The 288,358-nt window shown below is 42.5% G+C and overlaps 6 protein-coding genes across 8 annotated transcripts in view; 4 read left to right on the top strand and 2 right to left on the bottom strand.

Annotated features, from left to right (window-relative positions):
* Positions 1-9,068: 9,068 nt before the first annotated feature.
* CHST1 (carbohydrate sulfotransferase 1) lies at positions 9,069-18,346 on the top strand. Of its 2 annotated transcripts, none has more exons than XM_030949239.1 (2): positions 9,069-9,224; positions 16,329-18,346. In XM_030949239.1, exon 2 carries the CDS (start codon positions 16,373-16,375, stop codon positions 17,630-17,632), a length of 1,260 nt encoding a protein of 419 aa, XP_030805099.1. In that variant the 5' UTR covers positions 9,069-9,224; positions 16,329-16,372; the 3' UTR covers positions 17,633-18,346. The 2 variants fall into 2 exon arrangements, with proteins under 2 accessions (XP_030805099.1, XP_030805101.1); XM_030949241.1 differs by lacking the exon at positions 9,069-9,224 and adding an exon at positions 9,468-9,551.
* Positions 18,347-20,850: 2,504 nt separating this feature from the next.
* LOC115904111 (transmembrane protein 263-like) lies at positions 20,851-220,899 on the bottom strand. Its single transcript, XM_030949242.1, has 3 exons — positions 220,758-220,899; positions 207,119-207,209; positions 20,851-25,699 (listed from the first exon to the last, which is right to left on the bottom strand). The coding sequence occupies exons 1-3, from the start codon at positions 220,761-220,763 to the stop codon at positions 25,413-25,415; spliced, it is 384 nt and encodes a 127-aa protein (XP_030805102.1). The 5' UTR covers positions 220,764-220,899; the 3' UTR covers positions 20,851-25,412.
* A 14,784-nt stretch (positions 220,900-235,683) lies between these two features.
* LOC115904488 (embryonic protein UVS.2-like) lies at positions 235,684-248,256 on the top strand. Its single transcript, XM_030949916.1, has 12 exons — positions 235,684-235,752; positions 235,916-235,940; positions 236,067-236,100; positions 236,859-236,992; positions 238,254-238,371; positions 238,924-239,102; positions 242,698-242,779; positions 243,691-243,818; positions 245,505-245,620; positions 246,020-246,245; positions 247,339-247,457; positions 248,026-248,256. Exons 1-12 carry the CDS (start codon positions 235,684-235,686, stop codon positions 248,254-248,256), a joined length of 1,461 nt encoding a protein of 486 aa, XP_030805776.1.
* Positions 248,257-252,592: 4,336 nt separating this feature from the next.
* On the top strand, positions 252,593-269,173 carry ZFYVE19 (zinc finger FYVE-type containing 19). 2 transcript variants are annotated; one of them, XR_004060762.1, is made up of 12 exons: positions 252,593-252,792; positions 253,307-253,428; positions 255,863-255,916; positions 256,424-256,584; positions 257,446-257,591; positions 258,480-258,594; positions 259,150-259,359; positions 259,851-259,930; positions 260,639-260,749; positions 262,147-262,289; positions 263,678-263,842; positions 268,704-269,173. XR_004060762.1 is itself a non-coding variant. In XM_030949314.1 (11 exons), exons 1-11 carry the CDS (start codon positions 252,739-252,741, stop codon positions 263,748-263,750), a joined length of 1,269 nt encoding a protein of 422 aa, XP_030805174.1. In that variant the 5' UTR covers positions 252,593-252,738; the 3' UTR covers positions 263,751-264,204. The 2 variants fall into 2 exon arrangements, 1 of the variants encoding a protein (XP_030805174.1); XM_030949314.1 differs by lacking the exon at positions 268,704-269,173 and having other exon boundaries at positions 263,678-264,204.
* On the bottom strand, positions 269,042-275,673 carry PPP1R14D (protein phosphatase 1 regulatory inhibitor subunit 14D). Its single transcript, XM_030949315.1, has 4 exons — positions 275,479-275,673; positions 271,360-271,455; positions 271,142-271,174; positions 269,042-269,110 (listed from the first exon to the last, which is right to left on the bottom strand). The coding sequence occupies exons 1-4, from the start codon at positions 275,659-275,661 to the stop codon at positions 269,042-269,044; spliced, it is 381 nt and encodes a 126-aa protein (XP_030805175.1). The 5' UTR covers positions 275,662-275,673.
* Positions 275,674-284,277: 8,604 nt separating this feature from the next.
* Positions 284,278-288,358, top strand: part of SPINT1 (serine peptidase inhibitor, Kunitz type 1) — an 18,501-nt gene continuing 14,420 nt past the window's right edge. Inside the window, exons 1-2 of the mRNA XM_030950255.1 lie at positions 284,278-284,442; positions 284,622-285,094. Coding sequence (XP_030806115.1) covers positions 284,665-285,094 — 430 coding nt within the window. The 5' untranslated portion in view covers positions 284,278-284,442; positions 284,622-284,664. The remainder of the gene's footprint in view (positions 284,443-284,621; positions 285,095-288,358) is intronic.

Raw genomic sequence — 288,358 nt, forward strand, 5'->3', positions numbered from 1 at the left:
AGGACCCAAGATGTCCTCTTGCCCTCCTCTTGTCCTTGCCTGCTCCTGTCACGGTGCTGGGTCAGCAGCCTGGGAATCCATTCCAGTGTTATGCCTGGAGGAGAAGCAGCACCAAGATGCAGACTCAGCACAGGAGGTGTCCTGTGGAGAAAAGGCTGCTTCCCTGTTCCCCCTCCAGCACAGCCAAAAGCATGAACAAGCCCTGAGCAAGGGCAGGGAGGCAGGAAGCAGCAGGAGGTCTTAGGGAGCGGGTGAACTTGGAAGGCACCTCCTGAATCTTTATCACAGAGCTAATCCCAGATGTCAATGCTCAGATACTGACAGCAGTAGCCACAAGTACATAAGAGGAAGTCTGAAGTGAAAACTGCCACGGACCCCAGCCAGCCTGTGCCCCATGCTGTGGTGCTGTGCCCAGCCTAAGCTCCCACGTGGCCTTCATGGTCCCATGGGACCATCTAGAACTCCCTATTGGCATCGTGAACAAAGCCCTGACTTTCCACCCTCTTTCTTCCCCAGTCTGGCTTGCAGGGGAAGCCCAAATATCAAGCAGCCTGCAGGCCCAGGAAGGGAGCAAGCTGTAGCAGCAGGGCCCCGGCTGGGCAGGAGGAGCCCCTGGCCGCAGCCTGCCCGTCCCTGCCGGCCGGCAGGGCTCCGCGCTGGGCTGGGGGGCTCCCTGAGGGGCTCACTGCCGGCAGGGGCGGGGCAGGGACACGGGCACATGGAGGGGCTGCCAGCCTGCCCCTGCCCGGCCGCGGGCAGCCCCGAGCTCGCACGGCTCCTCGAGAAGGCTGGTTTGTATCGCTGCCCGCAGGCAGCGGCTGCAGCGGGATGAGGCACCCGGCATGCGCTTCTGCAGCTCCCAGAGGAGAGCAGCCTCGGCTCTGCTCCTCCTGCCCCGTGCCCTGCCGCTCCCACCACCCCGGCACGGCATCCCCTCTCTTTGAGCTCTCCGGACGTGACTTTGTTGCCCGTCCCCTGCCCCTCCACGTGAAGCTGCAGCTCTGCTCAGCAAGGCCACCACCACTCCGGTGCTCCCCAAAGCAGCTGATGGGCTCCCCCCGTGCTCTCTGCTCCCCCTCTCCTCGGGACAGGGCTGGGTGCAGCCAGCCTGGCCGGGGAGGGACCAGTGGCAGGACGCCAGCCCTCCCTGGCCCTTGGAGCTCCTGCAGCCACCAGTACACGTGCAAATCAGAGGAAGGAAGGACGCCTGCTTGGGGAAGCTGGCCCCGAGGCTTCCGGCACCTGCAACCAAGGGAGGCCAGGCTGGGACGTACCTCACAAGGGGTGGCAGGGTGCCAGAGGCAAGCCCCCCAGCCTCTCCCACCCTACTCTCATGAGAGGTGTGTCAAAGGAAAAATCACTTCCACAGTGACCTGGCTGCATGACCTGTCAGATGTTAAACAGCATTTTCTCTCGGAGCCCTGGAGCCAAGTCCTGTGCCAGGACACAGGCAATGTTTCAGGGGTTGGGGTTTCAGGGCAGGGTGAAGCAGCAGCTCCCCACCTTTGCCAGCACAGACCCAGTGGAAAGCAGGTTCATCCCTTTCCCTCCCAGGGCAGCCCTGCACACTTAGCAAGGAGCAGTGCACCGCCAGTGAGGAAGCCCTTTCAGGCTTGGGGATGCCATGGTGTTTTGGGGAGGGGGCATGGGACTGGTACCCAACACTGCACAGGGATTCAGAGCACACACTGCTACACCCTCTGAGCAGCAGCTGGAGGAGGCAGGATCTCCTTGGGGACCCAACTGTCCTTATAGAGACAGGCAGTTGCTTGGGCTAGGCGTGCAGTGGCAATCTCACCAACTCATCTGCATCCCAGTTACGTGGAAGCTCCCACAGAGGCTTTGTGAACTTCAGGCAGTTTAGGATGAAATGAGAGACTCCGCTGATGCCAACCTAATTTAAGGTTCTGCAGAAGTGTGACAACCACATGAAAAGGGCTGGGGAGGCAGAGGACATGCTGTGCATGCCTGGGACGTGAGTCAGACCCGGCTCTCCAGCAGAGACACAGCTCTGGGATGCTCGAGTACCACTGCCCTGGGCACTCTGCCAGAGACAGCACTTGCCTCTTGGGGTCAGGGCTGGGGCCACAGCAGGTCCCATCACCTCCTGCTACTGCATGGCCAGGCCAGCAGCCCCTTCCTGGGCAAGTACCCTGATCCCTTATGGCAGACATGCCCTCACCAGTGCAATCCCTGAGCTGGAAGGGAGGCAAAACTGTCTCAGGACAGAACTATAGCCCCCCAGTCAGACTTTTCTCTAGTCTCAAGTACTGCAGACAGGATGCAGCAGCCTCCACACTTTCCCTGGGGACTGGCCAGTTCCTCTCAGGGTGTCTCTGCTCTGTGGGGATCCCTATCAAATGTGGTGGCCATGGTTGTACCAACCTCAGAGCAACTTAAAAACCCCCAAAGCACTGCAAGTAACAAACAGCACCACACAAAATCTATGACCTTGCATCCTTTTTTTCCAAAATGGGAAATTAATCTGACCCAAAATGGCTGAATACTAAGACAGACCTGCTCTAAGATCCAGCAGAGCCTAAACCTTCCTCTCAGGCCAGCATGCCAGCCTTGGCAGTTTGCAAGGAGGGGCTCTCATTTCCCCCTACACACAGGACACACAGCATCCAGGCCTAGCAGGTGGCAGGCTGTTCCCTGTCTTTGTTATCATTATAGTGCAAGAGTTCTACTATCATTACATGGCAAGGGTTCCATATTGCTAGAGTTTCATACCTCCTTGATGTTTTCTTGCAGGCCACTCCTCGAGGCACTGACTCTCCCTTATCCTCACAGTAGCCAACTGACTCCAGTTCCCCTCAACCAACCAATCCACTCAAATACTCTTCTGATTGGCTACAGCTGGGGCCTGTTAACATCAGGCCTGCTCCTAATCCTTAATAATTAACCCAGCTGCAATTCTTTAGGGGGTATGATTACTTTCTATACTACCTTTATTTACTTATATTCTATCCCCCTACATGTCTTGGTCCTTGCAGAGTCTTGTAATGGAAATACTAAGGCTGGTATGGATGCTAGACAAATGCAAACTCGTCTATGAACTGGGGGAAAAGCAGAACGGGGGCTCAAAGAAGGGTTGTATTCACAAGCAAGGATGCACTTCCAGCTAGTCAAGCAGAGCACCACCAATCCCAGGTCTGATAAGCCTCAGGACAAACGCTGTGTTAGCAGAAGACGGCACCATGTTATTTCCTCCTGTTAACCCAGTAGGAACATAGTTGCAAAACACAACTCCGAACAGACAGACAACATCAGTCCAAAAAACTAGTTCAGGATTTCCCAGCAAGAGGAACACAGGAATGATAGGGAGGACCCAGCAACCAGCATCCCCTATCCTTTGGGTAACAGAGATCCTGCAGAACCCTTGGGGACACATCTTGGTGTTTGTACATAAGAGAATATGAATGGGGAAACACATTTGAGGTTTTGTATAATAAAGAGTTTCCCCTCTGTAAGACCTTGCTGTGTTGCACCACGACTGAATGACCCCCACTACTCAATCCCTGATAGGAATTTTCAGGACATGTGAGTGTGTGAACGTGGAGCACCTTACCCTGGCATGGCATGAAGGCAGCACTCGTGGCTGCCCTTGACAGCCCTGTCATTTGTTCTGGGATCAAAGCAACCCATGTCACCAAGGATGCCACCAAGGATTTCTGAGAGATCGTTTCTGAGGGTTTTTCTACCTGTGTGAGGCAGCTGGGAAGGCTCTGTGGGGCTGGCAGGGAGGCAGCAGCCCAGGACTGGTTAGGAAGGGGTATGGGCTGTCAAAAAGACAAACTGCTCTTTAACCAGGCTTTCAATCTCCAGTCTTCACTGACACTTTCACAAATCCCCCTTTTTCAGTCCAGTGAAATATGGAGTGTCTTAGTAAATTCACACCCAACCCCTCTGCAGATTCATACTCTATGAATGATCTTTATTAAAAACACCAGAAGCAGCACTGAAGTTACTACTGTATTTCTAACTCCCAAGGAAATGGGACTACAAAAGATACAGGGTGAGTAAAATGTTGACGTGGATAAAGCATGATTTATGGGGCATATTTAACATGGTGAAGGCTGAAGTACACCTGTAAAGAGAAGAAAACAAAAATACAAAGATATGTGTAAGTCCAACATGGCTTTTGATACTGGCTTGGGGTCTCCAGCAGTAGATGATTTTCCTCTTGACCTCACCTCAGAGGAGTTGGGAACAGGCCTGGGAGGGAGGACCTGGGGGCTGAGCAAAGCTGGGGGAGAACTGGACTGTGTCCCATTTATGTTCTTTTCTGTGCTAGGAGTAAGGCAGACCCCAGGAGCTTATAAGGCTTGACTTTTTCCTGGGAGGTTTCTCAGGAGTAAGATGGGATGCTAGGGGGATGACCAGCCCAGGCTGTTATGGGTCACAGTGTGCTGAGCCAAGGCAGGATCCTTAGCTGAGTTAGCACGGCTGCTCTCACAGTCAGTCCTGAGATGCTCTCTGTGCTTGTGGGGTGTGTGCTTTCAAACAGAGATCAGACAGGCTGGAGAGACCAGCAAGAATCATTAAAAGCCCAGAAAACTCTGCTTCAGTATGAGAGATAAAGAAGTTTAGTCTATTTAACTTCTCAGAGAGAAGGTTAAGAGATGCCTTGATCATGATCTATTAATACCTACACAGGAGAAATAGTTCAGATAGTAGATAGCTCTTTAATCTAATAGGCAAAGGCATAATGTGATCCAGTGGCTGGAAGCCAAAACTCAATGTCTCCAGCCTAGAAATAAGGGGAATGTTTCACCATCAGGCACATCAAGCTCTGGAACAACTCACTCACAGCAGCAAAGGCTTCTCTCCTGAGACAAAGGTGTGCCCATGCTGACAGCTCTGGTGCAGGAATTACTGGGTACAAGGCTGTAGCCTGTCACACACAGGGCAAGGCTGAGCAGCCACCATGACTATTTGGCACTGAAAATCTGGGATTTTACAAATGGGTGGTTGATTGAATTAATTTTTGTATAGAGGAGGAGAATCTCTCCCACCACGCCTGCCCAGCAATTTAAAACTGATCTGTAGCCACAATTCTGTGAGTATGTCAAAGTGACTGCATAACATTGAGGCAGTTACTTTTGTCCACATCCATTTCCTTTACCTTATGTGTTATATTGACTCCTTGTGGCTCTTGGGAGGGCAAACTGAAGAGGAACGGGGAGTGAAAGGCAGGGGTAAATAAACACATCCTTGGGACATTGCCACTCCTGCACAAACTGAATTTATAAGCTGCTCAAGAGAAGGGATTATAGCATGAGCTGTTTATCTCTCCTTCTGAACTACAGAAGCATGATAAGTGTCAAGTATTTTGTTAAAGCTTCTACATGATGGCCAATGAGAAAGAACATTTTCTGAAAGTCGGGTGTCCCCAAAATATTCCAGTCTTTGTCCCTTAAGCTCAAGATATCAAAAAAATCACTCTGCAAGAAATCTCGGCTGGCGCTCCTGCGGGGCTTAGGAACGATTTCGGTAACCCCGTCGGGCTCTGGCAGACTTCCGAAGCTCCTCGGAGGGAGGCTTGCACCCTGCAGCCCTCCAAAGGGAGCCACGGGGCGGGGAGAAGGCAGCGGCAGCCCCGCTCCGCCGCAGCCCTCCCGCGGCTCCCCGCCTGCTGCAGCGCCCCGGCCGTGCCGCCAGCGAGCCACAGCAGCTGCTCCTGTGCCACACACCTCCCATGCTCCGGGGACGGCAGCAAAGTTTCTACCTTCTCGGCCTTCCAGAGAGGCGCTTCCTTCCAGCATGGGAAGCCTGATCCAGCCGGGAGGGCTCCTGCATTGCTGCCGGAGCGGCTGCCGGCACTGCAGCCCAGGGACAGCCTCACCTCCTCTGGCAGAAAAAACACGTAGCACGCAGGTGGGCTTACAAACACTACACTGCCATCTGACACAGACTTGCAAAATGCCCTGCTTAAGCACAGAAATAGTGTTTTCTATTAGTTTGCCTTTAAATTTATGTGCCCTAATGATTTGCTCTTTATGTTACTGACGTTTTGCAGGATATACGGGGTATGTAACGTGGCCAGGTTACTGACAGAATCATAACTTTGCTTCCGACTGCATTTGGAGTGATTAGAACAGTAACCTTCATATCACCTTAACAGCCACGTTGATATTTTATTACATATATTCCCAAACATGTTGTTAAGGTAGGTTTTTTGGACCTTTAGAGAAGAAAATACAAACCCTTTGCAGAAATCTGTTGCTGAAGAGCATGGAAATTGGATATTTTCAAACTTTCAAATTAACAAGGTGAGTTTGACTCACCAAGTCACCAGCAGTCTCTCTGCTCTCCTGCCTGGAGCCACACAGGGGGAAAATGATGCCTTTTAAACAGAACCAAATTTTCTTGATGAGGGTGAGGTACAGCCACAGCAGTCCTTCCCTCTGAAAACGCTCCGACCAGAAACATACACCACAGAGCCTAATTAATATTTTAATAGTCAACAGTCAGAGATAGAGAGCTGTAATATGTACTAACAAACAGAACCTCTCTAGATTAACACTTAAAATACCAGGGCAGCATCAGAAAACATGATCATGCCCAGCTGAAATCATCAGAAGCATCTGTTTCTCCTTCAACCCTGGTTTTATTCCTCCTTTTTTTAGCACTATTCCCTCAAATGCTTTCTTTTGTATGAGACAGCCTCTACAGCACCTGTGGGTACGAGTCCAAGTATCTCTGGGACTGTTCCAAGTTGTGGGGCATCCTGGATTTCTGCAGATGAACTTTAGAGCAGTCTCAGTGATGTGTAAGAGAGGAGCAAACCCCAACTCCTTGGAAAGGTTGGGAAGCACGCAGGGCTTGTATTCTTACTGCAAGCCCCTTGATTTCTTCTTGGCACTGGTCCCTGGATTGGTTTATGCCCCCTTTGGCCAAACTCCTTGAAATCCTGCCATTCCTGCACTTCCATTGCCTTGGCCCCCAGTGGGAGTGGAGCACAGCCATGGCTGTGGGCCAGCTGGATGCCTGCTCGCAGCTGCTCCCCACCACTCGCTGGAGATGCCAGCTAAGTGGGAGCACGGGTCAGGTGCATGCCATGGGCACCTGGAGCTGTCCAAGGCCTGTAAGCCACACAGGGGTGGCACTGGGGGCCATTGCACAGATACCAGCTGGGCTACACCATGGCAAATAAATCAGCAGGAAGGGGATGGCCTGAGCCAGCACATCACCTGAGAAGCACCAGCATCAGAAACCCCAGGGCCACCGGCTTGTTTCCAGCAGCAGCTGGTGGCATGGCTCTTTCCCAGCTCCAGGAAGAGTCAGACAGGCAGGAGCCTCAGTCCTTGTCCTTTGCAAGGTGTAGGAAAACAAGCAAGAGAGAGAGTGGCTTCAGGGCTTTCTCATTCAAAACAGGAATACACCAATGCAACAGCACTGTATAGCGAATGCTACAATGGGGAGCTGTTGCTATGGTGAAGGAAATAATATTTAAGCACCAACTGTTTATAAATATAAAATCCCTACAAAGTTTTCTAAAATTAGATTAAGAGGGCTAGGGCTGTCAGGATATTGTTAAAAACTTGAGAAATACCAGTATTTTTGGACACACAAGATCTGAGTACTCCTAAAACAGCAAATGTAAGTCCAAAATGCTAAACAACAAACGTGACAATGTGCCGTTGTGCGTCCCGAGTTTTAAAGGCAATCTCATATCTCTGAACTCACTGTTGCAGCCTGGCAGGCCTCTGAGAGTGGAAGGCGACAAGCCCAGTGCTCCCAGGGATTTATTTTTCTCTTGACACAAGTGCAGCGCAGAGACCTGGGCTCCACTGCTACTCGTAGCCTGCTCTCTGCCAAGTGTAGTTCCGAGGGCTGCTGATCATGCTGGTCCTGTGATCCCACAGTTACATGTTGCAAATCCTAGAGTCAGAGGTAAAGATTTGGAAACCCCCGAGCTAGGGAGGCAGCTCCTTGCAGAGCTCAGGATTTTTCAGGAGATTGATGTTGCTCACGTGGATGTAAGAAGAAAATTGCTGTGCCCAGTGCCCAGGCAGCTCCAAACATGCCCCAAATAAAACAGGAATATAAAAAATGAATATCCATTGTTGCATCTCCAGAATCATAACCTGTCTTTTGCTGGCAGCTGCCATTTCAGCAGAGCTGCAGTTAAACTGCTAAAAATGCAGTTTAGTTGGCAAGCGCTAGATAAGAGGGAAACATTCAAAAGTTGCCAAGAGTAAATGTCTGACCTGTTTCTACGGGTCGAACAGAAGCAGAAGGAGGAATGTGACTGTCAGAGCACAGCCACTTCAGCTGCTCTGACACACTCCCATGCTTCTTTTCCTCTTGTCCTATCCCACCTTCCAAGGTGGGATGGATGGTGGGAAGGTGCCATCACCTGACAGTATTTTTGCACTGGCACCACTGAGGATGGTTCTGGACTCTGCCCGTGGCGGTGAGCCCTGATTTAGGCGGCACAGGGAGGATTCCTGGCGCTGGAGAACCAGTCCCCATGACAATATTGTTTTTGATGAGCAAAGGCCACCGGAAAACGAGGGGATGAATGTGCACCATCGTCACTACTAAGTCCGTCAGGGCCCGAGGGGCCGCTGGTGCCCCAGCAGCGGGGCGAGCGGAGGGTGTGAGGGACCCGCTGCCCCGCGTCCAGCCGGTCCGCAGGGATCGCCTGTCCCTGTCAGCACCCAGCCGGGGGACGCATCTCGCGGGGGAGCCTCACCGGGCCCCCTCCCGCCCCCGCGACGGGAGGGGCTCTGGCCGCTCCGGCCGGGCGCCTCGGGGAGGTAAATAAGGAAAGGGGAGTTTCCTGCCCGGCAAAGCCGGGGAGCCCGGCGGCCGGGCTGGGGTGAGCGGGCGGCGCGGCGCGGGCAGCACGAGCGGCGCGGAGCGGAGCGGAGGCTCTGCCGGAGCCAGTGCCGGTGTCTGGCGCTGTGCAGCGTGCGCGCTGCCGGCCGGAGGGAGGAAGGGAGGGAGGGAAGGAGGGAGGGAGGGAAGCGGCGCAGCCCCCTCGCCGCCCGCCCCTCGCCCGGCGCGGAGGGCGTGGAGAGGCGGCCCCGCTCGGCGGGTGCCCGCACGGGCAGGGCAGGGCAGGGCGGCAGCGCGGGCAGGGATGAGTCCCCGCAGCGCCGCCCGCTGAGCTCCGCCGGCTGCCGCCCCCGGGCCGGGCCGGGCTCGGCGTCCCCCGCCCCAGGATCCGCGGCCGGGGATGCGGGGGGCAGCCCGCCGGGGCGTTCCGCCAGGTAAGGGCCGCCGGCGGTAGGGGGAGAGCGGCGCAGATCGGCGGGGTGCCCGGGGACGGCGGGCTGGGGCTCTCTCGTAACCCTTTCCGCGCCACCAACTTTCCAAGGCAGCGAGACGTCGCCCGCAGCGCCGGGAAGGACTTTTCCCGCTGGTGCCCAGCCTGGCTGCGGCGGGACCCCGGCCCGGGCTGCGAGCGCCCAGGGGGGGCCACCGCCCGGCGCTGCCTTAGCGGCGGGGGCACAGCAGCCCTGGCCCCAGACCCCCCGGGGGAACGAGCTGCCCCGAAACTTGGGCTGCTGCTGGGCGAGGAGCTGCGCCTGGAGCAAGTAAGTCCCCGGTGGCACAGGGAGGCCAGATGCCCTGCCCGGCCGCGTAGCCGCGCCAGCCGGCGGAGCAAATGCCCCGGCGTTTGCTGTCAGACCTCCAGGCGGTCTGAGAAACCTGCCGTGAGGGCGCAGGCTGACGAGGAGACCTCGCAGAGCGGGGTGCAAGCACGCCATAGCATGGAGCAATCCTACGGGAAAGCTGTGCGGTTCGAGATTTGGGCTCTTGACGCGGCTGTAGGTTAGGGACGTTGCAAAGAGAGTGTTTTGAGGCGGTGAATAAACGCGTTCATCCCAAAAGAGCCTTCCCAGCTCCTGCCAGGGAGTGCTCTGGGCGTGAGCAGGCACCAGCAGGCTGGTGGATGGCTCAGGGGAAGGTGGAGAGCACAAAACCCCCTCTATTTGGTTTACCGAGGCGTTTGCATCGTCGGGAAGAGGCATATGCAGTTCAGCGGATGAGGGATAAACAGGCACAGGTGGATGTTGTGATAAGAAAACTCTGGGACCGGCTGGGGTGGGTTGGCATTACTTGATAGTGATTAATTAACTGAAAATGTGTATGCTGTGTGCCAGTAGGAAAGAGACTGATTCCCTGTTGAAAGTCCTGCACTGTTTAAGTGCTGGTCAAAGTGGGCAGTAATCTTCTGGTGTTAATGGATCAGTCGGTCCCTCTGAAATGCAGAGGGAAAGAACAGAGGTAGGGGAACAGGGGACATGACAGGATGGCTTTGAGCGCAGGAGTCCTGTGCCTTATCGTAAGAAAAGTGCTCCAGGAGGTGATGAATGCAAGAGCAGAATGAGTCTGGGGGCACAAAGCACCTCTGCTTGGCACACGGTGAGGCACCCAAGGAAGATAGCAGACACAAGTCCCAGCTGGCATTTGGAGCTGTGACTGTAGGGAAGCTCTAATCCTGTACGGCTGAAGAGGAGGCAAGGCTGAGAATTCATTTCCACCACGTCAGGATCTTATGTTGGTGGGGCTTGCTGAGGGGGAGGCTTGGGGGCACAGACCAGCCCTGCTCACGTGTCTGTGGTGGTGCCCAGAGTCAAGCAGGGGATCGGGGATAGCTCTGTGCTGCTTTTTCTCAGTGGTCTTTCTTTCCTCTGGGGAGTGGTGAGGTGCAGCCCAGGCTGGGTGGCCCACAGGCGTGTTTGGTGCCCGCCAGCCTTTGCAGAGCCAACAGCATGACTAAGCCAATGCGACCAGATGGGCGCTTGCACCCCACCAGAAGCCTGTCTGCCCTGCCTCAGTGGCCACAACGTTGTTGTACAGGATAAACTCTTTGCTCAGTGGGAGAACGCTGGCATGTGTTAGGGCCTTTGCCAGTGGGTCACTGGCTGAGAGTTGTTTTGCAAAGCTGTGACTTAACTTTTGTGCCTGGGTGGTGAGGTGGGGAGGAGTGGGGCTGCAGGAGGGAGCTGCTGGCTGGGCAGGGGGGCACTGCAGGGTGCTGGCTGCCACTTGTCCCCTCCAGCAGCCCTCAACAAGCCGTACTGCTCTGGGCACGGCATGCAGGGGTGTTACATGCTGGGCAGGGGACAGAGGTGCAGGTGCAGGGCTGAGCAGGTGCTGAAGTTGGTGCTATGAATTCTCTGGGTGACTACGCATGCATGAATCTCTGGGTGGGTGAAGGGAAAGGGGGAAGAGGGGTTGTCTGCCACGAGTCACATTTTGGGAGGTGTCCCCTGGTGAGCCTGCTGCAGTCTCACTTGTGTCAGGAGAGGGGTTTTGCCTTACAACCCACGGCCTTGTGCAGGGTGTGCTCCTCTGTGCCAGCGTGCCTGTGCCCAGTGTGCGGGCAGGCAGCCCTGCCCACTCCCGCAGCCATCCACCCCTCTCCCTGGCACTGAGACCCCGGCCCGGTGCTTCTCAGGCGATCACTGCTCACAGTTGTGTTTTCCAGCTGGTCCCAAAGTCCTGAGTCACTCTGCCGTTTCCATGGAAACAGCCTTGCTGGCGGGAATCGGTTTTGGGGGTAGAGGGTGCCGGTAGCTGGACTGGCACCAGGCAGGCCTGCGGGAAGAACTGGCAAGGCTCAGGCGCTCCTCCAGTGTGCCAGGGCTTTTACACAGGCTGGAGCACGCACCTCTGTTGCACAGACCTTCACACCTTCTTCAGCTCCCTTTTCCCTTGCTTCCTGCCATGGGGAAGCAGAGAGGTTTCCCTGACAGTGGAAAGGGAGCTCAGGATGAGCCCAGCCAGGCTGAGGGTACAGCTTCTGGGGAGCTGTTGAGAGAGGTGGACAGCCTGGAAGGCAACCAAAAAGAGCAGTTATTTTTGACTGCCCTGCAAGAGAGCCTTCAGAACAGCAGTAGCAGTGACTGCAAGGGCTCCTGCCTAAAGCTGCCATCACCCCTGAGTTGCCTGAACACGGCCAACTCTGGGGAGCAAGGGAACTGCAGGGAAGGCTTGGGGCAGGAGTCAAGGCAGCTGCCCATGTGGAGATGCTGTGGGAGTGCCCCACGAGGATGAGAGTGCCACAGTGCTGTGAGGCGCTGCCCTGCATTTACACCTAGCTGCTTTTGGAGCGGAGCAGACCTGTGAGTCGTACTGACCCCTGCAACTTCCCCACGGACTCCAGCCTGCCTGGCAGTGCCTGAACTCAGCTGCCAGGGCAGCCTTCAGTGCCACAGCCTGGCTACATGGCTCCAAAAGCAGGTAATTCCCATCAAACCTAGGGAGACCATGCCCAGAAGAGGAGCCCTCGGTGCCTGCTGCACGATGGCCATGGCTGGCTGGCCGCATTCACTGCTCCCCGCACCGGTGACTCACAGATGCCATTCAGCTTAATTCATCACCTCCGATCTCCCCGGCACTCCGGGGCTGTCTTGCTGGCTTCTTGCCTGCTCATCTCCCTCAGAGCAGTGCTGGGAGTCAGCAGAGGAGGAGGAGGAGGAAGAGGAAGGCAGGTGATTACGCATCCGCTGCCGTTGGCAGGTGCACAGGGTGGGGGAGGTTCCGCTGCCTGCGCCCATCCTTTCCCTTCCTCTAGGCTCAAGGCTGCGGGAAGTGGGGCAGGGGAGAGGAAAGGCTCAGCACCTTCCTCTTCACAGAGACAATGCTGCTGTCCCTGTGCCAGGCCCTGGCTGGCCTCCTGCTGCACTTAGAGCCGGTTGCCGGATGCTGTGTATCCCTTGCGGACAGCCTAGTCCCAGTGCGACTGCAGGCAGCTGCACAGAAATGCAGGCAAGGCAGCAGAGTGCCGTCTGTCATGCTGTGACCACAAGGGGGCTAGGGTTGGGAAAGGGGCAGTGGTGGCCCCAGCATCGTCCCAAAAGAGCCCATGTGCCTTCTGGCAGGCCCCTTGCAGTACCAGCAGTGCCAGGGGCTGGAATGTGTGAGTGATGTACCCCCACCCCATGCTCCATCTCATAGTCCCAACTGCCTGGAGGGACACACTGAACTCGACTCCCCCCCCTTGGGCTGCATTTGCTCATCATCTTTGGTGGAGCTGAGCTGGAGACAGAGCAGAGGGTGATTTTGACTGAGATCACTTCTAGCACAGAACCATCTAGGAGGCCAGCGTATCCGATGACTCCCATGGTCTGGGGCTGAGGAGCCAACACAATCCATGCCTCACACAGGACTCTCAGATGCAGCTCCACGTGGGCATGGCCCTCTCTCAGCTGCTGTCTGAACTGCCAGCCCTGGCTATCAGGCCAGTTTAAGAACAAGGTTCCTCAGGGTGGGAGTGGGAGTGCAAGCAGCTGTCCTGCTGTGCCTGTGTGCAGGACACATCCTCCTGGGGCATGGTGGCTGCAGCCATTGCTCAGCCAGCCCCTCCGAGCCACATGGAGCCCAGCACAGCTCCACCTTGGCAGGTGTTCCAAGCAGCCCGGCTCTGTCTGACAGATGAACAAGGGGCAGTGGGAGTAAAAGTGATCCTCAGTTGTCCTGGCAGCTCCCAGGTGCCATGTGCATTTGCTGCCCTGGGAGCTCCTCCAGAGCACCCAGCTGCCAGTGGCCAGTGTCCCTGGAGCCCAGGGCAGGACTGAGCAGGAACTGCAGCCCCTCAGGGACAGGCAGTGATGGGAGGAGGCAGAAGAGCCAGCTGGGAGGTGAGAAGAGGCTCTGGCTGGCTTTAAAGGCCACAGATGAGACATCAGGGAGGGAAGCCTTCTCCCAAAACCTTCCCCTCCCTGGTTGCAGCTCAGCAGATGGGCAGGGCACACATCAAGGGGCAGCAAAGGCTGAAGCTGGGCTGGGCTTTAGCACTTGCTCAGTCAAGAAAGTGAATCAATGCCCCATTTTTTCCCCTCTGCCACTTGGGTGGGACATTGCAAAGGGGAATGGGTCAGTGTGGGTGGAGAACCTGAAATGCTCACAGCCAGTGAGTGATCTGGTGAGAATTGGGACCAAGAAGGCATCTGGTCTCTGGTTTGCCTTTTTTGGGGAGCCAGTAGCAGGTTTCTGCTATAACCAGGACAGTCTGAGTCTCATCTGCTCCAGCATCCATCAGCAATGAAGCAAAGAGTAGGAGTTGAGGTTGTGTGTGAGGGATGCAGTGTGGTTGGCCATCACTAGACAGCAGGAAAGCATTCCCCCTACAGCTTCCACCTAGGCAGCATGCAGAAGACACTTGGGCCATGAGATGCCAGCAGGGACTCTCCCATCCTGTTCTGCCTTACCAGACCTGGAAAAACACTTTATCCAAGGGCTAGAATATCCCATGTGGACACTGGGGCAGAGTTTCCCCTCTGCAGGGTGGGTAACCCAAATCCAGCAGCATCAATAGCCAAGCATCTCTGACTTCGTTCCTCCAGCCATGTGCCACAAGCCTTGGCCGGCAGCAGTCCAGGTGAAAGCAACCTGTATTCAGAGCATCATTTTGGGTCTAAAGCACAGCTCTTAGTGCACAGACACAGGGAGTGCTGGTGGGCAGCTGCATGCAACAGCTGTGCCAGCCCCCCTGTCTTGGGGTCCTGCTCTGAGCCCCTGCTCCTAGTGAGAGATCTCTGGAGTTGATAGTTCCTAAAGCTCCCTGCCTCCACAAATCAGCTGGGACAATCAGTAAACAATAAAAATATTAATTTTAAAAAGCAAGGCTTTTTTACTCACCTGCAGGTCTGAGCTGCCCTCCTGGTGTCACTTGCTGGCTGACAGGGTCTCTCTGGGGCGTAGAACATATTGAGGACATGGGAACAACACACCGTGGCAGCTGCTATGGGCTCTGCAGGGACCATACACCAGGAACATTGCACTGTCCGAAGCCCATCAGGGATTTCAGTGTGCTCTGGGCTAGAACAGCCCTCACATGCTGAAATCCATCGCTGGCCCACTGGTCTCCCTCAGAGATCTTGTACAAGCAGCAGCAGCACTGGCTCTGACAGTCCCACCCACAGTGACCTGGTGCTGGGGCTGAGCAGGGCATTCACCATGAGCTTGGGGCCAGCATGTTGTTCTCCCTGGGGACCCACAGAGAGCAGGCAAGAGGAAGCAATGGCAGTGATGATACAGTGGGCTCTGCTGGGTGAGGAGCAGAGATACTTGGGTCTTGTCCCCTTGGTTTGCCAGAGGTGGATGGGCAGGTGAATGTACCACACTGTGGGAGGAGAGACATGGAAGGAAGATGGGCAAGGGAAGATGGGTGCAGGGGAGTTTTAAAACCATTGCTTTTACTGGTGTGTCTCCCACACACAGGTGTTTTAGCTTGTTTGGAGTTTTTGGGATGCATCCTCTATGTTCCATCTCCCAGCCCCACCCCGATCCCGCGGTGGCAATAGTATGTGGATGTGAAATGTCTGCTTTGGAGAGCAGCAGGCAGTCCATGAACATTATTTGGTTAGTGAACAGGGGGAATACTGAAGCACCACCACAGTTACATCCCCTCCCAGCAATGTGGCAGACCCCCAGGCATGACAGGTCCTCCCCCCTCGTCATGGTCCCTGAGCATCCCATCCAATGGTCCTGCTCAGTTTCCCCTACCCTTGCCTGTGTGGGCAGCAGCAAGGCAGGCCTAGCAGCACTGAGGTTGTTCTTTGCAACTACAGCCCCACTCTTCCTTGCACCCATCCCTGGTGCCAAGGGCTACTGCCCTGGTTGGCAATAGAGTATGGAAGAGATGCAGTTTTGCATGCTTCCTCCTTTGTAGTATTGTTTTTCCCCTCTGGTGCTCAGAACAGGAGAGCCCTGAATCTCAGAGTGGAGCAGGATCTTACCAGCCCCATGAGCTCATTGCTGAGGGCACGGCTCTGGCTGCACTCGTCCTCAGAGGCTGACAGACCAAGCTGGCTGTTGGACCTCTGTGCGAAGAGGTTTTCAGCTCCAGGAGAGACATTGCCATTCTCCCAGGCAGGAGGTTGCTGGCCTGGATGGGCCATGCCTTATCCTGACAACTGGATAGAATGGATGGAGACAAGATAGCACCATCCCCTGACCTTTCCCTGCCACAGCTCCTGCACTGGGGTTCCAGTGACAAGTGACTCACAAGGCAGCTGGGGAAGACAGTTTGCAGCAGCTGGATGGAGACAGTGTCACCGCCAGGTTCTAACATCCCCCTGCCTGGGCTGCAGTGCATGGGGTGAGCTAGGGCCCACAAGATTTATGTACACCCACAGCCAGGAAGGAACAGGGCTGAAGTCCTGGCTGGACATGTTTCTCCAGGCTTGCCAGCCTCTGCCTGTTATTTTTCTTGTCTGAAATGGGGCTCAGCAGTGTGTGACTGGGATTCACATGGTTATGACTGATGGACGTACATTAGGAGGGCATTTGTTGGTACCTGCATCAGTTGGATACTTGGCAGTCCATGCTCAACCTGTGAATTCTCTGTTGGGTTGCAGACACCAAGACAACCTGTGAAGAAGCTCCATGAAGGTGACCAGCCATGCAATGTTCCTGGAAGGCTGTACTCCTCCTAGCCTTGGCATCCATTGCAATCCAGTACACAGCAATCCGGACCTTCACTGCCAAGTCCTTCCACAGCTGTCCCATCCCTAATCCTGTGAACTGCAGCCTGACCCAGGACACTGATGTGGCTGACAGGCTGTGCGATGAGAATCCCACTTTCCCATACAACCTCTCCAGGAAGACTCATGTTCTCATCCTTGCCACCACCCGCAGTGGCTCCTCATTTGTTGGGCAGCTGTTCAACCAGCACTTCGATGTCTTCTATTTATTTGAGCCCCTCTACCACGTCCAGTACACCCTGATCCCAAAGCTGACCCAGAGCAAGAGTACAACAGACAGGCGGGTCATGCTGGGCGCCAGCCGAGACCTGCTGAGGAGCCTGTATGACTGCGACCTCTACTTCCTGGAGAACTACATCAAGCCCCAGCCTGTCAACCACACCACCGACCGCCTCTTCCGCAGGGGAGCCAGCAAGGCCCTGTGCTCACCACCTGTATGTGAGTCCCTGGGAGCTGTGGATCTCCACTTGGAGGAAGGAGACTGCGTGAAGAAGTGTGGGACCTTGAACCTGACGCTGGCCACTGAGTCCTGCAGAGAGCATGGCCACGTGGCCATCAAAACCGTACGGGTGCCAGAGGTCAGTGACCTCCGGGCCCTGGTGGAGGACCCGCGGCTGAACCTGAAGGTCATTCAGCTGGTGAGGGACCCCCGGGGGATCCTGGCATCCCGGAGTGAGACCTTCCGAGACACCTACAGGCTGTGGAGGATCTGGGACGGCACTGGCAGGAAGCCATACAACCTGGACGTGACCCAGCTCACCACAGTGTGTGAGGACTTCTGGAACTCTGTGTCCACCGGCCTCAACCGGCCACCATGGCTCAAGGGCAAGTACATGCTGGTGCGGTACGAAGACCTGGCCAGGAACCCCATGAAAAAGACTGAGGAGATCTATGATTTCCTGGGCATCCCCATGGACAGCAACGTTGAGCGCTGGATACAGAACAACACCCGAGGAGACAGGTCCTCCTCCAAACACAAGTACGGGACGGTGCGCAACTCGGCGGCGACGGCGGAGAAGTGGCGCTTCCGTCTGTCCTACGAGATCGTGGCGTTCACCCAGCACGCCTGCCAACAGGTGCTGGCACAGCTTGGCTACAAAACTGCTGGCTCTGAGGAAGAGCTAAAGAACCTCTCCATCAGCCTGGTGGAAGAGAGAGACTTCCTGCCCTTCTCCTAAGGCAGCCCCAATGGGCCTGGTTTTGATGCGTACTGTTTCTAACTGATGCCTTATTTTATTTTCTTTCCTTTTGTTTCCCCCTCTTTCTCTCTCTTGTCTTTTTCTCTCCAAAATTTGCACTAAACCTTGAGCGGGAATCTCAAAGGCCGAGTCCAGGGGAAGTGACTGCTGCCCCTCAATACATTTTGGATGCCGGGAGGAGTTGGGTCTCTCCAATCAAGAGCTAGAACTCTGGATGGGTAACAATGTTTACAAAACACACAAAATGTATAAAGCAACCTTCAAGCTTTCCAAACCGAAGGGTGTCTGGGGTACTGTACTTTTGCACTGTTTACTTTTACAATGTAAGAGGTAAATATAAATATAATTTATGAAAGGTGTCATCCCCTCCAGAATAACTTCCCCTGCCCCCAATGAACACGTTAGACTGGAAGATGAAAGTGGAACAACCTCCTCATTTTTGATCTCAGTGCGACACGTCTGTCTGTTTGAGTCCTGTTATTGGGCTGTGCAGTTGGTCAGCTGCTCCTACATGGTTGTTTGGTAACACCTGTGATATTTCCTTGTGCCAAAAACCCACTAAAAGAAAGAAAAGAAAAAAAAAGGGAAAAAAGCAATTGGGTCATTTGGTAAAAGCCCAACACATTTAATGCTTTATTTCTGTGTTTTCTGTAAATAAAAGTGCAATAAAACTGACCTGGGGGTGAACTTCAACTGAAAGACCTCAGCAAGTATACAGTATACAGGGGTGGATGCACCACCAGGCAAACATCAGCATCTCATGGTTCGTCCGACTCCTGCGAGGCCGGGAGCGAGGCCGGGAGCGGGTAGGACAAGGCTGGGGGAGGAGACACAGCCCCCAGGGGGGCAGGGAGCTGCAGCCGCCTCCAGGTGTGTGCATGTTTGCATCTGAAGTGTGTCAAAATGCAAGCAGTTAAGCCAAAAGCAAGAACCCATGGTTATTTACTGACCTGAAAACTTATTGGTTTGCATGGGGGCATGAGACTTGCTGGAGTGCCTGACTCCAGAGTACTAATGGCACCAGCACAGTGAACCCATTCCCGTCAGGCTGCCCCCCACCATGTCTGACAGTGCTGATGCCAGGCACAGCCTGCCCTGGATGACAGGGAAGGTGCTGTGGTGCAGGTCATGAACTGTCAGAATGAAAATGAACTAACAAGATGATCCTGGAAATACACAATTATTCCTTCATGAGCTGCCTGCTGCCTGCAAGACACCTGGGCCTGTGGGCTGGGCAGGTGTCACGGCTGTAGCTGGCACGCATCTGCCACATAAATATGACCATTTTCTAGGCTGGTTGAGTTTGGAGGTCTGATATGGCCACATTTATCTGGCAGCTACATGCCAGCTACAGCCATGACAGGCAGGTCAGAAAGCTGCTGAATGGGGGAGCCAGGCATGCAAGGCAGGAACATTGAAAGCCTTACATAAGACATTGCTGGTCTACTTGATCCCTGTCTGATGAAACAGCTGGCCAGCTCCTCCAACCCAGCTGGCACAGTTCCAACAGTCGAGCCCTTGAGACATGTCCTGCAGACCACAAACAGCTGCAGATGGGAAGCCACTGGGGCCAGTCCCCTGGGTACAGAGGACAACAGTGGCCCAGCAGTTTTCCAGTTGCTCCTGGAGCCAGGCAGGGCAGTGACCCACAGAGAGATGAGACCACAACTTGTGACATCTACTCACAGATGCACACTCCCAGCTTTGGGCCTGCTCCTGGTGCAGAGGTGTCTCAGCCACCCACAGACCACCCACCTGGGCAGGTCTTCTCTCCAAAGGTCTCTTCTGAGCTCTGCTGCCCACCAGCTTTTACCCACTCTGTCCTGGGTGCTGCAGTTGCACACAGAGGGATGGGACACACTACCTGAGTGAGACAGGACAAAGCTGTCCTTTCACCCTTTCACATCCTTTCACTCCTAAAAGACCTCTGCAGGAGCAGCTTGTTAGTGGTGTTTTGCGACTTGGCTTAATGTGGCAAACCAGCTGGGCTGCAGGAAAGGTGAGAAGCTGTGAAGTACCTGAGAGTTTCTCAGGGCTCATGGCTCCAGCACCTGTACTTCATCTGTGCTGTCTGCAAGGCTACATGGATGGTTCCAGCTCTGGGAGGGGGCATGGCGTGCACTTGCTGTGGGATGGGCACTTTCCTCATCTCCCTCCCCACAGTGGGCATAGGGGAGCCCCTGGAAGAGACCGCAACCCCAGGTGTCTTCACCCACCTGTCATTGCCAAACCTGCTCCTGCCACCAGCTTGGTGCCTCCCAAGCCACGCTGCCTGGCTGAGTCTGCAAGCGAGGACGGAGGAACGGGGCAGGTGGCAGAGGTGGCTGCAGACAGCCTTACTGGTGCACTATGTGCTGCTCTTCCCAAGCAGCTGGCAGCAAAATGCCAACCAAATAAATGGCTTGATTGCCCTGTTATTAGTTACTAAATTAATCCTTTTGTCAGCACTTAACAAATGCTGAGCTGTTGGCTCCTGGCCTCGACCCAGTAAAAGGGACACCCTGTCTTGTGGCTGATCCAGCACTGCCTGGCCACTGGCCTGCAATCTTCCCTGAGGGCTGTGCATTCCAGGGAGCACTGCGTGGCTCTGCCCTGGGTTAAGTGCCCGGGGAGCAGAGGAGGTGCCTGGAGTTGGTGGCTGTGCCCCCCAGCACCAACACTGCCAGCCAGCCAGCAGAGGGTCAGGCTGCTCCATGGGGGCTCGCTGCAGCCCTGGGGAGGGATGTCAAACCACCATCTCCTACAGAAAGAGCAGGCTGCTGTGAGCAGAATTTGCTTCCTCAGCTGGGAAAAGTGGCTATGCAAACCTGCCTGAAGGAACAGGGGCTGTAGAGGCAAAATTTCCCATCTTCAGCTGCTGAGATCCCACTTCCAGGGCTAGGCCATCTGTCCCCAGCCTGAAAGCCCTCTCATACATTGGTCTTTAAACCAACACAAAAAATTGAGTTTAGAAGCCTTATCCAAACTGTTCTTACCATTCCAATCAGGAAAGGCGCCTGCAGCAAAATGGCTTTTGAACCACACTTGAAAGCTATGTCCTAGTTTAAGCAGGGATGGAGATTCTGCCTTGCTTGGTGCCTCATCTAGAGCCCTTAGGGGAGAGATCTAATTTCCCAAGGAATCTCTAACATCTTCCTTCAATTGTGCTTCCTCTCCTCATTTCCCCCCACTAGGAACAAGAGCCAGCATAATCACGGTTTTTATCCTCAAATTTTACTGTAATTAAAATACAGAGATGCAGAATATTCCCAGAAACACACTGCAAAACAAACCAAGCAAACAAATTCAGTAGGAAACCAATTACAGACAATGAAATGATAAAGAACAAAAGTGTTCTCTGGAGCCCAGCACTGTGCACAGGACCGCGTGGCCACAGTTTTGAGTTGCCAAAGGCCTCCTCAGCTCCTACAGAAGCAGAGTTGGGCCCTGGCTCTGTGGCTCTCTCTAACCATCTCCATAATCCCACTCATGCTGTTGTTTTTACAAGGATGACTCTGCAATGGAGACATGGAAATGACCCACCCACAGGGATAAGAGCCAACAAGGGAACCCAGAGAAAAAGAAGCGGGTTAAGATTTTCCACACACAAAACACAAGGGGACAGAGAGGGGTGGAAGACGTGCACTTCTCTCCCAGCCAGGGGAGCTGCAGGGGCAATCAATCTCTGCCCTCCCAGACACTGAGAGTGTGGATGTTTAATGAAGGTCTCACCAAAAAGCTTTGGGGAGCTCTATCCACGGGCAAGACCGAAAGCTAAGGGAGGGATAAAAAAGTAAAGGATAATCAGACTAAGGTCAGGGAAAAGGGAAAAGAGAATGCACCTGTGAGTTTCCTTTCAGCCAGGACATGTTTGTCAGGCACAGGGAACAGCAAGGCAAGGTGGGACACAGGGCTGCAAACACAGCCACATCCCACCTCCACCATGGGGGAGACCCAACCCCATCATGGGGAGACCATGACAAAAGCGTGGGGGAGATTTGGCAAGGGTGGGTGATAAGAAGGGAGCTGATCTGATGCTTCAACCATCCACTGATCTATCTAAATGGAAACTGCTAGCAATCATCATTACTATGGAAGCAGGGCACAAGCCAGGTATGTGCCACCACCACACACCAAAACCCACACTGATTCACTCCCATTTCTGTGCTCTTCCCTAGGACAAACCCCATTGCACTCATCTTCTGATTCAAAGCCTGTCCTAAGAAACAAATTCTTTCCATGGTCCTCATTTTCTTGTTCCCTCACTCCTCAAGTCCTCTTGTCACACCACTCTCTCCTCATCTTCTGAGTATCAACTCCCTTTAATCCTTCCCTCTACCCTGATGCCACCCCCTCCTATTTTGTACCAAGCTACCCCATCCAGTAGCCATGGGATTTATGCACAACACAGTTTTTGCCCTTTGTACCATGAATGGGCAGTGAGAGAAGGGCTGCACCAGTGGCTGGAGTCTCTGTAGTGGGGGAGGAGGAAAGAGAGGGCATCTCACAAGAGCCAACAGATCCCCCATCCAATCCAGATCCTGCTGTCCTGCAACCAAAGCTGTCAGAAGGCATTTCTACTTTTAGCCTGGGAAGACTGACCCTTTTTTCCCTCTGCTCTGGCACTGTAAATGCCCAGAAAAACAGGCTGGGACTGGGTCACCATGGTGAACTGAGCAGGCCTAGCACAGACTTTCTTAAAGCCTTTGAGTCCTGGAGAGTCACTTATTCCTGAATGCCTGTTTAGCAGTGTGAGGCCTTGTTTTTGGAGTAGATTTAATCTTCTACCCCTGCCTGCTAATTTGATCTCTTGCTACTCACGGTCCCTGAGCTGTCCTTTTAGCTGGGCTGTAAGAACAGTGATTTAGGCTGTGAGTTCTCCTCTCCAGCTCATCTCTTCTTCTCCAGGCCATCCTGCAAGGAAATGGCAGTTCCAGACAAATGATAGGCTTTACTCTATTTCCTGCAAGGATGTACAGAAGAGAAGAAACAAAAAGATGGGAAACCCTCAGGGGCCCAGTGGCTTTCCTTACTCACCTTTATTCCATTTGCCACACCTGCTGTGTACACACAGGGCCTGCAGACAACAGCTTGGGCAGGATGTACTGCCTCCCCCAGCAAGAGACACTATTTAGCCAAAAGCACAATCAGCCTCCCACCACCCACCCAGGGCTGGCTGCTGAAGGTTCTTACATTCTATCTTCTCCTGTCCAAGACCTGGGAGAGACATTGAGGAAGAAGACTCTTCTGTCCCAACTGGCCAGAAACTATCTTTTTCAGGGGGTTGGTGACAACACAGCTAGTTACACACAAGCAGCTTTCAGCTTTGGGGCTAGAGCTCGCTTCAGAGGCAGTCTGTGATCTGGAATAAGAGATGAGTTGTGCTCAGGGAGAGCAGTGAGCAGAGATCCATGCAGTGCAAACTGTCCTTCCAGCTTTGCAGGGTGTTTGAGACAAAGGGAGAACAGACAGGACTTCTTCTGGCCTTGACAACTGCCACAAGCATCCCAGCAAAGTACAGGCACACATCAAGGCCTGATCTTTCTGTGAAGCCGCTGCCTCCAGAGACAAAACCGGCATGTCGGGGTCAACTTGGCCTTCACCAGAACAAAGGACATAAAGTGAGGAAATGCACACACCAACCAAATGCTGCTTCCTCTTCAGAAACAAAAATATAAGTCAAACCTTTCTCATGCTGTCAAGAGTAGCAAACTTCGGAGATCAGCAGCTTCTTACCACTGCAAACAGCAGGGGCTACCTAGCAAAGGGTATGGAGAGTGACTAACACCAGCATGATTATCAGGGGGACACAGCAACATACATCCCGAAATGTGGATTTAATAAAGGTCAGAATGAAAACTGCATCACAAGCTCAAGAACATTCAGCAAAAATGGTGGCGGGGGTGTGTGTGTGTTGTACTTAAATATTCCCTGATGTCTAAGTCCTAAGCACAAGAGAGCAGTCAGGAAGTGCAACGACCTCCAAGGGGAAATGAAGATCAAGAAAGTTGGCTTCAATGTCCAAAAGATAGGGCTGAGAGAAAACAAACAGCACAGACAGGAGAAAGGGGATTTTTCACATTCCTTTGGTTTCAATAAACTATGCTCTTGGGCAACAGAGGGCAAAACACCCTCTAAAACATGATTTTTCTTTTGACCAGGACCCTATATAAAAACTATATGCTGGAAGTGCCAAAGATGACTGTGTGAACTCCTCTGCAGCAGTGGCACAGGTTTGTTTCCCTGGCTGAAGACATGCCTGTGGACTTACACGCACGCTAACACACATGCATGTTTATAAAATACAGCACAAGCACTGCTTCCCTTGCCTATGCATCCAACACCTACAGACCTAGGCAAATCGCCTGCCAAAGCCAGGAGCAGCAGAGTTAATGGTGGAGCCTGGGGCTTTCCTCATCCCAAGAATTACAGGGGACCTTGGAGGGAGTGAGTGAATGCCTTTTGTATTTGTATGTGTCTGTACAATGCCACATGGCCCCTTGAGCATCAGAGGCCAGGCTGAAGATGACTGTGACTCCCAGATGGATGCAGGTGTCTGGGTTTCTGTGGCACTACGACTATGGGTGGGCTATTTAGTGCAACATGGCCCTTTAGAGGAGCTGGGCTGGGGCCGCAGGAGCAGCGTGCAGAAGAGGAGTTGCTGGTGCCCTGTGCAGGCTAACTGCTGTTGGAGCATGCTCAGCCCCTTGGGAAGTGTTCTCCAACATGGTGCAGCCCACTCATACCCAGGCCCCCACTCCCAGGGTGCTGAGTCGTGAGGAGAGCAAGACTCTCAGCTTCCCCACCATCCCTGCAACAGAATTTGGATGGCATTTGGGAACACACTTGCTCCTGGTTACTAGTGATGTCTGTGGAGTGTGAGTGTGGCCAAGAGACAAAATGCCCTTGTTACAGAGTGGGATACTGGAAGGACTTCAAGGGTCAAACAAAAGGCCTGGTCTCTCTGTGGAACATCACTGCCTGTACTGCAATATCACAGAGGCCTGGCAAGTGCCACTGTCAGCTCCTTCCTCAAATGGGAACATACAGCAGCTTTCATACTCCTCCCTCTCACCAAGAAAATCTGTGCAGAAGTTGATGGTCTGGGATGTATCATGCTTTGGTGTGGCATCATCCCAGAGCTGCTCTGCTGAGCTTGAGGGCTCCCTTTCTGAAGGGTTCAATTCAGCCGGGGAGTAAGTGACTGGGAGCAGCTTGTGGGGATGGGCCCTGCAAAGAAAAGAGGTGCAGGGCAGGAGGGAGGCTTCCCCCTCTTCACAGTATATCTCCTTTGTGTCGATGGGACTTCTGCAGTTCTCTGCCAGGCACACCTCCCAAACACACCTTCCAGAGGGAAGGGTGTTTCAGAGGCTGTCTTCCCAGCTGAAGCTGAATTTGACTACACAACCCACACTTCAAGCCAGGCATAGTTCCCCCCATCCCCTGTTACTCCCTTCACCTCCAGGCAGATGGAGCCTGATGCCTTCTCCCATCCCTCCATGCTTACAAGAACAAGAAGGGAGGAAGGAAACTACAAGACAGAGACAACCGCGCCTTTAAAGTCCTCAGAGTAAAGATGGTTCCCAGTAGGTGATGGGAGTGAAAGGCATTGACAGTAGCTCTGTGAGCTCTGAGCTAGGCAGGCGGTGCTGAGGAGGCTGCAGCCAGAGTCTGCTCGGGTGCTCGAGCCTCCCTGAAGCGGCTGGTTCCAACTCAAAGAGGTGCTGGGTAGGGGACAGTATGGGCAGGTTGATCTTTTGGAAGAGAGCTGTGACAGGGATTAGTCAGCCTTGTCTTTCTTCTTTGCAGTGAAAGGGACTTTGCTGGCGACCGCGCTGCCCACAGCTCCGACACCGCCGGTCACTGCTGAGACGCTGCCCTTCACCAGTCCAACGCCGGCAGCAGGGACACTGGTCACAGCTGTTTTGGTGAGCTCCAGACTCTTGCTGCCCACCCAGGCAACTCCTCCCAGTGTGGCCCCCACAGCTCCCCGGGTGATACTGAATAGGCCGCCTGTCACTCTCCAGATGACTCCTGCCTGCTGCTGTGGGTGGTCCTTGCTGGCATCTGTGGGGAGAGAGAGAAAGGGAATGTCAGAAGTGGTCATGCTGGAGACCTCCCTGGGCACCCTTTCCAGCTGAGGATGGTTGTCCCGGCACATGGCACATGCTTTCATGTGCATAATGCCTTGCCTTGCAGCCCTAGACCTCTTGGTGCCTGAAGGAGAAACCAAGGCAATCCCAGGCCTATGGCATAGCAGGAAAGGACTTTGAGAGGGTAGGAGTGGGAACAGAATTGCCTGTGTGACAGAGAAGGGAAAAAGGCAGGTCAGTTACAGCCCCAAATTTGTAAGCCTTTGTGCTGCAGTGCAAAGCAAATCCCACTTTACAAGAGACATAATTGCCCTCCCATGCGTGTTGGCTAATGCCAGTAAATCACAAAGACTAATGCCAGCACAGGAGGCATGAACTACACACAGCAACAGCTGATGTGTGTGTGGCCTGCAGGTCCTCAGAAGCATCTGCTTGGAAGCAGGTCTGGGCTCATGTCAGATGTGGAACTGAGGCACAGCACAGACTTATCTGCAAAAGCTGTAATTGAGTGAGCAGAGATAGCAAACTGCAGTAAAGATACAGTGACAGAAACATCACCTCGGGTTGTACAAGCCCTCCAGAGATCCCAGCTATGTATTTAATAGTGTTAAGACAGTGCTTAAGTTACTACACTGTGTCACTGCTGGTTTACCTGTGCCAGCTGGATCAAGGCCAGCATGATATACCCACCCAAGCTGCCATCACACCTGCCCACAACGCTGCAGATATAATGTTCACAGCTCAACCACTTCTTGGGAAAGGGTTGACTCTGAACTGCTTGTCACGGGATTCAAACCTGACAACTCCTGCTGGCCTGCACACAACCCTCTCCCTCGGCATCAGCTAACAAAGTGGTGTGCAGGCAGCAAAGCAAGAGCAGCTCTGTTCATGGGCCAAGGTATTTTGGATACTCTGACTTCTGATTTGCTGCCAGTTCTGTGCATGAGATGAGTTACTAATAATTGAAAAACACAATAAAGCAATCCTGGCAGGAAAAAAAAAGAAGTGTGTTCACCCTGAAATCCATGGGGAGCTGGTGTGGAAGGTTTGCAGGTCCAACTATGAGAATTCATTTTCTGCTTTTATTATTCCACTGTAGCTTGTTCTGTGCTCGAACACAAGTGACAACACCTACAAAAGTAGAGGCGGTGGGCAGGTGATATCAAATCCATTGAAGTTTCCATTCTGGGATGGTGATTCAGTTCAGAAAGTGGCCAGTCCACCCAACCTGTTAATCTTTCTAATTCTTCAGCACGAAATAATGCCTCTGACCTCACAGTGTAAGAAAAGCTTCAGCTGGGGTAATGAATATTGTATTTCCAGCTCCGTTACAGAGACAGCAAAGTGGTGAATGTTTGTGTTTCTGCAACTGCAGATGGTGCTAAGTGGGAATAATTTTAGATGGACAACAAATTGAGTCAGAAGAACAGAAAACCTAAATGTTTATAGGCTGTGGTTTTCCCCCTCTCCCCAATGAATCACAAAGTGAGCATCAGCAAAGAAATGCAGACAAAAAAGGTAAAAAAAAAGGCAGAACATGAGTCAGGTCTGTAAAAAGCTAAACAGCAGTTACCTGAGAATGATTCTGGCACATATTTGGTTATCCAACAGTTTTGTTAGATCTTTTCCTGAAGGATGGAAGCTCCCATGGCTTCATTCATTGCAGCGTCTTGTTAGGTGGAGAGGCCTACAGAAGGATATTGCTGCCTGTTCAATCACTGCAGTTTTGTTATATTTGCATAAAGTGATATCAGACTCCAATTTTTTGTGAGAGCATCCAGATCCTGCTTATCACAGCCCAGCAGAAGGGGCTGAAATATTCCCCACTAGCCTAAGAGGAACCCTAATACAACACCAAGGGTTTCCATATCAGAAAAATGTGGGAGTAGCAATGTTGGGGCCCTGCTGCAATCACCATGGCAGTGGTGCCAGCTTTTTCAAGCTGCAGTGTTCCTGGAGCTGTAGACTCTGAACTCTAACCCTAAACCAGAATCAGGTGATGTGATGATCCTTCCCTAGGTATTTTTGTCTTGGATTCCTCTATAATTCAGCAGAGTTTAGAGTTTTCTTGGATTCATACATTTTCCCCTAAGCTTCTCCCAGTCTGAACAGAGGTCTCCCTTGGGCAGGGAGTCTGATGCTCACTAGCTCTGATGACTCGGAATAAGCCTTAAATTACACATCTATCTGATAACATGGATTGAAATATGGAGCTGGAGAAGGGCCAGTGTACAACTGTTTCCAGTGTTTCCAGTCTACAGTTCTACCCAGTATACAACTTATTCCTTACCTATTCTTCAACAGTTTCTCAAGAGGTTTTCTTTTTCTCCTCTCCCTCAATGTTACTGAGACCCATTGGCTCCATGTCCACTTTAGCTGCTAGTCCTCAACTGCTGCACAGTGCTTATCCAGTACAGCCATTTCTGTGTTTTGTCTGCAGTCCAAGGGCAGGAAGAGCTGAGGGGTCCAGAAATCCATGCAACTGTAAAGCAGGACTAGGTAAAAGCCAGAATGGTCCTCCAAACAACCACTATTCTTCAAGGATGGCAGGTCTTGGATTCCTGCTCCCATGTGAGGGATCCTTTGTGTCCCAGAGGACTGCAATGCAGAAGCTTTGGGCATTAAACACCTACTGGCATGCTCAGCTGCAGAACCAAGACCTATATCAAAGTAGCAATAATCCTTCTGGCTCTCCCCCAGGTAGCATCTTAGGCTACCTGGAACCTATCTGTAGGAAGATTTATGCCTCTGGAGCTGCCCAGTTATCTGAACTACACTAGTGTAAGAATCTCTTACAGGGAATGTGAATGCCTGCAGGTGGACAGCTACGGACCAGAGAGAAGGTGGTAACTGCAGACGAGACTGAGGGAGGACATTACTCTGCCAGCAGAGATAGAACATATTGGACAAAGTGTCAGGAAACACTAATGAGGACAAGGCAAGGACAAAGGTTCTTTCTGCTTAAGCTTGGCAGAGACAACAAAGCTGCAGCACACTGGAGCACCAGTGCTTGCACACTGCCTGCACCTGGTCTGCAGCCACTCTCACTGTCCTTAGAACTCCTCAGGCAGAAGGGATGGAAGATCTGGCCCTGGGAGGGTGAGAGGCTATTGCAGAAGCACTCTAACAGCTCCAACACAAAGCAGAAGATGTACCACACCAAAAAAATCCAAACCTATCAACCAAATATACAAAAAACCAAACCAAAACTCAAAGATTCTCAGGTTTGAATAGATTTGAACAGAAGAAGATAAATCTCTGGTGACCCCAACCACAAGGGACCACATCCTAACCTGGTGGCAAGCTGAAATGGGTCATATTTGTTCTATATTCCAGATGATGCATTGAAAGCTTTCAAGCTATCCCTGGTTAGTTTGTCTTCAGGATTGCAATAAACCCCACAGTAAGCTGTCATGTAAGATAAGCATCAGATTTACAGTGCAAATTAGTCTCTCAGACAATGGAGCGAGCTAAGCATTTTGTTGGCACAGAGGAGTCCAGATTAAGAGCAAGACAGACAGCAGAGATGAAATACACAAAATAATCAGAGAGACAGACACACTGCCTAAGCAGGGGAACAGTTCTGTTCCCTGGAGCCAGCTGCAGCCCATGCTGCTCATGAAAGCTCTTCACAATCTGCAGAGCCCTTTTTCCTCTCCAACAACGACCTGGCCTTTTCAAGGGTCCATTCAGCTTCACTTCACCCCATGGCAGCTTAGAACAGAAGAATAAGTGGGAGAAAAGAGTTGATTAATAGGCTCTCCTGTATCAATGCCTGCGTTCTGGGCTGGGGCTGGCACCCCACACAACAGAGGTGTCTCCCCACACTCTCCTCCTTGGCCACTGCCACCTGCACTCCCTGCTGGCTTCTCTTCCAGAGCAGGGGTCCTGCCCACTGGGACAGTTCTTCTCACCTGATCCTAACAGCATCTATGCATCTATGGGCAGAAGTGAGATTGTTAATAACAGATACAACTTTCTGTGCTGCCATGACACTTTTCAGGGCTTTGCATTGCAGTCATTTGGAGACACAAAATGCAAGCCTGTGCTGGCGCCCAGGACAAACTGCACAGGCACTACTCTTGCCCTCAGCCCCTGCCAGCAGGTGATATGACAGGCAGGGTGAACTCTTTACTTTAAGGACTTGTGCAAGTTGCTCTTTCCTACTGACTTACAAAAACAGCCCCAAGCTAGGAAAGCAGTGTCAGAGAGCAGCACTAGTTTTGCATCTTTCCATTCCTGCTGGGCCCCAGACAAAGCAGCCAGGCTGCTCAGAGGCCTACTAAAAACAGTCAATGTCATCAGCCTGTCCCTCAGCAGATGTGGGAGGAAGGGGTGAGGTCACTAGTTCAAACCTGAATTACTCCTCTGACAGCTACTAAGTGGCCACTGGTTGATTTAGGCAGGTTCCCTCACCTAGAAAAATGTTTGGTCTGGAGGAACAAGCAGGGGGTGGAGGGTCAACTACTCACACAGTTTAGTTCCATCTTTTCCCAGCTCTTTTTTAAGCAACACTGAGGAAGTCATTCTGACCTTTACTGCCTCTGCCCCACTGTGACTGAAAATGTGTGATTTTCTGAAAGCCTTGGTTGTTGAGTCACAAACAAGCATATATGGGAGAGAAGTTTCCAGTCCTGATGTTTCTTGGAGAAAAAACTGAAAGTTTGATTCAAGTGCATTCTTAATGCTCTGAGAACCCCAAGTGGATTATTGTTATTTTTAACCTTGTGACTTTTTCAAGCTTACCTCAATTTGAAATGCATGGGGCTGCCACTGATGTTTCTCTTCCCTTTCTGTAAAGCAAAACTGAAGTTAATGGTCCCTATTTCCTTGCATTGCTGTGCTGTCATGAAGGTTAATTAGGTACAGTTGGTGCAGTGCTTTAAACAAGGAAATTGTACTTGTATCATCATGACTGGCACTGATATGATTCCTGCTCCCATTCTCAGTGAAGACACCAATGACAACTTCCAGTTTATCTCTGGACAGGTTTCCAATTTCCAGACAAATCACAAAGATGAGAAGAAAACTTGCCCCACCTCCATGCACACCAACCTGCTATTGTGGGGCTACTCAAGTTTATCCTGCAGCTGAGACCTTCCTTTGGGTGATGCACTCCTCAGCTGGCACAAGTAGCTGAAGCAGGCAGAGACCACTCTGACTGCTGGGCACAAATGAAATCTCACTGTCCATCACCTAGCAGGACCTTCTCCAGAGAATGACCAACATCGCCTTCTTCCAAGCCCTGTCTGCTGCTGGAGAAAGCTTAGCTGAATCTTGCAGGTCACATCTGTAACAAGCATTTATGTCTGAGAGGAAGGAACTGCTGTTCATGTCCTTTTTGTCATTTTTGGATCAAAGATCGAGATCCTGCGGTGTCGCAGGCAAAATGTTAAAGGGAGCACTACAAAGTGTTTGTTCTTCAAACACTCGGGCTTCTCTCCTGCCATCAGTCCCATGCTGCAGCTGTTGGAAAAGGCTTTGCAGGCTCAGCAGCTGGGCTCTGCCCAGCCCTGCTCTGCCCAGGCACCAAGTGCTACAAACCACGATGGCTGCCACCAGCAAAAAGCCCAGAAATGCCACATGGAGTTTAGCCCTGGAGTTTTAAACTTTAACTCTGCAATCAGCAAGATGTACTCGTCTCTCTGCAACAGGACTGTTCAAGAAGCTGCTGCACACAGCAAAATGGGGCAGCTGTCTCCGCAGCCCAGCTCACCCCAGGGCTTTTCACTGGCACAATGAGCTTTAATTGTTCCTTGCACATGCCCCAGGAGCAGTATTAACTGCTGAAGCATCTACCTTGAAGCACAGAGAGACAGGGTTCAGGAGGGTAAATGAGCAGTGATACGGAGTGGCCTGTTTTCCTCAGCTGAGCCCTGGGGGAGAAGCAGCCAAAGCTCTGACTCTGGAAGTGTGAGGCTTAGTTGGTTGGGAGCTTCCTGACTGTCTTTGTTGGGAAGCTTCATGTCACCAAAGCAGAAACTCTTTGTAAAAACACGACAATATTCTTCAAACTTTCACTGAAGAAAGAATTCAGGGAGATTGGCTCAGAGCAGGTAATAGTCAAGGGATTTGACCAGGCTTGAGTCAGCACAAGGATACTGCCAGCCACATGCACGCACACACACACACACACACACACACAATGGCCCAAGCAGCAGCTATTTGCACTTTTTTTTTAACTGCTTCACTTTGCAAGAAGAGATACTAACTGGGGGAAAAACATAAACGTATCATCTCACTTCCTAAGTGCTTTCAAATACCAGAGCAAAGATCTCCTCTGATATAGGTTTCTGTTTCTTGAAAAATAGTTGTTTCTTTGCTTTGCCATTTGTTTGCAGGAGGTGACTGCGTTTTTTGATCCAGAAATATCTCTTTTATATAGGTATAACATTTTGTCAGGAACAGCCAGAATCTCCTTCAACCAGGATTTCCTGGAACCCTTTGATTCTTACAAGACTTCAGTTACTTTGGTGCATAGAGATGGTCTCTAATGAAGCTGAAGACAGGATGTGCCACAGTCCAGCGGTAATGGTCCATGTGCTCCAGAAAAACACAAGTGAGCTGCCAGACAGGTAGTATCATCTACTAGAAAGGACATGGATGATGCAGGAGCCTGGAGATCCAGCTCTATTGCTGACAGCTATGTCTCCTCTGCTTCCTCTCCATGTTCCTGGCTTGTTTCAGCCATGGATGGTGTGACTGCCCAGACAACATGCTGGGGATCCTGCATGACCTGCAGTGGGGAGTGGGCTGGCAGGCAAGAGTTAATCCCAGCTCTTCGAAGCCCAGCAAGTTGGGAAAGGAAGAAGTCCACCCTTTGCAGAGGGGAAACTAATGAACACTAACTGGTTGGCCTTGTGGTACTTCTTAGAAACAATCTCCCAGCTCCCACTGACATACTTAGCCTCTCATCTCAGAAACAAATGCACACCAGGACAAAGTGCTCCAAAGCTTGCCATCCTTCTGATGCAGCTCACAAGGGCTTAAGGATGAGGATTTACCCTTTCTATAGGCAGCTGGTTTAAGACTCTTGTGTCATTTGATGTAAATATCATCTCTTACTATGGTGTATGGTTTAAAGAAAGATGAGCCCACAGGAGAGAACTAGAGCAAAACTACCAGTGGTGCTGGCCCTTCAGGAAGAAAGAAATCTGGACATTTCCCCTTCTATCTCCATTGCAGTGTCTCTCTCCATGTGGAATAGATACAAAAATAAGCTTTTGCTGCTGGCCAGACAGGTCACTAAAGAGCCTATAGGATGTCTCAAGGCTGCTGACAGAGTGGAAAGATGATCTTGAAAGGCGAGAAATTCCAGCTTCCTGCAAAGAACTGAGCACGGTGACTGCTTCCTCCCTACCCTCACCACCCTCTGGGCCATGGGCTAGAAAATGCACTGGTGCATTACGGCAAGTATGAACAGCAAGGGAGAGCTATCAGCTGGGCTCTACCTTTCCTGAACTTGTGTTAAAAGCATCAAAAGCGGCCAGCAGACTTGACTTGTTTGAACTTTATGTTCCTTCCTGTCTTCAATTTCCACTTTTTGCTCCACCTACAAGCACTTGGAGCAGTTAAGTGGCTTGCTTAAAAGCTTGGCAAGAAGGAGCACATAAAGCTTCACCAATGGCTCCTTTTCCTTTTGGGGTCTCATCACTGCTACACTGAGATTTTGGATCACAAGGACAGGAATTACCTCTTGCCATGAATAGGGACTCTTGAGCCCATTTGGGGATCTGTGGGTGGAACAGGAGTAATCCAGCAGACTCAACGATTTTCAGTGGCCTCAAGTTTTAAAGGTTTGAGGAGGAGAGCTTTCCAACAGAAAAATTTATTCCTTACAAATAGCCCTTCCTAGCATTTGTGCCCAGGATGAAGAGACCATCTTTTTAAGCTTGCTCTTTGACCCATGCTAGCTCAGCTCTTGTCAGGGCACATCACCTGCTCTGTCAATTCTGTGGCAGTGGTTGCACATTCTTCACTGAGCTGCTTTCAGCTGCTTGTGATAGTACCTGGCACAAAAAGACCACAAATGAATCAGAGAATCTTGTTAAACAGTCTTGTTAATTCAGCTCTGATAAAGACACAGGAGAAAAAAAAAATCAATATTTGTAAAGTGAAAAAGGACAAAATCCATAGAGAAATAAAGGTAATTTTCACGGTGCTATGAGACCCTTACAAACAATGGAGAGCAAATAACCTAATCCAAGTTTATGTAAGAAATAACTTTTCTTCCATGCTCCAGTGCTACCCAGTGGATTTTAAACAAAGGCAGGCTCCGTTGAGCCTCCTCTGTCCAGTGAGGCTAAAACTCCTTCCCATGACAGTATCGCTAACTCACAATTTATCAAAAAAGCACATGAAGTTAGGGCCCAACAGCAGTTTGGGGAGAAGCATAGGAGTGAGACTAACTAACAGGAAGGTGCTCTAAGCTGCCAAGATCAGACATCAAAAGTCCCCTCTATTTGTTCACAAACTGCCATGAATATTTTATGTACTCTGCCATTATATTTTCAAAGGCTTAATCTCTGGAAACACATGATTGTAACTTGAGCATTTTACAGCTAAGATATCCAAGCATTTGTCCAAAAATATTCCTAGTAAAGTTGGGAACATATCCTGCCTTGGTAGTAGGGAAGGATCCAGGTTCAGACATTTCCTCTTTCCAATCCTGGAGCAGTTGAGCTGATGCTTTTCAGTGGATGGCTGGCACCAGTGAAATATTCAGAAATTCTGCTTTTATTCTGATTACATGTTCGCTACTCCTCTCCAAGGCACATGGAGGAATTGAAGAAAAAAATGAATGGCAGCTCAAAAAGCAAAGGCACAAATTTTAAGTGACCTTTGACTCAAAAAAATGACTCATTCATCCCAGAGGCTATCCAGGGGTCTTTCTGTCTATCCAAAGGATAACAAGGCAGCTAAGCTAAAAGCTGCATCCTACAGAAGCAGCTGAGTAGGGGATTTACTGGGGACGAACAGATATGCTTGCCTGCTCATGCTCCAGTATGCCAGGAACAGGCAGGATAGGCCTTTATTATTCTTCTAGAGGAAGGTATTTGATGGCCTAGTCTCAAAAATTCAGTTTCACATCTCAGCTGACAAGGGGAGAGCACTGCAGTCATGAGTGGGCAGGTATGGTGCCTCTGGGAGCAAACAAGCAGAGCATCCCTCCCCCACAACCAGGCTGAACAGAGAAGGATGGGTACTCATCCATGTCTCAGACTATTAGATCTATTCCAGTGCAAAAATCATCCCCCAGCTCTGCACCCAAACCTCTCAGTGTCCCCTCATCCTGTCACTTCAGAGAGAGCCAGCTGGTGCTACCTGTTGTTTCCTCAGTGAGCCCATCACCTGGAAATCTCAGCCTGCAATGCATAAATTAGAGATAGCACTAACACTGCCCAAAGAGACATCAAACCTCGCCTCTGCACTGCACAGACAAAGAGCTGCTGCTTAGGAACACGGTGTGACAGTTCCCTTTGCTTCCCTCCATATTCATGTCCTTTCTCTTTCCAGGGCAGATTTCAACACAGCACAGCAGGGATGCTATGCACACTTGGCTTTTGGGTGGTTACTGAAGGGCTCTCCCTGGTGCTGCAGGTAAATTGGACTCCTTTGACATTGTGGCAGGACTGCCATGGAGCCAGGGTCCAGTTTGTCTCTCAGAAATGCTACGATATCTAGGCCTCCCTTTAAGATTAGTGCTTCATTTAGTTGGAGGAATAGCTGGAATTAGAGAGACTCCTGCTTGCTGGCACAAATCAGTCCCTACACTCTCCGTCTCTCATGGGAGGGCCTGATAAACAAGCTGTGCTTTGTCTGAAAGGGAGGAGCCTCTATTGCCTCTTGGCTTTCCCCTGAGCCAGTCTTGACTCTAGCTTGGGATATCCCGTCACTGCCTAGAGAAGACCAGTTGACCATAAAGTAGTAGAAACACAGTGTGTGAAGTGAGAGAGCCCAATTCCCTCTCTATTCCAGTTCTAGTTCTAGAAGAGTTTCTATTCTGCAGTGCATCTCTGTTGCACTGGGAGAGGGAATATCAAACAATCTCCTACCCATTTCAGCAAGACCTTCCCTACTCAAAGATGTCCCTTCAGTCTGATGAAACCAGTTCCCAGCAGGGATTTAATGTATGATCAGTTTCAAAAACATTACTAATACTTCTGCTTTCATTTGCTTTAACAATTGCTGAAAATCTTCCCATATGCCTGACTGGGATAGTGATGTGCTGCAGAAGGCTGAAAGGCTGGAGAATCCCAGACCCCTCTGGATCACTGCCCTTCTCTGGTATCTACCTGATACCTGCTGTGAAGCAAAGCCAAGCAAAGCCAACTTGGCTGTCAGAACAGGGTTATGTGAAAAAAAAACTCAGCAGCACACCTACAGCAGCCTTTCAGGCCTTCAAGTTAAGACATTTACTGTCTTGATTCTGTGATGCAGCCCAACCTGGCAATGCTGTCATGCTTCTACTATTGGGAAATTAAGAGCAACATTACCCTCCTCTACTGATTCCCCTAAATTTTCTTCTGCAGTTCTGTACACACAGGGGAGCAACAGTGCAGAACAATTGATTCCTTTAAAAATGAGGGAGCATCCAAGGATGCTTTCAAGTACCACACTGCAGAGCTGCAGGATCTATGTGTCAGGCTCTTCCCAGATTTCACATAAGGATTGCCAGCTCAGCTTGTGGTCCCCATGCATGCACATGCTACCCTCCTTCTCGACAGTATAAAACTTTTGAAACTCCAGATCCCCCCATGCCACACTCTAGCTTAGCTAGTGCAATCATTGCAGAAACTCATTTGCACCTTTATTTTCTTCCCTTTGTTTCCAATCAGATGCATACAGGGAGTGACTGGAGTGACATGAATCTAATCAGAGGCTGATGCCACATCAGAAATCCCATCAAGCTCTCTTCCAGTCCCAACAAGCTTTCCCCTGAAACAACCATCTTGTCATGGCTTGGAGAACCCCTGTATATATTGTGTTCCCAGCAGGGCTTCTTAATGGGCTCAGTAGTCAGAAACTGAGTTTTATTTTACAAACTGCTTCTCTATTGAAATACCCTCCTAGCTCTTGGTGTTTTTCTAAGCTTTTCCCTACCAAAACCAACTCTGTATTGAGGGATTCCAGGCAGAAGAATCTTAATTTTCCAACAACACAGAGCCTAAACGGCCTAGGAGCCCCTGCACTTAGCATTTCATGCCTGCTGCGCACAAGCAGAGCTCAGCAGGTGTTGGCTGGAGGGAGCCAGGCAACCTCTGCAAATCCCCTGCTCTCCTGTCAGGAATACACGTGGAAATCACCTCCTGACCTGCACCTGAATGATGCCACCAGCAAGAAGAAGGAAGTGCTGGAGGGGCTGGAAGCCTCTGGCCCCAGAGAGCAGCTGGGAGGGGCAGCAGGGTGAGCAAGCCTGCCAGTGCCACAGATCCAGCCAGCCCTGCCAGGTGCTCTGGAGGAGGAGGGCACTGCATACCCTTTGTACCTCCGGCACCAGAGGAGGCAAATGTGGCCCCTCTCTGTGTGCCAAGCAGGCAACGCAGAGACTCTGGCACAAGAGGAAAATGCAGCCACTCCTCAAGCTGCTAACCAGGAGACACCCACAGAGACTCCAGCACAAGAGGAAAATTCCACTGCTCTTCAATTCATTGAGCAGGAGTCACAGACTGAGGCCCTGGCACCAGGTGCTGCAGTGAAGCCCTTCTGCAAGTGGTCTCTGAGGAGAGGGCTGGGAAGGGCACTGGCCCACAGAGTGGCCACTGGGTGACAGGAGCTCTCACAGGAGCTCTGGCACATCTGGAAGAGGCAGAGAGCTCCCTGGGCCCGAATCAAACATTCCACCACATTCTGGATGGTGTTAGCATGGACGAGGTGCCACTGTTCTGCTGCCCAAGTTGCAACAGGGGTCCCCACATTCTCCCCATGAAGTAAAAGGCACCCAAGAGCAGGCCAAGAGGGACCTTCAACTTGGAAAATCCAAGTTGCCACCACCAAAACTAGCCCAGGCTGCAAAACTTACTACTCCTAAATGCTGAGTCCTGTTTCTGAAATGGACTAAAAGACACTCGGCCTCCAACCCCCAGCTTCCAGACTGATGTTTAAGAAGTCTTTATCAAGCCTCCTGAGGCTGCATTCAAGCATCCCTCCAGCTTGGGGCCATGCACAGCTGCATTCTGCCAAGCACTAAAGGCCTCTCCTCCCCTACAGCAACAACTTGGCTGCCCATTCCCTAGCTGGCTGATGGCAGTACCTGGATGCCATCCAAAGGCAGTAAGTTTCTTGCAGCTGAATATGTTTAGTCCCTCTCCCAGGGCATACTCTCCATTACACTGCTATTGTTTATGACCCCAATTATCTCCCAGAAACTGGTCCTTGCCTGCAGTTAATAACCAAGGCTAAATGATCAAGTGTTAGGGCTCAGGCAAACTGGTTGTTAACTTCTCTGTCAACCAAGTTCAGAGTCTTTTACTGCTATTAGAAACTCAGATTAATGATGCATAACAGAAATGAACTCTCCAGTGACACAGCTAGGTGAGGTTAGGAGAGGGGGGGAAAAAAAATCACTCCTTTTACCTGGAGGTATCAGCTAAGCAAGGAGGAGATGAGCCATCCTTTAACTCTCTTCTCATCCCCCCAATGCCTGGGACACAAATATCAAAGAATATCTTATTTTGGCGAGTACTTTTAACTTTCTTAGGATCTGGATCATGTAGGCAGATCTGGAAGTGAAATGAGCTCACTGACCAGAAACTGCTTTCAGGAATGTATTAGTAGATTTGCATGGCAAGCTTTTGGTAGCTGGGGTACTACAGGGCTGGCTCCTCTAAGAGGCTTCCAGAAGTATCCCTCATGTCTGACAGAGCCAATGCCAGCTCACTAGAAGATGGATCCACCACTGGACAAGGCTAAGCCCATCAGCAATGGTGGTAATGCTTCCATGATAATACACTTAAGAAGGAAAAAAAAATTACTGCTCAGAAGTACTTGTGGCCAGAAAGTGAGGAATATATGAGAGAAACAACTGCACAGACAGCAGGGTCAGTGCAGAAGGAAGGGCAGGAGGTGCTCCAGGAACTGAAGCTCAGATTCCCCTGTTGCCCGTGGTGCAGACCTTGGTGGGGCAGCTGTGTCTCTGCAGAGTGGTTGCAGAGATCCTCCTGCAGCCCCAGAGGACCCCAGGCTGGAGCAGGTGGATGCCCAAAGGAGGCTGTGACCTGTTGGAAGCCCAGGCTGAGACAGGTTCCTGGCAGAACTTGAGGACCCATGGAGTGAGGAGCCCATGCTGGAGCAGGTGTGCTGGTTGGACCTGTGGCCCTGTGGCAGATCCAGGCTAGACACTGCTCTTGAAGGACTGCAACTCATGGAAAGGACCCACACTGGAGCAGTTTGTGAAGAACTGTGGCTTTTGTGGGAAGGACTCATGTTGAAGAAGTCTCTCCTGTGGGTGAGACCTCACACTGGAGCAGGGGAGGCATCTTTCCCCTAAGGAGGAAACAACAGCAGGAACCACGTGATGAACTGACCATAATCCCCATTTGTCTCCCTGAATGTCTGAGGGGGAGGAGGTAGAAAATTCGGAATAAAGTTAAGCATGGGAAAGAGGGAGGGGTGGAGAGAAGGGTGTTTTAAAGATCTGTTTTATTTCTCATTATCCTACTTTGATTTTGCTTTGTAATAAATTAAATAATCTCATCATGTTGAGTCTGTTTTGCTTGTGATGGTAATCGGTGAGTGATCTTTCCCCATCCTTATCTCAGCTTGCGAGTTTTCATTATATTTTCTCTCTCCTGTTCTGTTGAGAAGGGGAGTGAAAGAGTGGCTTTGGTGGGCACCTGGCATCCAGCAGGGTCAAACCAGTCCAAGGGATCTCTTCCAAACTGTAATTCCTACCCTAATGTTTCAGAGTTCCAACAGTTAACAAGGGCTGGTGAATTCTGCAAGCCCCTGAAGGGCAGAAAAGCAAGACCTCACTTCAGAAAGAAAGGCTATATAGAACAAACTTGCATAGAAAGGAAACTCAGGTTTCAAACGGAGATCTACACCCTATGACAGATATATTGTTAGCCTTTCCCAGCCTACTCCTCACTGGTTCATCTGTAAAGCAGCCCTCCAACAACTCCTTAGAAAACTGTAGTTTCAATCCAGAAAATGCTGATGCTGAATCCCTTTCACAGATCTTTCTGAACATTAATGGGACACCATCACCCTTGCGCTTACAGGGGCCACTAGGTGTCTTACAGGACATAATTTTCTCAAGAGATTCACCAACTTCTACCCATAAAGTACAGAAGTCTGACTTTGGGGAATTACCACTATGGCCTTGGTAGTTGGTTTGACCCAATCCACACAGAGACACTCTGAGAGTACCAGAAAAATAAACCCAGGCAGTGCAGCTGTGCAACCCTGGGGTTTGGGACAAATGGACAATGACATAGGAAGAGGAACAGTAGCTAGAACAAGCATAAGGATTTATGTCTGTATATACATAATAGTAGGACTTGGTGCCTACAAATGACTTTGGGTGTGATGAGCTCATTGCCTGAATCTTGGAGTATGACCATCTCCTCCTGCCACCACAGATATGCAAGGAATGGGAAAAGAAAGGTATTGAAAGGTCTTCTGCAGCCAACCTGTCCTGCTCAGTTATCTGTCTCTTCAGCTCTCTTCTGGGACAGATGATACTCTAGACTCCTTCTTTTCAAAATCTGCTAGATACCATCCAAAAGACATTTATTCTCCTACCACTCCATGCATAAGGCCAGAAAAGGCAGACAAGGAAGGAAGATTGGGAACAGAAGAGGGCACAGAAGTGCAACTGGAAGAAGCACAAACAAATGCTTTGGTGTAAGGCCATGTCTGTAAGACAACAGCCATCAGCCAGGGAGCCTGTGGGCTGGCATGGTCCTGAGGGGAGCTGAGTGGTTGCTGAGTCCTCAGCTGCCATCCTCCAGCACGGCCTGGCAAAAGCAACCTGGCCACCACTCCTTGAGACTGCTCAGGCAGCTTTAAAAACACACTCTTTCATCCTTATGCATGGATTTACTTATTCATGTATTCTCAACAGAAGCACCAACGGCCATAATTGGATCCATTACTGGGTTATTAGAGCTCTCAGTCACTGCCTCTGCAGCTTCACATGGTGCTGGGGGAATGCACAGGAAGAACAAACAGGGCAGAGGCAGGGCCAGTGGCAGGGGCTTTAAAAATCCATTAAGTTGTTGCTGTGGCAACTGCAACAAAATTTCTGGCAGGAGCTACTATATGTGGAGAACTGTAAATTTCTCCATTTGTGGAAAACATTGGTCATGTCTCTGAAAGGGCGGTGGAGGAGAGACAGAAAGAATGGCTCTTTTCAGAGACTGTTACAGCAAGAGCCAAAACCAGTCTGCTTACAAATTTATTCTTATGGCAAGCCCTGAGGATGGTTGAATTCTACATACCAGAGCTTCCCAGGAGGCAGTGCACCAAGACAGAGCTGGCATGTTTGGAGGAGCATTTCTAGGTACTCAGTCCAGCTGGTCTTGAATGCCAGGAAAACCAGTGAACTGCAGCACAGACACAGCATTGCAGTCCACTCACTTCTACCTTCACCTGCCTCCTCTGCCCCACAACCTCTCCAGGCTCTCCACAGAAAATTGAAGCTTGTCTGGGAATTAGCTTTCACTAAGATGATACATTCTGGAAGACCAAAGTTTCCATCTGTAAACAGTGGAAAATGAAAAGGCAGTTGTTAGGTCTAGAAAAACTAAAATCTGTCTAGAAGGGCTGTTCCTGGTCTCAGAAGACACAAGTTTTCAAGAGTGGTCAGCAGGGCAGTAACCATCTGGATGAAATGTCATGTATCCCAGGTTTGGAAGGTGCCCACTACTTCAGCATCACAACATGGGTTGCAAACTTTCAGGCATCTCAAGTTCACATTTAATTATAATGTAAGATCTGAAAACACAGAATCAGTGTTGATTTAAAGTTGATTTACACTAAACAAACTGTGCTGTGCCACCTGTTTAATTTCTGGGAGATCTCCCAGATCATGTCTGAGCCTCCTTAGCTAACAGACCAACGGCCCCACACCCAACCTTTCCTGTCCAGGACCACGGTTCATCAGTTTGTTACTTATGAAGTAACCCACTCAGTTAGGAAATTCAGAACAGCACAGATTCCTGATGTGTAACTCTGAATTCTCTCAAGTTTAGTGTATAGGTTGGAGCTACCTAATGGGCACTTTGCAAAAAGATTCAAGAGTGACAGTGGATACTGCCAGCAGAAAATTTGCCTACCGAGAGATATTGTATAGGCAAAATGACTGATGACAATATCCAGCTTTTCTCTGGAGTCAGCAACTTAAGTACAAAGACTTTATTGCAAGTTAGACTCACTTGTGGGATTGATTTCCACTGTGAAAGGAGGAGCAGAGGGAACGGGAGGACAAAGATGCGGGGACTGGTGTTGGGTCAGCACAGGGGAGCGGCATCCAAGCTGCCCCATTATAATGCTACCAGCCTCCTCTCCTCTGTCCCCTGGTGACAGAGAGGCTCACAGCTTCCTGACCCTGGCTCTCATGGCTCACATGACTTCACTGCATTAATGATCTCAGTGAGAATTTTTTAAGCTGATTGACAGAAACCTGGAAAAAAACCACCTAGGAGCTATGAAATTGCACCATTGCCAAAGGGGAGCTTAATACAGGGCAGAAAAGGGGCACTGGCTAAAGGCACTGGAGGTCTTCAAATAGACACCCTAGGTCTGGTCTGTACAGCATTAAGGATTGTGGCAAGTCTCTGAGGTCAAGGTAAGAAATTAATACTTACAAAGCTCAGTGAGGCTTATGCTTACAATAGAGCATTAATTATCCTGTTAATCAAAGTAAAAATCCTTCAGTTTTGCAAATCCAGCCAGCAAAAGGCTGCAGATTCACAGCTCAGACATTTAACCCTCAACTACCCTATATGCTAGAAAGCAAATGAATAGGAAGGTTGGAAAGGTTTTGAAATTTTACTCCATTCTACCTCCTTAAAACCTTCTGCATTCATTTCTACCTTACACCACTTGGATAAGAAATTATTAACAAGGAGGTTTAGAGAAAAAAATATAGGATGCTACCTGCCTGTAGCTTTCAGAATCTTAAATCTGTAGTATATGAATGTTGTTTGTCTAGACAAAAATCTTTTGTTGGCATAAACATCCCCCTCAATCCATACTTCTGTCATGCACTGAAGTGTATATCATATATCAAAACCTTACATATTTTATTCTGGTCAATGCAGTTCACTGTGTGGTTACTTCTAGAGAACAACAGAATTTTCTTCACTGCAAACTGCTTCTTTTCAAGTAGCTTGCTGCTTTGAGACACTCAGACTTTGGTTTAAATGCTACAGTAAGGAAGGAAAAAAATCAGTCTATCCAACAAGAGAAAGGTAGACCGCACACAGATCACTTCTCAATTTCCAAAGTCACTGATGCAGTGAGGATATATGTTGCTTGAGAACAGGCTTGTCACTGGCTTTGGGTGGTGAAAGATCAGCAGCAGTTAAGGTTGGCTGGGAAATTTTCACTGTGCACAAATGACAATTTGAGTCTTGACATTATAGCTGTTAACACCTGCATCTAAGCATTTCCCAAGTTAGAAGCAGTCCTAGGCCTTGAAAAAAAGAGCCTACTCTCATAAATTAGGACCCTATCATAGCTAATTAGGTAAGTACAAGTTTTACTTTAAATTCATAATTTTGAGGGCAGACCCTCATTTGTTTAGAACTTCTTTTTAATTATGACGAATTAAACAGTAGAAATTATAGTGAAGCACACAAGCTATACATATGATGTCTCTGACTCTGGAAATATAAAATACGGAGAGTGCTTTTTTCAGGCTGATCTTCCTATATGCAAATATAAAATCACAGGGTAATAATTTTCAGTCTGCCAGTATCAGGTATGGCAGTGGAGGTGCCACAGCTAAGCACATTTTTTTTGTTGTTGTTATTATAAAAGTAACCAGATCCTATTTTAGAAGCAGTTAGGTTATTTACCCTAGTATTTGTACTTGGATATCTAAATATCATACTGGTTTTTTGCTTAGAAACTTAATTTTCAGCCTAAATTTATTCACGGGCCATTTATACCCATTTCCTCTTGTGGCAATGTTGTCTTTCAGTTTAAATTGCAGTTCTCCCTCCCTGGTGTTTACCCCTCTGATGTGTTTATGGAGAGCATTCATATCTCCTCTCAGCCTCTGTTTTGCTGGATTAAACAAGCCAAACACTTCTAGTTCTCATGTATACAATGGATTCTGCACTGTCCCCCTAGAGCCTTTCCCTCTATCCACATGGCAGTCTAATGTTGATTTCCTTGCATGTGGTGTTTGGTAGTGTTCAGAGAACTGACAAAGCCATGATATTGCCTTCTCCCTCAAGGGACAGCTTGCCTTATACCATCTAGAATTGCTTTTGGTTTTCAGTATACTGAATAGGGTATAGGAATTTCTTTCATTAACCAAGGTACTCTAACCTCTAACCCTTCTCTTCCCTCAACCCTTTAATGAGCTATCAGTTTATATCACACTTCTTGTTACCAGTAGTTAAGTTACAGTCTTTTTTTTTTCCTGGTACTGTTAACAAATGTTACATTTCTATTATATTTGCCAGTAGTCATCAGTTTTTGCTGTATGACATCCAAGCATTATTCTCAGTAATGGCAATATTGTAATTGCTTTGTATCAGGCTTTTCCATATATCCATATCCAACGAAAAATCTGTGCTGGAATCTAGAAATGGTGCCAGTCATCCCAGGCAAGTACCTGCTCCAGACTAGGAAGAGGATTGGTTTTCCTCAAGCTCCAGCCTCCACCTACTGAGAAAACCAATATTTCATCAGCATGTGATCTCCTCCTGGTATGGGCACAAGCTGCATTTTGCTACACCCTGAGACTCCAAAACCTCTTACAAACATACTGAATCCTGGCTATGTGATTGGAGATTTTGGGAAGAAGCCCAGGTGATGTTTTTGCATCAGTCTGGTTGCAAAGACAGAAGAGGGAACTGTCCTCTCCTGACAGTGCACTGAGTTTTCTGAGTACCAGCCAACCTTCCTGTTCCAACTCCATGGGTAGAGAGAACCACTCAAAGAAGATCAAGCAGAGCTTTCTTGGTCCTCCCAGCTCTTGCTGCTTTTCATTTTTTGAACCTGTTGAGCTCTATGCCTTTCACAATTTTCTCGCTACAGTATCTGTTTGCTTTTGGATGGTGGGAAGAGAAGCTGCTTTCTTCCGCAGCTACCATATCTGAGGCATTTGCAGCCCTTGTGCTACAAAATTATTTTCCTTCCCTAATTCCCTCTCATTTCTCTACTTCTACTTGTTTTGTCGAGTTGAAATTCTTGAGGGCAGCATGGCATTGTGACTACAGCACTCATCAGAGACTGTAGGATGTAACTCTAAAATACAGCAATGGCAGTAATACTTCTCTCAGATCACCCACAGCCTTGCTACCATAACAAAAGGCATGTGGAAATGCTTATCAACAACATTGATTACAACCCAGATGCTTAGGCTGGCTAAGTATTCTCTAGTGCTCAAGAAAGCTGCATGAGAGTGATAGTCTTGCTCTAGCAGGACTCAAGTTGTTTTAGATGACTTTGGCCCAAAAGCAAATTGGTTTAATTAATACCCTATCCATATGGGCCTGTAAGCTGAAGAGCAGATGAAGCTCTCATGAGAAAGGAAGAGAATAGAAAAGCCTGGTCCTGAGACGGCTGTTTCCAAACCTGTTTACTTAACTATTAGCGAGGGTGGCTTCTCTTTAATTTATTTACACAGAATGTTTCTGTAACCATCTGCTCTTAAGCTAAACGAAAAATTATCATCTTTCTCCTGCTGCTGTGGAGACTCCCTTGGATGTTCTTAATAATACAAAAAAATCTATCATTTTAATGCAGACAGCTTGGCTAATAAAAATGTACCATTAGTAATTATGCCACAAATACAATGCAAACAAGCAGCCCTTCCCTGAACAGGCCAAGCATAAAACACCTCTCTCACCACCAGGGGCCAGAGATGATAGCACAGGCACAGGACTTGGCTTCTCAATCCTCTACCACCAAAGAGCAGAGGGCACTTTAATGAAGCTACCATTACTGACTTTAACACACTTTAGGCGCTTCAGTCAAACCTGCCCAGGTCCCATTTTCCTAGGGAGTTTTTCTGTTCATACAGAGCCAGATTCCTGAAGAGGGCTATCTTGGTGTCCCAGCTTCTACAGTCCTCACAGTGTCAGAACCCTTTATGACTCTGATGCATCCACCTTTGCAGTGAAGCAAGCTGATGCAGTTGGCCCCAGCTAACAGATGGGAAACTGAGCCAGAAAGCAACTTAAAGGACCAGCAAAGATGATGAAAGAAAGCAGTGAAGCAAGAAAGTCAATGCAAGCTGTGAAACCATTAACAAGCAATTGAAAGCATCACTCTAAGTGGGGCCTTCTTAAAAAAGGCCCCCCACAGGCAGTTTACTAATAATTGAAGGACAGCACTATTGGCCCATCTGGTGCCTGATACCACTTCAGTGTGGCCAGTGCCAGAGTAGCAGGCTGGTTTCTCATTGACTGCTGCATGCTTCTACAAATGGCAGCAAATCACTTAACCCCCACAAGTCAGTTTTCTCCTCCAAAAGAAGAATTAAAATGTTTAGAGATTCAGGGATGAATGAAAGAAAAACAAACCAAAGCAACAGAGGATGAAATACTGTTTTCTTTAAACAAGTGCTAAGGGAAAAGGAGTGAGATTACACCTCAAATTATATCAATAAAATATGAACATACCTCTTTACTAAATAATTCAATTGATAAAGAAATGTGTTTAAAGAAATATAATCAATGTCTTAGGGATTTCAGCACTTCTGCAGAGACATGAACATTGTAAGAAATAAAATGCAAACAAATTGGAAGGCCAGTATATGCCCTGAATTCTTGTAGCCCAGAGGTCTGGCAGCTCCCAATTGCTGCATGAAGAAATGGGAATGGCACTGGTGGCTGGACAGGGGGCCGCTGAAGGGTCGCTCATGGGAGCACACTCGAAGCAAAAGATTTAGTCTTAACTGTCTGTTGATCCTAATTTCCTTCGGTTCTATGTCTCAGTCCATAAAATGGGGCTAGGGAAGGTCTGCTGTGGGATTCTGGAATGGGTCCTATCTGCATTTCATTTCAAAAGCTAAAGCTGCACAAAGAAGGGCACTTCTTTGCTAGGCAGGCAGGAAATGGATGATACAATGGATGATACCAGGCAGGCATTAATTGATGCCTCTGTGAAAGTACTGCAGAAAAGCATCAAACCTGGTGCATCACAGGACAGATCATGCAAAAACATAACCAGCAATTTCCTGAGCTACAGCTGAGGAAGCAATCCATGCAGAGGGAGACAGAGCCGTGGCTGTGAGCCAGTCTAAGAAATGCAGAGAAATATAGAAGCTTTCCTGCCTATGTTTTATACTGAGGTTAGAGATGCAGAGAGATCATTGGCATGGATGGTATCTTGCCCATGAAGGGGATTAGAAAGAATAAGCCAAGCTACTTTTATAAACAATGCTTTGGATAGCTGGAGAGTAGACCTTGGCTTGGTTAGGGCTGCTAGGGAAGATTGACAACTGGTGCATAGGGATCAGCTACTTTAGTTGCACTCATACCTGCACAGAGGCTGCAAGCTGCAGAGCTGAAATGGGTTCAGGGAAGCTATCAAATTCCCTAGCCCCATCCCCAAATCTGTCAGGGTTTGTGAGTGATGAGCTGCAAGCAGTAGCAAGGTGAAAGGGAGGCTGTTGTGCTACAACAGATAGCAGTTGCTCAACCCCCACCACATCACCATTTTTGCCTTGTATTGTTTCAAGGCCTATTAATATTCATAAGAGCAGTTTTATTGTGTTTGCACTTTTCTATCATGCTCACAGGCCTGATCCCTTCTTGCCTTAATAGGATGCAAACCTCATGAAATCAGATCTTATTAGCCAAACTCCATCAGACGCCCTCAGCAGCACAGTACCTCAGTCCCCTCTCCTGCTAAAGTGAAAGGGAAGCCTTTCATGGTGTTGACATGTGTAGAACTCTTAATCTAATACGACATTTCAATCTTAAGAGCAGAAATGAATAGGAGTAAAACACAGCGCAAGGAAAGCCACTGAATGCTGCTGAGTCAAGCCCCACAGCATCGCAGCCAAATGATGCAGAAGTCCTTAGAAAAAAACTTTCTAATCCTGGCTTGCAATAAACTTGATCGAACAAAGGTGCTGGTTCATTAACATCTTTATCTCACAGACACAAGACTGCTGACTTACCCCCAAATTAGTTCCTCCAAACTGTCTTAGACCACAAATTTCTTGGCTTTCTCCCACATGATAGTGATTCTACTGTGAAATACAACCTCACCTCTGGGGGCTTTGCACCAAGGAAACCGAAGGGAATGTGTAAGGAACAGCAGCGCTGAGAAGTGGTGATCTTATCCACCATCTCTGCTCCCTGCCCCTCCTAAGCTTTAAACCTACTGTCTTGACCAACATGCATAAATTTTCAACTCCTGGTCTTGCAGAGCTGAGAGAGAAGGAGGAGATTGGAATCTGCAGTGCAGCACCAATGAGGATGCTCTGCACTTCCAGGACATGTGCCTTGAGTCCTGCCTTATGTATGCTCCACTGTGACGACAATGCCATAGATTGATTTTTCCAGATCCCAGGTGAAGTCTGTGCCTCTGGCAGGAAGAAAAATCATTGCTGGAGATGGAAAGTGAACAGATTTTGTAAGTCAGTGAGTGAAAACAAACACAAAATGTAGAGTGTCACACTGCTGCTCAGTCATTTTCCTAAGTAGAATAGTACATTAACAGAATAATTTCAAAAGTATTTCCAGCTGCAGTAGCTAACAAGGACCTTGATAGGAAGCTCTTATTCACTGAATAAGAGCTGCTCAGATCTTGACCCCAAACTGCCCAAATCCTTTCTGCTTAATTCATAACCTTCACAGCGGATCAACAATAACTGATAACAATTTGATGGAAAATTGCTGACCTAATACTCTGGACACTTTGCCAGTTAGGTTTGATACAGAATGGTTCTGTGGCGTATATCTCCCACTCTCAATACAAACAAACATGAGCTCTTGCCCAAGATCACATCTTATTCAATAGATGGTTAAGAAAATGAGACTAAGCTCATATGGATCCAAATTGCTGACAGCAGAGCTGGGATTCAGTCCCAGCCTTTCTTGCTGTGGAGGGGTAGAAAGCTCTCTCAAATAACCCACGTTATCAAAAGGTCCCAAGTGCAAGAGCTCAGGAGTATCTTATCTTTAATAATTTCTAGTTACAGGCTTTAAAAAATTTTTTAAAAAATCTGTTATGTGAACATCAAAGGAAGGGAGAAATCTGTTGCTATTATTATCTAATCAAACTTACAGCAAAGAAATTCAGCCATACTGTACGACCATTATCTCTAACTACAAGGATTCTTCTGAATGAGAGGATTGAGGGGAACTGGAACTGTGACCAAAGGACAGCTGTGAAATTTCAGAAAAATAGTCAGATATTTAGATTTTCAACTTACTGTAACAGGTATGTACTGTAATTTATAGCCAGTTGAAACTGCAAAAGTCAGCTGGACAAGAGTAGATTATTGTATCAACTAAGGCTTTGTACAAAGGTACCACCCCAATTCAGCATCCCAATGTATAAGGTTGGGAGGGACTGGGAATTCTGATACATAAGACAGTTTTAGGGACACTGTTCATCTAAGCTTAATTGCCACTTTCTTTGAATCAAGATATCTCTGATTAATTTACAGACTCCACAAAAGGTTCCTCTAAAACATGGGAATAGATTCTCCATAGGAATAGGTTCTTGGAGCAGAATTACAGGGTACTGCAGCAGCTCCTACCTCAAGGTTGTACGTGCAGCACACTGAACTCATCCCAGCAGACTATGATAAAGAATGCCCTCTGGATTCCAGATATCTTAAACAAATGCAAGCTGTCCCAAGCCTTTCAATCATGCCACAGATACACAAAACCACCCCTCAAATACCATGTGGCTGTCGTTACTTGTGTAGCGCCTGGAGAAAAAGATGTGTTGTGCTTTGCCTGTTGCATTCAACTAAAACTTCAAGAAACCTGTTCCTCAAGCTGTGCCAACATCATTTAGGTTGTTGGTGTGCAAACAAGGAGGTAAACAACAACAACCACAAAAAAATTGTGTTAATTTCAAGCTCCATTAGAAATGCAGGGTTTTGCAGCAAGAAAAATCAATGTTTGTCCACTGGAAAAAAATAAACCACCAGCACTGATAGGAACAAAGGGCTGTTTTTAAGAGGATGTAAAAATCTTGGTACTCAATATCCTCTGAGCTGGGGAAAACTTATTTTCTTATAACAGAGACTACTTGATTCTGATACAGGGAATATTTTCACGTGAATTATCCAGTCCCAGATACTGTCTGGCAATGTTTTCCTTCTTTATACATCTGATCATCCTCCCTGGCCTCATTTAGGGAAGCAGCATTTTAATTTCTGAGAAATAGCCTGTCTCTATTAGACCCACAGTTTGTTCATCTTTAGGAAAAATCACAGTCATTTGCTGCCATGACTATGTCAATTTGTTTAAATGCAGCAAAACTCTAAAGCTCTGGGCCCTCCCAAAGCACCAGTCTGCATTAGGCTAAACTGCAGTCTACCCCATGTTGAACTCACCAAACATCAGGGCTGCTGCCTGATGGGAAAATCCCAAGACTTGCACTCCCCAGCAGCCTACTTGTGTGCTTGGGGCCAGACCCTGCCCTTGGCTATGCAAACCCAGCAGGCTTCTCTCCCTTTTAATGGGCTCTGCATGACCAGGAGCCTGCCCCTATGGCAGAACTCAGCTCTACTGAGTTGCTTGGAGCATGGTGACCAATCCACCCCCTGCAGTTGCCATCCTGAGCACTTATTTTTCCTTACAGAAGCACTAAAATAACTTCCTGGACAAAAAGACCAAAAAAAAAAAAAAAAAAAGGCAAGCCCAAACTACTGTGTTCAAAATAAAACAGATATCATTTTTCTACCCTTTGCTGGACATTATTAGTTCCCTGCTGACCAAGTCCAGCGCGGACAAAGTGACAGCTATGTATTATTACATGAGGAGGCTGCAGCTAGAGAAAGTATATGATATCAGCTGTGCTCTCCTGTCACTGGCTGGAAGTTAAACACTCCTTGCCTGCAGGTATTCCTACAGGAGCGTGAAGACTAAAGTTCATCCAGAGATGAAATCTAGCTGTTCTGCTCAGCAGTCCTAAACCAAAGAGAGACCTCACTGCCAAAAACCAAGAAATAATTCTTCTTTGTTTTCAATAGATTGTCTGTCCACACTGTCAAGAATGAAAAATATCCCAGAGAAGATGCATTTAGCAGAGATGACACATTAAATGACCCATACCAGAGAGGGCTGATACCATCCTCTGGCAAGTGCACCTTAATTTTCTATGAGAAGTATCACATCATGTGTCAGCTTTCAACAACCCAAGAATCTCAAAGTAAAGTGGAACTTGTGGAAATCAGAGAACCAAGATCAAAATGAAATGCACCAAACACTTTGAGTTAAAGCCTGTCTCTAAGTGTTGGGAGGGTTTCTCACCTCGTATCTCAGTTATGAGGAGGAATCCTGCTACTACTGAGAAGACCAACACCTGACAGGGAAATGTGTAACCCAAATCAGAACCAAATTTAATGTACAGCACTGGCATGTGTAAGCTTCCCCCTCCACTTGCAAAGTTAACTAGTTGCTTTGCAGTTGACTTCCTGCATGTTTTTAAATGAGCTATAGCAAAATTGAAGATGCTTAGTCTCCAATGTAGACAAATCCTGCTGGGATATCAAGGAGAAAGCACGGGTTACCACGTGCCAGGGATCCACTAAAGTCTCAGATTGTATCAATAAGTAAACAGACAACTTTGCAACTTTTACCAGCAGATAAGAATGATGTACACTTCAACAGCAATACAGCATCTGTTATGCACTATCAACTAAAGAAAAGGCTAGGCAGTTCTGGTGAGGGAGGGTAAGGTCAGTAGCTGAAGAGATTCAGCAGCTCTTGCTTCAGAGAACAAGCACAGCCATGTGTCAATTCATTCATGAATTCACACACCAATTTAGGCTAAGTCTGTCTTTAATTTATAACCTTCTGCATTTTGACAGCCCTCTGGGACTGTTAATTCATTTGGTGTCTGTAGAGTATGTATCAAAGGATGGAAAAAAACCCAGCCCAAATATTATCCAGGCAGCAAGGCGGAGGGAAGACACCTTTGGTAGGAAGGCTTTTTTTTTCCCAATGAAAGGACTTACATTTCTTTAACCTAAAATACTTAGATGTAAGGTTCAAAGGTGATTTTTCATTATAAAGCTCTATTTCTAACCCAACAATTCCTCAAAAGATTAATCTCTCATATTCAAATTTCATAGTCCTGCACTCTCTTCAAAGACAATAGTTTCTTGGGACACTCGATCAAATTGCTTCTGAACTTTTCCAGATGCTGAGAAGCAGTGAGGAAAGCAAGAGGGAGAAGGATGGTAGGGGAGGGATATGGAGAACAGGAAAAATTCTCATAGAAGAAGAATTCTCGTTAGCCTATTCTTGAACAGCTCCACAATCAAAAGGTTTTGAAGTATAAATTGGCATGGAAATATTTCTGCCTGAAGGATTTCAAAGAATAATCCTGGAAGGGTTCCTTGGGCATGGCCGGACTCCAGTGGGAATTAGTTTTCATTTGACCCAATTATACATGTTTAAAAAGCACATGCTGAGTATGCCTGTGGGGTTTTCTGCTAAGCTCATTAAAGAGTTGACTTTGTCCTGCACCAAGTATTCTACCTCAGTCCTGAAAAATGCTTCCTAAAACCATGAGACCCATAAAAGTCCATAGGACACTGCATATTCCTTAAAATTGAGCAGGTGTCTTTGTGCCTTGCTGGACTAGACTTGACCTGTGGTTTTCCATGAATTCAACCTTTGGTCCCAGAATGGCTTTCTAACAGAGATCATGAGCTCTCTGAAATTTTGTAAATGTGGCATTTTGCAAATGTTTGCAAATATTAAGTTATCTTAACAAACTTTGCAGACTCATTCAAAACAATCCAGAGCTGGTCCCAAGCCCTATACTAATGATGATGATGATGATGATGATGATAATGATAATAGTAACAAAATAATAATACCATCCCAAGCATGTTGAAACAGACATATTATGAAAAAAATATTAACTGAGAGAAAGATCTTCTTCAACTCAAATTCAGTATAAAATCCTTCAGCACAGAGAAGAGAGAACCAGAAACCACTGCCTTGCTAAATAGGAAACACTCTAGTTTATCCAGAAAACAACATGCCCTTTATAGTGCTTTTTAGAAGGAAAAAAAATTATGAAAATGAATGGCTGGATTCACAAAACTGGCAGTGCATTAAATTTTATGTAATAGCTCAGAGGTGAGCACATTCACCAAGGATAGAAGAAAACTAGGTTTAATGACCCTAAAGACTCAAATTTTTATCTCCAAACTGCTTGTGGAGTACTATATACTTAGGTTACTCTGTTTTTTTTGAATGGACTTCTTTTAGCATTTTTTTCTATGCAAAAATAATTAAAAATGCAATGGAGGAGTAAGTGGAATGAAAGCATTCTCCCTGCCAACTCAGGATTCTCACCATCAGTACCTTCACAAGACTGCAAGAAGCATGACTAAGGGCATTGGCCTCAAAACACACTCTAATTTGTTAGGGAAAGAACCTCCTTAAAGAATGGAAAGCCCTCTGACCTGAAAGGATGGACTTGCATCTGCCTCTCCTATTTTCTGCATGAGCACTTAAACTAGAAACCTTCCCCAGGCAGGATAGGATTCAGATAGTAATATCTTGTAATATCTCCTTGCCTCCCCCTTGCTGTTTCCTCATTGAACATTACTAGAAAATAGAGATTTACATGAGAAAATGGTTAAGTAATTACCTCCCATCACTTTCCTCAAACATACTTACATTATAAAAAATGTTGCCAAGCTCAATGAAATATGAAAAATAATTGCAGTTAAAATAATGTAATTTAAATTTTAGTATAAGCAGACTGACCTTAACAGACCAGAGATGGACTTTATTTCCCTGGGGGAAAAAGGAAGTTGAATCACATGTAGGATTAATGCAAGACTGCAGATAATTTAGATCCCTATTTATTTACCTTATTCCCTAAATTACAGCTAAGGAGTACCGCATTCAGCATATGTATGAATAGTCAAATCAGGTACATCATTAACTGCCTCTGCTTCAGGAAAGAACATGTCTAATAAGGTTACTAGCAAAATTATTAGTGCAAATTATTTATTGAGAATGTCTGTAAGATGTCCAATTCAGACACCCCATGACAATGAAAACAGGGAAACATAGCACAAGAAAATTAAAATCCTACAAATGTTTCTAAACTTGCATACAAATTACCATATTCCATTATAATGTTTTATTTGAGAACTATTGTCATAGTATTATTAGATATCATATTGTAATGCAAATGCAGCAAAAAGCAGAGACAGGATTTCTCTGCAAAAACTGATGACATGTAATTTCAGAATTTTGTATAGTTTCTCTTGCCTCCTTAGTGTTCTCCTGCTTTCTCGTTGACTCTCCGGAGTCCTGTACTCTCTACTGAGCTATGGAAGGGCACAGACTATGAAGTTCAGGCTCAGTATAAACTGCTCACGCTGGAACCCTACAACTCTTGGAAAGCACAATAAATACAGAAACTACTACTGGACCCCAAACTGCTGCAATAGTAAGAGTTTACAAGCCAGCTACTGAAGACAGTTTGTCATGTATTTTCACATTTCCATCTGGGGGTGAGGGAGGCAGGGGGAGAAAGCCATGGCTGCATGAATGAAGCACTAGTGGCCACGCAAACTACTCCTCTGCTGGCAGCAGCTGCCACTAAAGGAGAAGCTGGAGGAAGAACAGACTCATTGGGTAAATCCACTTACTGCAAGCCAAAGGTCCAAATCTTCTGTGAACCGTGAAACAGACAAACAAATGTTTGATAGAAATATAATTTGAGAAAATAAAAGCTCCGCTCAGCTTAGCAATGAAACATACTGGTTATTTGACCTGTTGGAGGAATAAATCTGCAGCATGCACCAATTACATCCAGACTGTGATGTGAAAAATCTCCCCAAATGGTTCCTGAGGAAGCAACATAACCTTTAACATGAAAAAATTTACCACATGCCAGGACATTGCATTTCAAGGGTCACTGTTGTTGCAGTTTAATTGCTTGCCCTGTAAGTACTGCCCAGACATTGTCTTACACTGATGTACTATTCTATTCCATGAACTGAGGTCCTGCCAAGCTTAGAGCAATCTTTTAGAAGTCAGCCGTTAGATTTCTTCGTCAGGATGCCTTTGAAAGGAATGATGTAAGACCAAACACAAAAACTGGGCATTAAGGAGTGGGAGCACTCCAGAAAATGCACTACAACATGAATCCACTCATACAGAATTTTAGATAGACTTCTGTAAAGAATGGGATTTTGTCTGGTTATTTCTTTGTAAAGGAGCAGAAGAAAGTGCATGAAATGTGAAAGAAAAATGAAGGTTCTCTAATGACATTTGGAAATCAGTGGACAGCAGGCAAACCTTCTACCTCTCTCATCAGTTAAACGTGCCATCAAGGTATGTGTAGTCCTGCCATTATCCTCTAGTTCTGTGAGTAGTCCTGCCATTATTCTCTAGTTCTGTGAGCTCAGGGAAGTGAAGGAGATCTGGTAAGCAAGAGCTAGAAAACAAACAAACCCACATACTGAAGCCTTGCTACTGCCATTACAATCTTCAGCATTTTTCTAGTGGTCACTCTGAAGATTTTCTCTCTCTTTGCTCTACCTCCTGCTTCATTTCACCTGTTCCCACTCCAGCAAGACCTGCTTCCGTGGGTACCATGAGCAAATCCTTCCCAATACATCAGCTAAAGGCAGGCAAAAAAGAAGCCCTCTAGCCAGTGCAACCATGCAATACATGACTTTGCACAGCATCTCTCTTCCTCTGGACTTCTGTAAACTTTCTGGAGAAGAGATCTTAATTTATTTGCCATGTCCAATAGTGAAAGAGAGAATGAGAAGATCTGAAGAGGCGACTTCTATCTAGCTTCCTGACAGGCACAGAAATAACGAACAGTAGTAAAGCTGATTCATGGCAGGAGATGCAGAGCAGAGGCTCATACAATTATTGTGTAAGCTTAGGTCTGAAGACAAGAATGCAGAACTGTGTCTGCAAAGCACAGGAGGAACACTGAGATGAAACCTGTTCAGTGTTTTGAAACATGTCCACAGAGGTATTGTTTTGCTCTCAGAAGTCACAAAGGAGAAGGAAGCAGGGAAGAAACAGAAACCACATAAAGAAAATTCTCCATAGATGTTTCCTCAGGATTTTTGCAGCTACCGTCTGGTTTGAAATGAAGGGTTTAATTCCATAAGTTCACAAGTACAACACATTTTGTAAGTAGGAACAGGAAGGGAAGGTGGTTTGGCATCAGGGTAAGAATTTAGGCAAGTATGCTGTTAGTCTGTGATCCAGACACAGAATTAACATCTCATGAATGAATCATGCCATACAGACTGACAATCTGACAAAGATAACCTGAGCTACATCAAGAAATCAAGTCTCTAGAACTACCTAGTCCTTTATCTTAATCTGTGCCTGTGTCTGGCACCTCTTTATCCCTGACGCAGTTTTTTTATGCAGTTATGGTCTCCAGGCCGTAACTGGTGAAGCATGGGTGACACTCATTTTGAAACAAGCAAAAATCCTGCAGCATGGGCTGTGTGAACACATTTGGTTGGTGTCTGTGTCAGAGATGGTTGTGCTCTGATAGGAAAGATCTAAAAAGGCACTGGAGAGTGAAGTGTCTGAGTAAGAGACGGAGCCAGACAGACGAGCAAAGTCCTTACATTACTGTTTGTGCCTGAATTAAGCCTAGCCTGAGAAGAGGAGTTGTGTACTAGGGATTAGATTCACTAGAAATAAGAACCATTACAGTTTGTGCATTAAAGGGATCAGGCAGCACCTGTGACCAGCACTCAGAGCATATCAATTCTGCATTTCCATGCCTGTGGCACCAGAGGAAAAACAACGTTATGGCTACAACTGAATCATACTCTTTTGATGATTCATTCACAACAACCCTAGGGCACAATAAAGTATTGTGGCTTCCACAGTCTGCTGTCTCTCATAAGGGCTGAAATTTCAGACAGCCATGACTTGAGTTCAGATGCGTTGCTAATGCATCACTTGTGCATTGCTGTCAGCATGGGGAGGGGAAGAAAGAAAGAAAGAAAGTGAAAAGGGTTTCACATTTGGGCTTTGTGAGGTGAAGGCAGAGGAGATATTCTAATGTGCATCACAGAGCTACACTAAATGACAGCACATATAGGTCCTTGGGAAAAAACACTTCCCCAAACACTGGAAAAAATGTTGCTCTAAGAACTTTAGCAGGGATGAAGGCTCAGAGGGGAAGAGAAAAGCTAGGATAAGCACAGTGTTCAAGGTGACAAAAAGTTCAGGTGTCTCTTTACACAGCCAGAGATGTTTTTCCTTCATCGCTGCAAGTGACATTACACCAATGGGGACAAAGCCACCCTGCAGACTCACTGTTGTGATCTCCAGTCAGGCATCATGCTTTTGCACTGGACAACAGTAAATCTCAAGCAGACCTAAACAAGGAACTTTCAGCCCACAATGTGATACATCTGGTTTTCCTTCTTATTTCTCCAAGAACAACTTGTCGGGAGGCTGGCTGCAAAAATCTTGATCCAGTTTAAAGTAGTTGCAAATGCTTTCTACAGCCTGTTGTTCTATATGCAAACTCTGCGCCAGTGTGGTGGGTTTCAAACTATACCCTGTAGAGGGGTGGGTCATTTGTATTGTGACTGTCCATCTTCAGAGCCACTGGCAGCAAAAGGGCAATACTGAAGAGGAAAAGGAACTTGTGGCTTCCAAGAGTAGTAGAGCCAGGCCACAACTTCCTGCCAGAGTTCCAGGACAAGACTCAGTCATAATAATAATTGTCTAAGATACAGCACCTTGCTTTTACTCTTCTGGAAAGCTTTACTTTCTGTTTCTTGAGTTAACCTTTCTGTTAGCTGGAGTTTTCTTAGGCAGATGCAACTGTGTAGTCCTTGAGCTGCCCAGGACACAGCCACTCCCTCCCAAGCACATACATCTCTCCCACTTCTTCTCCTGCACTTCTACAGCAGGTTCCCAACAACAATCTCTTGAGAAGATATTCCCCAAGATCATGTTTTTCTAAGTTCAGAACAGTGGCACAAGAGATTATCGAACGATTTAGTAGGATGTGGAGTTTAGAGTGGGGGGATGAAGGGACAGATAAAAGAAAAGGTTTGGGATGTGGATGCAATTTCCAGTATGAAAACAAGTTACATTCTGAAATCAGCAATTCAATTCAGTCTTCAAAACTCAAAGCTTAAGTGCAGTGAAACCTACCAAATGCCAATGGGAATGACAAAATCACTCTTAAATTAATATGTGTGCTCATGCAATGTCCTTCATGTCACAAAATAGAATTGTTCTCATACTCCCTGATTGGTAGCTCTTAAAATAGAAGGAAAGTGGTCTTCGCTGAAAAGATAGGGGGTTGCACTAAGTTCATACAATAAAACAAATTTTAGGCACTCAGCCTTCTGTATTAGAGCAACTTGCTATTATTAAGCAATAACTAGAGCACCTTGGTATTACTAAGCAATAACTCCTTGAAAATACAGCATCCAAAGTGAAAACAAATAACTCAGAAATGCAAAGCATCCAGGAGTTAATTTTTCTAAGTAACAGAGAAGCAGAATCCACCTACATTTCTGACATCTTCCATTAGTAAGTTTTCTAGATGAGCAATTCATGACACTGAAGAAACGAGATCATTAGAATGTGAAATGAAGGGTGATGGATGGAGACTGTAGCAAAGAAAATGATAAATCATGATCTGAGCTACAGATGTGCAATTCTGGAGAACGTGGCTTCTTCTGACTTGACTGGATTGTGTTAGACCACAGCTTTCCAATTACATCCCTCTGCATTCTTCTGCTGTGAAATTAAACCAGGGATGTAGCCCTCATGAATGAACAATAACCAAGAAGGAACTAAGAAGTTCTAAATATGCTACTGTATAAATCAATGTGGAGTACACATCTACAATACTATGCACAATTGTGATATTTTTCCACCCTGAAAAGAACATAATAGAACTAGATAAAATAATGTTGCAATTCTGTTGGTTGAGAGTTACAAAGCAGCTTCTAAATGAGAACGAAATAAATAGTTTAGATCTCTGAAGCTAGGAAAAAATATGACTGAGGATGAATATGATAGAAAGCTTTAAAACCATAAAGAGTATACAGAAATTGAATAGGGGATGATTATTCATTATTTTTTTATACCACCCAAACTAGGAGGCAGCCAGTAAAATGATCAAGCAGCAGTTTTAAAACAAATGAAAAGGGTTTTTTTAAAAATAACACACACTTGAATTGGGGAATTAGACCATGGATTTCTGTGGAGGTCAAAAGTATAAATGGCTCCAAATGTAGTCAGATAAATTCATTGAGGACAGGTCTATCAGTGACTATCAGACATGATGGCTGAGATGGAATATTTGGCTCAGAAAATGCCTAAAATGCAGATGGCTATAAATTAGAAAGATACATTGGGTAATATTCACCCCAAACCCCTCTAGCAATGGAGTGGAAAACACACAATAACTCTAAAGTCTCAAAAGCATCTCACTTTGAAGGCAAGTCTGATGACTGACCCAGGCAGATTCCCTGTGCCTGTGGAATGGCATGCCCAGTATCACAGATCACCTTGGGAGTGCCAGCTGGAAAGAGATTTAAGAATAGGATGAATCAATTTCACTGGATTACAGAACAAAGGCAATTATTTGGATTATGCAATTGAGAGAAAAAACAAGTACAGTAATTCTGAAGGAGATCTGCCATAGACCTTCAATGCCTCCTTAGATCTTGGGAAGCGTCTGTTTTGTGCAGTTTTCTGGGGAAAGGAGGAAAACAACAAAGCGTGTTAATAATCTACTTGAAACTTCATTCTGATTTTCTGCTCTGGATTCTGTCCAGTGCTTCCTCCCACATCAAGGTGTAGAGGACAAACCCAGCAACTTCACTACTTCACTACTGAGTATTATTTCAGAGAACTAAGCTGGAGATGCTTCCTAAGCACTGGTACAGAGGGCTTGAATTTACAATGCAATATGGTGTCTCACGCATTTAAACCATGACTTAGAAGTATAGTCTCACTAAACATCTAGAATTTTTTTTCTTAGGGCATTTTTTCTTAAGGCATCTGATACTGCCTTTCTTATCCCTCACCTGCTCTTTAATACAGGTAAGTATCCTACGGCCGTAGTTTAATGACATATAGGAGGAAGGCAAAGGAAACAACCCTAAATGCATCTGGGGGCAAGTTCGCTTTTGGTTGTTGGGGGAGACTTTTTAGGTGCAGTGATTTCTTATGATTTACTACATGCTTGGATTATCACAGATTAGGCTGCTTCCCTAGACAACAAAATCCTCTTTCTGATCTCACAGTGTCATACGAATCACCAAGCATAAAATGTATTCATGCTATAATGATTTTCTGATAATCTCATGACCTCTAACAGAGTGCACGATGCAGCTAGATATGGTACACATCACATTAATATTGCTGACAACTCACTTGACAACAGGCTTTACACATCATCACCTTTTTCCTACAATACAAGCAAAACACCCCATGCTCATCTGGAAGTTTTTCTTAGCTCTTCAAAGCAATTTGGGGTTAACTACATTACACTTAAATGTTTCAACACTACTATCACAGAATTAAGAGAAAAATTCATATACCATTGCACTTGTGTTTTTCAACTTGTCTTTGGCAGCACACAGAGACCAAAAATCATACACACCAGACAGGTGTCTGTTCTATGCAGAACCCTGCTTGCCCAGTGGAGGGACAACCCTGTAAAAAGTCATCTGTGTAAAGCATCAGAGTAACAACTCAATTATTTGAGCAATATTAGGAACCTATACTGTCACTTAATATACATATGCATCGTTTTCCTGATGCAACTTGCCATTGAGCTATCTTTGTTTTTCTCATTTCACTTCCTACATTCAAAATGTCACCAGCCATCACTTCCCAATAGGCATGTCACACTGAAAAAGGCCAGTGACTCCCAGACACTAATTTTTTTTCCGGCACATTAGGTGTGTACGAAATCCTTTCAGGCCCAGTGTCTCTGAAGACAATGTTGCTCAGGTCTCCATGGCCTCCCTGAAAGGTCCCTAGGACTGTCTGTGACATATCACGGTTCTCAGTCTCTGCAAGATAGGGTTGTTGCCATCTAGAACTTCATCTCCTCAAGGCCAGTATTTCTTTCCTACCCTTTATTCTTCAGCACTCTGACTTCTTAAGGTGTTTGTGAATTCTTGACTAAACCTTCATTCCAAGTTCTGAAGTGACAGGAGCCCAGCACAGTCTCACTGGGGGCCAGGCAGTTCAGCAGCCTGAAGAGCCAGTGCCAGGAGCTCTAAATATTGGTATGGCCTCAGAATTCATTTGGTGCTTTTGCCTTCTGTTTCACCCTAAACTTGGATAAACAATAGCTAGGGTGCCAACCTGGAATCTTTGTTCTCTCACACACCTTCTTTCTTACTGCATTCTCACTGGATTTGCTTGGGCTGCAAGCGCTAGTGGGACAGAAAAAACATTCATATTCTGGGGAAAAGTCAATTCATATTGCCAATGACAACAGATTTCAGTAAAAATTCTGCACATGCAAGAATTATGGAATTAGGTACAACCTGACAGGATTTGGTTATAATATCAGTGATATTTTTCAGAATGATCTGGTTTGGAAGAGTTACCAGCAAAGCAAAGAGACAGCACCCACACAGTGGGATTCCATGGGCTCACATCTGCCTTCACTCACAAGCTTCTTGCAGTCATTGTGAAAACGCTGAAACCCATCTTTTCATGCCAAGATCTCTCACCAGGGAGCTGATCCTGTGAATGGCATGGACAATGCTGGGTGTGAGTTAACTAGACTACAGGCTCAGGAGAGCTGGGCTGAAGCACCACGAAGGAGACGACTACCAGGGCAAACACGAATCTGAAGCAAAGTGACAGTTCTTTTCCTCCCAGAACTGCTCAGCTTTGTGTTTTGCCAGTCAGGAAGTCAGAGTGCACACAGAAAAGCAAACATCTAGTGCTCATAAAAAAATGTTACATTTCAGACACATCAATTTGCAAGCATCCTCCCTGTGAACAACTTCTGCTACTTACATTTTTCTTTTAAATATAATGAAAATAAAACTGTTGCACATTAAACCAGAATAAGATGCTGTGTTATCTTATTTTCTTCATTGTTGTTCCTGAAGTATCAGCCTCATCATAAACAATCCTTTTGTCCTCAGGTACACCTGGAGGTGTATACAAATATCTGCAGACAAAACCATTTCCAGTTCTTTTTTCATGAGTTCTTTGCACCCTGTAGTGCATTATCTCTAAAACGTCTTCCAAAGATCAAATCCATCCCACGGTTCCTATAAAAGGTCACGTTTTGCAATGTAGCCTACAGAACAATGACATTTCAAGGATCAAAGAAAAGGTTAAAATATTCCTATAAATCTATTCTTGGGACTTTTAAGTATTTTCTACGCAGAGGGAAATGTCATTTTTCTTCAGAAGCAACTGAGGGCTCTGTGATGGGTAATGGGTCTGTTACATTTTATATGGTGAAAGAAAGATGCACTTCACTCCCCAACTCATGCAAATGAAACCTAATTTAATTTTAAACTTCATTTATTTATTTAGATTTAATCTAAAACTCCCACATCAAAGCAAACAGAAAAACAACAAATACTATTGGGGCCTTAATAAAAAGAAATTGCGGCAAGCCAAAATAAAACTCGGAGGAACAGCTTCTGCATAACGTTATAAATTATGGCCTTGTAGAGCACCCCAGCCCATGAAATCCTTTACTCAGTCAGGCTGACGCCAAGTGAATGCTGAGGATTTAATTCAGTCTCTTAATGCGCTGTAAATCTGAGTTGGCATTGAATTTTGAGATCTGGAGCTTGGTGGTTAGAATAACTGCAGCGAGGTGGAGAAGCTTTGTGGCGAGAAAGCAGACGGTTCCCTCTCCGGGCTCCCAGGAGGCCATTTCCAGGTTCTAAATGAAATGAGCTTATGGCTCCCACTCACTTCTTAATTAGCATTAAATTACACTCACACAGACGGCAGATACTGTACACAGGGGAAAGAAAGTGGCAGGCTAGAAAAGACTGGGAGATAGTGAGAAGCCACACTTTCCATTCCCCCTGTTCACAGTAGCATGACTGTCTCACCCCTGCTGCTCGGGTCCCTCTGGCTCACGTTACATTTCTAACTTCACACGTTCTTTACTTGAAAATACTTGTAAAAGGGGAACTGAATGGCTCAGGAATCAGAAGGAAGATATGAAACTTCATTGTTTTAGCTGGAATTGGATTTATTCACACCAGTTCCCAGTCAATCAAAACTGTCCACAGCAAAAATCTAAATACTGCAGAATCTAATGGGCTGCCTCACTCTTGGCAGTCTCACCAGTGCCACACAGAGGAGCAAACAAACAACCCAGTCTTCAATTCCTGCACACCAAGGATAAAACCCATTGGCAAGAGAAGCACTGTGCATTTTAGCCTGTTTTGATGTTCACAGTTACAAAGCACAACTATTTAACTTTACAGCGCTGGCATGAAAATCTTTAGGAGTAAGGCATTGAGGGCACGAACCCAGCTGGTAATGGCCAGAAGAGAAGCTTACCTCATACCTGACCAATAGGAATCCTTCAGAAAGGAAAACAGTGTTCCCCCAGTTTCCCTTATGAGTCTGAGATCCCTCTCCTTTCATATTTCTGGCTACAGCTTAGGTAACTGGCTTCTGCTCCTTCTTGTAAACATCAATGTTGGGCTGGCATCGGTGCCAATAGTGGCTTTATGGGGCACCTTAGCAGAGTCAGGCTAAAACCAGGACACCAGGAACCAAGTTTGACAACGTTTTGATCACCCACAGAACCTTGCAGACCTATTTACAGGCATCTAGCACACAGACCACAAATACTCCTGCTCAGCCCAGACACAACCTCCAGATGAATCTGCAGATGCTTTCTTGTTACACGGACTGTTTTTGTGAATTCCATAAAGCCATACTCAGAACAGCTGAGACCACTGTGACATGTTCTGCTTGTAGTTCTAATCATCTTCAAACTCAGTTATAGGTTACATCAGAGGTTTCTGACTCTAGATGGAGAATGCCCACCCCAGGCATCTGGGTCTATCCAGATGGCTATATAATTTTCATAATTTATTGAATTCATTCACTGTTGTTTGCTGTTGCTTTTTGTTGGGTTGGGGTTTTTTGTTATTTTTTTCATATTTTCCTTCTTTTTCTGGATCTTCCTTGCTTATTAATTACCAGTCATTGAATCATGCCAGAAGACTTTCCAGACTGAACTGCTGAAAGGTTTATTTTTGTACTTCCTCCTCTTTTCTCATGTCCATATATCCTCACTTACTATGCTAATCGTGTAAATTCTGGACATGTTCAGAGTTGCACCAGAATTTCTATTTATGTCTTTTCCAAATGCTGAAGCATCCAATTCTGCTCTGTGTTCTCCTTACACAGATAGTTTACATCCACTTTATAATCAAGACAGAACCCCTGCAATTCTTAAAACTCTTGGTTCCATGTCAGATTTTAGTAATCATAATCTACAGACAGGACTTAACTGAGCTGTGACTAGGAGACAAAGGATTTTTAGCCCTAAGAGCCTCTTTGATATACAGAAGTAGTTGTACAATAGAGAATGTGCTTGTGCAAAAGAAGCCATTGGACCTATAAGGACCTGTAAGACCAGGGCTCACTTGTCTTTCGTGCTGGCTAGTGCCTACAAAACATGAGGACATGAACAAAAGATTCCTACCTTCAGCACAGTGCTAATAAAGACTTCCAGCTATTACAAAAATAAACACAAAACAAAACAAAAAACCCCCACACCTTCCCCCCCAAAAAACCCCAAACCAAACAAACCCCAAAAGTTAAGAAAGCTATATTATTTCAGAATTGCCTTCATTATTTCTACTAGATGATTTTGCTCTGTAATGCAACAATGTATTCTGTTCCACTTTCTTAAAATAAACAACTGGTCTGTAGCTTGTCAACAAAGCTCCACTTTCCATCACCCAGAGAGACAAGGCAAAGCACATCTTGCAGGGCTCCTATCACTATAAGAAGGGTTTGGGGGCACTTCAAGCTGAGAATTTCTTTTGCTTTGCCTTAGAGTGATTTGCTGCCCAAGATGACAGATTTGTGTTGACAACTGGACCTTACGAGTTTAAGGAAATCCTAAAACAAGAAGGGAATATTTATTGACAAGCTTATGTCTTGCTCTGGATCCAGAATTTTCCTCCTTCTAAATCAGAGCACCCATTAAAACAACGAAAATTGGAGATGATAACACAGTGGCCAAAGGGAGAGTAGATGGTGTAAGGGCAGATCACCTTGCACAGCTTGATTCAGAATACTACACATCTGTCACAGAAAGAGTAATGATAGTTTTCTGCTTTCAACAGGACTTGTGGCATTTACTTTTTGTATTGAATGTTATACCTTCACCTTCTGCAGAATCAGACTGAGCAGAGAAAAAAAGCACCAGTTAGGATTTCAGCAAAGAAAAAACTACCAGGGATGCAATGGGGGGATCAATCTTTCCCTTCTACTAACGAATAAACCATAATCCTACCTGCACATAATGCAGAACATCTTTGAACTTTACAGTGCTGCCAGGATTAAAGGAGATTAGTTTTTAAAAAATGGGAAAGATATTAAGATTCTTCAACATGTATAAGGCACAGGCAGCAGCTGAGCTATATAGTTTGAGCTGAGAAGCAATTTGCATTATGTGTGTGAGGGCAGTAGGCAGTTGCTCACCTGTGCTGCCTCACAATCTTTACAATCAACAGACATAGAAAAGACACACTGACAAAGGCAAAAATTTGCAGGGGAATTCGGAAGACAGGCTACCCTGTCCCCTTCTTTTAGAAAACTCCAAGAATAAATCAAAGAAAGGATGAAGAGAGAACAAGCGCTGGGAGCTGTCAGCACACTGCAGTTTTCAGCTGTTCAGTTTCCACAACAGGGAATCAGGGATCCATTTCATATGCTGACCTGACCAAGGAAAATGACACTGAAAGACAGGGGCACATAGGAGGGTTGCTAGCTTAAAGTTAGTAGTACCAAAGGTCTTGGAACTGGCCTGAATAAATCAGCACAATTAGACCCCACTTACAGTCTTTATGTGCTACCACAACATAAATATTTAATAAGAAGCATGATGACTACAGGATCATTATTAATCTGCAGCTAAGCAGTATTAATGAAAGCAGAGCTTTTGGACAAGACAAGCTATTCCAAGAAGTTACACAGGAACACAAGACCATACTTTTAGAACAAAGACACCTGGAAAATCTGGCACTGTAACTGTACATGCTTTGGAGGCAGAGATTCCAGGGAAGAGACAGAAGAACTCGGACAATGTGAAAAACAAGCCCCCAGCTGAGACCATCTTCTCCTTTTTGCTCAGATGCCAAAGAGATCATGGCATAGGGTGGACAGCAAGAGCTCCCTGGAGAGCATGGGTGAGAGAGGAAGGTCCAGACCTACAGGGAGGAGTGAAGGAGCTGGGAAGGTCCTCAGAAACGAGACCAACTTGGAACCTGGAAACTCTTCAAATGCTTTTCATTCCAAGAGTTACAGGGAAGATGTAGACTTTAGCAAGACAAGTACTTTTGGTTCAAATGTGAAATACAGCCCTTATATGAGACACTATAAGAAATATAAAGCTTTAAAAGATTTTTTTAAAAGGCTTTACAGAGAAAAGCAGATTCCAGCTAAAGCAATGTCTTTAAAGTGGCTAATGAAATTCTTTAAAATCCTAAGACATGAGATAAAACAGACAGGAGGATGTTGGAAACGAGAAGTTAAATTACAGAACTTCCTCAAAGCAGAGGAAATTGTTCTCTGTAGTTCAAAAGATAAAAAGCATATGGAAACTAAAATAGAGGCTTAAAAAAAGCCTTTTAAGTTGCAGTCGGTATGCTTTCAGCAAGGTACATCTTTCTCACATTTTTACTGTATGTTTGTATATAAATAAGATTTCCTAATAAAAAAGGTCCATTGGAAAACATAAACTTACAAGGTTAATTTATTAGAAGAAGAGTTTATAAGAAGTTCTGGGCCATTAGAAGTGTTAGTAGCATGGCAAAAAACCAGACGCAACAGCCAGATGAGGATGGCCATGCTCTCCCCTACCAGGTAACATTCCAGGCTGATAAGAAGAGAGTCAAGACAGAAGGCATGTTGCATGACAGGACAGCAGCAATTCAACAAAGCACTGAGCACAGAAGCCAGCATGAGCTGTTGAACACAAGCAGGGTGCTGCCTGCCCTCAGGCCACGCAGATGAGGGAGCATCGGGGACACAGCACACTCGTAGGGTGCACAGATGGTACACACAGAAACGTCTGTTAAAGGGGCTCCAAATGCACAGGCAAATGTCAGTGAAGGCACCCTTTGCTTTCATTTACAAACCAGGGAGCTGGGCTGGGAGGTGCTGTATAGTACCTTGCCATATTGAACCTGCATTTGTAGAACTGCACCTCAGCCCTAGGCAGGATGGTGCAGGAAATTTACTGTTCTTTCAGGGAAGCAGGAGAAGAGACAGCTCAGGTTTCCACCCTGGACCAGCTCATTGTCTTACGCTGACAGGTTCCTGAAGACACACAAATTTTCAAGGAAAGGCATAGGTTGTCTGGAGATTAAAGACAAATTGTCATAAAGCTTTAAACTCCTTCCTTCCCTCCTAATTTTGTTAGTCTCTTCAACATGGTGGAGATGAGGCACTGTATCCTGGGCTGGGAATGTTACAGTCAGACAGAGAAGCACAGCTGCACTATCCTTCTTCACCAGTGCTCTGGCTGCCAGGCTGACAACCAGGGAAGCCAGACTGAAAAGCTGCTTGCAGAGACAGTAGACACCTGACCAAAAGTCACCCTGGCTTGGCTGATAAGGCAGTGTTGCAGCACACAGCATTCTTCTCAGTTGTCAGAAGAGGCCGTTCCTGAAAAGCTTCTCACATAAGGGAAGGCATGCAGACTCTCTTGGTTTCAGGAGGACAGAGAAAGCAAAAAGCTGAAGAAATGTATTATGGAAAACCAAGGAATTCTATTATTATGACAACGCCTATAGAATTACAGATATTTAGAACAGTTTGGGTTGGAAGGGACTTTGAAGAGCATCCAGATCCAGGACATCCCTGACGTGGGGAGGGACAACTTCCACTAGACTAGATTGCTCAAAGCCCCATTCAGTCTTGCCTTGAACACTTCCAGTGATGGGGCATCCACAACCTCACTTGGTGACCTGTTCCAGTGCTTCACCATCCTCACAGTAAAGAACTTCTTCCTAACATCTAATCTAAATCTACTCTCAGTTTGAAGCCATTCTGTTACTACTGGAGGGCTGCAATAAATTCTTCCTGGAGCCATCTCTTCTCCAGGCTAAACAGCTCCACCTCTTTCACCCTGTCTACACAGAAGTGCTCCAGCCCTCTGATCACCTTTCTCACTTTCCACTGGGCTTGATCCAGCAAGTCCACGTTCTTGTATTGGAGACTGCAGAGCTGGACTCAGTACTTCAGGTTGGGGTCTCATGAAAATGGAGAAGAGGGGCAGAATCACCTCCCTCAACCTGCTGTTCACATTGGTTTTGGTGCAGCCCAGCACATGGTTGGCTTTCTGGGCTGCAGGAGCATGGGCTGGGTCATGTTGAGCCTCTCATCCACAAACACCCTACAGTCCTTCTCCTCAGGGCTGTTCTCAGTCCATTCTTTGCCCAACTTGGGTTTGCACATGGGATTGCCCCAAGCCAGGTGCAGAACCTTCCACTTGGCTGTGTTGAACTTCATGAGGTTCACACAGACCCATCTCTCAAGCCTGCCAAGGTCCCTCTGGATGTAATCCCTTCCCTCCAGAGTGTCAGTCACAGCACAGAGCCTGGTGCTGTGAGAGCCTTGCTGAGGCTGTGCTCAGTCCCACTGTCCATGTCACCGACAAAGGTGTTAAACAGTCCCAGTACCAACCCCTGGGGAACAGCACTCCTCACTGATCTCCACCTGGACATTGAGCTGTTGACTGCAACTCTTTGAGTGTGACCATCAATTCCCTATCCACCAAGTGATACAAATAAGTTGTATCACCATGCATACTGCTACTGACTGAGCTTGTGTTTTGGTGCTTCCACAACACAAGCACTTCCAGAGAAATGCCAAGTCTCCTGGAGCTAGCATTCTTCTTTCCAGAAGCAGGCTGGGCTGTTTTGAAGTACTCTGCAGAAAATTTCATAGGACTCTATATGATGAACTAGAAAAGCCACGACCCAAGACGGATTAAGTTGGAAAAAGATATTATCTATGACTCTACAAACACAGATCTCTTGGCAGTTATATTACAGTATTGGGGAGACACCAGGACGTGGTATGGGACCCTGGCAAAGCTGTGTAACCTGCCTCTAATAGCTCAAGTTACACACAGGTAGGACGGGATACAAAGTAGAAATTGTTAAAATCAGACACTAAAGATGAATGGAACTTTTCTAAAGAAAGATATTATACAACAGGATATTTGTTCACTGTGTTCAATGGGTAAACTTGTTCTGAAACTAAAGTCAGGATGCCTGACCCATCAGAGGAGGTTAAGGGTCAATAACAAATTAATGGGATCAAAGGCCCTATTAGTCTTCCCATAATGAACACCAGCTGAAATCAAACCTTCTTCCCAAAATACTTGAAGACATTTTATATTGGCAACAAATTTACCTTATTGAACCAAAAATCATATAAAAGTGATTTAAATGTACTGAACTCAAGACACTCCCTGAAACGCAGAAGGCACTTTGAAACAGTACCACAGCAGAAAGTAGACTGATATCATAAATTAGTGCATTAAACTTCAACTCTTGGAGAGCTGAGTGAGGTCACCAGGGTAATAAATTTTGGTGTTGCCCCTACAGGCTTTGGTGGATATTTGCCTGTTGCAGAAGTTACACAGTATGGGAGCATGCTGCAAATGGCATCATTTGCTCAGAAATAGCACACAGCTGGGACAGATGGGGATAGCACAAGCAAAGCTATTCTGAGTTTCCAGCCTTGGAGAAAAGGATGGATAAACAGAAATAGAATATGAAGTTTACAACAATGGAGAATTAAGAAGTGCTGGCAAATTATGGGACATGACATGCCCATTTCCTGCCCTGACTTCCTTTCCTTTTCTGGTTTGTAGTCACAATTCCAGCTTTTATCTGATCTTTTTCACACAAAAGTCTGTGCAAGCAGTAATGATAACAGGCTTAACTGTTCATATTACCAAACTGAAATGGCACTTTCATTAAGTCCAGTGAGCTAAAAAGACTGGCTAGCACAAATTACCAGCTGCATTCCTACCTCTCCTGATTTCAGTGATTTCTGCAGTTAAGACACAAAATAAGATGCCTGAACAGCAGCTTGGGAGTTATATGTTCAGCCTGCTCATCAAGCACAGACTGGAGGTAGCTTTTGAAAATATTTTATTTCCCATGGAGGCACTTAAAAGAAATAGCCAGATTCTCAGTGGGAGCTGGATATTGCCCTCATGTTAACAACTTTTGAAAAAAACTGGTGAAAAAACCAGACTTTAGGGCAAATGTAATACTTCTGGAAGTCATGTTGCCATTACCAAGACGTGACTATTGTCCAGTGTGACAAAACATCTCGAGCACACTTAAGAGCAATGAGGATATATTTTCAATCTCAGAAAGACTCATCTCTGTGAAGACCTAGGGCTTCCTGTGTCTTGCTAAGAAAAGGAAGCGTGAATTATAGCCAGATTGTTACTTAGGGACTGCTTTAAACTAAACCTATGTTCTCCAGAAACCAAGCACTGAGGGAATTAAACAATAAACCCAAGCAATATTTTCTCACTTATTATTGATTTATTCCCTTGTGTTACAGGTAAGGAAAGGAAAAAAAGGAAAAGAGCGAAAGTAAGAAATCCTGGTAAGCAAATATTCCTCCAAAACTCACATGCATTCCTCATATCAGTGTTCAGGACAATACCAGCAGTCAGCACCTTGCCACAGCTATGGTTTTAAGAACAAAAGGAAAGCATACAGATCACTTGGAGGTTTGGGATCATGTGAGAAGAGTGTCTCTGTACCACTCAACCTCCTGCCAGAGCACATTTCTCCAGTGGGACCCTGTCATGGTTTATAGCAGAAGAGACAATCTATTTCATTGCACATGTGCTCATACCTGTATGGTTGTCAGGACTTCAACTTATTTTCCCCAGAGTGCACTTGGTTCTGAACACATCTTGAATCTGGCAAAGCCACAGAAAGCAGTGCAACTGCTCCTCCCTCTCCACCAAAAATGACACCAACTGTGGCATTGTTGAGTTGGCTTTATGGAAAAAATAACTCTTAAGCTACTCACAACACAACACCTTGCTCATTAGCTCTGACTAACAGCTGGAGCTCACCTCAGCTGTGTTTGCCTGGACAGTCTCAATTCTGTGTATTTTACACTGTGAATTTACTTCAATTATTGAATGGGCAACTCAGGTGCTAAATGTAAAACTAAACTCATCACTCTTCCACAAAGCAATGTGGAGGACACTGTTGAAGGATGCTGCTACAGAAACACCTAGGATTGCACAGTGTCCCACAGAGACCCCCATATGCTAATTCAAATGAGATCTTCAGAATTTTTTACTGAGAATTTCCATTTTCCATTTAAATACATTGTGACTCTATGTGAAATTGCTAAAAATGGCATGAAATTGAATTCCCTCCCAGCATACACCACCTCACAAGACTGATAAAGCAAATGCTGATATTGAGACTAGACAAGATTAAATTCTATTATTTAGAGTGTAACAGTTTGCAATTAGGGCAGCACTGGTCTTTGTTGGAAATGTGAAATGTTTTTGTATCAAATGCTCTAGAAGGATCAAACTCATTCACTTTTTCATAACTTTGAATAAAGATTTTATCATATACCAGGGAACTTCTTTAATAAACACTTAAACTAAACCTATTAATATTTAATAACTATTATTCAATATTATAATAAAATATACAAAATAAACCTATTAATACTGAATGATTCCCTACTAATCTGCAGATGCCATACAACAGCAAACCCAAGATGCTGAAAAGGACAGAATGATTCACTGAAAGCTTCTGCTCAAATACAACTCTTACAAAGAAATTGCACAGGAGACACTGGACACCAGTGCCGCTTCCTTGCACCTTCCACCGAAGCCACTGCTCCTGCATTTGCTGTGTGCACCGCACACAGCACACAAACAAAAGAGACTATAGTGCTATTTGTTTTGTGATTTGCATTTCACAGTGGCAACGGGACAGGCCAAACAAAGCATTTCCTGAATAACAATTATTTATTCCCAGACAATTAAATCACTTTGGTTTAGCTTGTATTTATATCAGGGTGGGAAGCAATATGCTGTAACTGCTCAAGAACACGTATCCTTACATGGTTCTTTCTGTTTTATAATAAACCAGAGACCTATTTAACTAATACCTGTTCAAGTAATTAAGCTATTATAAAGAAAAAGTAAGTCAATGCACCAAGGTTATGCATGTAAAAGAACTTTGTTTCTTTCATTTAAATTTCAAAGTTGATGTCAATGTTGTTTCATATCTACAAAGACAATTATTTCATGCACTCTCAGGTTACTTGCAAATCATCACAAATACACCAGGGTCTACAAGTATACTGATTTCAAAGTGCATTGATATTCCACAGTTCTTCTCCCTCTGTAGTATCTGGATGGATTGGACTCCCTAGTCTAGCTTTCAGTTATTAAACTTTTCCTTCTTCCAGATGAAGGAATGAATACACAATGTAGATATGTTATGTGATCCTTGGCTTTTCAAGGTTTGATCCCTGTAACTGCAGACTGTCTCTGAACTGTGTTGCTCATTTTTATATGGACTGACTTTGTTGCAGTCTCACAGCTCTCTGTGAAGAGATGCTCCTGTGCAGGACTGACACATACAGTAAAAAGCTGATGCTCTGAAGAACAGCACATTCTTGTGCACTATTACTCTTCTTTTCATACTGTGTTGCTTCACAGGTGTTGCTTCAAGTAACTGAAGATAAGCTGTCCCAGGTTTACATCAACCTTTAGGCTGGTACAAACAAAACTGCTTAAAATTTTCCAAGTTGAGTACTGCGTTTCAGTAAGAGCTTGTTGTTTGGCTCCTTCTGATTCTTTTGAAAATAATTAGCCACAATAAGAATGCTTATAGTGCTGAAGAGCTGTCCTTTGTAGCTTGGACCTCTAGAAAATGAAGTTGCTTTCTAACATGATTTCAAAAACAGTATTTATTTTAAAATGTTTAAATGCATCTCTTGTGTTATGCAGTATTATTCCATAGATTAAGACTACTTCGTCCTCTTTACAGACAAAGTGAGAGAAGTTCTTTTTATTCAGAGTGAAGAATCTTATCATAAATAATTCTGATACTTGATCCTTTGCTTAAATTGAATCTCCATTAGATCACCCTAAACAATTACCCATATTCCTGTTACTTTCAAACTCCAAATACAGTTACAGCATGTCTTAAAAATTGCCTTGTAGTCAAGTTACACCTATGTAAGCTTTTCAATGTCTGTTCTCCTAAGTCACTCCCACACCCTCTTTAGTCATCACTGCTGCTTCTCTGCATGGGGTTTTCACTACGAATGTATAAGCAGATACAGATAACAAAGACATTTTGTGCTCTCTTGTAAAGTGCAACAATTGAGCTCACTTATGGGGATGCAGTACTGAAAAAGACCTGGCAAAATTATTTATTTACAGGCCATGACTGCACCACTATGGATAGCTCTGGAATGCAAGAGCAAACATCTGAGGCTGGTGAGAAGAAGGGGAGCGCACTGACAGCCAAGCTCTGAAATAAGGGTTTGCAGTGAAGTCAAAAGCCTGATGGTTTTTGTAAAGAGTTATGATTCTGACCATTTTTCTATTCCCCAGGCAACAGTGCGCACCTGCTATCTTCAAAAAGCAATGTACTTGTTGCATAAGCAGTTGCTGTATTGGTTCCCTACTTTCTTACTGACCAACCTTAGAGATAAGCTTTCCATTTCAAATACCACAGTGAGGCTGTTACAGGCAAGATCTTGACACACACAGAAAACCTGCCGCAAAAGTCACAGCATGCTTTCCTGAACCAAGAGCTCAGCACATGCTTTTTCTTTCTGATGTACCCATTTCATTCAAAAGATACCTCATGGACCCAATGACATTAAGAAAATGATTTTGGTTTATGGTTGCCACAGATCAAACTCTTTAGATCAGGCAACCTTTAGAAATGTAAGCAAGAGAGCTCTTCCTGAAGCCCTCCATCCAATCCCACATGCCAGCAGCTGCCCCTTGCCGCAAGCAGATGGAGTGGGAACGTGCACATCACAACGAGCTACAGAGCAAATCCTGCTATCTGATGAGCCTTTCCCATGCAATTCTTCCCCCTCTCAGAAAGCCAGAAAAGTAGTGCAGACAGTTCTTAGGGAGCCCCTTTTCATTCTAAAGAGAACCCTTCCTCAAGCACTGCTTCTTAACAGGTGGACAACTCCCAAAATTCAACAGTAGGAAACACTTTACCTTTAACAAGCTCCAGCCACTCTAACCAGATTGTCAATAAACAGAGCATATTGCACAGATGGACTGATAACGCAGCCCTAATTCAATTGCCTACAACCATCTTCTGGGCACACTCTATTAAAAGCAGCCACTCGGTTTGCAGCAGCCCAGAAACGAGGACAGGGTCCCCTTCTGAAGAAGAGCAGGGAGGAGCACTTTGATCAGCTGGCAGCTGTGAGGCAGCTCCCTCAGCACCACACTGACAAGTTGCCTGCAAACCTCGCCCCAGTGTGTGGTGGCCTGCAGCCATGTCAGTGGGGAAAGCAGCCCACTCTTTATCTTTGGCTAACTTTTTAGCTGTGTGGCTTTTAACTGACTCAGCTACCTGAAGTCTGACAGCCTCACCCACCATCCTGCATCAATATCTGTATCTGAAGAGATAATTCAACACCAAACACTCACGCCCTGCTCTCACTCACCTGTGTTCTCCTCCTCGCCCTGTTGTCCAAGTAGCCCACACAGAATGAAGGCTCCCAAAGAAGTCGGTGTCCCAGAATTATGGTCAAGTCATGGTGTGACCATCTGGTCTTTAGCTTATATTCAACTTCTGCATTGATTTCCATATGCTTGCTTTCTCGCAACACCAACTAGGCAGCAGTATGAGCAAGGTTTAGGTATAAGAAAGAAGAACTAAAACCTGCTGGTATTATTTTCAAAGTTTGTTCTACCTCTTTTAAAGTCAGACTGCCAGAAGCCACAGGCTGATGCATAACATTCATCATTATCTTTTGCAGACAGTACCTTTGAAGTGCACAAGATTCAAATCAGTTGCAAATAGGGGACCTGAGGCCCATTGACAGCCATGCTGCTTAGGGCCAGGAAAGTCCAAAGAGCTGGCTCATGCACCCATCTGCACTCCAGACTGAAGGGATGTAACACAGGCCACGAAGAGTCTGGCTCTCTTTCCAAATGCCATTTCCCTGTCTGCCCTTGATTCAAAGTCAGAGCTACACAGTAGCTGACACAAAGTACACCACCACAGCACATATGCACAGTGAGGACCATTAGAAGAAGAGTTTGAGAAGAGCTTTTCATGTCATTTGCTGTTTGTGCTTCCTGCCTTGCTGTGAGAGCATCCCCGAGCCTCCATGCTTCTTCAGAGAGGAATGCATTTATACAGAGCCATGACAATTTTATTTCTCCCTTTATCTCCTTTCAGGAATTGTCACGTGGCCTTTGCAATCTGCCCCCTTTGAGCATCCTCTCCTCCTCTCTCTGCTCCTGGATGGTGTTAGTATCCCTAAGAGAACCCATAGCTGCTGAGCACCCCTCTGAAGTTAACGTGACTGGATGGTCTGTTGTGGCCAGCTGGGATCTATCCATTCCGTACTCATGGCCAAAAGCTCTCTCTAGCCCATGGCTTAGTGGGATTAGCTACTTCTTTGCTACTTTCCCTACCTCATTTTTAATATGTAATTTACTTTAGCATTACCCTGGGGCAAAAATTACTGAACGTTGCCACGGATGTCATCCAGGGTAAGGGCTTGGATTTTTGCTGCAGCTGTCTTCTCCTCTGACATCCTGACAAGCTGTTGGACAGAACTGGTTGAGAACTAGCAGCGCTGTTTGCACTTCCAAGAGATCTTTTACAACAGCCACCCACAAGAGAAAAGGCCAGTGGATGAGTAACTGAGCAAGAAGAGATTTTTATGTTAATGCAGCCATGTCCGTGTGTTTTTTAAGCAGTGTGTTCAGGGAAAAAAAAGATGCTGTGCATTTACAACTGGTTCTTTTGAAAAAGCAGCTGCAATAGCAATAGAAAACTCAATTTAATCAAAGAATTCATTGTGATAATAAAAAAAATTAGTTGAATCCAGTGCCTGTGATAGCCTCAATAAACCAAGCTAGAACTAAGCATTATGTACATAGAGAATTCTCTCAAGTTCTCTCAATTCCTTCCAAAGGGGGGACTGAGGACTAAACACCCTGTTTTAAAGGATTAGGGCTGTCCAGATACTACCCCACTGCTGACCTGAAGCAGTGCTCCCATTTTTAGCATAAAAAAAAAGGGGAAAATGGAAGGAGAAATCATTTAACATGTTTTAGGTAGTCTTTCCAGCTCATTTCACCTGTGATCCATGTAAAATCTGAGATTCAGCACAGTAATTCACTGCAATACTTATGGACCTCAAACTGGTTAAAAATGAGCAAAGATAGAGATGTCTGACAGACAGGAATTTAGCTGACTGATCTTGCGTGCAGATAATGAGCTGAAAAAAAAGTTGTTGCGAAAAGGAAAAATGTCTATCAAAGTCCAAGTATGCTAATTATCAAGAATTTAATGGAAACTCACTTCCTGACAAATTGCATGTTAGCAAATGAGACAGACAGCTGAATATCTTAATATCAGGTCTCTCTGGGGGAAAAAAATAAAATTAAAAAAAATTGAAAGATTGTTTTCTTCACTAAAAAAAGAAGTCTCATTGGAAAAGTTAGCTGGGGCTAGATGAGCTCTTGGGAAATAATGCAATGCACTGCTCATTTCAAGAATGGATGATGATGCTTCTAACAGAGACCTGCAGCCAGGTCTATCCTCCCATAATAACCCAATTAAAGAGTTATCAATCATGCAAGGGAAACAGACTAGTTGAAGAGACAACAGATAATATGACAAGTGAGCTAGGCCGGCTGACAAGTACTCCAGTGAGTCAAGTCTAAGAGAAAAGGGCAGTTCTGAACACTAGTGAAGTGATTAGAGAGAGCCAACCTCTCCTGCTCCATGATGTTGACGGCACAGGTTACGCTGACTGAACTGACTGCCAGAGAACACGCAAGGCTCGCTTTCCTTTCATTAATTTCTTATATTGCTTCATAAAGTCCTAAGTAAAGGGCATTTGGTTCTATGCAGACACTTAGGAGTGGGTTCTTCAGAAAGTGTGATTGACCAGGCTTCTACACTCACAGCTATGGATAACCTTGGAGTTTTACAAGAGAAGCAAAGAGCTTGATGAAAATCCCTTTGCTCAAGGAACTAGCTGTATTCATACCAATAGTTCTGAATACAGTAATACTTGGCTAAGTCTGCAAAGCTTTTCAAAGGTACAATCAGAAAAGGTTAACTAAGTTTTAAAAATATATTAACTTAGAAAGAAATTTTAAAAAATCATCTCCATTTGCTAATTTATCATTTGGTCACTGCAAAGTTTCAAAATTCACAAACTTATGGTATTAGAGACTTACAAGGTACTGTGGTTTGGGTAGTGATTCAGAAACTATCAAGTTCTGCTTTGTGGGTGGTGGTTATCAGTGGGAAAAGTAAAGTAAGGCAACACAAATCCAGTAATCCTCTTTCACGGGAAAGTGAAATCAACCAAATTACCTCCAGCTGGATAAGAATACACATACAAGAAGCTATTCCAGTTTGGTGGACACAGATGGGCTAGGTCATGAATCAGAGCCCTCAGTTTGAATTCAATGTTGTTCCCTGAATACCAGCCTTCACTTGCCTGTACCTGTAGTAAGAAGCAGGAAAGATGCAGCAGAAAAAAGAAAAAAAAAAAAAGAGGGAATTTGCATTAAATGAAGAAATCCATAAAGTAATAGCTCTTGCCACCCTATCACTGGCCAAAGACTTCCTAAAAGCTCAACAAGCCTGACAATGCTGGTAAAGGGCACATCCCAGAACAGCAATTGCTTCAGAAACTTTCTGGGGACCAGCAAGCTTTACAAAAAGCATTAGACAACATCTAGAAATTTTGACTAACAAACAACTTCATCCCTGCTACCTCCACACACTAAATATGATTTGCTAGAAGGAACTGTAATCCTCTAACAACCAGCATTAAGTTTCTGTTCAGTTGGGCAGTTTTAAACCAATTCTTAACTGTTCACTTTCATATGTAAGACTGAGACCAGCCTAGATTTCAAATTTAGACAACTAATACAGTTTTCCATCTGAGATCAAAGATGGGTTGAACAAGGAGGCTGTGAACACAGGGGATTAGAAAGTGCTAATGTCCTCAGAAGCAGCTGTCCTGGATGTAAGGCACCAGAGAGAGGGAAAACACCACCAGCAACTCAGATTAAGATGGGTACATCTAAAGTCTCAGTCACAAACATCTCCAGCTGGCTCACAGAATTAAATGGGGGATTTAATTGGCACTATAGAAGCAACTGCATTAATTCTTATTTTCAAGGACAGTGATAAACCTTCAGTTTCACATATAGCAAGGATATTAACCAGAATATCTCACTGTCTTTAAAAGGGACCCAGGACTGTGACTGCAGAATAAGTGAAATCCCACACCTGCCAAGGGAAAAGGAAAAACTCCTATTCTCTAACTGATCACTCCTTCCTCTGGGCTCAGGAAGATTCCATTCTCTGTTTATCAGTTACTATTAATCTGCATGATCCACTCCTCCTCTCCTAATCCTGGCCTGCTGTGTTGGTTGCCAGCAATCTCTTTTGCAGGAGGTCAGTGTCAGGGCTGGCCTGGGATCACACTGCGAGGTGCCAACACTTGGCATTGCAGCTGAACTGCTGGGACATGTATGGTGGGATGGCACATAACACAGCTGGTTTACTCTGCCTAATGCTGCAGGAAATCTTTGGCACATCTGTACATTCTGTAACTTATGGTAACAGTACTGAAGTTACTAAGAACTAACTACAAAAGCCTCCAAAAAACCAGCACAAATCTAATGGCCTTCTAAGGCACTCGAACGACAGTATTTGATTTAAAAAATAACAAAAGAAGGCAATTTATAGTTTATAAACTCTAAATTCCAGTGGTCTCTGATGTGTGACAGAACAAACATAACACCATTATAAAAATATTTAAGAAGGAAACAAACATAAAAGAATGCAGTTGAAACTGCAGAGAGATGCACATTGTCACAGCCACATTTGCTGAAATCCAACCAGAGCACCAGGTTTCAACAGTTCAGCTGTTTTGGAAAAGGGACAAGAACATCTAAGAAGACCTCAGGATCCAAGCAGATTAAGAATCGTGCTTTTGATGGAGAAGCATGAGGAATTCTGAATAATAACATTAGAGTTTTGGCAATCCTTAAATCTGAAGTCAGTTACAAATCCCTCTCCATTATCAAAGTTCAGAGTAGTAGATGAGTGCTGGAGAGATAAAACTATCCCTATCACATGCAGGTACTTTGCAATGCCAATGTGGTGCTAACCATAGTTCAGCCCCTTCCATCGCAGCCCAGCCTTAATGTCTGGATGAGGGGATCAAGTGCACCTTCAGTAAATGTGTGGGTGGCACCAAGTTGTGTGGGAGTGTTGATCTGCTGGAGGGTAGGAAGGCTCTGCAGAGGGACCTGTACAGGCTGGATTGACAGGCTGAGTCCAGCTGTGTGAGCTTCAACAAAGCGAAGTGCTGGGTCCTGCACTTGGATCACAACAACCCCATACAGCACTATGGGCTGAGGGAGGAGTGGCTGGAAAGTTGCCCAGCAGAAAAGCATCTGGGAGTGCTGGCTGACAGCAGCTGAACATGATCCCAGCAGTGTCCAGGTGGTCAAGAAGGCCAGCAGCATGCTGGCCTGTGTCAGCAACAGTGTGGCCAGCAGGACCACACAAGTGGTGATACCCATGTACTCAGCACTGCTGAGGCCACTCCTCAAGTCCTGCGTCCAGTTGTGGCACCCTCACTACGAGAAGGACACGGAAGTTCTGGTGCAGGTCCAGAGAAGGGCAATGAGGCTGGTGAAGGGTCTGGAAAACAAGTCCTCTGAGGAGTGGCTGAAGGAGCTGGGGTTGTTTAGTCTGGACAACAGCAGGCTCAGGAGAGACCTTATTGCTCTCTACAACTCCCTGAAGGAGGGTGAAGCCAGGTGGGAGTCAGCCTCTTCTCCCAGCCAAGCAGCAACAGGATAAGAGGACATAGCCTCCAGCTATCTCCAGAGGAGATTCAGGCCAGATATTGGGAGGGATTTCTTCATGGAAAGGCTTGTTAAAACATTGAAATGAACTTCCCATGAAGGTGGTGGAGTCACCATCCCTGGAGATGTTCAAGGAACAACATGACGTGGCACTTAGTGTCATGGTCTAGTTGACAAGGTGGCGATCAGTCAAAGGTTGGACTCGATGATCTCAGAGGTCTTTTCCAAGCTAAATGATTCCGTGTTTCTGTGATGTATTTAAACATGAAGGGAAAAGTTTTCAAAACAGTGAATATAAAAAGAAGGTAGAAAACAAACAAACAAACAAACAAACAGAAAGAGCAAGGGAGCACAGCCAAATTTCAAAGGTCACAGTAGAAATTGTATTTCTTAACAAGTTCTTCATCAACAGCTATTGCTCAGGGTGGCAAGGATGATGACACATGTGAGGGAACACACAAATCCTATTTCAGATCAGAGGTAAAGACAACTCTCCACTCTAAATCTTGCTGATGTGCAAAGTCACTGGAAAGACCAACATTTCATGAGACCACAGCTTCCCTTGCAGTTTCCCAGCATTACCCTTGGGCAGCTAAAGTGCTTGTTGATTCTTCCAGGGACCCTCACACCAAATGCCAACATCAGCCTGCTCCCAAAGCCCCTCCTCCTCCTCCTCTTTGAGTGCTTTTGAAGGAGTCTCTGCCATGGAAAGGAGACTCTGGAAAGAAAGAGCTGAATCTAAATCATGCATGCAGTGAAAATCCAGGGACTGACATGTGTGCCAGCCTTCCCAGGAAAGACTAGCCAGTAGGCAGGGCAGTCTTGTGGTCAGTGGAGATTTGCAGGAGTAGGAAGCACAGATTTATGTGTTCTTATCTATGGCTGAGGTTGATGTGTTGCCTAGTAATAATGAGCTAGACTGGGGCACAGATGCATTCAAGTGACCGGAGGCTTAGATAAGCAAGATAAGTGTTCTTTCAGTAACTAAACCTCGCAGAGCCCACAAGAAGGTAGACTATACTGTAGCTGGAGAAACAGATGGCTTTTCTCCACCCAAATACTCACCTCTTCATCCCCAGTGTGATCTCTGTGTCTCCGTGGGCTGTGCACATGTCAAAATAAACCTTCTGCCTTTTTAGTAGCCAAGAAAGATAGGTTTGCCTTCATCTTTCAGCACAAATTCCAAAGGGTGACAGGCAAAAGGGAGGTATAGGGAGAGACAACATTTTGACAGTATACAATAATAAAAAAAATGACAGAAGTCACAGACAGAGGAGCAAAGAGCCTCCCTGCTTCCCATGCACAATCACAGATGAAAGGGAATGGATGACAGATCAGGCAGCAGCAGGCTGCATGCAGAACAGACAGTGCACTGCCTCATTCCACTTGGGACCACCAAGTATTGAAGAGTATGCATGCAGTTGCTACATCAATTCCAGACTTTTCCTGAATTCTTAGCTAGCATGGATAAGGACAGTTGGACTTTTTCTGATGTTACTGTAAAGGGTAATAATCTAGCTTTAAATTACCTATGCTGTGATCACATTTGGACTACCCAACACTCTGGAAAAAGCAATCCCCCTGCCTCCATCACAAAGTGGGTCATTAATTAAAGATCTTCCACTCTCCAGACTGTACCTGTGAAGTGGACAAGTGATTTAGCTACAGGGCAATATTCAGCACAGTAACCCATTAAACCTACTTAGCCAGAACAGACTAAGTAGCAGCTGGAATTTACAAATGGAGTAAGACCTTCAAGGACTTTGTGGGTGGCACAGGAAAATCCTAGCATCCATCAGCTGAGATCCACAGCTTCATTTACATTTCACAGCTGCCCATTAAATTTCTAGCATGGAAAACATGAAATAGCTGTTGAAAGATCCAGTCCAGTTCTCAGGAGATAACATCTGCACCACATTACTTAGTAGAGACGCCAAGGATGAAACTTCCACTTAAGGAACTCTTCACTATGCAGGAAAGGTAGAAGAGCATGAGGCAGGCACCAGTACATGCAGCTACATTCATTTCTGCTGCAAAGGCAGAAGAATGTGGGGCAGGTGCAAGTACATGCACCTGCCAGGTACACTGCTGCTATCAGTTGGTGTTTGGAGTGCTGGTTCCTTCCTTCTCAAAATAGCTTTGAGCTGCTTTGGAAAAAGGAGATTGAAAGAAGGTTTTAGGACTGGCAAGAGATGATGTAAGGGTTAGTTATCCCATCAGGAATTGCTCATTCCTTCTTAACCCAGTTAACTGTCCCTGCCTTGAAGCATCATCTTTCAACTGTCCCAGCTCAAGGGCTGTGGTGTCCCTTTAGTCCTTCCCCTGTTCCTGCCTCCCACTCTGCTTCTGTGAGCATTATCACTCTTCTCCTCTCCAATGCTTGTGATGTCAAACTTCGCTAACTTTTCTCATCCTCTTCTACTCCAAATTCAAACTTTTACCAGCCCTTTTCCCTCTTCCTCATGGAAACAGTCTCCTGGCCAGAGGTACTGTCACAACAAGTGCTGTTTTCTGAAGCCCTGTGGGAAAGATGGGATCATTACATGCTGGAACACGTGCTCAGTCCATCATTATGCAAGTCAGTGCTGGAGCCATTTTGTTTCAATTTGCTTCTCTTCAGGGCCCAAGGATCTGCTCACTCATTATACTAAATGAGGTGGTTTCCCAGCTTGAAAGTGCATTTTTTAAAATCCTACTCTGCTTAATGATTCTTTTTGTTAATTTTAAATAGATTTTTAGAATCATTCTTTCTGCTGGTAAAGGACCCGCAGCAGTGGAAACTGTGTGGAGCTTCAGCTCCATGTAATGTATCCTTAATGACTCAAATATTTATTTGAAGAAGCTTCTCTGTATATGTACAGGTGAGATGTATTTCACACTCCTGATTAACACAGAATGTCATCCAGCACAGGAACTGTGAAAACTTTTCATTACAGGAAGCAAAGAATTAGAGATGTCGCATAGAGCGCGGGAACCTGAAACTCAAACTCATCCTGTCGCAGCGTTGCAAAAGGTATTGCAGGTGACAGGTCTGTTGCTCAGGATCTGGCTGTGAGGGAAATACAACCTCAGGGATCACTTCTCAGAGGTTGCCAGCTGCAAGTCTGGTCAGTCTGCTGATGTGCACTGCTAAGGCACAGGTGTCCAGGGAGAGTCCAGATGTCAACACAGGCCAAATGACTCCCCCATACCTGGCTCCTTCCAGAAGAAGGTCATGGATGTGCCAGCCTGTGTCTTTCCTTAGAGCTGTCTTCAGTGAGGGCAGGGGCTGTTCTGCCCTGGTGAGAGGCTGTTCCAGTAGATGCTCCTGATGTTCAGCCACTCCCCACAAAGGCTGTGGGGCCGGGGAGATGTGCTGGCACAAGCATAGCTCAGCACAGGAGAGTCCAAATGGCCTCAGAGGAGCTGCTTCCTCAGACCTGCATTTTGGGATGAAGCTAGGTTAAGATGAAAGTTGATAAATTGCAGGAGCAATGGAGCTACTTCCACCTTACCTCAGAAGATCTTGTCCCGTGCTCTCCATGCTCGAGGGACAAGCCACAGAATGCAGGGCATTAACTGCTGTGATGTTAATTATTGCACATACAGAAGGAGGCATTGGAGACCCTCTGCTAACAGGCTTGAATGCTATTAATAGTTAAGTCATATAAAAAAATGGATTTTGAACTGGCAAAAGGCGCAGGAAGACAATCCATATAATGAGGTGTTTGTGTCACCATTTTACTCCTCTGCTTCCCTGCTGCATTCACTTGATGGGTTTCATCCTGGAACACAGACAAGTCCTTTGGACCAGAAACTGTCTTGTCATAAGCCTGTAAAGAACACACCACAACACTCACCTGAACCTGGTGCCACCTTGTATCAGGTCCTATCTGATACAAGCCATAAAATCTTAAAATTTCAACAAATCTGAAATAGTATCACACCTAGTCAGCATCTAGCATACATCCAAAACAACAAGACCTGAGAACCAAGCATGTTTAGGCTCCCTGTGGGGGATAAAAAATTGGGAACTCTGTGAGAATCAATACATGACAAATGCTTAAGAGCCCATAAAATGCTAAAATCGAAGTGAAGTAGTGAGAGACAAGGGACTACTAAGTGACATTCAAACTGCATGGGACATTGCATGCTACAGACATATATTCCATTAATATGCAATAATATTTAAATAGTCACTTCAGTGAGTATTTGTCACCACTTGAATAACCACATGTTCAAACGTAACAGCAAAAAATACTTGTACCCCTTCAGGTTTTAATGGGAGGTTCGCAGGTGATAATTCTCTCTTGGCCAGCTAACTTAATCCTTGGACTAACAAGTGTTCAGCTCACCTTCCAAGATTTGTATTTCCTGTCTGCTTTTACACATGAAACTGGAGCAATAGTTCAAAAGATTTACTCTACCTTTCAAAGGGGACTGTGTTTTAAAAAGGGTTGAAGTACAGGAGTGCAATCAGGAGCACTGCGACAAGTTACCTTGTTGAAAGTGCATGGCTCACAATATTCCTGGGCAGCTGTTCTTCACTTCAAAGTGGAACCTACAGTTTGTACCTCAAAGCTATACCATATAATGCTAGATTTCCTATTGATTGCTTCTGATAGCAATGGTAAGCACTAGAGCTAGTGCTAAAATTAACCAAGCTGCAGCAGTTGGCTAATTTTATTAAGTTTGGGTTCTGAAAAGCCCCAAAGACTTATAGAGTGGATTTCAATACTTCTGTTTAACAATTTGAATCCCTTACTGTCTCTCCTAGTGTGTTTGTGCCTGTTTAATCTTCTGTAAACTCTTATCTCTGCCCTTCTGATGTATACAAAGTACATTTGAAGAGGGCAGCAAACAGAAATGAAAACTCATGGTAAACAGAATTCAAGACATCCCTCAAATGAAATGTTTGCTGCCCACAGTCTGCACTGAGTGCAAAACACCACATTGTGCAAGTGGGGGTACACAAACACCAAGCCAGACTACAGCAAAAGCCCCACATTAATGCCTGTCTCAGGCAACCATTTATTATCTCAAGATACACCTCTGAAAAACACTGATGCAAAAGATGTTATCAGTTTTGCCACACGTTCAGTTTTTCAAAGTCAATTCCATTGTCTAAGCAAAACTGGGCATGTTTCTGGCTGTTGTCATGTGAATTTTCAATTCATAGAGTAAGGGCAAAGAAAATCATTTTGTTGCTTTGATGAAGACGCCTTGCACGTTTTGACAAACTCAAGTCCCTCCAGGGTGCTTACTGGCCATGAAGCTCTTTCATATCTCGTTTGTTATCAGAGAGAGACAGGAAAACACTTCCTCATTTCTCTTGCGAATGAGTAAATTAGTGAAAACCACAGAGACTCAGATTCATTAAAAGTGATGGAGTGAGACTGGCTGCAGCCACTGCACAGTGGGGACCGCGCTGAGCTGACTCAGTGCAGTCTGCCTGGCAAATGCAGGTAAAAAGATTAACTGGAAATTTCTCTACTGAAGCACTAACTGCCTACTGCAGCCAAATTCCAAGGCAGCTTGATGCTGTAAAACCTGAGCTCAGAGCCCTCAACTCAAAAGCTAGTTGAATGTGTCGTGTTCCTCAGCTCCATCACTGCACAGCTTTTAGATGCCCATATGCTAGACCTGCATTTCCCTGCTAGTTGCAAGCCAATGCTATTACCATCACCAACTGTTATAGTTTCTACTAAATGACAGCCAATGGCTAATATTTCTAAAGCATCTTTCCTCTCAAGTTTGCCAGGAGAAGAAAAAGCCCCTAAAACCCTGGGGATTAACTTCAAGACCAGCTGTCTCACATTACAAAGAAAGGAAATGCTTGAGATGCAAGTGAAATGGGACAAGCCATTTAAAACAAGCTAATCCAAACCTCTATCATTCCACTGAAAATTTGCTAAAAACTGCTTTTCCTGAGATTTTCACAGTTGCTGTGCACCTTCATGATCAACAGTATCACAAGAAACAAGAATGAAAATGCTGATGGCAGTTCAAACTCCTGCCTGCGTGGTGCCTGGGCTTGCCTGAACAGAGTGGCAGGAGTGTCACTGCCTGATAAGGTTTTGTGTAGATTATGGGTCATATCTGGTGTAGTTTTCACTGGTGATGCTCACAGGAGCAGGATAATGGCTGATAAAACCTTATGTTACAATTATATGTGAATACTCTGAAATCCACAGGGAGAAGAATCAGAGTGAACTGTGGGTTACAGCAGCAGCCTTTAATTTCAGAAGTAGGACTGCAAAGGAGGAGGAGTAATTGGAATCACTCTACTCTACACCATCATGTCTTCACACCAGTGGACAGCATGATGCATACCAGCCCCATAACTACGTTCAGCCCTCAAGTCAGGCTGTAAGCTCTCTGCCAGCAATAACTGATTATCTGGCAGTAGGTTCAAGAGAAGCCTAAACCTGGCAGTAGAGAGACTGCTGCGGTCTGTGACTTAAGCATACCCTGATTTCTAAATGTGGCACGCTATCTATCTATGTTATGTTTGACTCAATGTACCACTCCAAGTCTTTCAGTTTTATACCTTTTTCTTCATAGCCCCCACTGACCTCAAAGATGGCAGAATCAAGGCACTGGCAAGTTATTTATTCAAGTGTAAGTTTTGATTCCCATGATCAGTTTAAAAAAATCCACATGGATTAGATTGTCATAAGATCCCCAACCAGGCGGCATAACCCTGTTTGGATAACTTAAACGCAACTGACTTCTAGCTCTACTTAGCTCACATTTCCAGAAAATCTGTCTTCCTACTGAGTGTGATAATATATTGCACATGCTCCTTTTCCAACGCTTTCTCTCAGAGAAAGCTCTTATCCTTTTGTAAGCTGTTTTCTGGGGAACCCTATCACCTCGTGAAGCACACATCTCACAACCTCAGGAGTCATGGGCACTTCACAAATTACTGGATCAGATATGTGAAAACGTGAGATTTTGGAACATCCAGCATACAACTCAGCCACCTACGTCCTATTACTGGAGTATCCATTATTCTGCTCTGTTAACTTCCATGGAAACCAGGAAATAACATCCATGCTGAGCCGTGTGCCAAGTCAATCCTTAGAAAGACAGAAGGAATGGCAACACAGTCAGAGGAGAACAAGGTAGAAACATGGTAATCACCTTGTCTTTTTACACAATTCAGCAAAACAGTCAGCCTCTGAGGTGGAAGGGTAAGAAAATACAACCCCAAAGGTCTTGCTACTACTGGGCATCACAAGCATGAGGCAGTACTTTCTTCTTTTTTTGAGGTAATTACAAACCTTTTTCTTACTGCAAACTAGTAGGCACAATGCTTCTGTTGAAAATAATTCAAACCACCCCTTCTCCAAGATGACTGATAAGACAGCAGTACAGTGAAGCTGACATGGAAGTGGGTTGGGATATAATGGGGAGGGAAGAGATGAACAGCTGCTCTCTGACAAGATGCCTGATGTACGCTGCCAACAAAACAACACCAACTACAGATAAGTCATCTCAAATAAGCAGATAGCAAAGCCATGAAGACTAAAAAAAAGCATATTTTCAGGTGGGTAGATAGAACACTGCATGATGCAGAAGGTATGATGCTGCCCACAATGTGTCCATGAATATACCCCTGGTGCATGTAATGCTGTACAACTCCCAGACACACTACATGTCCTGTTATGAAATACCTTACTTTGAGCTGCACAACCCCAAAACCACCTTTATTTCACAGCCTATTGCAAGTGTTCTTCTGTGCAGAAAGTTAGTCTACACAAGTCATTCTCTCACCAGTACTCAAGAGATACATGGGCTGCACTTCCCTTTGATGTTTGGAAAGGAAAACTTATTCTAAATTACATATAATTTCTAAATAAATGCTATGCTGAAAAGCAATGTTTTACCATTAGCAGAAGTAGTTTTCTTAAACAAGGTTGTCATAAAACAGCTGCTATGTTCATTTTGAGAGGCAGCTATACTTCAGCAGTGGGAAACTTGACTCCCACATTGTCAGCAAAATTGTGGCCTTGCTCCAAAGTGTGGTGGTGTCCTTACGAGGTAGATCTAGGGCAATATGGAGCTGTTCTACTGATTCAAGGCAATGTCCCCAAGGGAAAAATCACGTTTCTGGCTGAAATGTCAGATGAATACACCTCTCTCGCAGCTTGCTGACTGACAGAAATGGGTGTGTAGATCTGGGGCCACAGGTTTCCTTTTGTCCAACCAAATCCACCTCGGCTCTACAGAAAGATGCCAATACACATTGGGAGGAAACAATGCCTCTGACTGATGCCGTATCTCTGCACATCAAATATGATGCAAGAAGTGAAAAATAAGAAAGAGGATGAAATGAGAGCAATGTTTGAAACTTTCAGGCATAAAAGACTTGGTAAAATATGAGGTTTTTTTTCTCTTTTTGCTCCTGTTACAAAAAAAAGCAAAAACCACCAAACTTGTTTAGAACCAGTTGGATTCAGTGACTGCACCCCACCTCCAGTATAATCCACCAGGATTGTGGAGATGGCAAAGGGCCCTGAGCTACTACTGGAAAGCTGCTGTTTGACCTCCTAGCAAGGATTCAGCTCTTCGTTTCTTTGCTTTTGCAGGCTTGTGTTAGATGTGTGTGTAGCATCATTCTCTGCTTCACAAATAACGTCTGTACTTGAAACTTCTGCTTATTTATTTACTTGAAGTGCTTAGCCTCTGAGAAAGCCCTCATACACCACACAGACCAAACATTTCATCTTTCTTTGTTATTGCAGAACTTTTAACAGAGAAGCATAGTGTGTGAAAGAGGGAATCTTGTGTTTGCCAATTCATACAATTGACCCATTCAATCTTGTCTTTTTCCAACCCTCCAGCACTTAGAATTATCTTTTGTTTCTGTTTTTTAATGTATAAGCCTAAATCCAGCATTAAAAATCCAAATATATACACTTTGGCCGATTTACTCAAGATTCACTTCTGAGGGATCCTCACAGACATGGACAATGCTATTTTTTTTTTAATTCTCTGGTCAATAATGAAAAGCAGGACTGCCAAGAAATACATAATTCAGCCTTAACCCAAACGCAAGTGACTTCATGCTAAGCTTTTATAAAGAAATCAGCCAAACAATTACAGAGTAACATTTAAGAACTAAATCTATGTGTAATCTGTCCCTGGCTAGCCACCTTCTTTCAAAAGGGAAAAAATACACCCCAATTAAAACTCCTCTCAATGCACAACTGTAACCATGGCACTGCTACCACAAGGCATCTGGTTTCAGCAAGTTTCCCAGCTGCTGGCTTGTTCTGCATCAACTAGGATGCAGGGAGCTCCCCCTCAGTCCCTTGCGTTGCATCACATGCTGTCAGAGTCAGGGTCATATGAAAAAACCCATGTGATTCCTGATATTTGTTTTCACCAAAGCTTCAATTCTTTCACTCAAAGAACTGAAAACATAAATTCAGTTGTGGAGAAGCAAAGCACAGAAAATCTGCAATGCAGACTCAGGCAGACTTCAGACGGAGGTAGATGAACACGAAAGGATGCAAAGCCTCCAATTTAACAAGCCAAATCCTTCCACTGTAAGCAGTGAAGGCAGAACAAAGTGGTTACTGTATGACCAAGACTATACAAGATGGCTTTATTCCTGTTTGTGTTGAGCTAGTCACTTGTTTAAAACCACTACCTCAAATATTTCAAAAGCCCAGTGACCTCATCTTGCCAGTCAGTCTATGGAAAACTCATTCACAACTCTGCCAAGAGCCCTCCAAAGACAAATCATGCTGGGATGAACAAAGGGAACACTGATCTTTCCTTCTCTTTTTATGCATACAACACTGCTTCTCCATATTTCATATCAATACTTTTTCAATCTCAGTTACTCCTCTGCAAAGACCTCTGTACTGATGCACAAACCATAACCAATGCAAAGTCAGAAATACACCAGTAAAGTCAATAACTTCCCATCTGCAGGGTACAGACAATCCCAGCTACTGTCCACCTGTTTGTTCACTGGCTTCCTTGCAGTGGTTTGTTTACAGTCACTCCTCAAGTGCCAGTGAGCCAAAGAAAACGTCTTTAATGCAGTTCTGCTGCAATATCAGCCCTTTGCCTGTGGCTGACACAATTATTATGACCACAGTTGTTTTTCTGTTATGGCTCAGATGAAGCATGCTGGTGTCATCCGAGCTCAAAGACCCAGAAACTCATCCTGAGAATTTTTCACATGTGTCTCATCCACCACTTTGGGACCGTAAACAAACTTGCACTGAAGTAAAAGCTGCAAGAATTAAAACTGGTTACTTCTGTTCAAGCTCACAAAGACATTTTCCAATCAAAGTATCTAAAATCAACAGGTACTTGTCCAGTGTGGCCTTACACAATTTTTTTTCAACTAAAACTACTGGATGAAAATCTCTCTAGACATTCGAATTTAATCATAAAAGTATTTTGTATTCGACCTAAGTATTACATGTGACTCCATATACGAATAAAAAAGAAGAAAGCTGAGGGATAAAGAATTGACCATGTGCAAGAAGCTGGGGAGAAGATGAAGGGGGACAACCAATTTGGACAACGTGGCCAGCATATGAAGATAAATTATATCTCCCACGGTAATACAGGAATGTCCCAGGCTATGCTAGGAACAGTAATGCAGAAATCTGCACATATGTATTTATGCCCCCATGGCTGAGAGAAGATGACAGTGGGTTGAGAATGAAGCAATAAGAAATCTAGAAAGCTCAGTCCTAGCTTGATGATTTTGTTAAAAGAAAGAGACCAGGACATGAATGGCCACACCCAGTGGTAAGAATCAATGTCTGCAACTTTGGATGCAGAACAAAGACAGGAACTGAACTAGAAAGCAAGGTTAAAGTCAGAATATAAGATGAGGGAAAGGACAGACACAACACAGAACAACAGCCAGAAGCTCAGCTGTTAGGCTGAGAAGCCGCCTTTAATTCAGCTTTCATGAATCACCAAAATCAGTAACTCAACCACATCTACCACTGTTCAACTGTACGGCCAGCTTATCTTGTGACTGCTTCATGCCTCAGCTGAGGGGCAACTGGTTTTTAGGCCAAGGGTCACCATCATTGTTTAAAGAGAAAATAATTCACTTGTGGTGAGGGAAATGAAAGTGAGCGGTTTGACTAGCATGGCATATTACACTTGGCTTTTTAAGAAACTAATTGCAGTTGTTTAATCCTGTTTATTTTTCTGTTGGGTGATGGCTCCAGATGGAAATTTTTCAAACCTCTAGAGAGTGGGTGCAGCTAGGAAAGAACAATATGTTACTTAGTTTACCAGGGCACTCCACATGGGCAATTTATGGGTAAGTCTGAGTTTAGAAAAATATAACAGGGAAGAATATAGCATTTTATATATTAATTTTTATAAGAGAGAGGTGGAGGGGGTAGCAATAGATTTGAAAAACACACATGGTCTTCAGGGAAGCAAGAAGACTCAGCTGTCAACAGGCACGAATTCTGGGGGCTGCAAGTAGAAAATGGGCGCACCCACAAAGTGGGAGGGTGCACAAAAGGAGGCGGCTGACTCAGCAGCCGTGCAAGTATCTTCCATAACTGCAACAAAAATCCTCATTCCTGGAGGATGACAGATTCTCCTGGTGCGGTAGCTCTCTGAAAACCCAATTACTCCATCCAGTTTGATCCATATTAGGTATGCCTCAGTGACAGATAAGTTTGGCAATAATTCTATCTGCAAGAACTCTCATCGGAAGAGTGAGCCCCCACCAGCAAAAACAATCAAAAAGCAGGCAGAAGCAAGGCTAATCCGTTTAAGCGAGACTAAAACAGCCTTTATTATTAATAATGATAAAAAATAGGCTTTAACTAGTGATGCTAGAAATTATCTCTGTCGGTCAAGCAAAGCACAGATCATGCAGCTACTGAGTGTAACCAGATCCGTGGGTAAGGAAGGAAGAAAAAGGGAACTGGAACTGAGGACACTTGGAAAAAGACAATATACTATCAGCTCTCTAAGTCTCTCACAGCATTTCATTGGCTACACCCCATCAACTCAGAAATCAAAGAGCTTCAAGCATCAGACATTTGCGTCTGCTCCATCTTCATCACAGCCAGCCAGAGTGCTGCGATTAAAAGAATGGAGAAATAAGGAGCTTACAGATTCACTTTCCTCAGCTGATACGGTGACTCACAGCACCGAGCTATCGATCCGCAGGTCTGGCCTCTGCTGATAACTACACGCCACAGGGGTTAATTTAACTCCCCACCACCTGGCACTGCCTCAGACACTTCGCAGAGAACAGTTATAAATTATATAGCACTCCAAAGTGCAGAGCAGGAGAGCATTTTTTCAGCACATTTCTTTTGTTACCCATCCTCCTGCAAACAGATCTGCTTTGCTGCTTCCAAGTCTCATTTGTTTTCTTCCTGAACTTATATTGCAGTCATCTACTCAAGCACAAACTGCTCAGAGGACACTGTAAACTAGAGTCACAGAATAGAAAAAGGGTAAAAAAAGAGTAGCCCTCCAAAACAGGCAGTCATTTTTGTCTAATACACCAGAGTACAGACATGCATATACATGCATGCATACACACCAAGGAAAGCAATTTCTGCAAGGAAGCTTAAGTAAACAGACAACCAATCTTCAGCTTACAGATATGCTTGTGATTTCAGAAATAGCAGTACCTTGAAAGAGTGTAATAGTGAAAAGTAAAAGGGTACAGACAGAATTTCTTATAGTGATAGCTCCTCCACTTCAATATGGCAGTGCTGTACAGCAAAGGGCAATTTGGAAAAAAAAAAAAAAATCAAAGCCTCCTCATTTTAAAACTTCCGTCATCCAGTCCTAACTTGTATCTGGTTTATTGTTAACAAACCCTTTAAGGTCTGGGATGAAATTTAGTCCAGTTGAATCCTTGCAAACTTTGATTGCATGAAATAGATGTCTGAGTTTTACAGATGCTCACCATGGTATCTCTCAGCAAAATTTCTGGTTAATATAATCTCATGGCAGAACTGAACATCTGACTACCTATTAAACTCTATGCTCCTAAAATGTTAACCATCAGATTTATGCTCATGATCTTTCCTAAAATCCCATCTCTTCCATTCAGCCCATATACAAGCTACTGCACAAATCTCACTGATATCACTGTATGTTTCTAAATCTAGCTAAACATTTCCCTTGGATATTACACAGTAGAGCAACTGTTATCATGTGCGTTCAGTTGTGGCAACCTGTGAAATGTCAAATTGATACATCGCCAAAACCCTTTCCTCTTAGAGGGTGGGTGATATTCCATCCTTAATTAGAGTCCGAGGAAAGAGAACTTTGTGTTTGGTTGCTTCTTTTTTTGTTTGTTTGGTGGGGGTTTTTTTTTGTTTTGTTTTTAAAAAACCACAACTTAGCCCATGTGTTTTCTCTTTACTTGTAGTGATCACCAGATCCTTTACCAAGTTATTGTATTTTCAGACATTTCTGCAGTTTAAGACATCCTCTTCCTCCCATTTCCCTGGCACTCAGGTATGAGCTCCAGCTTAAAATCTGAGCATTACAAGAGAAATTGCCAGATACCAGTATTTTACATTGGCATTTCAGCTTTTGAAATGCTTGGGTTAGAAGTATTTAAAAATGAAATTCTGTTTTATGCAGTCTGTTTAGCCTCCCTGCAGCCCTGCCACAGAGGCTTAGCTCAGAGTATAAAAATTCCCATGTTCCTGAATCAGTGAGAGACTGTCAAGCCTGCCCCTCTATCTCTGACAGTAGTCAATACCAGAAAATTTAGATAAGAGTGCAAAACCACACTGGAGCAGACTATTACAGAATATTCTGCACACAGTATAACTTCTCCCTTTCCCCTTACTCCTTTAATTTCAAGTGCTGTGCAGTTTTCTTAAGGATATAAAATTCTTTCTTTACCATCAGTGATGACTGTTTCATGAACAGAGGAAACTAACCATGCCTGCCTAAAAGGGAGAACAGGACTTCTATCTGATAGAGTGTGACTACTGTTCTCCAGACTCTCCTGAGCTAATATGGCTTATTTCACCTAGGGTATGTCTGCAATTAAGGGAAACTCAGGCAAGGTGAGCCAAATTAAGTACAGGTGTAAGTTTAAGGTGCATTAACTAAGGAACTCCCATACAGATGTCTTCAATCAGAAGTCAAAACGAGTCTGAGCAAGCTAATGAGAACTCAGAGCAATTTATTTCTTGAGAACATTGAAGGGGTTTAGTGAGTTCTAATATATCTGAAATTCAACTCTTTTCATTAACTTGGTTTCACTTAACCAAGTACTCCTGGGTAGACAGGCCTGTGAAATCTGTATGTGACAGTCCTTGCTGAACCTTTACAAGTCCCTCATGCACTCGTGATTCTCCTGAACATGGCATGTGAACAAATGGAGGAAAAGACTAATTCATCTTTGTACATAATTTTGTCAGATCCTGTGCAGGCACTTGCTTGCTCAGGGCTGAGATTTGTTAGTAGCAGACAGAAAAAGGAGATACATACCTCAGCTTGAGATTTTGGCAATCTTCTGCATATAAGCACGCGTAAAATGTAGCATAACCGCCTTTTCATTTCATCTCATTCTTATATGTGATGCTTTTAGAAACCAAAGTACGACATTTGTGCATTTTGTGATTATAATTTTATTGACAGAAGAAGATATAATAGTTACATCTAATGTATCCCTAAGGGTTGATAATTGGATGTAGATTGTATTCTGGGATGGCAGATCTGACATAAATGCATCTAAATCTCTGAAATAGACTGGAATGTGATGGGCCGGAAGGTAAAGGCAGGAGAATGCTGCATTAGGTATGAATATAACATGCACTTTCATTTAATCGTTTCCAGCAAAATTTAATAGTTACATTCACTCACTGTCCCACTATAGTCTCCTCTCAAAACTATATAGCAAACAAACAAAAGGAGGGAATGAAGACTGTGAAAAAATATGAGTAGTGCCGGGGCTCTGTAATTTCTACAAGGAGGCAAAAAGTATTAGGTTATGAACTCAGTCTCATTCACAACCACCATTTTCTGAGCATGGACTACAAATCAGAACATTATCCCTTTGGCTTTGAAGCATTCCATTAGGCAACAGCAGCAACTGGAAATATCACCAGTCAGTCATGCTGCTGCCTCTTCCTGGCCAGCAGAAAGCTGCAGAGTGAGCATGCAGAAGGGCAAGAGAGACACCTCCCACCTGGAGGTTTGATTCTCCAACTAATGCAAAATGGCTTTTGCAAGGACACCCCAAACCCCTGGGAAACCCATCGCCTGTCTTTTTTTATTGACTGCAGAGTGAAGTTAGCATGTGTAACACTGGGGGTGAAAGAAGCATTGTGAGACACAAAGGAATAGTAAAGTATTACTGGGGACTCAGGAAAAGCCCCACCCCCTGGAATAGGAAGCACTACCCTATACAAGAAAGATTAGATTTAATTTCTCACTGCTGTAAGTGAGAAATCACTTCTATACAGAGATGACAGCTAAATTAGTTTTAACCAGTTATCCTGCATATTAAAAGCTGTGCAGCTGCATTTAGCACCAAATTCCTTATGTGGAAATTCACCTGTGCACTGTACAGAACAAGTGTATGGCTCACCTGCCAGAGTACTGAAGGAAAGCTTACAGAAGTCAACAGGTGTCCAGATGCAAGACAGGGTGTGTCTACAGGTGAGTGGCAGTTCATCCCATGCCACTCCAGAATTCCATACATTCTCCTGAATGAAAGCAAGAGGCTTTTCAGATTTGGCTCCAGAACAAACAAGAAAGTTCCTAAGAGCTGTCAAGTCCTTTAGTGGCCAGGGCTCTCACCTAGTCTCAAAAAGTGAAGTCCAAGCCCTGGTTTTAATTCAGGGAGAAGAAGAAATTGAATTGTGTTCTCTTCCATGGCAAGTTACCGTACTGAACATGGAAAGGAGTCTCTCGAATTTTACTTGAAATTCCTCCTTGGAAACAGGATACTATTCCAATGAAAGTTTCCATTGCAAACCATTTTTATTTGTCAAACCATCATTTTTTAAGTATTCTATTTTCTCAAAATGCCTTCAGGTAGCTTCAGGAATAGGACTTCTGAAATGTCCTGTTGCAATCCCTGTTTCACTGTCTGTGCCACACTGCCCACCAGACTGAGAAGCAGCCTACAGTAAGCATGTGAAAGATCAGTTGTGAAGACAAGTGCAAAGTTTTGATCTAGCAAATAAAACTGCAAGTTAAACCCCTTGCATTGAAAACGAAATTAAGAGAAATGCAGGTTTCTTCTATTTCAGCAGAATGTCTATCACTACATTTTGCTGCAATTCTCACAAATCAATATATTACAGCACTGATAAGAGAAGTGCTTGGGCTTCACTGTCAAAAATGTTTTTGTCAGTTGCATTAACACTGACAGCTTTAAAGGTGATTTTTAAGCGCAGAGATTTGTTTTCCCTTACAGTATATTACTCAGTATTTTTCAGCCTTTGCAATTTACAGACCCCTGAAGGCATTTTCCTGGATAGGTGCAGAGCCTCATAAGCAAGCCTGAGTCCACAGTCAGATTGATTTTTCTTAGTTGCTCTTAACAGACTCCCACTGCTCCCCCTCAATTAGCACATGGGTCCCCCCAAGGGCCCACTGATGGCAACTTGAAGGCTGCTGCTCTGCCACAGCAAGCCAGTTCAAGGGTTGTTTACACAGAGCACAGTACCAGCCTGATGCTGGTGTGGGAAGCTGTACACCTCTACCAAGTTCAAGAAAACCTGTGGCAGCACAGCAGAGAAGGCTGTCAGAAATCAGGTCAAGTTAGAAATCTTTTTTAAACATTGTACTTCTGGAATTGTATTTCTGGAAATACATATAAGTTACAAATTAATAAGTATCAAGGATTGTGACAATCAGAACATATCCTGTTCTGCTGATAAAGAAATCCTTTGAGTAATTTCTACTCAATTTCTCCTCATTTCTACTTGGAGCCAGCCAGGCTTTTTCCTACAAAAGTTTAGGCTAAAAAAGCCTCAGCTAAGCAAAGAAGAATGGGAGCTGAGATCCAAGCGAAGCATCATCTCCACTCTAGAGAAACCCAACCACATGCACGTACAACAGCATTAGAAAGCTGCTGCCACCTATAGTTAACCACCGGCTTTATCCACTCAGATCCCAGTCAGAGGGAGGGACGCAGCTGCTTAATTGGCTCATACAATATTCAAAGGTGAGCCAAAACATTTTCCCAATTGATACACACCCACTTCTTATTATCAAAGCAGCTTGTCAACATGTCTGCAAAATAATGCCATGGGAAAAGAGCAGAGGTTAATCTGTAAAAGGGGCACGACAACTGCTGAAGACCCACAGCTGCTGCCTCTGGCAGCCAGTCCATGCAAAGCAGGTCAGCAGCTCCACTGGGAAGACTGTGCTCAGGCTGGCTGAGGGGTCATAAAACAGACTCTCCTGTCTCAAAATCACTGTAATCAACTCTGACTATGGAAAAAGCAACTCTGGAGCTGCTGAGGCACTCAAGAACAACAGGAGCACACCACTACAAGAAAAAGTAGAAGCAGGCAGCACACTAAGTATGCCTAGAGTCTCAGCTAAGAGCCTCAATCTGTGCTTCCAAAGACAAAGTAACACAAAATAAAAGTCACCCAAAAGCCCAATCACTTTAATTTGTCCTTAAGGGCTGCAGGTGTCATAAAAAGGAAATTCAGGTAAAGTATGGAAACTATCAAGCTTCAAAACACTGTATTATATTGAGACAGAGACATTTCAGAGGGAATCTGGTAAAGGAAGCACAATTGGAAGAGAACCACTCAGGCAGGGAGTACTGACTCTGCTTTCAAGCAGCTTCTGGCAGAATTCTGCCTTGTCCCAACTCCTTTGGCAATTTTATTGTGAGATAGTGAAGAAAAAAAGGCAATTCTTAACTATCACACATACAGTAAAAGATTATTTTAAAACATGACAAGACCAAGAAGAGGGGAGGCAAGAGGAGTTCAGGAGAGCCAAGGGCTGCTGAAGAATCAGCTGCTTGCTCACCCTCTCACCATGCCTCCCCAGAGAGACTGTTGGCTGCAGGTACCAGGTACCAAGCACACCACCTACAGACAAAAGCAGAAGGGTGAGGAGCTACATTTGAACAAGAACAAACAGTGAGGAAAGCTGCCCAAAAGCTTCAGTTGCACCAGCCTGGTGTTTCCCAGTGATTTCCACTGCCAAGGGAAGAAAGATGCGGTGATCTTGTGCACGCACCGTTTGCCTACTCAATTGTTACTGCTCGTTCAAGCTTTGTCTTTCATACACTACCCCATATTTCACCTGTCAGAATGGGGGAGGAATCTGATTAGTTTCTAGAAGCAGTTTAAGCAATAAGGGCATGGCAGACTGCATTTCTGGGCAGCAAAAGGCCACCTTGGGTACTACGACAAGGCATTCATTATCTGATTCTGTAGATTAAGGAGGAACCTGGCTCTTTTGTCTCTTCAGAGTGTGTGCAGCTCCCATCAACATTAATGCAGGCTGCATACAGGCACTGAGAGCCTGCCAAACAAGTGACAAACAGCAGCTTTTCATTCAGCATACATGAACAAAAAGGGGGCACATGACACTCAGCCATCTATTGCAAGCACCTGACACCTATTTAAATATTGAGTCAAATCCAGGAGGTTTATATTAAAAAATGATGTCTAAAACATTCACTGGGAAAGCAATAAGAATACGATACATACCCTGCCACATGTTTCTGCATGGAGAGGATAGTTCCAAAATGATGTATGATAATATAAATAACAAAACACCAAAACTATGGCTTTTTTTTTCCCCAGAGATTGCCCAGGGTATAAATCCTCAGACTTAAACTAAGCCAAATTCTCATGAGACTAATAAATGATCCATCCTATTCTTCAAACACAATACTCAATTTTTTGGCCTACACATTAGATGTGAAGTTGGAATAAAGGTATAACCATTATTAAAAAAAAAACCCAACCAAAAAAACCCCAAAAAACCCACCCCAAAACCAGCAGCCAACCAACCAACTAAAAAACAAAGCAAAAATTACTCCCCATCTTTGACTTGACATTGAGACACATGTTACAAAAGGAAACAAGAATTTCTGAGTCTCTACCATGTGGAAAAAGAAGTGCCATATTTCCTAGAGCAGCCTTTCCTAGGAAATGCCACTCCTCTACTGTGGATGCTTGCTCAAACTGGGAAGGTTTGAGCAAGCATCCACAGCACAACCTGACATCAGTATAAATCTGTTGGGGCTGTCAACCAGACAATCAGCATCAAGGACTATCATCTAGAACCTGAAAACCAGGAGCAGCCAAACCAGCATTTTGTTCATTTCATGCCTTGCAGATGGCTTAGGCTGCAGTTAATGATTTTATGTACAATTTCCACGCCTGCTCCCCAGCCTGGGGCTGGGAGAGAATATTACCAATTAAAGGAGCAAATATCAATGGTTCTACGCTGTAAAAAGAGACATTACCACTAACATCTGCAGTTTTATGCCGTACAGAAAAATATTTCCTCAAATTGTAATAATAGTAGAAATAATAATACTGTGTAGGTTTATTGAATACAATACATTCTACAAAGCCCCGGATAGGTTGTTAAATATTTAACAAACACAAATATTTAGTATTTAATAAGAACTAGGTATTAATGGAAATAAAAAGGAAGAGGCATTTCTCTGATGCTACCAAAATTAATTCCAATCAAATGATGCCCATCTATAAGAGATATCAGAAATGTTGCTCAAAACTGGGGCATCCAAAATGTTCAAAACTGTTGTAAGGCAAATGCTGGTAATTTCTTCATCAATTCATAGTTATTTTAACAGTGTCTAAAGTTAATTGAAACAAATTCTTAATAAACAGTAATAGATTTACCTTCCCACCCTCAGAGACTGTTGGAAGGATTAGTCGATATTTGCTCATAGCTTTCAAGTTGGAAATTCTGTATGGATGCAATTATAATATTCTTACAGAACCCTTCTTTAGCAGCTTACTCTTGTCTGTAATTAGATGCAGTGATCAGATTACATTTTCTATTACAGTAGCAATTTCCTTTATCAACATTCAGCAAGTGGCTCCAGAGGGCACCTATGGCCCTTTAATGACTTTACTGTTTTTCAGTTAGCAACTATCAAATAGAGTAATCGCATCCACAAAGAAAATGAAGTAACCTGCAGGTATACACACAGCAAAAAGCAGAATGCTCCCCTTCTTAAACTGACTGGGCTTTGAGAAATTAGCTAATGATAATGTTTAATAATGAAAGAGATGTTCAACATCCTTGGCTGCTTTATCCACAAATAGCCCTGTAGGAAACCTCCCACCCTTGTTCACTCCACAAGTGAAGTTGGTGGCAGACTGCAGAGCAACCTTCCCTTTTACTTCTCACCTCCTTGAAGTGACAGGCTGTGTTTCACAAGTTCTTGCCACATATCTTCTCTACACAGTCCTCCCTCAAATGGAGCTGAAGAGGCTTATTTCTAATAGAGACTGGCAATCTCCTACCAGTACTATAGTAACAGGAAGGAAACAAACAGCAAAAAAGACAATCAGACTGGTTCTCACTGTGCACTGAAGGATACACTGTCAGAAATCATATTCTCACTGCCTGCTCTATGTCCCTGACTCAAATAATCTAAGCAGGAGAGGAAAGGTTTGTGAGAAATACATCAGCAGCAAAATTACATGAGGTTTGTGTCTTTGGAGAAGATGGGTTCAGTGCTGATTGCTCTTGTGGGATGAAGACAGTACAGCTGCTCTGGTATTAGCTGCTCAGGGTCACACACTTCCACCTACAGAACTGCTGCTCACAGATACACAAGGTACAGAGCCTCTGGCCATGAGAGGCCAGTGGGAGCCTGAAATGGCATTCCATCACTAGCCTAGACACAACTGATTGTCCTTGCATGGCCTGCATTTCTCAGTGTCCTGCTGTACCTGGCTGTGGAGGCTTCAACCAACTATGCACTAAATATACCAGGGGAAGATAAAAAGGATGCACTTCTCTCACCTCTTTTTTTTCTCCCTCCCCTTTCCTCCCTCCCAGGCTCTGAAACGTGTGCTCGCTGTATCATATGACAAAAAAGGCCAATCTGCAACATCTAAAAATGGGAAGGAGCTTCTTATTCTGTTGTATATAAATCCCTGAAGATCATGTGTGTGGGATACAAATAAAACCTGTGTCATTTTTAGCAAAATCTGACTGTTACTGTTTTAACGCAACAAAAAAATTAAACATTTCTGAGGCAGCTCAAATAATAGCCTTGCAGGCTGAATGTGATAGATCTTCTATTCCAATTCTACACCTCTCTCTGTCACACTATGAATGCAAGAGGGAGGCTGCAGGGTATTTGTTTCCAGCCATCAATAGATAAGTGAAGTCTGTTTCAATTCCTCTAAACCAATCAGCTAAAAAAGATTAAAAACAGCTACCATTTGATGCTACTGTGACAAGTCCAGGAAAGGAACTGAACATGGCTGAAATATTTATCTTTCTGAAAGGCTTTCACTGATTCAGGGAAGTAACATCACCAAAATATGCAAGCATGACAGTCCAGGGCAGAACTAGATTTTAGACCTGCTACAGAGCAGTCCATAATGGCCACGTTTCTCTAGTTTTAGGATTAAAAACTCACAGGAAAGCTGGTGCTACTAATTTCCAGATTTCCTGCTAATCCACCAGCTAAGACTAGAAGAACACTGAACCATCACTGTTTCAAGCCAAAGCACAGTTTGAAATGTGTAACTTTTGCAGCCATTTTTAGTCCCAGGCCAAATAGCATGGTCACAATTTACATTCACTCTCACTAATGCAGAGCTTTAAATAGGGGTTTTCCAGCCTTAAATCAGTGTCAACCCATTACTAAGGGAGCATATAGCAGTCAGGAATTTAATGGATTTCAAGGGTGGATGTATTGATGGCTGTGAAGTGGAAACTATTTATCCTGTAAATAGCATAGCAGATAAGACAGCTCATTGTAATTTATTTGTATCAAATGCTAGTCCAGAGAAGGGCTGGCAGCTGCAGGTTCTGTTACTGGAAGAGATGTGGGACAGAGGGGCCACAGGGGCTGCTGCTGTAGGCATGGCTGCTGGGGGTGACCTGCAGCTGGAAACCTGTAGTTGCACCTTTCACCCCTGCTAAGCAGGAGTCCTGCCCTGAGGAAGGCAGGCACATAAACATGCCTTCAGGTCTAGTCTCCAAGCTGTGCTACCTGGTTTTCTCCATGCACTGTCATGTATGACTTGGAAGTGCTGCATGGGTCAGGCTAAACTGTGGGGGTTCCCAGCCCAGGACAGGACAGAGACCGTCAGCAAGCCACTGCTCCATTTGGAAAGCACTACATTGGAAATATGTAGTTTAAATTGAAAGTCACCATAGCCAGTTTCAGTATTTTTGGACAGGCTGAGATGTCAGAAAGCTGGGATGCTTGCTTCCCCCTCCTGACCTTGCCAAACCTCAGAAAATGACCTTGATAAAAAATTTTAAAAGTGGGAAAGATGGATTTTTCAGCCAACTAGTAGCACATCCAATAACTATTGAACTGTTCTGGCTGGATAGAAGCCTGAGAACATCTTAAAGCCCCTAGCTTAGTGATTCCTAGTCTCCAAATTGTTCAGTTCTATATAACCTTTCAACTGAATTATCTGAGAAAAAATTGGGAGATAATCCCAATGATTTCCACATAAAACCCTGCTAGGCCCTGTGAGCATTAGAAGACTGGAGTGGGAATGAGAGGGAGGGAGGAAGACAGTAAATACTGCACACTTTATTTTCCTTCAAGGAGTACAAAATTTATAGTTCTCTTTTAGGTGTTTTTTTTTTTTTGCTAAGATTTGTTTACTCTGCTTTGTTATCAAGCCAACTAGGATGCAAACCTGCCTCCTGCCTGCACAAAAAGATGTCCGCAGGCAAGCGGCAGACCTGCTGCTTCTCATTCCATGCAAAGGATGCTGCAAGTCAGCATTCTCTATTAGATGCTCTTTCAGCAATAACCCCAGTACTGGCTTTCCCTGAAGCTACAATTTTATGCTTTTTGACCACGGAAACATTTTGTTTTTACATGAAAATATTTAATAGTTATCTAGTGATCAATTCTTACACGTTTAGGCAAATGCCTCACCTCTCAGGAAGAAAGGGATGCTAATTTTGAGAACTCTCGAGTATGTGACATCCAGAACATGTCCCCAAGGCCTCTTAGTCAGCAGTGTCCCTGAAGCCACTGAAGTTGCAACTGAGACTCTCTCCAATTCCAAGACATGTGTGTCAGGTTAAAATCTAAAATTAGAGGTGTGTGTGGACATCCTGTGATACTCAGGTCAGTTCAATGCACTTCAAGGCACCAAAATTGATCAACACTACCTCTCGTTTTGTTGCTAGTGTACAAGAAGTTGTTCTAGAAGGAACTTGATACAAAAATACAGGGATGCTTTTAAAGCTGCTACAAGAGGCACCAAGACTTCAATTCTCACATGTTACTAAAAAAAAGAAGCCCTTCCACTTTCCCATTCTTGGCTGTTAACTTTCATTTGTTTAGATGCCAGCACACTACACTTCATAAAAATTAACACTTTTTTTTTTTTCTTTAAACACTTACAAGCTTATTTTCCTCTTGCCTGTACCAGCTGTTTATCTCCTGACTTGATGATTCTCTTTGGAAATGTGAGTTGACATCTGGGTATGAGCGGATGCTGTAAATTGCCTGCATTTCTGTCTACTTATGCAAGCAAAGATTAGTTCCTCCAACTAGAGTAGCATCTCTCCCAAGAATGTTAACATTATGATACATAACAACCCTCTTCTTTCATTGCTATTACCCTTTCTTTTCATTCAAGTACCTTTTTCTTTTGCTGAAGGCAAAGCAATGCATTAAGGCACTAGGCAATACAAATAAACATAGTTTAAAGAGAAAGCTTTCCAGAAAGTTCTTTTTATCACCTTCAATAGGCAGTAAGGAGTAGGTGTGAATGAAGTACAGATCCCTTGTCAGAGGACACAAGGTGAAGTGAATCCATGGGCTCTGCCTGAGTACAGCAGCTGAGGAATCCTCTGGTCTGGATTGAATTCTTTCCCAGGATAGAAAAAATAGGAAAGGGAGAGGCAGCTCCACAAAGTACCAGGTACTTCAATGTGACCCTGGCTTGTTCACTTACCAGTCAGAGGAAAATATTCCATATTTATTTCCCCTCATGCTCACTTTTAGCAATTTTTAACAGCTTTCACAATTTCATGTATCCCATGCTTGGCTAACAGCAGGGGACATACACATAATGTACATCCTCATACCTCATGCATTCCCACAGAACTTCACGGAGTATAGGACTGCTCCTGTGCCTTCCAACACCCAACACTCAGGAGAATCCACCTTCTCCATCCTCTAAAAGGATGACACATTGAGACACTGGCAAGACAACACATGAAAGGTACCACAGTGCCAAAGGCTTCCAGTTAAACTGTCTCTCCTTAAGCCAACTGGCTGTTAGCAGGATGGGAAAACCAACAGATGCACCTGAGCTATACTACACACTACTCATCCTATTTCAAGCTTTAAAGGTTAAAGCCAACACCTTAAATTATATGAGGAATGCAAGGCAGGCATGGAACTGAAGTGATCCAAGCTCCCTTGAGAGAAATGTCTCAGACAAGGAACAACACTGTCAGAAGCACTTTTACACATAATCCTTGCAGACAGAAAATCAACGCTTTGAGGTTTATTGCACGACTCTTGGATTTGGGAGAATCAATGGGTAACATAGTGGTCTCCCAAATACAAAATAGTAACTGTTTTTCATAAGCTGAGTGAGGATTTTCTTTGTGTACGAAATTGTACACAAAAAAAATGCATACTAATTTTTGTGTACTGTCAAAACTTTTTTTAAGCTTCCACACCCAAAGCAGGGAAAATTCTGGCATTCTTTGTAGTTGGAAAAGCTTTCTGAGTTCTAACTTATAAATAATAACCCTGAAAAAAAATCCCACCACGATGAGCAGAAAAGAAAGCACAGAGCAGCATGGAATAAGCTGTGCAATTGTGGTTTCTATTGAAGTTATTATTTATCTAGCATTGGATATGGAGTATAGTGAGGAATAGAAATGAAGAAAAGGAGGAGGAAAGCGAGTTGGGTCTCTGCCCAGAGAAGGAGGATGCTATTTAGTTGAACAACAATCAGCTCCACAGAAATACTGATGGACGGTTGGGAAATAATGTGCTGTTACGAAGGGAGAAAAATACCATACATAACTTTTATAGGCTGTTCTATACCAATGATCCCTTAGCCTCTGCTTTAAGGCAGCTTACCATTGTGGCGTTAACACTGCTGAGAAAAGGAGCTGATGCAACCAGGCCTTCTACCCACTATGAGTATTCATTGCCATTATCATAACTTTATAGTGGCAGGAGCTCTAACTAATCCCTCTGCTACAGAAAGGACTGCTCCAAATGCTCAAAGCTCAGGCCATCACATTTCAGAGTCTCCTTACAACCTTGTTTCTACATATCAGGAGGGAAGCCAAGTCTTACACAGACATCTGGAGACACTATGGGAAGCAAAAATCATGACCACTTAGGATTCAATGTATGTAGGTTACGTTACAACGTAATAGAATAAAATAGTTTTGATGTAAGGAAAAGGAAAGCAAGAGGCACACTTTGCTATTAAATTACATAAACACTGCTTTGATTGAACTGAGACTCCCCTAGCAACAGATCAACTTGCTTGCTCACTTATCTCCTCCTGCTTCACACTGTTCCCCCCCACACACTCTCTTCCAAAACAGCCTCCCTTACTCATTTAGCTTGTTCAACCATACGGGAAAATGTTTCTGAAAATAAACCAGTTCTGACATTATTCTGACATCTTAAGTTCTTGCTTTACCCAACAGCCCAAGTTACTGCTCCATCCAAAGCAGAGTACTCAGATATGTTCATAAGTCTAGGCAGATCTGTTTGCATGATGTGTTATTTGAAGAAGGGCTAAATTATTTGTGATTCCCAGGAGACAGTAATCAAAGGAAGCACCACAGACACAAACTGTTCATGGAACCTCATTCATGTATTATGCTTATCCATTGCAAACTTGCTGGTCACATGGATATTTTTCCATTTTGTTTTTGCGTTACTTACCTAGAGACGAGTATGGTTCCGAGCAGAGATCAAGAAATGTCTCCAGGAATGCACATAACAGAGAAAGAATCAGGAATTTTAGAGCTTTCCCTACTTTTTTCAGTGTTCTTCCCACCTTGCTTGTAGTCACACTTTCTGACAGCAGCAGTTTTCCATAGAAGTAGTGTGACATGGGGCTTGATGCAACACAGATCTGGGATCTGCTAATGCATTGAACCATTTGGAGACATGAGAGGCAAAAATCCTTTTTGAGCACAGGCAGCTCGGGCTCTCTTCTCACAGGAGATAGAGCAAAATAAAGGATAGTGAAGGAGACTGGGGGAATACAAAGAAGATTTAAATGAATGAATGAATGAATGAAACTGCAATGCCACTGACATTCACCTCACTCTTCTATTATACCAAATAAAGAGAGATGGAAGAACAATCCTGAACCAAGGACTTTATTAGGTGTCTCAAAGTAGATAAAAAAAGAGTAAGAGTGCACATACACCTCTGAACAAGGTCCAGCAACTAACTACTTGTCCTCCCACAAGACATGTACACAAACCAGATGGAAACTCCTTGCTGAACACACAAGTGGTGATCTTCTCTAGGTTTTCACTACAGGTGTAGGTATCTCTTCTGTGTCTATGTAGTCTCCACTGCAATAGGGTATTGATCCTAAGTAGGTGACTCTACAGACAGACCGTCTGTAGGTGGGCTGTGCCACAGCCTGTGCTAGAGCAATCTCATCCAGAACAGAGCTTGCAGCCCATGCTGGCTTCTATTGCCTCAGCCAGTAAGGTGATCGCCAAATGCACAAAGACTGCTCCTCTGCCAAGAAACACTCCTATTCCTTGCAAAGCACTTGGTATGTGTCAGAAGTGTAATTAAAAAGTATAAGCATCACTGCCTCCTGTTTAGTATTATTTGGATTGAGGGGCAACAAAGAAGCTCTCCATTACTAATAAGAAAAATAACTAAAAGCTGACAGGAAAGGCCTGACAGCTCACCAGCACAGGGCAAAGCTCTGCAGGAACAACTGTCCCCATGGGAACTGGCAAGTACAGTGCACAGAAAAATGAGAACTGTTTGAATTAACAGGGAACATTTGCTCTAAATAAAAGCTATTTTGAGGAATTAAAGCAAACAAATGTCAGCTCCATGTAGCGGCATGTTGGGATGTGATGTGCTGTAATGTGTTGTGACACTTCACTTCATAAATTAAAGCTCTTTTTTCTCCCCCAGGGAAAGAGAATTCAAGTGCAGTCAAACACTTGCACTTGGAAGGTCTGCAGGCTTGACACTTACCCATTTGTGACTCCACTGATCCCCCTGAGAGGGGACACCTTTGTGCCTGCCCTGTTGGCTCCTCTGTCCTCCCTTGGCCCCGGGACACAGCCACACAAGGAGCCAGGAGCTCACAGCAGACAGCAATGCCATCACCTCACCACAGCTGCCAAGCTCCAGATAACACTTATCAATGGACAAGGTGAAACCAGCTGATGTCAAAGCCAAAACCTCTTGGTCTGAGCTTACACTTATTTTATATGCTACTTATCCGGCAAAGTACACAGCATTCGTTTGAGATATTTACTGTATATGAAGCTACCAGTCTCATAAGACTAACTGTGGAATGAAAGGCCAAAACCCACCCACTTAGAATATCATCCCACTTCAGCTGGCATGATTCAGAGATAAAATGAGTGTGGGCTTAAGCAAGTGTCATCACTCAATTCTCTGGCACTGAAAGCTGAACTGCACAACGGTAACCCTATTGCTAAATGAAACCAGTTCAACACAAGGGCTGTAATGCTCTGTGAAGAAAGAAGACAATTCTGCTTTCCTCACGCCCAGCACAGAGGAGCACATATACTCATCATGGTTCTTTGTCATACATAGGTCTTTGGGAAGACCTTCAAAAATAAAGAAGAAGGAAACCAAATGAGAAAGAGACATAAGAAATAAGACAGTCTAGATTATCTTGTTCATAAAAAAAGAAAAAAAAAAGAAAACAACTAAGCACTACCACTTTCTTCACAGCATTCAGCATTTTCCAGTCATTGCCTGGAAGGTGCCAATAATGAGCTCAGAGCTGTAGAATCTACAGAGACGCCAAGGCAGTCCATTAATTAGATATGAAATGCACAAAGCCCAAAGACACCATGAAATTACACCAGTAGTCAACTTTAGCTCTTCTATCCCCTCCTATTTTCTGCACGCAAAATCCAGAGAAAAAAGTCTTAAATTTCAGTATTAACTCAAAATGGAGCCCAAGAGGGGTTTTGTGACTGTGCCTTGCAAAACCAGAGGTATAGGCTACAGGAAGATGTAACAAAGCTGAGTAAGATGTAGTCACAAATCCCTTTTTAAGATCCTTGAAGTGCAGTTACTGTTTTGCAGTAATGAAAACTGAGGCATGGCTATAACTGCAGCATAGCATGCAACTGCATCTCTTATTAATGTACTGAACATTTATGGGTAAATGCAACACAAGCCAAAGCTTGCTCCAAGTGTGCCACTGCATCCTTCCAGCGCAGCCATGGCAAATGATGTTTACGTGAGGAGAAGTAAGGCTGCCTCCTCATGTGGTGTGCACAGCAGGGACACAGTTACCTGCCAGAAGCTGAGACCTGGTGGGAAAAGATGTTCAGAAAGCAGCCTCTGCACCTTAGCATGTCCACAATAGAACTTTACCAGGCATGAGGATGCAACTGTGCTCTGGCTTGGGCAGAGAGTTTTAGAGGCAGCACAGTCCAACACACCACCCTGGATGAGACCACAGCCCTCACCCCCTCCTGGGTGCTCGTCCCACTGCTGGTACTGCCACAGCTGCAGGCTGGCACTGTCCACAATGCCAAAGCCCCACAGAAACAAGCTAAAGAATCTAAGTCAATGAGTATGGCAATGACCTCTTACATTTCCTCCTTCCCTCATAATTCTCAGCCCGTGTAGTGCAATGCCAGATGGAAATTCCAGCATAAGTCCCAAAACCAGCACACCCATGTCACTGAAGGTGTGTCCCTGAGTTCATCAGCCTTGTATCTCACTCACCCCTGTAGACCAATTGCTTCCAATTTTGGAGCAAACCTGCCCACAACTACTTCACAAGTTTTCATATTATAAGGTGTGGATGTGCTCTTTTAAATATTCAGGGGAGCCTCACCCAACACACCACCTCTGATGGAAAGAAAGAACCCTTACCTGCAGATCTCCATAACATCACTTCTATTTCTGTAGTTAGGCTGTTGGAACAATGAGAAAAAGCTTTCTGCCAAAAGCTACCAGAGGTCTCTCTTATGCTGTGAAATGGTTTGTTAGCTTAAGACAACACAAACTCTCTCTAGAAAAGTCAACAGCAATATTCTGCCTTGTTTTCATCTTATTTCAAAAGTCCCATACCTTCTCGGTGATTTCTCATAGGCAGCTCCTCACAGCACTGACTCCTTCTTCACAGCCGACAACTCCAACTCCCTTCACAGCACAACCAACAAACTCGAACTCCCCCCTCACCCAGCTAACCCACTCTTTTGTAGCACTCATCTTCTTACTGGACACAGCTGTAGCCTATTAAGGGCAGGCCTGTTCCTAATCTTTGGTGATTAGTACAGCTGCAACTCCTCAGGTGTGAGACTACTTTCTGCACTATCTGTATTTCCTTATATTCTCTCCTTCCACACTGCCTGAGTTTGGCTGTAGCAGGACTATCCTTTTCAGTTGGAACTCTGTGATTCTGTGACACAGACAGGCTCACCAAAGAAAGATGGCTGCTTAAACGTGAAGTCTGATCTATAGCCTAACTCTTGAGCAATAAGGGACACTTTGCTCCCACTTGTAAGCTCAGACCACTACTAGGCTCAGATAGATGCATCGCCAGAGTTCTCAAGAGAAAATTTCAAAGTTTTAATGGCAGTGCCAGCTGCTCTTTATAAGCTGAAGACAACGACACTTCATTTTTTAAATGGAAGCAGATTCTGATTTATAAATATAAAAATTGAATGTATGCAAAAGCACAACCCTTCCTCTCTTTGCACATACACAATTCAGATAACTGATCAGTCACCAAACCGAGCTGAAAGTCATTACACCGAAGAAAAGACCTTGCTCGTCTCACCTCAATCCAGAATGAATCTAAACCTCTACTTTCCAACCCCCTGAATATGAATAGGGACAGCATGAATATGCTGACAGGTCTTTTATTATAGCTAGAGGGTGTAGCAATAATTAAAAACCAAATCTTGTATGTATGCAGCTAAGACACTTCCCAAAGAAATACACTTGACTTCGGTTTTTTTGCAATATTAGGTTGTCAAAATGGTACTTTTTTAAGTCAGTAAGATAGCACAACACCTGGGATTTCCACAAAAAGGAAGCTTAGAGAAATTGCAAAAGGGACAGATGACTACTGTTCTCCAAACTTCCCTTTACTAGTCTGTGCATGTAACTGTGTGCAAAACACAAGAGCTCAGTGTTGCAGCTGAAATGTACAGAGATAGGCAATTTCCAATTCATGGTTTCTTCAGCAACAATTCACTTCTGCAAAACCTGCATCCATGCTTCCTGGCGAAAACAGCCAGCAATACACTGGCATTTTGACCAAGTTGCTCTAGGAGCCCTAACACTTACAGGTTTACTACTTCAATTAGGAGGTGAAACATAACCCTCCACCTACATCATTCTAACTAATTTCTCAGCTGATCTTTTGAGCTTTGCAATGAGCACATTTCTCACTGAGCACTATGGGTAGCACAAGCAAGTGTGTGAAGTCAAAAGGGATATGAATTATTAAAACATCTGAACAACAGAGGTTGAAGGGGAAAAAACAGAAAGAAGAAAAGATCTTTTTAAACTAAGGAATGACAACATAGTTATTTTAAAGCATTCAAAAAGGTCTTTTCAAGGTTGCAACAAATTGTGAAAGAGAAAAAGCTTGCACATTGAGGGTTCTGGCAGACTTCAGATAAGGGCAAGGGCACATGGAGATGATTAGCTTTGGGATGGGGCTCATCTCCTGGGTCCAGAGAGGCTTTTCCCATGAATTTCACAACTTTGCTGCTGCCTGATCACAAATCTGGAGAGAGAATACAAAAATAAAGCAAATTTATGTCCAACTATTTCAATTCCAAATGTGAACACTAAGCAGCAGCCATACAGACTTGTGTCTCCAACAGTGCTTCAGAAAAATCAGCTGTTCCCAAGGTCTCTGTTAGTCAAACTGATCCTCATTGTGTTTGCAAGCTGTTTTCTCATGTGTCACCCTAGAAGACTTCACAGCTTTGTCTATAAACTGCTTTCAGCATATTTCTGACCAATAGTAACAAAAACTTTTCCTAGCATAATAGCTTGCATATCAATTTAGAAATGGCATGGGCTAATACCTGGTGCTAGAGCAGTAGCTCTAGGCAGTGTCTCAGAATGGCTCCTCAGGTGTTATTTGCACAGACACCTGCACTCAGCAGGTCACTCTGCACTGGCCTAGTAGCACAAAGGTTTTGCCACACTGCTACAGAACTATCATCTGCATCTCACTTTCAAACCACAACCTCACATCTGCTGCTAAATGCAATACCTTTTAAGATAATAACTGAATAGCCCATGTTAATATCCAACTCTCCCTTTTGTTAGGCTCCTGAGGGATTCCAGGCACCTGCTTAATGCTTTCCTTCTCTAGGGATTTATATTTCCCATATGCTACTGAGCTGCAAGTTGAACAGTTGTGTTCTACCACACATGCCTGGCAGAAGAACAAAACGTGATGGAAACTTGAATTATTGGCTCTCAGTCTTTAAGTTTTTCCTCATTTTCAAAAGACTTTTTTTTTTCCCCATGTGTTCTGCTCCTTCTTTTCATAAGAATACTGTTACCTGAGTCAAGAGAGAAGCCAAGACAACCTATATTAGGTCAAGCAAATTGCAGCAGTGGGCAGCCCAGCTGGGGTCCTCATCATGGACAAGCAGTTGTGTGCTGCAGGACAGCTTTACCTGGGATTGCAGAGTGCCCCTGCCAGGCTCCTATCAAGGCACAGAGGACAAGAAAGTATCTCTAATAAGCTCCATTTTCCTGAATTGTTGAGGAGGAGGAGATAGAAAATCATTCCTGTAACACCTCTGGAAAACTTGAAGAGGCTATTGCTATGGAAACTGCTCCAGCAAAGCAGGTGCAGAAAAGGGGAGCAGCAGAGAGATGCATGGTGCTCGGAATAGAAATTCTTAACACCTGAAATTAAACCCTGCACACCTCTGGCAATGCAATCTATTTTGGATAACATCAACAATCTGCCCTTGGTTTTGTATCAACAAAACCACAGGTGAGTGACAATGAAATGAACACATGAGGCTGTGCAGGAGAGCACTGGCTGCAGAACCACACTAAAAACAATACACACCAGTATATATGGCAGCAGAGAAAATCTGGTAGAGAATAGGACGAAGTGTTTTTAACTCCAGCTGAACTAATGCAAACCTTACAGTGGAGCTTGTCAAATACAAGCAGGGAAGCAATAGAGTTGCTTTTCATCAGCCTTTGATGGTAAAATAAAGCTAGGCAGGAGGAAGCCCTTTAGCACAAGAATGGAACAGAGGAGCTCTGATTGTGCCACACCAATGGCTGTGCCACAGAAAGAAAATACCCTACTGAAATGTGGATGGAAAAAGGAATTGTTCAGCGAAGAAAGAAAAATCAGTTAAAAATGAGGTGACAAACAAGAAGCTCTTTGAAAGAACTTTACCATACAAAAAAATCCTGTGAATCCACATCAATGGTTTTGTATCAGTTTTAATACTGGATATGAAATCTCCTCCTCCGAGCATACATGCCTATGTGTATACTTACAGTTTTTCCTCCACAAGAGTGTGGCCCCCAGTGTCCCCAAGGATACTCTGAGTGACAAGCACATCAGTTGATGGGTAAGGAAATGGCTCACAGGTTGAGCACAAAGGGTGATATTGAATGGGTTTACATCAGGCTGGCAACTGATCACTAATGGGTTCGATATTAGGAAAAGGTTTTTCACCCAGAGAGTGGTTTGGGTACTGGGACAGGCTCCCCAGTATAGCGGTCACAGCACCAGAGTTCAAGAGATAATTGGACAATATTCTTGGGCACATGGTGTGACTTCTGGGGATGATCCTGTGCAGGACCAGGAGCTGGACAAAGCGATTCCTGTGAATCCCTTCCAACTGAGCACATTCTGTGATTCTAAATGTAATATTCAATCACCACAGCAGTTTTTTTATATGTGTTTAAATGTTCTGCTAAATTGAGGCTTGTGCCTATACAAACCATCCACAGTAAACTGGAGGTTTTGCATGGAAATATGGAGTCTTTTCTGGTGCAACTATGTCATTTTGGTGAACTGAAAATCTTTAGATGAACTCTTTCTTAATGGAGGACATATTACCAAGAAATGGGGGGAGTGAAGAACTACAACACTAAGAAATCTTTTGAGGTCTTCATATCTTCAGGAAAATAAAAACCAAGCCCCTGGGGTAGATTTAACAATGTGCCTTTAACTTGGCTTGTTTCCTTTTTGGCTGCATGAACATCTGTAATCCCCAAATTCCTGTCACTATTCCCACCAGCTGGTGAAACTGAAAGTGATCCAGCAGAGGAAGTCTGAGCCCTGCCAGCACATTGAAAAATATAACCCCATTGAGCATGACACAGCTCCACCACAATATAAAACCATGCAGTGCATTTCCAAATCTAAATAAATGCAAACCATAAAGCAAAACATTTCAGAGACACAACTGTAAGGCATGGATTGCCTTTCCTTACCAGAAAAATCATGCAAAGGTAACAGTAAAGATCTCCCTAGGAAGGCATAGGTGATGTAAACTACTCTAGGCTGCTAAGGGTTAACCTCAGCACTGGCAGCACGTTTTCAGTCAAGTGTCTAAGCTTCTGCTAGAGGGGAATTTTACAAATAAACTTACAGGCTTTACAGATCAATTTTCTACTTGGTTTTATCACTCTTTTCTCCTGAACAGATCCACTGCATCTCAGTTTCTTTTTCAGATGCATTTTAAAATGTTAGTGCCATTTTTTAAACAACACAGGCCCCCCAGTACTTGAAACCACATATGGAGCTTTGGTAGTATTTGTATTTCCATCAAGAGTATTTAGTAATAAACAGCTATGAAAAACATTACCCTGGGGCTCCAGCACTGTGGAGCATGCAGTACAGACCTTCACTGACTGAATACTCAGCAAGCATTTAAATGATAATATTACATTAGAGTGGTGGCTGTAGCTGTGTAAATAATTGTGCATTGTCCCTGCTCATTGATTTATTTTCTTATGTGCACACGTACACGTCTGAAAAAGCACTTAAAAAAATTCAAAACCCAGACAGTGATAATCTAATAAACTCCAAAGTGAATCAATAGACTACTTAACAGCAGAGAGATAAACTGCATTTAATAAGAGTTAGAAGGGATGGAGAGAAGGCTGTGCAAGATTCAGCCAGCAATACCAGAAGCACAGACTCAGAGAGAGAGAGAGAGAGAGAGGAGCCTGAGGTAGGCGGAGAAGGGAAGCCAGGGAGGCAGCACAGGGAGCAGAGCGCTTTGGAACAAAACCTTCCAGTTTTCAAAGTGCTGTTTACAGAGCAATAGGAGTCAGGAGATTTCCTGACAGACAAAAAAATGTAACAGAAACCAGTAAATATTCAGGACAGGATGACCTTCAAAGGAGCTCTCAGCAGCTGATAAATTTAGTTTTTATCTAAAAAAAAAGAGCAGGGGCTCTCATACAGCTGTGCAGCAGTCATCTAAAAACTGGGTCTCATACAGTTGTGACACGGAGGTTCCCTTGTGAGAAAGCACTGAACATTTTTATTCCAAAGTTATTTCTAGGGACTCACGGCATTTAAAGGTGTTGAAACTGAGGCACAAAAATTAAGTGATGTGCCAAAATTTACAAAGCATCAGTAGCAGAGCTGGAAATGGGTTTATTTCACTTGACTATCAGTCCTGTTCACTGGCCATTTTTTTTTGTTTTTACTGTGCCCTACAATCTTTAAGATAAAGAATTAACTGCAGAAGGTTACAGATTCCTGCATGCAATGCAAGCAGCACACTAAACGAGAAAATAACGTACAGCAGAACCACCTCTTCAATACATATGAGGACACTGTAGCACAATCTCTTCATAGTGTGTCTTTGACTTACAATTTATGCAGTTTCAGCAACAATTCATAACTACCCTCCTCTTAGCTGCGTCAGCAAAAAGGCCAAAATTGGAACAGATATGGGATCAAACTGTTTCACTGCCTCTTCCCATGTTAAGTATTTCAAACAAATATGAAGAAGTTGGAGGATGCCAAAAAATGATCTCCTTTATTTCTTCTTACAAATGGATATCAATGCACATCTAGTATAGAGACAACACTGTAGTATTTCAGGAACTCTCCTACATTACATTTCTTCATTAGTACTAAACAAAACCTTGTGAGGCACTGTCATTGTGATTCTGTGTCACAAGCTCTCCCTGACAACAAGAGCCTGAAAGAAACTTTAAAATGTTTAGAGAACAACTGAGTGGATTCATCTCTGAAACTATTCCTTCTCAGTCAGCAGAAGAAACAGATGAGACACCACCTGAACCACTCTGTTTCTCTCACGTCGGGCACCCATGCTCTGATTTCCTCCTTAGCTGCACAGTCTATAAAAATTCCTATTAGACAAACATAGTTCAAATATCTTATCCTGAACCTACAGTCTGAGTCTCAGACAATCTGGTTGTACCCAGTGCCAGGCTAAGTCTTATCTTCAGTCTCACATTTATTAAACTACCTCAGACCAAACAACTCCAACCATGCCAGTTTGACAGAACAAATTTTCAGGGCTAATATCCACACTCAAGGCCCTTTATCTGTGGTTGTAGCACCAAGGTGCTCTTGCTTTGCAGGGGAGGTATGAAAAACACACAGAGAAGATTTAGCAAAGCTTTCTGTAAAGTCTTAAACACACAGAGCCCAACATATTTTAAGAATAAACTTTCTGAGTGTAACACTCCTCACTGTACCAACATCCTTTTCTTCCAAACCTTAGCAGAAGGAAGGAGAAGGAGGAGGTGTCTTAGCTACTGTAGTAGGAAAAATGAGGTTTTCCACTGCCTCAAAGACCAACTTCTTATAATCCTAGCCTAGTGAAAATTCAGAGAAATAAACCATCTTCTAGTATCTTATAATGTTTGGGAATTTCCTGGGACTGAAAAAACAGTATCGCATGGCACCAACCACATTGAAATGCTAGATCAACTCTTCTCAGTAAAGGAGTTTCCTTAGGTTCTAGTCAACCTGAACACAGACGTAAAAGTGTTAAGTAACCTTCAGTACCCAGTGAAGACCTGTCAAACTACACAGCTGTGAGCCTCTCCTTTACCTTCCATCTCTCCCTTCCAAATAATATTTTACATTTTCTTATGCTCTTTCCAGTGCTTTTTCTAGTCTGCTCATCAAAGGAGCAGAATGAATGTCACCACCGACACAATAAATGTGAGGTGTGGACGCACCTCACACAACGTGGTGATGAGCTGGCAAGCAGGACCAACTTCCCATGACATGCAGCACAGCCTGTGCTCTCACACCAAGTTCAAGTCATATTTTCTGCTGCAATGGTATCTGGATAATGAGCAGGTGTATTGACACTCACATCCATGGATCAGCTGCAGATAATGCTGCCTTTCAGCAGAGGTTGTCCTGTCCAGGCTACTTCCAAACACTGTAGCCAACACCTCTGTCAACAGACCTACCACTCCTTCCAGGTGTCTCTGAGCATTCACAGCTGATTAACACTACAGATGATGACTTAATCAAAGACAGGCTTTGAGGGAAGTCACAATGTTGGATCAGGAAGAGTAGGAAGGGGAGGAATGGGGCAGATCACAAATCTGCTGACCTTGGCAGCGTGGTGCTTCATTTTGCAAAACCTCAGTTTTTCTTCTTTCAGCCCAGCTGCTAGCAGTGTTCACTAGAAGTGGCATCTTGGAGGTATAGCTAGCTACTATAAGAGCAAGAAATAAAAGGCTGTGGCATATGAAAACAAAATACCAAAAAAAAACCAAAAACAGGGAGAGAGAGAAGGAGGAAACAAAGTTTTAGGTTCCTTCCTCTGGATTTACATTGATAAAAAAAATTAGAAGTAACTTCTGTTTTCAAGCTGAGAGAAAAAAAACCAAACCATGAACAAATCAGCATGGATTTGCAATCATACTTTTCCTCCTCTCTCACTGAGCAATCCAAAGTCCCAGCTACTTCTTTTCTCCCCGATTCATACATATGAAGCATTCTGCCGAAAAAAGCAAATGAAGATTCATCTGTCCTAGGGATTACTGGATTAAAATCTCCAAACCCAGCACTACCATCAGATCCTTTCCTTAAGAGCATATTAAACACATTTAACCAGTATCATTTTATTGCTGGGAAAGTCTATGGCTTCCCTTGCACTGCCTCCATTCTCTTTTCCTTTCTTTTGGGGAACAGCAGTTGGTAAAAAGAACAGAACAGCGTCACTAGCAGCACAGCCCTGCTGCTTTTCACTACACTGAAACCTAAGTGAATGTTGTATATACCGAATGGAAAGTGAAAATCAGGATTGCTGCAAAGCAACGTAGAACCCAGCATCTTGTCTCGAGGGGTTGATTGCACATACACCTGCCTTGAGAACATAAAGCAAATGAACTATCCTACCTGTTGTGTCACGGATTGAAAAAGGAAAGGGGGAATAAAAGCAGGCCCAAATACACAGCTTTTCTGGCACAGTAGAAAACAACACTTGAGTGCAGTGATTCAGTTGAAAGAGCAGCTCAGATTTACACAGGTAATTACAGCATCCAAGCATGAACACAACCCTATCTCACACTGAATCTCTTCTGTATACCAACACACCCAGATAGGAGATGAAAAAACCAGAGAAAGGGGAGAGACATTTTGTAGTCTGTCAGTCAGCAAATTCCCAGAAAGGAGATAGAGCTACACAGTTAATGCAAAGCAAAGAAGCTATGGTAACACTGGTGTGCAGGTGGGCCCAGAGATCCCTTCCCACAGTTAGCATGTAGTCCATCTGCAAGGAATAGTCACAGGCTATTTAACAAGGTGCTAGCCAAGTCTCTCTAAGCCGTGGAAAACTAAGCAACATGCATACTTATGACTGCAGACAGCACAGGCTAGTAATAAGCATACTCAAAAGGAAAGCTAAAAATCAGTAAGTAGAGAAAAGCAGAGGCAGAAGATGCCCAGATGATAGAAGAAATGCATGTAAGATGTTATATAGGAAAGAATTAGAGAAGAGGATTGAAAATGACAGGCAAGTAATGATAAAAAAAAGCACAGTGACAAACTAATCACTTGCCACTGGAGCAACCCTCACCCTCCCAAATTCAACTAAAGCAGACAAAGGAAAAGGAAAGATAAGGCAATGAACTATTTTCCTTTTACCGGGTGCTAAGAATTTTAAAGGTACAGTCTAGAAAACAGAGAATTAATTGAACCCAAATTACTTTTGTTATGTGCGCTGAAATTAAAGATTACCTGAATTCCAGATGCTTAAATAGCGTCAAGTTCATTAGTTCCATGTATTTTCTCCACAGAATTCTCTCCATTCTAATTAAGTAATTCAATAAAATTAATTGCATTTGTATTTGATTAATGAAAATACACATTTTGTTAAAGCAACCATATAACAAAAGCCTGGCTTCAGATTTCTCTCTAACTGCTTACATTATCTCACTTGAAGATAGGAAAGATTTTAAAAACCATTCACAGTGAAGAAGAGTAAGGGCAGGTCAGCACAGCCCTCAAGTCAGTCAGGGACACTCATCCATAGATTTTGCTTCAGGCTTCCCTGGTAGCACTGGAATTCCAGTCCACCTTATTTCCTCATCTCAAATAAAGTTGACAGCACGAATAGGGGTTGTGAAGAAACTGGAGGACATCTGTGGCTGCTACCTTTTTCTACTATAAGGTGATCACATTCATGACTGTATTGACATCTCACAATTAATGAAGTTAATTTGGTTTCCTAAGGCTTTCCTCAGTTCAAAAGCAATGAATAAGCAAACTGTGCACGCTCTACTGGTGGGCAGCATTAGAGGGCATCTAGATTAGCTGTGGAAAAAGGGCAGAGAACAATGAAACAACATGCTTATTTCTGCTTAAAAACTTATGTAATTTATTGGCCCTGAAGGTCACTGCCAGTTTACAAGAAGGATATGTTTTTCTAGCTTATCTAGACTAAGATAAAGCAATGAAATGCAAGAAAGAAGCTTTTCTATACAGTGAGTCGTATCAATTAGCTTAGCTGATAGGAAATACAAACACATTTGATCATACATCATTCAAGGGGACTTTTTACTTAATAAAAATGCAAAGTATGTTTTTGGAAGGATTTACAGCTCCTTTCTGCTCACTAATCAACCATTTACTAGCCTTTATAAACCAGAAAGCTCCCAGATGTCCCAAGAGGGCACAACACGCTTGAAAGAAGGCAAGACTGTCAGTGCTCATTTCCAGCTGTGCTATGTTCCTTATCACTTTCTTCCAGCTGCAATCCAGCATCTTTACAATAGAAGTGGAAAAAGGTCTCTCTCTGTCATCTTATATATATTCTACCTTTTTGAACATAATCATTATCCTCATAAAAAGCAACTGCCAGAACATGGGCCCTCAGTTCCACCCAGACTGGTTACCTGGCAGATGACTAGTGAATCTGGAGGCTCTCTGTGAGCAAAAGACTCGATATTCTTCAGCCCCAGAATGGAATTACAGCTGTGTCATGCCCATGGTTGACATGATTCAGAGCAGAACTAAGGAGCCTGAAACAAGCTAAGTTTATAATCTCTTGGTGTTGAAGCAGGCACACACGCACATTGAAGGCAAATGCACACAGGGCAATTTAAAAGGTCAAACACATACTTAATCCATCCAGAGTATTATCAAGGGGAAACTGGTTTCTTGGATTTGGATAGATTTTTTTTTTATCCAACACACACCACATCTAATCTATAGTGGTTTGCAAAAGTCAGTTTCAGGAAATGACTGATGCTTCCTTTCTGAAAAACCCTGGTGTCTTTGGCTGCAGTATCACTAATAGGCAAAGCTGCCATAAGCTGACATTGCTGCTGAAAGTAGTCCTTCCTCCCTACCCCAGCCTCTTCTACCCTTAGGCTTACCCTTGGCCCTGACCAAAATACCCATGTCGGCTCCTCAATCTGATTTACCATAAAGTTGCACAAACTTTTACACTAACAAAAGAGATGAACTCTATAGAGAACAAATGGTTGGGGGAGAAACTACTCCTGTCAGAGGCAAAGTTGACTGAAAACATTATCTTAACAGAGTCAAATCACAGGTAAAATACCCAGTGAAATTTAGAAATTGCTTTATCACAGGAAGCAGAAATTCCTCAGGCTTCTTCTGAAAGCAGTTCTGTCAGCAACTCTTTCCTCATATGAGCACTGTTCTGCTTACAGCTATGTGCACACACAACTGTATACATGTAATTACATACCACACAGTACACCTAACCAGGATGATTCCAGTAGAGCTCAAAGTTGAGCGTCATCTCCTGAAAACAAGGAATCTGCTTCACAGTTGTTAGTGTATTTAACATAAAAGCTGAGAACACTTAGCACTGTAGCTGTCCTTAATAAGAAGATGCTCTAAACCCTGTTTGCCATCAGTAGGATGTGTTTACTTAAAACAAAGCCACAAACAAAAAAGCAGAAGTCCCAAACCCAGCAACAAAAACAAATAAAACCTGTTCCATTTCATATAGACTACATCATCTCCTGAATTTGTGACAAGCATCGACAGATAGAACAGTGACCTTATGTAAATTGAGTCAAGCCTACACACAGTAGTATGAAATTACTTTCAATCAGGAATTGGCTGCTTTCCCACACTATAATCTGCACTTTTGAGAACAATTATATTTCATCCCAACATGGAAACCTTACATTTTACATTACAGAAATTTTCTTGCAAAGCAGCAAACAAAAAGCACCATTTATACAAGAGCAAAGCTAGCTGGCCTGGAGAACTGTTATTATTGTAACTTCCAAACCCAGAAATAATCATCATAAAGCTTATGAAGTCTCAGGCAAAGGAGAACTTTTGCATGACAGACAAATTGACATCATTTTGGAAATGGTCACAGCCCTGAAAATTAAATTCATGCTAAGAAAATACCTCGTGACTTACTTCACAGACAGCATTTCCAAACAACTCCAGCTGGTGCCCCCAGATAGCACAAGCAAGTCAACACTGCTGACATAGCTGCTGACTGCAAAGAGACACATGGCTGGAGCTGAACTGGCAGCCTGCAGTATGGAACCACAGAACCAGGGAATCAGTCAGCTTGGATGAGGCCTCCTCAAACCTGAACCCCTCTCCTCAAAGTACAATTAATCAAAGTAGAGGTTGGCTATATACATAAATGAGATTGATCATCTTCCATAAAATCATCAGGATTAGGAAAAAATAGGTCCTATCAACATAAAACCAGCAAGCCAGTCTAACTGTGCCATGTTCAACCTTTCGCAAAATTCAATCAGTGTTCCTGAGAACTGTGTATGGTCCCACAGGCTCTTTACTTGACCAGTACCTAATAAAACATCCTCCTAATATAGTGATTACTTTTGTGGCAAGTATTATTTTGCTCCATCAAAAGTACCACACCTTCCACTGCAGTTTCCAGCCAGGACTTGTCTTCTTGTCCTCTTTCCCCTCGGCTCCCATCGCCCTCCCCCTGTGCTGCCCCACACAGGTGGGCAGCACAAAGGGGCTGAGGGAGCTGGACATGAGTGAGCTGAACAGCTGCTGCCTTGGAGAAAGAGAAATGGCTGGAACAACTCTTCCATATCCTGGGACTCTTCAAATGCATGGGCCTTAAATGGCCCTTCAAGCTGAGACCTTGGAATATGGGCCAGGTCACACAGATAAGGGAAATTAAGGCTATTCACAAATCTAATTGACACATGAAAAAATGATGAGTATTTTACCAGTAACTATTTTCAGCAGTGACACTACCTGCATCTGCTTGCATAGAGTGGTACATCTTATATAACAACAGCCTAAATTAACACTGCTGCATCTTTCAGAAGGTTGAGATCTCTTCAGCTCCTCTGTGCCTTCCAGTACACGTGACCCTGCTACAGATGCATCAGCAGAGGAATCTCACTTTTTTATCATCATCTTTTTCAAACAAGCTTTTATGCTGCTGATAGTGGCTCCTCATATAAAGGCAGAGTAGATAACCTTTGAGGAGAACTGATAGGCATGCCCAGGATTGAATTAAATCAGGTATTAGATCGCTGGTCCAAGGCTGACATTCTGCCTCAACGGCGGCAAGTCCAGAACACACATATTTATTTGATTCTCCTGCCCATGGTGATGGGTAGCAGGGAACTGAACCACCATGGCTGAAGGTATAACATCAATCAGACCAGCACAGTGACTGTCCTCAGTATCTTTCCTATGCCCTTAAAACTTAGGAGAATTATCAATTGCTGAAAAGCTACCTTTGCCTTTTGATACTTTGTATTAACAAAAAATAAACCAAAGTTCATAAAAACTGCATTTGCAAAATAGCTCCAAAACCAGTAACCTACACTGATCCCATGAACAAGACAACAGTTGCAGTCCTATAGTCTGAACATAGAAAATGCATTTCTATGAAGCATTCTATAACATGAAGCAAAAAATCATTAAAAATACTATAAGAATTTTTTAGTACAACAACAAAGTATTATACTCTTGTGGGTGTCTGTGTGGAAGAGTATCAGTTCAAAGTCATACAGGCATCATGAAATTCCAGTGGCTTCTGAGAAGGGGCTGACAGCAGTTTTTGTGAGCATTCATTCCAGTTTGACATGGACTTGGTCAACAGGGCAACATGCTGTTAAACAATAAAATAAAACAAGCTGGCCATCTTAGCATATTAGCAATGGAAATTTCAATTTCTAGTTTACCAATGTGGATATTATTTAGACTGGAACCCAGCCAAACATTAATAGGGCTACGTGCAGGCTGGGCTCTAGACCCACTTTCTGACCAAAGCTTTCTCACCAAAGCTAGCCAACCAGACTGTAAATCCAGGACTGAAGAGATTAACATTACCTATCTTTCACCTATAATAGATTGCGAAGGACCAAGTCAGATTATTTAAAAAGGGAGATTTCCCTTACTTTTGCCAAATTTTTATCTCTTCTGAGAATAATTAAGTGAAGTGAATTTGAAACTCAAAATCTCTCACAAGCTCCAAACATACAAAATCCCTTTATAAATCCACCCTGACCATGTAATCTACAACAAACCTGTCACAGTCATACAGAAAACTGCTTCTGGGATCTCTGCAGTTCATCAGCACAAAAGCTGTTGGGGAAGAAAGGTTGAATGCAAGAGCTTCTCACAAAACATTCCTTTCTGTTTATTTATAAAGTCAAAATACCATGAGCATATTTCAAAAAATAAGAACTAATCCTTGTTTAAAAAGACTCCTTAATAAAAATTAAAAGTGTCTCCTTTTAAGATTTTCTTTCTTTTACTCACTGCATTGGCAAGTACTTAGTAGTACCGGGTATTTCTTTTCTTTATTTTCATTTTTTCCCTCAGCTCTGATATCCAGGCAGTCACTAAATGTGTGTTCAGGCTCCACACTGCAGACAGACCTGCTGCTGAACTGTATTTTATGGGCCTTGTTCCTGAGACACATCTCTTGAACCCTGAGCAAGACGGATTCTCCCACCTATCGAGGACAACCTGACAGTACAGGTGGGAACCCCGGAACTGCTCAGTGAAAACCATAATGCTATTTATGAGTGAGCAAAATAAGGGAAAGATTAAAGAACACTTTAAACTTTGAAATTAACAGTGAGCTTGCCATTTAAGTCTGACAGAACTCAAGGCTGTGCTAAATGATATATAAAACAGTGATGAAAAACTCCCTCCTGGGCCATTCTACATGCTGTTTGCTCTCAGATGATTTTCATACACCTTCTTCAAAAAAACAGAACAACAAAAGATTTCTTGAAAGTCATCACAGGTCTTGAAAATTCATTATGTTTATAATCTGAAGCAACTTAGCCTTCTTCTCATAGCACTGTCAGTATTTTGGGTTTTGTCACAAAGCCTGCAATATTAGCATTCTGTATAAAGCTTAAGCTCTCAGAGTTGCATGATGAGAGGAGAATCTCATCTGGAGTATGAAAAAAAAAAAGCTTGAGTGCGTGATCATTAAGAACAAAAATATAAATGATGTGCATTTTTATATAAGATCTGCAACTGCAGCATCTCATTATTATGGCAACCTCAGAACTTGGGTTCAAAGGCTACAAACAGATTTCATTCTCATCCATGTCTGGGGTCTGAAATTCCTGAATCTCATTTCTTTTCATGGTAAGACTTTGCCCTGTCCACAGACCACAAATGAAGGTCTCAAATGCCTAACTGGAATTCATTTAGGTGTGGATATATATATTAACTACTATTACAGAACTAACATCTTTTGCCTCCAGCCTTCACTCTCACTTAAGGATCAAGAAGTGCATCATCAGCCAGGTGAAGTGCAGAATTTATTCTCGTCATAAGTCTATCTCAGTGTGCACTACAGACACTGGGAGTTATGATGTGATAGGAGTATAAATGTCTTATTTAATTTCTCCATATCTGTACTCCAATATTCTGAGCTTTTATATTCTGCTTAACAAGTAATAAACTGGAAATAAAAACTGGAAATCCCAACTTACGCTATGTCATGGTTTGGAAAATTGGCAATGTACAGATAAAGAATCATCCACGCACTGAAGATCACTTCTGTACATGTGTGAGGCTAAAACCTCCATTTTTCAATGTACAGCTTGTTTAGTCCCTGCTTCGGTGGCACTTGTCATGTTCAGAATCTTCCTGTGACCATCCCTTACTAGATGACCTGTTTAGCTGTGTAGCCCAGTTGTTCTGGATGACAACGTAGCTCTTTAACTGATGTGCAATCCTCCAAAGAGACAATTACTGAAACTTAAAACCCTTCAGTTAATTGACCACCAATAAATATAAGGACACCCCTCCAGGACTCTCTCCCTGATTCAAAAGAGAAACCTAAGCGCAAGATGACCCTGGACTCCCTCACTGGCACACTCACTTAAGGGAGACAAGGCAGTTCAACCATCTGAGTGTCCAGGTAATCAGTATTACTTGCAGGGCCAAGCAGCTCAGGTGTCACATCTCAGTTCTCTGATAAATTGCAGACCTGCACCTCAAACACTGTCTAAATGCAAAGAGAGAGCACGTACCTGAACTGCCCTTTGACTTGAAAAGATTAAAATTACATGAGTAAAATAAAAAAGTTCTCAGAAGAAAAAAAAATCAAGTTTATAAACTACAAAAGAATCAAATGACATGTTTAAAATTTCAGAAGTAAAAAAAAATACAAAAGATTACATATGCCATTAGTCTGAATGTGTCAAATACCACACAAAGAGAAGTTGCTTTTTTATGAAAAATAAAATTGTGTGTAAAGTCTATTAAAAACTGTGTTATGAGTTTCTTGTCTGGGGAACAGTGTTTCTCAATGAACAGAAGAGAATTATTTGGGGAACTTCCAACCATGGCTGTTACTCTACTGTTGTTAGATGACACCAGAAACCACATAAGGAAAGAAATGGAAAGGTTAGAGCTCTTTTAATGATCGTTTAACAGCTGAGCAGAAGCAGGGTACACTGCGTGACACAGAGTTTATCTCTTAGGTCACTAAAAAGTGCACAGCTCTGCAAGATGGATGGTGCCAGCAAAGCCATCACACAGGCAGAGCAGGGAGACAGACACCTTCTTGTCCCTGCATTTTTCATTTAATGGCAAAATGCGATCTTTCCAATGTTCAGCCACAGAGTCAAGCAAGACAGTAGAATAATTTATCAAGCAAGCCCTTTAAGCATCTCTCAGACATCAGTAAATATGAATGTCTCAGTGGAGCACAACCAATTTTAGGTCCCTGTCTCGTTCCCAAATCTAAGTTCCCTCAGAGAACTGTGTGCTCTCTATTGGACACAGATGTTAAATGTCAGTGATCAGCATCTTCTTAATAGGAAACAGGCTTATCTAAAGAAAATATGCAGACCTTTGCCACCTGCAAGGCAGTAAATAAACACTAGCATTTTTTTTTTTGGAATCCTTCAGAATAATATGGAAATTAGACCACTGCTTAATCAATCAGTCACAAGCCTCTCACAAAATACACAGAATCATTATGTGCTTTCAGAAACCCAGTGATAACTATATGTTTTATTTTTAGAATATAACTAAGATTTCATCAGTGGATTGATCCTTCTCTCGCTGGCAACATAGGCACCTCCCCCTGTGGCATTTCATTATTCTCACTAAATAACATGGAACTGTATTTTTAAAATCAGTTTGCAAGGAAAGAAAAAAGACCTGTGCAGTCCCTTTTGGTGCAGACGAAAGTTCTTTGCTCTCCTGGGTCACCAGCTAGCAGAGATCCATCCACACGGGTTAAAGCAGCCACTTAAAGAAAACCCTCTCTGTTGAAACAGCAGCAGAATGAAACATGGAACCTTTATCACAGCTGCTCTGCAGAGTTAATCCATTAACTCTCCTTTCCCTTCTGCCTCTTTTCTTTCAATTTCTAGGTCAAGCTATCAGGTTTCATTCTGCTAACCAAAAGAGGGGATTTAACACAGCTTCCAAGCAATCGTGTGCTATGAATCAACTGCAGCTTTTACAAAAGTTACCAAACAGAAAGGCATGTTCAAAAGATGGCTGCAAGGAAGCACTGCAAGATGGTAAACTAAGTCATGCAGGAGCTTCAAGGCAGAAGAAATCAGATGGGCAAGATCTCACGGGAGGACAAAACCTGCCCTGCTGCCAGCTGAATTCTCAGCAGGCAGAGGGATCTGGTGTGGCAGTGCCCACAAACAGCCACAAACACCAAGGTGGGTGATGGTGCTCAGGGACCCACTGCAACAGCCCTGGGAGAGCTCTGATGGGGCTAACAATAAAAGACTTTCTGTAGTCTGTTTCTTTAGGCTCTTTATTTAGACTACACCCATTTGGAGCTAACTATCAGCCAGTTTTCAAATGGTAAAACCATGGCTTTACCATGGTTTCTCCAACCCTTATTCTGGCCACCACTGACTCTTGCCTTTGCCCATATTTCTTCTCTTTTTTACTTCAAAGTCTGTCAGGAGACTAAAAGGTGGAAACATCCTCATTACCATTCCAGACACAAAGTTGTCTTTTATGTCACCACCTAGACAATATTATCTTTATTTCAACACCTCTGAATACTCTCATTAGGCTGTTTTCTCTCAGATCTGTGATCTGTTTTCTGCTGTAGCTAAATGTCATAAAAAGCCAGCATTACCAGGCAGACAATCTTTCCCAGCCACTTCTCCAGTTGTCTTTGATGTAGCACACTGGGTTTCTGGGAAATCCACTAGAAACAGATTGGCAATTGGTAGACACACCTCCTGGTGTATTTTTAAAAAAATTAAACCCCAGCTACTAGCCCCTCTCTTCCCATATGAATTTCTAAGCTGAATGACAATTAGGTTTCCCCTGTTATTTTCATGAAATGCAAGGGCACCAGTAAGGTTATCAGCTACACTTTAAAATTCTGCATTTTAATCCAATTTGTCACCCGTAACACTTGCTTACTTTAGTTAATGTAAGAGCAGCCCTGTTTGCCAATCTGATTCATGACATTGGACTAAAATGCTGAGACTTCCAGATTTGCAGGAAAAGTTGCCTTTATCTCTCTTTCTTCTCAGGATAACATGTACAGTAAATAGTAGTTTTTGTGTTCCTGAGAAAACTGATCTAACTGAGGTAAGTGGCCTCTTCAGATTCATCTTCTCCAGCTGACCAAACCATCTACATAACACCTGAGTTAAAGTGAACAAAACCAGATGTGTCCTTAGCAGTCTCACACATCCTTTTCTAACCTTATTCAGGACATTTCTGATGATGCGCCTCCATGGGACAGACTGCCCCAGCAGATGGGCTCTGCAAGTTAAATTCAACTATTCAGTTATGTTAAAGCCTGCACACTTGTCCCATCCACAAATTCATATTCTAATTTGAAACCCCACTACTATTGGAAATTAGTTTAGTTAGTGCCTGAACTGTGAAATGCTGTTCAGGCTGTTGGAGCTGTGGTCACAGAAAAGCTGCAACCTCCCACCTGCACACATTCACTGATGCAGAAGGGGACTTCAGGGGTCCCTGGTCAGCTTGACTTTTCTCCCACTGCAACTGAGCCTGTTAGATGATGTCAATATGGAATTAAAACCTGCCACCTTCCACCTCCCCTACATTTTTTGCTGGAGACAGGAATGAAAAATCACATGAGGAAACAACAGCTTTATTTTTTAAATTGCTTAAATTTTAGGTCACATTTGGCACTGGCATAATTTTCCTTCACCATATTAAATATAATTTGAACTATGTCCAGATGTTCCCTTTTTCATAAACAAAACACATGAGCTCAGCATCAGGACTTACCCTTCACTGGAGGGACTGAGAAGTTTTAGCTATTGCACTACATATCTGTTAGAAATGCCCATCAAACTGCCAGCTGTCCTATCATGTCATACCACTGCAACAGGGCTCTGTGTCACCATTACTTGCATTATTCCAATTCAAGCACAACTGCTGTGTAACTAACCTGAATAATCCATGAGACAGTCACTAAAGGTAGGTATCCTGTCAGGATGTGATGTCTCTAAGACTTCCACCTGAAAGAGCATGGCTCCCAAGAATAAGGAGTTCTAACTGCCCAGCTGCCTCTCCTCTGCCTTAGTTGAACACAAAACAGATTTAACTAATTGCACTGTGGAGCCCTGGGTGTAATCAGACAACAGTTCAGATTGGAAGGGACCTTTGAAGACCATCTAGTTTATCCCTGCTGCCATGAGTAGGGACACCCTTCACTGGATCAGGTTACTCAACGCCCTGTGCAACTTGACCTTGGACACTTCCAAGGATGAAGCATAGTTAACTTTTCTGGGTAACCTGTTCCAGTGCCTCACCACCTTCTGAGTAAAGAATTTCTGCCTAAAATCTCATCTAAGCCTACTCTCTTTCAGTTCACTCTTGTCTTCTCATGGGCTTGGTAAAATGTCTTTCTATACCTTTCTTACAAGACCCTTTAATTATATGGAAAGGCTGCAGTGACAGCTCCCCAGGGCCTTCTCCAGGCTGAACAATTCCAACTCTCTCAGTCTCTCTTCAAAGCAAAGGTGCTCCAGCCCTGTGATCAACCTTTGTGGCCATCCTCTGGACTTGTTCCAACAGGTCCACCCTTCCTGTTCTGAGGACTCCAGCTGGATGCAAGACTCATGAGAGCAGAATTGAGAGGGAGAACCACCTCCCTTGACCTGCTGACCATGGTATTTTAGGCAGACTGGGATTTGACTGACTTTCTGGGCTGCAAGCACATGTTGCCAGTTCATACGTAATTTTTTCATCTACCAGTATCCCCAGGTCCTTCTCAGCTGAGTTGTTCTAAATCCATTCATCACCCATAATCTCTCTTCACTATCACCCATAATCTCTCTTCACTATCCAGTGCTTGCATTCCAGCCAGGAATTTCTAATGGTTTTGAGTGAAACAAATACAAGGTAGTACAGTGGGATGAAAAAATTTAAAGAGGTGGCAAACAAATCATTCTGGTCATCTTAAACAAAATAGAAATACTTTTTTTTTATCCCATCCACCATGCTGGTCTATTTTAGGCTACTTTGAAGAGTTCTGTGGTATTCTATTGGAACTATTTTCCATATGGCCTATGGGAAAAAAGTCACCTTAATACTCTAAGTCCAACTGTGCGTGCCCTGGCAGCAAAAGAAAATGGTAACTGCTGTTCTAAAACCTGTAACATCCTTACAACACTTGTTAAACATACGAGAGTGAATTTTATTCCAGATATCCAGATATGTAGGCACTTTCCAAGATTAGAGGCAAATACATGTGTACTAGCAACATTCTTTTTCCAATAAAAGTGCCTTTTCGTGGCCCTTGTAATTCTGGAAATAACCTAATGCAGGCAAGGCTGTTATTTGAAAAAGTTGTGTAAAACTCAAGCTTATGATCTGTAGCCCCAACCTTACAGAGCCATAACCACTTGGGCAAATACTTGCTCCTCTGAACAATCACATGCACTTCATTACTACTCTCTACATGTCACATAATGCATATAATGAATTCTCCATATTATGAATTTGATGATAAAGGAAAAAAAAAATAGAGATTCTAAACCATAACAATAGTGAGAGGAGCAGAAAACTGACAAGATTGGAGGAATGTAAAAGGTGCTATCCAAGGGATTTATGGATTGTACAAAAATGCACACGTCTGGGAGGCTCTATGCAACAAGGCACTTAAGATTATAGTATGCACAAAAATATTCACATAAAGAAAAAGCAACAAGGCTGTGCATGCAGTGCAAATGCTGCTATTGCCTGAATTTTGAGCATAAAAATATGTGAAGGACAATATTCTCAGGCTTTTTTTTACATTGCATGCTCAGATGGTAGAAAGGAATGCTAGAAAGAAAACTCCATATATAACACCAAGATCCAGAGGGCTTGTCTTCTATTGAACTATAAGGACTACAAATCAAGAGTATTTGTCTTCATGTTTTTTTCTGAGCTGGACACCTTTTCTTACCAAGGTCATACAATAAATCAGGTAAAAGGTCTTCAAGGAGTCATACTGTAAGCCAGTCTTCACTGGAAGATGCAAAATCACTTGTCACATGGAAGCACTTGCATGATAAATTTCAGCTCCTTACTGAAAGTGCAATTCTACTGATGCAACACAGCTCTGAAAAACCCTACGCACTGTCTTCAGACATTTTATTCACCCCTCTTGTGCTCAGAGAAGTCCTCTTAAAATTTCTCAAACGTATTTACCTTTGGGGGAAAGCAAGCCCAAGAATTTAATGCCTAGGCTGACAAGGAAAGCAAAATTAAGTGACTGAAAGTAGGTTATTAAACTGAGGAATACTGAGGTAACTGTAGATCCTGTATATGTGAGGCCATATGTTTATGTCAAATAGACACATATAAAGTTACATATCACAGGGAAGCAAAAAGGTGTGCGATTCTCACAGGTAACAATGTACCTCAGGTCCAGCTGGCTGAGGTTTCCTCTGCGCCACAAACTTCACTATGATAAAGGATTCAGTGGCTGTTATGGGTAACACAGATGTTAAACATGAAAGCACAAGTACTAAAGGAACATATTCTGCTGTACATTTAAATATAAGCCATTATAAAGTGAACTTACTCCTCATTTGCTATACACTTCCTTTCTATTATTGCAGAACAGAGTTTTGACTTCATAGAGGAAGCCTGAAATATAAAATTGGATTGTAGGTTGGAATCAAGAAGACAACTTCAATATGATGGAAAAGCACTCATTTAGCTTTCCTTGTGAAGTCTGAAATGAGACAGGCTAATTATATGTGGGAAATGTGTCCTATCCCTGAAGACAATGACTATTAAGGGATTTATCAGAAAGAACATGTCAGAAACAGATTTTCCAGCAACTGTATTTTAACTACATTGAAATGAACATATGTAAAAACGTGCACATGTTTCTATCTAAAGCATCACCAAAAAGCCAGAATCTGTCCAAAAGTAATTGTCCACTGACATTTGAAGAGCACAAAAACATGAGAAGATATGACAAACCATTCTCCTCCTACTCAACCAGGTTTATAAATGGGCTGGTCACTTCTTAGAAAGAAAAAAAGGAAAACAGCCAATTTCTAGAGTCTACTTTCAGAACACCTCTAGTTTGTGCAATCCTAAAGAAAAGTCACTATTTGTTATGGAAAACAAGAGATGGGCAATGGACTGGATTACTTTTTCTGAGTGTTTCAGGTACACACAGTCCCAAACTCCAACTGTCACATAGTCCTTGCCGTCAGTGGAAAGGGACAGGCAGAGTCATACTCCTGCAGTTTTTAGAAATAACAAGCCCCTTGAAAATTCTTGGCTAAACGTCTGTTTAACTAGGGTCAAACTTCTCACTCTAAGTTTCAGGATATCTTAACAGCTGCCAAAGCTAGATGCCAAAAGCTGAACTCCAAGCTGTGTATTTGGACACCAAAAATGACCAATTCCTCATACACACAGAAGAGAGCCCACTAAAACCAATATGAGAAACAGATGCCTAGTGCTTCTGAAAACATTGGGTCATATGTCAGTGGACCAACCATAACTTAAACCCAGCTATCAGAGGAGGAATAAGGTTGCTTCGCTTTTTGTGGAAAACAGTGAAAAAGGCACAGTGAAATCGGTACAGATTTATGTGAAAAATGCATGTTATAACTTAAAAATAGCATTACTGCTGCATAAAATGACTACTGCCAATAAAAGCCTCATTTTTCTGAATAGCAGCGTGTTAGTCATCGTCTGATGCCTAACAAAGAGAAAACTGGACAAGCTGCAAGAAAGACCAACTGTGATGGATACTGAAGAGATGCTAACAAAACTGTTTCAGGCATTATACTTACTGTGTCAGTGGTTTAATTCCACCTGCTTTCAAAGACTCTCCTATCATTTGTCTTGCATACAATTATATCCCAGAAGGTGGGTGCATTTCTTCTACCTTTCATCATTCTTCTGGCTAGGGATTTATATGGGTCTATCAAGGACCAAACAAAATGAACTGCTATAAATGGCAGCTGTACTCAAGTGATTAAAAAAGGAAAAAAAAAGTCAGTAATTCAAGTTGCAGAGAGGTATAAGGGCAGTATTTCTCTAGCAATTTCAGGATTGCACAAATCACAAAAGGAGAGATTTTTAAAGCAAAATAAAAAGAGTCAGGTACTGAAATACTATCAAAAGTCAATGCAGGTGGGAAGCCAGCATCTTTAGTGTCTCCTGAGAATTTAAGCCTTTGAGGGAACAGCAAACTCTTGCTTTCCTTTGATGCACTGGATATAGCTACTGGAGCCCATCTATTGCTTCTCATTCAGTTCCATGCAACGTATCACAAGTTATTTTGCAGTGCAAGATGGTCATTAGGAACAGGCATTGTTGTTAACTAACATCAGCAAATACCTGCAGGAATGGCAAACCTATTGTGAAATAATAGAGGTGAAGCCCTTTAAAAAAAAACTTGGTATTTGCATATCTTTATTAACAGTAAAACACATTAATGAGGTAAAACTGGTGCAGCAAGGAACCTCTCAGAGGCTCTCGGGGGATTAATTATGATAGACTTATTTGAAATAAAACTGTTTAAAAGGACACATGAAATGTAATCCAGGGCAAGGGAAATTCCCTGTTTAAAGAAATGGCTGTTTCTCATACCAATGATGAGCTTTCTATACTTGTTGTGTAAATACAAAATTACAATGATTCCAAAAGACATGGAAAGCCTGAAACGTAGTTTTTTCATTTCTTGCTTATTGCCATATAATGAACACATCAACCAAAGAAGGTGACCTTGCATCATTCAGCAAAATATGAAGTTCGCCTAGGAAGTGGTAACAATAATTTTGCCATCCAACAATGTTTTCCTTAAAATCTGCCTCTCATAAGGTCCATGTTTACCTCAGATCAGAGACCATCTTTGCTGAACATTACTGGATAAATGGTTGATGCTACCAGCAATAAAATTTTGAAACTGGGGTGAATCAGGATCAACAGAAACATTAAAGACTTAATCTAAATACTCATCTTGGAAAGGTTTACTTGAGGAACATCCCCATAGATCCTAAATAAGATATTTTCTCCAGCCAACAAGTGTTATGCAAACTGTCTAATTAGGAAATGCTCTCAGCTGCCAGACACAGGCTGCTTCACAACCTGGCATTTCTGCCAAATCACTGTAAAGGAGATACGTCCCAATCTTTGTAAGATGCCCACTGCAGTTTCCCTTGTTGAAATGCTAGACATTCTTTTCCACAAACCCACCCAAGCAGTATTTGAGTTTATCTTCTAATTAATTCGCCAGGCAATATCATTAATTAAAGGCAGATTCTTCCCTGCTTATTACAAGACCCCTAATTTCCACTCCCTTCTCCAGATTTAATTAATACTGGAGTTAGTTGAAGCTCCTGCCTCTTCCATCCCACAAAGAGCAATGTTACTTTTGCCATGAACTGCTTTAACAACCAACTAGGACACAATCACTGGCATTTCATAGTATGGGGAGCTGAAGGAGGGAAAGCTCTCAAGTCAGAGATCTCTCACAGTTTAGCATGGAAGCCAAGTTGGAAGAAGCATAAAGAAAGAGATGATGCTCTTTGGTGGCATGTAACCGTCCTGCGTGAAATTTACAACTGGTTTCCCATAATGCCTCCCCTTTCATAGCATAATTATCACAGAGTAATTTACAATCAGCCTCACCAGTTGCATTAACAGTCTCTTGCAAGTTTATAAAAAGAAGATTGTAGCAAAAAATGTCAATTAAAAACACATTAAAACAGATGCACTGTGAGAGACATCAAGGTTCAAGTCCCAGCTTGCAGGAGGAACAGGCGGCACATGCAGCCTCCACAACTTGCTCAGCACCCTTCAGGGCTGAGCAAAGAGAGAACCCAAAGGACTCCAGAGGGAGATTCTTACTGGGTTGAAAGGTGATCTCTAAAATGCAAAAAGAACAGAGGAGTAGAATTAAAAGAAGATAGTAAATTGTCTTGAGGATTCAGAAAGAGCAGTAGACATCTAAGCTACTTGACACTGCAAAAATAATACAAATATCTCTGGTTAGGTACACTTACTTCCTAATTACATGAAGGTTGGGATCAGAAACTTCTTTCTGAGCTCAGAAATTATACTAACAGCTACACACATCCTCCAGGTTATTGTACATGTCCAAAAAAAACCCTCCACCAATACTGTGTTAATTTGCACAAAATTAATTAATGTAAATATAACTAAGGCAGGATTGGGATTGTGAGTCAGAGAATCGGGCTAACCTTCTTTCACTCTGCTGGATTAAAGCATGGATCTGAAGAAAACAGGACAGGGGTAGCAAATTGTTTGTAGCAACAGTTAACCTCAAGTGGAATGCATCCTCAGAGCAGGGAAGCAAAAGAGGAGTGGAGAAAGGGCTTGTGCTGACAGTGCTGATGGTCCATTAACTGCGCAAATGATCAAACTCAGGTTTAGCAGCAGTACGTCTTCTCACTCCACAAGGAAGGAACAGAAAGGGCTTGATCCATCTTATCAATTTTGAGCTTTTAGTCCAACTGACAAGAATCTACTCATTAACAGAGACCTAAGATCTGAAAGAATTCATATTGCTGACTTACCATATCACCCAAACATAACCTCCAGATTCTCTAATTGCTCTTGTGTTTCTCTTCACATCACTTAAGCAAGGGAATCGAGGATATTAAGACCACTTTCACGCACTTGATTAAAAGAATACAAACCACACTAGCTGAAAGCCTTTAAAAGCCCTATACGCTTATGAAAAAAGGTGAGGTCATTATGCTCTGGTATTCTTCTCAGCTGCCCTCAGTGGGTATCAGTCATCATTACAGCACTTGGAATCATAATGGACTCCAACAGTTTAATAATGATTGCAACACCCTTCCTAATGAGGTTGGTGCTGCCCTCTGATGTGAATATTCATAAAACTGGGCTGGTAATGGGTTCTCTCTTGATTAGCAGGCTGTGGTTCTGTATCATGTTTGAGAGACATCTTTTGATGCAAAAAAAAAAATCAAATTAAATCCTTGTTTCAAGCTGAGTAAATGAATTTGACTTTAGGTGATCAAGAGGGGAAAAACTTCTAATTAGAGACGCAAGCAATCATCTTGTTCAGTGTTCTTTCAAAGAAGGGCTATAGGGACACAGAATCCTAATAAACCTTCCCTCAGTCACATTTTAGATAAATGTTAAGGATTAAAATTAAATGTAATTAAAGTTTGTTAATCTGATATGGTTTCCACTGATAGTCCTTCATTTTTTTTTCTTTCCCCTGTTATCCTTTGCTTAGTCCTGAGTCACTCTCCTCTCTTACTACCAGTATCATCTAATCCACCAAGGAAGGCAGAAAGGCAAACTGCTGCTTGGGATATCAGACCCCAGCTGTAATTAAATCGATGGTTTGGCACTTGCTCACACCATACTGCCCCCACATTGCATATGGCAGCCACTGTTGCATCTGCTTTGAACACCGTTTCCATCACTGCGGAATCAGAAATATGTTCCAAGTAATTAACACACCAACACTTCTATTTCCTTTTTTTGGAGGCAGAGGTGGCCACCTAGTCCTCTCTCTGCAGTTGTTGACAATTTCACCTCATCACTAGAAAGGTATATGAAATTAGCCTCCAAATATTAGGATTTAAGCTTCTGACCATTAAGTTAATAGAAAGACTTCCATTTTTTTCCTACATCCAGAATGAGGCCATTACACCCTCTGGGATGCCCTTGAAGCCAGCCGACCCACAGAGCTGGAATTCATGGGATTACCCTTACAAGTAAGGAGTTTCCTGTCAAATAAAACAAAAATTGCAGCTATCCTGCTGTTAATCTAGCCGGGTGGAAAGAGACTGATTTGAGCTAAGCTGCTGCTCACTTTTGCAAAGAAAATAAACCATTTATGCTTCTCTATTCACACAAGATGTTCACTGCACAACAGGAAAAATAAGAGGATGAAGACAGGTTCTTTGTTCATCAGTAAGAACTGGACTAGACTGGAGGAATAATAATAATGATAATAATAGTAATGGTTTTGCACTCCAACATCAGAGTCACAGCAGAAAGAAGTCTGCAACAGGGAAGGGATTTCTAACCAAATCCCTCTAATGGGCAAGAGGAGAAACAAAAGGAAGAACTGGAAGTGACTCTAAACGAAGGAAGGTCTTCCACTCACAGTACAAAACCTGAAACTGATGCCTACTACCTCTAAACCTCTACTAAGGTGTTAATTTGAGCTATCTATCCTATTGCAGCTTCACGTAGTGCTGATCTGAATAAAGGGGAGAAGACTGCCAAGAACACAGAGCAAACAACATCTAAGAGCCAGGTTTTTCCCTGCTCTCCTCCATTTATAATCAGCCAGAATTAGCTTGGGCAAAACATGCCTTCCATCCCTGCCTGGATGCTCAAAAGCGTGATGAAAGAATGAATTCGTTACGGCATCCAGGCCCCTCTCTGCCCTCGCAGCCGCCTCCCCTTCATTAGCGCTCGCTGCGGGCCGGCGCTGTTTGGAAGCCGGGCACGTAGGGCTCCGTGCGGGAGCGCTCCGTACGGGCGAGCAGCTGCCGTGTCACCGCCGGCCTCTCCTGCGGCACAGCTTCACTGGCCTCCGCAGCTCCGTGCCAAGCCCACAGACCACCGGGGGCCAGAAGCAGATGGCTTATCTCAAAGTCTAATTATCGGTGCAGACTGAAAAGCCCGCAGCCGAGAGCAGCGTGGGGCAGGACTCTGCTGGGTTACTGTTTAGGGGAAATGGTGGCAAAATAGGATGGGTTAAGGATGGATGACAGATTTTCCTGCCAGGCTTCCAAGTGCACCACAAGGTGTTAGGAAAAACAGGGCTGAGTTCTGGTCTGGGTTCTGCTGACATCTGGCTTGTTGCGAACAACACCCTAGGAAACACAAAATGGCTTTTACAAAAACAGAAACAAAATCAAAATCCTCCTACCATTCTTATCAGGTGTCACAGAGAATGGTGCAGCAGGAATTAACTATACTTCCTTCTCTTTTGTCTGCAGTAAACACTGCATGCTGTACTGAGCAGCACAGACCAGAACAGACAGCTCAGAACAGATTCCACTTATACCTTTTTTCCTCCTGAGCTTGCGAGGAAAAGACCCCAAATAAGTGAGCTAGCAACTCTATTTTAACCACACCTCTTTCATTCACTGTAAGAACAGCAACATAGGCAGCCATATGAAAATGAAAAACCAACCAAGAAGTTCTGGGTTTTTTTAAATCTAGGCAAATTTAGAGCTAACCCTCAGCTCAAATTAAGAAGATAGGCTGATCCAAGGCAAAATCAACCCAGCATGCCAATGCCCCTCTGTGCTTATCAAACAACCGCCTCAACATCCTTGGGCTGGCTTGAGACATCCCTGCTCTGCGCTGGACCTTGTTCGTGGCGCTGCCTGCTCTCCAGTAGCAGTAGGTACTGAGTCTTGTCCTAGACCCCACTGATCTCATACTTCTTCCTCTGCAAAAAGCTCTAGGTTTCATCATCTGGAAGAGTGTGAATGAGGCTAGGAGTCAAGGAACTCATTTCAGTTTGGAAAAAACAGACTGTCCTTTCCCTTTTCAGGCAAATGGCAAGTTAAATACTAGCTTATCATTAACACTGTGCCCCAAACTGTGGTGAAAACCATCAGTTTTGTTTCAATTGTGTTAGTTACCCTTCTGTATCTGAAAATGCTAATAACTGCTTTATTCCTGTTTAGCAACTATGACAATAAGAAATTCTCCAATGACAGAACAAAAGCCTGATTGTGGCAACTCCTACAAAGGAATGAGAAGTCACAAAAGCAATGAGAACTGCATTATAAGAGATGGCCCTAGTGAGACAGACACCAATGAAACTATTTAAATGAAACCATGAGGAAAGGAAGACATATCTGAAACTCAAGCAAAATATTCCTTAATTCTGGAAATTAATTGTAGTATTAATGAAGAAGACAAAGCCATATGTTGTTACATGAAAAGGGCCATGTGCTGGTACATGACAACCACATGGCTGAGAGCATCCCAAGGCTTTTTAAAGAGGAGAGCATTTGTATCGACATCATGAATTAACATTTGTATGTATTGCCTTCTACAGCCTCAAAGCAACCAACGTTTGTTTTCCAACTCAGTATGTCACCAATTCTGTGTGCTTCCCACTAACCTGCCTTTTTGCACTCGTGTGCAAAACAATCTGTGACAGGCGTTTAGAAACTCCGTTCCACACAGCCAGACATCACAGACTAGAGGAGAACAGCAGCAGGAGACTGCTCACCCCATCTTCAAGGTTAGGAAGACGCGTGTAATTGGACACAGAAGGGGAAGGCAGAAGAATACCCTCTAGCTGAGTATCTGCCTACCTAGAATTTTGTAAAATGCATTATGCTGATTAAAAAGAGACCATAAAATGTTAGTATGACTTGACAAATAAGCTGCTTGTTCCATTCTATAGTTTATTTTAAGTGTGCCCCACAGTAAGTTGGAGCAACCTGGGCATGACGTAAATCAGCAGGCTGGCAGCACTCTCCAACAGGCTGCCTCCCAGTCGGGGGCTGGAAACGCTACAGTGAGAGAGCTCTGCAGGACACAGCACAGATCTGCTCAGGCCATCTGAGGGGACATCTCTGAGCAGCCAGTTTGAGAGTAAGATGTCCAGAGCAACTGCAGTTCAAAAGAGGTTTGCACCTGCCACACTAACAATACACCACTGCTGCTGCTTCTGTGACCATCATGTAAATGCCTTGGAGGTGCTCCCATGCTCGGGTATATTCAGTGCTTCATTTGTTTCTCCTGAGCAGTACAAACAGACCAAACAGGGGGCAAGGACTGGAACTTCAACACAAGGCATTAAGTAGGACTATGTAACATTTGTAGCTCTAGATTTCAATTTTACAATAAAGGTGTCAATAAAAAAAGGAAGAGGAATTTAAACACTGTCAGTAAAGCACTCCTAATTACCTATCACCTGTGTCCCTAAGAGCCTGTTTGACTTTAGAGTTCACAGTATCTTTTTAATAATTCCAGCAGTTCCCACAATTGCATGAAATACCATAGTTATTCTATATTTTTTAAAAAGTATTCTATATTTTTTTAAGAAGGAAACTTTTACTGGAATGCACAGGCACAGTGAAATACAAAGCACTGGCTGAAAGGGACAATGGGAAGGACCCAGCAGACTGCTTTCCACAGCAATAATTATCAGATGTTTACAGGCATATAAAGGAAATTACATACAAGCACATAAAGGAATTAACTAGCCTAAAGGAAACATCAGTTATGTCCTAAAGCAAGAACCTTGGATTTTATTTTATTTTAAAGTGAGAATGATTGAAAAATGGATCAGACCAAAACCCCACTTTGCCCAGTATCTCTCTTGCTTGGTAACAACCCCTGGGCACAAATGAAGGGACAAACAAGGCAAGTTTATGGTGAATTCTACTTCTTCTGTATGTTCTCCTAGTTTCTAGGTATTTCCAGGTAAGGCATTTGAACTAAGCTACACCGGGTAACCTTGTGTTTAATAGGTCCTGATGGATTTTTCTTCCTCAAATTCTTCTTCTCACTTTTCAGACCTATGTGAACTTTTGCATCAAAATAACACATGGCACTAAGATCCTAGTTTACAGATGCTACGAGGAAAAAGAAACACTGCCTTTCATTTGTTCGAGAACTTTACTAATGATCTCCAGTTCTTGTATGAGGAGACATAGTGAACAACTGTTCTGTTTTGATACCCACAAACAGAACAGTTTAAGAAGCCTGTATCCCAGATTTCTTAACAATTTAAGAAGCCTGTAGCCCAGACTTCCTCCACATAGTTTCTTTTTCACAGTACAGAGACTCAGTCTACTTGAATACGGAAATTGTTGTAAACTTTGAATTATATTTGCCACTTTACATCTTTCCCAGTCTATTTTTTTTCCCTGAGATGGAGGCACTGATGATAGAAGGGACAAAGGAACACAAGCCATACAAAAAATTGGAGATGAGGATGCTCCATGAATTTATTCAGTGCTATAATTATATTTTCAGTTTTATTCTGTGTTCCTCCCCTAACAGTCACTAACATTCCTAACACGAAGTTTGGCTTTTGAAGCCTATTTGGTGGTGATTTTGAATTCTATTTACATTCATAAAAAACTGAATGCTTTGTCTCCAATCTTATTACAGTGCTCTGAGTCTCAGCAAACTTCTTTCTGGCCCATTCTTCCTAAGGTCAGTTTGGATGGTGATTAAGTTCAGTCAGGATTCTCTTCATTTCACCAGTGAGTCTAACTTATTAACTTATATTCAAAGGTAATACCTAAGAGCAATATATTAGTATTTATCCTTTTTCTACCTCAAAAAATCTTGTCCTAAATTTCCTTGGGAGAAAAGGGGAGCGAGACTGGATTAATCTGTTGCTTATATTCTCCCCCAAGCTTGACAGGCATTCTAGATGTAACACCCTGAGTGTCAAAATTATGGTAGTTCTGTCACAACTAGGCATAAGTAAGCACTTCCCTGAATTACACAGGCTACTCATGGCCTTTAAAGACCCATCCAAAAATGAAGGAACATCTCTGCTCCAAAGCCACCTACACTGTTTAGCCTTTGTACCAAGTCCTGCTTATATTTAGCTCATGTTGAATAGTCAGGACACCTCAGGCTCACTCTGCTAAAACCACAGCACTTTTAAAGCAGGTCTTCATAACAAGTCCCTAATTTTAAGCAGCAGAGCTACTTCAGAGCTCCATTCAGATGTTCAGTGATCACTATTCTCATCACTGTCAGCAGCTGACACTGGTTTTCAGATCCAGGTCATCTGACACTTCATGGTTTCCCAGCTACCCAGTCACCTCCACACAGCTTCAGTAGAAGCAATATTGTGATGTGTTTAATCTCACCTAGTTTTTCCTCACCAACAGTTTCAGGTCGAGACTGAGACAACACACGTGCTATTAAGCATTCCTTGCTATGTCACCTACTTCACTTATTTTACTGGTAGAAAAAAATAAGAATTTTTCATCTTCCTTCAAAACACAGAAGTAAATAATTGTGCTTTGAACTCTCACCTTACCAAGCCTTTGACTTCCACCTATTAAAAACTTGAATATTTAGAGGTCTAGCCCATATATGTCTCCATTTTGTAAATAGTCCCTTTCATAGATCCCTAGGCTTGTAGAGACAGACCTGAAATCTTGTGAAGGCACTCTTGTTACAAGATTAGCATTAATATTCCTACAACAAAGAAAGATTATTAAACCAGGTGCAGAAGACTGTTGTGGACACACCTAAGCATAATTCCAGAATCTCTTACTATAAAAATGCAGCTAAACATTTTGACAGAGAAACTTTAGGAAAGACAAATAATCCTCCCTCCTTCCCTTTCCCAGCTATTTTCTCTGCAGATTCAAAGCAGCATCTCATGAAGTCAAGTACTCTGAGAGAAACATCGTACAACATGTTACCTCCCAACAGGCACCTGTGATTAAAAGTGCCTGATAAAACTATTTCATGGTAGATTCTTGATTGCCTGACACTTGGTCTCTAACACAGGAGACAGATGAAATCAACATTGCAGTATATAGTTCCAACTCAGTACAGCAGAATAGTCACATTCTACTTGTTTACATGAATATAAATATAATCAATAAATGAGTATAAATTGAAACATATTTTTGGAGAAGCATCAGGCATGGGCGTCTACAGCCTATCCACTCACAAGGAGAAATTAAGATTTAAAAAATCCATTCATAAAGTGAGAATATTATGTCTATACTTTTACTGCTAATAGATGTATTTCTTCTACTTTATTCCTTCACTTCCCCTCACTTTTGGCTTCTCCTTCTAGTAGCTAGGAATTTCAGAAGAATCAGCAAGTTTAATCACTGGATGGGCCATTAGTTGGTCAATATAAATCGCTTTTTTCAGTGTCAGGAAATGGTCTTGCTCTAGTAAAGACTGACCTGCAGAGCATAAAATACTCAACCAAGAAGATACCTCATATACATTAGAAATAGATAATTATGTGGCAAAATACTCTCATATTTAAAATGTAATGAGGGAGAGATGCATTGACTTACTTTGACTGTGTCTATTGCTTTAACATTGGCTAAATTGTACAAGTTCCCAAGCACACTACCAATTACCAACAAATCCAAAGTATTTCAAGCAGACATGATACACAACAATGTATTTCAGCTGCTCTCTCTAATTTTATTTGCATCCATAATGTAATGGAAACCTTCCCTGTGCTAACAAAGATTTCTACCTGTCACAGTAAGCTGGATGCCTTGTTCAGTAACAATTATCACGCACTTCTCCCAGCAACAATAAACCAGTCTCTCGTTTTGTCACTGTTCATGGCATCCTACAGCTTTTTCATAGTTTTAGGAGACTTATCCCAATTTTTAGACACATGGGAATGAAACCTGTCTTCTGCAAAATCCAGTAAATCATGTGGTAAACTGGAATCCAGTTGTTACTGGCAGGTGCAGGAAGAGCTGGGCCAAGAGCACAAGCACAGCTCCTTCACTGAAGTCTCAGAATACTCACAGGGCATCAGTAACAGCCAGCTCACGCAAGGAGAGAAACACCCACCTTTCTGGAGAGTTAGGGCAGCACTGGAGCCTTTGCTATCTGCTGGGCCATGGCCTGGAATTTTGTGCAGCATCTCTGGACACGTGAGGTCCTGGGAAGGGTTTGGGCCCAGAGTCTCTCAGGCAGGGCTAAGACTTGCAAAATTACATTTATTTGAATCAAGGAGCTAGTCTGCATAACTTGATTTGGATGAAAATTTATGTGTCGAAATTAAATGGAATCATGCCTAACTTAGAGAATTAAATTCTTGCACTGCAGAGCAAATGCATACAAAGCCTCTCTGTGTAGGGCACGTTTGCTATAGGAAGCCAACCACAACCATTTCTAAGTTAATTAATGTTTGGTGTTAACACATGCTTCATAACTGCCCTGCTATTTTCAAAATTCCTATTCTTGTGCTGTTGAGTCATTTGAACAAAGCAAATAAGGCTACAGGAGCAAAGTGTTACACTCAACAATGGCTTCACTGATAATCACATTCCTGTAGCTGTTCTTCAGCTTTCATACACTGTACTTCTGGGATATCAAACTTCTGTGGTTCTTGAGACAAAGACTAATTCCTAATGCTGAAAACAGTGGTGTTACCCATAACTATACCTATGTAATACTCTGAGGGACTTCAGGCTGTAAGTTTAGAAACTAAGAAACATATAAAAAATCCAGTTAACTATTTTTTCCTGTTTTCTCTAATATGTTTCTCTAAGCAAAGGTCTTCATTTCCTTTTAGCATAGCCTGAAAAATGACAGGAGCGAAAAATATATATGACCCTTTTTATTCTGTTCTCAAGTTCTGTATAAAGCTATGGATCCTTTACTACAGATTTTCAAAGCTGTGAAGATTTTATTGGTTTTTTGTTGGTTTTTTTCTTTAACTTATGCTACCCAACTGTGAAGGGGACAAAGAGAAAAATCAAATCATATCTACAGATAGGCAGTGAGCCAAGCAACGTGATGAACAAGAAAATCCAAGGGTGTCCTCTTTCTCACCCCACCTGATTTAACAAAATCCAGACTACACCCAGTCAAGGATAATCATGGAGGCAGGAGGTGCCCCCTGAAGTGTAAAGCAGATTAATTTTTTGGTTTTGCTAGGACAGGTTGTTGGGAAAAGGCAGATTAGGAGGGCTACCCAATGCAGGATGACTCACAAGCTCACTGTTCCAGTTCCTCAGAGATAAATGAACTTTTCTGTGGTGAAATCAGAGTGCACAGAAAATTTGCATGACTGATTAATAGGTAACACAAGAATATTCTACTCATTTCTCTTCTAAATAGGCAACTAAACCAAGATAACTTATCTATTCTTTATGTGCAACCCTTACATTTAAAAAAAAATTGAAGGTTCCCATTTTTTAAATAACATGTAATACGACTATTAAAACATATTCCAATCAATGAGTTACTCAAAAATTATTCTAATAGTCATTATTGCTGAACTTGAACATTGTGATTCATCACCTTAATTCTGAAGACTTTCTCTGTTCCCTGACTAGGCTTCCTAACCACTCCACTGAAAATACACAAAAGGCTTTCTGTAACTACTTCATTCAATTACATTTCAGAACTATGAAAATACTTCCAATACCTCACCATTCTTAAACAAATGATGAAATCCAGGAGAGACTTTCCAGAATAGAAATGCTGGCTTCACCAACTGCACAGTGGCTTTCATTTCCCTGGTTATGAAGGGCTACATTTTAACACCTTCTTACAGGAAATAAAACCTGGAGCAAAACTCAGAAGAGGTTCCTAATACAAGCAATGGCAGCTCCAGAGGAGCTCCCAGCATTAAAGTTTACCCAGAGCTTGCTTATTGCCTCAGCTTTCACCAGTATTCCCTGACTGCAGTAAACTCAAGTGAGCTGAAGATGACAAGGGCAACAGAAATATTTCTTTTAATTCTTGAAAATAAATCCAAACATCTTGTAGAAGAAATTTCCCAATAAAGCATGACACAGAAGCTAGGTATCTTTGGATATTTCAGCCAGTCTATTGAAACAATCTCCACCTTGAGCAAGAAGTTATAGCAATCATCTAATCTCTGTGGTTTGCAAGGCCACTGGCTCTGCTTAAGGAAAACCCCCAGTGGAGAACTACTGAAGTTCCATGGTACGCATCTTCCTTAAAAGACTGACCACCACAAAACAAACCCAAATTCTCCCTCTTTTAAAATACAGTTGAGGAAAAGCAAGAATACTATAGCTCACAAAACCAAATTTTAGTGGCAAGTTAATACGATATAATGAGGAAGAAAGGGAAGAGAGAATACAAAGTTCTTGGCAGTGTGGAAAAGGAAAAGAGCCTGCATAGGAGGTAGGGCAATTCCACTGGGAATATGAAATGGAAAGGGCATTTTAAGGGAAGAAAGATGAGAAGCACATGCGAAGGGGGAGAATGTGTAAAGCAGAACAAAGGCTGCATTTAGGTGAGAACAGAACTGCGTAGGTGATTTCTTTTTAGATGGCAGGACACCAGATACCAGCTAGGTAGATCACTACTGTTTTTCTAGGTGTCTTAGGTTTCTAACATCATTCATTGCCTTTTCATTAATGTGGCCTTTCCTTTACTGTTTTGCTTCATTGAGGCCAGGTAGTTCAGTGCCTATGAAGATTACACCTCTGACCTGAACTGGACGAGTAAGAGATTTATTCACAGAGCATTTTAAATTATTGTAGTGACCTCACTGTCCGGTGGCTGTCCATTCTCCATCACATCCATTATCAACAGCTATCAAATCCTCTAAAATACAGCAGCTCTTCAGGAACAGGGATGTTTTCCATACAGAAAGAACACATTGGACTTGAGTACTGCACACACTCAGCCACATGATCAATGTTAATCATGTCTCAGCAAAATTCCGTTGCTCAATGTGGTTTTATATCTGCTTACACAATATAGAACAGTTAACAAATATGTTTATCAGAATTGTGCAGGAGTAAATGACACTACAAACCCCTTGTCCATATTGACATTTTTTTGTTCTAAGCATGCCAACAAGTCTTTAATCTAGACTATTTATTTGTAAGTAAACAGCTACATGACCTGAACTTTAAATTTAACCAAATTTTGAGCCTGTATATAGCAATATTTCTTTAAAAAGATCAATCATCAATACGGTATGTTATGTAAAGCTAGCAGATCACATTACTGCATATGCATATTTTTCATAATTTATTTTTCTAAATATTACTTCTGAAAGTCCTAATATGGTCTACATGTAAATCTTCTCTAGTCTGCTCTGCTGGATGGTCATCCCTGATTGCCATTTTGGAATATCTTTATCTGAGTTATGCATCCATTCAATTGCTTTTCCAGGTTAATTTTAATTTTTAAGTAAGTTCAGTATACAAAAACTCCAAAAAAGGTTAATTTAAAGAAAGTGTTAGTTGTTTCCTTACATGTGTTAGCATATTTAGATGTTGAATGGTATGCATCACAGGACTACTGAAAGCCCCCTCCAATAATAGTGCAGGAGGTACATAAAGGTTTGCTACTTCTTATATCTTTCGTAGGATGCACTACAGGAACAAAAAGGAATAAATATTATGAAAGCCCACAAAACTGAGTAGCTAGTGCTGGGAGGTGACACTGAAAGAACAAAGAAAGTCAAAATCTTGCACCTATCAGATCTAGATGTTTCTCATACATATACACATATAGGTATAATATATGTATGCATATATATTTTATGATGCTACAAAACGAAACTTGAATGGAGGAGCTAGAAATAAATTTTTACATTAGAAAATTTCTTCTTTCAGGGGAAACCCCAAGCCATTAGATGAATATACTTACAGTTGTTTTTGCTGCTAAAATCAGATAAGATTTTTGCTTCAGGGAACTAATGTATAGGAACTTCTTCAGAGTAAAGGAGTGAATGCAGGCCCAAGATAAACTGGGCAGGCTCAGTCTCAGAAATAAATTGAAGTGCTGACCTCACCTAAATTCCTTTGTGGCAAGATGGACAATCTTTTTTTTTTCCTTTATGTGAAGGTAACTAATTTTCATTACAATTAAGTGGATTTTTCTACTTCATATTTAAATCAGATATTGAAACCAACATGGTGTTGTTTTGTGATGCTGTCTACATATAATTTCCCTGTTCCAGAGGAAATTAGCTGTCTTCTTGGTAGAATTCCTCATTAAAATTTCCAAGTTTTCCCCACTTTCTTGCTGTCTCTGGCTCCCCAAGAATTCCCGTTTTCTTTTTGTCTCTTTTAACTACAAAGAAACCTAAGAAGCTCAGATACAGTCATTCAAACCTCCCTCCTTCCTCTTCCATTCTTATTTTGTCTCTGATAACTCACTCTGATTCCTCTGCTGTCCCTTCTTCTAACCCATCCAGATATCAGCAGCTTCAGGCTATCCATTCCCCTTGTTTCCAGTCTTCACTGCACAACCTCAGACTCCTTTCACTGCTGCCAGCAAGGACATTTCACCATTGCTTGCCCTCTTACTTTCAACTCCCAGTTGCTTGTCCACTTACACTTTTCACCTCTATTTCTTAGATTCCACCTTTGTCTGACAGGTTTTATAAGACATCCATTTCAGTGACAACATATGAAAACTTTGGTACAGCTAACTCCGGGAACTTAATGCAATACCCCAGCTACTGGTTTCTTCTGTCAGAATACGCCTAAAGGAGGTAAGTTTAGGGATAGTTGAAAATGTCTGTATTTTTCTTTAATTATGGCAGAATTTACAGGAACTTAATCAGAAGTAAAACAGAAGTTAAAGTACAGAAAGTAAACAGAAGACCAGTGCAATGCCAGATCATTATTGACCAGAGAAGGCCTTGAGAAGCTTGGAAGGTGGTAGGAAGCTAGAGCCCTATGGGCAATGAAGGATGTACTTATGGGTAAGTACGCTGCATTGACTGTCATATTTTATTCAGGAGGTCTTTGTGCAAAAACTTCTAGTTTATGAATACTGGGCCATATGGACTTGGCTGGGCAAATACCATCTGGGCAGATTAAAGGCATCTGAAAACAATTGGGTAAATAAAATCATAAGAAGAGATACTAAGAGTAATAGTTTTTGTTTGCCTTAGACTGAAAAATATTAAAAATGCTTGACCTAGTTGTGGATGGACATGTTATGCCCTTGTAGGAAAAACTGTCTAATTAATTTTAATTTTATTCAGACCACATATTTATGGCTTCTTCTAGTCCCATACAGTGATGGTCATTTTCTGTAAATAGCACAGAAAGGACACTTTCTATTCAGTGAGGATAACTCAAAACCAGATACAATAGAAAAACATGCTCATTTTAGAGGAGACAGACATTGGGCATGTGTTTCTCTAGGAAGAATATTACTTATTCCTACAAGGCAAAGAAAACTTCAGATAGACTATAGCTGAGTTCTTAATGATCGCTTCTCTTTCATTAGCTGGGGGTAGGAAGAGTAAGTACACGACTGCAAACGTATTCAAGACTGTCATTAGCAAAAATGGCACTGTGCAAATCAATTTCCATGGATCCTGCTAGGATGGGCTTTCTAATTAGTCCATCATTAGACAGCTAACTTCTTACCACTTCTCAGACATCAAACAGTCCATCACCAACACATCACCCGAGTTAACGAGGAGAATTTTAATGAAAGCAAGTCAAATTGGCTTCCACCACAGAAAACAGGCAGTAGGCTTTGTTACTAATCCTTCCCTATCCTCATTTCCATTTGTTATTTTAGTTTCTGTTCTTATAAACCTTTTAGTTTGCATCAATAATTTTTAACCTCCTTTTACTAAAGAATAGAGCAGCTGTAGGATGGAAGGGGTGGGGGAAAATGCTTGGATAAAGCCAAATAAGGTACAAGCTGAGATTGCTTCTGGGTATCTCAGAGCTTTCCATCTTATGATGCTGAAGAGAAATGTCAGCTTGCTGCTTGTGGTTTTAAATGGAAACAGCCTGTGAAAAGCATTTGACTGATTGGCTCAGCAGTGTGGTTTAGATGAGCTTCCACCATGGTCATCCTGCTTCACACAGAGCAGGTGCTCCATTCCAAATGGTGGGGTTTGGGCTTGAAAAATCCTATCAGCAGGCACAAAAAGGGAAACTCCCCTAAGATTAGAAGTAAACAGATACACAAAGGAATAAAAGAATCCTTAACAAAGATGAAAAAACCTCTCCCTGAACAGTCTAGTCATCTCAGTATTTGAGTAACAACATCAGTATTTATATTTTTTTTTTAATTGAGAGGAAAACATTTAAAAGCCTAAATTCAAGATGGACATGTTCTTAATTTAAAATAGCTGTTCCTGCCTGAAGGAAAATCTGCTGCCCTATTGTTCAGACACAAGTCTGCCCATACCAATTTTCTGGTTTTCTGTATTTCACCTCCCTTTCTTCTTTATTACCAAGGACATTTACATGAAATAGCATTTTTGCTTTTAAGAGTTCATCTGTTCCTGCTGCTTATCCCCCCACCTGAAGTCATAATCCTCTATTTGTGATGACATAATAATTTCCACTGCAACCAATTGTGATGCCACAAACGGAGGATTATGACTTTAGGTTAGAAATAAACAGCAGGAACAGATGAACACTTAAGAAACAAAGATCCTGTTTTCATGCAAATGTCTTTTGTCATCAAGAACAAGGTTAGAGAAATTCAGAAAATATATGATAAGAGCAAGCCAGCAAATTGGGTACTAAAGAGAAACTCCAAATTTTCCAGGAGGCATTCAGCTGCTCTTTCAAATTAACTTCCTTTCGTAACTAGGAATTTTAAATGTTTCTGAAACATAGGTAACTTTCTATTTGATTGAATTGCCAGCACAATGTGATCAGAATTATTGACATCTTCTCACCAGCAGGGCTCAGGCACTTTGCCATAGGGGTCATGACTGCATGAAAAGCCCCCCAGATAGTGGGAACTGAGGGAAATCATCAGAAATGGGGCCAAGGGAATTTGGCCCTACTGGTTTCTAATGTCAAAGCTTAGCTGAGCTATTTTTCTGCCCTTCTTCAAAACCAAAAATTCTCCAATTTCAGTAGTATCACTAACTGAAGAAATACTCAGGTGATCCAAACAGCATGAGCAGCAGAAGCTTTAATTTAGTTGGATCAGCTTTGAGGTTGCTGCAGTTATAATTACAGGGCTGCAACGAATGGTGAAGCTCCTTCTAAATTTAGTCTGAACACAGCCTATGAGATGCAGTCCAAAAGGACACACCTAACAAAGCAGAGCAAGTATTTTTGCTGTGGTTAATGAATGGATAGGAAAAAATGAATCCATGAAGAAGAAAAACATCTGAATTTATCTTTCCTCTTGGAATAAAACCAACTCCTGAGCAAAACAATTTAAGAAAAATTGACATTTTCACAATGAAATTTTTGCTTTAAAATGGCAGGTGTTCTAGAAATAAATATTCAGAATACAGGCTCAGAAACATTTCCTGTGTTTAAAAAAATGGTTTTGGTTAATTGTATTTGTTTTCAGCTCAGATGTGCTCATAACATCACCACAGTGGTGGGCAGAACTGCTCTCCTACTTCATGAGAAGTAGAACTGTGATGGATGGATGGATGTGTATGACCATACTCCTCTCTCAAATAAAGATTCCAGAAATGGGGGGAGAGTGGGTGTTAGGGGAGCAGGGACTGGCGGCTGAATGCGTGAATATACATTTATTTATTTTACTATAGTAAGTATACTTACTTACCATACTAAGCATTCACCTGCTGTAAGTTTCCCATCTGGGACTTTTGCCCACATGAACCATGGTGGCTCTCAAATGCAAACTGCTGCGCCCCTCTAAAGCCAGGAACATGGTCTGACACACACCCCCAGAGCACACACAAAATGGGACAGGGGCTCAGCACTCTGGTATCTTGTGTTGAAAGGTTACCTCATGTCCTGAAATGGATCTAACAGACCAAGGCAGGCAACCCTAATGTGATTTCTCATTTTTCTTTAGTTTTTACTTTTCAAAGATGCAGGGACCTTGGCTTAGATCTATCCAGCCTAGTTTTAAGCAGCTGACTGAATCCCTGAATGAAAGGCACAATTTTCCTTTTCCTACACAAGCAGGACCTCCAGAAGATGATTCACACCAAGTTCTGAATCACCCTTGTGAAGTGCCTCACTGACCACAGAAGGAAGGGAGTGATGAACATTTACAAAGGGCAATGTCTACATGTACACACCACTCAGCTCTCCAGTTCCTGAGCAATCTAATTCCAACCCACAAAAAGTCTTGCCCACTCAGACATACAACAGATGATCGATGGGCTTCCAGTGCTAGCAGGAAGCTTCAGCCTGCCACTCACAGCACTATGTTCAGACAACTGTTCTGTGGAGTCTCTGCTGAGAAGAAGGGGAAAAAATTATCCTGCTATTACATTGTCACATTTCATGAACATCTTAAGGTCTAATTTCTGAGAGTATTTTAAATAAAATTTAGGCAAACTACACCTTTATCTTCTGATTCTTATTGCATAAGTTTGCTCATTTTGGTTTTAAAGTAGTATTTTACAAACCTAATTGAAATTCAGAAAGAAAAGGGGAAAAAAAAGAACATAAAACCAAAGGTGCCATTTTTAAAGAATCTTCTTCTTTAAAATGTATTCTTCCATACAGCTGGTCCTTTAAGGCAACAACAGTGCTTAAAGAAGCACAGAAACGTTAAACTCACATTATATATGCATCCATCCTTACTACAGCTCTTGTTTTGATTTTATCTGACTTTAGAGAAACTGAGAAAATGGCATCACTTCTTCAGAAGATAAAGTATATTAACTAATGACAATGCTTTACTGAGACTTTTTTTTTAATAAAGTCTGCTAAAGTACATGTTCAGTGACCACCTACAGTAGGATCAAACACCGAACTTGAGATACTAGCCACTGTTAAAGTGGTTATAAAAGAAATAAATAAACTTATTTGTCCTGGAATTCAAAAACTTATCACTAGGTTTTGTTTAAACTCAGGAATGCACCTAGCTCATTAGGATTACAATATATGCCATATATTTTTTAGTATGGTGTCAGGAAAAGAAGACATCTGCTAAAACAGAATGGCAATAAAAACATTTGGTGAACATGTATCTGCCTACCTTAGAAACCTAATACAGTATTGTTATAATTTACTCTCAATAAATGACCATCAATTAACCTTTTTACATGAGAAGTGTATGGTGATAAACATCTGATTTTAAAGTTAAGAACATAAGTACATGCAGAATGCCTTCCAAAAGTGTAGCACAAGGAAGTTGTTTGGCTTCCCATGTTAACCTCTGCAAAATTATGTACTGAGAAAAGAAAGTCCTTGCTCAACTCACAACAATGTAAGCATTGCAGTAAACTGCAGTAACTGTGGGAAAAGCTGGCCCTGCTGATGCATTGGGACCTCTTCATCTTAAAGAGGATTTCACACATTCTAAGCTTCTTCAATCGAAGAGGAAATCAATGTTTACTACCCAGAGCAATACATGGAATTAGTTCGCATCCAACCTCTGAAAAGTCATTTATTTTCTATCCTTGAAAGAGCTCTACATCTCAGAAAGTTAGAATACCTTGAGCAAGGTCTCTACAAATAACCTTTAATCCTCCATTTCAAAGTCTTCACTCTACCTCCAGAAGTTACATTTGGGTGAATAATAACTTTTCTAAAAGAGAATAGTATATTCTAAAAGCTTGTTTTTAGCCAACTACTAAAACTGGAACCATTAAAAAGGGGCCTTTGCTTCCAAGGACAAATACATTGGAAATACTACTTCCCCTGAAGCACTTGCTAGAAATTGTTTCACAATTTATAATCAAAGTACCAAATCAGATAAAAGTCACAAGCCAGATTTCTTGTCAATGATAACCAAAATATTGGAGAGATATGCAATAATATCAGCTATCACAAATATGAGAGAGAAGCTTACATGTTAATAAAGCTGACATTGCAAATCCCTTTGCGTTTAGGCCTCTATCCATGTTATATTGCTGTTGTCGTTTATGAACTTGTGATCCATTACAAATGTACAAGTCAACAGAGCATGCCAGCTGAATTTAGATACAAATGACAGAGATCACAAACGTCTACTGACCTTTCTGCCAGAGGGCAGGATCAGGAAGAGGGGGAGGGATTCTACTTCTCCATTTTAACTGCATACCATAAAAGCAGAAATTGGAAAACAATTCCTTTACTGTCTTCCCAACTATTAAAATACTTTAATTCTGGAATACTCTTTCCAGTACTACTGATGATAAACATTCCAGGATTAAACAAACATCAGGTTCATACATCCGATGAGTCAGTGAAAGCTATTCCCTCTCCATTACCATTATTTTTTGCTCCTCCGCTTACACACAATATACATTAAATACTCACATGAAGGATGATGTTTGATGATTGTCTATATTTGAAGTTGATTCATTACAAACAAAATGTTACCAAGACTAACCATCTGACAAACCACAGGCTTGCAGCTTTAAGGCTGGCTGGATAAACTTGTTCAAATCTGAAACTCAGCCTGTGTCCTGTGAGATCACCCCCATTTCATCAGCCACTCACTGCCATAAGCAAGGCAAGGAACACAGGAGCCAACAGCCTGAGAGCTTTGGCTGTGCCAAGAACTCAAAGCTTCTGCTCCTCAGCATAATTTTCATGGGCAATCTTGACATAATTATCTCCATTTAAAATCTCTTCTGCAGAATGTTAGCAATTTTTTAGCCTGCTTCTTAAAATTCAGATGGGAATCCCACAGCTTGACAAGTTTTAACTTCATCTCGTGAATGAAGAGCTCTAGATATGGAAAGAACAAATAGTAAAAAAATTTCTCCGTGTCTGCTTTAATGGACTAGATCACAGTTCCTGTGAAAACTACTGATGTTCAATTTAGCATGATCAGATTTATTTTTTAAAACTTAGATCTACATCTTCAAATCATCTTTAGAGGGAACAAAATAGCATGGCACTGTTATTGGGGAATGCTGCATTATTAAAACTATAAATCCCTCCAAAATGAAGAGAAGTAATTTCACTTTTTATCCAGTGTTGAAAAGAGTAAAAATGATTTCCCAGAATTTCAGTGGACAATTTAACACCTTATTCAACTAAAGTGTTTTAACACTTTATTCAACTAAAGCAAGTGTCTTGCTGCTTTTGTTGTTTCTTTGAGGAATAATGGGTGCTCTCTAAAGACACAGAGGTTTGTAAAACCCATGCTCAAAGCAGTCAAATTCATATCTTAAAATCAACATATGTTCAAGTTACACAAACTTTAACTGGATTTAACTGCTGTCTGAAACACCCAATTAGCAAGTCTGCTTTCCTGAATCACCGCTGAAGTGACCCAACAATTAAAAGGTGCTCATATACCACATCAGAAAATGAGTTTACAATTTAAGTAACTTACTACATTAGGAGTTAAATTGTCCACAGATCAGTATAGATTAAGGGCGTTTTTCTGTTTGGGGTATTGTTTGGTTTGTTAACTGCACTAAAAATGAAGTCTTTTTACTACTGAGTTAATTTAGGGCATAATTTTCAGACATGCATCCACAGCATGTGTGTGCTACAGCACCTAATTAAAACACAATCGATCAACTGCTGCTCTTGATCAGAAAAGTTACAGCAAAATTCTGAACTCTAATTTCCATCAGGAAAATAAAGTACATTATGCCTACCCCCCCCCTCCACACCCTCAGTTCTTTCAAGGCAGTCTTTCAGTCTCCCCTTCCTCCAGCTGTACATGAAAATTACTCCTTTTCCTTTCTTCTTACATATATACCTATACATATAAAAAACCTCTTACTCTCCCTATATATATATCTTTTATACATAATCTTTCACCTGTTACTTAGTTTTCTGAAATGACTAGGCTTTACCATTGGTTTCATTTAAATTCCCCAGCCTGAGAAGAGTATCTGTGTTAGCAAGACATGGAACCATTTGTGTCAGCCTTGCCTGAGGAACTCAAGCTGAGGGGCCAACCTAACAGAGGGCACCTGCCCTGCTGAGAAACCCCAGTGCACTCAGGGGCACCAGCAAGCAGGTCACACACCTCATGGAAACAGGTCACAGCTTCAAGGAAGTCTTGGCAAATGCCTCCATCCCACCAAAGGGAATAGAACTAAATATTTACATGTTAGCTCTCTTGTCTTGGAAGAAATCTATAGAATACACACGATTTTTTCTATGTGTTAAATGGACACTCATTTGCAAAGTGAATGCTTTAAAAAATGCTTCAGTATGCGCCAAGGTTAGAATTTGTTGTGTGACCACAGCAAGCTTGCCTGTGCCTCCAGTGATAAGCGCCAAACACATTTTAACCTTTCTTTCAGGACTGCTTTCAGTGTTTACATCCTGCTTCTGTGACTGCTGGGACAGACCCCCTGTCTGCTGGTGCAGTCTCACCTCTGTTGGGCACCTTTTCCTTTACAATGTGTCCTTTCTCTTATTGCTTTTGTCATGGTCTTCCTTCCTCAGGCTTCCCACCTCCAAAGGCATCCTGAAGCTTTGTTTTCTCCTAACTTCCCTATCCTTCCAGCAGCAAAAAGAGAGAGCAGAGAAACAGAAGCAATAATGTATCATAATTTAGCAATGGTGTGCTGGCTTAGGAGTCCCTATTTGTCAGACTTCCAAGGCAAAGATGAAGAAAAAAATCTTTTTGGTCACTTTTTCATCCAGGAGGCAAAAAATACCAATACAGGAGAAGTTCAAAAGGAAGGAGAAAACAAAGACCAATTTCAAAAGGCAGCAAATATCTGTAACTCTGTCCCAAGTACTGTCATAAGAGATTCTGCAGCATGAGGAAGAAATATACACACATCTGCTAACTTTATATTTGAGAAACTAGGAAGCAGATTTGTTTCCATTTCATCTCCATATGATTTGGGTGTTCAGTAGGCATCTGTGTGTGTTTCAGGACAGATTTACAAATGAGCAGTATTTTGACCCTGGTAGCACCTGTGCAGAGCCCAAGCAAAAACTACTCTGTATTTACTCCAGTGTTTGAGAGCATTTGATTTGCTGTCATCACAAGCCTCCCACTCCATACTTTCATTCTCTCCTCGACAGAGATTATACACTGATTGCTCAAGCAAGGAGATGGCAAGGTAAGCCTGATTTTGGGATGGACACACAGTACAAAAGCAGCAAAAGATATGAGCAAATCACATAGGAAAGCTTAGCGAAACAGCTGTAGAGAGAGAGACCAGGCAGCTGTAAGAGCTCAGAAATTGTGGGAGGACTCCAGTCTAGACTGTCAGACCTGGGGCTCAGAAAGAACCACACTGCCAAACACCTTTCCCAACCTCATCTCTTGTTTTTTAGAGCAAACCTGTTTTGAGTTAAAATTCTATTTCATGTTCTGTCCTCCATGTTTTCCTCTTTTGGGGTGGGAGGGTGGGGGTGTGGACACATGCATAGAGTAACACTGCAGAAGGTAAACACAGCTCCAAGATGCCAGGGAATGGACCACTCCCTGTGCTGCTGCTCTTACTGCAATTGCATGGACAGCAGCCGAAGCGCTGTGACCTGCTCATGTTTGACGTTAAATCATTTACAAGAATTTGGAGAGGAAGGAAACTCTACACTGTGCCACTGCCTCACAGTCCAGTCACAATGCCAGGAGGTGTTTTTGCATTGTTTTTGCCATTCTCTATAATGAGATATACAGTCTAATTCCTAGAACAGTCTACAAATTTTGGCTAATAAATGCTATGCAAATACACTGGCCTAACACTCTAGTGATATCCTGAAACCTTCCAGCTCTGCTTCATGGCACATTTTAGTTGCAATATCTGATTTTTTATTGCAGGTTATCAATTCATACTACATTGATAAGAAGAATATTATCACCCATATTATGTGGAGTTCATTTTCTGTGACTATTTCTGAGTTTAACACAGTTGCTGCTGCTATGGAGAAGCACATTCAATGACCCAGCAGTCCCTCCTATCTGTATACTCATGTGTTCATACACAATAAGAGTGATAATGCTGTGCAAGTTGAGAGCCCCTTGCTAACACTTACTGTGATGTCAACTCTCCTTTTTCAGAGCATGTACTATTTGGAGGTGTTAAAACAACGCGATTCAAGTGCTAGTATGCATTTAATAAGATAAAAACAAGCAGTGAACATTACCCCTCTACATGCACCACTGGAGTTTTCAAACACTTTTCATTATCCAGCATATTTCACTTATTTTTACCTAGATAGTTTTACAACTGCCTTAAAAATCACATCCTCCTCTATGAGAGATACTCATTTCAAAGGCTGCAGAGCACTGAGACACATGGATGCAATCAGCTTGACGATGGGCATGACTCACAGAAAGCTACACTCCCGGGGCATTCTCACCAGTTTTACTTGGGAGTTCACACATGCAGTATCTGGCTGTTAAGTGAGATCTTCCAGCCACATCTGTGTTCACTGCAGGGAAGGCTGGTACTTCTGTTAGCAGACGGCAGCTGACCACTTCCCTGCGTTGACCGAATGGGAACTGAATATCCACAACCTTGACTGAAACTGGGACAATTTCACTGGGAGCACTGGAGAATTACGTTAACAAATACCTAAAGAAATGATGTTTAACTTCCTATTAATGTCTCTTCCCAGTTTTCACTTAAACATAGTGAACAGCTTTTAACAGGCCATGGGTCATTATGCTGCACAAGGACCTTTGAAGAAGAGTTCTGGATCATTCTTCCTCTGTCCTCTACTTTCAGCACTTCTTTACCAGAGCTTTGGCTGAGAGGGTCTCTTACACTCTTCCCCTGGGAATGGAACTGGCTTTTGTACAGTTGTCTAGGAAGCCCAAGGACCACTGCTTTCTGCAGGTAGATAGAAGACATCTCTGTCCTTCCATGTCAACAGCAGGTAAAGACTTTGGCTGAGATCAGTAACTCAGGAGAAAGCCTGGGCTCCTTTACAAGCACAGTACTTGAAAAAGGAGAGCATGCCAACCTCCTTCTAGGATGGAAGCTGCACTAGCTGGTGTTTCTTTTCAAAGGCTTCAGAGAAACTTGATCCATGTAAAGATCAAAGCCAATCCTTTGTCAGGAAAAGAGAAGAACATACTGCAAAGTTATAATTAATAACACTTGTTGCAACTTACTAGCACTTATAAAGCATGGGAAAACTCTGTAATGTCCCATGGGGATTAGGCAGCTAGAATTGGTTTGGATTTTGTTGGGGGTGGTTTTTTAATTACCTCAATTTTTAAACTGAAAGGCTGAACAGCAGAAATGAGGGATATATATGGAAATAAGTTATCCTAAGGACAGAAAGAGGTTTTGAGAATGAGTCCCCAAACCTCACTGTGCTGCTCAAATCACAGCCACCCCACTGGAGACATGAACATTTCTGTACCCTGCTTGTGGTCAAGCACCAAATCCACTGGCTTTACATGGTCTGCACAAGGAAAAGGAACAAGGTGATAGTACCAGCCACTTCCATGGCAATGCTTGATTAGCATGAAAATGTAAAAGAAAAACAAAACAAAACCAAGCAAACAAAACCACCAAATCACAGACTAACAAACTGTGTCTAAATTTCATCAATCTACTCAAAGTATAAATGGTACCCCTGAGATCTCTCCAGGTGGAAATCAATTTAGTTAGTCCACTGAAGGGGGGCAAGGGAGGAATCAGTACTACAAGCATACAGACCCCCTAAATTGTTTCATTAATTCATTTGCTGACTCAGTACGCAGTGGGCTAAACAAGCTTTTCCCCAAAGTCATGAGATTTCAGACGAAAAGAAGCAAAATAAAAAAAGGCAGCCATGAGTAACTGTTGAAGATTGCATGCAAGATGTTTTCCATTACCATCTGTATGGCTGATCACCTTGTCAAGTGAGCAGTTTGCCTTATCTCTGTCTTTGAGTGACCACATTCACACCTTCCTCGGGAGGGGACCTCTGCTGATAACAGGCTATTGAATATCGGTGCATGACTCATAAGAACTATAACATCCCATTGTGAGATGCTCCGCCCAGAGGGAGGAGCCAAGCACTGCTACCCCATATACTCTGAGATTCTGAAATTGCAACTCAGCTTTTTTCCACGAGATTCCCCAGAGGAACAGCAGCTGCCTTTTCCTCCTGGATCTTCAGAGGAAGACTACATCCTTCTCTACAGAACCTCCTTGCTCCAACAGAACCACACCTGATACTTCAGAGGACTGCAGCCACATTTTCAATCGGACTGCCACCAACACCCTGACCAACAGGGTGTCAGGTTGGGTTCTGACTCTGTCAGTGTTGTTCCAGTGGACTGTATTGTTTATTTTATTCTTTTAATTTCTTCCCTATTAAAGAATTGTTATTTCCTGCTCCCATATCTTTGCCTGAGAGCCCCTTAATTTAAAATTATAGCAATTCGGAGGGGTGGGGAGGGTTTACATTCTCCATTTCAGGGGAGGCTCCTGCCTTCCTTAGCAGACTCCTGTCTTTCCAAACCAAGACAGTAACATAAAAAAAACCACACAGAAGCAGACAAATAAAGACAGAAAAATATTTACTGTTTTGAAGATAAAGAATGAGATGGCAAGATAATAACCTGTCAGTCAATACCTGCTAAGTGTCTTTGAACAGTGTATTTTACCTCCCCTCCAAGATGTTAGCAAGAATATAACTGGAGAGAACAGAGTCTTGGTATGATGAAAAGCTTCCAGAGTTAGAAGAATGAGAATATGGTATATTCCTCAAGGCAAGAGTGCAAGCACCCACTCCTGGATAAATATTCAGAAATAAAAAAGATAAGTCTTCATAAATATTCAGTAGAGACAAATCTCACACTCCACAAGGACTCAGGAGAGAGTAGTTGACCAGACATGTCTTCAGTACCTCTTATATGTGGCATTAAATTAGTCTGTGAAATCTAAACAGAGGTGAAGTAGGGACATCTATAGATTAATTCCAGCACCAATACAAAAGAAGCCTCCCTGGAACTGTAAGAGGTCATTTTAGCTGAACTACAGGCTGGATTGCTCTAAAACACATCCTCAGTTTATCTACAGAGGAGATGCAATAGGGAGAGGAGCCTCAGGAAAGCAAACAAAGGTAGCAAACAAAGAAGAGTAGTTCAGGACTAAAATTCAGCTTACTTGTTCATAAAGCCCCGTTGCAGGTGGCAGTGCTAACAAGATGGATGAGTAATACTGTGTGACTCTGGTAACTGGTAAACAGATCTGGGAAAGCAAAGTTCAGCAGTTAAGTCACTCTCAGGAGCATGAAAAACTTATAACAAAACTGAAAAAAAACCAGTTTCTCAGAGATCCACCTCAGCCTTAAGCTGGCAGAGGCACACAGGACAAAGGATCCTTAGAGGTGCATGCACTGCAGAAGTCAGAGAAACAGCTGGCTCCAGCTAGGAGTTTGTGTGGGTGGAGACAAAGCCACTTTAAAGCACTGCAGATGCTTAGGGCAAAGGGCTCCTAATGCCTTTCACAACATTTCACACTGGTCCTGCCCAGTTGACCTGAAGCCCTCTGATCAGTAACATTCAGCACCGCTCCAGCTTGAGTGCTTTTCATGCCTATTCTTGCCTATCTGCCTGGTGTTCCCTAAGACCTTCATTTCCCAGTTCAAGTAATACCCCAGCTACAATTGTAAAGCTTGGCAAGTAAACTCACACATCCTGTGCTTCTGCACACAACAGCTGCAGATTTATAAGCTAATTCTCCTGCTAAAAACAAGGCTCTGTGCTTTGTGGACTCAGCCTTACGGATCACGCCATGAAGACAGCTAAGCAACTCCCAGCTGACTTCATGTTCTTTCCTGGCTGCTGCTGAATGGAAGTGAGGATTGTCCAGGTCCCATTTGTTTATGCAGTTCTCATTCACTCTTGGACAGAACACTTTGATGTCCATGCTTCTTCCATGCTTGCCCTTCTGCCTTTGTACTTTTTTCCCACATCGCACAAATTTTTAAAGTGAGAATTATCTGACTGCCTACATCATTAAGTACCTTTGTGATTATTTTTATTGGATATATTTTTATTTAGATATCTTTTAATTTTTTATAATCTCAAGTGTTGAAATAAACTCTATTGGGAACTAGTAACACCAGAGGTTAAACACAGAAAATAAGGGGGTTATGTGTTTTTTGGTTGTTTTTTTTCTTGCAGATTTAGTACAGACATCAATTTTATTTGGCACAAATATACCACATCAGAAGATTAACTGTAACTCCTTACAACAATTTTATCCAAGATGGAAAGTCAAAGCTTTTCCATTACTTCAAAGAAAAATTATTTTAATCTGAGGATAATTAAAGTGTTTCACACTACACATTACAATTGCTACATGTGATGTGATACAAAAAACACCAGTGCAGTAACTTCCCTTGTAGAAAAGGAACAAAACCAAGAATAACCCTGGCTACAAAGGAATTACCTCGTTACACGTTATATAGGTCAATGGAAACACAAAAGAAAACCCTGCAAAAGTGGTTCATCATTACCTCCCACAGAACATTGATTTTATTAAGAAATGTTTGTATATGTTCTCTTCACAACTTCAATTGGTCCTGTGTTTTCTATAGGCTCAAGAGATACTCACAGCAGTGTCACCAAGGTAGACTCTCTATGAAGTTACATAACAGAAGCACATTTTTGTGAGGAAAAAATAATTCCCAGTATGTTTCCAGGGGAGATACTTAAACTTCTGCAATTTGGTCTCCAGTTGTTTTGTATTGAGACCAGAGAGAACTAAAAGGTTTTGGGTGGCAGGTGGAATTATAAAATGAAGGCGTGAATGATTCACACTGAGACATTTTGTCCGCTAACAATTAATTATCAAGGGCTGTCAACACAAGAGTGACTTTACATCGAGATACAATCAGAGGCCAACCACCACTCATTAACTTTTAAAGATTATGAGCGAGCTGGAGGCAAAACACGTGACAGCTACATAACTCTGGTGAACCCTGATCTTCCCACTCTAAAAAAATCTAAACCACTGTGGATTTATTTGTTTACAAGCTTTTGAAAAAATCCATTTTACACATCTCAGCAGAGAAAAAGATCACAGCCTCCCCTTCCACCTGCCTCAGCTGCCTGGAGTGGAGCCTTCACAGCTGTAGCACTACATTAGGTCAAGGCATTGGAGCAGGGACAGGAGGAGCTCTGCTGCCCCCCCACCCTCCTGCCAACACAAGGACACTCCCCAGCTACCTGCTGTGATGCTGAACACAAAGTCCAGCACAAAAGAATCACAAATTCCCCTATGCTGCAGTTTCGTCGGGATGGAAATACTTTGTGTTTCACTACTACAAATGTAACTGTACCCACACTTGTCATTGGCATCACAGTACTACTACAGAACCACTCCTGAGAAGAAATTATTTCTGACCCTGCTGTAAGATTTGCCCTATATGCAGTACCTAAGGTGTAGTCACAGAAAAAATAAAAGCCAATGCACCAAGGCAGCTGTTCTGTGAGAAATTACAGCAGTATGCGAACATGTTACTAATCAGTATCACAATACAGAGCAGAGCCAGTGGCTAAAGGTTTAACCAAAGCAGTTTTAGAACAAGTGCAAAACTTCACCTTCATTTAATGTAGTCTAGGTATATGCAGAAATTCTAACGTGTATCAGTAGCCAAAATAATAGCCATCTTAGAATACAGAAATACAGGCTGGCATAGCTAAGTGCATGATTTTTTTTTCAAGTACTGTAGGAAAAGAAAATAATGATAAAAGGGAGAGGAGAAAGATGAGAAGGCAGCATAGGTTCTACAAACAAACCCCTCCACTCTTTGTACAGAGATTCCAGTAGAAAAATATTTTAAAAATATATAAATAACCAGATGATAAAACTGTGAGCAAAGAGCAGCACTGAGTCCACAAGCATTAAATGTCACAAAGTCTTGCCCATTTTCTTTTGGTAAAATTACTGCACTAAGTGAATGAAAGGGATCTGATAGATGCAGTTTTCAACAACTGAAAGTCAAATGCATTTAATACTCTGAATTAGCAATGTCTGAAGTACATCTTTTTGTCCCTTATACCTCACAGATATTACATTCTCATTTGTCTACCTTATGTCAGGACACAACTTTTCAGCAAAAATAGCAGAGACCAACACTGAAAACCACATGAGAATATGGGTGCTGCACTCAACTGGCTGGCATTTAGATTTACAAGTATTTTGCCCCAGAGGAGCATATCTAATTTCTGTCCTATGGAACACTGCTGTCTTTCATATAAAAGCAATACTCGGAGAGGCAACACATAGCTGTTTCAATACTATTTAATTTACCTCAGAGATGAAGAGCTTAAAAAAATCTCAATCAGAGACAGGGCCAAGACTGCAAAACATGATAGATATAAAATAAATTCACAACTGTGCACTCTAAGTTTTTCTTCTTGTGAAATGGATTATTAAGAATACAGTGGGGCTGTCAGCAACATATTCATCTAGTATGTGCCCTTTCTAAAACACTCTCTTCTCAGTGTTTTTGCTCCATCTTTTGAGCATGCCCTTTCAAGGAAAACATCAGAGCTGACAAAGCTGAGTTGTCATCTACAAACATACACTGCAAAAAGAGTCTATATCCTTCTCACTTCTCTTGCAAAACCTATAGAAAACCCTTACACATAGTATATGATTGATATTTTTATACGAGCATATTTTAGCACTCACAAAGGCAAGCTCATACACTAAAAGTCCAGCAGAGAGAAGGCAGATGCTGTTAAAACCTTCAGACAGAGCCCTGATGACATGCCTCAGCTCTGACCTGCAGTCCAGACAGTTACTGCAGTTCTGACCCCTTGTGTTAAATTTATCTCTGTGTCAGTTTCTCTTATTCCTGGACTAGAAGAAGCTGTTGAAGGCCAATTCTAGTCCACTTCTCCGACATTGTACATCACACCTAATTTGCAAGCTCCCCAATTCTGTTATTTCTCTCCTGAGACTCATTTCAGCAGACTGATGTTGTGCTGCACTATGTACTACCTAGCAACATAGAGTATATTGTGAACCAAAAGCAATTAAGATCTCCTCTAGAACCACCAATCTCACTTGAGCTAAAAAAAAAAAAAACAACAAACATTTCATATTGGATGCTGCACTTCCAACACATTACTAAGAAAGCAGCTATGAGAAACTGAAAGTTTGAGGGTGGGATCGAAGCATGCATTAACTGAACCTAAATTCAGAGTTTGGGTTTTGCATATCTCCTGTTACTACAGGAACACAGTTTCAGGAAAACTGAGAAGAAATACTGTAGGTGTGAATTTTTCAGACCCACACTATTCTTACTGCCACTAAATCCATGGCCAGCTACGGCGATCTTGCAGTTTGGTGTGAAATTTGTTGTCATTTTTTTAGATGCCACACATTATACAGGCTTTGAGTAATAGATACTTTTCATATCACTAGATCATTTTCTGCCCCAAACAAGCTAAAATGAGACAGTTAAAAACAATTAGGCGTTCCAGAAGCTCTTCTACAGGATCAAATATTGGACATGAAGACTGTATTACCCCTGGTTTCCACAAAGCAGCAGCCTCCCTTGCCTCACAAGAGACCTGATCCCTACCTGATAACTCACAATTAAACTCTTTATTATTATTATTATTTAAACACTGAAACACAGGAGTTTTTCTGCAAACAAATTTCAAATTGCCAACCACTATGAGTCACTATGGTGGGTTGACCAGCCACAACTTTTACCCTTTAAGCTTGGAAATAGCCACTGAAAGCTTATGAGTATTTCAAAAGTATCATGAATAGTCATTAATGCAGAAATCCTTTTCTTCTGACTGTCATTAGAAATCAAATTCCAACAACTGCCAACCTCACTGCAGTCTCATCTTAAGGCAAAGAAGAGATAGAACTGACTGTCCCCAAAGTTATCCAAACAGCTTACCTTTAAAAGGTTGTGACATGAAAGTGACAAGGACAGAATATTTTCTAATAAAAGGAACAGAAGGCTGAAATAATAAAATATACTGTTTGCCACAATCATTTCTGAGGTAGAGGAAAACAATAGGATTTTGATTGCTGTATAATTCTGCTAGTCTGCTAGAAGAAAAAGACAGGAAGCATATGCAAAGAAAACAGTGTTTTAATTTTTAGCACCTAAACCAGGGATTGTGCGCATCAAAGGTCAGTCCTGAAGCTTGAGAAGGAAGTTGTGACTAATCTCTTTATAGTCTCAAGGATCCAAATTGCTGACATGCTCTACTGCCCTTTTACACAAGAAGTTAGGAGATTCTAACTGCAAGAGGAGACAGTACAAGGACCAATAATTTAACTAGCCTCAGGAGGACTTCTCATCATTTTATATAGAAGGTTATATGGCCCTGCCTGATAAAAACAAGGTACCAGACTTGCACATTATGACATAGGATGAAAACACAGAAGCAAACTTATCCATACGCATTTTTAGGAAAAGCTAGAAGAATCCATGCTTCTTCTGAGGGCTGTTCACAGGTTTCAGATCATAAAAATACCAAGTCATTGATCAATTTTATAATTTTATAATGGAAATATTACAGCTGAGTTAAAACCAAATGTCTGTATCAAACATTAGAACTACTGAAGTGAATGTTCATGGTTACAGCAGGCCAGCATCACTGCTTTCAATACTCTTTCCTGTTGCTTCCCTAAGGCAGAGAGGGAATTAATCTGGAAGGTTAAAGCACACATTCTCAGCTTTTCAAGTTAAAGAAAAAAAATCAGTGGAGTCCTGGATGCACATCTGTGTGCTTGGTTAGAATCTCAAAATACTGCCAAATTAATCTACAGTCCAGATGTTTGACAGAGCTTGTCAGCATTTAGCAGCTGACAAGGTCCCATGGCTGAACCTTTACTATCAGCTATTAAAAATACTAGGCAGCGCCTAAGTTGTAATGCTTAAACTTCAGAAGAAAAAGCTAAAACTACTTTTCATAAGTTTGGACTTGAAAAATGTCTGGTCTGGAAAAAGCCTTCCAGAGTCCACAGAGTACAGGCTCTTTACAAAGCAGTTTATTACCTACTTTTGACAGCTCAGGAGGCAATTTATGCAACTGAAGTGCAGAAACAAGCCGACAAAGTTGATTCTGACGCAAAAGAAATTAAAATGTAGAGACCTGAAGTCCTGATTGATACAGCGAATTGAAAACAGCAGCCAAGTTAGCTGACTTTGCGAGACACTCTGCTTAAACAACACTTCAAGTTGTTTTAATAAACATTTTAAGGCATCACCACCACCAGTGAGCAGCAGGAGCCTTGCAAGTGATACAGAATCTGTTAAAGCTCTATTTATATCCTACCTGCAGAGTGACAATATAATCACATTCTAGCTTTGTATTGATGTTCATTACAGTGACAGCATTACGTGACCAAAGGCAAGACTGACAGTGGACACCTGCATGCAGCTGGAATCTTAGAAAAGGTAAATAAGATTTGTTCCCCTCAAAACCTTTGCTTTCATTTTAAACTGGGTTATTTAAATCTTGCTTCTGCAAGAGTCCAGATTCTGCTCAATTTTGACAGAAATGTACCACCACTGTTGGCAAGACTGATTTTCAGATTAGGGCATAACTTGAATGTGTTTAGAAACTGAGCATACAATAACTGACCATCAAGAGATCCTATGCAATAGAGACTCACAGAACCCAGGAACACGGGGAAAAGGTGTACCCTGGGAAAAAAAATAAAGATGTCCATAAAGCTCTTAGGAACTTTGGCCTATTACAAAAGGCTGAAACCTCACAAGTGTAGGCTGCGACCTTTGAGCAACAGAAGACAATACCAAAACTACTTTTGGTGTTCTCAAGATCATCAAAAGTAAATCCTTCAAGTCACCACTTCATTAAAAAGTGGCATCATTATGAAACCAACATTCTAGGACTTTACTATCTCAAACCACTTCTATAAACCTTGGTTAAAATATCGGGAACTGTTTATAAAGCATAATAGTAGGTTGAGGATCTGCGGCTGTACAACATCCCCATATAGTCAATACAAGGAGATGAAGAATCTTCTAGGAGATAATCCAGAACAGTTACAGCAAGCTCTTGATTTATTGTCTCCCTTGGGAAAACTTTTCTCTTTCCTTCCACTGATTGTGGAGAGTCAAGGAAAATAAAGCAGCACAAATATGCCAAAAAAAAAAAAAAAAAACCAAACCTAAAGAGTATTAAGTTTTATCTTAAAATCTTTTCCAAACACCAAAACATCAGGACACAAACATACTGGTAGCAACACACATAGATTAGAGATGGCCAGAGCTTGACAAGTCTTTGTTTTCCCATCTTGGCCTAATTTTTTAGTTTTTACCTGCATCACAGGTGCGCAGAACACATGGACTTTCCCTGGCAGGGATGATAACCCTGCATTTTGGCAGACAGAGACAATGCTGTCATGACAAGTCCCCAGAGAACAGCATGGGCACAGCACACAGCAACATCTAGCAGCTGTGAAAAGTCTGTATTGGCTGACTTCTCAGGATTCAGTGACTTGCTAGTTACAAACAAGCTGTGACTTTCAGGATTAAAGTTTATCATTGCATCTGGTATTTTCTGATGGGAGAGACTTGGAGAACCTCTTGAATGGAAGGTCTTTTGTGTCTGATTGCCAAGTACTATTCCTTTTTTGTGGTTTGGCTGCCAGGAGCAGTAACTTGAATTTGACTGGTGAACCAATGCTTAGAATTCTTAATTGGTGGATACCTATTTTTGGGGATAATTTTAAAATTAATGAGCAATTCTCTGCATGGAAGTCAGGAGGAATATCATCCAGCAGCTAACTATAATGCTTTTTCCTTCTCATTTCTAACAGCTCTCCCAACAGTACAGTATCTTTAAAATGTCTTTCATAATGTCTTTCAGTCCATCTACTCCAAGAAAAAAATCCAATATTCACATGACCATGGACTGGATAAGCAAAGTAGGACACACTTCACAGCAGAATGCAAAGACAGAAGCGGAGTGATGTTTGCTAAAGCTTGTCTCCATTATCAGTGAGGGAAAGAAGAATAATAGCAAGTAAGGAACAAATTACAAGTTATTAAAAAAGAAAAACCAACATAAAACCAATCAAGAACTTTTACTGTTGATCTCCAGCAATACATCAAAGCAGATCTGTAAGGCTATCTGCAGTACAAAAGCCAGTCCCACCTACTGTGCTAGCTATTGGTACAACTCCAGTCTTCAGGACAACTGCAGAGTGTTGCTCTAGGTACTCACAGGTATATGATCACTAGAACCCACCTATATAAACAGTTTATAATAGATCCCTGCCAGGTGACTGCAGCCTTGTGCCTGTGGAGAGCTGGGACACAGGAAGCTAACCTGCTCTAGCTCAGCTCACAGGAGCTTTTGCATCAAGGGAATTTTTTTAAGGGATGCAAATTAAAATTTATGTCTGCTCATCACTGAATCAGACTTCTGCACCAATATGTGCCAGAGACTCCAAGAGACCCCAAAAGGCTTTTTAGCAAAAGCATCAAAAATCACATACTCTTGACTTTGAAGAACAGGGCTTATTTTCACAAAAGTAAAAAGAAAAAAAAAAGAAAGGAAAAAAACCAGAACTACTTTGGGAACAGTCTAAAAACCTGCCACACAAAAAATGCAGTAGGTTTGATTCCAGTGTGTATTCTGTGGGATTTAAGTGTCACCTGAAGCTCTCCGGTACTTCACGCACAAGCCAGAAGTCACCTGAATATGATGTCACCTGTGAACTGCCTTTAATGGTGGGTAAGAACTGCAAACATGTGTGAGGCAGAATGCTGCCTCCAGTGTATAGATTTTTTTTAATGTGAGCCATACAGCTCTCAGCAACAATGATCTTGTTGCCTCATGAATGCAGATAGTTCTATAAAAGAAAAGAGCTGCAGATTAAGGGAGAAGAAAAGATTGCAAACTTTCCTCTGAAATCTGTCCCTAATTTGCTTGCTTATGGAGAATGAAAAATTAAAATTCAGTACATTAAGTCAAAATCAAATCCTACAGGTTACTTTTTCTAGAGGTTCTTTTCCTACTTTCTCCCTCTCTGTACCTTCCCCAGTGTTCAACAGTACCACCTCTGATTATACTCTATCCTTTAACTTCTTTACTTCAGATCTCTTTCAGCTTTTGGTAATCTCCCTATTTGCATCATGGCAACAAGCATGAGATGCAGGCTTCAGTCAGTTATACAATTGCTCAAGTCACTTCAATTATCTGGCCCTACAGAGACCTGGAAAGTCACTGCTGGATCCCTTGGTCAATATAGATAAAGCTGTGGCATGAAGTAACTCCATCTTGAGAGCAGATGCATCCTGAGTGATGCTCAAGCATCAGAAGCCACAGGATCTCAGGCTAATGGAATCTCTGTTTCCACACATGCTGTGTCTTTATCGCATTCCTCCTTCATCTTCCTATTAAAATGCAATAGCAAACAGGGGCCTATTGTAATTCATAAAGTAAGTCAATCTTCAAATTCTTGATTCATTTGTGTAGACTTCACAGGTTTCAACTCCTGTCTCTGCAGGGAACTAAAGACCTTCACTCAATTCTGTATTATTAGACACAAATACATAAATGCTGCCATTTGGTCTGAAAGTGATAATAGCACAGAAACTCAGTTATTTGTGTTGCTGCATAGCAGAGTTGTCTTAACACAGAGACACAAGAGGCTTGGACAAAGACTCTGCAGAAGTATAAAGTTTCCATTTCCTTTTTTATAGATTTGAACACTTTGGAAAATGGTTTGTTTCATGCTGTAATACATCTCCATCTCCCAGATGGAAGATTTCAGGTTAGACAAGCAAGATGATTGCCTCAAACATCTGCCAAGACTTCTGTATACCCAGGCCTCCCACAGCTCTCCAAATACCAAATCTCCATGCCAAACAGCCAACTGCACAGTGGATGGTTGCTGAGTAGGTCATTAGACTAGGAAATAGCTAGACAGACATTCAGTGACCAACTGCTTACAGGAAAACATTTTTGAAGAGCATTCAAACAAGGCACAGGACAACTACTGTCTAGAGGCAAGTGAGTAAGAACAACAACCTGAAGAAATCATGGGGGCTAAGATGTATCATGATATCATGAGGACATACTCATTAAGAAGACAGGCACAACTCAAATGACATCCCAAGATCAAACCAAAATCATATTTTTCCATTTTTATATTTGCTGGAACTAAATCAGAAGAATATAGAGAAAGGGGAATAGGGCAGAAACTAAAGCAAAAAGCATACCCCTCCAATTTATGCAGACCATAACTTTTCTTCTTTGGTCAAACTACTATAAAACACATTCCAACAATCTGGCTGCACCCTACAAGCACAGGAGCATTGACAGCAAAGGCTTTTGTTTTCCTGAATGAAACTGGCATAATCATGTCAAGTATAAACAAGAGAGACCATCCTCAATGTGGTATGTTTCTTAGCATACATGCAAAGCAAAGCTTAACTTTATTTTGCCTGCCTGAAATATACACCTATGTATGTAACCCCTTTAAAGAAGGCTTTGAAAGCAGGGAAGGCTTTGATGCTGGGAAGCTCTAAAGCACTATATTCCCTACTTACAGTGACATATAATTAGGTCATTTGTCAAAAATCTTAACATGATTTATTATTTTATTAAGGCTACTTTTAGAAAACCAGATCAAGAGGTTGGCTCGATTAGTCAAGAGCCATTCAAGCACATTTGAAAAATCAGAGACTTACCACCACACCAATATCTGGGAACAATAAGATGATCTCAGATGGCAGAAGCACAAAAACTAAACAACTCCTCAGCTGTTTTAAGGACTCTTATTCTTAAAACAGGCTGGAAGTTGTGACACTAGACTCTTGTTTTCCTAGCTCTGCAATCATGACCACATGTATGCCACTCTGCTCTTCTGTTTTCATATGTATGAAATTGATCTACTTATCCTTGGTATCAAGTCACTGATTTGACAGAAGTGCTGCAAGTATTACTTTAATGTTTGCAAAAGTACTTAAACACTTTCATGTGAAAACTGCTGAAGGCAGACAGAGGATTACATGACATTCTCTGCAGCTAACCTGCTTTTAAGGGAATATTAGGGTGGGGATTGCTTCTAGGCAGAGAACTTCTACATTTTGTTTCAGCCTGAAAGCACTTCAAACATCTGAGCTTGAGGATAAGCCACTCACTGGGGAGCTCTATAATGGAAAGGCTGAGCTAAAAGTACTGTATAGAAGTCCTGATGGTTGATACTACCATCTTCAGACAAAGTCTTCTATGAAGACTGTGAAGAAAAGACACAGTAAATTACATTGCAGATATACCTGTAACTACACAAGGTTCAGCTTTCTCTCAAAAGCAACACATGGGAGGAACAGCTTAGCTTGCAAAGATTATTACTAAAGTTTAGAGAGAAAGCACAGTAAAATCTTAAGAGAAAAAGTATTTTCACCACAGCCAGAATCACTTGAGAGCTTTAAATACCCTGCATTACTTTGCCTCTTAATAAGAGTTCCCTTTCATCAGATGAAACAGCTACTTCTGTGTCCTTGCAGAAACAGGAAAAAAAACATTAAATAGCCCATTCCACAACAACAATCTCCTCACAAAACTGATTTTCAACAGTAAATCAGATATCCTGTTTATTCTTAACAACAGTGGGAAAGTGCACTTCAGAATACCTATGATAAATCTGAGAATACAAATCCCACCATGACTGCACTGTGTTCCTTTCAAAGGAATTATTTTCTCCACCATTCCAAACCTTCTTCATAGTTTCACTATGAGATAAAGGCTGATCTGAGCAGAAGGCAGAGTGGTGTAATTCAGCCTGAGCACCCAGCTCAGAGTGTACAAGAACTGCACAACTGACATGATGGCTCACTGGGAAAAGCCAAGTCCACAAACAACAATGCATTACAACCCTTGCTTGGTCTAATCTAGGGAGCCTAGATTATGCAGGAACTCCTTCATGCAGGAACAGAAGGCATGCTTCTGCAACATTTCAGACTGCATCACTATTTTAGAGGTTATAAATGCTGCTTTGGCTAGTCAGAGTAGGGGGTAGAATATTAAGGATTCCCTGCCTTCATCACTCTCTTGCTGTGTAGTTTCAGACAATTCAGCGAGCTTCTTTTTTATTCAGTCTTCTAGCCCATGCAGTAGGATTACCTGTGTTTCCTTTCTCAGAAGTCACGGGAATCAACAGAGAAGACTTGCAACAATGCTGTAAGCAAAGCACACAGAGAAATGGCCAGATCTTTCTTCTTCTAAAGACACTACTGCTGCAGTCTGTGTGCTTTGGACTAGGCAGAAAGGGGGTGGGACATGAAGGGCTGTGACAGCCGTACTCTGCCTAGCTCGGCTGCACACCTCAGTCTCTTTCCATCTGAAGCGCCAGCTTTACTACTCACAGAGCATTTAGAGACATCTCCCCAGGAAGTTCACAGCTAGGAGAAAAAATGAATTTAACTCTACCCTTAAAGAGTTTGTAAATTGAGAGTTTATTAAAAACAAACAATTAATATGCAAATATCATGGCAACTTTGTTCCCAATCTGCTGTGGCTGATAAGACAATCTACAGGCCACCTTGTCACTAACACAGCTTTATCTTTATACTGTGAACACTTCCTTTGTATCAGTCTTAAGATCCCTCTGCAGTCTGGTAAATTCAGAGAAGATGCCAAAGAAAGGAAAATCAGACAATTACAAGAGAATTAGTCAACCAACTAGTTCCTGCGTCCACTTTGCTGTTCTCAACATCTTTAGCCAAACTAAGGCAGCTTCTCTGCCTATGCGCAACTTATTATCTACAACAGATTTCTGTTTCTATATTAATAGTGATAACATATTCAAATGTTACTTTTGAAAGATTAACAAAAATTTAAAAATCCAGTAGAATACTTCAGTGACAATGACACAATCCATGGAGGTGACTGACATACCAGAAATTTATTCAGGTTAGAAAAGGAGATGAATAATGGGCTTTGAAGGACATGCCCTTTTTTAGGCAGTATGTGCTTGAAGAGATTAAGTTACCTGACACAAGGAAGAATCACAATAATTTTATCCAAGTAAAGGATTTTACAAGTTTCACTCACTTAGGTGAAGTTCACCCTTCACATGAGTAATAGCAAGTAATCAGTCTTACTTGTAGGAGAAAAATATAGCTATCTTTCACTGAGGAGGAAAGAGTGTCATGAAGGAGAGAGATAATATAACAGCATAGCTATGAAAGAAAACAGTCTGCTAATCCTGATGAACAGTGTATTCTCTTTAAGAGAATTCAACACAATTATGCTGGATTGGCTGCCACTGTTCTGCCTGAGCCCACACTGAAACACAATAAACATGAGGACAAGGGCCAAACTCTATCATACAGTATCAGTGACATGTTGTATCCCGGGTTATGCAGATTTAATGTCCACCAAGTAGGCAAAATTAATACATTCCCCATTGCCCTGTTTTGTCTGAACAGGCACACAACTCTTCTTCTGATGGCACAGCCTTACACACTCACATGAGTGTTGGTGCTCTGTTATTCTGGACTGAGGGGTCATTCTAAGCATGAGCATGCATTTAAGATTCTCCTAGAGCCTAGCTACTCAAGAAATTAATTTCTACGATAAGTGGTCTGAAGAACTGAAAACAAGCATCAATTCACTTGTGAAACTCACCATATTGGATAAACTGGGATTTAGTTTAAGACTGTGAGCCAAGACTGGGAAGCAAGATAAAAGATAATCAATACATGAGACTTCTTTCAACTTCAACATCTGTTTTCTAGACTATTTAAAGAAAGTCTTCCAAGGCCTTTGTTTATTTTCTCCTCGTGGTAGAAGTCATTCAATGCCCAAAGGCATAATCAGATTGTTTGAAGAAGTAAAAAAAAAAAGGGAGAAGCCTGTCTTTGGCTAAGGGTCTCTCTTATTTTATTTCTGATATTGGGAACACATACACATACATGATCATAAACACACATTCATTTCAAGGTGTGTGTATTCATCAAGCTTTATTATTCTAATGAACACATTCATGCCACTTTGCAAAGACAGGGCACCCACTGTAACACATTTTCATTCTTTCACTGAAAAGCAACAATTTAAATGATTGTGCTCCTTATGCCTATGGCTGAAGGACCAGAGCCAGCAGCTCAAAGGAGACAGAACATTAGCACAACACAGTGAAGAAACTTGCTCTCTCACCTTGAGCTTTTTCCATTGATCTAACACCCTGTGCAAAGTAGCAAGAGTGAATTTATTAAAGACAATAAAGTAGTTCATGGGATAATGGCAATGTTTTAGTGCTACAACTCAATAATGAAGGCAACAATCAGCAAGCAGATCAGATTTTCCACATAGCGCTAATTAATAGGACAAAGATAGGAAGGAAAGAAAACCTACACACAAAATGCAAAACCAAAAACATCTGGGACACTGCCCCATCTCTGAAATGCTGTTTCGGTCACGGCTTACTCTAACAAGGTCTATACAAAAGAAACACAAGACAAAGAAGGAATTTCACACAGCTCTCCCCAGATCCATTCCTGTTTGTACAGGGTATCAACAAACAGGGAAGCTCTCAAGAGGGAGGAAGCAATCTCTCTGCTAGTTGGCAGGCACATTTTTATTTCACTTTTTCTTCCTGAAAAAGCACTCAAAAAGCCTCTAAATGTCGACCAAAATAGCCACACTTCCTATCTCAAGGAACACAGAAAACATTTACAGATATGATACAACAAAAAAAGCAACAGACAGTCAGAAAGACCACCAAGAGCAGCAGCAACAATACCTGCTGAATTTTCAGCAAAGGTTTTATATAAGAGTGCCAGAGTACTTTTCTTTTTGTTTTCTTAAGAGATAAACAGAGTGAATAAGCACCAACCACAAAATTAAGTGGCTGTGTTCTGGTAGCCATCCTGAAGGAGAATTATGAATAGCTCAGTTTCCCCACTTCACTATTCATACAACTCCCCAAATCTACCAGATCTGTCATAACAGATGCACTGCAATATCTGAACATGGCACATTGTGTGACAGGAAATGGTACAGATCAAATCACCTTGAACAAATCCGTAAATTCAAGATTTCCTATGAGAAAAGGCCTGGCCCCACAAAAGCTACTCATCTATTTCTATGCATTAGACAGCCTGGCGTAGCATCTGCACTCTGCTTCATCTCCCCCTTTTTCTCCCTCCCTAATACTTCACTGCACACAGAAATGAGTCAGTATGATATTGCAGCCTATGGCTATGACAAACATCTTTAGACTATTTTTGTTCTTTGATGCTATGAATGTATTTGATATCCACAACCAAAGATGTAATTGAATTTGAGGGGGGAGGAAAAGGCCTATTTTCTTTGCCTGCTGCAACGGTAGTTGAAACCAACAACAATAATCTGCCAGCACAAAACACAAGAATGACAATCATATCTGACACCATTTTCCAAGCCAAGATGATGATGGGTGGATGAACAAATCAGTCTGGACAATCTCATGCCGCAGCATTAACAAACACCACAAGAGTCTAATGTTTCATGACCCAAGCATCAGCTGAGGGATAGACAGGATGATTTCTAAGTCTTTTCCACCTTTAACCCCATTTTATTAAAATTATAAAATCAAACACCTGCCTGGACTTGAAAACTAACTCTGCGAGGCTACCACTTGCATTAAATCTGTCACAAAGTTACACAGTCCTTTCACACAGGGACTGTTTGCCTTAAAAAGCATATACTCAGTCACAGAAAGGAAGATCCACAGGAAGAGTGGGGTGCGGTGGCAAGGAAAATACGTCGATTGTGCTTCATTAGTATACAACCAGATTTAAGAACTCCTTTCCCAAAATTAAGACATGGTGAGAACTCATCTGAATCATACCACTGCATCTCTGCTGCAACTCTGTTCAAGCCGAATTGGACATCATCCTAAAGTTCTTGAAGTGTCATGTCCACCCACCAAAAAAGGATTAGAAATGGACTCCTAGCAAAGTGATATAGGAAGCATCAAGGTGAGAACTGGTAGAGCCAGTCTTTATTGAAGAAACACTGAATCATTTTAAGATTTAGAAGTTAGCAAAGTTTGACTGGAAGGTGTACAGTGACTTCCCACTGTGCAGCGCGACATCTTGTACTAGGGCCAGGATTTCACTTTATTCCCAACTGGAATTGCACCATTTCACTTTTTTCCTTGATCCGAGACCACCAATGTTCATATTGCTACTCTGAACACAGACAATACAATCAAACAATACCCAAAACATTATAAATCAATACTAGTACACTCTCACACTATTAGTGTTTTCTGTGCTTCTTTGCAGCCTGCTGGCCTTGTACATTGGCCCTTATACAGCCTATCTACTCCAACACCAGCTGATGCCAAGTTCTTCCTCAAAAAATGTCAGATCAAAGCAGTTACTTGTTGAGGTTTTGGGTTAGAGTTTGGTTTGTTTGTTTGGGGGGTGAGGGAAGCGGGAGTGGCAATGTCAGTTGATACTGAAAATGCATGAAAGAATCACACCAATGTAATGGTTTTCCCTGCCTTGAGAAGATAAGATTCAGGGAAGAGGTCCCACCACCACTTTGTGCTGCTGCTTCCAGCCTAGGGTAAAGCACCCCAAAGAGAGTTTCTGGTTCCCAGCTAGATCATAATCTGTGGAGAGCTGGATAATTAATGAAGTGGAAACAAAGAATTCCCTCCCTCCCACACAGGCTACAACCACTGCCTTCCTGCACTAGTATTCTCCTAGAACTTGACTTTATAATAACCTGAATGAACAAGAGTACAACCTCTGAAATGCTGGTCCATTACTGGTCAAAGTTTTCATCAGCCAAGATTATTTGCAGTTGTTCTCATTTTAAGTATCCTACTATACCTGCTAACTTTGAGCTCCTGTTTAAACTATGAAGCTTAATTACTGCATGTGTGCTACCAGAATATGCTCTAATTTTCTTACATTTGTTCTTATGGTGTGGGCAATATTATTCTTCTCCAGAGACACAGGGAACTCATAAAAGTAGAAAAATAATTCCCCTCCTATTTCTCCACCCACACCTGCATAGCTGCCTACAAGTAAAAGGCTTAACATCACAGACGTACTGTTTCTGTATTTGTAACAATTTGAGGAAGTACCAGTATCTTCAGTATTAGCATGAAAAAGAGCAAAAATACATAACTTTGTAAAATTACATGCTGCCTATGGTACCTAACAACACAGCCTAGAGGAAAAGAGTAGAGACCAGAGTCATTTACGGTTATTGAATTCCAAGATATGGTTTATCCTGCAGATACTCGTAGAGTTTCACTAGCATTACAAATGATCCCTGGAACAAAGACCCAAGTACACCAATGCTTCTTGCTGTAGTGAAAGCTGACAAGCCTTCTGTCTAGCTGTGTTCACTGACACTAGTATAGAGAACAGCATGGCATGCCTTTGTGCATGGCAGATCTACAGTGTATCTATCTCATCAGCACTGAAGATAACCAAAAAGCATGAAGAAGAATGCTATTCTGGCTTACAATTTCTCAAAACTGAAGGTGGGGAATTGAGACTGAAGAAAGAAAAAAAATTGTCACTACAGCCCTGATGTTAGAGACAGAGATAAGAGATGATGAACTTGTTTCTTCATGCAGAATAGCCCAACCTTGTCTGTCCCTCACATAACCTCCTGACAGCCAGCAGACACCAAACTCCTCACAGCAGACCTCTCTTCTCAGCCACCAAACTCACTCTTTTATAACACCCATCCTTATTGGACATAGCTGTGACCTATTAGGGGCAAGGTAATTAGTACAGCTGCAACTCATCAGGGGCTAAGTTGCTTGCAATCCATCCTCCCACAGAATATCACCCCACAAAGCAGGGAGCACGGACTCAGACACTGCACTGCTGAATCAGCATGAGCTAGGATAAAGTACTCTTATCAGAGTGAAGACCGCAGCATGGCTGCCTTGTAATACAGAAAAACAGCCCAAGCCTCTGCTCTCACTGTGAGGCAAGATTACATTATCCATAGGCTTCTGACCAAAAGCCATAGAGTACTGTGTAAAGAAGCACTACTCTAGCCTATGTAGTCAAACAAAATACAATACAACAAGGTCTCACAGTGCGAGATTCAACTTAGGAAAACTTTAAAATCACAAAAACTGACAGGTGACACATGTTAGGAAGAAACTGAATGAGAGGAACATTAGAGCTCTCACACTGCTTTGTTACAAGTGCCTCTGCACTGTTTGGATTTAAATGCAGGTTTGGCAGGCTGGATTTATCTTCAAGTTATTTGAAGTCAAAAATTTAGTACAGTTGTTAAAGTAGCAGAGAGCCCTAGCCCTAGCTGGCTGAGGACAAAGCTACAAACAGAATTGAAGCAAGAGAATTTGACTGTATAACTTCTATAAATAAATACAATTTCTAAGTAATAAGTTTGTTATCTTTTACCTTCAAGAAACATTGTAAAGAAAGAAGGTGCAAACTACAGTGTAATGTACAGCTCCATGACTACATGGCAATGTTCTGAGAACTGCATAGATGGACATTCTGGACATGGCAAAGCATTTCACACTGTCCCACATGACATCCTTGTCTCAGATTGGAGAGGCATGGGCTGATTTGACAGATGGATGACTCGAAGGACAAGCAACTAGTGGGATGGTCACACTCAAAGAGTTGTGGCCCATGGTTCAATGTCCAGGTGGAGATCAGTGAGGAGTGCTGTTCCCCAGGGGTTGGTGCTGGGACTGTTTAACACCTTTGTCGGTGTCATGGACAGTGGGACTGAGTGCAGCCTCAGCCAGGCTCTGACAGCACCAGGCTCTGTGCTGTGATTGACACTCTGGAGGGAAGGGATGACTTCCAGAGGGACTTTGGCAGGCTTGAGAGATGGGTCTGTGTGAACCTCATGAAGTCCAACATGGTCAGTGGAAGGTCCTGCACATGGGCTGGGACAATCCCAAGTACAAATACATGCTAGGCAGAAAATGGATTGCTAACAGCCCTGAGGAGAAGAACTGGGAGGGACTGTTAGATGAGAGTCTAAACATGACCCAGCCCATGCTCCTGCAGCCCAGAAAGCCAACCATGTCCTGGGCTGCACCAAAAGCAGTGTGGACAGCAGGCTGAGGGAGATGACTCTGCTTCTCTACTCCACTTTGGTGAGACCTCTCCTGAAACGCTGCATCCAGCTCTGGGGTCTCCAACATAAGAAGGGCATAGACCTGTTGGAGCAAGTCCAGAGGAGGGCAAGAAAGATGATCAAAAGGTCTGGAGCCCTTCTCCTGTGAAGGCAGGCTGAGAGAGCTGGGGTTATTCAGCCTGGAGGACAGAAGGCTCTGAGGGATCTTACAGCAACCTTCCAGTACCTTAAAAGGGGGTCTTGAAGAAAGCTGGAGAGGAACTTCTACAAAGGCATGTAGTTGTAAGGACAAGGGGAATGTCTTTAAACTGGAAGAAGGTAGGCTTATTTTAGATATTAGGCGAAATTTTTCACTATGTAAGTGGTGAGGCACTGAGACATCCCAGACAAGGTGTGGATGCCCCATCCTTGGAAGCGTTCAATGCCAGCCTGGATAGAGCTTTAACCAACCTAGTCTAGTGGAAGAAGCATCACACATAAGCCAACTCACTGGGGCCAAATAGTCAACTATCCTCCTTATCTACATAAATAGAAGCCTTACCACAAAAGAATAACAATCTGAAAGGTTTTAAATGTGTTAACAGTGATGAAAAGCAAGTGGTTTGATATGCCACATTCCCTCCACTACACATCTTCAAGAGTATTATTTTGAGAACATACTGGAGTGCCAACATCCTTTTGTCTTCGGGCTACTAAAAATGACAATTTGGCTCTATGACCTAAAACCATACTACAAATTAGGTGACTTCTGAAAGCAATGCTGTACCTTCAAAAAAAATCACCAGGAAAATACACATGGGAATGTTATCACTTTCAGGGGTCACAACCCCCATTACAAAGCCCAGCCAGTGTGTCTGTGCGTGTACCTTATATCACAATCCAGCTCAAACTCACCTTTTTCAGCAGTTTAAGACAGTGAAGTGGACTGGTCTGAAGCAGCTAACACAAGGGATGCACTTTCCATTATTTTCTACCATAGTGATAGTCACAGCAAAACAAAATGGCGGTAGCTATTGTTCCTAAATGCATCAGATCTTAAACTTTACTTAAGATCTAAGCACACTGCTTAAGATCTCAGTTTAACAGTTGTCTGATTTGATTTTAAAGACAATTGATCTACAAGCAGAACTTGGAAAGATAATGGGAAGGAAGAAATGAAAGTTATTAATTTAAACTGTATTTATATACACTAAACAAAATAACTTCAGATGACTTTCAGAACACCATTATAGTATTCCCTGCCTAAGTTATCCTCAGACACATCTGAGACATGGTGAGGTTTTACTTTTAAATTAAGAGAAGCTTTCTCACATGTCCAAGGTACACTATGGCCTAGCAATGCTTGACCTGTTGCAATAGCATATTGGTTTATTATTCTGAAATCAAAATGATATGTTATTACCAAATAGACACTGTGAGATGAATCCTTTTGTTACATGGAGTGACCAAAGGAGCTATCAAACAAGCTCTCCAAAAGGAAATTTAATTCAGCCAACAATACAAGTGGAGGAAATTTACCAACTTGGAACCATGTGGATTCACTTTTGGAACCTGGCATCAAAATTATTCCCACAAAAGAATCATTGTTCTGGATTGTTATTGTGTGAGAGAAGGAAAAGATTTTCCCTTCTCCTTTCTGCCAATCACACATAATATAGTTTTATGCAATGGAATAATTTGCTTCCTTTTGCCTATGCAGTGGTCACTATCCTTTATTTTTGTGCCAATTCAATATAATGTTTGCTCTAAGATATTTTTTCTTTAGCCTAACAAAATGCTTATTCCCCCCATTCTGTATGTCATTTTAAACATATATATATTTGTAGTTAGAAGTGCATACAGAGTGTTGTTTTACAACCTCTACACACCACCAGTAAAGAAGAAAGGCAGTCACCACTAGACAAGAGACTTATTCACAAATGACACTTCTTTACTGCTGCTCTCAATACCATCTTTCACAACAACCAAATGCATAAAACTATGGAGGAATACTCATCATAGGAAGAGAGTTCACAAGTTAGTTACATGTCCCTATGATTATCAATTCAGAATCTTCCTGACTGTGTTCAGCTTCTGCAGTTTAGAGGTTGTCTTTCTGCTTTAAGAGACAGATATGCATTTACTTTGTTCATGACACCAAAATTCCAGGGTTTTTTGAACCACTACACATTAAACACCCGTCAGTACCAGGCAAGGTGAGCGCTGCAAGGCAACACTCACCACCTTTGCTGTGACTAGTGTTTAATTTCTTTTTGGCATTTTATTCACCAGGGAGTTTCTGCTTTGTTTTTCCCCTTCTACCAATTTTTGTAGGTTTCAGCAAACGGGAGTTAAGCATTCTGTACAAGACAAATTAGGAACCTGATGACCAGTTACTGAGAATTCACCTTGAATTTCAGTGGGCATGGTTGCTGGAGTCAGGCAAGCAAACACACCAATGAACAAACAAAGGAGTTTCTCACCCTCTTCTCCCATAAAAGCAAGGGGCAAGTACACCAGTAGATTCAAGACATATAAATGTTGCATCATTGTTTGATAAGTATGTGCTGTTTCGATATTCCCTAGATGTCAATTTATCCAAGCTCATTATGACAAACTCAAAATCAAAATGGAAGTACAACCATTCTGCGTATTTCTTTCCTGCAAGAAGACACTAGTTGTCTAAAACTGCCAGAGGAACTCAGAGGAACTATGTGGCATTCTCCAAGTATGCAAAAAATACCTAAAATTTGAGAGTGCTGTTCCTAAGTACCACTAGCATTTTAAAAGAGACAGCCAAAAGAGCTAGAATGGTTGTCAGTGACAAGTAGATATCATCCCCTTGTCTGCAACACAGGAATTGGAATTTTTTTTTCCTCCAAAAAGTCCTTGGGAAGCTAAGGAGAAATGACAGACACTCTGCACTCTTGGGTGTGCTACTCTTCATGCAGGGGAGGGAAAGGTGTTGAGTGATAAAGGGCTTCAGAAAAAAATCCCTGTTCCATATCAAGGGAAAGCAAATGAGCCCCATGCCAGAAAAGCCAGATTGTAAGAGACAGAGCTGCACTCTGGGACCACTTGCAAACAAACCTGGTAGCAACTGTGATTCACACTAGCACATATGCTTGTTTTGCTGTTGAAATCTCAGTCAAGGACTCCATAATCCTAAAGAAGGAACTCTAAAAGAAGGAATAAGACAAACAATAAAATAAAAATATCATTTTCATCAGTAAAAAGCAAAATATTGCATGTGTTAAAGGGCTACATAAACAGGCATCATCTAACAGAATGGTGAGCAACCAAGCAGGAAAACTAACTTGTAGTACCTGGCACATCAAATATTTGTAAAGACCTTGAAAGACCTCTTTTCTACATCCAGGAGGTTAGCTTCAGAGATGAAACCCTAACTCATGTTTTCAGAAAAAAAGTTTAAGAGATTTTTGAGCTATAGGATTAAATTATTTAAACATGTTTCATCATATTTCTCATTGCAAGATAAACTGAAATCTGCTAATAGAAAAAATATTAGGACATTCTCTACAATCTATGTTGAAAACAACAGATCACAGTGATAAAAAACATAAACAGAAAACAACTTTCTCCAAACATTACTGTTCTTGTATTTCTTGCAATCTGTAACATAACAAGGTGAATTAAGGACAAAGTAGCAGTTCCTCTGTTCTGCTCATGGGAAACATAACTTCAAACCATCATTTTAAATGCAGTTTTCAAATATATATTATTTAATACAGCAGCAACACACTGCACCTTACAACAGTGCTGCTCTTATTAATGAAGTTTGCAGTGCTTTAAGAAAAATGTGAAGAGCAGTGCTTTCAGCAGAATCATTACACATTAAAAATTAAAAAATCAAAAAGGAAGCAGAGCTCAGCACACTTGTGATAAACATATTTCTCATTTAAACAGATCTAAAACAGCACCCTACCCTTAAAGGCGGTAGCAGATGACTAAAATGCGTGAACAGCATCGTTCATCAGTGTTTAGCCACCTTCTCTTTTTGCACTCATGATGTTAAAAAAAAATGGCATGGGAGGAGGGGAAAAGGGGAAGAAGGTAAGCACTAACAATTTATGGATCAGCCACAACTGATTTAATCCAAATGGCTTTTGAACAGAGATGGCACTAGAAAATCCAAAAATTCAAATAACTTATTAAAGAAAGCTTCTTCCTTCCCTTCCCTAACAAACTACTGTCATCTCTTTACCTCTCTCCAGCTGGACTGCAGACCTCATGAGGAGCCATAACAAATTAGTTCATGGCTGTGTAAGCTTCTGCTTCATTACACAGCATAATGATAATTCAGGGAAGAAACTCCAGCTCTGCTCTCTTTACATCCCTTCTAACTCCCTATAAGAAGCACTGTCTTCTAGTGATTTTGTTAATGGGTAGCAAGTCTATCTGATGTTCAATCTTTTATTAAAACTTCCTAATTGCTTTTAATTTTTAAAATCAATTGAAAAAGATTGATGACTAAAAGGGGAAAAAAGTCAGGGAAAAAAGTCCTTCTTGTTCCAAGGGCAACATACACAGCTAGGAATACTGCCTCAAAAAGAGCCCAGTACATCTGTGAGCATTCAGACAAGGCACAGCCCTAATGATGGTGAGCAGAGCTCCTAATGTGTCAGTGAGAGGAAGCCTAGAAACTGAACAAAACCACAATTTTGTTGCAGAGTTAAGACTGCAATTCCAGCTTACACCCTAGAGATCTAAGAAAGGCCATGAGTGTATCTCTCAGGCTGGTGTAAGTGTATGCTATCATCTTTCAGCACCAGTTGGTATCATGGCCTGCCAGGCTGTAATTAAGCTCTGACCCAAAACTGTGCTTTAAAAAGGACAGATGTCAAACCACTGCCCCCTAAAATGTAACAAGGTGCAGAAGTCACCACCAAGTTATTGACAGTCAGGCTGCTACTGATGTCTCAAATGCTGCACCATCTCAGAAGGACCAGTCTGCAAGGGCAGGAGAGGCAGCTAACACACTATGCACGTATTCAGGATTTTTGAATTGGTGATAAACACGCACTGTTCCCCAAGGAGCACTGCAAATGTATATAGCATGTGGCTAAACATCTGCAAAAGAGATTGCACCTCTTCAGCTGAGGAATATCAAGAGTTTCACAGTCAGAAGGAGATCGCACACAGCTTCATCCTCGTTTGCTAAGTAACACTCTTGGTTCTCAGCTGCTGTGGCAGAGAGCTGTTTCCCAAGCTTTCGTTTTCAGTATCTCTATGGGGAAATACCTTAGTTTGAGAACTAATATTTATATCAGCTTCCTCATTTTTAAAGAACCACAGCCATTGCTCTGCAAACCTATTTGGACCACATGCAAAGCGGCCTTAAAATGCATGCATTAGACCTCCAGGTTGCTTTGGCCTCAGTTTCTTTCTCAACTGGAGGAAAAAAGAGACCTGCAGCCAACATGACAATCTTCAAGCTTCCTCAAAAATCTACTGCTCACTCAACATTTTCTAATATATCTCTTTATTTCCACTTGTAGATAGTTGAGTTTACATTTCTCAGTCCCACTAATGAGAAAACTATTTTAGTTGTTCATACACACAAGAGGATTTGCAGAACATTCCCTCTCTGACTTGAGTCAAACAAAAATCCCAGAGCTCTTACAGATGTTTGACTAGTCATGCCAGAAAATATTTTCTCATTTCCGAATATGACCTAAAACTTCCTTTTTGCAATATTCCATATTCAATAGCTGCAGATGCCTCTTAGCTTACAGGTCTTTGAGAAGCACATCAAGGTGGTCAATTTTTTGCAACTTTCAGACCATGTGATGTTGCATCAAAAAGCAGCTTTAGAATAGACCCTGGTTTATTTATTATTTACAGTCACACGGTTACGGCACCAACTACACTGCTCTGCATTGCTTCTGTCAGGAAGGAACACAGGGAAGACAGAGAAGGCAGGATAGTAAGTGCCACACGTCTTTTGTCTAGTACTTTTCAAAGGTTCTGTTTAGATAATAAATAATTAATATATTTAATTTATTAAAGCAGTATTTATTTGACTAATGATGAGCTTTAAATCTCTCCACATCTTTATTAGTACAACACACTGTTTTCTCCATATAGATGGAAATGGTGAAACCACTTTTGGTACAATATATTTAAACATCACAGTTTCTGTTTGCTTAAATGTTTAAACCAGAGCAACCACATCTACTTTACTTTTCAACCAAGAAGTGGACAAATGAACACAGCCACCTACTGTATGAATTTTGGGGGCTAAACCTGCAACGTGGGATCTTAAACGACTCTGCTAAAATCAGAAAACATGACACAAACCAGGAAAACTGAAGAAACAAGAAATCCTGTTTTCTTTGGTAAAACAATGTTCATCATCCCTCTGAGTTCTCTGACCCTTATTCACGCATAGAGACTTCATTCTTTCCCAGTAATTGCTCTTTGAGATTACACGAAAAGTCCATGAAGCCAGAGAAAAACTGATAGGACACCAGTAAATGAAGCATGAGTCATTATTGTCTGCCATCACTCAAGCACTTGAATGTGAATGCTGGCACAAGCCTAGACATTAAATGCACTGATGACACTGACTCATAGGGTGCAGCAGTTAACTATCAATGTAGTCATCATCCTCTCTGTACTTCAAGCTTCAAGTGCACTCTGTAATAATGAGATTCTTCATGCTCTAGACAAATTCAGCAGAGGAAGGCCTGAGGCTTCACATCAATTCGGTTTGTGTCAATGGCTTAAAGAAAAAAAAAAGAGACCTACCAAGCTTCAAATCCTTTAAGTGTGAAAGAAAGAAAAAAAATTGCAGTTTATTTTATCTTTTACCCTTCCAAACCCACTACGGAATTAGAACCAAATAAAGCAAGGAGAGAAGGAGAATGTCAACACCAGCTCCTTCTCCTCTGGGAAAAAGCCAGTAAAACACACAAACAAACAACAAAACCAAAACAACCGCCTCTTCCTTAATATGACCTCATCCTGAAATGAAGCACGGGAGAGATTCAATTCTAAAACAGATCAAGACAAGTGAGGTTATAAAAATAAATAAAAGTGAGGTTGTGGGAAACCAACATGGGTATATGGCTGCATGTATGTAATGAATGTACAGTAATCTCAGAAACATGCTTTTGCCTGATACAATATCTAAAAGGAAAATAATATTTTTCTAAGATGGGAAAGAGGAAATGAAGCATAAAATACTGATGCTTTTCAAGTCAGCAGAATTTTTGAAATCAAGTTCAAATGGATTGACTATTTAACCTGAAGAGAAGCTAAAATTAATATTTAAACTCATCAGCATGAAAAACGCTGTAACTGTTTCTTTGGAAAACTGTGGTAACAAATTCTGGCTCAATGAAAATTGCTACAATCTCCTCTATCACAACTCATTAAAGATCGAAGTGTCTGTAATTGAACCATAAATCTCCTTTGTTCTTAGAGAGACTAACTGAATAAAACAAAACTGTAGATATTTACAGTGATATACTTAGCAGTAACAAAACAAAATATTATTTCAAAGTAATATTATAATGATCTCGTATTAAAATCCACATCAGGAAAAAAAATGAAAGTATGAAGAACAAAGAGGAGTGGCTCTAAAACCTGGAGTCCTTGTGTGCCAGTCACAATTTCTTAAGGATAACATTGATACAATTACTAATCAATGAATTAATAACCTTTGGGAAAGAGGGATTATAGTCTCTACTTGGGCAGTACCCAAGACATTTTGAAGACTACTTTAATCTAAATTAACACCAGCTTCCCAAGAAACCCTCTGAAGATCATCTTCTAATTTTGAGTCACTGAGGTTACCTAGTGAATCAGAACTAAAACAAGAAGACAGAAAAATGAGTTCTATGGAGCAACACACAATAGTAGTGGCTGGGGAGGGATCTGGGCGATTGTCTCTAACTAATGATTTTTACAAAACTGAGTGAAGTTCCTGGTAACTCTTTGAAAATAATAATACAAAATTTCTCATCTCTCTCTACATTTGGAATCAAGTTCCTGACCTTTAGCCTTGCAACAGTAAGCACAAGTTAGTCTTTGCCTTCTGAATTTGTCATGTAAGAAGCAAGAGGTTTCAAATCAATGGCAGGCCCATGGCACTGCATGCTGCAAACATGAGTTCATTTATACTGACGAGCAAACTTCCTTCCATCTCCCACTGATGGTATTTGAAGGATCTACTCGCTCTTACCAACATGTGTCAGCTAGGGGAGCAGCTGAGGCAACAGCCAGAAGACAAACCTTTCCAAGGCAAATGCAACTCACCATGCATTTGTCAAGAGCATGCAAGTGGATGAAGTACAGTGGGACACAGAAGTGCACAAGATGACAGGGACTGGGAAAAGCAACAATTACTTTACAAATGGGCAAACTCCGGCATAACTGCATAGCAGTGAGCCTCTCATGAGACCAAGAAACACCAACTGAAGCACCACAGCATTGATAACTTTTTCTCTTTGCTTGAACAAGCAGTAAGCACAATGAGAAAACTTCTCATGCCTCTCACCATTATAAAGTCCTGCTGACACAGAGAGGCCAGAGTAGGTAGAGCTGCTTTCAAGCAGCTCTGTTTTCAGTTTTCTGATTAAACTCAAAGGGTGGTTGTGTCAATTGTTCCTTTGCCCTGAAGCACGTCTCTTGAACATAAAGAAGGGTCTCGCTGTAGTTGAGCACTGTTGGGATGAAGAGCCTGGGGTTGTGGCATGATCAGCATTCTGATATCCTCAAGTTCTGTACTACCACTTCCAAAAGGACCAAAATTCAGGAACAGAGTTGTCTTGTCTGGTTGGACATGGAACTTGAAGGACTAACTAGTGGCACTAGATGAGCTAGATGAAGGTGCTAGAAGGGTATATGTAGCATACTGTAGATCAAAGGCTGACTGCTTTACATAACATAGGCAAGCGTTTTGGGGAAGAGTCTTAAAAAAAGGCCATGTTTATCTTACAAAACAGAGTTTTATACACAAGGTTCATCCCCCAAAAAGAATTAGCTGTGTGCTTTAGGTTTCAAACATTCTCACCTCTGACATGTAAAATAAAGATTTCACTTCTTGTATCCAACAACTCCAACACAACACATACAGTGAAACAAATTAAAGGTACAACTCAAGTAAGTTGCTACATGTCAGTGCCCCCCAACTTCATGGCAGCACTTCTGATAGGCAAAGTATTGATTTCCTCCTGTCAACACAGATGGGCAAAAAGCCCTTCCACAGATATTCCCTATTATTTCTGTAAAGACTATCTTTGCTCTCCTTATAGTGAGAGGGTCATAGCCTCCCTGTGGAGATGCCTTTATGTTCTGTGTAAAATTGAAACAGGGAGCCTAATGGGTCTTGTTAGAGATTAAACAGGCACACTGATACCTAGTTGAAATTGAACTTAACACCTCAGGTTGCTCATGTCAATTTTCTGAAACATGGTGAAAAAAGGTAATTGTCAATTAATGAACCATTGACTTGGGGTTGGTAGAAATCAATAACATAAAACAGTACGAAACTATACAATCTTAATCAGTATTCTGTAACAAAAAGGCTTTTAGACAGACACAGAGTAATTGGCTGTTCCTTTGCGGCCCATCCTCTAAGCTATACAATTGTCCAATTAAAATATAACATCAGTAACAACACAGTTGTTTGTTTTGTGGTTTGGGGTTTTTTTTACACGCACTAGGTTACATTTATTAAATGAAAAGTTGCAGACACTGAAAGAGCATGAACAGAAGGGTTAAACATGAAATCAAATCCAAAGGATCAAATTCAGGTCAGATAGCACAGTTATGAACCTTAGCCTCCCAATTCACTATCCTTCTAATTATGTGTAGAGACTTGACGATAGAATTCGCATCTCTTGGCTTCCACCAGAAACATAACATTGCTCAAGTAGAAATTTCTATTGTAAAATCCTCTCAGGACAACTTCACATCTTTCACAGAAGAAACAAGATCCGTTTCAGATTAAACTCATTTCCACCAAACAGTAAGCATCCACAAAGTCGTACAAAAGCAAGAAAAAATACCAAGAGTTCTTGAAGAGGATCAGAAAGGTTAGATGGGCACTAGAGAAAGTAAACTTGGGAAAGTAAGCTCAGGAAAACTTCTCCAGCCCTTTTCCCCTCCTCAAAATTTATGGTAAAATGAAAGCATTGTATCAAAATGGTCCCACTATGTTGCAGAGCAACAGAAGTTCCGGAATGGAAGTTAAAAACCTGCTGCAAACAGTGTGCCCAGAGGTGTTAGAATAAAGGTCAACATTTCCTTACCTAGACCTACCCTTTTGAGTTCATTATTGACTGTGCTCTTAGACTAGTTTTGCCTACTTGAAAATTTTATAATATAAGGTAAAATTAAAAAATTATTACATATTTGCACTGCATACTGGCCACTAATAATAGAGCAAATTATAGGGGTGTTGGTTGGGTTTTAAACGATAAATGATGACACTGCTATCTCTAGGACTGGGCAGGATGCACATGATAGAAATAATTAATGTTGGAAATGACCTCCATGATCAGCAAGTCCAGCCTTTGACAGAACACTACCATGTCAACCAAACCATAGCACTAAATGCCACATTTTTTGTACACTTCCAGGGATAGTAACTCCAGCACCTCTCCAGCCCATTCCAATGCTTAACCCCTTTACAGTGAAGAAAATTTTCCTGATGTTCAACCTGAACCTCTCCTGGCACAGCTTGAAGCTATTTTCTCTTCTCCTGTCACTAGCTGCCAGGGCGAAAAGGCTGACCCCTCCCATAGAATATGATCTTTTAGATCATAATCCATCCAAACATGCACCTGTTTTAACAGCTTGAGGGGAAACAACAAGTCATTTAAAACAACAAAGAAGTAATTTATTTCTTTGACAAGTTAAAAATTAAGCTAGATGGTTCTTTTTTAGCATATGTCATTTGAGACTGTCAGGCACAGTATCATAAGGAGGTAGTCATTCAGACCCAAAGAGGTAGCTTGGTACTTGAATGAATGGCAGAACTGAAAATTAATCTGTCTGTCCTGTGACACAAGAGACCCCAAAAACCCAGTCCAATATATTCCAGTAAAAATTCTGACTGATCAGCTGCAAGAAGGAATCCTTCACTTCACAGAGACTGCTCTTCTGCAATCCTTTGTGCTTTATAGGTGTTACACAATAGAATGTATTTCAGATTTCCTTAAATATGGTGGGTAGGTTGGAAACCAATAGCACACAGACAAGCAGTCCTTACAAGGCCATGTTTTTAGCCAATCTTACACAAGTAACCCACAAAACATTTAGGCTACAGATTATGGCAGATTAAGCACATTCATTTTAAGAGAAGAAAAAGAAATCAGAAAAATTCTTTGTAGTTATCTTTGGGAGCTGGATCCCGCATGTAAATTTGGACAGTGCCATGCCAGTGTTAAGAGGTTTTTTGGTAGAAACACACAAACAGGATTTTCTTTTCTCTTTAATGAGAAACAACACCAGGTTATCACTTTCAGGCATCTAGATGTTATTATCTCTGATGCAGCACTTGCAAGGAAATACAGCACAGCTAGCAGAAAGAGGCAAACCAAAGAAAAAATGTTGTACTTAGTAATGATTAAAATTCCCAAGGTTATTTCAAAAGCTTATTTAAGCCCTCTGAGAAGGAAAAGCATGGAAGAGGTGTCAGCATTCCATTAACAATGCACTTATTATCCATCATCAGCTGGAAATACTAGAGAACTTGGCATCTTTTTAACACCAGAATCACTCATTTGATTAGGCATAGATTCTCACCCTCCAAAATGATATGAATCCTAAGCCTTGAGAACATCACAGCACATTGGACATTGTCACACAGGCCATTATGGTTTTTTTGCACAAGCTAAGCAGCAGCATGGCTACATTTTACAGAGAGACTGGAAAGCTGGATTTGAACAGCAGCATGAAATTGTTTAATTAAGGACTTTTTAAAAGAATTATTGAACTTATTAAATTTAATGTCAGGCTTGAAATTAAATACCCAAACATATTAAACATTAAAAAAAACCCAAGAGTGCTACATTAGTGTCTCACAGTATATCTCAGCTTTATCATGACATCCATACAAACACAAATAAGGAAAAGGTGAAGAGTTTGGGGAGAGCAATCAACACAAACTGTATCCAGGGTTCTGGTCTGAGGGCTAAAGCTGGTGGAAACTATTCAGAATATCACAGTTGTTCTACTGCCAACACTTTATGGACAAAAGGGGAAATGCAAAGTAGAACTGGTATTATAGAGAAGCTCTATTATAAGGTAACAGCTCTTTGGGAAGGGACATTTCTGTAATGGCTATTCCTTTTGTCCCTTTAGAGCCATTCTTTTTGGGGTCTACACAATTAAAAAAGCTTCACTGCTATTGGAACATTTACCAGCTCTGTAACTTCCTTATTTGTTAAAAAGTGTACAAACCCTACAACCTGGCTGAACACTTACAGGGCTTGTTAAAGGTCAGCAAACAGCCATGAAAGCAAAGAGGCAGTGGTAGATTATCTTTTCAAAGTGAAAGAAGGAAAGAATCACTAAAGATAAAAGGGGGAAAAAAAGTCAGATGTCCTGTAGCAGCAAAGAGTGTGAAAAAATTAAATCATCCTTCCCTGGTAAGCATCCTCATTCTTCTGCAAATACCAAGGCTTTTATCATGCAGCTGTCAAATACCAAGGCACTGTTTATCATGTAATAGGCAAGTGCAAAATTCAGTAGTAGAATTTTCATATTCTGCAAAGGCTTATTTAGACAGATAAAAGGAAGCTCCCTTATAATTATAGATTAATTACAAAAAAAAGAAAAAAATCCCACATGACCTCCATTAATTTCAGTATGAAGTCCAGTATACTGGATGGCATTTCTATATTCATTTCCTAGTACGGAAAAGTTTTCTATTTTTAATAATAGTACAGCAGACATTGATAAGGAGCAGTCAGCCTCAGAAGATGCAGCTGAGACTTACAGGGTCTTGTGAAATTAACATGCTACAAGCTTTGATTTGCCGAGATAAAGAGAATAAGATCAGTGCTTTTCAGAGGCTACTAGTTACATTTAATGTATGTGTCATTAGAGAAAAATCCCTCGAAACAAGGAAGGTAACATGAAGATTTTGTTTCAAGCTGACTATTTGACCCATTTGCCCCTACTGTGACTTAAGTTAGTTCATTGCGTTCTGCAGCCAACCAGATCAGAGTAACCCTGAAAAAAGATTAAAGGGAAAAAATAGCAACCTATTATTAATTTCAATTTCTTAAATCACTATAAACATATCTCTACTTCAAGGACCTTCCAGAAAAAGCAGGCTAATTTCCTCAGATACCACAGGTTTTGCGCAACAGTTTTACACCTGCCTTACACTTCATTGAGAAGTTTAAAGACTTCTGAATGAAGAAGCTGAGATCCCAAGCAAGTCCCAAATCAGCCAGCAACAGAACTCCAAACATGTCAGAGAAACAATGACTTGCTGCCCAGCTGTGCAAATCTTTTTAAAACCCCCCCAAGTCCTGCAGCTTTCTGCCCCACAGTATTCTCTCTGTATGAATGACACGCTGGCTGGGCTCCTGAATATATTTTACTGCCACTCCAAAGACACCTAGCAGGTATTGACTGACAGGTTATTATCTTGCCATCTCATTTCTTGTATTTCCCACTCTTGCCCCAATGCTACCCACAACAAAAAGTAGTGAAAAATGATCTGTCTGCAGTATTTTGAAACAAAATATATAACTGTCTCTTCTAAGGGCTGACCACTACTACTTTCAATGATATCCACATGACAAGACAGTCATGCAAAGCAAATTCAGGATATGGGGATCATGGTGATTAAAGAATCTACAGATAGAAGGGGTGTATTTGCAAGCAAAGATTCATAAAATTATGTTACAGGAGAAAGAGCATGAGTTGGATTGGGAGTGTGTGTGAAATTTTCTTCACTGCTTTTTTTTTTTCCCCCTCTTTGAATTCTTTCAAGTAAAGCCATAGATACTCATTTTACTTGTGATCTGAGCAGATCTCAGACAGCAGAGGAAATTCATGACTCAGCTTTCATACAATTCAGTAGCCTTTCCCCCATCCTACCATTACACATATATTAGGCACACATTAAGAGTGCAAGACTGAAAAGGAAAATATTTCTTAAGCCAACTCTGTGGCTGATGGCATTCTGCTCCTGTCAGTGTGGCAAATGGAGTCTACCACAGTGTACTCTTCTGTATTGAGAGAGAAATTACTCCTGCCCATCAGTCACAGAGTAGATGAGCTACAAAATCCATTCCCGTGATGAATAAATCAGAGTTAAAAAAGGTCAGGATGTCTTCAGTGTCTGCTGGGGACAAATCTCATTTAAGATTATTACGTTCACGTCAAGACCTTCACCAGAGTCAGTTTACTTACCTCCTTCTTCCCTTCCTGTACTTCCCCCCTCCTTGTCCTAAAGTCACTCAGCTGTGCACATATTTATTGCTTTAGTTTTTAACATCACATTGTTTTCTCTAGCAAAGTAGGATATCTTGCCCTGCCTGTAACAATGAAGACAGCTTTAAGCTCAAATAGTGTCCATTCCAAACTCAGCTCTCAGAAATGGAAAAATACATGGGGTGAGGCTTACACCCCTCAAACCCACCCTTTCAGGCTGTGAAACTCCTAGTTGCCCAACAAGAGATGGATTTCAAAATCTGAAGGGCTGGACATCTGAAAGGAAAATTCTGACAAGTTTTAGCAAAAAGAACTAAATCTGCAGTTAAAAGTTGCTGTGCAATTCGAAGACTACCCTTTCCCTATTTATCAGTTGTAGTGGCCCAAAAATATCCTAGGTACTGCAAGAAAGGTTGAAGATTTGCTTTACTGTCAACTCATTACTCACAGTTCCATTTTCCAGTGTGGCAGAGAAAAGCAATGTAGCTCAAGTGATCATCTGAGAACAAGAGCCTGTTCAGGACAAAGTGAGGGCAGGGGATGGTTGGCTTCTCTGAACTAAAAGCTTTCTCATGATCTCAAATCAAACCCATGACTACTAATGGACTCCAACTAGGCCCTTCTGAGAGGCTGTCAGAATATTTTTTCCAAGCTATCCTTGCAAAACCCTCCTTATATCTCCATCTGAAGTCCTCAATTTTTTTGTACTGTAAGAAGTCGTCAGGTGAAAAAACACTCTGCTTTAGTACTCTGAAAATAGTTTTTAGCCAGAAGCTACTATAAATTCACAGGACATTTAAAATAACTGCTGGTATGTCATGGAGACTCCAACTATTTGGAAACACTCTTATTTGCTCCACACTTTAAGTGTCTTTACAGATTTCTGGTCTTGGCTGTAATTCATGACAGCAGCAGGAAAGTGTATGTATGTGTGTGTGTGTGTGTGTGTGTGTGTCCCCTCCTAGCAGTTCACTTGCTCCTGCTGTCTTCCCTCTAATCTAGTCAGTCCTTGATCTGCAAGCATAAAATTTGTTCCTCTGGGAGGAAAAAAAAAAAATCATTACACACAAAAGGCTTAAAATCTCAACTTGGGAATTAGCAGGTACATTTAAAGGTATTTTTTCCCCTGGTATTTGCCTCAAATGAAAAGAAAGCAGATACTGATATTGCAGAAGAACAAGATAGCTTTATACAAAGTCTGCTTAGCCCTTCACCAAAATACTTTCTAACAGAGTCAATAATCAATTAAAGAACTACTCTACTTCAGGAACAATTCTACACACAACCTGGAAGAAAAGCATTCAGCTGACAAGAACAGAACAGCCCTGTCACAGCCACGGGAGCCGTGTGCTGAAGCAACCACAGCCCCGTGCCCTGGCAGGTGTAGGAGTGTCTCCTTCCCGCACCTCTCGAAGCACGCTCCCTTCCAGGAGGCGCTGGCCAGGGCCCTCGTAGCCCATCCAACACCACAGAATCATAGGGCAGCAGTTCCACTCAAGAGGAGTTGTGAGTTTTCACAGGCACTGCACATCTGTGCACAGGTCAGAGGGCACATTTTGCTTTAAGCGGAATTGAAAAGTGCCCACTGAATCAGCAGAAGGTTTCTCATTAACACTGTGAAAGCACATTTCAGGTCTGAAAATAAAGCCAAAGGTTATCAAGACTTGAACAGCTACTGTGCATGCCACGGCTTTCACTCCTTTGGATGCTTAGCACCCACAAACCCAGCTCCCTGTCTGGGTAACGCTACCTTTAAAAACATCCTGCTGCTGACTGAGAAACGAGGAATTGTTTCCACGGCAAGGATCCTAACAAGGAGGTGAGGTTAAAAGTCTTGTAATAAAGAAGGCAGTGACAAGGGAAAATAGGCTTTATTAACTCTCCAAGTGTCATTTGTGAAATTATTTAGTTAATTATGCAATAAGCCCAGACCCATTCTTGCTGTTTCGGAATTAATGCTGAGGAAAACCGCAAGTGCAACCGTGCGATGGGATAAAAGCGGCAGCGTCGCGGCTGCCGCCAGGCCCGGGGAGGGCGGGCGGCCCTCGGCAGCCCCCTGCTGGGCCACGGAGCCGCCCGGCAGCGCCCGAGCCCGAGCCCGCTCGGCATTCCCGCTCCGCGCCGAGACACACCGCGCTGCCCGCAGGGGCCGACAGCCCCCAAACACAGCGGCCGTCACCGAGGGCGGGCTGCTTGAGCGACGCGGCTCTAAGTTGCTATTTGCAGTTCCCACATTTGGTCGGGAGTGTTTTAACTACGCAAGACAGCTGAATAAAATGTTTGAGCAAATATCGGCAATACAGCAGTGACCTGGGAAGGTGCCGACGCAAGCTCAGGAGAGCAGCGGGTGAAGCCTGTCCCAGCGGAGCCGTGCAGGGCAGGCTGCGCCAGCCCCTCCCTGCGGCACGCTTGGCAGCCGCTCCTCAATTTAGTTTTAAGTGTTTGTTTTTAATCGCACATGTCGGCATGCCGGGTGGTTAACTTACAATGTGTCACACAAAACAAGAACAAGCCTCCCAGTTAATCAAATACCAACAAAACGTCTCATGTCATATTAATGCTACTTGGATCAGACCCAGGAGGAGTAAAAGCCAAGATCCCTCTGCTTTCCTCACTATCTTAATCACTGTGCTACACACTGAAGTTGCTAGAAACACGAACATCAAGAGCTGACCTCTTGTATGCTATCAAAAAGAGGTTTTAAGTGATGCCTGTGGCTGCATCTCTTCCTCGCTAGAACAACGGGGAAGCCAGGGGAGCTCTGCAGCACACACATGACTCCAAGCCCGTCCTTGCGGTCCATACAAGCTCACAGACACATAACAGGTACGACTCGGCTGGACAAGGCACCCTTCAGTCTCTGAATCGTGGGAATGATGTGAAGGTTCACTCACTCCAGTTACACTCCCTCCAGACAGAGGCATTATATCTCCATGGGCACTCAGCAGCTTTTGTGCTGGCACCCAAGCACACGTGGCCACGCACTGGGGTGAAACTGGTAACCTGCAGCCAGAGCTGAATGCAAAATATCTCTTTCAGGAGCTGTGTGAGCACATGTTAAGCTTAACCCAGCGACCAAACTGTTTTTTAATTACAGCTGGGTTCAGGTAGTCACAATCTTTTAAACATCTCCAGATATCACAGAAAACAGATTTCTCTAAATAAAGTAGATTCTGAAACAAAAATCAAACTTTGTAAATGTGGTTTTTTTTATCCTTTTTCAATGTAAAAGTACAAGATCCATAGACTGGAAGAATTTACCCACTTCCCTGATCAATTGAGTCTAATATTTGGAGAAACAAAAACAATTCTCAAGATGCTAGGAACAAACTACTGCAACAACAGTAACATTCTCAAGCTATAAAAACACTAAACCAAACGTAGAGTCTCAATTTGCATTTCCCAAAGTGAGCCCTAACTTTAACATATTGTACTAGCAATTAAATCTTGGAGGTTTGTTCTTTGGCTTTTGTAGGGGTGAGTGGGAGGCACTGGGTCTTTTACAAAATTACACTTTCCAATAGTAGATACACCTGAACAGCTGGCTCAGCCAAAGAGGATGAGTTCATGTAACTAACTAGAATTATCCCACTTCTTTTTCCAAGAGATACAGGGGAAACCTTTCCCCTTTTTAGGGGAAAACGAACTAATAAATAAAAAAAAAAAAACTCAAAAAACCCAGAACACATCACTACCACGCACAAATCTCCAGAGAATTTGGGAATATGGGGAAAGAGGAAGGAAACAAACAATAGTTTTGGCTTTGAACTTCTGCACAGGACAGAACTTTTATTATTTTGATTACATCTTTAAGTAAAATTTGAGTTTTGGAAAGGTAGAAACAGTAGAGGTCAACAACATTGCCCGTTCCTTAGAATCTTAAATGGATGAACTGGTATTCATTAGGTGAATGCCTCACTTCAAAAATGAGGTCTCATTTGCTAAGAAATAAAGTAAGTTATAGTTCAATACTATAAATCTGTTCGTTCAACTGTAACAATATTGCAATATACTCATTTAACAATCCCATATGCTAAGACCCTCTCACAACTCACAGAAATATCATGGCCAAATTTTTAGCATTATTTGCAAAACAGATGTAATATTTTATATAAAGAATACTCACTTCCTTTTGCATGGCAACTAGAAAAATACATTCATTTTTCATAATACAAGATCCAAAAATATAAAGCCACTTAAACTTTTTAGAGTAGGTATATCCTACAGAATATTACACACTTTGGGCAAAACTTGAAACCAGTAGTATGTTACTGGTAGAGAGAGGGCATAACAGGAGACAAAACATAGCCTTAGATAAATTCTCTCACTACACAAGTATCAGATAGATAGAAAAAGGACAGATTCCCCATAATATGTCAAAGAAATGTATCACAATAGCTTAATAATCCAAAACATTAATAAGGAACATGCATTGGTCTTCAGTGTGTTCACAAAATAAAGAAGAGATAGAATTACACATGCCCATACTAATGCCAGACCATTTTCTGTAAAAATTGCTCTAGAATTCCACCCAGTTTCAAATTAGATTATTTTCTCCAAGAATATTATCCTAGAGGATGAGCAAACTGACACAAGACCCCTCACTTAACAGCTCATTCATAAGTTCATAAACAGCCTTGAAAAAAACCTATTCCTCGGGATCAGATTGGTTTTTGTGATCCAAGATGATCAGTCCAGAAGAGGCCAGATTGATGCAATTGTGCAATCATACTGGTAATCAAAGTAGTGGTTCAAATTGTTCACAAACAGCTGAAATCAAAGCAGGCAAGCCAGGCTGAGACTACAGATGTTTATGAAATGTTAACTGGGCATTTCACTTGGTTCTGAGGAGAATTAACAGCCTCATGTACCGACCTTATGATTTAATTGCCTGCTATAATACTCTGATAGTTTAGCAGTTCAAGATATCATCATTGTTAACACACTGATATATTGATTCAATTTCACTCCTGACCTGGATTTACTGCATTGCTCATTCTTATTTAGTACTTCAGACTGTAGCTATATATAAAAGCAAGACTTACTTGACTCTTTTTAGTCCATTAGGAACGAGCAAGAACTGCTTCCTTTTTCAGCTTCCAAACAGGACTGATAACTACAAGCCTGAAAGATTGATTGTGCTGCTTTTGGCTGGGGTAGAGTTAATTTTCTTCACAGCAGCTGGTATGGGGCTATGTTCTTGATTTGTGCTGAACACAGTGATGATAATATAGAGATGTTTTTATTATTGCTGAGCAGGGATTACACAGAAAAGCCAAAGTATTTTTTGGTTTTCATACTGCCACAGTGGTGAGGGGACTGGGGATGCATGGGAGGTTGAGAGGACACAGCCAGGACAGGTGACCCCAGCAGACCAAAGGGATATTCCAGACCAAATGGCATCATGCTCAGCATATAAAATGCAGGGAAGAAGAAGGAAGTGGGGGATGTTTGGAGCTATGATGTTTGTCTTCCCAAGGCCCTGCTCTCCTGGGGATGGGTGAGCATCTGTCTGCCCACGGGAAGCAGTAAATTAATTCCTTTTTTTGCTGTGCTAGCATGCACAGCTTTTGTTTTCCCTATTAAACTGTCTTTATCTCAACCCATGAGTTTTCTAACTTTTATCCTTCCGATTCCCTCTGCAAGCCCAGTGATGGGTGAGTGAGTGAGCAGCTGCGTGGGCCTTGGCTGCTGACTTGGGTTAAACCACATCATCTATTTAAGAACAATTGTCTGCATCTTAATGTTAATGTATTTGCCCCCCTAAATAAAAAATACATAGTAAAAGAACATATATTCTTTCACACCATTTCATATATCTCTAACCAGTATAAAAACAGTGACAAATGTCTGCCACTTCAGCCAGGTAGTAAGATACACAGTAGACACCTCTATTGCTAGAAAAAAATGCATTCACTAGTAATTGACCAAGATACATCTTCTGACAGAGGTCTCCCGTTGACCTTTTACACTGAAGTATCTTTTCATTTGGATCTCACACTTTTTTTTCAGCTACTGTCCCCAGACAAATGGTAAAACTACTGTTGCCCCATCCAGTGGGTAAAGACCCTCAGGGAAAACCAGATGGCTACTCACAACACACTTCACAACATCATTGTATTAACAAGATCCACTGATAAAAGGTTTCCCACACTTAAGTTATGAGAACCTTTCTTCTGCAATCCACCAGGCACTTGGAGGCTATTTATGCTGCCCTTAACAGTGTATGCTGCACATACATACAACACTTAGTGACAGAATGATATGCAGGGCATGGAGTAGGCTAGAAAAAAGGGATGCTGAGCTGTCAAAGGAACCTCTTATTAAAACATATGAAAATAGTGGAGAGGAAAGGGTAGGACATAGGGAGAAGTGGAATAAAAACAATTTAAATAGCTTTCATGCTGTTTGTAGAAGACAATGTAACATAGCTGCTGAATGGAAGATGCCTGTTGTCAGCAACAAGCATACACCAACAGGAATACAGATGGGTGGGGGCTGAGAGAGGGAGAAAGGGGTACACACAGACACTGTTTATTAATCACATTTCAGATTGTCAATTTCCCCCAGAGAACTAAATTAAACAAAGCAGGAGTAAGCCAATATAGCCAATGGAGAATTTAAAGAAGAGCCTCAGCTTTACTGAAACAATGATGATAAATTTAATAGAAACACATTAGAACTTTTGATGGATATGAAAGTGTTTTATAATCTAACAGAAATACTAAGCCAGACTTTGTGCACAAGACCGAGCTGACACTACAGGTCATTTCTTTTGCAGAAACAAGAACTGGTTTGGCCAACAGAAGAGCATGGCTGCAAGGAATCGTGCCTTAGAGACAGATGATACTGAAATGCTGCTCTTCAGCCTCAGGGCATTTACAGAAGTAGCTCAGGAAATGCTTTTACAGATGAGAGGACACACCAGGTACATAAAGTCCCAGTTCTAAAGAACAGACAGCCTCACTGCTCATTTCTTTTTCTGCTTTTTAAGAAACCTGCTTTTCTGTTTAAGGTTATCTGACAAGTCCAATCACCTTTTTGAGGACTCAAAAAGACCAAAAAAAAAAAAAAGAAAAAGAGAGAAATTGACAAGTTATGTATCAGGCAAAGTGTTGTATTATTTATACATTACGATCACAATTTCTGATTCAATTTTCAAGTATCTTCCACCTATAAAAGCCCAAAAACTTACAGTTTGCTTTTTCACCATCCTCATCTATAAAGAAGAACAATGATTTCTATTTCATACACAAATAATACTGTGGTTCAAGGAAGGCCAAACTACTTGACTAGAGCCACAGACTAAGTCAACAGTAGAGTTAAGAATCATAGAATATCCTGAGTTGGAAGGGACACAAAGATCAAAGTCCAACTTCTGGCCCTGCACAGGACAACCCCAAGAATCACACCATGTGCCTGAGAGCACTGTTCAGACACTTCTTGAACTCTGTCAGGCTTGGTGCTGGGACCAGTTCTCTGGGGAGCCTGTTCCAGTGCCCAGCCATGCCCTGGGGGAAGCACCTTTTCCATACCCAAGGCAAACTTCCCCTGACTCAGTGTCTGCCCCTCCTCTTCCTCTCACAATAAAGTTGCAGCCTGTGATGACGTCTCCCCTCAGTCTTCTCTTCTCCAAGCTGAAGGAACCAAGAGACCTCAGCCTCCCCTCATATGGCTTCCCTCCAGGCCCTTCATCATTCTCATGACCCTTCTTTGGGTGCTCTCTAATAGTTAAATGTCTTTCTTACACTATGGTGCCCAAACTGCACACAGGACTTGGGCTGTGCCAGAACAGAGTGGGGCAATCCCCTCCCTCGCCTGGTTGGTGATGCTGTTCCTGATGCACCCCAGGGCATTGTTGGCCCTCCTGTCTGCCAGGCCACACTGCTGGGATAGATTATAGTTGTCCCTTTCCCAATCTTTTGCTTTTGTTACATGACCACAGAACTGCAGAGGTCAATCCAGGCTGACTGGCAATTAGACAAAAAAAGCAGATCATTTAAAGAGGTCCTCTGTAGAAGGATTTGATTGTGGGACGTTATGAGGCAGCACACTGAAGAGAGAGGTTTGACTCAGGAAAGTAGAGGAGGGCTTAGCAGATACCACAGCTCTGCATCTGCCAGCTTCACAGAACTTCAAGACACTGGTCTGGTAGACTACATACACACATACCTACCTAGGTATGTAGTACACTACACTAAGGCACACAGGCAACTTTGTTAAGTTACTTTACACAAGAAAAGGCAACAGAATTTAGCAGAAAGCTTGATACTTGAAAGGAAATTGAACTGCTATTAACTGCCTCATTTTCCAAGGTCATTTCTTTGTGGTTCTTTGGATATGGGCCGTTGGGAGACAGACACGCTAAATATAACTTGCAATAAGAAAATGCAAAACAGAACAGATAAAGTTTGCAGCATTTAAATATTGGTATGGCAATTGTTGCAGCAGACATTTTGACCTGAAAAGGCATGTTCCTCTGGCATCTGCTGGTTTCAATAAACTGTCATATTCTTATAAGTGAATACACCAAAATGATGTTAATAGTTTAATTAATTTCAGACATTTCAAATGGATGGTAGTACCTCAACCGAAACACAACTGTACTTGATTTTAGTTCGATCCATACAGATCTAGGTCAAATGCTGGTCTCAAAACTCAATTCTGAATGAGCAATCCACAAAACTCCCAGATTCTTTGGATTGGAGATTCTCAAACTGTGGATAAGGAGTCCTAAAGCTTCCTACACAAGCATGCAATATAGATTTATCCTGCAGAAGATATAAAACAGCAAAGACTACATGCCTCCACGGAGGCAGATTATAAGGCTCACACAAGATACTAGGTTCTAAACTCCTGCAAATCATCTGATTTACAGTAACTATCTCTGTGTATTCTTTACCCACAGCAAGTGTAAAACAATTTGAATTAAGAACACCACAGTTATTTGGAAAGGAAATTTCCCAAGATCTGTTATATACTGCAGAGCTGCTAAGACCCATTGCTTTTAATAAAACTTTACTCCACAAGGCCCAATCTGCAACAAAGAAGGAACATCTCTGCTGGGTCTGAAAACTACAGAAGAGGTAGCAGACAGTTCAGACACAAGACTCAGGCTTATTGCCAAACTGATCATAGTAGGTTGATAAAATCTTCATGCTTAGTACTTAAAGGCCATGGAAGAAAGCACTAGTTTGTATACTCCCAACAGGGACTATCACTGTTAATCAGTGGCATAGCTTTGCAACTAGACCATGCCACCTTGAAATGAGCTTCAGTATATGCAGCACTACTTAGTAATGCAAGGCAAAACAAACTACAGCCATGCCCCAGTATCAACAAACAGACACTCCTGAAATGCATCGTTTTTAGCAGTTTGACAGAATAAAACTACTTTTCCCACAAAAATTAGTGTAATAAATGGGAGATATATGCAGCAAAGAATATACTGAGATAACCTAATGGAGAATGTCACAGAAGATTTAATCACCACCAAATTTCATTGCTACCACTTTTCTTGATTAATTCAATGGAAAAGGACAGAAAAGTGAAGTGATCATATCAATTAACACTGCACTGTATTAAATGATCAGCAACAGAACTCTGAAGTGGAGAATAAAGAAACAACAGATACACCTAGGTATGGCTGTACTTGAGTGACTAAATCTAGTTCTCTCACTGCAATCACATTTCCATTTAACATTCAAGATCACACAAAATCTACATGAAAGTAGCTCAGACGTGTAGCAGCACAGATAAGCCATGGTGAATTTCTTGCAAAGAAGGAAGCAGTTCATACCATTTAGAGCAGTGCGCTCCCCTGCAGAGCCCACTGCCCTTCACCGGCTGCTGATGGCAAACCAGCCCTACACAGCCTGCTCTGTAACGTGCTAAGCACACCAGCACTCCAGATGCTAATTGCTACTGCTCCCCTGTGCCTGCCTTTCAAATGAGGGGATAAAAAAAAGTATGTCACAAGGATCATAGTGATACTAAAGATGAAGGGAGAATAAAAAACCCCCGTGAATTTGGCAGATGGATCACAATGTCAAGAGGTAAATTATCATTAGGGCATAAACAGCCCTCCTGCGGCAGAGTGTGGGAGCTTTCCCCGTAACACCGCACAGCAGCTCGGGGAGAGGAGCGAATAGCTTTGAGCCCTTTCTGCGGGCGGCGGGGCCGTGCGAGCGCTGCCCGGAGCGCGGGCTCGGGCATGGCCGGGCCTGCAGCGCCCCCGCGCGGCCGCTCCTCACGGCGGGCACCGCGCGGCAGCGCCGCCCTGGGAACGCAACCTCGCCACCGAGCTTTCGAAAAGCCCCTTGCGGCATCTAATGCCATGCGCGGGTTCCGGCAGGAGCTGCACTTCTAACTCATTTACTCTGCTAACTTAGGGAAATACACAAACCAAAAAAAAGTTAATAGCAGCAAAACAATCAGATTCAGGTGACACACAAATACCAGCCTCTGTCTTGGCATTTCTCTTGCCTCAAACGCTGCCAGGCTGCCACACTGCACTTGGGACCAACGTCTGCTATTCCATACCAGCTGTTACCCACATAGACACCTACTCCATTTAGTTATGCACATGGTGGATGTGTAAAATTGTCCCATTATTTGTAGAAGGCCATTATGCTGCACTGTTTAAAAATATGACAATCCATGAAGGGAAAACTTTTATTTTATTGCAATATGTACATAGAACAGTGCTTCCAATTCCCCTCCTTTCAGAAGGGCAGTAGATATGCTGTGCAAGATGGGAAATGAAGTTACTATGATGCCATCTGGGGAAAAAATGGTTTAGTCCTAGAGAGAGAGACTCTGGAGAACCTTCCATCCCTTAGGCACTCATTACCAGAAGGCAAGCAGACATGGTCTCCAATTCATAGATCCCAGGAAACAAGACTGCAGTAGTCACAACAACATTGTTTTACGTATTGCAAAGCATCTGATTTAACTAGGAAAGTGCTGTCAGAAGAAACAAGAAATCTGAAGAGCAGCAAAGATAAGATAGTACTCTGAATGGTATTTAAGTCAAAGGACTTCAGAGTTGTTTTTTTCCATGAGGTATTTGCAATGATTGCTGCAACTACATGTTCTTTACAGTGATTCTGGTAGGTCTGTGTTGGTAGACAGCAGCTTCTAAGGAACACTTCTGTTACTCAACTCCACCAATATCCAAAGTCAGCTATAAATTCAGCATAATCCTGATTGCTCTCCTTCAGGACAAATTTTCCACTTCTTCTGCCTAGCAGACTCTAGTTTCAGTTGTGCTCTCAACATCCCTCCTATTTTGCTACCCTTGAGGTCATTGTAAATTCAAAAGGTACATACTGAGCTCAGACTTTATCTACTGTATCACTGCTCAATCAAATCAGCTCAACTGCTACAGTTCTTTTTCCTCACACCAGCAAAGTGGGTATATCCAGACCACATACTTCTCCCAGACCATCCAATAAGTCACAGAAGTAGACTATTAACACCAACATATTTCACTGTCATTCAAACCAGCAGGGTTGCAGGCAGAAGAACTTTCGTTTTAAAAAGTTAGTTTGAAAAATACTGAGACACATTGAAAAAACCTCTTTTGATTATACAAGTAAAAGCCACAGTCCAAAATCTATGCCTATTCCTGATAAACTGATGGATTTTACATTCCAGGATATAGTCTCCAGGCTCGTGTAATCATCAGCTTCAGCTAGTGACCAGAATTCTTACTTCAATGAACTGTCATTACATGCTGACTTAGCATTGCTTACAAAGTAAGGAGAGGAAGGGAATATTAATATTATATCCTCCAAGTATTTATAGAATAATCACAACATTCTCCACATTTATTTCCTTCTGGCTTTATAAGAGCTGCAGAAGAAACCTACCTTCCACTTACCTCTATATACTGGAATTATCAACACAAAGTATATGAAATGGCAGAAGGAGAAATTACAACTTAATAAGAAAACTTTAACAGAATGCTCAACAAGAAGGGATGGGAGCAGCAACTTCCTAAAACCATCCACTTGGCTCATATTCCCTTTAAGAATGGCTGTCAGTATAAATGCTGTATCAGCATCTTTTTCTCTTAAAGGAAAAATATAAAACACATTTATGTTTCCCAGAGACATGTCATGGTATTTTAACAGTAAGTTGCTAATAAGAATCTCAGCACTCTCTGGGTTGTTTAAGCCATCCACAGTGATTATGAGTGATTGTGTTTTAGAAGCCAATGAACTGAAGGCAAAGCTCAGGATGTATTATCACTTGCAGCAATGTTAGCAGCTTCTATTCAAAAGCAAGCAACACCTATTTTGCTGCATATATTCAATGTCTGTGACTTTTGCACATTGGGCAAAAAAATCTGTTCCCTGTATAAATCCAGGGCACGTCATTGCAAACAAGGTTTTTATTTAAAATTGGCATCTTTGAGCCTCCTGCTGACGGACAGCATCTCATTGCCTCCTCCTCAGATGGCTAAACTGGCTTCCAAGAGAGACCGTGAAAAGAAACAAAATCACTAGAATACCTAACTTTGACAAGTCTCTGCTGGGGACAATTTCAATAGCAGGATGCTGCAGAGAGAGGTAAAGAGAGAAAAGAGGACTGCTTAGGAAGTCTCCCCTAATGAAGACACAAAACATCACAAATAAGACAGTAGAGGAAGCATTTTATTCCTAAGCCTGACGACAGGATGATCAAGCAGGACAGTTTTAATCAGAAGCCATATTGTTAAAGAGAATGCAGAACTGTGTCTGCACCTCAGTGGGTAAAGCCTTCCTTTGAATGCAAAAAAAGGCTTAGGGGCTGGCTAGACCTCTGGCTGGGAGGTTGGCTAAACTGTCAGCTCTGACAAAGCTTTACCCCTCTCAGAAAACAGGCCAGTACAAGTCAGACAGATAAATCAGACTTCTTGGCCAGAACGTTTTCTTCAATTGATTGCAAAGAGTTTACATTGAGTGCCAGCACTGTACCTTCAGGAGGCTCTTCCCGCAGATGAGGAGGCAATTCTTCACTTGTAGGCTCAGTTTCATCATCCACCATCTGTGTTTCTAAGCTAGGGCCCTGCAGAACAGAATAGCAAGAGGAGGTAAATTGCAGAAAGTTCAGACAGGAACCACAAAAATGGTTACAGGACTAGAGAATATGCCAGCCAGTAAGGACACAAGGAGCTCACTTTAGCTGATGAGAAAGAAATAGCTGGGAGATTTGTTTGCAGTCGAAACACAGAAAGGAGAAACTTAAAAAAATACACCATAAAAAAGAAAAAAAAAAGACTTTTCACAACAGCACATGAAGTTACAAGGGTCTGAATTTCTTAACTGCCTGAAAACCAGTGAAGCACAATTTCTAAATTACTATTTCCAAAACACATAATGCGGTAACACATTAAAATTTCCATTTATCAAGGATAGCAGCAGACCCACCATCAACTGGAATTTTTGGGAAAAAACCTTCTCTTTGTTTTATCAAGACTAGATTCTGAAATGTCATTTGTTTCAAAGGAAAACAAAGCAAACTGGTTTACAATCTTCTAAGCTATGCAGGTCCATTGACTGTGGAGTTTTCCCCTACATACTCAATACATCCAATTATGCCTCCAAGTGTAATATGCCAAACTAACCATTCCTGAAAAACTACTGGGCTACCCTCCCAGGTTTTGCATTTCTATGTTCCAACCTTCTTGATCCTGTAAAGAGTCTGCAATGTTACTGCTGGAAGGATATGAACAGAGTTAAAAAGATTTGCAGCTGAACTAACTTTACACACACAATATTTTTATTACATGTGGAGCTATAAAAGTGTAGTTGCTTTTTCAGTTTCAAACAATCACAGGAAAAAAACCCCACCATCTTCTTCCACCCAACTTACATTTTTTTTTTAAGTTACAGAAGAGTAAACACTAGGCATAGCTAGAGGGCTCCCCTAAAAAAAGCCTAATTTTCTTTGCAATGCTAGTACAGTGAAGAGTACAATGACAAACTTAGCAGTCATTAGGAAATGAAGCTTTTGTGCACTTTGAAAACATGACTGGGTTTGTAGCCTGAACTATCTGAAAATGTGTACTAACATACACAGCTGGAATGTTACAGAAGTACAGCTGGTACATCAACAGCTTGCAAAACGTTATTATTTTAAGTTAGGAAGAAAAGGGGCTCATGGTCCTAAAGCTGCAGTATTTAGTTTCATTCTCTCCAAACCCTGTGACTGAGAGGTTACCTCAACAGCATTGGCTACTTTCTCTTTTTCCTCAATTTGCACATTATGAAAAGTAACACACTTGTCAAATTCCATCCTTTGCACAAGTAGCTCACATTTTCATCCATTCTCCATTTTTTTCAACCAAATGGACATGAAAACAAAGTACCACCTTACTTTTCAGATGTTTTACAGCAGGGAAAAAAGAGACCACCAGGTGAAGTGTACAGGTCTACTGTGATGGGGCCAGGGTCAGACCCTGGATTTCTGCCATCCATGACTATGCAAGTTTTACCTAGGCTATTGACCTATTTTGCCTTGTTTAAAAACACACAATATCAACAGTGCCCACCTTTGGTCAGTGGAGAGTTCAAACATTAAGTCATGCCTTGTAGTAGCCATCACAGAAAGGAAAGAAAGTGTTTACCACATGGTACAGATGGGAAAGTAGTAAATTGCCTTAATCCAATTAAAAAAATAATCCCAGGAGCCAGTAATCAACATCAAGATTCAACTATCTCCTCACTTCAACTAAATAATGTGGTCCAGATTTTAAGAACATGTAAATAATTCTGGGTAAGAGGAACAAGTTGAATACAAAGTATGTATTTGAGTAAGTTTCTAAACCAACTGGCAATATGTGAATCGACACTTCTTTCCTACCCATCACTGCCACAGAGAGAAAAGAAAATAGGAAGGAGAGGCTACAGCAGTATACCAGATCAGAAGATTTATTTTTCATATAAAACATGCGGACATGTAAGATACGAGGCACCAATGTGTGCCTTGGAAGCATTCTGAACCACAACTATGGAACTCCTAAACTAGAAGAGGTCTTGAAAATGAATCCTGTGCCTGTACTTTCTGGTTTACAGCAATAAAATTACTTTAATTTCTTAAAACAAGTAAGACCTATCTGCACATACTAGCTATATGCTGCTCAAGGAGACAATCCAACTTCCAGGGACTATAGAAATGCCCGCAAGAAAAGCTTTGTCTTCCCTTCTTCAGAATAGTCAGCACTCTCAATTTCCTAAGAGACAAACCTGCTCAGCAGCTTCTCCCAATGACAGCCCATGATAAGTAGTGCTCCTTTGGGTTACAGTTGTTGTCATCTACATAAATACAAAGAGGATGCAAAATGCTACCCAAAGTGAGTGGTGGCATTATGGCTTTTTCTTCCTCACATATGAACTTCTACTGCTTGGTGTTCACCAGCAATACAGTGTTCCAGTATGGTGGATATCACCAACAACACTTACTCCGAAACAAAGATTTATCTTAGTTGAAGGTCAGCCTTGTACCTAAGCTAGTATTAACAAATCCATCTGTGAAAAAAAAGAGCTCATTACAGACCACCATGGCTGAGACGCTGTTTGCCATCCCCAATTTTCCTCAAATTCAAAACTTTTAACAGTTGCTACTGGAATACTACAGAAGAAAAATGCTCAATACAAGACTACTGCTTCTACAGAACATGCTGAATATCTAACAGAAACGACCAGAATTTTTGAGGATTTTTTTTTCATTACTCAAAACCACTTAATCATAACACAGCATATTTTAACTGTAATTAGCATACATTTCTTGTATGGTTTTGAGAATTTTTCCCAAACAAAAAAAATATTTACAATTTTTTTTCCCTCAATTTAATGTTAAAAAGGAAAATAGTCTAAAGTGAAGCATGGGCATGTCAGGCAATCCCCAATTTTAATTTTTTCAAGAACTCTTTTGCAAGAAACTTTTCAGTCTTGAGATTTCCTAGTTGCTAAAATAAAGTTAGAAATGTTTTCTACAGAGTAACTCCAGTTCTCAGTTCACTGATATCTTATCACAATATATTATTGTGTATGACACATCATACCTATGATACAGGGAGCTGTTGAAAGTAGTCTTGTAAATATCAGTTTATCAGACTTCAGCATGTCTGTCTAATCACTGAGGTCAGTGAATAAGTGTGCATGGTACTGAGATTCACTAATGAAAATGTGAAATAGTTAACAGTAGATGAAACTCTGGGTTCTCATATACATATCCATGAGTAATATTTAAGGCTCAAACACTGACAGGTGTCATTAAGAAGATTACAAACTGTCTTTACAATAGCTTTTTTCTTGTGTTAGTGTGTCCATTGCTTTTTTAGTTACATCTGCCGAATTCAATTCACTGGACCTGCTGCAAGCTTGGTAATCAACATTTACCATATCTACAGTTCTGGCAGCACAGTCATCTATAGCAATCAAAAAAAAATCCAGGAAATTATCTTCTGAGGAGGTTTGTAACTATGCTAAGGTTGAGTCCAATAACTTTGTCTTAACCCTTCTTTTTACTCTATCATTTCAAGAATGAGGCACCAGTTACATCTCCTTTTTTCATTCTTAAGGATCCATGACAGACAAGTAGGGGAATGAGATGCTCACAACTGTGGAAGTTATTGGCTTGCAGGTTCTATAATAATCCTCTGGAGCTGCAGTGGTGGCAGAAGGACTGTACACAGATTGCTTCTGCTTTGACACTCCCTCAGGAGCATCTGGGATGCAGGAAGGTGTATCAACAGTTCAGAAACATCAGCAGATATTACTGTACAATATTCTTTCGATTATTTAGGGTTTGTACAGCCTCTTAAATTGGGAATGAGTTTCCATTCCTCACTAGAACCACTGGAGCACAAACTTCAACAGGTATTATTACAGAAAGTTAGGTTATGGCACAGAGCCTAAGAATATATAACTAAGAAAAGCGGTCTTAGCTCTTCAAAGACAGTCCCTGCCCTCAACAAGCAAGCACTTCATACAATTCCTTGATGAGTACTTGACTAGGAGCACCATTAAGGCTTAGTGGCAATTTTTCTGTCATATTTTAACACCATCTCAGAGCTGAACAAATAAACTCAAGCAGAGGCAACACTCATCCTTCCAAAATGAAGTTAAAGACATGAGATTTCAAGATAGCTCACTCTGTCCCTGCCAACAGTTTCAATGAACTCTTAAGGAAGCTGAAAAGCTTTGTATGAACTCAGCAAATGATAAAGATCAAAATCCTATAGGAATTCTCACAGAAACTGAGAAACATACAATCCCCTGTTCTGATCACACTGCATGACTACTGACCTTGCAATGCAGTTTAACCCAAATGCTATGGACTGCTGTGACCTGGCAAATTAGTGTTTGTGGATTTATAATGTGTTTCATAGAAGGCTATGTATTTATGGTAGAGAGGGCTGCCAGTACTGAACCAAACAAGTGTGACAAATTGCATACAAGCATTTCAGAGTATACCTCATGCTCTTCCACAGGATACAGTATTTTGAGTATAATCCTGACCAGAAGTTCAGCTATACGGTCAGATTTTCAGTATAGTTAAAGGCTGTACATTTTACAAGCGCCATAGTAAATGCATCCATGACAGAAAGCAAGTTCCTATCCAGTCAGGGTCAGCATTTTCCGCAAGGTACAGAGTTATGTTTATGACACTGAAACCAAGAGCTCCATTTATCACCACGTTTGTACTAACAAGTGATACCAGCATGCTCAATCACACAAAGAGTCATACCACCTCAATCTCAGCAGAGTAATAAGTACTCAAAATACCCACACAGTACAGGAGCAATCCCAACACCAAGCGATAAGAGCCAGCTCATTTTGCTCGTAAGTCAATACCAACATGAGATTGTCACTGCAAATGCACCAATATGGCTCAGCTTTCTAAAGAGTCATCCCAAAGCAACCAAAAATCCTCCCTGCACCACCACCACTTTTAGGCCTTTTAGACTCTACTTTTGTACTTGGCATTATATTAATTATGGTATATAATCGTAAACTGAAGTCCATCAATTGACTGTTCATTGAGTCAGGAATTCATTTTGTTAATGAGTAGCAAAATACAAAACTCCAAAACAAAGTTCAAGAAGGGCAACTGTGAGGGAGGGCAATCAAATAAAAAAAAAATTATCTTGTGAAAATTATTAATGAAATTTAACAAGTTTGGGACAAATAATTTCAAATTTCCTTCAGAGAACCATGTATCTTACAATTCTGCTCCTTCTCACCATTCCTGCTCCACTCACAAAAGACAATTTCTTTTAAATCCCCTACCATAAGCAGAATTAGAAGAAAATACACCATGTAAATATCCTTCTCCATTATACTCAAACTTTTAAGTAATCTTTTCCCCCTTTCAGAACAGAAGCTGGAGGAATCTAAAGCTCATAAGCATGGATTCAGCAGCAGTTTACTGTCTCAGTTGAGACTACACTTTGGAAAGAATTCTAAATTCTGCAGCTTTAGCTACTACTTTCCCTGTGCATTTTCAAGTGAAAATGGTATTTATTTCCTGATCCAAACCTTCCTATTCCCATTCTTGCTTCTAAACACTTTATTCCAGTTTCTCCTTTCTGACATTATTTTTCATTAATTTATATTCTGGACTTGAGCCTAGAACCTTACTTCTTCCACTGTAAGAAACTGCCTCATTCCTCCTAAAGCCTCTCCTTAAGAGCCCAGAAGGTCAGACTTGCTTCTTTCTATGCAAATCCTCAGCTGCCAGCATAAATCACATGTCCTCTGTCCTGCCTAACAGTGACTTTCAGACCTGGTATTCTATGTAGGCACAAGTCCAATAAAGCAATTAAGCAGAGGAAAATTTGTGGCAGCCTAGGCTTCATACCTCCACATCTGTGATTTCACTTGTAAGCTTCCCAGCACAGGTCCAATGCCTTTTTTATATTGTATCAAATATACATCAAGGGGTAATCATAAAGATTAGATGTACCCCTAAAGAATGACAAGCCTCAGTATTTCTTTCTGTGTGAAGAAACAAGTGAAGTGTCCCCAAACACAGGACAGTTTGTTAAGTGCTTTGGGATGCTAAAGTATCCCAGTGAAAGCATGGGTTATTTATGTATCAGGTTTAAAGAATACTTATTTCAAATCCACAAGACTAAAACCCAGAGTTTCCTGCACATTAGCATACTTTGCCCCTTCCTAACACCACAAAAATCAAAATCCCAGCTCTTCTCATCCCAACTTCACTTTCTGCAAATGTGTGAGAGATGATACATGCTATGACTGGGCTGGATGTTTGCAGATGCCAAAAGGCTTGTCAAATCCAATAACAATGAAACTGACCTTCATCAGGCTTTCCTAAAATGACATCATTAATTGTTGCCCTATATATTAGAGCAGTGCACGGCAACAGTTCTATTATCATTAAGCTGCAAGGATCCCATAGCCTCTAAACTTCATACCTTCTTAATGCTTCTCATGGAGCAGCTCCTCTGAGCAGTGACTCCTCTGGATCCTTACCGCAGCCATCTGACTCCTCTTCTTGGTACACCCTTTTATGGCACTTGTTCTCATTAGTTACAGATGTTCTTAATCTCTAGTAATTAATCCCAGCTGCAACTCATGGAGGGGTAAGATTACATTCTACTGCCCCCCCTACAATTAATGGGACAGTTAATGTGAGATCTCTCCTCTATCCAGTCACTGTTATAAAGTTTCTCAGACCTCATCTTGGCTATTTCATGTTTAAACAAATTACATTGTTCCACCTTCCATATCTGAAAATGGCTTGTGGCTTACAACGCACTTTCTGCTTTTTACAAAATTACATAAGGTCTCAATTCCTACAGGAAAAAAAAGGGGGGCTATTGTTTAAAGAAAAATAAAAATTAAACAACCAACCACTGGGTAGGTAGTTCAACATGGTGATAACCTTTTCCAGGGAGCTGAGGACCTACAGGTCCTCTTCAGCTGAAGCACATAACCACCCAACCATCACCTTATTCTCTGCTGCTCAGACACTGGGAACAAGTTCACAACTATCACTGTACTTTTGTTAGGCAGTTTGCAGCTGCAGCTTTTACTTCAGCAATGAATTTTCAGCACTTTAAGGAATTAAGACTTTAATTTAAAGTTTTCTAAATGCAATAGAAACATTCCATTGAATCTGCCATCATTATTGATTGCACACCCACACCTTTGGGATTTCCAATGTCAGTTGGATTTTTCCTGCAGCAGGAATAAAATTGATCTGCAACCATGAACTTTTTTTTTTCTTTCCTCTATGTTTAAGAAAGCCTCTTGATGGATGCTTTGCTTTTAATTTTGCAAAACAAAGTTCACTTATAATGAGAGCTTCTGTGCCAGGTTCCAGCCCAAGGGGAATTTGAGTTGCGGTTATAAATCCCCTGGAACGCTAAAGGAAAGTACAGAAATAGAAGTGCTGAGGATGAGAGTAGTATAACATTGTAGCACTTTGTTCAAAGTACACTGTAACAAATAATAGAAAAGTTGTTTAGATTACTTGCTCTTTTCTGAGTTTGGACAAACACATAAGGGAGGCTACAATTTTAACACTTAATTTTGTCTTGACAACAGGACCAGTGGAGAGAAGCAATGAGAGCAAGATTTAATGTTGCAAATGCCAAGTCAAGATTGTGTTCTGTTCTCGGCAGAACAGTCAAATCCTATTTTTACAGCAATAAAACAACTTTGTACTGTCAGTAATCCAAATTAGGGTTTATTTGGCATAAATAAATTTTCAAGAGTACTAATGACACCACAGTCTATTCTCCATTCAGCAAGCCAGTAAACTGATGGTTTACACTTTCCATCTTCGTATTTTGTACAGGACAGCACCATTTATACAACAAACAGCCGATACAGTCTGCTCAGTGGTAGACCAGACAGTCCTAGATTTTGAATTAATTATTGTATTCAATTTTGTCTCAATCGATCATTTATTTTCCATCTGGATTTCACCTACTAAATCAATGTTAGCACAGAAAGAATGTAAGAGCGGTTTTCAAAACCTAAACCAAGTAAATCACATTCCATTTGATCATGTACTGACCTGGCCCAAAGAGAATAACTAACATACTATACTATATTATACTATAACATATTATAACTATACTGTAACATACTATAAATGTACTTCTCCAGCTTGGTCCTTAACACACATATTTAGTGATTAATGCCAGCTTTAGTCTGCCTGAATAAATGAGATAATGCACTCTACAGACAGAATATTCTCCATTTTCCCAACACGAGGTGGAAGTATCACTCTAGGGAGCTGCAGGCAGCATGAGAAATTTGTCTGAAAAATGAGAAGTCCTTTGCCTAATAATATAGGCATATATGACAAAGGTCATTAAGATTTTCTCAACCATGCTAGAGACTTATAATGTAATACCCTTTTCACTATCCTCAGTAGGGTCACAATAAATAAAAAAACAACAACAACAAAACCTGATGGAAAGACGCATTAAGCAGAATTCTATAACTATGGTTTCATATGACTCAATTTCCATGCATTTATTTCCTTAGAAGTGCACTACTACTGTTTTAGCTTTAACGAGCTGAAATTTAAGTAATTTTTGAGAGCTTTTACAGCTAGAACATCAGAATTTTTACTATTAGACTTGAATTCAAAGTACATAAGCATATATACAGCTTGAAAAATATGAGCATTCTCCACCAAAAGAGTCACAAGAGACATCACTGCAAGAGTTTGAAACACAAGTCATCTTGCCAAAAATCTTAATTTCCTTTTTAAAAATTCAACTAAAAAAAAAGCTGCAAATCCATTTGAAGTTAAAAAGTTGTTTCAAAACACTCAAAAGTAATTTTAGATGCTAGAAGTTGAGGATAAAGATAAAATATTTTATTCAGGACAGAACTTACTCCTATCCTTGTTTCATTAGGTATTTCAAAATCCATTTTCTGCATTTGGTAATTAGCTAGGAGATTGCATTATGATTTATTTATCACACACCTTTTAGATTTATTTTGTTGATGGCTAGGTAGTTAAATATTTCCTTCCTTACAAATGAGTTTTGAACTCACATCAGAGCTTTTCAAGATCAGTATTGCTTGTCATTCTATGCACTTGTTGCAGTGCTTTAAGGAAGAAACATTTCAGATAAAATATTTACTAACTCTACAGAACAAAAGCTACATCTTCTGCTATTGTTAAGCCCTGCAATTTCACACCTAGCCTGCACAGTCGAAACTTGACAGCTAGAAGCACTGCCAGCAGTAACAGCCCCTTTATTTCAGGCTCCATAGAGAGCTCCTCTTCTCCCAAACTCACTCCAAGAAGTAGTAAGAAAGGTCACAACTTGCTGCATACAAGATTCCAACCAGAGTTACTACACTCAGCAACCAAATACCCATCAGATGGGAAAAACACTTGATCATTATGAACACAAGCAACACACAAGTAAGAATTCATTCAGGAAGCAATAGCTTTTGGTAACTGCTGCCTTCTACTTTGAAGATCTGTGAGGTGCAAAGGTTCTCCCTCCAAAATGCTTTTAGAATGAATCAAATCCCAAGAATTGCAGTAGACCTTGAGCAGCTCTGCAGACATGTTAAGACTAAGATTTACCAGCACCAGCACAAGCCACTTCTGTGACGCCTGCTCAGTTCAATCAGAACATTCTTTTGAAGAAACTTAAGAGCTCTACTATTTGTCCCATCTATGTAGGAATAGCCCTCTGCCCAGAACTTCAAAGGTATGCAACTCTTTCCCATCTCTCTGAAATTCAGCTGAAATTTGAAAAAGAAAACCACTACAAGGTTTGTAAGGCAGTTCAGAAATAAAGAAAAACAGATGTGACCAATCACAGGCAAATATTTCAATCAAAATTATCTACAGAACATGTACTCCCTATTCTATGTACCTTTATGTAACTTTTACTCTATCGCTTACATTCATGCTCCTCCTCATTCCTAGACCACATTTAGGACTATATGCTAGGAAAACAAAATATTACTATATACTCCATGGAAAGCAATAACTCTTGTCTCTTCCTTTTATAAGCTGTTCCTTTCCCAAGCACTTTTCATTTCAACTATAAAGAGGCCTGCTAAACAAGATTGGACACATGTAACAAAAAAGATTACATATACATCATTTTGACAGGACAACCCACAACATCCTTAAGGAACAGAGCTGTCTGTAAACACAAGCAAGAAAAATATTTACTTGAGCTTTCTATAAATTTGATACTGCATCTTCAAAATATCTTGCCTTATTCTGATCTCTAAGATTTATCTGTCAACACTCACTATCACACACAGTCAGAAAAAGAGAACTATAGGCAGTAAGTTCACATTCTTTCTCTTAAATATAGCTTTAAGTTTCTCAAAGTAAAATATCACATTTATGACACTTGTCATATTCCAAACTATATAACTTAACTGTGAGCCCATGCCAAAGCACCATAAGCTCTCATTCTACTTTGGACAATCCTTTCAATAAAGAGGCGACCAGCTACTTAAATCACATCCTGAGCTTACTTTCACAAACAAGAACTTCAATATGCCCTGCCACTCTCAATGCCTTTCATGTCTCTGATTTTGGATTTAGGTTAGCCCAGTGACAGCAGCAGTGTTAGAAGCAGTCACCCCAGCAGAAGCATACCAGGAACTATCCTAATGCCTCATTCACCCATTGAAGATACAGCATGAAGAGGTTCTGTTGGCAAGGGCACAAGAACCTTCTCCAGCGCTGCCTAAGACTTGAGAAATCCAGCATTTAGCCACGAGAGATGAATACTGGAAAGATACTGTGTTGTGGGACAGAGATTAGCAGCTGACTGATAACCAAATCCCTGCCTATCTCCCCACTGCCCTAATAAATGGAACTGCCCTCCCCACAGGACAGACATGTTACCCAGACTCCTAGTGCAGCCTGAAAAGGTGTATTTCCTTGCCATCAGGACAATCTGCCCTTGAAGGAAAGCAAACTTTATTGACATATTCAAAAGGTATCACTTATTACTACACACAGAAAAGGTCCACTTCCTGACACAATCTGAGCTGCTTGCCTCTCACTCCTGTCCTATAAATCAGGAAAAAGGAATTTAGCCAATTTTGTACTTTGCATAGCCTGGAAGAGCACAGAGAAACCATCCTTCAGCATAGACACAGCTCAAAAGACATGGGAACAGAAATAAAGCACACATAAAGACTATCCTGAATCCAGTCCAGCTTCAACACCAAGTTTTAATGCATTGCTTTGCCATACTACTTTACATCACTCTACCTTTTCAACAGGATACTTATTAAGTCATTGTTTTAAAAATAAACTACATCAGGCTTTAGTTTCCGCAGTAATGATCAGCATTAGTAATGGATCCTGAAAGGATCACTTCTACAGCAGAAGAACACCCCTGATATTACCACTTCCCTTTGTCCGCTTCTTCCCTTCCCTAAGCAGGCAGACCATTTTGACACACACTAGCATTAACCTGTTTTCTTTTGACTGCTCTGCCTTCTCAGCAACATGCTAACCAGCATCAATGAATTCGGCATCAAAACCAATGCTGCCAGAAACACACGAACTCAAATCTATTTCCCAGGATATAACAATAGCTAGGGGAGAAATTGACACAATGACTTTTGAAAAGCTTAGTTTTGATGTCTTCCCTGCAATGATCAAATCCTTAAACTCGTTTTAAAGTCACACTGAACTACTCATGAGCAGGCCCATAAAAGGGATTCAGATCCAACTCACACCACACAGACACCTCCTCCTTCCCTTCACTTCTCCTTTCCTCACCCTTTTAAAGGGGTGAAAATACTGCACATTTCAATGGGTTCCACTTGTTAAATGAAAAGATAATTATCCCCACCCGCAGCTTAAGAATTTAAATCATGCATCTGCAATGATCTTACCTAGAAGAAACTTGAAGCAACTCCTACAGCAAAAAGTGGCACACATGGAAAGAAATGTGCCCTGAAAGAAATTACCCACTCTGAGAAAAAAGTGAAGCCTTTTATACTGAAAAGCTCTACACAGTGCTTATACCTGGATAATGATTGGTTAAAAACAAACAGATTACTTTCCCCCAAAAACACTCATTTTCCTTGCAGTCAGAACATGATTCCACTCACATCTTGCTGTATTTTGGATGAGCTTATCTTGAATAGCCATGAGCTTTCCCTACTCTAGTAGGGCAAAAAAGGAATTCAGCAGAAGTAATGGGCTTAGCAAGAATAAGCAGCTGTTTACTCTGAGTGCAATAAAACAGAAGCTGAAGGAAATCTTTTCAGTTTTGACCTCAAACTGGATGTACTGCTCACACAGCACTCTGAGGTTTTTGTTTTACAGTGTAAGTCAACAAATCACCCAAAGCCATAGTGCTGTTTATCAATAACGCTCTCAATACATACTTTTTATTATCCTACACTATTGGAACCAAGAAACACTCAGAGAGAAAGAAAAAAATACACATTTTACTATCAGGCTTTGTACAAATGCACAACAAAATATACACTGCACAAAAGGACACACTATTTTTACATATATTTATTGCATGTATGCAAAGGCTGCCCCTTTTCTTTCACCCACCAGTTGAGCAGATATTATGATTCAGAGCCCCTGGTGCCCAGAGACAATTGCTAAGCCCAGTGACTGCCACACGTGCACTCCCCAGAACCCAACACCTGCACAAGCTGATGAACCTCTAACACACACTTGACTCAGAGGCTTGGAGGAAGGCCTGAGCCAAATTTCTCCATGAGGATTGGTACAGACCTATACAGTTTCTGCCTCAAAAAGCTTATAACCTAGCTAACACATTTTTTATTTTACTGCTAGACAAATTCAGGAGACAGGGAATGCCTGGTGTGCCTCAAGTTTCAGACTGATTAATGAGAGAAAACCCCTTTAAAAGTCACACATCTGAAAATTACAGAGATATGACAACATAAAGTGAAGAAAAAACAATACAACAGCATTACTGACTCCTAACCAACACAACAGAAGACACAACCTCATCTCTGAGTGTTACATATTACTGCTTCTATAGTCCAGCCAGCCTCAGCACCCACACCAACAATCGGCTCAGGTTACACATTCTCTAACCTAACAGTTTTCCACAGCAAACTACGGGGAAAGGCGACGTTCCCCGCCAGGCTTAGGGAAGGGCCTGCGAGAGCAGCAGCACAGGTGAGCACCGGGGCAGCCCGGCCGCACAGCAAGGCACGGCCCCCAGGGCCGCGGGGCAGCGAACCGCCCACGAGATGCTGCGGATGAGGGAAGATGCCCGGGGAAGGAGAGCAATTTCCCCGTGGAGACACCAGCCTGGAAGGGCAGCGGGGGCAGGCAGCCTCCCCCTGCTCCCACGCTATTCCCTTCTCGTCTCAGCGCCGTAGGAAACGAGCCGGGTTTTAATGGAGAGAACGGGGGATTCTTTCCAGGGAGACGGACCCAAGAAGCGACACCGCATCCCCCGCGAAGTTGGAAGCTTCTGGAAGTTGTGTACTTGGTTACGAGAGCGCACGGCCGCCGCCACCTCCCACCACAGGTTACCGCCGGGCCCGGCCCCCGCCCCTCGCCCCCCCGCAGCCGCCGCGGCCCAGCCGAACCCCCCGCCCCGGGAAAGGCTGCCAGCATCACCTTCATGCCGCGTCGCCCGGAGCACCGCCCGGCGGGGATGCAGGGAGGGCGGGCGGCCGGCGGCTGCGTGCCCGTCTCCCCCGGCGCTGGGGCTCCGGCTCCTCCTGCCCGATGTAAACACACACCGGCGGGCGGGGGGAGGCTGGGCCGGGGGGCAGCGCCATGGCAACCCGGCCGGAAGAGGAAGCGCGGGGGTCAGGGGCGCCATGTTGGTGGGGGGCTCACGGTGATGCTGCGGAGGGACCGGAGCCGGCACCTCACAACGGAGCCGGGGCTCTGCGCAGCCCGCACCGAGACACACCCCCCCCCTCCAGGCAACACCGCTGCCTGACACGGCAGGTGAAGTGCTTCACCTGTGGGACATGCTGGCCCCTTCCAATGTGCAGTGTAAGCTGCTGGGAATGCAGCGAAGGGAGATGAATTGACTCAGCCTTAAAACATGGAAGCAGCAGCGTTGGTTTGGCCAAGATGAGGAGCCAGTTCTCCGAGCTCTGCCCTCACTGCAGGCTTACTGGCATTCACAGAATCAAATAGAATCAATTAGGTTGGAAAAGATCTATGAGATCACTGAGTCTAGCGTAAGCACCCCCGTGTCAGCTAGCCCATGCCACTGAATGCCACATCCAGTCTTAGCTCCAAGCATGGTGACTCCACCATGCCCTGGTCAATCCGTTCGGGTGTCTAACCACCCTAATTGTAAAGAAATTCCTCTTAATGTCCGACCTAAACCTCCCCTGGTCTAGCTTGAGACTATGTCCTCTCATCTTGTCACTTGTTACCTGTGAGAAGGGACTGACCCCCAGCTGGCGACAGCCTCTGGTCAGGGAGTTGTAGAGAAAGGTCACCCTGAGCCTCCTTTTCTCCAGGCTAAACATCCCCATGGCCCTCAGCCGCTCCTCACAGGACACTCACTCCAGACCCCTCAGCAGCTGGACAAGGATCCCGCTCACCAGCTGGGTGCCCGGGAGGGCGTGGGGCTCCCGAGCCCTCTCCTCCCCCATCCTCAGCCAACGGAGCATGGCTCCAGCCCGCAGGATGGGGGCTGTGCCCATGCTGCTGCTTCACACGAGGGAGTACAGTTTGGTGGCAAAGATAAAAGAGTCTGGACATCATCTTTGGCATCTAAAGTTTTATTTCTCGTGTGTTCCTTTAAAACTATCACTGCACACCACACACACACATGGGTAGAAGCATGTTCTGCTAGCAGATGGTTTGGTGCAATGAGGGAAGCCAGACAAAGCAAAACAAAAAGAGTGGTTTGAAGCTATGATTTCTGAAATAGGGAGAGAAAACTACATTAACTGAATGACGGTGATTAAGAGTTCATTTTCTCTGATTTAATATTATTCTACATACAAGGCTGAGTTCATATGTGGAGAATATAACTAACTCAACAAGTGGTTGAATCCAAAAGAGGAAAGTCTGCTTTTGCTCCATTTTTTAACTTCTTCACTAAGAAATGTTGCAATTTCTTCCTAGGCACCTATATATATGTCTTTTAAGGCATTCTGGAATATAGTGGAACCTATTTAGTCAGAAACCATAAAAGGAACAATTACATTGCTTAAAGTTTAGGAATACCTTCTCTCAGTGCACAGTTAATTTTTTGTTTGTCCCATACTGTCATTTTTAATTGCAGAACCTCCTTGGAGTGGTACCATAAGATTGGTTTCCATTTTTCAGTTAAAAAGGAAACTCTTGAAAGACACCAAACAAAGTAATTCCCTCACCTCACATGGGCTTACAATTAAAAAGATTCATTTCCTTTGCTTTCACAACACATCCATGCCTTACATAATTATCTGCATCACTTCTTAGAGGAAGTATTCTGCAGCCCTTTCCTGGCACAGACTCTCATAGCAGAATTTATAATTTCTTGTGCAAATATAAAGATACTTCACAAGCATATGAATCTTTTCAGAAGAGCAATAGTGGAAGCCAGTGAATTCAGTGAAGGTTTCAAATACCACACTAATTTCTACAGATCTGCACATATATATGTGTGTATCTATATTAGATATATAAAACTAACTGTGATAATATAACCAAAATGTAAGTCCTTCCTTCAAAACAAATAAAATTTATATCAAATAATCTTGTCAATAGTATTGGTAGAATTATATTAAATTTTTAATTGTATAATGCAAATCCATATTTTTGTGGGTAGAAAGAAGATGATATAAAGTTTGTGTTGAGTTTAACATGTAAACTATAGCCTTATTAACAATAACATAATATTGCCTAAAGTATAAAGGATTAAAGAGAAAAATATCTTTTCCCTCATCCAGGTTAAATTATTCATTCCAGTGAAGTTAAAAATGCAACTTTCTCCGTTTAAAATAGTGAATTTCAGATGAACATAATTTTTTTTCTCAGCAAGTTCCTAAGCCCATAAAATAAAATAGATTGAAGTGCAATCTTTTAAATAAGTTAACTTTAGGTTGTAATGTTTGCAATATCTGCAGAACAGTTCAAGAATGTTCCAGCTGAAAAATCAGAATATTCTGGATGATAGACAAATAGGGGATGAGGGGGGGTGGGCAAAGAATGAGAAATTAATTTGTTTACTTTGTGCTAAGCACGGAAAGAGGTTTATTTGTGAAACTATTTCAGCAGCACCAAAATTATTACTTAGTTTCATCCAAAAGGATTCAGTCCATTTAATGCACTCCAGTCCTGGTCTGGTGAGATTCACCTCAAAAGTGTGCCTCTACTGAAGCCAAATAGCTAATGTATATGCTTCCATAAACTCCACTTTTTGTAAATTAAAAGTGATGTCTTTTCATGGAGAAATTCCTCTCCCAGCCTTCAAGAAGTATGGACCAACAGGGGAGATTTGCCTACCTAGAATTTTTGGTGAAGCCTGGGATCTCAAGCATCTTAACTAAAGCATTGATCATTTATAATTTTGTTCAAGGTGTTGAAGTCAGTGGAAAAAACCAAAAAAGTTACCTTCAGATTTGGTCATAGTACATTCCCAAACTACTTATTAGAAAAAGAAAGAGAGTTTTTTAGAAGTTACCATATGAAAGAGTGATGTTTAGGTATATTTTTTTCCGCGTAGACTAGAAAGCCCACTCCTCAGGTGCAAAATGATTAACAGCTTCTCCCTGTCACATTTACTAACTTTAGGAGATGAGATTTCAGCACTTTTTGCCTATGCTGATAACCATACACTGGCTCAGAGATAAGAACCATATCAACAACTTAAGTCTCAAATCACACCCCAACAATGACAGAACTTTCCCTTAGATGTATTTGAAAAGACTGAGATAACTAATGATTGTTTTATAGTACTCAGGTGGACATAAACATTAAAACAGAGAGAATTGATACTAGATTAGACTGCTGCAAGGTTCAGTTCCACCTGAGTGCAGGTGGCTACCATCATCAAACAGAATGGCCCTGCTTTGTTACCCTTGTTTACCTCCATTTTTTCATCCCTAGGTTCTTAAGTCATATTCTTGCCCTGTGTGACATCTGAGCAGCCTTATCATTGCCCGCTGTTAAAAAGCATAATGCAGCAAAAATAAATGAAAGTGCCAGGTGGTGTAAGACAGGAAAATAATACAGAGTAATAATTCATTGAAACAGGTGATCCCAGTATGGTGGTAGTAGTTGGCTCATGTTAAAGGGTCCTGCTAGAAAGGAAATTATTTCCAGACAACAAAGCTGCTGGTTAGTAATGACTGGAGCTTTTATAACTCCTCCAGACATCTCTATTCCAGATTTTAAAAAATTCCCTTACCTTGAGAAAATAAATTTGCCATTGGCCTTTTCAAGCATCCCAAGAACACCCAACAAACAAATTAGCCACAATTTTGCAAAGACATAAGCATTAGTTTTGCTAATGCTACATCTTGGTGAAGGACTTCTGTATTAAGACCTACCCTTACTTTGTATGCTTTACATGTGTAGCTTTCAGTACAGCAATATGCGATTCTCTCTTTCCTAACTCCACATCTACAACATCCCTGCAAGGTAGAGAGGTACTTGCTGCACTGGGTAGCTGGATATTGGATAATATTCCAGCTCCAGCAGAGAATTAATAAAATTCTCTCTGGCACAAAGTTCAGCTGAAGGCACAAAGGTAACTAAACCAAGGGAAACTATAGACCTACAGCAGTCAGTTGCATAAACACCACCCTACACTGGAATCTGAACAAGGTATCAGCTGCCACAGAAAACGTTTATGGCAGAGCACGGAGCGTCACTTAGCCTCCTACATCCTAGACTGGTAACAGAATAATTCAGGAACTGACTCCTTTTAAGGAGTTCCTATTCATTTTCAAAAACCCTTAAATCCTAATGTGACAAGGAAAACATAGACAGTCTTGTGTTTTGGCTGCATCATTGGATTCATACTTGTAGGAAGCACCATTTACAGGTTCACATGTTTTCACCTGACCTCTCTTGTGAAGGGCCTGTAGTACTCAAGCTGAGGAATTTGACATGCCAACAGCTCATATGCAGCAGGGTTTTTTTTTCCTCTGTGCAAATTTCAGTATTTCACACGGCATTTTAACATTAGGTGCAAAGTGTACAGGTATGTCTAAATGCAAAATAATGGCTTGGTGTTGCATGAAATAAAGATAAGCTACAGTGCCCCCTGAGCAGTGGGAAGTCTTTTTATCAGGAAATAGGAGAGGTATCTGTAGGAGGATAGAATATAAGAAAATAAAGATAGTATAGAAAGTAATCTTACCCCTAAGGAGTTGCAGCTGGGTTAATTATTAAAGATTAGGAGCAGGCCTGACTTTAACAGGCCACAGCTGTAGCCAATAAGAAGAAGAGTGTTATAAAAGAGTAGATTGGTTGGTTGAGGGGGAAGTGGAATTGGTTGGCTACTGTGAGAAGAAGAGTCAGTGCTTGGAGGAGCTGCCTATGAGAAACATCAAGGAGGTATGAAACTCTTGCAATAAGGAAACAACTATATGGAACCTTTGCAATATAGTGACAACAGGTATCGAGAAAAGGAATGGAATCAAGAGTAGACAAGTAGTCAGGATATTCCTGAATGCCTTGTTAGGGGATGGTAACAATAGGAGAGCTATTAATGGTTTCTGAAATTAGTTATAACTGGATTTGATGTATTGCTATGTGCATATAACATTTGAGTCTTACCCATGGAAGGAAGAGATGTTGATGTTTCTGTGATGAAATAAAAATGTGTTATGCTCCTTGTGTATCAGGCACATTTTGTGACCATGTATCCTTCTTATTGGGCAAGTTCTTATCTAAAATCCATTTCAAGTCTCTATTAAAGATCCTTTTGCACAGAGATAGAGCACTTACCCATTACCTTGTAGAGCTGTAATCAGTCTGCCCAGTTCTTTGAATGCAAATGCTTTTTGCTCAGTTGTGTGAAATCCTGAACTCCAAACATCAGCTTGGCTTTTTTTTTTCTTTGTTGCTTTCTTTATAGTTCTTTGAAAGAACATTGTTAAATGAGGCAAGCTGTTTAATGCCTGTGACAGAGCCTCTCCCAACCTGTTACATGACAAGAAAATAAATACAGTATAGATGATATAAGGAGTCACTGACTATCAACATAGTCTGCTTGTTCTCAGAGCACCAAGAAAGAATGGGTTTCTATTTCATTATGGCAGGAGGTGTTTCATGAGGATTCTATTACATGGACAAGCACTTCCACTAACAGATGATGGCATCTTCTAGTGAGATTTTTGTGCAAAATGGGTTATATAAAAAAAGGGCACATTGTTGGAAACCAAGATTCTTACAACTTGATTTTTCATCTACATCTTCTATCATGCACATCCCTGCAAACTATAGGTAGAAATTGCTGCAACCTACAAGGATGGCATAAATGACAAAGAGCCATTATAGAAGCATAACTATAATGGTTGCACCTCCTGCTCATTAGATAATAGTTATAGGAGCATTCAGACATTAAATTTAGGACCTCATCACTGAGGTCATACAAAATTACCAATTTCCATAGCGTTTTTCTTTTGTTTCAGTGCAATAGGAATACATCAGATACCACATTTAACTCTCTGATTGGTCAAGAGTTTTATTTTGTCTGAAAACAATTATTTTTAATTAAAATTCATGTGTTTTGAGGATGAAGATGATACTAATTTTAGTTTAGATTTAAAATGTAATAAAGGTAGACAGCTTGTTCATGTAGTATTTGGTTAACTTTGAATCACTGAGAGAAACAAACTAACAAGATTTGAAATCACTTCATACCAAATAAACTGTGAAAGCATCTATATTTATATGTTTCCAAAATTAAAATTCAAGTGAAATTATTTGCAAAATCAGCTGAAAAAGTGACTGAAAGCTGCATTTCCTCAAAAGCCATGTGTTTGGCAATAAAAGCAGGTTTTGATAATTTTAATGAGGGAAAAAAAACCTAAAATAAGCAAGTTTCAACTTTTGGCTTCACTTAAACAAAGCTGCTATATTTAATATGCCTTTAGTTACAAAGCGCAAAGACAATTTAATTTTTATGTAGGCTTCAAAGTCTTGCAATAGAAAACTGTTTTTGCCAAAATGCCAGGATACATAACTGGATTCACATATGGGCTTCTCAGATTTCAGGAATTTTCAGATTCATTTTTACTTTGAGCTCATGCCAAAGACTTGGAACTGTACAGACAGAAAAGCCTTGCTAGTAAATTCTGCTGGCATTTGGAATCACCAGTGATTTTTTCTCAGGATGTCAAAACAAGGCTCTTGATAATAATTTGCCCCTATCATGAACATAAAATTCATATGATGGTTCATCTCTTTACAGGGTATTGTTGACCTGTTTAAGTATTTTTTTCCACTTACACAGACATTAAATTATTTTACAGAAAAGAGACACTGACATGATAATGCTTGCAGAGTTATGGTGTTTCCTATAATCTGTGCTTCTGGCCAACATCCTCTAATGAATTTATTATCCATTGTGTGATCTCCCCTCTCCAGGGTAAAGTTACCTCTCAATGTTGACAACAGGGATGAAAAATCAACTAGCTGCCTTCAAGCCTAGAATCTGTGGTCCAGAAAGTATACTAGTGGCTCTGAACTGAGATACACTTTTATTCCAACATAAATTGTACCTCACAGTGTTAAGACTTAAAGAAATATTGACTTGGTTAACCTTCTGCTGAGTTTCTGTGTTCCTTTTGAGTATGTGAAATTTTCCTTTCCCTTCTTCTTTTAGGGATGAGAGATTAACACCAGTGGCTTGTTTCTCTGCTGGGCACTGTGTGAACTTTCCTAAGAGCTACAGGTGTACTTTGGGCTGTAGCTAAGCCCAGATCTGCTTGTCCACTGCACCTTTAGCCGACTCTCTCTGTCCTGCCCTCTTACTCCCTCTCCCAGGTCATCTTTCCACCCTGACCACTGATCCACTGCATTAGATTCATATTAATGTTCAAAGACACCCTCTGGAACAGTGGCAGTGTTGTTGAACTGCAACACTAGGAAACAGGCAGAGACCATCTACCTGGGAATCAATAGCGAAAAGAAAAATGACAGCCAGTGTCACCACATTGACACAGTAACTTCCAGAGATGCTTCACTTTTCACATAGGCACACTTTGTGTAGCTTTTAAAACTACCCACATTCAACAGCTTCTGCTCAAAACAAGTTTCCACCAAGAGCAGCTGACAATACACTTTAATATTGATGGGAAAGTCCAATCACTGGGCAAAAAAAATTCTAAAAATCCCCCAGACAGCATTCACAGAGGTAAGTCTGTGTTCAAGTTGCCTATCATGTCAGGCTAGGGCAGATGTCAGCACCTGGAATGGTGTCTAGAGTGTTGGAGACTTCAAAGCAGCTATGTGCAATCCCAGAATGACTAGGATTAAACAAAGAATAGGGTTCCCTTATTTGGTGTAATATGCAAGCCATGTGTAGGTTTCGCAGTTTACAGCCAACACAGATATTGCAAGCTGCCACAGGTGACTGACTCCCTTCTTATAGATTAGGGTTAGAGCAAGTCCCAGTCTTCAGAGGATAAATGAACTCCAGGGGACTGTCTGTCATTCTGTAGGTGCTGGTCTCACTTTAGTAAGAACAGAGACTCTCAGATAATTACTTGAAGCAAAAACTGCATGAAAGAGGGGGAGTTAAACCATGCACTGGGGATGCTGTAGGAACAGGAATGATGGGGGCATGTATATTAAAAAAAAATGCCTGGCAGTACATTAGTCAAAGGATCCACTCTTGTGTATTTCTGAATATTTGATTGGAGTTGCAAAGTGGGTGACAACAATGCTTTACAGCTGATGATATCATGCATAACCATCATTTTGACAGGAATCCAGTTCCATCTCAGACCCAGCTCACAGCAGTGGCTTGGAGGGGGTAGGGGAGTAAGATTCATACCTTGGCTTCACCACAAAACAACACAAGAAGTATTTTGCGGACTGTTTAAATGCTTGTTACAGATTTCATACACTCTTAAAAAACCCCTTGCAGAGCAAATATTTGTCAGTGTTTGTTTGCTTAGGTGCTTGCAAGAGACACTGCCCCTATGCAAGACTCTGTTTCTGCATTTATGCTTTTATGCCTGCGTATGGGGATTAGCACATACACTTAATCCTTTTTTGAGCCTGTTGAAATGTGGTGGAACCATTTACTGCCATGAAAGGGAACTTTCATCTCCTTCATGCTCTTCTCCACTAATGGGCTGTACCTTGATAATTATAGCTCTGAAAGGAAAAAAAAAATTACCTCAGTTTGCCTATTGTAGAGCTACCATGGAGATAAAAGCACAGGTAAGTTATATGGATTCTAGTAACTGTTGAAAAATATATGAGCTATTTTAAAAGCAAAATGCTAAAGGTGTCAGTTCTCCACTGCAGCAGGGAAAGTGCTAAGTTTGCATAGCAGAACTGCTTAAAATGCAGTGGCAATGCCACAGCTGTCAGAAAGCATGGGTTCAGATACAACAGACTCAGATTCTGTCACTGTATTTTTCTCTTCCTTCTTTCCTTGTTTTAATTTTACTGTTCATGAGGTATCTGGTTCTTCAGCTGACAGAGAGAGAAATGTGCCCTTATATAGTGATTTTAGCTCCTTTTAATCTCCAGAAGAAAGACGATGATCAACTGAATTTTATTTTTTTTTCCTAGCAGAACACGGGCATCTAAAATATCTGACTTAAATATCAACCAGCACTAAGATTCTACAGCAGGTTCTCAGATTTCCCTGTTTCAAGTCTTACCATAATTTCTGTGTAGAGATGAGATAATAGTACCCAGATGATTTGTAAGTGCTTACAAGAGAATGCTTAAAAACTGGAGGCTCTGTTCCTTTGCCAAATATTGCTTGTCAGGAATGTGTAGCAATCCACATAGAGAGTGAGGACAAGGAACTCAGTTCTCATTCTACTACTGAGAGAGTCAGCATCTAAATTTCTTTATTGATAAAATGCAGCTACTCACCCCACTTTTCAGTGTAATGTTTTAATATAGTTTCATAATAATTTGAATGAGACATGCTAAGAAAGTTCTGTACATTATTATCCACTTGAACATTTTTGAACCTTTTTTAGCTTAGCAGTGTAGTCCCAAAACATGTGCCGTCCCTGCAAATATTCAGAGAAAATTAACCTATTTGATTTCTGAAGTATCATCCTGACAGATTTATGAAAGAAATGCTTACCTAGTAAGAAATTTCATCTGAAAATAATCTCTTCTGTAGGAAACCATTTTTCTTTTTTTCTTTCTTGCCCTGAAAGCTGCTGTGGAAATGCATGTACATGTATATACGTTTCTATATTTTTATAAGGTCCAAATTCTGGTTGCAGAGAAAGACCTGAAAAATGCACACTTGTAATATGAACCTTTAAAAATATTCCCAAAAAGTAAACAAGTTAGACAAAAGAAGCAACTAAAGGAACAAAAACTTGAAAATGGCAAAAAAATATCATTATCTGAAATGGAAATAAGATGTGTACTGGACATTGTAAAAATGCAACAATCATGCTTAGACACAGGAAGCAGCAGAAATAAAGAATGGAAGATCTGAATAGTGAAAATAAAAAGCAGTGTAAATTCTGACAAATGGCATCATATAACATGGGTTAAATGAGAATTAAAAAAAACAAACAAACAAAACAACAAAAAGCAATCAAACTTGAGGGAATCGGTAGATAAGCAAGTAGTAAAGGAGAAGATAAGGTTACTGCAGTAAAGCAGTGCATCCCTTAAGCGGATGTGCTACAGAGCAGAAAAGGGATGTTCCTGGTAAAACATTCCTTACAGGAGTTGATCTGAGGAAATCTCGCATTTCAGAAGAATGTCTCAGAGAAAATATCACTGCTGACAAGAAAGGGTTTTAGCACAAATCAGTGCAGTAAATAGTAACAACTTACTAGGAGCAGATGATGCTCACTCAGGAGTTCAGAGGCAACTTACATATGAAACTGCTTGGCTGCTGAGCGAGCGCAGTAAGCTCTGCTTAAATCACCACAGGGCCAGAGCTACAGGAAAGTGCAATCAAACTTTGAAAAGCATCCAGGATGAGCAATTGCATTTCTTCCATACTGTGTCTTTGGCCTAGTCTTGGTCTCTTTCCTGGACCTTGGATCTATGCTGTCTTCTTGTCTTTAGTCTTGTCTCTGCCTTTGGCTTCTGGATGCAATTCACATCAAACAGGCTGTGCTCCCCTCAGGAGCCCCCCTTACAGAGTCACCCTTTTCAGACTGTCCCCTTCTGGACCATTTGTCCTGGTTCTCTTTCAAGGCAAATCAGGAAAGGGGCAATGACCTCTGCTGTGTAGTTAAAGTGGAGCTAGAACAGAGTAGGAGGATTATTTGGGTTCCACTCATCAATAAAACAAATCTTGATATTTGAGAATCTTACAAGAAAATGGTGCAGCTAAATGGCCCATTTTCCTAATGCGCCATCAAAGCACCTCAGAAACACATTGTGGCATTTGTATGTATATCTGTGTGTCTAGAGGAGGTGTGTACTGCATCCACAAGCTGCAGAAGCAGAACCAAAGTTTTGAGATTGTTCAGGCTAAAACTGATGCATCACTTCTCAGCACAGCTTACAGGACAGACTCTTCATGCCTGTAAGCATTTTCTGCAGGAAGCAGTTAGTGATCCCTGCTGAGATGGGGATCAAAGGAGCAAACAGGCTGTGAGTGGTGATGGGGCGCTCCCGACTTTCTGGAAATGTGTCCCACTTGTACAAATGGCAAACCACTAGAGAGCAGCATTAAATCAGGACTTCTGCTATGTGTCTGAACATAAAACAATGCTTTAGTGTGATGTTTGCAGTTGGACACTGGTTTCAGACCAGATTTTGCCAGAACCAGGGAAGCTATAGACCGGCCAATCTCATCTGTCTCAGTCCTTGGGTACCTAATACTCAAACACTGAAAACAGCCTTTGTAGTCTCCAGGAACCCAACTTTCCCCATGCATCAAATTTAGAAGCTATAGTAAAGTTCTCTTCAGCCTACAGCTACTCCAAATCAGACAAAACTGACTGTGCTGGAAATGCTTCAGCTAATTCCTGTCTTTAGGCATCATCTGGGGCTGAGGCTCATTGACCCCTGGAGTTATCTCCAGTGCAAAGTCTTTGGACTTGTGCCTCTCCTTTCTAACGTGATGGTATCATTCTGACACTGGAAAGGTAAAGGAGAAGTGGTGGTAAAATAGCAGAGATCACACTGCTGCAGGAGGTCTGGGAGGAACAGAATCTGCCTACATGATGGTTTTAAACTGATTTCAACATAGCTCAGTATTGACACTGGGGATTTTTTCTTTTAAAGAATAAATATTTCTTTTAAACTAAAACATACCCAAAATGTGGAAATACGTCAATATATGCAGTGGAATAAAATGCTGCAACATACACCTCACTTGACTGATTATAATGAAACTAGCATTCAAAGGTTTTTTGCATCAAGTGTATGCTTTGCTCAAAACCTTTGCTATGAAAGGTTGGCTTTTGCTGCTTGGTAACTGGGACAAAGTAAGGACCAGAGACCAGATTTAAATCTTATTTTTGTGATTTTGACATTTTCTGCAAAAGCCAAAACACTTTTGCACTTGATCAAGGTCAATGATTTAATTATTCTAAACTGATGAACTGACTCAAAAGCAGGAAAGCTCATTTTCTTCTCTCAATCAGTTAATGAGGCATGAATTGCATGCTTTCATTAATCCTAGCATCCTGTAAGACAAAATATCTGTAAACAGTTAACCCTTAAATATCATAATTTTGACCACAAAGGATTTTTTGTGTATGTTTTTGTTTAACTTTTTTCAGCCTGTTATAGTGTAGTATGATAACTTCATTTAATGGCTAAAAAGTTATTTTAAAATGCTCTTCTGCAGAACCTGACTTCTCCCTAAATGCAGAGTTGCTCAAAACAGCCTTAAAAAGAATGGTCATGTAGTAAGTGCAATGCTTTCTATAACTGTTACTTTGAAAATTGGGGTTTTTAATGTAGTAAGGACAGTTGGCCTCTTTAAACATGTAGAGATATCTGTGATTCCTCCTCAAAGGCAATAAGCTTCTTAAGGTGAACACAGTGGTGAGTTATGCCAACTGTTTGTTCACTAGAAATTGCCTGCATAACCTTTGAGTGAATAGCTGAGGAACTGAGCTTTAATGTGATATTCCACTAGCTGCTTAGACAATCACATGGCCATTCACCCTCCTGAATTTTGCTTCCCTTCACAGGAAGGGAAGCCTTCATAGGTTCATTCACTCTAATGCTTTAGCCAGGGAAAATGCCTCTGTACTTTCTCATTATGGAAAAAACATGGGACATACTATATTTAATGCTTGTGATGATACCTGTTACTGATACAGAACTAGGGAAAAACCTTCTACTTAAACATCTTCAGGTGTTTGTTTTTTCTGGCTTTGTCATTTAATGTTTTGCCAAGAGCAATTTGGATCACGTGGTGAAAGAAGTGCCCATTCTCTGTCATGGCATAAAGGTGAAACTAAGGAAGCATCCCCAAAAATGTGATAAACATAATATTAAAATTTCTAACAAATAGCAGTGATAAAATAAGTGGCAGATCAAGGACGGTGTGGCTAAGAATGAGAACTGTCAAATGCAATGTAAGAAAAGACATATGGGAGAAGTAAAGCAAGTTAGAGCTGTGTAGTCAAATTATTTGGAGAGATAATAAAACCAGGACCTGAACAGTATTCTGGTAGAATATCAAAGCGGATAATGTAGACAAGCAGCATCAAAAAGGAAATTTGCATCTATGAGACAAGTCCTGATAATGTGTTATCATGTGATACAAGACTTGGGTCTATAAATTAGCCTTGAAAAATACCCAGTTGTTTCTGGCAGTCAGGAAAACTAATTAAACCATGGGATAAATCTCTTGATTTGAGGGTTTGCCTTTTTTTTTTCCCATGGAATGAATATGCAAAACTCTATGGCAGAACTTCAAAGGGCCCTCCCATCCCTGCTTACTGCACACCTGGAGTGACCCAGCTGCAGGATCTCCACAGTGATCTGGTCTTGTTCTCTTCCTTTTATTGCCTAATAGCTTCTGCTCTCTCCTCTGTCATTTTGTGATGTGTAGCAGCAGAAATATGCTCCTGTGACTCCTTCTGCCTCTCTTTTGAGCCTGATCTTGAATAAACACAGAGGCTGCTTGCAACTGTACTGGAGAACCTCTGGTTAATGATATAAAAAACTAATGAGGACTTCTATACTTCATTCTCTGATCAGCCAAAGAAAAAAGGGCCCTTTTTATCTGCACCTCATTATTTTTCTACATGGAAATGATAAATGCGGATAAACTGTGGAAGTCACAGAAGTGTGGACTGTTTTAGAAAGTTGAGGAGCAAACTATTAGTAGGGTAAAATTAAAATATTAGTAGCAAAGCTTTACATAATATCAGCTAAAATTTTCCTAGCAAAGTACTCCTTAAAAACAATGGACCAGCCCATATATCTCTCTGGAAAGGCACTTGCCATGCCATCTTGATTTGCTGTGAAATGCATAGGTTCCTCAAAATATTGTCTTTGCAGAAAATGTCAAAGGTTTTCTTGCTTGTTTCTGAAGATCTGATACAGTAAATCTTTACCATTTTCTACAGCTCCTCAGTATTTGTGCAGAGACCGAAGCTGGGAGAAAAAACCAGGATCTGCCTGCCTATAGTGATGTTCATGTGGCTTTAGCATGAATATTCTAATTCTTTGCCTTACTCTTACAGTGTGAGTTTTCTAGGATTGAGCCTGCTTGTCTAGTCTTGTTTCTATTCATGGACAGCAAAGGAAGGGGGACTTCCCAGAAGCTGGGAAGCCAAAACTCTGCGACCTGGTGGTTTTAGGCATTTGCAGACTCCAGAAAGACACACAATTTCTGTCAACAGTGATTATATTGCAAGATACCATGTTGAAAAAACAATTTCTGTCAACAATCAGATTCATCTCTGACTCCAACAGATTTTCAGTGCTCCTGGCCAGAAATGCTGGGCTGGGAGCTGTGCACAAAGAGGACAGGCAGATAGATGGGCTCTGCAGAGCAGGGTGTCTCCTGGCAGCAAGCTAAGGAGTTACTTTTACAGGTAGTCAGTGTGGATGGATCAAAGGGTTCCTTGACATGGAGTTTGGCTGTAAACAGACTGCAGCCGGATATCCTGTCCCTTGGTCAGCAGTGAGGGGACCTGCAGCAGCTCATGGCTTCTTCTTAGAATTAAAGATGAGTCACTTAAAGGTTACTGAATTTTCTTTCCTATTGCTCCACTTCCTCTGTTTTCTAAAGATAAATAAGAAATGAGAGCCTGGAAATTCTCTTGAGAGGTCCTGCAGCTTGTTTGTTTTGTGAAAATACTTCTTGTTATCTAATTTTGTTACGCTTGTTAACAACAGCAGCAGCTTTCCCATAAAACTTGCCCCAAATAAACTAACCACAATTTTGAGAACTGAGCTGCAGAGCAGAGAAGTTCATCTTGGAAATCTGAAGATGAAGTACTTTCTTCTGCCAACTCATTTAGCATTTCTCTGTAGCTTTGCACTAAGTAAACCCGTCCAGGTGTGTCTCTGCTCTGAGATGTTGAGAATTTACATTGCTGCTGCTGAGTTGCTCTATCTTAAAATTAATTAGAAACTCTTACTGCTGTGAATCTACTTGATAGAAGTTTTCTGCTATGGAGATGAGCATGTACTAAAATAAATGTACTATATTTTTTTTCCAGATAACTACAAGAAAGAATGACTTAGGTGAGTTTGATTATAATTATTATATAAATAACTACAAGTTTTGGTGGAGCTACATCTGTATACTTCAATATCATGATTTGCTATATTTTTCTCTTTGAAAATGTTTTGTTCTTTTTTTTTTTCCACCATCAGTGGAAGGCAATTCACTGAACTCAAATGTGTTTTAAAGTCACATTCATTGTGATTTTTTATGCTGTTGTGATAAAGAAATTATGAAGAATTATTGAACAATTGCTATATGAAATGTTCTTTTCCGTATGTAGCTCTAGCAAATCAGAGTATTTTTCACTTTGTTTTCTATCTTATGTGATATATGGTACTTTCCTGTCTGCTATACCCAAAACTTCTGTAATTTTTTTTTGCTAAATAACAGATAGCTTTTGTCTTTGAGAAATGTATTCCCAGTATTTTAGAGTCAGAACTGAGGAGCACGTCACAATGTTTTATGTCAAACTCACAGTTAACCTGGACATTAATAGCTTGCATACATCCAATATCATGATAAAAATAGTAATTTATTTAATAGTAATGCATTATTAATCCTATTTTTGCAGAGGTCAGTTATGATTTTTCTTTAATTCCACAAGCTCTAATGAGGAGAATGACTTATAACACTTAGCATTCCCCTCTGAAAGCTCCCAAAGCTTCTTAAGCTAAAGTTTATTTAGTCACAACTTTGATCACAGCTGCACTATGACATTATATTAATGCTAAACTTTTCTATCCAGGAATCAAGGCATACCAAACCAGTCTTAGCATACTAATCCTTCCTCACATTATTAGGAAATGAACTCCAGTGAAAGGAATTTCCAAAGATGCAAAATCTTGGTTAGTTTGTACCTCTCATCTCCCTTTCTGCACATGTATTTGCCTTCTCAGTGCCTTGTATGTTCTTTATTTTCTGCTCCTGCCAGATAGTGAAATAGCTGTGTATGAAGGAGACATTCTCCTGAGAAGAGGGCGACGCAGTGCAATTAACTGTGAGAGTTGTTTGTGGCCCAAGTCACAAGATGGACTGGTCAAGGTTCCATTTAACATCTCTTCTGATTTCTGTGAGTGCATGCAAATGGATGCTCTAAAGTTAGCCTTGATTTTCAAGTCCCTAATTCCCTGTTACTTTATGTTTCTCTGGCATGCACCAAAAACAGCCTTTGCACAAGTGAGAATTTATTGACATGTCTCTTTTTCTATCCTATTAGCTCCATGGAAATTTGGCTAAGACTCCAAACAGATCACACTAAAATATGTGGCTACTTGGGCCAATAGTAATTAATTGTAATTTCAAATATTACCTTGCTCCTGTTAGCTACAATGTACTTTGATATTTAACAAGTACATTAGAAGAGGCATAATTTGTTCACATTATGAATGTGTTTTTGTCAAAATCACCACTAGGAACATTTTTTTTTCATGCTATAATTTTCTTTTAAATTTCTCATAGAAATATTCCCACACTAGAACTCCTGTAGAGGCAAAAATGGAGCAAAAATCCTTGGAGATATTTTTCCTTTGTTGATTCCCTCTAGTCACTCAATAGCTCTGTCCTGTGCAAAAAGCTGCAGGAGTGAATTCCATACAGACCCTTCTTCAAAGAGCTTCCCTTGAGAGAAAATGGCATGGAAGTAAAATACAGCCTGAGCCTGATTCTCGTTCCTCAGGGAAAGGAACAGAGAAAAGCTCAATCTCTGTGTTATCTAGGCTGCTTCTCTGCCTATGTGCCTCCAGAACTGCAGTATATACTTTTGTGGATAGGGGAGGGTTATTTTCTCTCCAAAGTTTAAATATTAGGAAATTGAGATACACATCAGTTGCAGATGATTCATAACTGAGGAAGCCAAATTAAGCCAAAATGTTCCAAAGTAGATAAACACTCTGATCTTTATTTGGTACCTGAGCCTTGGCTGTCTCAAGTGATTCCAAGGGGGCTGTGGCAGGCATTTGCTCTTTCTGATAAACAAAATAGGGTTTTGGTGCTTAGCTACAATCAGCTGGCTTATTTGGGATACTCTAATCCAACTATTTGTGTCTGAAACTGCCTCATTTCTTCTGTTCTGCCTAATGGAAGGAACAATGTCAATATTTTGCTTTCCATCAGCTGTCTCCTAAATAATATGCATATGGGATAGCTGTAGTTGTTAAAATTCCCTATAAAAGTCCAATCAGTTTGAAGATATCTGAATGTTTGGTACCCTTTTTTTACTATACTTGTATAATAAAGAACTAATGAGTGCTGTGAAGTTTTTAAGGAATGCACCCCATCAATGCACCTTGCTTTTTGATTAACCAAGAAAGATTACCCCCTTCTCTTTCTAGCAATAACAGAGAGGTCTTGGATTGCTGATGCTTTGCAAGAGATCTCCACGCTGACCTGTGTGCAATTTGTAAATCGCACTACAGAAACAGACTATGTTTACGTTGAACGAGGGCAGAGGTAAGCTTCCTGTCTCCTGAGAGCGGCAGCACTCAAAAGTTCTTTTCCAATATTTTTCTGGTTTGTTTTGGATTTAAGTAATAGCTTTGTTTTTTTCACACTAGCAATAAAGATTTAGAGACAAGATGCAATTTTTCATTTTTCTTTAGATATACTGGTAGTTACATCAGCTAATAGGCTTCAGGAATAAATGTGTGTGTGATTTAAAGATAATGGGGTATAATTCAAAATAAGAAATTTTCCTTAATTGTTGTAAAAATTTAAATAAGTATAATTATTTCAGGTTTTGCTTAATACTTTATACTGCTTTGCCTTAGTTTGATATAGCCAATTTACTGGTTTAAAATTTGCCATCCTCATCACAAAGGCTTTATTTCCCTCCCACCATGTCATTTGGCAGCTTCCAGAAGTCTAGATATCTCATGCCAGTGACTATTTGCATGTCCCCTGCTGTGGCTGCATAGCTAGAGAACCTTGGTGACATAATCAATACATCTATATATTTGTATTTGCTAAATGTGATCCTTTTGGTTATTGATTGCTTATTCTTAGCTGCTGGTCTTACTTTGGAAAGATTGGGGGACGCCAAGCAGTAGGCCTGGTGAAAAATGGCTGCATGGATAAAGGAGCAATTCAGCATGAAATGAACCATGCACTGGGTTTCATCCATGAACAGGCACGGAGTGATCGGGACAGGTTTGTCAAGATTATGTGGGAGCACATAGTGGCAGGTATGTCCACTAAATCTTAAGAGAAAATATATACTTACAGTTAAAGGAGAACATTTCTCTGGTGAACAACAACGCAAATAAGAAGCATGATTAATACTGGCTGAATTGCAGCTGCCGCAGCAGCACATTCAGTATGGTGGAATTTGTTCAGTGTTTGTACTGAGGGAATATCTGTGGCTATACCTATGGCACTGTGAAAGATGCAGCCTTAAAGTAGCTCTATATTCTTATTTTGATTGCCATTTTGAGCCCAGACCTCAAAATACCAGGATCATCAGGATTACAAAATGTTGTTGCAAAGACTTGGCCAGGAGGCAAGACTGTGGGACCCTTAACTGAGAGGGGTGAAGTGTGACATTCAAGATCATTTTGGGGATTCACGCAACAGTTCTATCCCAGGAAAGCCAGGGAAATAGGGGAAGGCAGCCAGTAGGCATCTTGGTGTGAGTGAAATGCACATATCCTAAAATGTATATGATCAAGGGGCTCAATGTGGAGGCATTGGAAACATATGCAACCATTAGCATTTCCAAAATTCTGGGACCTGGCTTGATGTGAGAGGAAGGACTGCAATTATTTCCTCCTCATGGACAGGATCATAGACACTTGAAAAGAGAGAGCCATGGGAAGCAATTGGGAGTGGTAATTCTGTAGAGGAAAAACAAGTGGATGGAAAGGAAAGCAGAATGAATCGTTTGGGCACATGCCTGTGACCTGTGTGCTGGGAACATGGGCTCATCACACACAAGAGCTCCAGGCTCTGGGGAGGAAAAGGTAGAGAGAATGGCAAGAGATCCAAGGGAAAGTGAGAAAGTGGTACACAGAAGGAAAATACCAGAAGAAAGTATGCAGGGAGTCACTTGTCTGACAGCTGTTTAGAGAGCTGAGTAATCCATAACAATTGTAAAAATACAATAGTCTATTTAGTTCATTATGGAAAATAATAGTAAATGAGGCCAGACAATTGAATACCAAATTCTATTAAGTCTCTTCAACAAATAAGATACTCAACTACAATATCATGCACAGCTAAAAATATATCCATCTTTTTCTCCAGATGGAACTTGATTGTTTTTATTGCAAATTCCTAACACACTGCTCTCCAAACTTTCTTCAGCTATTCCCATGATATCTTAAGTAAATTCCATTTGTGTTGTTGTTTTTTGAGGTTTCAGCTCCAGTGTTAGGGTGTAATTTTGCTGTGAGTTGTTTACCATTGCACAACAAGGGTGTGCCATGTTTGAAATGTCAGCAAAGGATGTGCTAAGAAAGAGAGGTTGAAATCATGAAGTTATATATGCTAAACACACATAGTCTTACAGTTTTGCAGAGGGAGCTCCACAGGTTCAGATGTCATAATTCCTGAAGGATACAGATGTAACTAAACTCTGATTCAGGCACAGAGTCATGAAATGATAAATGAGGAAGAAGAGGTAAAGAAGACAAGGCTATGCCAAAGGAGATGAGGTGTATCATCAGTGGTTTGAGTGTTCACCGTGGGTGGAGAATGAGATGATTTGTGTGGCAAGGGAGTTGGAATGCAGAGTGTGCACTGTAGGAAAAAATGCAAAGATATGCAGGGAAAAGTAAATGGAAAAAGAGTTATGTTCATGAGGACTGTAATGTTACAACTTGCTGCTGTTAAGCCTGCTGATGGCAGAGCTCCTGCGGACCTTGGTAGTGCAGAACTAGACTTCAAGACCTTCTCCAGTGTCTCAGCTCTCGTACAAAAGCAGTTTTTCTCCTGCTAGGACTTTCATATTGTGAATGTTTTCTGGGTTTTGTTTTTATCCAGCAATTTACCTTGGAAGCCATCCGACTTCTTTGTTTTGACAAAATGGAGCCTGATGGGTTGCTGTCCACTTAGCTACTTGAAACTCAGCTTGTTTTTCCTACATTTTTGGGAAAAAATATATATTCAGAGTCTTCAGCCAGTCTTCTCCTTTTCAGCTCTTCTGAGTCACTGTACTTACATTCTGGCAGAGGTAGATTTTTTTTTTCTTTCTTGAGAGTGGAAAAGATGGGGTAAGTCCCCAAACATGTGCAGGTCTAGACAGCCAGATCTCTTTGGCATGTGATGAGGTAGGTAGTAGTTTGCTGGCAGCACCTCAGTCCAGCTAGGATGCTGTCACTTTTTCTTTATTTAGCAAACTAATTCAGCCAAGCAATTCTGTACCAAACAGTAGCCATATGCTTCAGTGCTTCACCACGTTTGAACTGTATTCTCTGTTCATCATCTCAAAAAAAGCTGCACACTTGCTGTTAATTCTTTCTGAAGTTAGTATAGCAGATAAGAGGGACTGAGATTAAAACAGAGTGAGGAAGGCCAATGCTGTTGAGAAACAGTTTAAGCCTTAACTGAGTTTTAGAGCTACAAAAAGCTCCAAATTCATGTTTTTTCCCAAATTTTCTATTAGTTGGGATTTCAAATCTTTTTGCATCTCTTAGCCCTCAGCCCAGGACCAGTGCTGAAGGACATTACTGGCTGAGATTTGTTCTGATTGGAAGCCTGCCAGTGGAGTTGTGTAGATCTCAAGATATCCAACTCCAAACTCTTGTCCAGATGGTTTGTGGTTTACAAACCACACTTGTAGTTACAATAATGAAGGTACAGACCTGGAAAGGAGTGCTTAGTGGCTAGGGCTTTAGTCTTAATGCCAGGCTGGCTGCATTCAGCTCCCTGCTCTGACAGTGCTTATTTGCCTGTCTCACCATGGAGAAGAGACCCAGCACGTAATTCATACTCATGATCTCCAGTCAGTGAGAAAAATAAGTGCCTTCTTCACGTGAAACTCCCTCCAACTGTGTCTCTCTTTCTTAACCTCTCCTCTAACTATCCTGGAAGCCTTGAGGAATAGCTTCAGTGCGTAACTTGAAGAAATAAAGCTAGGTGACATGAAATCCAGTCTCTGTCCCTGGGCCCCAGCCCTGTATCAGTGTAACACTTTATCTCATATTGGCTTTTTAAGGCTGATGAAAAGTGATGGGATGCTCGGCAGCCGTTCTGACAGAATTTGTTTTTCTGCTTCATGTGAGTCATATCACTTCATTCTAGCTACTGCTGATAGGTTTGACCAGAGACAAAGCCAGAACATGTCTGGTAGCATGGGCTCTGGGGCAAGTAACAGGGATAATATGTTCCTTCTTGTTGTGGCATTAGGACTCAGCATGACATCACCCATGCATAGCTCCTAATTTTTCATCTAGGTGGTCAGCCAGATTTCCCCCCAAGGTATGAATGCAGCTTTGGGGACATAGGTTGGATGCTTATAGTATTCAAGCTAATGCACTGAAATGTATTTGGAGACACCCTAATGAAGATGGACAGAGGGACACTTTTATTTGAAGAGTAGAATGTATTCATTGATTATATCAAAACTTATTTGATTAACTTTATATTCTGAAACCTACTAGACTGTAAAACTAGTTCCCATGGATTTAAAAAATCTCTGGTGGTTTTGATAGGTCCAAGATCTCATTAGAACATATATTAGTATCTTATGTTACTCTCTGGATTATGACAGCAGGCAGTGTACTGCCTGTATTAGAGCAGTAATAATTGTTCTGACTGAAATGGTGCTTTCCTACTTTACAGGGGAACAAGGGAACTTTGGAAAAATGAATTCCAAAAACCTGGGCCTTCCCTATGACTACTCTTCAGTGATGCACTATGGCGCGTAAGTTGATGGTGGAAATATCCTTTCAAAGGAGCCAACAGCTTTCAGATCTTCTGCTCAGCTCTAGGAAGAAGAAGTTGCTCTGTGCAGGGAGTGACTTTTGCTGTTCATTTAAGTGCATGGACATAATTAAGGGTGAGCATACTTCCTTTGTCAGCAGGATTCCTGGAAAACAAGAGTTGATATGGATAGCAACAAAACATAGGACAACATTTTTCTTCCAATGTACTCTTGCCTCTTGCTAAAGGCCTTTGACAGGGCTCTGGCCCAAAGTCTAATTCTACTGAACCACTGATCCAAACCAGTTCTGAAGTTTAAATTATTTCATAAACGTAGTAACAGCTGATCATAGACAACAACATTCAAGTGTAGAGGCAAGAAAGACGGATTTTTTTTATATTATGGAGATGTTGTATGCTGCCTTCTGTTAATCTGGGAACACTGTCTAAGGCTGCATTTTTGTCCATAATGTACAAGCTTGTATCAGGTACCTTCTCCTTTATTTCCCCAAGCAAGTAATAATTTCTGAACAAAACCATGAAACAAAACTGGACTAGTAGAAGGCAGGAAATTGCAGATAGCAAATAGGCAATTAGTAACTGAGACAGAACTATTTCTGCTCCTCTGCCTCAGGAACCAAAAAGGTGGGATTCAGTCCATTTTCCTGGACATTGGTGAAAGGCGTTTTCACTCAGGACAGAGCAGCTTTTTCTGCTTGCTTGCTTTCACCTGCTGAACTCAAGTATCTGCCATGCTGGTCCTCTTCAGGGAAGGGTACCAGGTCTCTGAGAAGCATCTTGCCCATTTCCATTAAAACTCTGTTTTGTGGTACATGAGAAATGATAATGCAGTTAGAGAACTTCCCTATCTATGAAAAGCAATCTAGAAATGTGATTTCCTTGTTTCTACAGGTATGATTTCTCCAGCACTCCAGGAAAACCAACTATTGTACCAGTTCCTGACCCCTCTATACCTATTGGGCAGAGAGATGGGCTGAGTAACTTGGATGTAGCTAAAATCAACAAGCTCTACAAGTGCAGTAAGTGCTGTAGATAAAAGGTATATGAATATAGCTGATGTCTGAAGGCACTGACAGACATCCTCCAAAGGAATGTGGTCCACAGTCCTTCACTACCTCTCACCCTACAACAGGAAACAGAACTGCTCCTGTGTCAAACTACTGTCTTCTTGGAAAGGACAATTTGCTTTCAATAATTCAATCTCATTTTGAGTTATCCTCATCTAATCCCTGCTCTTTGAGATAAGCAAAATCCATCAGAGAACTCATGGTTCCTACCTCTGTCAAATTCTCATTTCAGGAAAGCTCTGAAGGTAGCAAAGCATGTAAGCTCTCCTCAGCCATGAGTATAGCTTAGAGCCATGTGCATCAGGAGTGCCAGCAGATTTGTGATTTCTCTTAATTACAAAACGTCTGCAGGGCTGTAAGCATGGGTGCCATTCAGCCTGATCAGAACCCCTTGGAGGAGAAAACCATAGGCATTTTGTATAGATGTCTACTTTCTCGCCACATCCACTTTTTAACTCATCCCTGTGGTAACTTAAAGTCTAGAAATCCCTAACATTCCTCTGTAAACAGGAACTCTTCAGCCAAGATACACAAAACAGGTATAACATCATGCTCCTGCACTGCACGGGTTTTGCTTTAACTCCCAGGACAAATGCTAATTGATTTATATGGCATTTGACTTTTTTGAGATGTTATTCAACAAAACAGCAAGAAGCACTAACAAGATCTAAATATTAGTGTACTAAATTCTGCCCTTGTGCTAGAACTTAGTTAAATAATTAGAATTTAGAAGGAATCAGCATTCCTTCAGTTGGATTGTTAAGTACAGAAATCATTGCTGAGAGTGGTTACTCCACATTCACAACTGCAGATGAGACAACTTTACAATTTATGTGTCTCAAAGATAGTGATAACAAGTATTTTGTGATAGCTATTCTTGACAGTGGGGCTGGGAATGAATCATATTCAGTACCATTACTATGCAATTTCATAATTAGATCTGTATGTTTTTGGAGAAAAGCACTAAATTTTAAAAAGAGAGAAAACTTGGGGACTAAAAAAAAACCATAAAAAGTCTGGTTGTCTCAGGAAGAGTAGGAAGCAAGAGGAAAAATGTCAAAAATTCCTATGAGCAGATGTCATATATTCATATTTTGTAATTTGGGGAGTTACATAAAATGCAAAAAATTAAGTGGAAAAACAAAAGACAGATGAGATCAGACTTTTTATACCAGTCCCTAGGTCTGTAGGTTGACTTCAGTGCTCTCTGTTACCATTTTCCCTCAGTGACTATCTGTCTTTGCTTTGACAAAATCTTGTTTTCAAACTTGATTTTTGAACACACTTATGAATACACACAGTTGCTAATAGAAGTTTATGTACTTCTGTTATTGAAGTTAAGGAAGTTCATGAAAGATCCAGGCCTCTTTTAGTAAACTAATATATGTGAACGAAGCCCTATTGTCTTGAAAAAAATTATTAATATCTGAAACAGGCAAGTACTTCTAAGTACTACCTTCATTTCACTTGCAGGTTTTCAATAATTTTTACACCAGGAACAGCAATACAGTTGTAAGCAGTATAATTAATTTATAAAAGCTTGACTGCTGCAAATGGTTAGAGAGACTTGTCAGGCGTTATGGGAATATTTTTGTGCAGTTTTCATTCTCTTCAATGCTGTTTGATTCTTCCCTTCAGATTGTTGTAGCTCTGTGTTGCCTAAACCCAAAGGCTCGTTCTCCTCTGTCAATTACCCATCCCCATATCCCAACAACAGCAACTGTCTGTGGCTGATCCGCATCCGTCGAAGTAAGGTAATTTTCATTAGGAAGAAAAAGGTTTGAAGCACAGTATCCAGGCTACACAGCATTATTTCATTACCATGAGTAACCCCTGGGAGTCAGTTTATGCATCGAGGCATTTATTTTGTTATGCAGTAAATGAAAGTCTCAACAATTTTCATAAGAACTAACACTACTAGAGGGATTATTTCACTCAATTTTTATCCAGTTCAGATAGGATGGCTTTTCAAAGATAAGCAGTAGTGAAACATCTCTGGGATCTCAGTAATAGGACAGTTAGATGAAATTCTGTGCTCTTTTTATATAGAATGTAAGGTTTCTGTAATACATGGATAGTAAAATGAACATGAAGGTTTGAGACTTTCCCTGTGTATAACATTATACGCAACTTTTGCTTTTTTGTTTCTCCAGATCTTCCTGCAGTTTGAGGCTTTTGATCTCCAACGCTCCTCAGACTGTTCTTCTGACTACGTAAAAATTTACAATGGGAACAGCAAGAGCTCCCCTGTCTTGCTGGACAAGTACTGTGGGAAGGGTCCACTGCCCTCCCTGGTGGCATCTGGATCCACAATGCTGGTGGAGTTTGCAAGCGATGAGAGCATTACAGGCACAGGATTCAGAGCCTCCTATAACAGGGGTATGAACACTCCTTTACAAAGCTTGGAGAACAGCATTAGCAGTATTTGTACAGAAGAACTGAAAACTTTTACTATACACTGCAGAATAGGTCTTTTTGCTCATTCTTCACACACAGAGCAATTGGAAATGCAGAAGGCCAGGCAATGATATGTCTAAAGGTTCACAAGAAACAGAAAATGGGATGTCACATGGGTGTCATGTTAGTTATCCTGAGATCTCATTCACATTCTTCTGAGAGCCTCTGTTAGGCTTCTTCAAATCTCCAGAACAATGTCTTTAAATGAAAACAATGCAATGACTGAAATTAATAGGAGCAGTGCAGCCAAAGAGCACAAAGACTGCAGAATCAACAAGAGACCTCAACCAACGAGATGCAAAGCCAGTATCTGGGCAAGACATTATTCAAGGTTTTGTGGGACTTTATGCAGCAGCAGAGGTACTGACCTTGGGTACCTTACACCTTCTGAATTAAAAACTATATTAAAAGTTATATACACAAAACACTGTGCTTCCTGTAATCATGTGAGGGATGTCTTTTTTGCAAACACACAAATGCATCCTGGACTGCCAGACCAAATTCTGTTGTGCTGTGTCATGCTTTCAGCAAGAAGGCAGTAGCCCAAAGTTGCCTTATTTCAACTGAAAATCCCAGCTTCTATAGAGCATAAATTGCAGAAATCTTAGAAAAGTGTTATTTTTATTCTTTTTGCTTTATTCAATTGAGTAATTTCTAGAAAGAACTAGATCTAGCTTGATAATGCAATCTTGAATACTGATTCTTTTCTGAAGGGCAGTCAGTGCCATCAGAATGCTGTGCTAATATGGTAACAGCTGATTGGAAAGTCAGATACAGCTTTAGGTGCAGCTGTTCCCTGTTCTCCAAAAATTATTTATCAGACATGTTTCTAGTTCCTTCAGTACAGCTGCTGATACAAATACTAAGTGAAGAAATAAAGTACTTCAGCAGTGGGCTTTCATGGTAGCACATTTTTTCTTGGTTTGAAGAAATAATAAAATAGCTGTAAGCAAACTCATTTCTACTGACAAAACGCTCTTGTTAATATATCTGGTTTTCTCCCTTTTCTCCTCAGTGAATTGTGGAGCCACTTTCAGAGATTCAAAGGGAGTCATCACCTCTCCAAACTACCCCAATAAATACCCCAAAAATCGAGCATGTTTCTGGGTCATCACTTCTCCAGTAGGATATAAGGTAAGGCACAGATGAATTCATTTGTGGGTTTCATCACTGTTCTCTGATGAAACCTCTGTTTCTCTTGAAGAGTAAGAGCTGTTATGTCACTTTTTCAGCAGATATCCTCAGAGTAAAAATCTGAAAGCAAAAATTCATTTTAAGAATTTATGCTGAATCTTGGTTTCTGAGGTGCTCTGCAAGGGAAAAACCTTTATGTGTGCAAGTGAACTCATGAATCTAGCCTTTACCACAAGGCTTTGTTCAAAATAATCCCTAGGCAAGAGCTCCCACTGGAAAACTGAAACATCACACAGGTGCTGTTTTTATATTTCTCTAGAGGAAAGAATGTGAAGCGTAGAAGATCAATCTTGTCCCTTGCTTATCCTTCCAATCCAAATACTGATGAACTAAGCAAATAATTTGCTACTAATTTGCATTGCCATATGGGATCAGGATGTGGTGCACACACAGAATAAAAAATTGGTGCCTGCACACAAGGAGTTTAGAGTATTTGTTGTTGTTAAAAAATGGGTAAGAGAAAAGGCTGCAACCTGGAAACAAAGTGCTTTGGTTGTATTTTCTCCAGATATCTCTCAAAATGTTATCCTTTGAGCTGGAATATAGTGACAGATGCATCTATGACTACTTGCTCATACATGATGGAAGCCGCCCTATGTCACCTGCAGTTGGCCCTTATTGTGGGACAGAGAAGGTTGCAGACTTTACTTCCACTGGGAACTTTGTGCTGGTTGAATTCCACAGTGATTTAGTGTGGGAGTTGCCTGGATTTGTGATGAGTTATACATTTGCTAGGTAAGTATAATACAGATGGTGTTTGAAAAACAGAATCAGAGTCCAGCTAGCCACAGGTAAAAGTGAAGATGCCACCAATTTCAGAAAAAAAATATATAGCCTGATACCTTTAACAAGCATGAAGTTTGACCTCTTAGTGTTACATCTACAGTGGTGTAATTTCCATGGTGAATCAAGGACAGAAATGTTCCTGCCCATGGGATGCTTCTGTCTGAGACTGTATGCTTTTTGTTATAGTATTCTCATTGCTGGTGTTGCATGGCTAAACACAATAGCAGAGCTGAAACTATGTAAGCAGATTTTCAAGAACTTCTAGTGGTTAAAACTGTGCCCATAAAAAATTTCAGAACATGGCTGTGTAGCAACTTTAAGCTGTATTCTGGCAAATGCTATTACCCAGCCTAAATGTGCATTCCAGCAAATCTTCAGACACATTTATTTACATTTTGAAGCCAAGATCGCAGTTCATATAAGCACCAGAGCTTAGCCTGGAAATCACCACTCGACACCAAAGTGGTGTCATAGTACAGTATGACATACAGTACCTCAACTCAAAGATTTGCACTACTCCTCCTACTCCTCTGTGAGATGGACCAGGTCAGGGAACAGATTTAACTTAAGAAACTAAAGTTAAGAGTAGCAGGAACAAGCACTGAGAGGGAATGGAATGAAGCACCTGCTGTTGTCACTTTGCTGTGGCCTGAGTCAGGTATTGAAATTGTCCATAAGGTGTTACCAAAGTACTTTTTAAAAATGAGGCCTGAAAACCTAATGCAAAGACCATTGAATGTTCTCTTTGGAGAGCATTTTAGATGTGAAGTACCTTGTCTGTAGAGAGAAATCCTCCTCCTCTAAAGAGATGGCTGGAGTGGAGAAATAAATCACTGCTGTAAGCACCTAACACTTTGCCTTGACTTGATGTATTCAGAATTAAATGCTAGTGCCAAACTGGGAGATGCCAAAGCATAATGAATAATAAAAGACTTTGCTGAAATTATGTCTTTGTGAAGAAGAGCATGTAGAAATTTCCAATTTGCTTTCCTGGTTCAACCAAAAAATTTTTGAATTATGATGACTTTGTAGCAGTGGAGGGGAGGGGTTTAAGATCTGTAATGTTTTGCTTTTTAAGCACTGGTTAATTTTCACCCACAGAAGAATGAGAATTGATAAGTTGTGAACATCAAGGTTTAGAGCTTTCTTGCATCATGGTGGGAAAGGGCATGCACAGCAGGCAACAAATATTTGTATTTCTTACAAGCTTCAATCTTCTGGCTATAAAAAGCATTCCTTCATTTAATTTGACTCACTATTTAGATTGGCATATTTTTGAAGAATGTAACCATTTCATCAGCATGTCAGAAAATTAAACTCTACTTCTATTTTTAAGCTCAGCTTCAGACTATAAAAAATGCTAATTCTTTTTGAGTCTGAGGACTTTGATGGAGGTGCAAAAGTAACAACCCCATGACAACTCTGATTATATAATGAAGTTGAACAGGTCCCTGTTTTAAACAGACAGTGCTGAACAGCTTTGTAACTTGAGCATTACCTTAGATTGCCTTCCCTTGGTCTGATGCGGAGCTCTACAGATGTGCAATGTTTTAGATGTTTACCCATACTTGGGAAAAGAACAACAGCATATTGCAAAAACAATATGCCACATACAAGAATACTGGTCTTGCAATATGTCTCTAAAATATGGTTTTCAGTAGGACATTACCCATGTATAAACACACTCATATTCTGAACTATATGGAGGAAGAGTAACCAGCTAGTAGACACAAGGGACAGTATAGTCAAAAGTTTAGGATTCAAATACCACAATAGGAGGATTTTCAGAAGTTCTAACTAAAGTTCAGCACTCACTTAACACACTTATGAAATCCAAAATGTAAGGATTTAACCTAAAACAGAGAGGTATCTAGCAGTGAGGAACATATGCATTCCCATAGATGTACATAACTCATGACACAAGCAGGTGCTACCTTAACTGCATACAAAACCAGATCTTTTTAAAGAGAGACCCACTTCCAGAAGCCTGTGTGTGTGGAAGAAATAAGAGTGTTTGTGCCCACATATTCCTTTTTTACCTGCTTTGAGACTGTCCTGGTTCCTGCCTGGGAGGCAAATCAGAGCCTTTGTGTGCTGTGCTTTTGTAGTCTGTAAGAACCAGAACAGAGATCTGTCAATTATTGCTGCAGGAGAAAAACAGCCTGGAATAAAGCATTACAGAAGCACACAAAATGTACTACTCATAGGTCTATTTCTGTGTTTAATTTAAAATACATTTTCCTTACATAAACAAATAACTGTGGTTGAGAGGACACTTGCTTGCATGACTACAGCCCCGGTTACTGAATCACAGAATAGCTTGGTTGAAAGGGACATATAAAGGTCACCTAGTCCAAAACCCTGCAATAAGCAGTCATCTTCAACTAGACCAAGTTGCTCAGAGCCCCATCCCACCTGACTTTGAATGTTTCCAGAGGTGGGATATCCACCATCTCTCTGGGCAACCTGTTACAGTGTCTTACCACCCACGCATAAAAACTTTTTTCCTTATATTAGTGTAAAACCATTGTCCCTTGTCCTATCCCAACAGACCCTGCTAAAATTCTTGCTCCCATCTCATATAAGCCCCCTATAAGTAAGAAAGGCTGCAAAAAGGTCTTCCCAGAGCCTTCTCATCTCTTGACTCAGCTTGACCCAATGCCCTCAGCATGTCCTCATAGGAAAGGTGCTCCAGCTCCCTAATCATCTTTGTGTCCCTCTTCTGGATATGCTCCAACAGGTCCTTGTCTTTTCTGTGCTGAGGACTGCAGACCAGGATGCAGCACTTCAGGTGAGAGCTGCCCAGAGCAGAGTAGCTATAACTTTGTAGGACAGAGAATACGCAACTTACTGTGCAACAACTGAGTTTGGCAAGAAGACACACAAACCAAAACCCATTTAATCTCTCCTGCACTTCAAATAGGCATTGAAAACCTTATAGGCTAAGTCGTCACATAAGATTTTATAATCGAGTTCGCTTTACCATGGGAAAGAGCCGCGGGCAAAAAAGAGAAATAAAGGAAAGCTGCTGCTGCTCGGCCGCCAAATGGCCTTCGGCTTGGGAGCTGGAGAACCGCGGGGGCCGGGCCCCCTCTGGCGGACACCTGCAGGGAGCGGGAATGGGAACGGGAGCGTGTAGCGCCGCTTCTGCAGACGGGTGAGAGAGAGACATCTCTCGGCCCGGCCCGGTCGCGGCCCCCAGCTCCGTGCTGCCCCCAGCTCCGTGCAGCTCCATGACGCGCTCTCAGCAGGGAGGCTCCGTTTCCTTAGCGGGATACCCCCGCACTCCTCCATGGCTGGGAAGGATCCCTTGGGCTGCTGCTGGTATTTTCTCTTCCAGAGCTGCACTCCGAATTCTACCTGTCAGTCGGTAGGTTGCACTGTAACATCAAGATTGAAGTCTCCTGGTCCTGTTTTCCCATTGAGCAGCTCAATGGCTAAGACAATGAAGCCTTTTATTTGAGTTTGTCCCGATTCCCTGCTTTATACCTACAATATCTGGAATGTCCGGGTGGTCTCTAACACAATTGCTGAACAGGTACGAAGTTTTCTAATGTTTTTTACCATTAAAAAACCCAACCTAACAAAAACCCCAACAAGGACACAAATGCCAAAAATGAAAGATTGAGAGACAACCCCCCATTTTTTCCCTTTAAATTTAGCTTTATTCAGATATTAATGAATTTTACTTCCTTGAATAAATGAGTGAGTTTCCTAATTTAATTGTGAGTCTTTACAACGTGGGGTTATATATTAAACTGAAAAGAATGCACAAGGCACCTGCAAACCCACGCAGTTAACAGGATGACTCATTTGCACTCCGTGACTCTTTTTGCAAACACTGCAGGACACTTACTCCTGAGGGCAGGCGGACCAACACTGGCAGAAGGATGGGTTGGAGTTTTGCAGTTCAGCTGATTCTTGCTCTTCTGAGCCAGGATCTCACCGCAGGTTTAGGACAAAAAAACCCCACCCAGAGTGGCTTGAGCGCAACACTGTCAGCCTGAGAGAATACACTTTCTTGTCTTATTAACACCCAAGAACAGCTCATGCCCTCCGAGCCAGGGCGCCTCAGGCGGGGGCGGGCAGGGGCACGGGACTGCGCGTACCACAATGCATCGCGCGGCGATGGTAGCCGAGCCGGCCGGCTACTGGGACTGTGTGGCACTCTGGGTAATGTAGTTTATCTGCGGAGAGCCGCTTGGCGTCCGAAGGTCGTGAGGGAAGAGCAAGGGACTACAACTCCCGTAGGGCCGTGCTTCGCCAGCTCTGTGTCGAGGGGACGGGAGGGTGGTGTCCGCGGCTCCCGGCTTGTGACAGCCCCGCTGGCCGCCGATCCTTGGGCCTGAGGCAGCCGCAGCACCGGGCAGACCATGGAGCTTGGGATAGCGGAGGTGCAGCGCCGTGCCTGAGGGCGGGCTGGGGCGCTAGCGCCATGGATAGCCGGTGCTATGGGTGCGCGTCCAAGTTCTCTGTCTTCAAGAAAGAGGCAAGTCCGGCTGCGGGGGTCAGGAACGGGCCGGTCCCGCGAGTGCCTCCCCCGCCGTGCGAGGGTCTGAGAAGGGAACCGGGGGCTGCTTCGCCCGGCGCCGAGACACGCTTCCCGGCCAGCATCCTGGCGTTGTTGTCCTTGCTTACTGAGCTCTCGTAATGCCTAATTCCGATATGTCCTCAAATATGAGAAATTACTGACCAAAAAACCAAAAAGTCATTGAATGCCATCTCTCTAATCCAGGATTCTGTCATGGTCTCAGACAATTCACACACACACTTCGCCAAACTATGGGTGAAGTGGCGACTCTGCTCCCAGCATGAGTTATCTGCTGGTGCTCCAAGGTTCTTGAGTCTCCATATCTTCAGCAGCAGCTGGTGAAACAGTTCTGTCACACAAAAATCAGCATTATTTTGTGTGTGCCTCGGCACGGGCACTGTGCCCGCAAGCGGCAGCAGTGTGGTGGCGAGGTGGTGAAGCCCTGTCCTGCCCCTCTCTCCTGTCTCTGCAGTGTGGCTGCAAGAACTGCGGACGCTCCTTCTGCTCGGGCTGCCGGAGCTTTAGCGCTGTTGTTCCCCGCTGTGGAAACACTCAGCAGAAGGTGTGCAAGCAGTGCTATGGGAAACTAACTGGGTAAGATGGAGTGTTTCTTCACCCAAAGACAGTTTGCTGCTTTTGTCCTTCAGTTTATATTCCCTGTGGTGTTGCAGATTTCTGCAGGAGAGCTCTGCCTTCCATATGTGCAGGGATGCTGCCTGTACCCCCAGAATTTCAAGACAGGACATCTCTGAACTTGTTATATGAGCTGTGCAGTCCTAAAATAGGAATCAGGATTTGTGCCAGTTCTCTATAGTTGACAAAGGGTTGACATAGTTTAAGAGTATCAGGTTTAAATCTTCATGGATAGACCCTGAATTCTTGTGGACAGCTTAACTAGATTTGCTGAGGTTAAGCCATGCTGTGGTTTTGCCCAGAAATCTATACCACTTTAACAGTTCTGGCAGTCGTCTCAGATGTGAATAGTTGAGTAGCCTGACGATAAGATGTTCAAAGTGTTATTAATTCTGTGGGCGAACAATGACACAAATCCTCCTTGTTGAGGGATCCCTGCTATGTGTGGCCTGAAGACGTAAAGTTTTGTAGCCTAAAATCTCTTAAATTTTTGCTTTTAAAAGAAAACTAAAAATTATTTGCAATCATAACTTCCTGTTGAAAACAAATCACGTAATTCAGTAGCAGCAGGATTATGGACTTGAACAAGCAACGCAAGAACACAGGTGTACACCAGAATTCCTCTGTCAACCAATTCTTCTGTGTCCTTCTTTTTTTCTTGCATTTCTCTTGTTCCTTTTCCTCACTTTTCTCCTATAGCATGGAATTTTCACCAGCAAGGGGGGAATTTTCTGGTTCTGCAGGTGTCTAAAGGAGAAGAGCCTCATTAGTGAAGGTCTTCATCTTCACAGGCTGCTGAAAACAGTGAAGGACAGTATTCAGTCTTTTCAGTTTTGAAATTATCTGATTTCCTTCACAAGTTCAAAGCCATTAAGAAAACTGGGGTTTTTTTTCTCTTAATTTTAATATCAGCACTAGGGAGCTACAGCAGAAAAACAATCTTCCCTGGCTGGATAGCAGGTAGAATGGTCTCTAGGAATCATAGAATGGTCTGGGTTGGAAGGGACCTTAAAAATCATCTATTTCCTGCCCCTGTGCTGTGGGCAGGGACACCTTCCACTAGACTAGGTTGCCCAGAGCTCCATCCCACCTGACCTTGAACACTTTCAGGGATGGGGCATCCACAGCTTCTCTGGGCAACCTGTTCCAGTGTTCACCACTCTCCAAGTAAAGAATTTTTTTTCTAATCTAAACCTGTGTCTTTCAGTTTAAAACCATCCCCCCTTGTCCTGTCACTATGTGCTCTTCTAAAAAAGTCTTTCTCCATCTTTCTTGGAAGTTTCTGGGAAGACCCCAGAGCTAAATGTGGCACTGCTGGTGAGGTCCCATGAGAGAGGAAGAGACGGGTAGAATCCCCTCCCTTGCCCTGCTGGCCATGCTGCTTTGGATACAGCCCAGGACACAGTTGGCTTTCTGGGAGCACACATTGATGGGTCATGTCCAGCCTCCTATTCACCAGCACTCCAAGGACCTTTTTGGCAGGGCTGCTCTTGATCTGTTTGTGCCCCAGCCTGTGTTGATACCAGGAGTTGCCCCAGCCCAAGTGCAGCACCTTGTACTTTGTCTCATTTCACCTCATGAGATTCCCAGGGGCCCACTTCTTGAGCTTGTCCAGGTGCCTGTGGATGGCATCCTGTTCTGCAGGTAACACACACAGGCTGCAGTGCTGTAAGCTCCATATGTTGTTGTTCTGCATGCAAATAGCTTTCAGAATTGAAGCCTTAGAACTTTGGAAAGCATTCCAACAATGTTGCATTCAGTCATTACTATATGGGCCTTAGCTGTGATTTCTAAGAACAAATAAAATATGTTAACTAACTTACATAAGTGTCTACTTTAGTCCCTCAGCCTGAGCACAGCAAAGTAGAAGAGTTAGACGTGTTTTAGGTGTGCAATGTTCAAGTGTTTTGTAACTTGTTATATAATAACTTCTGAAACACTTTGTTTTACTTGTATGTTATATAATTCTGTATTTGTTGCATGCCCCAGCTCCTTCCAGAGAGTCCTGCTGCATGGAAGCTAATTACCCTGGGAGTCTTACCTAAGTATTCCCTGCCTGCCCTGTGAACTGGGAGGTGCAGGCTGTGGGAGGCAAGGGTATTTCAGCCCCACCTCCTTGGATCACTGGTGACCGTATTAAGTCACATTCTGTCCAGATGCAAAACAACTGGACCAAAGGACAGAGATGAAGGCTCCTGCTGTCCTGGACGACTATACTGTCCTAACCCCTTGCATAAGCTGATTCCTCTCAGTATTAATGAGGTTAAGAAAGGGGCTGTACCAAGAGGTCAAGAAACACCTACTGATTCCTCTTGAGATGAGAGACTACATAATTGTCAGTATTGTCAAGTATTGTCAGTATCTTGAGTTCAGAGAAATAATTTTTGTCTTTCAGAGAAGGATCTCAAAGCAGTTCAGCAAAATGGTCACCACCAGAAAACTACAAAAAGTGAGTTGCATTTGCCAAGCAGTTCTTTCTACTGCAGACAAGCCTTTTAGAGCTTCCTCTTCCCCTGTGGATACCAGCAAAAGTTCGGCTTGTGGTGTGGGTATTTGCTTGTTCAGAGTTAGATTAAGGATAGACTTTTTGTTTTGCTGTTTAGGCTGTTAGTTTGTTTGGAGGGGTGGGGGCTATGCTCTTTTGAATAGACTCCTGAACAGCCACCTGCCTGCAATTATCTGTGGCTTGCAATTATCAGAGTTGGCTTGGAAACAGGAACCTTGTGGTGAAATGTTCCTTGTCTGCTGGGAAGTGCTGCCAGATGTGTTCTTGTGAGCTAAGGTTTCCCTTACTCTTAAGAGTGCTTTATTGTGCTGATATTGGAGAGAGTAGTTTCATTTGTGTTCTGCACTGGCATTCTTCAGATAGCCTCTTGGGTTCACAGAGGATGTTTTCTTATCTCCAGGTTAAAATCCCTGTTCTCATTGACATGTATTTTTTCCATCCTTGTCACAGGCGTGTAGCAGCTTTTGAGGCTAAACAAAACCAGCTGAAAGACAGACAGAAGGCAGCTGCAAAACCCCCAGGTCGAGCAGGCTGCAGATACCAGGGGCTCTCAAAAGAGGATAGAGCTATTGCAGAGAGACTGGAGAGACTCAGGGAGGAAAGGAAACCAAGTGAGTTTTAGAGAACACCATAAATACCTTGGGTGGGAACACTACTATTTGGGAAACAAGGAACCTGGAGGGAGAGGGAAGTGCTGGGCTTTAAGTGGCTGTGATATTAGGGGGATGGAGGCTTAAAATAGGACAGAGCATCCAAGGTCTGCTGCCACAATGGCCAGCTCCTACCATGATTTTAGATCAATGTTCCAGTTTCATTTTGCTTCTTGGGGTTTCTCTTGAAACTACTACTCAGTTTTGGAGCAGTGTCTTATCTGTAAAATCACTTCCTCATTTTCCATTTTTGGGGGTAAAAACCTGCGTCAAACCCACTTGGAGTAGAAGGAAATGAAAGTCTTTGGCCAAACTATTTTGAAGAAGGTTTCCTGTGAGTTTTCATCCCAGTCCACAACTGTCAGGTTCTGGGACTGCTTTGAGGTGCTTGCATGAAAAGAAACTATTTTAAATATTATATGTGGTCTCTAAAAGAAAAAGAACATTCTTCAGAGTGGTTTCCTGGTTATTGTAGAGTCATCAAGTCCAACCATTAACCCAGCACTGCCAAGTCCACCACTAAACCATATCCCAAAGTGCCGCATCTACACATCTTTTGGATACCTCCAAGAATGGTAACTCAGCTACTTCCCTGGGCAACCTTTTCCAGGGCTTGGAAGAAAGGGATAGCAGTTAGCATCAGGGTAGTCTCTGAGTCACTGCAGTATGACCCTTTATTCACGTCAGGGCTGGGCGAGGTTTTTGCTCAAGTGTTCAGAGTCTGATTCCAGAAGGAAATACTATTTTAAGGAAAAAAAACCATGTAGCTTTTCATTTTCAGTAACAAAATAATCTCCTCCCTTGGGTTATTGTGAATTGCAGAGTCCATCCCTACTCAGGCTGAGATTGAAGCTAGGCTGGCAGCCCTGAAGGAGGACGGCCGAGGACCTGTTCCATCCACACAGGAAATGGAGGACCGGTTGGCTGTCCTGCAGGGTAGAGATCCTCCTTCCCAAGCTCCCAGACCTGTAAGCTCCCTCAGCTCTTTAGTCAGCAATTTATTCTGAGCTAACACAGTAACTGGTGTCACAACATGCTAACCATTCTTCCTTCTTCAGCCTTTCTGTGTCCAGGTAGCTTTCTTCAGAAATCTCTGTTTCCTGACTGTGTCATTGCTCCAGAAGCAAATCACCAGCCTTTACCCATTCAAAGCTTCAGTTTGAATGCAGCATGTTCCTTTATGCCAGATGTAGTTTATGTATATATTTTTAACAATAGATGCTAAGGTTTTTTTACTCTCAAGTCATTTATGTACATGAGTAGTTATAGTTTTTCATAGCTATTTGTGTTGGAGGCTTATCAGCCCTAACTTCTAAGTACATCTTCTAGTTGTTACTGCTTACCAGCTGGGCAGAAACCTGTTTATTTTAACAGAAATGGAAGCCCAGTGTGATTTGTCTGAATTTGCAGAGGAACTAGTTGGATATATGGCTTGAAAGCCTATAGGAATGATCTTGTCCCCCAAGATATCATTTCCTTATGGTTCTTTCAGCTGCATGCACAGCTGTTATCATAGGTCTCTGTGGAGCTGCTGGCTGGCACTGTTGAGAGTGGCACTTTGTTTACACTGGATGTAGTGGCAGACCTGGAGTTGGGACCCAGCAGCACGTATTTCTATACACTCAGCACCCCTTTGCCTTCTTTGGGTGACTGCTGTTAGAGCTGTGGGCATTCAGCACCTCTGAAAATGAAGCTCTTACAAATCTTACACCACATAACTGTAAATTGAGATTCTCAATATTAGTGGAGGCATCTTTGTATAATGCTCCCTTCTAGGGTGATCTTGATTGCCAAATTTGATTGAGTATGCCGCTTTCCTCTCATTTGCCTTTTCCCACACTCTCCTGGTTTCTTAGGTGCACCAAGCCCCGGATACCCGAAGTCTGGTCCAGCAGACAGATGACCTGTTAACTCAACTGTCTGAGGAGGTTGCCATTGATGAGCATTACAGACCAAGAGTTCAGCCTCAAGGTATCTATTTTGGCGTCTAAAGATCTGTTTATGTCTAATTATGTATGTGCTATGCTGAGAAGGGAGTTTGTGCCTCTCCATGTAACTTAACAGGTGAGCTGAATGTCCAGTTTGTCCATGTCTTCCCCTTATAATCCCTTGCACTGACCAAGAGTGGCTCCACGTTGGGTCTTGGTGTCTTTGCTTGGAGATAGTTCCTTCTTGTCAGGGTTGTATTATTCAGATTCTGTTTCTCTAGAGTGACTACTCTCTGGGAAGGAGCAGAGGAGCTGTTGCTACTCCTAATGCACCTGTGCACTGTTACAAAACATCAGAATCCAGCATAACATTATCTTCCTGGCTGCATTGCCTTCTCTGTAATCTCACTGTGAGCCACAGATTAGCTCATTTTCTTCTCTTCATGTACAGTGAAGATCCTACTGGCATGTCTCTTCCTCTCGTTACCCAGTTTTATGGAGAGCAGCAAGCTACTCTCATAGCCTTATTTGTCATGTTTTCTGTGCCCAAGGAACATGGCTGCTGAGTCACCAATGTGTTCTGTGTGTCTGTCTGCAGCTGTTAATAGCCAGAGTTTGAATGATCTCAATCGGGGAAGTGAAGATTGTGTTTGCCCTGCAAATCTGGACCCAAAACAGCTAGAGGAAGAGAAGAATAAACTTCTGGCAGAAGCTGCTGCTGAGCTGCAGGAAGAGAACACTAGGCAGGAAAAGATCCTACAGGTTGCCAAGAGACTGGCAGCACTCAAAGGCGAGGACCCAGAGAAAGGTGGGTAGCAGATGAGAATACAGTGCCAAGAGAAGAATCGAGTTGCTGTGACAGAGTAAATTTTTATTAGTGTTTATCCATTAATTCTTCTGTTATGCAAGAAACAGACTGAGATTTGGTTCTGTCTGCAAAGTTGTACAGGTTGGTTTGTCATGAAATCATAATGAGAGATCTAAGTTGAGGGTAAGGGCTAGGGCTGTAAGGTCAGACTGCTTTGTCTTGCACCCTTCTTTGGGATAATTCTAGCATGCTCTGGTGAGGTTAGCAAAACTTTTAAAAGAAAAACTCTGGTTTTGGTGGGGATCTTTTCCATCTCTCTTCCAAGTATTAAAAATGAACAGTAATGTCCTTTCTGAGGAACCTGTACCTTAAAAGGTCAGAGCCAGAATGCCGCAGCCAGCTCACACCACAAAGAATTGTCTCTGGTACATTAGTGTGCACAAGGCTTGAGGCAGGTGTGAGTTACAGTCTCACATTTCTTACTCCTACAGTTACACTGGAAACCTATAAGCTCCCTGACAGTGATGAGGAAGTGGCTGAGGAGGAGGCCATTCGCCGAGTGCTGAAACAGGTCGGAAGTGGCAGCTGTGGCCTTGTTGTTCTTCCTCTTGGTTTTGTCTTGTGTGTGTGCTACCTGGTGAGCGTACAAAGGTTATGTATCTGTTCCTGAGAAGAGCTTCTTTCCTTACTTTCCTAGTGCTTTTCCAATACTAGCTCCCATGGCCCATTCAACTATTTGACAGGCAGTTGAAAACAATACTTCTAGTCTGTCACACTGTCTTTCTCATTCATGCTTAGTGTCTCTTGTGGTCTGCATGTGTCTCCTGTATAACCACGCTTTGCTGGTACTTCCTCTCTTCTTGTTCTGTTTTCTTCCAGCCACTTAGAACATGGATGATGAGATGTGTGCTGTGTAGCTCAGCTTTCTCCTCAAAATGGACATTTCTCCCCAAAATGTCTCTGAATTATCTTGCAGGCAGACCTGAGCTTGACTGATATGTCACATGTGTTTGAGTAGCATGATGCTGAGGGCTTGCTAGCTGCACTGCAAAGCAGAGTGTGTGAGCTGCAGGCCCCTGCTGCTGCAAACTGTCCACAAGGCACACACAGTGTTCCAAGTGCAGAGTGAGCTTACATCTGTCTGGGTAACAGCAGCTGCATTCAGACTTGTCATCTCCTGTTACTGCATGAGAGCATTGAGTGCAGGAGGTTTAGGGCCTGGAATGAGGCTCCCAGCTGTGTTTGAAACAAGAGACTTCTTGCTTTGTGTTGTTACCAGCTCACAGAGGAAGCAGCCCTGGATGAAGCAAGTGGATTCAACATTCCCCCAGATCAGACCACCCATCCAGGACCCTCACAACAGAACCTGTGTAAGCAAGCAAAGCAAAAGGTCAGTGAAATGGTCAAGATCTCTTGAACTGACATCTGGAATGTTCCAGGGTCTCAGGAGAGTACAGTTCTGTAGCAGAAGTTTGTTGTATCCTAGGCTTGATGCAGGAAAAAAATTAAATAACCAGTTTCTCCAGAGCTAACAAGCCAAACAGCTTCTGCAAGGATGACCAGCTCTGAGCTCAGCTGTGAATCATCCTTGTAATTATAAAAGGAATTGTTCCCTGGAATACAATTCCTTTCAGGCTGGCTTTGAGTTGAATGTTACAGAGTTGTGTAAACCAAGAGAAGTTAGTAGACACCTCACAATATGGATATCAGAGAATTATATATGTATAATAAGATCAACAAGGCCATCTACCATACAGGTACCATACAATCTGAGCCAGAGTAAGTGGGAGGTTTCCCTGTGCTTTCAGCATGTGCAGAATAGAACCTCTAGATAGTATTCTACTGTTCGTGTTCTCATATAATGTCAGAGGAAGGAGTTAGTAGCAGGATAACCTATGCTTAGAGTGGATTCTGGCCTGCTGTGGAAATATATACATAATCTCTAATGTATATTACAAGAATTAAATGCACCTGTGACTCACAAGCACCTGTCAGGCCTGCTCCCAGTGGAAGAAATTATATCATTGTAAACATTATCAAAAACATCCATCTCAGGTATGACACCTTGCATTTCTGGGATTACTGATGCAAAAGATAGTGTTAGAAAAAGATTGTGTCAGGAAGCGGCCTTTGCCAGTGTCCAGGCACAATGCCTCAGTGTGTTTTCAGCTCCACAAGAGTTCTCTGTAAGGGAAAAGGAGGCCATAGTTGGCTGTATGGATATATTTAGATTATGATTTCAGATCTTTTTGTCCCAGCCTCAGGTATGAATGAATAGTAGGGGCCTTTTGGCAATTCCTTTGTCCCACAGTTTCCTTCCCACAACAGGGAGAAAACAATGCCCCCACCTCCACATTCCTTTCCCTTCCCACATAGCCTCTTTCAGCAAAACTGTTTGATCTCTTGCTTTTGCAGCAGGAGTTGTCACATGGTATTATTGTGGTGCCTGCCAGAATATCTGAGCTTTATGCCCTTTACGCAGCACACTCAATGTGGGCGTATATCCCTGTAGACTCTAAATGAGGCTGAATACCTGTTTACATTCCAAGCAACATAGATTTTAACCCAAATTCTAGAAAGTACCTTGGATTTTTATTTAATAATCTAGATGTATATGGAGCCTGTCCCTGCACTCTGGGCAAGTTCATCTCACAGACTTAGGATCAACAGAGAGGAAACTGTGGACTATGGGACAGGTCACTGTGGCCATCATGTGTTACAGTTAAGGTCCTTTATTGTCCATGCTGGGGTTTGAACTCTCTGTCTCTTGTTTTCTATGTGAATTAGAGCCACACTCCAGCCACCACAGCTCTTGCAAGGGCAGATGATAGTGATGAGGATGAGTTACCCTGGTGCTGCATCTGTAACGAAGATGCCACTTTGCGCTGCCATGGCTGTGACGGGGACCTCTACTGTCAGCGCTGTTTTTGGTGAGTCATGCAATTCCTCTGGGTCTGAGAGGTGGTCAGAGGTAAGCTTGGCCCCCTTTGTATGTTTTTGTCATTAGGCAGAAAAACAGGCAGTAGGAGGCAAGATTTGAGGAATCCAGATTTGAGCTGAATGCTAGTTGTTAGAGAAATACTTTGTGAGATCAGTAGTTGTCCCAGGCTTCAGGGACTAAACTGGTCCTAGGCAGAAATGCTTGGGTGAATGTTTGGGCACATTGTCTGAGTGTTCTCTGGAGCAGCTGATAATGCTGCATTACGTGGGATGGGATAAATGAGGCCATTGTTCAGTGACTCCTATGGCTTGTTAATGCCATTGATGGATGACCTAGGCTGGATTCCCTTAAAGGGGAAGATCAGATGGTATGAATTCCTGAAGGTTTTCTTAGGTTGAGACTTTGCAATCCTAAACCATATTAAAAAATTCTTTGTTGAAATATGTATGTGTGAGCCTTTTTTCACCAGTCAGGCTGGTGAAAGACTTGCAGCAGCTGTTGTCTTTGTTCTTAAACATGCGTGGCTTGATTTTTGACAAAATTTTCATATCTCAGATTTGGAGGGTTAATTCATTTAAATAAAAAGTTATTCCTGACAAGTTGTATGACTTCTTTTTTTTCATACCTCAGAAGTATTGGGTAGCAGGCTGGGTTCTCAGATTAGTGCTGGATGACATTAAGACAGCAGGCTGGGATAATAAGAGATGCTTTTTGTGCATATTCTTTCATTTCCTGCAAATGTATTTGTAGGGAAATGCAAATGCAGTGGGGGAAATCCATATGAAAATGTTCAGAAAACATATGACTGGCAGTGTTAGATTGTTAAAAACAAAGCTTATGAACAAAAGATCTGACAGCAAACATCAGTAAAAGCAGATTTAACAGTCTGGCAGGTGAGTGTATCATCCACACACTGTGAATGCAGGCTTGTATCTTACTCAACACTGCCTGCTCCTGTGCATGCTTAAGAGAGCTGCTGATACACTGCATTATTTTCAGTTATTTTCCAGAGTTTTCTGGGGGAGACTTTAATTTTGTCTGTTGTCACAGTTGCTAATGTCCCTGGAATCACAGACACAGTGCTGAAAATGAGCCATGAGTTACGTGAATCTCTTCAAGAGGGAAAGAAACAGAAGGACCTGTTGTCATTTTCAAATCCAGCTGACAAGGATGAGCATACCTTTCCATACAGCACCTCAGAAATTTCTGTTACAAGCAAATATCTTTAGTTAGTCCATGTGGCTGCCAGTCAGGTCTTCACAGTCCTTGGGATAAGTTTCTGGTTAAGGGCTGCTGGGAGATATCTTGTGCAGTGGCTAAGGGTGAGTTCCTGGCCTGGGTATTTGCTTCTGACTACACTTTGTATTTGCTTCTTAGGGAAGGCCATGAGGAGTTTGACCTGAAGGACCACCAGACCTCCCGCTATCATCTTCCTTGCAAACAGAAGTGACCACACTTATGGGCAGAAGAGGAGCTGGAGAATGGGAAAACAGAGGAGCCAGCCAGATGGGAAGAATCTAAGTGGATTTGCAGCCAGAACGGGTGATGTTTTGGACAGTTACAGAATGTGCTGTAATTTGAGAGAGGCTTGCAGGGCATGTGACTTGGTCTTCACAAATACACCTGAGAAGTGCAGGGTTTGCTGTGCATGCTTGGGGATAAATGAGGACTTGATATGAGGAGGTGGATACAAGTCCATAAATACAGATGATAAAACAATGTGGGTAGCAGGAAAGATGTGTGTTTAAGGCAGTACTGACTGGCTGATAAATAACTTCCTGCTTTTACTAACAGCTTATACACTGGTTCAACAGGCAGCAAAGCACTTTGCACTGTGAAAAATGTCTGCATTGTGATCACGTGTGTGATGGGAACTTGCAAAGCATAATAAAAATTATTTACAGAGGCCTGTGGTTAAAGTCTCTCCTGAAAATGCCTGATAGCCCTTAACAAAGTGTTGGTTTCTTATAATGGTATGTTAGTCCTAGTGTCAAGCAGCTTAGGGAAAGAAATGAAGAATAGTGAAGTCATCAAAATGTTTCTGTGGAGTGTCTGGAAAGGATGCAGGGCAGTGTTGCTCACTGACATGAAAAGAAGGATCCTTTGAAAAGGTCATCTGCTACTGATACAGTGTTGTGGCCTGCAGTGGCTGTGCCTGCTGTGGCTGTGCCAAGGTCATGTCATCTGTAAGAGCAACATGTTAGAAAGTGTTGTGTAGAAGTCTGAAAGCAGGATTTGACTTTGTTTATTATTTGGTCACCTGGTAAGATAAAAATGTTACCTGTGTGATGCTCTTCATCTGGTTAGGAGAGAAGCTCAGTTGCATACCTCTCCATATCTCTCTCGGGAGACAATCCAGATGCAAGTGGAACTTGCCAATGCCCAGAACACCCAGAATTGCTTCAAATACCCAAGTAAATTGGCTGTGAACATGCTCTATTATTCCATCACGATGAGCTCTTTCCAAATAATGTGACTTCTGAGAGAGCTCTCTAAGGCTGACAAATTCCAATTGCAAGAAAATAAAGGATTTGCCTTTGACAGGGAATTTCCAATGAATCTTGCCTGTCTGGTTTGACACTGCCACTCCCAGCTGTCTGCCTTGCCCCCGTGCTTAAGGTCAGTGCCTCCGAGGTGAAGTGATGAAACAGTGTTTACCTGCACCTCTGGTCAGAGGACAGCAAATGAATTAAACCACTGTTGAAGGTGTGTTTCTGCTAATGTGTTGCTCTGGATCAGACTCTTAAAAAAAAAACAGATTCAAACAATGTAGAATAGTAATACTTTAGGTTAACATACTAAAAATGGCAAGCATATCCAGTAGTGCCTTTGAAACTTTTCTTAGGAAGGGATGGCAAAACTTGACTTCTGTGGAGGATCTTTCTCCTGGCAGCCCTTGCTTCACCAGTGCCTGTCTCCTTGGGACAGGTAGATGGGAAAATTACTTGAGTTGCTCTGATCCAAGAGCTCACAATTAACCCTGTGACACACAAAATTTAAGTTATTTAAGTAAGCCCTGAGGAGCTTGCAGTCTTAAAAATCAAAACCAAAACGCTGTTCTTTATTTATTATTAGCATAGGAGTGACACTTTTTCGCTGCTATTTGACATGGATAATTAGTTGATAGTAAGACAGCCCAGTTCTATCTGAGGTTAAAGCTCTCATGTTTTATGTATACAGGGGAAGGTGCACCTCTCTGTTCTTATTTCTCTCCTAAATTGACCCACTGCTTTGGGCTTCAGCCTGTGTCTTCCCCAAGCAGTTAGTAGCAATTTTGTTTTTGATTTACAGCTGCTGTTTTTTTCAATGTCTTAGTATAAGCTGGTATGATACTTGCAACATTTTGAATGCTTCATCAGCCACAACAAAACTTTAAGCTCCCTTGCAGTTAGGCAGCCTTTGTCTTGTAAGCCCTGCCCTGTTCACATCAGTAGTAATGGAGCAGGTTGCAGCCGGAAGCAGTTTATTTAGATTCCCAAATTGGTTTCTGTGGGGCCATCCCAAGGAATCCAGAAATGCACCCAACCCATTACCTGAAATAGAACTTAGTCATATATGGAAGACTATCTTCAAGTCATGCAGACACAAGCTACTGTTTTCCCTGCACCACTAATGGACATTTTTGTGGCTGCTGCACTTTCTGCATGTAATGGGGCATTTTAGTAGTAGCCCAATCACTTTCCCCTGAAAAGCCATTCCCACTGTAGCTGTTGCCTCAGTGAACTCCATGTAGGAGGGGCAGCGGGGTATCCAGATGGCTGTCTGCAGGAAGCACACCTAGTTGAATCTGTGTTGTGAAAGAGGAATGCTGGCATGACCTTTAAGTGGGCAGTGCACTGTTAGCTGTGTTACTTACTCCCTGTCCTTGTCTTTGAAAAGGTGCTGGTAAACAAAGACACTGGTAATCAGTCAATTCCTGACAGGCCAGATCAACTTCAGTCATAGCTGTTCAAGGACAGAAGACAGCTTGGCATCTTCCAGAAAGAGATTCAACTTGTTTGCTCTTGTCTTTGTAGCAAGTCATGAGGGATTTTCTTTCCCTCTCAAAATGTTTTGTATGTGAATTATCAAATGTGGGCTCCACTCCAACAAGAATTCAAATTAGAAAAGCTCATGAACTTTCATACATTGGGTTATCTTGGTATAATCAACAGGGCAAAGTTCTTTCAAGCAACGTTCTTAGATACAATCTACATGCTTATGCTAGTGGTGGTGCTGAGAAACAACAAAGTTAACTGGAAGATGTTTGTAACAAAAATTTTTCAAGCATTGATTTTAATCTATCCTTGTGGTCTAGTGTGAGAACAACTAAAACGTAAACCAAACCAAGTGTGATTTACTACTGTTTAAGAATGAAACAAAAAAGAAGTTACTCTGATTGCATTACATTGCTTTTTCTTTTGCACCAGTGAGCTGAGAAACCACCTACCACTGGCCACATATTGCCTTTCTCCCCTGATCTCAGTGTGCTCAGCTGAAGTGCTCTCAGGTATCATTATGTATCAGAATTCCTTATGTATCAGAACCAACTGCACATGATAGGGTCTGCAGCTTACTCTTTTCCTGATACTTGCAGAATAAGCATAAAGACAACTTTGGTCAAGCAGAGTTTTCAGAACCTGCTTTGTCTTTGATTTTAACAATGTCTACCTTAAAGCGCAGACAAAAATTCTTTTTGCCTCACTCCATATTGAGGAAATACAGAACAGTTCCCAGGGGGAAGAAACTATTTCTCTTGGGCCAGAGGAGAGGCATGTCATGTCTTTGTGCTGTTGCAACTCAGCAGAATAAAACAAAGCCTGTTAGTGGGGTATATAAGTAATCTGAACTCCTATACTGCTGTGCTGTAACTAATTGCATCTCTAGTTTAGGACACTCTCCTCATGTCCTGTCCACCTCGCTCTTCCACCTGAACTTCTGTTTGATCCTAGTCTTTTTTTACCAGTGCTCAGAGCTTTTTGTCAATATGCTGCTCTCCTTTCTCCAGGTGTGTGTTACATGAGTCTTAGCAGGTGTCATCCATAAGCCAGATCTGCAACCATTGCAGGTCTGGATTTTTGTTGTTATTTTACTGATTAAGTTGAGATTTCATGAGGGTAGGCATGTCTCACTAGCCCCTTATTAGGCCAAAATTGGCATGTTCCCAGGGCTACCAAAGATATATACTGGACCTGATAAAGAAAGACCATTTCTCCAGCCTAGTGGGTGAGGCTTAGAACATCTTGGAGCAGCCTCAGAACAAGACATGAGGTCCATGGCTTGCGAACTTCCAGTCAGATACAAGAAAAGCATGTGAAAGGAAGCAGGCCCTTATATCACAGTTGTTACTGCAGCTTGGATTTTGTCTTCTTAGAGGACACAACCTACAGTTTGTTCACTGACAGCTGGAAAATAGGAGGGAAGAACAAGATAATAGTCATCACACTGCTACTGATAAAGATGGAAAGACGAATGCATTTAAGATATTATTGCTCCAGCCCAAGAATCCTTGTTTGTCTTTGTTAGCTAACCTGCATGCCCCTCTGGTTGCATAGTTGGTTCCTTCTGCCTGGCTCATCAAACAGACAAGAGATTACTCAAAAGTTGGCCTTGAATGTTGTGCTCTTTAGGAGCTCCTCTGGATGTGACTCAGACTCATCTCTTGTGTTTGCGTAGCAGGTAGCAACATAGGGATAGGGCATAATGTGAGAGTGCTCTGCCTAAGCAATCAGCTTCCATTTGCTGTCTTATTTCCTAGTCCATGTGTCAAGTTACTGACTTGCTGAGAGGCTGGATGTATTTTCCTCTGTGTTTTTCCAGGCAAATACTAGTTGTAGCCAGAAGAGTTTGTGCAGCAAGGTACTGTGTCCTACTTCCCTGCTCATTTGTGAGACCTACCTGTCTGCAAAAGACTCGCTCCAAGATGCTCCCTGAAGGGAAGTTGGGAGCAGGTATTTTTTACTTCGGTTTTTCTTTAGAATCTAAAGAGAGAGCAAAATCAAGCAGTGCATGGCTGGTTTTCTCTGTTTTAATATAAAATAAGTATTTTTCCAACATCTTTTTGAACTAGGAGAAAAATCATTCCCAGACCTTGTTCCTTTAGGAAGGCTTCTAAGTTTTAAGTCTTAAATTCTGCAAAATGGAAAAAAAAAATAGCCATTAGCTGTAGCAGCTGTTTCACAAATTTCTCCTTAAGTAGACCAGGTGCAGCCAAACTATCATATATTTTCTGTCCAACCTTCATAAATAACAGAGGCTTAGTAAGACTTACAAAGTATGTGCAATGCTGTAGAGTCAGGTACAGCAGTAACAGGCAGGAGATCACAGTGGGGTTTAAGCCAGACTGAAATGAGGTGCAGCTTAACACTGGCTGATTTTCCATGTTGATGAATGAGTGATAACCAGTGCCTTATTTTCCTTGCAGTGGATGAAAAACAGAAGTCTTGATGAGCTCCTGAGAATTATATTCACTGCTCCTTGGCCAGCATGGAAATTCCTAGAAGAATCTAAAGGAGGGACATCTTGTCCGGTTCCTCAGGTTAACACACTCTTTAAGAATCAGGAAAATGTACAATCTAGCTCCCTCCGATGTGTGAAGGAGTGGAGACTTCAAACCACTGGTACAAAGTTCACAAACTGGGTGAAGTTTCTCAATAATAATAAGTCCTAAACATACTCAGAAGTTCTGTTGCTGATCCTGGTTTTTGTCAGGAAGATACATGTTTCCTTGTAACCAAAGCAGGGTTTTCCTTGTGAGCAAGGTCATTTCTTCTGAGGATTGGTGACTCTTCGGAGACCTCTCAATCGACTGAGCAATTCTGTGATGAAGTCCTACAATAAGAGTTGGTTGAAGGATGTCGTATTAATTCCAGCACTCACCAGCCCAAAGCATACTGTGGCGTTTCCATCATTCACACATTCACCCTTACATTGAGCAGAAACCACAATTTTGACATATATTGGGCAAATCTTTTAGCTTAGGAAAGGAGACCTTGTGATGGATAAGAAGGGTCTGAAAGCTCCTCCCCTTTCCCTGTCTCCCTTTGGAACAGCCATGTTTACTTTCTCCTCAGGAGCTAGCCTGACCCTCTTTATCCCAGATACCTGCTTTTCCCACCATAAGATGACCTCAGGATGCTGTTGTTCTCTTTTAGGTTCCACTGCTTCCTGTTGCCACCATAACCTCCTGCCCACTTCTGCTGCCCTCCCAAACTAGGGCAAAGCAAGCTGTCCCTCTTGTTGAACCAGTAGAGCTCCATGTTGTGAATTGCAAACCATCCTGGAGCTGTGCCAGTTCTACAAGGAAGTGGCTGGCAGAGAAGAGGTGGAGCAAAACATGTAGGACTAATGATAATGTTGAGCAGGGGTTGAGGACAGGCAGAGCAGATAGACGAGAAGTTAATGGAGACAAACCCTGACTACTTTGCTGACACAGCCAAGGACTATGAACTAAACTGACCTATCTGGTTATTCCAAGCAGAAGGCAATGTGCAGACTTTACCCTCTGCATGGCAAGTAACACCACCATAAAGCGGTATGCAGCCTTTCTTACCCAAAGACATCACTACATGTTATTGTAATTAGGCATGGTCACTGGAAATACTGCAGCTTGTTACCATTTGTGCTGTGTGGAATCCCAGCACCCTCACTTGGGTGATCAGAGGTTGCCATAACATGCTCTGGAAGTAAATGCCTAGGATCATACCTTTCTTTTCAGTCAGCCCTTTCAGTTTCTTGTCTGCCTTCTGCAGTTAAACTGCTGAGATCTTTCAAGGGGACTGGATTCAAGATCCCCAGGGTGAAAGTATGTGTTTTTGCCAACGGGGCAGCAGTATCTGTATTCAACTGTCGTACTGTGCTGTCCACAAGACACTTTCATGGCTTCTGACCTAGCAGAGCAAACTCTCTTCAGTTACCGCTCTGGGAATGTGAGCTTCTTGCCTCAGATCTGACATTCAGACACTCTGAAAACTATTTCATATTGCCAGCTTTGCTGAAACCCCTGCTAGGAGAGTATCTGTGATAATTGCTACAGCCCAGTTTAATTTCAGTGATACTAATATTGATTTGGTGTATGAATTTCAGTCATGCATTCATCTCATTTTCTGTATGTTCAGCACTGCACAGCCACACCAGCTCGACAACACGTGGAGTCTGATGGATGATGTGCAAGCAGAATGTTCACATGCGGTGCATGGGGCTGAAGCAGTGATGGGAACCACATTTTGCACAGGTGTGCAGTGCAGCAAAGGCAAGCCCTGTGTGGTGCATGCACACAGTATTGCCTCCAGTTGTCTGGACATTGTGGGATTTAACTGTCTAATTCAAAGTAAAATCTTGCAAAGTTATGTAAGGGAAAAAATCCATGAGTAAAATTAACCTACATGGCCCCTGCTCAGCAGTTATCTGCCCAGTCCAACCTAAGGGCCATTCTACATCCTTGTCACTCATAACCCTAGAGTGTTTTAAGCTAAGAATGCATTCAGTTAATAGTGTAAAAACTATTAACTGATGTTAATAGTTATGTGAGTTATGTCATTTTCTATGGCTTTTCTACACCGAGGATCAAACAGCAGCTCAGACTGACCAGCTTAGGATATCCAAAACATGGAAAGAACTTCCTCTGATTGTAAAGCATAATTCCTTATTTGCTGTAGTGCTCTGCCTTCAGCTCATTCATGTGCATTTATATGTAATTTTACAATCACAGAATAAAGTGGCAAACACCTCCCATTATGATTAAACAAATCTGCAGCACAGTAGTGTCTTGGCTACTCGGCCAAGTAGCAGCAGAGACAGTGTAACAGAATAGTATAACATGTATACATGTAAATTTCTATATTTCTATGGTGCTTCACTCACCTCTGTGGGGCTGGAGCACTCATGGAGGATTTCCTAAAAAAACAAGGAGTCATCATTTTAGTATTTTATGGGTTGTTCTAGTTCTCCCCTCCCTACAAAGAGGAAGGCACAAGAAAGCATCATGCAACACTACAAATACTTATTCTCTACCCCACATGCCACTAGTCTTTATGAAGAGAAGTTCACTAACTTAAAATCACCAAGTCCCTCTATCTGACCTGTAGTTTTATCTTCTGTTCTTCATTAGGGACCTCCAGGAGATCTTCAAGATCAATTTGTGGTTCAGGAGCTGCTGCCTCTGTTTCCTCCCTTAGCTAAAAGGGAAAAAAACCACCAGAGTTAATTAACCGTCAAACTTCTAAGAACTCTAGAGGCCATCTTTAAAGAACTAAGCAGCTGAGTTACAATAAAACTATGCAGCAAAGCTGAGGTCAAGATATAAATCATCTCAAAAAAGGGATGTTCTTGTAATGAGGGCATGGATTCCAGCCCCTTGGTAGTGTCTGCTACAGCCACACATCCTGATGTACACATTCTTCATCTTTTCCAAACACTACATGGCTCAGGGATCATCACCCACCATTGGAAGACCATTTCAAAGATGTCAAACTGCCGTGCCACATATACCAGCCTGTGGCACCCTTCCTCTATGAGGAGTTCACCAAACAGAACTCCAACAGGCTTAATCTTAGCAAGGCATAAATAATAGAGGGAGATTTTAGGGTTTTATGCTAATTACACTCATCTACTTTGTATCTAAGGCTTTTGGCAGTAATGGAGAGAAAATTATGCTGTTGAAAGACCTAACAATATTTTGCCAGCTTTCTCTAATAGATATGAGAGGGATAGAATAGTCTTCTTTAATGTAAGAGGGACTCCAAGTTTTGGTGACTGGAGTGATAATCTTGTACTGCATGGGGGTGTTAGTTGGAAACATTTGTACACTTGATCACAGACACATTTTAGCTTCACAAATCTCTGCAAGGAAAGCAGCCTGTGTTTTTCCAGTGTATTTGCAAAATTAATCTTTCACAACACAACACTAGTGATATTTTGGCATAGTAATCAGTAGAATAAGGGTACTGGGTGAACAGCACAGTTCCTGATTGCCAGGTTATGGCATTTATGGATGTGTTTGTAAAACATTGAACATTAAAGACAATACTTACAGGAAAAAAAGAAACTTTTCCCGGGCAGTCACTGATACTAAGCCAGAGAGGAAGTAGAAAGCCCTTGTTTAGCTTTGATACACAGCTAACTTAAGAATAAATAATAAACCAGAGTTAAATATATTGTACTGTGACCCACACAGTATTTCTTCTTAAAAGTAATATTTTTCATGTGACTTTTTAGAAAACAGGTGTTGATCCAGTCTGACTTTGTCTCTGGTTAAGAAGCTAAGTAGGCTGGGAGGGCGAGATAGGGTAGGAAATCCCTGTGGCTTTTAGTCCTAGTGTGGATGTTCTTCTGGATTCCATATGCAAGGAATCATCTCAAAAATGAGTCTTAGTTTTGCTAAAAAGCCTCGTGACAGTAAACATCATAGCATTCCCTGCATCAGGAGGTGATGTTTGATCTAACCTTGCTGTCATTTGAATCTCTGGAAAACACCCAGGAACTGTGCACTGCCAAGGGCAGGTGGAGTAAAGTAAGAGGTAACAGAGACAATTGTAATGGAAGTTGATGGATACAAGGAAGCCCAAAGAAGCAGGGCAACTAAATAGTCTTGTCACAATGCACAGAGGAGAGCAGGATGACCTGCTGGACATCTCTGTGATTACAAGTAATTTACTGTGGCACATGTATGTATTTGAAGAGATCCTGTTAACAGGATCTCTGACCTGGCACAGCATTATGTTATGTAGTTCCTTGTAGCAAATCTCTTATGCTGGCCTGAATGCATCAGGAAGCAGGGAAATCTCTTGTGCTGAAGAGATGCTAGCAAGGGCAATCCACTGGCAATCTGTTCCTGTAAGGGCATGGCTGGGTTTCTCACTTGTGCCTGCTGGGATTTTGCAGTAGGGAAAAAGAATCCCCTTTGGGCAGCTACTCTGATGACAGTAAACAGCTCTTCATTCTCTGGAAAACTGGACCGAACATAAACTGACTTGTTTTTCTGACACCTTTGCAAGTGTAAAGGTCTATCTCTGTACACTTCAGCAAGTAAGTGTAGCACATGGAGGACCCATCTTGGGTCATGTTACTGGTCCTAGCAAGTGCTTTTTGTCTGTCTCAGAAAAAAAAGTGACAAAAATGTAACTCTTTAAAACTGCAGTAATTCTCCAAAGGGCAAGATGTTCTGTTACTCAAAGCAGCAGCCATTCTCCTTGCTTATCTCTAGCAAACCTCAACAGTCAGGAAAAGGACTCTGAATTGAGCTACCAACTCCAGGGACAGTCCCTCAAATGCCAGTGCAGGATGGTTGGGAAGCAATATTGTCACTGCCACTCTTCTGAACAGCCTTCACTCAACAGGACTACCACGTTAGCACTTTGCAGACACACTGAGTTTTGCCTGTCTGACTGGGTCTGCTGATAACTTCTGCTCCCATGTGCACTGTAGAATGTTTCATAATGCATTATCAAGAGGCCTAAGATACAGCTGAGAATTTCTTACTATCATTTTAATAAACTATAGAAAACAACTGGAAATTCATAACTAACTTGAAGAGATTAGTCATTTTTACTGAGCAAGCTATGTTTGGGAAATCTAAAACAGCTAGTTAACAGAACAGAAGCAGTAATATACTCATTTTCAGAGGAGCCATGCATTTGCAGAAGAAGAAAGGACCTTTTTCTCCATATTTGTTTTCTGCCTGTTCTTTGCATAAGGCATAAATTAAAACAGAAGTATTTTGTCTCCCAATATGGCATGAGAATCTGGCACATTCCCACATAAATATCAAATACACAGTCACACAGGAAGTCACACAGAAAATTATTATTATAATGATTATAATAATAAAAGCAACAGCAACAACAATAAGGACAGGCTTAGAAGCAACTCCTGAAGTCTGGGTCTTCAGCTGTGAAGGTGACATTATTCTATAGCTCTCAGGCCCAGAAAATCAGCCTGGGCAGGCAGAAATTTCTCTGTACCATCATGGCAAGTAGCACAAAACCCACCATTTGTAGCCGGTTCTGCCATGTCCACTGTTGATTGCAATTTGAAACTGCTGATGCTCAGAGCGGAAGGCTCTAAATAATCATCAGCTCTTATTTCCTTGTATCTCAAAAGTGTGCTTAACGCTGCACTGGGGTGCAAATACAGAATATAAGACAGAAAGGGCCTGGCAGTTCATTTAGTCCATCCCCATCCAGGACATAAATAAGCAGTTTTACACAATTTGTTAAACCCATCTGTGTCATCTGTTGAAGACAGAGATTCTCTGTGAGTCAAGAAAGATGTGTTCTCTTACTGTATCAGCCACTGCCCTAGAGAGAAAAGCAAAATCCTTAATCAAGCTATTTAAATGTATTTAAGATCATGGTGCACAATGAGGGAAAGCCTTTCATCTTTTACTGTACCACACTCCAAAGGATTATCTCAAACACAGAAGAACACTATTGCTTCTGAAAGCACCCAGCATACCTGTCATGCATCTAAGGACAATATATGAATAGAAGTGATAGTACAGCATTAAAATTTCAATATACCCTGGCAGTGCTGGAACTTGAATGTCACTAACCCAGTGAAAAAATGCAACAGCTGAAGTAAAGACCTGCAGCATCCAGGTGCTGTAGGCACTCCTGGATCTTTCCTACTGGGACAGCTCTCAGTCAGGCTAGAAGAATTTGGGAGGGACAGTTCCTGGTGCAAAGGAAAGCTCAGACAAGGGAGACAGCTCTGGGGATGGGTGAAGATGGAGGCATAAGATCTCTACATTTGAGCAAAGAGTTTTTTTCCCACTCTTCCCTGTTGCCAGTAGTGTGTGCAGACTCTGAAGTTACAAATACAGTACATTCCAAAATGTCTCATTCAAACAGCAGGTAGAGCCTCACTGTTGTGTCCAAAAAGAACAGGGATACACTGATCACTCTAACCCAGCTAGCCTGGATACTGCTCACCACAAAGCCACTCATCACATGGAGTTCAGCAACAGGAATCATCGTGGGTTTATACATCTCTCTAGGTTGTGCTACTCATGCTGAGCAATAGCTACACCCCCCCAGTGGGTGCAGCTCCAGGCAGTTCAAAGCCAGTTGGATTGCATCAATGCAAGCTTCCCTGCCTGCTGACATACCAGTCAGAGTGCTGCAGAGGGGGCATGGAGATACCTGCTGGAAGCTAAAGACAAGGAACTGTTTCCAGTGAAGCAGAGCAAGCAAGCTACTCACCCGGCATTGGTAGAGCTCCTGCAGCTGGGTGTTGATCCATTCCTCCAGGTCTAGCCAGCGCTGTAGGTCTTTGCGGTTGTACTTAATGGTCAGCTTGCCCAGTTTCCTGTGTGATGATTCCTCCCCAGGTTTCTCTGGCGTCTGGAAAGTCACCCGGGGCAGTGCACTGGAGTTGCTGGCCATCCTCAGTGCCTCCTCCTCTGACAGCAGGACTCTCCCTCCTGTGGGCTCCCTCACACCTTTTCTCTGCCTCCTTTAACCAAAGCCTCTCTGCAACCAGTGCCTCCCAGCACAAGCTAGTTACAGGCACCAAGGCTGTGAGGCATTGGTGGTCCTAGGGAGAGAGTTAGGGGTGGCCACAGGGCTGGGGCAGCAGCCGGACTCTGCAGGCTGAGTTACAGCTGCAGACTCTTGGGTTTCACCATCAGATGTGCTGACAGGAGCAGGGAGGCAGGCAGAGTTGTTGTAATAACATCTGTTGTTAAAAGAAGCCAAGTGAACCAGGGAATTGATGAACCATGTTTGTTAATATTTAACACAAGTCAGGTCCAAGAGGTGGGGAAGAAGGAGGTTTTAAATTACTGTTTTCCTACAGGCATAACTTACATGCATGTGCAATTCCAGAGGGCTGAGCCATACATAATGCATTGAATCCTGCTGCAGTTCATACTCCATAAACTGCCTGCAGCTACAGGGTTTAGCTCCCTTTGAGATGGTATATTTGGCATTTTCCAGCTAAAGCACTGGACCCAGCGCAGACAAGAAGTGGTCTGGAATCAGTCAGCGCCTTCATTATTTTACAGCAGTAGGTCAGGAAATGACACTGCAACACAAAGTTGGGCTCAGCAGTTCCATTTTTCATTCTATATTCTCTAAATTAAGTCCAGCTCTCTCAGAAATTTCTGTAGAAATCCCAGTAGCATGAATTTGAAATTATTTGTGCAAGGAAATTTTGGGATGAAAGAACATATCTGTGCTCCAAAAAGTACAGTATTTGATGTGATGGCACTGAGGAAGACCTCACTAGGGATATAGCACCATCTCCTTCCTACAGAGGAGTATTCATGGTAAACAGGTTCACCTGCTGAGGCATCATAAATGGCTATCAGACTATATATTATCAGTGCTTGGTTTACAGTTCCTCCCCGCCTGGTTAAAGGTCTGCAGCATTATTGCTCTATGACATTTAGAAGAATATACGTGAGAAGTGCACGCTGCTGTTCTGTTCAGAGGAGCAGAAATCAGGCTGGCTGTGATTACAGGGTGCCAGGACACCTCTTTATCCAGCTGTTCCCAGAGCCCTCCAGCAACCTGCCCAGGGAGCTTCCCTACCACATGGACAAACCAACTGAGACCCTCCATCCTGAAGCAGATCAAGCACTTCCAGTCTCATGATTCATGTGGAAAAAGCAAGTAAGCCTCTGCTGCCAGGAGCCAAGGTGTTTCCAGTTTGGAGGCCAAGAGCTAGATAAGCCAAAGGAAAAGCAGCTGACCCTTCTCCCACAGAAAGGTGCTGCCAGGCAGCATGAGGCGGTCTGCAGAGGGGCTGGTCTCTCAAAATCTTGCCCAGTCTTCCTGGCACAGCTCTGTCCCCATTCCCAGAGGGATGGTGGTACAGCCAGCCAGCAAAATCTTGTACACAGGACAGTAGAAAAAAAGAGTAGGGCCATTATGGCCCTTTTCATCCTTAATGTGAGCAAAAAAATAAAATTAAAATTAAAATAATTTTTAAAACTTTTTTCAGACTGGAAATTCTGCAATTTGCTTTCACATACATGAAGAATAAAGTGTTAAAGTATACCTGAAACTGATATTATCTCCTCTGTTTCTCTGACAGCCTAAAACTTCTGTCCAGAAGACAACTGTTAGCTATTTAATTTTAGCAGCTTTACCCATTTTTCCTTACTGCTTGGCTGTATCCCTGCTCTAATTCCACTCCTATAACTTCCTTATTTAGATCAAAGTTACACGGAAAAATCTGTGTTGAGAGGCTTGTAGCATACTTAATGAGTGCAGATTCTTCAGAGACTCTTAACTAGTGGAAACCTTATAAAACCCATTGAACAACTTATAATACCTTTACAACTACTGACTTTTCAAAGGTTAATATGGCCTAAAATGGCAGATATTCACAAGGTAAGTCTGGACCAAAGGACACACATTCAGGTGATAAATTCCTGTTTCCAAATAGAAGTGCTCTATTTTGGTGTTCAAGAATTGACATATTTGAAGGGGGGAAAGAGGGGGGAAACTGCACTTTGGTCCCAAGAATCTTCAGAGAGGCTGGCATTAAGACCAGAGAAAGAGGATCAGAATTAAAGGAGAAGCTACTTGTTATCTCTGAGTCACTCCAAATGTCTGTAGTGGCTGAAGGGCTGGCAGGGAAGCCCCTTTCTTCCATCCCCTGTGCTAACTCTGGTGCTCTTGAGCAGTTTAATTAATGTCTACATGAAAGGTGGGGTTTGCCCTGTTAATATTCTACCAGCATGGTTGAATTTATGAAGCAGAGGATCCAGAAGTCACAGGGGAGCTGTGAAAATGAGGAAAAAGGGAACATAACCTGCTCTAGTGGCTCTTCAAATAGCTTGAACTGCTGTTAAGTTGTAACCTCACTTGAGCTAAGATGCTGCACCTGAAAAGGTCCACAGGCCTGGTCTCTGAGTAACAGACTCACCCCAGGATCTGTATTCCATCAACAAAGCAACAAACAAGGGGCACAAGCCCTCCTGCTGCTCCATCAGTGCCACCCTACAGCTGAACAAGATGTTCAGAGGATGATGTCAGAGGCCCTCTCAGGAAAGCTGCAAGCGAAAATGAGCCAGATTACAAGATGTTCATCATACTGCTTTGGCTTATTTCAGCTTAGTCATGAATTTGTTGTAACAAGAAGGTGGCAATATAGAAACAAATGTTTACTGATAAAGTAGGCTTCCTCCAGTAATAAAATGTTTTAATCTATGATTAAAGCAAGAAGAAGCAAAACCAGCGCAAGATCAGTGGGTGTGGCAGAAGTTCCTGCAGGAACAGGACTGGATGCCTCATTCAAGGTAGGGGATATTGACCCCTTGAATGAGGCAGCATCTCCTACAGGTGCCACCTGCCAGTGCTGGTAAATGCCAGCTGCCACCAAAACAAACACAGCTCCAAGTCTTCCTTCACAGTGCCACGCCCCATCCTGTCCTTTGCTTGCATACAGCAGATTCACATGGCCAAAGGGACAAAAAGACATTCACCATTTATTTGGACAGAATCTCAGAGATCTCAGGCATGGCTAGAAGATGGAATCTTATTTTCAGCCTAGTTATTTCTCCCTATAGCCTCAGGCATACAACCTGGAGCAAAATTTCTGGAGTGAACACAAATACTTGGGCAACTAAGTCATCTAATCAGACAATCTGTTTTTTCACAAGAGCTGTACACACGTAAGCTCCAATGGACCTCCCGCTGCAGCTGCTTGTGATCGTCTTCTCTGCAAATCTGCATTTCATTTATGTTGGTGAATAAAGGCAGTTTAAACATGGCCAACAAATTTGAATTGTTAGACTGAAAGAAGCACTATGGAAAGGCAGTTTCCATGTGTGTGACCTGGGGTTGCTAATCCTCCAGGCCTACCCTAAAAGTGAGGTGCCTCTGAAAGGAGGGGAGGATTCAGTACTGTGGAGCTGGACTTTTGTGGCTGTCTATGATGCCTGAGAGGGCCACCAAACCAAGCTGAGCATAGGCATCATAGTACCAAACAGCTGTGACATTGATCCAGGCAGCAGAGCATCCAAGGGCATGAGTCAGATCCAGTTACACTCCTCTGTTCCTGAAGCTAATAATCTCCATCCCACACCTGTGACCTAAGCTGGTGCTTCTCTTTCTTCCTGAGCTGATGACTCTGTTGTGTGCTTAATAATTCAGAGGGGCCCCAGCTCATCTTTCCACAGAACCAGGTTAGCCCCTTTCCCTTGAGTCCCAGCCTAGTGAGGAACATTTCCCTTCAATACAGCAGAAGCCACTCTCCACGTGCTTTAGAAAATAATCACTTTCCCTGTGGTTGCAAGTGTGATAGTTAACACAAATTAAACCAGAGGAGCCAGAAGAGGTGACTGTATCAATACTACAGTGACACCACAAGGTAAAGAGGTTCTGTTCCTTCCTGAGAACAGGAATAAGCACAGAAAAAATGTTGTGCAATAAGACAGTGTAACCAGGACTGTAGATTTAAAAAACCCAGAGCCCTAGGTGAGCAACCCCAGTACACCCAGCACCTTGATGTCCATCATCCACTCTCTTTATTTTTCAGTATCTCCATGAAAGCATGGAAACCAAAAAGCCTGCATCATTGCCTCAGAGTTCTAGCAAGTAGAGGGAGAACGCATCATCTCTCACCCTCAGCTTCTGGAGATGTAGGGAAGCAGAAAGAAATATCCAGCTCATAAAGGCCCCAGCTTCCCCTGAGAAGTATTACCACCTTCCCATCAGCACAGGCTGAGAAGCCAGGTGTCAGTAATCAGCCTTATTCCTTTCTCCTGACAGGCTCACCTTTCATAAGGCACTGAAAGGGCACTGGGAAGGAATAATGACAAGTGCCAGAGGAAAACATTTTCAAGTTTGACTGATTGACCCAAATTGCACTATTTGGCACTGTCTCAGAGAATAGAGAGGTCTCAGCAATAAAGAGGTCAGGTAAGCTGGCCTGCCCACCTGCTCTTCCTCTGGCCTCAGTTACTGGCAGTCAAGTGAAGCATATAGGCTGATATCTCATCAGCAGTTCAGAAGGGTAAATGAGAAAGAGTTGCACCTACTCCTTTGGCACACCAATTTTCCTTGTCTGTGTCCATCCATGGACTGGCTGGATGTAGTAGGTTGAGCAAGCATCTCCACTGAGGAAGAAGATCCCCTTCCCCTTGAATACTTAGTGAGGGAGCTGACAACATGAATTAGACGCCAAAATAATTGTTTGGAGATCTTTGAAAACCTGCCCATGTTGTTTGTTTCTACCCCTCTTGTTTGTCGCTCTCCCTCATTACTCTGCTGTTTCCCTAGAGGAAGAGGTCTGAGACACTGATAGCATGATCCATGTCTTCATGTAACACAGAAGTTTCAGCAAGTCTTTGAATGGTAGTGTTGGAGACAATAAAAGCACTATTCAAACTGAATAGTTGAAGGGGATCTTCCTTGTTTTCCAGCCTGCTTTCAACATTTTAGGCTTGCAGAATTTGTACAGCTCTTGCACCAATAAGTTTATTATGACCCAGTCCCCTTGAAAGGGTACCATTCCATTTGCAGGGACTGTAGTCCTCAGACCTGCAGGGAAATTGCCATCTACAAGCAGAGGGGAGAGCAGACTTTCCCAGGAGGCACTGGAAGCTGGCCTGAAGGTGTGGAAAGATTTCTAGGGATGCAGTTGCTGTAGGAAGTAATGGAAGAGAGTCTACAGGGAACCGTATGGCCCATCCTGTTCCACCCACTGGTGCAATGAAGAACAAACAGAGTTGTCTGTGGGAACTTCAGTGGGAAATGTAAGTTTCTTCTAGTTCCTGCAAATTGAAGGTTTTTTTGCTTCACATTTTCATACCTATGTCCCTGTAAAAGCCTAGCATATAAAAATGCAAATACTTTCTTGGTGTAACCAGTCTAGACACTATTTCCACCTCTTCCTTTCCCATTGCTCCTGCCTTTAAGAGTTTACCTTGACCAGCAACATTAAAATAAAAACCAGTGCCATGAAACCGTAGACAAGGACATCCCCAAAGAAAAAATATAGCCTCATTGTAACTCCCTTCCCCAAAGCTACCTCGATGCAATGGGAATGGCTCTCAGGAGGACTCAGCGGGCTGTCATCCTTTCTCCTGCTTTGTTCCACAGGACCAGTGGTTAGTCATAGCCTGATGAGATCCCTTCCTGTCTCCTTCCTTTGCCACATCTTTGTGCCATCCCTTGCATCCGGGTCTCACCCCTAAACCACACCAGGAGGTTTAACCTGAGGCAAATACAACAAAACAAGCAAGCAAACCTGTCTCCCAAGCTTTAATTACACATGGAGAAGTTCCCAGGTAAAACACAGCAGAATGGATTCACCTGCAGCAGCCGGTGGGACAAGCTGCTGCGAGGAAGTCATTGCAGATGATGATGCCACAGAGCTGGGCTGCACAGCGGGGCAAAGGGGAACCTGAATCAAGCCTTCCTTATTTTTCTGCCTGTTAGAGTCACTTCCTCCTGGAAGGTGAACATCCAGCTGCCAAAGGTGCTGTGGTCTCAAGAGCAATCACACAGAAAGGAGGCAGGTGATAGGGGCTCCTGCACTGCATTTGTTACAAGGCATGCATGTCTAAGACCTCTTTTAATCTCAGTCAAATATTAAACCATGGTGTGATTTATCCCCCTGAGTCATTGTCGGAATAGTTCTTTCCAGACTGAGAGCAGACAAAAGTTAACAATGACTCACTATTTCAGGACCCTTTAAAAACACTCCCAACTTATAAAATCACACATCCTACTTTCCCTTTATGCTAACATGAATAATACATGTCTCAGCTGAAGCTGTGGGAATTTATTAATTTTGCAGAAGATGAGGTGTGTAATGGGATTTTGATGTTAAGAGAGCAAAAATTGAATTACCGAGTTGGAAGAAGAGCTGCTGCCACAGAGAGGGGCTCCTAGTAGAAGTCCTTGATCTTAGGCCCAATCTCAATTAAAATTTTAATTACTGAATTCCTAGAAACTGTGCTACTGTTACTGAATATACTGAATAAAACTAAGTATGAAGTGACTATAAAGACAGTTAGGGTGAACAGCAGAAAACCTTGCAGCAGAACTTAGCACAGCCTTCTGCTAAAACCCAATAAAAACACCTATTCTAAAGGCTAGGCTTCATCCTTTTATGAAGGGGCTCCTTTCATAAATATTTTTTTAAGTGGGGGGAGACACCAGAGATGCCAATCAATGAATCCTCACAGTTCTGTGTTTGTAGGGATTACATTACTCCCATATTGTTTGGCACAAGCAGAAGAGACATCATGTCCTTCAGGTTTGCAGGAAATCTGTGACAGATTTTGTAACACAACACTACTGCTGAGGCAGATTAAATTATTGCCAGTGAGACAAAAATACCAAACTGCAGTGTTTAGGCACAATTCTGCCAGTGGGGATATCCAAACACAGTCACTGGTTTGCCATGGGGCCAACTGCTCTCTGCTCCTGTGTCAGAGAACTGCACTGAGCCCTACCTGGCTCCACTCTGAAGGCTTTGAATATTTATCCAGGAAAAATCTATTCCAGGTTAAACACAAGAGAGAGTTCCCAGCAGAGCATCTCAGGCAGTGCAGAACAGAAGGAGACAACCTTTTTGCCATTTTTATTTCTCCTGCATGTATTTAGATGTTCAAATACAACAAAACAAGCAAGGTCAGCTCCTCCTTTACTGCTTGCATGGTCTGTAGGCAGGTCCTAGAGATCTGGTTTGTAAATGGGGTGGGAGACACCCATGCTTCTTCTGACAAAGATTCAAAAAGCCAATGAGGGAAGCAAACACCTCTTTGCTCTGCAGATATTCATGTTTTCTCTATCAATTTTCAAGGTTTATTTTATACTTTACCACTGCCAGATTGAAGCAATTCCTTTTTCCTAACAGATGTCAGTACTATACAAATGTCAACATCAAGCCATAGAAAGTCATGAGAGATAAGGAAAAATTATATTCTCACAATATTATCCTCCTGTCATGCTTGTGACAGCCAGGAGGCAGAAAACATGTCTCTAAGGACTCCCAAGAAATCCTGTGAGGATTCCTGAAATCCTGGGTCAGAGTTACAGAAAGAAACAGCAAGAATTGAAATGCTGGACACCAGAGTGGTCTCCCAAACCAGAAAGCCAACTGCTGTTTGATACATAGCTGCTGCTCACCACTTCTTTCTGAAGACATACCATGGAATGTCATCTCAGATTTGCTGTTGTTATTTTAAGTGATGACATATTTCATTATAAATAATGTCCAAGCAAATTACCAACACTCCCAGCCTTCCTAAGGACAATGACAGAGGGATAAGAGCAGTTTGCCCAGGGGTTTTAGGACTGTTTACACACAGAGGGGTTGGATGACACAGGTGTACGTGTTGAACGGAGGAATTTGATCATGGATCTGCAAGTAAAAGCATGAAGGGGGAAAATATATGGACAGGCAGCCTTTGCATTCCCGTGGCCGCAAACAGCACCGTCCTGCAAGGCAAGGGCACTACAAACGGACCATAGCTAACCTATACGAGACTGGGGACAACAGTGAAGTGCTGCTCATGAGTGAGGGGGGCTATTGCTCCAAATTTTCACTGCTGGAGTAGCAGGGGTCCTGCCACTCAGGCAGCCTCCAGGTACGATCCTAAGGGCTTTCGCTGTAAAAAACCAAAAAATACTGTGTCCCAAGAGCAGGGAATTCATGATTTCGGGATGCCTGCACCGAGCACAAAACCTCTTGCAGTAGCAGCGGCGGTGAGCACTGCAGGCAGGGCTGCAAGGCTGACTCATTTGGGTTAGCGAGACACGGGCTAATGGTGGCAGTGACCACACCGGAGCACAACGGCGACTGCCACAGGACACTGATCGCCTGCTTCTCGGCTTTCAGTTCCTCTGGAGCATCCTTAGCACGGGGATGCAGCTAGCACCCAGCAGGTGGGATGCTCCTCTGCAGCGGCTGCCCTCGCACCTGCGGGAGCGAGAGACTCCATCTCGGCTCCGCTCCAAGGGGAGTAGAAGATCGTATCAGCTTGCCTCTCCTCCCCTTCCTCTTACGCAATTCAGCATGCAAGGGAGTGACTTGATTTTTTTTTTCCCCCACTCTCTCAGGGAGTTGGTTTTCACTTCCTGTGCTCGCCGAGCCTTTGTCTCCGCTGGACGCAGCTGAAGGGCCACCTGAGGGGTGAAGGCACAGCGGGGCGGCGGGGACACCCCGCTCCCTCCCACAGCAGCTCAGCGGAGAGCGCCCAGGTGGGGCTGAGAGCACACGCCTGGGCTGAGGGACAGCGGCGGGGGACACCCCGGCTACCTCGGGGCGAGCCGGAATCCGGAGCGCCGCCTCGGCCATGCTCCGGCTCCCTCTCGCCCCGGGTGGTCATGCACCTGAACACCGTCCCTCTTAGCTTCATAGGTCTTCTCTCTTCCTTTAGGAAAGGATTGAAGCCTTAAGTCAGTGAGAATCGGGGCGCCAAGATGGCCAGAAGGAGTCCGGGTCCGTGGTTTGTGCCCTGGGTCTGCCTGGTGCTGGTGCTGCACTTGGGCGAAGGGCAGAAGGAAAAACCCTTCGGTGAGCTGTGCCTGGAGGACTTCACGGCAGGGCTGCCGGACTGGGTGCTGGACACAGACGCCTCCGTCCAGAATGGAGCCACCTTCTTGTCGTCCCCCATGGTGCATCGGAGCAGGGACTGCATGCGAGCCTGCTGTAAGGACCCCGCTTGTAACCTGGCTCTCGTGGAGCAGGGGCCGCGCTCGGAGGAAGATCGCATCCAGGGCTGCTTTCTCCTCAATTGCCTATATGAGAAGGCTTTCGTTTGCAGGTTTGCCAGGAAGATCGGCTTTCTCAACTTCTTGAAGAAGGACGTGTACGATTCCTACCTGGCAATGCAGAATCACAGACCTAGTGGTAAGGTGCCCGTAATGGATCCCTGCAAGCCAGATCTGGAAGAGCATTAATGGTCACTTGGTGCCAGCTCCTCCAGCCATCCTATGAGCAGCAGGGCTGCCAAACACTCGGGGCAGGGTGATGCTAAAGATGGTGTTTTTACGATCTGTGCCTCAGTTTACTTGTTAGTAAATGAATAAGGAATCTCTCTTTAACCTGTTTGAAGCAGGTGGAGTGTGTGATTAACCAGTCAGTTTTTGCTACTTGACAATGTAGAGAAAAAGGTGTTATTTTTCTTCTCCCTTCCCCTGGGCCTTTGAGGTTGGAAAGTGAAATCTTCTAAAAAGCTACACATCACCAGGTTTTAAAGGGCTGCATTAATCTCTTAATTGCTCAGGGGCTGGAGGCAGGATGCAATCCACTTGCCTTTATTTAACAGCAGCCTGGATGGTGAGGTGCGTCTGTACTTCTCTGCTTGTTGGGGCTGTTTCTGCTTGTTGCTGCTGGGAGAGGCGCTGCTGGGGGAGGCTGGTCATAACATTTCTCCTTTGGAGGTGGGTTTCTCTTCTGCAATCCCTGTTTCCCTGCTCTAAAAGATTGCACCAGGACACAGAGAGCCAGGTGGAAAAGGAACTAATCTGAAGCTGGCCACCTGCCATCTCCAAAGAATTGCAGTGTGCTCAGAAACACTAAAAACACAGCAGCTTCTCCTTTTGCCCCCTCCTTCTGTGTTTTGGTTGAAGTCTAAGAAGGCTGGCATGTTTCTAGCCTGGCTGGGTCTTTGGCAACCATAACCAGTTTATCGTTTGTTGGTCCCTGGGCAGGGCTGTTCGGAATATCTCCATGGGTAATCTTCCTCACACCCCCTCCCAGCCCACCTGTGGGAAGGAAAAGATCTGTGAAGATGGCAAGGGGAGCATCCAGGTGGGTGCAGGGGCTTGATGATGTGAGCTGAATAGATCTTTGATCTTCTGCTGGGATGTGCCAGCCTGAGGCCTTGTGGGTGCTGGAGGTGGGAAATGGCCCCAAACTCCACAATGACCACTTCTCCATCCTGAGTAGCAGTGTGAGGGATTTGGAGCAGGGCACAACTTCTCTGAAGCGGCCCTTGGGTGTTGCTGGTTTGAACGGCAGTGTGGCAGAAGTGGTCCTCCTGGTCCTCTGTCCCTGCTCATGGCTTCCTACTGGATTTTAGGGCCTTTTGGTAAAGGTGTCTGACTGTTTCAGTAGTTCTCCCCCATCTCTGTTCCAGGCTCAAAATCCTTTTCACGGGAGCTGCAGTTAGGGAGGAACTGAAGGCCACCTCACCAAGACTGGTGGTGGCATGCTGGCAGTGTCTAAACTCCTATATGCTTTGCTGTAGGAGAAAAAGGGAATGCATCATCTCTAGTACATCCTGATTTCACAAGATTAGATTAAAATACAATGTACTGTTGAGCAATTCAGCCTCTTTACCTCTGTGGAGCAGTGCCTCATACAAGAAGACTGCAAGCCCCTCGTCCCTTGGCTGGTCCCAGGACCTGGCATTCCATGTGTGCAGATCTTTAGAAAGTGTCCCAGGGTCACTGGCCTCTCTGTGTGACCAGCAGTGACATGTTTGCTAAAATATGGCATCGAGCTGCAGCACCTCAGGCACCAATATGAAGTTGCTGTCTTGCAATCCACCCCTAGAGCTCCTTTCACCGATCCTGGCAGGGCTGCGGTGGAGCCGGAAGACCCAGGAGGGCTTATCAGTGAGAGGTGCAAAGCACTCCAGAAATGCAGTTCGGGTGCCTCTCCTTACTCACATGGGGCTTGTGCCTCGGGCTGCTGTGGGTGTCGGAAGGGCTTGGTCTCTTCTACAGCTGTCTTTGTCTTTCAGAGAGTGCTGGGTGCCAGGCAGGTCTCCAGCTGTAGTGACAGACACTGGGCACTCACCGCTGTTATTTGGGTCAGGCTGTGATGTTTGTGCTGTGCCTTTATTGGAAATGTGTTTCCCTCCTCTCTGAATTTTTTAGGCATTGTCTTTGATACCAAAAGATCTTTGAATAACCTTGAATGACACTGGAGGGCTAGCAGGGGAAAGAGACCAAGGGAGTTATCTTACTGGAGAAATAACTGAGTCCTCCTCCCTACAGCAGTTGATGAGATATTTAAAAATGTGAATGTCCATTTTTATTCAGATATAAAGCAAAAAAATCCAGAGCAAAACCCCAAGCCCTTCCAGCCATGATGCTGGAATTGGGTCCATGCAGGACCTGTCTGGACAGGAAGGTGGATGCCTGGCTGTCAGTGAGGGGGAAAAGGGGAAGGGCACAATGGGGCAGGTGCAGGAGCCTCTGGCACTGAGCCTGTGTGCCTGGCAGCATAAGGAAGCTCTACAGCATTTTTGCTTCCAGACCTTTTAGGGATGCCTGAAGAGGCCGGGTGAAACAAGTGTTAAAGGAAGCTGGTTTTGGCATGTCAGGTCTTCCAAAATCTTGGCCCAGGTTTTGGACTGGAGACAGAACTGTGTTGTTTTCCTGCTGTTGCACTGTATCACTGCTAAAACATGAAGTTTTGTGACTACTGTGGATCCCAAGTTAGTGTCAGCCCCCTGATTCTGGCCCTAAGGGTCTGCAGGAAGCTTATCTGCTGCTTTATCATGCATTCCTTTCCTGTATGCCTGCTGTCAGGTGTCCTAGGAGCCTTTACCTGTATCACTGAACACCCTCTGCAATGATAAGAATTAAATGCATGTTTTTTCTAGTGAATAATGAAATACCCAGTTAGTGATTCCAGTGGGTGACATTAAACAAAAAAGTCACAGGTTATAAGACCCACAGTACTACCACTACTACAGGGAGCAGACCTGTTGAATTAAGAGGTTTATATATGTTTAGGAGGAGACTAGGTAACACTTGAAAGAGAGCACAAAGCTGGGGGCTGCTGAATGGACAAATTTAATCTTGGAGTGTTTCTGGAGCCTGATGGAAGTAGCTGAAAGCTGGGAGGGCATATTCTTGCAGTGCTCTTGCTCTTGTTCAAGCATCCACAATGATGGATGGCAAATGAACACAGGGACAGGGGTACCTGCACTAACCCACTCTGACCACTCTTACATTGCTGTGACTTCAGAAAAACCTGTGGGTACAGTCAGCAATGAATACAGCTGAAATCTGGATTCTGCATGTCTTCTGAATGTATTTTCGGTGTTTTGTAGAGCAAGAGCTTCTGAGTTCTTCATGAGCTGGTGACGACAGCTTGGCACTGTCTCTTGCCTGTTTCAGCTAACATACAGCCTGAAGTCTCTGATGTTATTGTTAA

This window comes from Camarhynchus parvulus, chromosome 5, assembly GCF_901933205.1.
Source record: "Camarhynchus parvulus chromosome 5, STF_HiC, whole genome shotgun sequence".
In the NCBI taxonomy this organism is placed as follows: Eukaryota; Metazoa; Chordata; class Aves; order Passeriformes; family Thraupidae; genus Camarhynchus; species Camarhynchus parvulus.

Excerpts from the sequence above, each read along its gene's own strand:
- CHST1 (XM_030949239.1), top strand. The coding sequence starts at position 16,373 with ATGCAATGTTCCTGGAAGGCTGTACTCCTCCTAGCCTTGGCATCCATT.
- LOC115904111 (XM_030949242.1), bottom strand. Across the intron at positions 25,700-207,118 it reads GCGGGAAGAGCCTCCTGAAG|ATGCCAGCAAGGACCACCCA; the intron begins GTACAGTGCTGG and ends CTCTCCCCACAG.
- LOC115904488 (XM_030949916.1), top strand. The coding sequence starts at position 235,684 with ATGAAGTACTTTCTTCTGCCAACTCATTTAGCATTTCTCTGTAGCTTT. Across the intron at positions 238,372-238,923 it reads TACGTTGAACGAGGGCAGAG|CTGCTGGTCTTACTTTGGAA; the intron begins GTAAGCTTCCTG and ends GCTTATTCTTAG. Across the intron at positions 239,103-242,697 it reads GTGGGAGCACATAGTGGCAG|GGGAACAAGGGAACTTTGGA; the intron begins GTATGTCCACTA and ends CCTACTTTACAG.
- ZFYVE19 (XM_030949314.1), top strand. The coding sequence starts at position 252,739 with ATGGATAGCCGGTGCTATGGGTGCGCGTCCAAGTTCTCTGTCTTCAAG. Across the intron at positions 259,360-259,850 it reads AGGCGAGGACCCAGAGAAAG|TTACACTGGAAACCTATAAG; the intron begins GTGGGTAGCAGA and ends TTACTCCTACAG. Across the intron at positions 260,750-262,146 it reads GTAAGCAAGCAAAGCAAAAG|AGCCACACTCCAGCCACCAC; the intron begins GTCAGTGAAATG and ends TATGTGAATTAG.
- PPP1R14D (XM_030949315.1), bottom strand. The coding sequence starts at position 275,661 with ATGGCCAGCAACTCCAGTGCACTGCCCCGGGTGACTTTCCAGACGCCA. Across the intron at positions 271,456-275,478 it reads AGGAGCTCTACCAATGCCGG|CTAAGGGAGGAAACAGAGGC; the intron begins GTGAGTAGCTTG and ends TTTCCCTTTTAG. Across the intron at positions 269,111-271,141 it reads AGTGCTCCAGCCCCACAGAG|GACTTCATCACAGAATTGCT; the intron begins GTGAGTGAAGCA and ends CTCTTATTGTAG.